Source organism: Alternaria ethzedia (assembly GCF_023757985.1).
Source record: "Alternaria ethzedia strain BMP 0044 chromosome Unknown scaffold_40, whole genome shotgun sequence".
Taxonomy (NCBI): Eukaryota; Fungi; Ascomycota; class Dothideomycetes; order Pleosporales; family Pleosporaceae; genus Alternaria; species Alternaria ethzedia.
In genome coordinates this window covers 1-270,780 of record NW_026056233.1, presented here as the reverse complement: position 1 = coordinate 270,780, position 270,780 = coordinate 1, and the positions used below count along the sequence as shown (strand labels likewise).

Sequence of the window (270,780 nt, the reverse complement as noted above, 5' to 3'; positions counted from 1 at the left end):
ACAACCTTGCCCTCCTCAGGCGAAGCAGAGAAAAGATACAAACTCCGATCCTTGAGTGCACTCTTCGGACCAGAGACGGTCTTGATAGCCTCGCTGATGGCCTTGTTAACCGTGCTCGACCACTCCAGCTTCTTCACCATGAACTTCTTGCTGTCGTCCTCGAAGAACTTGGTCACTTCGTCGAGCACACGCTTGTTATCAGCCTTCGCAGCAGTCTTCTGCTCATCCAAAATGCTCTTTTGGATCTTGGCGAACTCCTCGCGCAGCTTGGTCTTTGCGATGGCAGAGATGGTCAGATTGTTGAGGTCGACGCCGATTTTCTTCGCTTCGGCTTCTTTGGCGGGGCCAAAAGCCATCTTGCCCATGGCTTGGACGCGTTCTTGGAATTCGCGCGCGATGCGTTGGACGTTGTAGGCTTCTTGGCCGGTGACAGCGACGATGCGGCGGATGCCCTTGGCGATGCCGGATTCCTCGAGGATGACGAGTTCTTTGATTTCGCCTGTCTTGAGAACGTGGGTGCCGCCGCAGAATTCGATGGAGAGCTTTTCCCACTTCTCGTTCTTGACGTCGCTGAGGAGCTCTTCGACTGGGACGCCAACGGAGACGACGCGGACGGGGTCGGGGTAGGTCTCGCCGAAGACGGCTCGGACACCACGGATCTCTTTTGCAGATGCGAGTGGTACTTCTTTGGCGTAGACTTGTGAATCCTGCTTGATGTACTCGGAGGAGATTTTCTCGACCTTGTCTAGCTCCGCATCTGACAGACCAGCCTTGTGCGAGAAGTCGAAACGCAGCTTCTCTGGTGCGACTAGAGAGCCCTTCTGATCGACCTCGTTACCCAGGACTTCCCGAAGAGCGTAGTTGAGGACGTGGGTACCGGTGTGGTTGTTGCGGATGGGATGTCTCCGGAGCTCGTCGAACTCTGCAATGACCTCGCTGCCTACGCTCAACTCGCCGTACTTGATGTAGCCAGTGTGCAACACGTAGCCGGCATACACCTGCACGTTCTCGATACTGATCTCAGCCTCGCCATCTACAAGTAACCTTCCAGTATCGAATTCTTGACCACCCTGCTCGGCGTAGAAGTTTGTCTTGTCAAGCAAGACACCGAATTGCTCGTCTTCTGGTACTTCTTTCGTGCTCTTGAGGAACTTCTTGTTGTGATATATCGCCTTGATGGTAGCGGTGATGTTTTCGCGGCCAAACTTGGCGGAGTCGTCGGTCTTTGGGACTTCGGGCATGTTCTCCAGCGCACCAAGGTCGTGTACGTCGAACTTGACGACTACGGCACCAGCCTTCTTATCTCCCTTGCTAGCTTCGCGAGCCTTCTCTTGCGCTGCCTCAACCTCCTCGTCCTTGATTTTCAAGCCGCGCTCTTCAGCCATGAGCTTCGTCAGATCAACAGGGAAACCGTAGGTGTCGTATAACCGCCAAACATCGTTTCCTGGCAGCTCATCCGAGCCCTTGACCTTGGCCTTTTGCGCGTACTTTTCGAAGATGACCTCACCGCGATCCAACGACTTGGCGAATGCCTTTTCTTCCTCGTCCAGAATCTCCATGATGTCTTGTTGCTTCTTCTTGATCTCGGGGAACATGTCGCCCATCTGTTCAACCAGCGTAGGTACAATCTTAGAGAAGAAGTCGCCGATTTCCGTCTCGAAGTACTTGCGCGCGTATCGTGCACCTCTCCGAAGCACTCGGCGAACGACGTATCCCCGACCGACGTTGTTTGGTACACCACCGTCGGCAATGGCAAAGCTCATCATGCGAACGTGGTCCGCGACGACGCGGTATGCAGTGTCGATACCATCTGGATCCTGGTCTCCAAAGTTGCCCCTGTATTCCCGCGCTCCAGTAATCTCCTGTATCCTCTTGAACAGTGGTGTGAAGACGTCGGTGTCGTAGTTGGACTTCTTGTGCTGCAGCACTGAGACCAATCGCTCGTATCCCATGCCGGTATCGATGTGCTTGTTCGGTAACGGTCGTAGTGATCGGTCGGGCTCGCGGTTGTACTGCATGAAGACGTTGTTCCAGATCTCGATGACCTCGGGGTCGTCCATGTTGACGAGCGACGCAGCGTTCCTGTACTCCCCGTTGGCTGGCTCCCTCAAATCGTAGTGTACCTCGGAGCAAGGTCCACATGGGCCCTGGTCACCCATCTCCCAGAAGTTGTCCTTCATGTCACCAGGCAGGATGTGGTCTTCCGGTACGCCCACGCTCTTCCACAGCTCCTTGGCTTCCAGATCCGGCTCCAGCTCACCTGGCACGCCCTCAAAGTATGTGACGTATAATCTCTTGGGATCTATGCCGTACACCTTTGTGAGCAGCTCCCAGGTGAAGCCTACCGCCTCCGTCTTGAAGTAGTCGCCGAAACTCCAGTTGCCCAGCATCTCGAAGAAGGTGTGGTGGTAACTGTCCTTGCCCACATCGTCGAGGTCATTGTGCTTTCCACCGGCGCGGATGCACTTTTGCGAGTTGGCGGCGCGCTTGAGCTGTGCGAAGTCGGACGAGGGGTCGACGGTGCCTTGGAAGATGGCCTTGTACTGGTTCATGCCCGCATTGGTGAAGAGGAGGGTGGGGTCGGAGAGGGGCACGACGGATGAGGAAGGCACTGTTTGCTGTCAATTGACTCTCTTGAACATGTTGGACTCATAGCATCAAGAGATGTCGACTCTCGAACACTGAGACGGAAACGCACCAAACGTGTGTCCGCGCTCCTTGAAGTAATCCAGGAAAGTCTGGCGCACGCGGACGGCGCCCCATTCGTGCTTCTCTTCAACGAGCGACATGTTTGCGGCCGGCGCGGTGCCGTGGGGGAGGGGCAGCGAGAGAAGGCGAGTGCAGGTGAAGAGTCTCGTGCAGCGTCTAGACAGGACGAGCCGAGGCGAATGCGAACGAGGAAGGTGGGAGTGACGGGTCGCAAGCAAAGGCAGGCGTCTAACCGTATGGTGACTCAGAGGGGCAGCTCGCGTTGGTAGCAGCATTCACGAAAACATGTGGGCAGGGTGCGGGCGCCGAGAGCTGCAGCAAGCAAACTGCGGGGCTGTCCTGTCGAACGCGGGCCCAGGAGCTTCGGAGGACCGACATGGCGCGCCTCAGCCCTTCTGGAAGCTTCACGTAAGTGCGCCTAGACGACCACGCTCCCAGTATAACAACCGCCATGTCCCGATCCCAACACCAGCCCTATCGCTAATCCATCACACCACCCCTACCAATCGGCTGTCTGCGGGAGTACTTGTAGCACGATTTCCTGCCAAAGCTGCGATGCATGGCGCAAGTCGCTAGCTCCCCTCGTCCCTTCGCGCAACAACAGAATGCGCCCCATGGCACCAAGAGAGCCGCTGACAGCTCGCTCGAGAATGAACAGCGGCTGAGTAAGCGCTTTGACCTGCTGAATCTAGGTATGCTCACCCCATTACACTCTACGCATCGAACCCCCCTTCTGACAACAGCACAGTAGACAACAATGGCACCCGCCTCTACATCCCCGTCCCAGGCTCAACCGACGCCCCCCTCCCCCGGCATTCCCAAGGCGCAACCTCCTACGGCGACCCTCTAGCTTTCGTCTCACCACGTCGCCAACAACCCCGCAAGCCACGCCACGTCCGCGCCAGCCCCTCCCAAGAAGCATGCGGCATGGAAGTAGAAGACACGCCCCACCGCGTCTACATCTCGGACCTAAGCGCCGAACTCTCCGACCTAGAATCCGACGAGGAAACGCCCATCTTCCTCTCCGACATCGAGAAGCACCTCTCCAAAATCCCTCAGCACATCTTACAGGGCCCAGAGCCCAAGCCCACGGATAAGAACCAGTTGGTGCTGTATAATGTGCCGAGCAGTTTGACGGTGCCCGAGGCGCAGGATAATGTGCGCAAGGCGATTGTAGAGGCGCGGCAGAGGATTAGGGATAAGCAGGTTAATCCCGTGACGGAGCCTGTGGATGTGGATCTCGGGAGGGATAGTAGTGTGGTTGGAGGACCGAGGATTATGGATGCGATACCCCAAGCTATGGCGTCACCTGTAGAGGGAGACGGAGACGCCATGGACATTGACTGAGTGGATGATTCTTTGAGTGAATGGTATTATTTGTTGTTGGTCATGAAATTATTATGGATAGTTTGTAACGCTTGTTATACATCAAATGCAATCAACGTGATCCAGTCACGATCTTGTATATCCGCCTTTTGTAGCTGTTTTGTATGTGCATCCTATCTACCGTCTGAATCTATCCAAAACACCCATGATCTTGGCCTTTGCTGGCCGGGGTGGTAGTTCTTGTGATTGTCCTTGCTCGACATCGGAACCGACAACGCCGCTCTGTTGAGGTCCGGCTTGTTGAGGTACTCCTTGTGGTGGGGCACCGTATACTGGCATCTCCATACCCTGAGCTCCTTGGTTCGGGTTCATCTTGGTGGCGCCGGGAGGAGGGGGCGCAAAGTATTGGGGCGGTGCATCAGTGTTCTGGTATAGCGGCGGGGGTTCTGCCCATGTGCCGTCCTGTCTTTGTGTGTATTGCGGGTTGGGTGCGTTAGGTGCGTAGGGGTTTTGCGTTTGGTAGAAGGTAAAGTGGTTCTGGGGGACCTGACCATGACGGCGGCGTTCAGAGTAGGATATGAGGAACTGTTGTGACCGTTAGTATATGAAGGGTTGCGTGTGTTGGAGAAGAGGGGTAACGTACGCGATGGTATGAGAGCAACGGTAGGCCCTTCCTCAGACGTTGCTTTGCGTGGATGCGGCCTCCTACAAACCAACCGAAGAATATGAGAAAGAAAGCTGCGAGGATAATCCATTTGACGATTATGCCTTTCTGTTGTCTTGTTAGTTCGAAGTCCTGTGAAGACCACTAGGTGATGAGCCAAACATACGTCTGAGTACCAAAAGCCATTGTCGTCAAAGCCACACTCCCTCGATCCATCATCAAATTCGACGCAGTATCTCTTTGTTAATGAAATCATAACTGCAATGTGTGTGTATTCTCAGCAGAGATAGTGGTGCGAGTCGTGGATGTCTACGTTGGATCGCAGAGGGGAAGATCGACTGGTATAAGCCCAGTATGTGCCGCAATCCAGGGAGGATGATATGGCCGATATGAGCGGTTAATGGGACAGCTGCGCCACTGCTACGTCGTTCTGTCCTTCGGTCGGTTAGGCTCCCGAGAGGGAGGTGTGTCGCGTGTGGAGTGGGTTGGCAACGGGTATTGTTTCAGATGTGTGAGGCGTGGGTGTGTTGGGTTTCAAGATGGGATGGATGCGCGGGCGGCTGTTGAGTGGCTGACCTTCGATAGTAAATAACTAAGGAAGTGGCTTGAGGAGAAGGAAATGGAAACTTATGGAAACGACGATGAATTGAATGAGTGACAAAAAGAATAACCAAAAAAAGAAGTGACGAAGATTGTGGCTGGGGCAACTGAAGCCTCGAGGTTGGGGAGGTCGGGGGAGCTCTGGTCTGCAAGGGACGCGTGGAAAGGAGTGGAGCGCGTCCCGTGCCCTGCAGGGCTGAAAGCTTGTTCCTTGCCCGCCTGGCCGGATGTGGCGGACTTCACTCCGCATCTTCGTCTGTCGAAATGTGGCTGTGGCATTAATTGCGTTGGAAAATGCGCGTGAGCCATGATGCAACAGTCGGTGAGGTTCGATTCTTTATATTGAAACATACACTTCCTTGTGTTACGTGTCGAGTAGCGCGTGTTCCCGCTAGACAGCAATGATCCGCCGCTGTTGCCGCCGTAGCAAGATACTTTCTTTTTTCACACATCACATTGTAAAGTACTGTTGGGATACAGACTGAGTTACGCGGAGAACCTCGCAGCACTGACGCGCGCACAATGGACATGTCATAATGATAGGTTGGATCAAATTCAGTGCCGTTGGGATGCCGGCTTCCCTAACCTGAAGCAAAAAAGAAACAAAACACAGAGTAAACGTTGTGGTATAATGCCACCAAACGCCTGATTAACATGCCCAATGAAGACCTCACTATCGCACTCTATACTTCCGCCATTCCACTGTAGACTCCAGAGGTCCCCGCATGTTTCGCAATGCTACGTCACCGGGAGGGATATTCCTGTATCGGACGCTGAACATAGAAAACGCCCAAAGGCTTCAACTCCGGCCCCATGCTTGAAGATTGAATGAAACCGAGTATACAGATAGAAAGGATAACCAGCGAAAGGAAAGTCTAATGTAACAAGTTGCGAAGAGATGGACTGGCGCTAGCCCCCGTGTTGACGCGCTCAGTGGGCGCTGACGTGACTGTTGGTGCCTCCCGCATCACTGTATCCATGGGTGTTGCCGGTCTGCCAGGTGCAGGGCTTCCGTGGTGGAGCACAGGGTATTGTGCTACTGGAGGAGGAGCAGTGAATGGGCTTTCACGCGACGCAGGATGTGCGTGAGGATGGGTTGGAGAATAGGGCATTGTCCGTGGTGATTGCATAGCCCCGTTGACCATCATCGCGCCGTTGTTGTGGTGTAACTGGGGAGGTCCACTAATGGGAGGTCCAGAGTACGGTGGCCGAAGCCCTGCCGCTGCTATCGCCGAGTGCATCGGTGCACCTGAAAAGGCTGCATACCCATTCGGCTGAGGCGGGTATGGCGCGTGGAATGCAGGAATATGGCCAACAGGTGGAGCTTGTAGTGGTGGTGGCCCGTAACCGTTTCCGTTGGGCATGTGGTGTGGGGGATGCCCAGGCCCTGGAGGAACACCGCTATGCCATGAGGGCAACGGCGGAGGCTGACCTGGTATCGGTCCGCCTTGTAGCGCCCAACCTCCTGCCAAAGCTGGTGGTGGTGGTGGATATGGTGGAATTTGAGTCGCGGGCAGTGGATACGTTTGTGGTGGCTCTTTGAAGATCGAAACTGATCTCGCTCGCTCTTCCTCCTCATCATCTTTGCCATTTTGTTTCTTCCAATGACACTTCTGGCACATGTATGAAGCTGAAGGAGCCGCGTCCACATCAGTGTTGAGCCTCAAGGTTTTGTGCGCTGGTGAAGCAACAGCTGGCGCATCGGTCATTGGCTGATCGCCTTGGCCATTGCCGTTGACGATCTGGCCTTCCTCGACGACGGGCTTCTTCTCGATGTGGCCGTTCATATCTGCAGTACCGTCACGGTCGATTGGTCCGTCTACTATACGAGGCGCTTGCGTTGCTACCGTTTCCTCGTCAAGTTTCCACCATCGTGGGCTAGATTCGATCTTGCAGCGCACGCATTCACGCTCAGGCTTGGGCGCCGCTGGCTCGCTTGACTCTTCCTTGACTGATATACCAGCGTTGGACTGTCGACCTCGGGCTGACGTGGGTGTGGGCGCTGCGACTGCAGATGCTCGACGGTTGGCCGGCGCAGGCACGATTTGGGGTACGATGCGTGTCGATTGGTCCACCAAATTGGCTTTGCGCGCGGTACCGGTCAGGGTGAGGTCAGCCTGCTTGAACTCCCGCGCGAACAGCTGAAGCGCAATCAGGTCTGTTCCATCTACGGGTTCATTCATTGGGTGGACAACAGTCTTGGGAGCGTGGTCTTTACACCAGATCGCGGCGATCAGAGTACCCGTCTCTCCGTTCATAGTCACCGTAGGTACAGCATCTCTGCGAGAGACCTTGACTGGGGTCATGTCGAATCCGAATGTATATCCGTTGCTGTGCGCGCAGCCAACATGGAAAGTCGCGTGGCACTGCAGGCACGATGTGCATGCGCCGTCGGTTGTCTTGCAAAGCTTACAGACTGCGTCGTACCGAAGTGTTGGTGCTCCTATTCCCTCCACCATGTCGAGACGTGTCGCGCTGCTGAACTTGATTTCAGGATGCCATATTGCACAATACACATGCACCCAGTTGTTGTCAGCGGTGCGCTTGAGCGGTTCACGGGGTACAAGCGGTCGACCCTTCTCTTGTTGCCGAAGGCGATACTCGTCCTTGGCTTTGTCAATAAGCTCCTTCTCTAGGCGCTCCCTTTCGCGATCACGATCCGTCCTCTTCTTGTGCGTAATCTTCGGTTGTTCATAGAACTCTTGCTCGCTCTCCTGCTGTGGGCAGAGAACGCACTCGTACGTCTTTTAATGGTCAGCATGGTATCCGAAATGGCGAAACTGCAACTTACATATGACACGCTCTCTTTCTTGTCGTTCTTGCATGGATCGCAATACCACTTGTTTGCCTGTCGCGTATCTTCGACACCGTAACAAGGTTTGTGAACAGTCAACCGACAGGCTGCGCATTCTAGACGCGTACCTTCCGACGACCGACATACAGCGCAGGGCAAAGGCTTCAGTTTTGGAGGCGCAGGAACTGGTGGTGGAGTTGGGGCTTTGGGCGCCGGGGCAGCCTTCTCTTTTTCTTTCTTCTTCAAGACAGGCTCGTTGACAGGAGTTGTTGTTCCACTGTCTCCGTTGGTAATGGCGGCAGTTTTCTGCTTCTTCTTCGGTGGCTCTGCAATCGGTTGGGCGATAGCAGCCGGCATCTCGACGTACTCCGGAGTGGGGTTCTTGGAGCTGGGGTCCGACTGCGCGGCGTAGACCTCACGCAGGAGCTCCTCGTCAATGCGACGCTTCCACGCCTTACCTCCACCCTGCGCGACCTTCTTTGCGATCTCGTCTACATTTTCCCAAGTCACTGCATACTTGCGCCATAAATTCGCGCAGCGCAGGCAGAGGGCGATGAGGAATCCGGTTTTGTCCTTGGAACGACCATCGGGGGGTATCATCTGACCAGGTGTCACGCCAGGCGCGCGTCTCCATTGGCGAGAGTGGCGAACTGTGCAGAACTTGCACTGGAAAAGCCGCTTGCGCTGAATGGCCTTTGCGCTGTCGAAAGCCGAGTCGTCTGCGGCATCCGCTACGTCGTCAACAAGCCGGGATTGTGCGTCAGGCTCAACCTTCTTGCTGCGGCCCTTGCGGCTGCTGTAAGAGCCCCAGATCTCTCTTCCTTTGGGTGTCTTCTTCCACATGTAGTAATAGCGCACGGCATCCCCGTAGAACATGGTCTTGCTGGTGTGCTGGCGAACGAGCCTGATCTCAGAACCATATTTTGCCACACCTTCGTTCCACTTCTTCTCTTCTTCCTTGGTCAGCTCTGGTTCTTTCAACTCTTTCCGCTTGTCGATCTTCTTGACATGCTTCAAGGCTACATCCGCGTCGTACTGATATTTGGTGAAGAGCGTCAAGCACCGATCCAAGAAGTTCGTGTTGTACGGTTCCACTCCAACATGCGACTTGGCCAAGGCCCTTGCCCGATCCATGTAGGCTTTTACTTGATCTTCTGTGACGTTGGGAGCGTTGTCTTCTCCTCGAGTGGAGTGTACTCCTAGTGGAGGCATCTTGAACATCAATTCCGCGGTACACTTGGAGTCCTTGTTCGGCAGATCTTCACCACGACGAACATAACCAGGCGGCTCGTCCATTACCCACTTGGGGCGCTTAGCCTTCTCCGCCTTGTCTGCTTCAATCGCCGCTACCGTCTCTTTCGATAGCTTGCCCTCCTTCTTGTTACCCGCAGCCTTGACGTAGCGTTTCTTAATCTCCGCAGGTTTGACAAGTTCCACAGGGTGTCCATGCCAGACATTGACGTTTGCTTGGTGTCGAGGTCCCAGGCGAGAACTTGCGCGAGGGTAAATGGCCCGATCGTCGTACTGCAGTGCGTCCTCTACCCGGCAGTGTATTCCAAGATATCGCATAGGCCACATCTTAGCCAAAGCAATCTCGGCCTGTGTTGCAGGATGTGTGTCGACTTGGGAATCGGGGTCCGGTGTGTCTGCATTGGTATCGCCGCTTGCTTCCTCCTCTTCCTCATCTATAACTTCTTCCTCTTCGGCATCTTCGTGAGTGGTACCCAGGCGGGCCTCCAACTTCTTCTCTTGCGCTCTGCTACATGGGCCACAAGCCCAAGCAAATCCACGAGATGGTTTTTTGAGTAATGGTGGGCGCACGCAGTTCATGTGATAGGTGTTGTGACACACTGCGCACTCAACGGAGTCATTCCTAATCAGGTTAGCTCCGTCACGTTGATGGGTAAATGGAGACTTACGCTGCGCAATATCCAACACAACGCTTGCAGCTCTTGACAGCGCTTGTGAGTTCCTTTACTCGACTCGTCTCGAGACAGATGTACTTCCACCGCTCGTCCAGGGCTTTCTTGACCTTGTCGGGTACGTTGATAACCGATGAGACGGGAATGACATCGTACCAGCGATGAATGAAGCGGTCAAAAACTTGGTTGAACCAGAAGCTGTCTTTGGTTTTGCGATACTCGTCAAGATCGCCGATCTCGCTCCGATGCAAGATTTGGCATTTTCCCCGTAAAGACGCCAGAGGGCATAGATCAGAGTGCATGGTCGCGTAGACCAGACGAGTGTCATTGTTGTAGCGCTGGACATCTCGTGGGCGATAGAACCAATTGACTCGCATGGACTCTATCCGCTTCTTGGGGTCGTTGTCGACGTGGATAAATTCCATAACCCGGCAGAGGTAGTAAGGCTCGCCGGGCGGCTCGCACACGAGGTACACCTGATCTGCACATCCAATTAGAAAACGGAAATCAAGCCGCAAGACGTGGCTGGCGTAACGGAGCGACCGTCAGCTGCAGCCAAAGCAAATCAAAACTTACCGTTGACTGAAAGAATTTGGCCATCGTCGGCTTCCAAGTGACCGTCTTTGAGGAAAGCACCCGTGTTTTCGAACGTCATCATGTTGGTCTCTCGCGCGCTGTTGGCGGCTACCATGGCGCTGGCATGGCTTCCGCGCTTCGCCCCTGCTTGGCTTGGCGCAGCGGCACTCGCGTGACTACCATTTGCGCCGTTCGCAGCAGCATTTTTGCGTCGTTTGGTTGCGGGCTGCGGTTGTGGTGTGCTTGATTGAGTCGATGCAGCTGTTGCTGATGTGCCGGAAATATGAGGATTCGGCGCGGTCTCTTTAGTGTTGGTTCCGGAATTACCCCACGATGCATTGCCTTGTGCAGAGGCGGAACCTTTCTTCCCACCCACATTGGCAGAGTGGCCGTTCTCGGGAGCCACAGAATTACGCGACGGCGGATCAGATGCGTTGCCATTTGTGGCTGCAGCTCCCATTTCGAAGTCCATTTCGGTGTCCTCAGCATAATTAGGTCGCGACCTGCCAGGACGGCCGCGCGATCGCGTACCGTATGACGATAGCGCCTCACCGTTTTGATCTGGCTCCTTTGACGATGCTTTGGACTGATTTGAAGCGACGTTGGCCGCCTCGGGCGATGGTTGCACGTCGTCCATGGCAGAAGACGCGTCGTTGGGGTTTTGTGCAGGCTCCCGTACTTCCAAAGAAGCAGCAGGTGTCGAATTTCTGGTAGAAGCCTTGCTAGTTGATTTTGAAGGCGCTACTTCTAATGCAGCGCTGGGTTGATGCTGTTGATTGCTTTGCGCGTCATCTTCGTTGCGCGGTGATGGTGCATTGGACTGGTCCCCAGCCGTCGAAGACGGAGCCTCGCCTTCGCCGTTCTTCGTGTCCGCCATGCCGATTACTGCAGAAGAAGGCAGAATCAATGAAAAGGCCGAGGCAAAGGACGGCGAAGAACCCTTTCAAGGCAGGCGCGGGCTGTCGCCAGGGTTGTCGCTAGAAAGAAGCCCGTCAAGTGCGGATATCAACGCAGCATGAGAAGGCCCATCAGCGCATACACGCGAACTTGTGAAGTAGCAAGTCAAAGGTGAGTATTTTCGGGGTTCAAGACGGCTGGCTTGATGGGGCCGATGGCGAAACCGGGAGATGTTTCGTGGTTAGACGAAAGAAAGCGTGGTGTGGGGAAGAATTAGTGAAGAAGGGAGCAGTGGTTGAAGGAATTCGAAGATGGCGGACTCGCTGTAGTATGGGTCTAACGGTGCCAAGCTAGGCCCAAGGCTACGTCCGTGGGACCTAGGTTCTTTCTTACGCATATCTCATCTTTCTCATCGGTGCTGCTAACCACTGCACCCTGACAGCAGCGCCCGCGCCTGCCCACGCCGTACAGGTGCGTCGTTCGGCAAACGATGGGGGCGCTGATGGGTCCTTTGTCACGATATGTTCTTTTGATGGGTTTTGCACGTTCATGTTCACACGGCTTCATCCTTCAACGATCTCCACCACCCCTGTCTGACATACACCGGCAACGCACCCATCATGCGGCGACTATCTCTGTAATGTGCAGTTGCTCCGTCAGTCTCAGTCATGTCCACATGTATAGGCCAGCGGACAGGCTGCGTCGTTCGAGTCACTACTCGGTTTCATCATATTGAGGCATTATATCCATCACATCTCATCGATTGCGTGCGCCTCGACATTTCGCCAGGCCTACTGATCTGGTATCGGGTGCTGTGATGATGGCGTGGGCGCGGCGACGAAGGTTGGAAGGAGGCGATGTATGGTACAGTCCATCGTCTAACTCGATTTAGCGCCGACAAGGGTCGACTGGTCTTAACGAGACCTCGTCGTTTGGCAGAGATCCGTGGATGGAAAGGCTTGATGCCGAATCTTCCACAGCACACATTGCGTCACCCAAGCTGGCAGAGTCAGGACATGCGCCTCATTGCCCGCGCATGTGTCCGGAAACGCAGAGCGCCTGGATCGTTTATTGTTATTCCTTTCTGCGGCCCTGCCACACTAGGCCCAGTCGCGTCTGACTCTCTTACACATCCACCTGTTCCGGCCAAATCAGCCTGGTTCAGACGGCCCGATCGTCTCCATCGTCGACTTCCATCTGGTGGTGAAGCTCCAGCGCCGCCCATGGTCGTGTCGCACATGTGCCTGCAACCCGTGCGGTTCGCGGCATTGCTAGGTCCGCAGACAAGGGACGCTAGCAGACGCATTCAGTCATATCGTGTCGGCTGCCTTGTTGCCCCCCTTCGAAACACCCAGACACCCAGCCGCACCCTAGCAACCCTCGTCGGCCTCAGATTGCCCGCTTCTCATTCGCTGTTACCGGCATTCGCTAACGTGATCGTTGGCGCACATCAGCTCGCGCACTTGCAGCAACAATGTGGCCCACGCACCGTCTCATGGGCTTTGATGGGATTTTCGCAGAAGACGACACCGATGTCAAAACACGGCTTGTCAAAGCAGACGTCTCGTTGACAGTGACTTGCGTGTGCGACCCGGCGCACTCCCCAGGCTTGCAACCGACCCTAACCAAAGTGGCCTATCCGGTTCTGCGCGGAACGCGCCAGTCCCTCCTTCGCTGGGCCTCACTCGAACTTGGGAGCCGTTTCGAACGTGTTGGTGACTAAACTCCGCCAAGTGACCGAGGACTCAGCTTGCGATATCTCACAACACTCTTGCGCCAAGACAGACGTGGAGTGATTGTCGAAATGCGCCTTGCAGATCAACCTGTCTATGGGCAGCAGAGGCGGGGCCGGATTCGACACTGCTCTGGTCCTACAGGCAGGTCGCGGCTTAAAGACCTCATTGACTTGATCTCTGAAGTTGCGACAAAACTATCTTGTGCCCACGCCTTCCCGTGTTAACGAATAGGCGATAACAGCGGAGAGTCTTCTTCGTCATCGCTCGCGCTCGCATATCGATGCAGAGTCCTGTAGTCACAAGACCTTGAGTGATCTCAGAGCTCCACAGCGTTATCTTATAATTGCGTTATCGGGGCTTTTCACGATCGCCTTCACCACCAGCACTCAGTGGTGCACATCATTTTCCGTCAAGGACCTGCCCGCTCACAACATATCGCTTCCAACCCCTCCTCCACCGCGTCTGGTTTACAGAGACGTTTCATGCCTCAGCAAAGTACCTCGTGAGAGTTTTGAACCCAGCATGGTTCAGCATGGCGGTTGGGGATGTGTTAGCATTGTCTCATCTTGAAGGGGCGGTCTTTAAGTTCTTTTTGCTATCAACTGGATTCAAAGCCTCGCGATTCCGTCCCGCCATGAGAACTACGAGAACTACGTTGTCTGGTACACGGCGATAGACAGGCTCGGGCAAGTCGGTACACGCATTGCGAGTTGCGCGGTCATGTACACTGCAGAAGGGCACTGGCCGCAATCAACCGGTGGCTGAAAGATGTTCAAGGCACATTCAACACTCAAAACGCTATTCGTGAAATGCGCTGAATCACCAGGACGTCACTTTGCGACAGTAGAGCGCCGCAAGGTGGTTATCGGCGACGCCTACCTAGACTCGCCCTCTAGTTTGGTGCATGCGGGAACGACAGGCGCTTGCAGATCGGTCGAAGAGCCATAACCGTGCCGGAACCTATCTGTTTTCTGTCCATCAACGGCGCGCAAAGCCCCTTTTCATGCCCATTGATCGAGCAAGGTTTTCAGCGACAACAATCAAACTTTCGGTCCGAGGGCAGATATAACCACTTACACAGCCGTGTCCGCACCGTGATGCTTGCCAATACTGCCTCAACCATGGGGAGCTGGGAATGTGCTGGCACCGTTCGTGATCGCAACAAACAACGCTCGGCTCCAGTACCGATAAACTGCCTCTTTTTGCGAAAGGCGCAGAGATCGCCATTTCCTGTTCCGGCTGGATATGTTCACGATGGATTACCCTGATTTCTTCAAGGTGTGCGGGCACTTGTCATGGTCGGGGTGGGGCCTTGATGACATCTGCCTGCCGAGGTCAAGCCGCTGACCTGCATGGAAAACGCACGAGCCAGCGCCAACATTAGCTGCGCTAGCATCCCCAGTGCGGATCCCCCTCCTCAGCGACTGCAACTCGGAACGATAGCTCACGCATTTCAGAATACCCATGCGACAGTAGGTCATGTACATTCCTTAGAACGGCAGTATGATTGAATTGTTCTGCACGTTGTCTGCATCTTGCCGCCAAACAGATCGTATCACCATAGGCTGCTGTCTTTCGTGCACGAGAAGTTCAACATCCAACTATGATATAGCCATTTTCCGTTTGTCTTTTCCCTCACCAACTCCCACCTCATTTCCCACCAAACGATCAACTCCTAGCAAGTTCCAAATTGTAGATGAAGAAGTTTACAAGGCGAAGATGGCCAAAAGACCGGCGAGACCGGCACCAGCGATACGAGCTGAAGCCTTGTCGGCGGCACCAGTGGAGGCGGCACCAGCTCCGGAGCCAGATTCGGTTCCAGAGGCAGAGGCAGAGTCTCCTGGGTTATCGTTAGTACAAGAATGAGCAGAATCTACTGCCGATGACAATCATACCTGAGGTAGCCGTAGGGTTGGCAGAGCCGGTAGCAGAGGCAGAGGCACCTGCAGCAGCAGAACCAGAAGCAGAGCCGGAAGCAACAGCGCCACCAGCAGCGCCAGGGGCGAAAGCGGTTTGGCTGCTGGGGAAAAGGCTGTTGATGCAACTGTCGACGCACTTGGCGTAGGCAATGGAGTCGGAGGTAGAGCCATCGCCCTGGTCGCACTTGGCAGCACATTCGTTGGTTGCGATAGCCTGGGAGGCGTTGGGGCGAGCGTTGCCCAAGCACGCAGCCTGGCAGTTCACATCGCCGGCGTCGCAGTCCATGGCACAGCTGATAGCGGGAGAGAGACCGCTAGGAATGGCGGCAGCCGCTGGGGCGCTGGTAACAGACGCATCCTGGGGAAGGGCGAAGGCGCCAATGGCGAAGAGGAGAACAGCGGAGTACTTCATCTTGAATTTGGTTTGGGTTTGGGTATTACTCGAAGGTTGCAAATAGCGGTTCGATTGTGAGGATTAATACAAGTATGCTGAAGATGCGGTAAGCGAGCGTGGGAAGTACGAGTACTTGAAGGCTGAATCAGAATAAAGAACGAACGTTGGCGCACACACTGAGAATCCGGGGCAGGCCATCTCGCTTTTTATTGCACTGTTACACTACTAGTCAGTACATAGGGGTTTGGCGAGTAGTGGCTCCGTTGTGCTTATATTGGGTTTCGACTATGCCTCGTGTGGTAAGCCTTGTCGGGCCGGCGGCGTCATATCGAGGCACGTCGGCTGGAACCTTACCAGTGGTAGCCTGGACTCCAGGGCTGCAGGGGTCCACCACACCTGCCCCATCCATCTGCGCCAAAACGCGCTAGAAAACGACGCGTCGCGACATTTACCTCACCACGCCACTAATAAAGTGCCGCCGCCTCTCATACACCAGCGCAATGGACGACAGTGATGAGTATGGCGATGAATTTGACGACACAGAGTTTCTCGATGCCGCAACGCAGGCCGAGAAAGAGAACACGCCTGCCTTCCCGCCCTCACCAAGGCCAGCCAAGCGGCGAAAGATCAGCAACGTAAATGAGCAAGCGGAGTCTGTTCCGCGCAAGGCACAACGAGGACGTCGCCGAGGCCCATTCGTATTGTCTGATGAGGATGAAGACGCATTTGATGAATCCGATCAGACGTTGTCTGAGAAAGGCAGCAAGAGTGTCTCACCTGCAAAGAGCGTGCCTGCGAGTCGCAAGAAGAGAGCGCAGTCGAAGCAAAGCTATGATGAAGATGCATCGCCCGTCAAAGAGACTGCTGCGGATAAACGGAAAGAACGCATTCACGTATCCACCATCAACCTCGAGATGCCAGACACGTTCTATACACAGCCACCTCCAACAGACTCCCCACCATGGAAGCCGCGAGGAGCAATATGGACGAAGCCTGCTACCACGATTGGCGTTCATAAGCCATCAGCACCTGCGAAACAGAATGGGTTGGACGCTACGAGGAATGTGTCTTTGTCGGGTAGACAGTCAACATCATCTAGGCGCGCACCGCAAGCGCCACCTTCGCCAGTTCCTTCAGACTCATTCGGGGATGTCGACATCGACATTGACGAGTCACCAAGATTACCAGTTCGGGCTGCGACGGCAACGGCAACAGGTGCCTATGACTTCACCCAAGACCTAGCAGATCTCCCATCTGACGCCTTTGCCTCCTCATGTTCCTCGCCACAGAAGCAGGACGATGTACAAGTTACGTCAGCCAGAAAGCGTGTGGTCGCACCTCTCACTGGCCTACGGCAAACTACCTTGTTCGGTCGTGCGGGTGTTGATAGTACAATTGCCCCATCCCAAGTAAACAAGCGTTACAATTTTGTCGTCGACCAGAAGGCAGAGCCACCCACTCACCACAAGCTGGATCCAGAAGCAATCAAGACTTGGGTGTATCCAACAAACCTGGGCACTATCAGAGACTACCAATTCAACATCGTCCAGAGAGGTCTCTTTCACAACCTGCTCGTCGCTCTTCCGACTGGTCTTGGTAAAACATTCATTGCAGCTACGATCATACTGAACTGGTTTCGATGGACGACGGAAGCACAGATAGTTTTTGTCGCTCCAACCAAGCCGCTCGTGGCACAGCAGGTAGAAGCCTGCTTCCATATCGCAGGTATTCCGCGCTCGTACACCACAATGCTTACCGGAGGCGTGTCGACAGGCTTACGCGCAGAAGAGTGGAAAGAGAAAAGAGTCTTCTTCATGACGCCTCAGACACTCCTAAACGACTTGAAGTCTGGATACGCAGATCCCAAGAAGATTGTACTGTTGGTTGTTGATGAAGCTCATCGTGCGACCGGCGCTTATGCTTATGTCGAGGTCGTCAGCTTCCTCCGCCGATTTAATACGAGTTTCCGAGTACTGGCCTTAACGGCTACACCTGGTGCTGATGTTGAGTCGGTTCAGAAAGTCATCGACGGTCTGGATATTTCCAAAGTAGAGATTCGAACGGAGAACTCTATGGATATCTGCAGCTATGTTCATCAGCGCAAGATCGACAAGAAAGTCTTCCAAAATACAGACGAGATGGAGATGTGTATGGAGCTATACAGCCAAGCACTACAACCCTTGGTGAACACAATAGCCGGTCTCAACGCTTATTGGAGCAAGAACCCCCGCGACTTGACGCCTTTCGGGTGCCAACAAGCCAAGAAGAAGTGGTTCCAAGAGGTCGGTCGAAACGCCAACCGTGGCCTTCAAAGCACGGTTCACACCATCTTTGCTATCCTCGCATCTATCTCCCACGGAATGGACCTACTGAAGTACCATGGCATGGGACCCTTCTACATCAAAATGAAGGAGTTTCAGGATGAAGCTGCCAAAACAAAGTCCAAGTACAAGAAGCAGATCCTCGATAGTGACGCTTGGAAGAAACTGATGGTGCGTCTCCATGGGTGGATCAACGACGACAACTTTGTTGGGCATCCAAAGTTGGAGTATCTGCAGCAGGTTATTCTGGATCACTTTGTTAACGCAGGTGATGGCCGAAACGTCGATGGCGCGCCTCCTTCGCAGACGAGAATCATGGTATTCGCCCACTTTCGTGACAGCGCCGAAGAGATCGCGCGCATCCTGAAAAGACACCAGCCGATGATCCGCCCACGCATCTTCGTCGGACAAGCGCACGGCAAGAATTCGGAAGGCATGTCGCAGAAGGACCAGTTGGAGGCTATCGAGAAATTCAAGAATGGCGAATTCAACACGTTGATTGCCACCTCGATTGGTGAAGAAGGTCTCGACATTGGCGAGGTCGATCTCATCATCTGTTACGATTCGAAAGCATCGCCGATTCGCATGTTGCAGCGCATGGGCCGTACAGGTCGAAAACGCCAGGGACGAATTGTGATGCTTCAAATGGAAGGCAAGGAAGAAAATGACGCGAACAAGGCAAACGACAGCTACCTCAAGATGCAAGAGCTTATTGCAGATGGAGGGCACTTCAATTTCCACGACGACGTATCTCGCAGGATTCTACCACCAGATGTCAAGCCAGTCGTTGACCGACGCGCGGTAGAAATCCCCGCCGAAAACTCTCAGAAAGACTGGCTCCCAGAGCCGAAAAAGGGAAGGCGGACAAAGAAGCCTCCCAAGAAATTCCACATGCCAGACGATGTCATCACTGGCTTCGTCACTGCAGGCCGTATGGGCGAGGAGATTGTACCAAAGGGTCGAGGGAAGAAAGCCGCTATGCCAGTATATCCCAGCGAGACAGCCTTTGAGATGCCACCACTCGAGCCGGTCCTCTTGGACGACTCAGCGATGCAGGATCTCGAGAGGCGATACCAGACAGTCTTCGACGATGATGACGCTCCTATGGTTGGGGGATTGGACCTGAGCAAATTTCCCGAGCGACAGCGCACCCTGCCTTACCAAACCCGACGAGTCGGGCCAGGTCGTGTCACACGTGCTTTTGCCGGTACAATGCAGCGCATGCACGATATGGACACTGACCGCCTGGAGAAGTTCCAGCGCGATCTGCACTATTCTGATTGCGAATCAGATGCAGACGATGGTTTCGTTGTGTCACATACAGAGGTTGCGCCAGTCATCGCAGAAGACATGTGGGAAGACGATGAACCCGCTTCACCGGTCCTTCCGACGACCAAAGCAAAAGCAAAGCCTGGCCCGAAACCCAAAGCAAAGGCACCGGCGAAACCCAAGGAGAAGGCGCCACCAAAAGAGAAAGCGGCACCGAAACCAAAAGGAAAGCCAGTGCCGAAATCCAAAGAGATGGCGCCTCCGAAGACCCCTAAAACACCAGCACCTCGTGGTCGAGCGCGGAAAGACAAACTAGCTGTGGAAACGCCGACTTACGACACCGACGCATTGGATGAAACACCGATAACAAAAACACCTAACTGGCGCGTGTCCAACCTCGCTATGGAAGGCAATGAGTCGTCTCCACCACCGACAGATCCCCGTTTCCGCCTACCATCCCAAGCCGACACAATTGGCTCGGACGACACGTTGGGTGCGGATGAACCGGAGGACCCTCTTGCATGGCAGAATGACTCGGAGCTGGCTAGCTTCATCATTGAAGGGGAGGAGGAAGAGGTAGTGCCTACATCCAGCTTACCCAGTATTGATATCTTTGGTGTTGGGGCGGGGACGCAAGCAGTCGTCAAAGCTGCCACCAAACCAAAGCGGACACCCAGACGCGAGAAGCTCTTTACCAGCGACATCACGGACGACGATGCAGTTGTCAGCAGTGATAGTGACGATGATGCACCGCTCGTCAAGAAGGGTGCGAGCAGGAAGGACGCTGTCGTTCTTGATTCTGATTCAGAAGTGGAGGAAGACGCGCCTGTCGTTCAAAGGAAAAGAGGCAGACGGATTATAGACGACGACTCGGATGAGTAATAGATGAGGCATCGAATCGATCTTACGACCGTATATATTTAGATAATACAATGCATGTTCATTCAAACTGTTTCCAATACTCTGGCTCGAAGCCGTCCATTTGTTGAGTGTACGGTTCTCCAGCCTTCACCCAACCCTTGATGCCACCACCAAGTGTCAAAGATGTGATCTGATCATCGCCCTTGTCCGCAATATAGTCTGCAAACCAGCCAGAACACCTGGGGCCTCTTCCATTCGATGCGCCTACGATGTGTCAGCGTGCTAGTAGGATCTTCTTGTTCGTGTTCCCAAATGACGATACCATGTGGCACGCATCTCACGCCACCAACACACGATCATCTCCTTCATGTCGCATCAAGAACGTCATTTTCATGAGGTGAAGAACTAACCACAATAGAACGCAACGCGTTTGACTCCCGCCCTTTTGCATAAGTCGTACAATACCCCGCGGTTCATGTAGAAAGAGTGGGCGGGAAGGTTTAGGCTACCTCTAATAGTTCCGCCCTCATAATCGGTGCGTCGCACATCGACAATGAGCAAGCCTGGAGACGAGAGATGTGACAGGGCCTCTTCGCGTGAAAGCGTCGGTGCGGTGCAACGTGGGGCAGGAAAGGCATCTGTCCAACTCCCCGTCGCTTTGGTGGGTTCAGCCATGTCGAAGATTTAGCGGCCGTTATCAGGAAACTATTCTTAGGATATGCGCTCGCTGCAGTTGTTTTGGATATCTAACGCGCAAGTGGATTTGCAGAGCCGCACGAAAGAGTGGTCCGTTGAGCCTCCCGCTAGCGCGTCACGTCAGGGTCCAATTGGCATGTCACCGCCGCCACAGCCTTTGGTACTGGCCACATTGCTACAACCGTGGCCCGATGGACGACTGATTACAATTCCCTGGAATGCCGCGGGTCTAATCTAGTACAATCTACTTGCCCCTTCCACGGTTCACTCTTTTGGCCTCTTGTGAATTCGGCATAGGCTTTGTCTTTCATTTATCTTAGATTGCCTTGAGTCGGAACTTCCTACTACGTCCAGGGTCTGATTCCGACTTGCGCCAACGCGGTTTCAATAATCTACACGCTGGCCTCTTTGCCTACCCCACACGTACACTCGGCATTTAATTTACCGGAGAGACTCATATACCGAGGATACGAGTAGTTGTAAGTCTCCAACTCCTCCATCCGTGGGAGGCGCTGTCGCCGACGTTTACTGACTGGAGGACTCAAGTAGCCACACCATACCATCATCACGATGCGCTCCGCCGCGCAGGTGTTCTACCTAGCCGTCTTCTCGCTGCTGGGTAGCTCACACGCTGCGAGCCATGCTACCAAGTCGAGTAGTCCTCCGTCAGACGTCTGCGATGTAAGCAACAAGTCGAAAGCTCCACCAGCCCAACCTGGAGACTCAGATACTAAGACCGCTTTTCAGATATCGCCTGGTGCGATAGTTTCCGACGCTTGCGTAAGCTACAACACGCTCGAACAGCTCAACGAAGCCATACACCCATACCTCCAGTCCATCACGCAAAACACCGACTTCTTTTCGCATTACCGATTGAACCTGTACAGCAAGAAATGTCCGTTCTGGGACGACGAGAATGGCATGTGCGGGAACATCGCATGCGCGGTTAATACACTGGACAACGAGGAAGACATACCGCTCGTCTGGCGCGCAAAAGAACTCGGCAAGCTGGAGGGACCTACAGCACAACATCCGGGGAGGAAGCAACAACGGGAAGAGAGGAAACGGCCGCTACACGGCAGCCTAGGCGAAAACGTCGACGAGAGCTGTGTGGTCGAGTACGACGACGAATGCGACGAGCGCGACTACTGCGTACCGGACGACGAATCGGCGACTGCAAAGGGCGACTACGTGTCGCTTGTAGACAACCCAGAGCGCTTCACCGGATATTCGGGTGTCGGAGCTCAGCAGGTGTGGGAGGCTATATACCGGGAGAACTGCTTCAGTAAGCCTCCCAAGAATGCACCCTCCACTGGCAGTTCGTCACCACCTGGAGGATCGTCTTTTGGCGGGTTTGGAAACCAACAACAACTGCACGCCGCAAATCAGTTCCGCAACGTCATGCAGGAACAGGGCAAGAAGCAAAAGGTCCAGTCTGCGATTGCTCACGGTTCTCCTGTAGATAGCCTCGACCCTGTCGAATTCGACGATACCTGCCTGGAGAAGCGCGTCTTCCACCGCGTCATCTCTGGCATGCACGCGTCCATCTCCACGCACCTCTGCTACGACTATCTCAACCAGACAACAGGAGAGTGGGGACCCAACCTGGCCTGCTACGAGCAACGCCTACACAACTACCCCGAGCGCATCTCCAATGTCTACTTCAACTACGCCCTCGTCATGCGGGCTGTAGGCAAGATCAGGCAGCACATTTCCGACTACTCCTTCTGCTCCGAAGACCCCGAACAAGATCTCCGTACCAAGAACTCGGTCCTGCGCCTCGCATCCGCCCTCCCCTCAGGTCCTGAGATCTTCGACGAGACGGTCATGTTCCAAGACCCCGACACAATGGTATTGAAGGAGGATTTCCGCAACCGATTCAGGAATGTTAGTCGCATCATGGATTGCGTGGGATGCGATAAGTGTCGGCTCTGGGGTAAACTACAAACGAACGGCTACGGCACAGCTCTCAAGGTGCTCTTCGAATTCGACGAGAACGATTCCTCAAAGGACCCGCCGCTTCGCCGCACCGAACTTGTCGCTCTCATCAACACGATGAACCGTCTTTCGAATTCACTGTCCGCCATCAAGGACTTCCGTCGCATGATCGAAGAGCGCGATGGCTTGCCTAGCGATGTCGCACCTGCGCTACCGGCGACCGACAAAGGAGTGTTGAAGACAAGACTCGCGCTCGAAGACTCTGACGAAGACAAACCAATCGACATCTTGACTGGCGGAGAAAAGATCCCAAGTTTCAAGCGAGACTGGGACGCGAGGAAGATGACCATGTGGCAGGAGGTCAAGGCCGAATTCAACCTTGTCAAAAGAACATTCTACTACGTGTTATGGCAGTGGACGCAGCTTCCTGGGCGATTGTGAGTCATTAAAACTACTCACAACTACTGCAAAAACCAAACTAACATAATCGAACAGTACCAAAATTTTCATTCTCGAAATGAGGAGAGCCTACAATTGGTGGATGGGTTTCGTGCCCGGTCCAAGGAGTTGGGAGATTCGCATCCCGAGACGAGACGAGTTGTGAGCTTGTTCTCGAATCGAGACGCGTAGATGCATGCTGGTTTTAGATCGTACATGTATTTTGATGCATAGCTTAGGCGTACTTGGGGATGATTGATTTGGCATATATGGAAGGCATTAGATGGCGTTTTCTTCATTTCGAACACGCGCAATGCTATAAACCTGGAACGTTTGAATACATCTTATCGCAACACACCCACGGTTCTCCTCATGCATTATGCGCTGACGCGACGTTCCCCAACAGCTATCCTCCGCGGCATCCATCGCGTCGTTCCACGCGCAATGACATATTCCCAACGCCGCGGTCTCAGCACCCCCACTACGTCATCTCGGCCGACCTTCGCCCTCGCCTCGCCTCCTCATTTCCAATCCACCGTCTCCAAACCTTCCATCCGCGAACATCCGGTCGTATCGCGTGAATTAAGCTCTGCTAAGCATTGAGGAGAAGCTACACGCCTGTTTTCCACATATTACCCAGTTGGGAAAGCGGAGGAGTGCGGAAGATGAAGTAGAGAGGGGAACGATGATGAGTAAAGTATACCAAAGGTATGTGTCTGTTTTCAATGGTGACTTCTCTGGGCGCGTTGCGCAAGGAATCGCCGGTCAGTGTTTGCGTTACCGTTATCGCCCTCGTCATCGTGTCTACTAATCGTTATTTACGTGTCGTTTACTGCAGACCGTGCCGCGTCCAGACTACTAAGCTTTTAGTTAAGCTACACGCCTATCATCCACGATTACCCAGAGCGGTAATTGGTAATCTAACAGGAAGAGAGGGGGTGCGAGAGGGGGTTCGAGCTGTCCCACAGGCGGGGGTTCTGTGAGGGGTTTGCGTCGTCTTGACTCTTGGGTACTCTGTTTTTTCTGTGGTACTCTGAAATAATTTTGTGGTTTGGGGAAAGGTACCCGATGGATATTTGTGCCAAGGTGAGGAGAAGGCATACGCCTATTTTCTACAGTTGATGCTCGAGTTACTCAACGGGGTAAGGAAGGATGCGAAAGCGGTGTTTGCGTATGTCATGGGAGTGCGGCTCCCGGAGTTGTGCTGCTCGTCATACCTACGGGGTTTGGGTTTTGTTGCGTGTTGGTGATGATGGTTGAGGGGGGCTTTTCGCCTTCGGCTTACTACTTGCGGATGGGATGTTGAGGAACGCTTGGAAGTTTCGAGACGAGCGATAGCGCTGCTTTCGATGGTTACTGATTTGGGTATCTGATGGAGTGGAGATTAGGCGGATGGCGCGAGGGAAACATGTACTGCTGTTCATCACCGAGCTTTTACTGAGTAGCTTGGACCTGATCGCCTTCCTTTCAGTTTGGTACAACATCCATCAACTTGAAAATATGACGTGGTGGATGCTGTATCAAACTGAAAGACGAACCGATAAGTTCAAATTCAAATATCACGTTTTGATTTACTTCATGGGACACGCAGGTCGTGAGCCGAGAGACGCCTGACAAGGACTGCGACGAAATCTTGTAGGCGTTGGAATATGGTTAGAGAGAACACTGCCTCTGATTCCTAGCTCTACTTTCTCACAATAATTCGATTCGAAATCTGTTCATCAGATGACTGCAAGCTTACAATGGATGTGTTCGTTTCTGCGTTCACCCAAAACGTAACATGTACTACCCAAACCATCAACCCACCGCTCCTTCCAGAACTCGCCCTAACCTGACCCGACTGGCAGTTCTTTTCTAGAAATAGTAGTCTGCATTAGGTCTTCAGAAATCTGCAAGATAAAGCGAAGGAATGCGCCTGTTTTCGACAGTTACCTGACTGGGACAAAACACCAGATGTTTGGGTACGAAGGAACACGCTTGTCAAGTGCTGGTTGCTTTTCTGCACGCCTAGTAGATTTGTACCGAGATCTGAACACATGCAAGATGAAGCGAAGGAATACGCCTACTTTCCATGATTGCCTGTCTGGGTAGGCCAAGTGACACACCGATGTTTGGTGTTGCTTTTTAGTGTTTGAGACGTTGGTACGCTTGCGGAGGCGTGTTTAGTTTGGGGGAATTTGAAGCAGGGTGCCGATGGCGATACATTGGTAGTACAGAGACGCGATGCGAGGTTTGCGACGCTGAAGCTCGTTGCGAGAAGGAAGAGTCGCGGATGGATTGGTGTAGAAGTAGAAGTTATGTGTCCCTCAACGCTGCGTGTTTTACCATCGTGCCTGGATGCGACTACTCAGAGTGCAAACAATTTGACAAGTACATACGCACGAAAAGACACACGGCGATCAACAGAACATGAGCGATCACACGTGACTTCTCTTTTTACAGCCTCACCAACGGAAAAATATGAGGCTCTCATACGCCTGCTTTCAACACCTACCCAACACCGTAAACGCACCCACTTCCTAAGGAACGACCAAGCTACACCAAGTCTGACAAGCCAAACGCCTACTTTCCACGCCTACCTTTTCCAGTAATTTCTCTTCGTTGGCAAAAAAAGACGACATCGACGTGTCGTTGGCGCGTCATCGAGAGAGGAGAAAAGTTTGCTTATTCCCGCGTAACCTTCCCTTCCGCGGGTACGAGTCGGTGAGCCACGGGCAAGCAGAACAAGCAAACCAATTTTTCTCCATTGGCATTACCAAGCCTCCGCATCTACAATCTACGGTTTCCTTGAATGGGTAACTTTGAGGAGGCCAAGCTTTGAAGCCTGCAATCGATGGTTACTGTTTACAGGAATATCGGCGAGGATGAAGCTGTTTCACCGTTATTGCCGTATCGAGTGCTGCGATCAATGCGCGAGTTTAGTGGATGGTGATGGGAAAGTGTTATTTCCGACGTATTGCCGAAGATTGTGGGTGAGGCGTGAGAAGGTTTTAATATAACCGTTTGGCGCCTGCTTTCGATGCCTACTCTATGCGGTAGGTGAGGAAGGTTCGATGCAGGGACAAGAGGTAGTATACGAGAAAGGTTGCGTGGTTGCTTTTGAGGATTGGTGGGTATACCCGCCTAGTTTTGATCCACCGACCGGGTGGACGTTCGACGGGTATATACAGCCGAGCGCAAGTATTAACAACTACGAATGCCAGATAACCACCAGCCTAAGATTACAGCAGATCCTATTTACAAGTAGATATAGCACAGAGGGCTACCACCAAGGGTGTTGAGCACATCGCGAATCTTCACAGTCTTTCCGTTGACTCCCAAGACCAAGGGCTCGTCGATGGTGGCGTTGCGGGTTGGAGGCTTGTTCGACAAGGTCAAAGTACCGGTCACCTCGTTCGCCTCACGTGGGTGAAGCGTCTGCCAAATCCAGTAGATGCGGTCAAGCATAGCGTGGTGGAGCCAAAAGACGGGGTCGTTCACAGAGGAGTAGAGATCAGTTCCGTCGCCGCCCATGGTGTAGTGGCCTGATGTGTGCAGACCGAGGAAGCCGTCTGGGTAGCGACCTTGGATTTCGACCCAGAAGTCGCGATGCGTCTGAGAAGCTCTTCCAATGGTTACATTCAGTAAGTTCGCCGTAGTGAACCACTTCTTGGGAATGTAAGGACTGATGTCTCGGCGCAGGCAATGAGGATTGTAGTCGTTGGGGTCGATGCCCAGATCGGGGAAGCCTTGCATACCAGGAGAAATCGGACCAATGTTCGCCACCGTGCTGTGCTTTGTTAGCTTTCCGTAAGGATTGGGTTATGCGACGGTCTCACTTCTTGAAAGGGCCGCTCTTGACACATCCGCCTCCTTTTCCAGAGGGGATGGAGATTGTTCGGGCACCGGCAAGACTGCCGTTGTGCGCGAAGAACTCGCCATCGCCACCCAAACTGGTGTCACTTCCGTCGAAGACAGGGGACTTGTATATATTGTCGGTATGTGCGAACCAGTTCCAGTACTAGAGAAGTTAGACATGTAAGAGTCACTCGAAGTGTCTGGTACTGACCGGTTGATAGCCCTTGTAGCCACATTCGTTTCGGAGGGCTTGCTCGTAGGACCAGACAAAGTAGCGGTGCCAAGTGAGGAAGAGACCATTGCCATGAATACCAAGGGTCTGGTTCACGTGGATGGCGACATAGTCGTCAAAGCGCGTCTTCGCTGCTGAAGCCCACGATTTGTCGGACTTGGCTGGCAAAGTTCGCAGACATTGGACAGCTTTGATGTACGCTTTCCGATCTGATTTGCTCAGGTGATCCCTTGTCGAGGTTAGCCAGCACCAATTCATGCGCGTGGTAAGCTTACCAGTCCCTCCGGATGGTTGTCTTCGCCAAAGAACAACCTTTAGGGGCCCTTTTTGAAACACTCTCATTTTGTTCAAGCGTTTCGTATGCACTCTGCTGCAGTTGGGCGAGAGCCTCGAGAGGGTCTATTGCAGGGTCTATATCGATGACTGGAGTTGAGGGCGAGTCAAAGGGGACCGCAGCCACAAGGCTTACAGCCAACAGCTGCACGGCGGTTACAGCTTGTAACAGACGCATGGTGATGGTGATGGGATCGCTATGTGCAAGGTCTGGCGATTTAAGGAAGTAAGATCTGAATCCAAATCGACGGTTATATCCAATGCGAATGCAACCCTTGTTCATGCAAGGCCTTCGCCGCAAGCGTACTTCCGATTTCCAAGGACCTATATTAGAAGAAGCGGCTCTGCAGCGAGTCCAGATGAATAAATCGATCAACGCGGCTTAGAGTATAGGCGCGCCTAATGAAAGCCTGCATCCTCTCCGTACTTTAGCCCAAGAGTGTCCTGCTATGGGGCCATAGCTTGTACTGGAAACGCGGTGCAGACTAGCCTACGGCCTCCTTAGGTACGTCTTTGACCTCGGAGTAGCGACTGAACGGCCGGTAGCGCTCGTCGTGGGATATTACCATGCGGAATTTTATGCTGCCAAGATTATACCATGTCAGGGCGATGGTAGTGCATGCTTCCAGAGCACGGCACTGTGTGTGGTCGCCCATTGTTCGGTTGGGGTGGCGAGTAAACGGCTGTCACGACGGGGACCGTTTTGGGTAGTGATAACTTCGCGCGATGCGATGCGAAAGGATCATCTGTCGACCGTTTAGCTGAGTGATCTAAAGGCTCCTGAAGCAAACTTGGCACTGCTAAGATCTGGGATCTTTAGGATTGTGTTGGATCGAAATGACATACGCATACAAAGGCGAAAGGTTGGCTGTCGACCAATGGGACGCCGTCCCACACCATGCGACTATATCTGAGTGCGGCATGAGATCGTCAAAGGGTCGCGTAGGAGTGGCGCCTTCCTGCGGTGAATGCGAGACGGGACGGAGACGGGAAAGAGCCCTTGACAGTGGTAAACGATCCCTAGTACCTGCCGCCCCACGAACAACCGGCTCACTCCCATGACTGCGCCGCTTTATACCAGAAGCCTTTAGACCCAGAGACATTTTCATATCCCACGCAATGTCACCAAACAAGCCCATTGGCGATCAAGTAACGAATCGCAAAGGCTTCCAGCTCTGCCTTTGCCTATTCAGACTAAACTGATCCTTCTCGTATTGCCACCCCCAAGAACCAACATGTCGGCTTGTTTACCACTGAAGCGAGCTCGGGTTTCGTTGCAAGTTGGGACCATTCATGCGCGCAGCGGACCATTAGCCACCCGTCGACCCGTCGAACCGTTGCGCTGGGCTGGCTCGTCTGCGATGGAATCCTACCTTTCGGCCCGATTACTTAGTGCGCGAACGCATCTGGGACCGGTGCATGCTGAAAGTAGATGCAGGTGCGGGCTGCATGCAGGCGATGCCGTCTCTTTGCCATGCAATATGGGCAATATACACTCGTTTCAAGAAAAAGCAAAGCGCAGGAAGGATTCTCCAAGAAATTGACACACAAGGATGCCACATCTCACGGTAAGCAGGCTGACGAACCAACAAACGAGGCCATGTCACCTTCTAGAACACTGCTACCGTGCTTTCAAGTCGTTGCAGAGAGCTCCGTATCCTACTGGGCATGAAATGTAGGAAGGGGGCATGTAACACAACATATCCTTGGTTTCGACAGGATGCATGACACTTATGTCTCCTCCCTACGACTCCATTTTGCTAGACCCTCATCTTTGCCGTCACTATGGCACCAAAGAATACCGACCCGGTGCGTGCAGCAGAGAGTAATCTAGGATATCTCCTCGGCGTTACCGCGACTTTCCATGTCATCGCACTGACCTTTGTTGGGATGCGCATGTACGCCCGCTTCGTCGTCGTGAAGGCGTTTGGCAAAGATGATGCCCTCATACTAGCGGCAGCGGTGAGAAACTAACGTGAATCAAGTTTGAGTGCTTCTCTAACTGCGTGGATTAGACTTGTGTTTTTCTTGGTGGAATGGTGACCTACATACTAGCTGGCCAGCATGGCTTAGGTCGTCACACCGACACTCTCGAGAAGTCAGATCACCAAGAGTACCTGAAGTTGACCTTCATACAAGCTCTTGTCTCCAGCATTGGAGGTATGGCCTTCCTCAAGTTGTCCGTCGGGTTCTCACTCCTTCGCTTGGGCGTTCCCACGTTATACAACAGGATACTCTGGTCGCTTATCGGTAAGTCCATGGTGCTTTGAAAAGCGAATTCATTACGTCTACTAAGCATTCTCAGCATTCGTCTGTCTCTACACACTGGTATCTTGGAGTGAATGGGCTGCCGTGTGCAAACCCATCGCCGGTTTCTGGAATAAGGACCTCAAGCCAACCTGCGTGCCTGTGAAAATCCACAAGGGCTTTGCGCTGATGAATACAAGTATACATGTCCTCCGCCACTCTTACTGTACTTGGTGGCTGACTAGATCGTACGCAGGCTGCAACATGTTTACGGATATCTGCTTTGCAACCATCCCTATTCCCATCATTATGGGGTTGCAGATGAAGCAGAAGACTCGCATGTACCTCATCTTTGTTCTGAGCTTGGGATACACGTAAGTTTCCCGGCATCGGGAAGGGAGGCTTGAGTTGAGGCACAAAAGCTAACCCAAGTCAAGAGCGGTGGCCATGGGCATCGTCAAGGCCGTTGTCCAGAATACAAAGAGAGGTGACCCCGATCAGTCATTGTAGGTCTCTATGTCTATACTTGAACCAGTATGGACGTTTGCTAACAGTATGCCAGCACGAACGACATCCAATTCTGGGGCTTCCTCCAGGTGAACGTCGGTATCATAGCCGCATGTGCGCCATCGCTCAAGCCCCTCGTCGGTGGCATTCTTCGCCTCCCCTCGACACAGTATTCCAACAGCCGAAGTAACTTCGCCTCGGGATCGAACGGCCAGTCCAACAAAAGTAGATTGCAAAGCAGGATACGCGTTAGCACTCGGATTGAGAGCAAAGGGTGGATAAGGACAGATAGCGATATCGAGCTGGATGAACGAGAGTCCTTTGGCAGCCAGGCGCACATAACGAGCAACAAGGATGGAGTTCGTCAATGATAGACCCTTTTTATAGCCGATATTCATCTTTGCACCTTATATAAGGGAAAACCTGAACAGATCTGCAGCCTACATTAACATAGGAATCTGCAAAGTAGGCGTCCTAATGTCGACGTAGGCTCTAGACCTGTTTAATTCTTTCCTAGGTTGACGTGTTTGAATAATACGAATGCCTTGGGGCTACTTCTCCTCTACGCGACCTTGGGAAAAGACCAGTGTCTTCGTTCCTCACATTCATTTGCGGAATTGAAGGTTGTGAAGATGCCTGTGTCGAAGCAGACAGCAATCACACAGCACGATACGACTGTGCAAGTAAGCAGCTTTTCCAGTGGTCGCGCATTTAAGAAGGCAAGAAATCTGTCCCAAAGTATGCAATGCGCTGCCTGTGGACGTCAGATGTGTAATGAGTGTCGTGCGCGTGGTTCATGCCAGCAGCGGGCGACCTCGGGATGACGCGGGCACTAACGGGACCCCTCGGCCCCACCCCTCACTCCGCACTCATGTTACCTATGTATGTGTCTACACAACTGGACCCTACTAACTCACAGTATCCCGTACATTCAAGAAGGAGACTACCACATCGCCGTGTAAGTCAATGATCGATAGGGATGTCATTCGTAATGCGGGATGAGTCCTCACGGCAGTATTGGGCGAGAACGAAAACTGTTTACATATGAGAAGGCATCACCAGGGAAAGCATACGACGGGTAGTGCGAGGCAAACCTATTCGTTTCATCTCGTTTACGGTATAATGATACGCCAGTTATACTCCCTTCGCAACTTTCAGGGAACAGTGCGGACTCCTCACGATTTGACCTCTACCAAGTTTGGAGCGACAAGAGACAAGCTACACGCAATCTATTTGCCGGAGTTGTACCTCGCGCCGCCCTGGCCATCGTTGTAGTAGGTCGAGCCCTGGAAGTGAATCAGCAAGAGTCCATCCGTGTTGGACAAGTTTGAAGTACGTTGGGGTTGCTGTAGTAGTACGAGCCATCGGTGTTGGAGTAGTGGTAAGAGTTGGGGTTCGAGGCGCTGGAGCCATAGTCGCGGGAGCAATAGTGGTTTCCCTACGAAAGAGTCTCAGTCAGGCGTATGGAAAATGAAGAAGTAAGATCATACCTGGCTGTTGGTACCGGAACTGGTTGTGGTGTAGCCTCCGCTGCCAGTATTGCCAGAGGAAGCCGAGCCCGAGCCGGAGGAGTTGGATGTGTTCTGGGACGACATGGCAGTTAGCTGACTGACGTGGGTATTCGGATAATTGAGTGGAAGCTGAGTGATATCAAGTTGTAGAAGAAAAGAGGAGAAGAGGAAGGGGTGTTAAATGTACGAGGAAGGCAGTGCCGTGAGGAGAACCCCCGCACTGACTTCCCGCAACGGCTTACGCTTTCCTCATTCTGATCCCACGAGCTTCGCCACGCGGAACGCGCTACTGCTTGTAACAACGTTTGACCGCTATCGCGTTGTCACGAGCTTACCAGAAAGGACGGGCCGCTACTACAATCTTGGTATAGTGACACGGCTTTCAGACTACGCGACTCATGCGACGGGACGCGTCTGATTACCTTGGGCTCAAGATCTCACTGGCGTTAGAAGGGAAGTAGAGCGTTCAAGTTGCAGTATCATTTCTTAGGTTGCTACACTCGATCTTGGAAGATCAGCTCGCAAGGAAAGCAGATACAGCCCGACCACCCAGCTTCCTTCCCTTCCTTTTCGTCTATCACATCCTTTGTATCTTCACCAGCTCCAACCTTGAATCCGTGTCATCTGCATATGACAACGTGTCGCGGTGCGCCGCTCCAACCTCTTAATGTTGTCGCGCCGGAGATGCCTGTAGAACGGCTTCAATGACAGAAAGCTCCACCAGCTCGGCAGCCGCCTGGTTTTGTTCCCTTTTCTTCTTTACTCTGTACCATGCCACGAACAGGACGAACCCTACCACAGCCGATGAACCGATCGCGGAGATGACGATGAAGATGATGATGGTGGCGGAGGTGGTTGCCTGCTGTTTCGCGACTTCTGTGACAGGCGAAGACTTGGGTTCAAAGAGACTCATGGCTGTTTGCTGTCGGTTGCTCTGAATGCTGACTTGTGGTAGTTGTATGAGGATGGCGCCGCGCCGGTTCAGACGATGTCGTATCTGGACCTTGTCGTAGCAACAGTGCCCTACTAAGCCACTCGCTCGTCCGATGTCTGAAGCGTCTGCCGTAAGTTGAAGGTCGAGACTGTTGGCCCAGGTGGTATTGGGTTCGCCCAGATGAGCGCCGGTCCGTCGAGAATGACAACGCCGCGTTGTCGAAGGCGCCTCCACCGCGCTTTGCTGTGTACGTTGGACCAACGGAGAAAGGCGATGACGAGAATGATCTGGAAGAGCAGGATGATGAGGACGCCGATGACGATCAAGAAGAGAGGCCAGTCAGGAAGATTGAGAGAGGTCAGTGGTACGTGAGTGGATGCTGGAAGTGCCGGCATGGTTGAGAAGATGGCGTGATTGGGCTGCGTGAGAGTGAGGATACAAAAGAGGAGAGCTTATCGGTGAGTTGGGAAAACTCTGCGCGCGACAGTCGTGATGGAGTGAAGGTGAAAAGCTTGGACCGCGAGACCGCGGACTTGACGACGACAACACCATCGATTGCGCGTTGACGTCATGTCTACCATTCTCCCCAGATCCGTTTGCACGCTGCGCGATCGGCTCTCGACGCGTCCATCGCGCGAGACAGCCGCTTCTCGCCGCATCTCCTTCTTTCTTTCACTCTACGAGTCCTCGAGACGTATACATCCGGCAGAAGTCCCAAGGAAAATCGGGGGAGAAGAGGTTGTAGCCGGCAAACTGATTAGGAGGTTGGCCGGAAAACTCCTAGGGAGGTGAATGTGGGTGGTAAGCCACCATATGCAATGTCAATTGAGTGGGTGACATATCGCTGTAGTAGGCAAGTCGTTTGTTGGTCGGTTACTCTATATAGATGAGACATGTTGTAGTTCTCATAGTTTGAAGGTAAAGGTAGAGAAGAAGGTGGGATATTCGCTCTCGGACAGGCAGCATAGATATGTAGTGCTACCAGGATTGACGCTGCTGGTCGAACCATGGGTCAACCCTTAATGCTCAGATGCCACATCCAGGTACTAGCAAGGCGGCGACATGGGAAGCTATGATGGAATTCCCAATGCGATGTATCTGCCAGGTGAAGTTGCATCACTTTAGGGTTAGAAATATAGCACATATAACAAGACTCTTGCCGCAGACATTAATTGTGGGCCTGCGCTATACTCTGTAGAAAAGAATACGTATATCTTAAGACATGTTTTCTTGCTTAGCTGCAAATGTTAAGACTTTGTTGTAGTCTTTACAAGGTACTATGCCTAAATAAAATACCAGAAGGTAGATTGACGTATTCATCAGACCGCTTCTGCATGATTAACCCTTTGTCTTCTGCACACTTCCATCCCAGCGTACTGCACATGACCCATCCGGCAAATAAAGAGTACCTTCAACACCAGGACTTTGTCTCCTCGAATCCTGTGAGCGACCAACGCGAAGAACTCCACTAGCGAATCCGCTCACATGATGGTCATAGCCGTCGCGCGACTCCGATATGAAGACATGGCCATGTCTACGGCGGCTTTTGGCCCGCAATGCACTATAAGCCCGCTCAGCATTTGGCGAAAGTGGCGATAGTGGTACCAAATTCGCCTCTGATGTGCAGACATCCCGAATCCATCGCATCAAACTGATCGTATCAGGTGCTGAAGCATCGACATCAAGAAATCATTTCTTGGTTGCTTGTACCACATACGAGATCATTCCCGCTTTCGTACTCCCTCAGCATCACATCTTCTCCTTCTCCCTAACCGGACTCAACATCGGCTGAAAAGCTTTGATCTGCTACAAAAGCCATTAGTATACTCCCATCCAAGCATCATGACATCACCAAAACATACCTTGCCCATCCAGCCCCCCTCACCTCGTTCCGCTCGATCCATACCCCTTGCATCTCCGCCCATATCTTCTCCTCTCTTCCTATCTCTTCCTCCACACCTACAGCACACCACTTTTCTCAGCACAGCGACAATCATAAAGAAAGCCATCATAGCGAGGATGTAATTCACGCCCAGTACGATCAAATAGCTGACACCGAAAAGATTGTCGCGCGTACAGAACCCAGGTCCTAGATTCCAGGAACGGATCATGGGATCGATGAGCTGAGCAATGTACATTGGACATTTGTGCAGTGTGGGGTAGTCAGGGAAGGAGGGCGCGGGGCTCGAGTGTGGTAGGTGCAGGGCCGGGTAGGTGATGATGATTTGTGGCATTTTGAAGTACGTAGATATCTTGAAGACGGCAGTATGAGGCTGTCGGTTATGAAATGCGGAGTGTTGGTGGGTGTATATGCCGAGTTATGGTGAGGTCTTTGTGAGCTGAGGTGTATGAGTGGCCGCTGTTCAAGGACCGATGCGCCGCAATTTACATGACTGCCTTGGTGTTACACGGCAGCCACCGGGTTTCTTGGATGCGGCGTCGCCCTGTCTTAGTTAATGTGCGGATGCTGAGCGTCACTTTATCTGCCATGGCCTGAAACGCGCGTCATTGTTTCGTATACATGGGGATGGCCTTGCGCATCGGCCTTGGAAGGGTAATTGGAAGATTAAGGTTTTGAAATGCGATAGATTGTTTCAATGGGTACATATGCGCTAAATGCGATATTTGGGTTCGTTTTCGATGACCCGAAAGGTTGGTAAAATGCTCTTTACCTAGTCCTTCCATTTCCCGCTCCATCCCTGCCGTGCCGCCTGCGCCGTCTCTGCCTCATCCCCACCATCACCGTCTAAGTACCCAAAGTATTTTCTAGGCCAGATATTCAGCCCAATCTTCTCACCTTCGCCTACCGGCAACCCAGCATGCACCACTCTCCTATCGCCCTTGCCATGCTTGTCCAGATTAACCCAGAACACTGCATTCCCTTGGATTGGTTTGAATTTGATGCCTTTAGCTTCTCCATCCATCTCTCCGTGAGCTACTTTGCCGCTATAGAGACCTTCTAAATCGGTAGACGAAGAAGGCTCGACTAGAGGGAAAGACGTATACCCATCCGTGCAATTATCACGCAGAAAGACGAAGAAAGACGCGACACGGTTGTAGTAAACCCGCCTGCCATTTTCGAGAGTGGTGATCTGGTGTTCAGGCCAAAAGTCCGTATGCAGGTTGTACTTCTGGCCAGGGAAGTAGCGCACCAGTTGCGGAATGCTAAAGGGCTCGGAGGAGAGTAGCATGGAGCCCATGAACGTTCGTGCGCGATTGAGAAGGCATTCGACAAGTAGGTCTCCCATTGGGAGCGGCGCGGACTGAGAGGTTCGCCCTGTTACACGCTGCGTGTTGCCTCGCGAGCGGCTGATGAAAGATTCGGCGAACTCAGGAGAGCTGCGGGTATTAGTGACTATTTACATTCGCTATGTACCGTCTACAATAAACGGAGGCAAGTATGCGTACCCGAGCTTGATAAGTTCCTCCGCTTCTCGTGCTGACGTGAAATTGTTGATGTAGATCAAAAGAGGATCGAGAGATATGATCTCAGTCGTGTACTGGTGGCCTGCGCATGCTTTGGTTAGGTTCTCCGAACTCAGCGACTCTTGTGAGCTGGCTGATGCCGATGTAGGCAGGTACGATTGGAGCAGTTTGGGCAAGTACGCGTGAAGTACAGGCAGGAGCGCCTGCTGAGCGCCTGAATAAAAGATGCCGAAGGGAATCAGAGGAATCAGTAGCAGCAGTAGGACATTCGTGCTACGAGCGCCGACCTACAAGACGTTAGCCGTCTCTCCGCAGAGAGTCCGGGTATTCCTTACGAGCCCTGACTTGCCTTCCATCGACGATGGCGTCGCTGCGTTCACGCCTTTCTTGTTTTCGTGATTCTTGTGCGCCATAGGTAGATATCGCGTTTATGCCTCGAGGTGCCGATAACTAAGAATGCGATGGCTGTCGCGCACATGCGGGTAGTAGCGCTGATGAACGCATGGCGACAGTGCGATTATGTGCGGGGTGTGTTGCGTACGTGACGGCGGTACTGTTTGGCGGCATACGTATTGCGAAAGGCCTTGTAGAGTGATCTGTACGTGCTATATGCATATGAGCTGTGCATGAACAAGAGTCTGGGGTAATATCCGGCTACAGCACCCCGGTGCTGGGATATATGTGCGTCGTCACACCTACAAGGTCTTATGCGTACCAGAAACAGGCAAGTAGTAGTCATGTCACCCATTCATGTCGAAATGCAGGTGGTAGATATGATGAAAGATGTGCATTGGAGATGCACGATGTGCAGCTGTGATCGCTATCTTGGAAACAATCCAACTCCGCTGCTACCTTTTCGGGAAACCATTCTTGGTGTCGTGGTACTCCAAACGCCGTGCTGGACTTTTATGTACAAACCCTTGCAGGCCAACTTTTTCATCCATGTGCGCTCCGCCAGTAGAGAAAGATGGTGCGCATTGCCATTTGACAGCCAGAGTCAGAAAAGAGCAAACGAAAAGCCGACCAGTTCGTAGAGCGTTATTGATCTACGTCAGGGTCGCAGAAACGCTTTAGACTTCATCCTCCACGATCTCCTCCTTGGCGGGGTCGATCTTCATGGGAGAGCCTCCGGTGTCAGCGTCCTCGTCGGACTCCGCCTTGACAGCTGCGGTATGTCAGCGGTCTGGGGTTTACATCAAGATGAAAACACGCAAAGTAGGCGAACCAATGTCAACGTAGGCTTTAAGGTGTGCTTACTCTCGTTCTTCTTGCCACGGGGAGTAGCCTTCTTCTTAGGGGAGGACTCGCCGTCGACATCCTGCTTCTTGGCGACACGCTTGCGAGGAGTCTTCTTGGGGGTCGCGTCGGCACCCTCTTCGCCGTCCTCTTGCTTGGCGGCAGCAGCCTTCTTGCGAGGAGTCTTCTTGGGAGTAGCCGGAACGGCGCCGTCGGGAGAGGGTGTCATCAACTTGAGCTTGATCTTGGCCCAGGCGTTGCTAGCGGAGCGCGGGTTGCCCATACCGGCGTAGGCGGCGAGCTTCTCGTAATCGATCTATAGCGGGTGTGAGTAGGGTGATAGGAATAGAGAGGGAGTGGTGACCTACCTCTGGAGGACCGGACTTGAGGGACTGCATGGCCCATCCGAGGAGCTGGAGCTCGCGCTCGGTGAACTGAGGAGAAGAGCCATTGGCGACCGCGGTGTTATCGTTGTCGGACATGTTGGATCTTCGGGGTGTGCTTGAATTTGGTCGCAGTGTGTTGGTGGTCAAGTTGTAAAGAGGATGCAGGAGGGAGACGGACGCAGATTATGAATGCGGAGGATTAGCGCGATGGCAGGAAAGTGAAGGTGAGCACACAAGGATGGACGGCGCACACAGATAAGCCAAATACGGCCCTCACCTCGACTTCATGATGCGAGACCCTGGATTGAGCACGCGCTATTGGTCGCCTGCCATCGGACACGCACACGTGCGCTACGACGAAGTGAAGGTGAGCCGCACCTCGATATCGGACTGCCTTACGTGATATGGTATGAGAGCAGACATTTCGGAATCTAGAGGTCTTACCCCTCATGTCTTGCATAAATGATATGACGATAGCTCTTTCTTGCTTGCTATTCCATGAGCAAAAGTGGCAGTCAATGCAAACGACTGTCTGCATACTCGCAACGAGTTCTATTGTATTGCCACAACGAAAAGCGCTTATTCGACGAGATGAGACATGACACATGGCATGATAAGAAAAAGCCCTGAAGAGCGCTGAACCCACGTCCTGATGGAAGTGAAAGAGCTCGTCCTTGACGACGGAAGTCGCGATTGTTGAGTGAGACAGAAACAGGCCGCTGCTGCCATAAGCCTTGCGACAAGAGGGCAAACACCCTTCCTGGAATGGACAACAACCCAGACAACGCGATAATCGGCGACATCGAAGAAGAGAGTTGAGGTGTTGTTGCGTGAATTGACGCGTCGCGGGGATGGGGTACCAACGCCTGTACTCGCCTGACTCGTGTGGGCCGGCCAGCGAATCGCCGAGTGACGAGCCGCTGGAGATTGAGGGGACGGGGCTAGGACCCAAGCGATACTCAAGCAACCCGACCTTGATCACGCCCGAGCGATACACGCCCAAGACCCGCATCAGAATCATGGCGGACCCCATTGACAGCGCCCTGTGAGGCTTCCCCGACCCCGCCTTTCCCGCGGCGATAGCTAACAAGCCGTGTCAGCGACCTTCTGCGCCGACTGAACCCCAAGGACGTCAAGCGCAATGTCGACCACATTATCCAGCTCAACCCCTCGCTGGAAGAGGACCTGCTCGAGTCCGTCGACATACCGCTGACGGTCAAGAAATGTTCCAAGACGAAGCGCGACTTCCTGTGCTGCGACTACAACCGCGACGGCGACAGCTGGAGGAGTCCGTGGAGCAACGAGTTCGAGCCGCCCATTGAGGAAGGTGTCACGCCTAGCGATCGTGTCCGTAAGATGGAGGTCAAGGCGAACGAGGCTTTCGACGTGTACCGGGAGCTGTGAGTGCACACAAGGGAGGGGGCAGCTTGGAGAGCTTGGCTGATGCAGATAGGTACTTCGAGGGCGGCATATCGAGCGTGTACCTGTGGGACATGGACGATGGCTTTGCAGGCTGTGTCCTGCTGAAGAAGGGTACGTAGTCCTGGGTCTATACAGCCATCACATGCTAACGCACGCAGCCGTCAACCCCACGCCCAAGAGCTCCGGCAGCTGGGACAGCATCCACGTCTTCGACGCCCAAGACCGCGCCCGCACCTCGCACTACAAGCTCACCTCCACCGTCATCCTCTCCCTCGGCACCGACAGCGAAGCGCTCGGCGGTCTTGACCTCTCCGGTAATATGGTGCGCCAAGTGGAAGCCGACATGGCCGTCGAGGATGACACCTCGCACGTCGCCAACATTGGAAAGATGGTCGAGGACATGGAGCTCAAGATGCGCAATCTGCTGCAGGAGGTGTACTTTGGAAAGGCAAAGGACGTTGTGGGTGACCTGAGGAGCATCCCATCACTCAGCCAGACCAACCGGGACCGCGCGACACAGAGGGAGATGATCAACAGCATGGGTCGGTAGGAGTAATGGTGTGCGTATGAGGATGCATAGTGTGGCATAGATGATATCAATCGATTCTGGCTCCAGCGGTATACCCACGAGGACTGGACTATCTCAAACACCAAACGGGCTGTTGCATGTGATGAATTGCAGGCAGTGACGGGACCCCACAGAACTACGTGTGAGAGGGTAGGGAGTCGCAGTAAGTGACATGCTATCATGCCGGTCATAGACTGACTGCAAGCAAACTCCGTAGATCTTGTGCTTGAGATATGCACGGTAGTCCCTTCCTCGATCCCTACGGAGAGGCAATGCATAGTCTGACAAAGCGACAAACGCTCGAAGCGTCCGAGACAAAACATTCTACAAAAGGCTAGTTACTTCCTAACAAACACAGCAGCGACTATATGAACACGTACATCCCCAGACACATCAGCCACCAATCTCAAGACAAGACAAGACTCAATTAAAGCTCTTCACCCTAGCAAGTCCACTGCCCCAGATGACTAGCCCACCCGCAAACCGTAAGCGCTCACGGAATCTATCGACCAGTTCCGCATCATTACCGTCAGCAAAGCTAGCCGATCCGCCATCTGATCGTGATCGAACGTCTGCGATGGACCATGCAGCCGAATCTCCACGCGCAGTTCAAGAGGACACAGATGCAGACGACATGAGTGGAGAAAACAAAGTCTCGGCGGAAAGCACTCTGGAGCGTGAAGAGGCAGAGACACTTGAAGAGTACAAGGACACAATGCCGAACCTCCACGAGATCAAACAGGACCCCGAATCAGTCGTACCCGGTGCTACCACAGTTTCGCAGACAGCGCCTGTCACAACACCCGATCGTCGGGCGATAGCTCGGAAGGTGTTCAATCAAAAGGTGGACGAGCTTGCAGCTGACCTCATTACCTCTTCGAAACAAATCATTGAAAAGGCCATTGATAAGGTTGTTCAACTAGGGGAGGAATATCGCCAGCCTCTTATAACGATAGCGAGGATAGCTGCTAGAGATGAAGGCCGCAAGGAAGGCTATGAACGAGGTTATGCGGCAGGCTTAGAAGAAGGCAAGAAGTTGGGCTATGAGCAAGGCAAGAACGGTAGCGATGAGGAAGGCAAGAAGAATGGCGACAAGCTTGAGAAGGCCGACTCAGAACTTTCGTCCAAAGCCATGTAGAAGCGAAGCCATAGCTTGTGCCAGTCGAAAAAGGTCATGGGTGGTTAGACATGTAGTAGGTAAACCAATGGAATCAATGCGCTGCGCCAATTCAATAGAATCTGTAGTTGCCTGTCCTGCTGGGGCGGTGCGGTTCGGGCCTAGCGCGGCTTCCGTTTCGTGTCGCACCCGTGGACGCGACGCGACCTCTTTCCCTCTCCCTTCGTCCTTGCCTTATTCTCATGGCGTCCACCCACCAACAACTGCCTGACGTGACCTTCAAATCATTGCCATTCATCACCCTACACCAACAACGCAGTGAGATCCTATACTGCATATCAAGCGCCCCGAACCGTGCCGCCCGCCGCTTACGCGTTCGTCCCAACAGGACGCCCTTTATCGACAAGCTGGTTACTACCAGAATCTTTCATCATTGCGAAACCAAAATGTCTCATCGTCAAGTACACTTACCGGATATAAATCTCAGGGTCGACTGCTAAAAGCTTGCCGTAGCTCCGAGATTCGCCAATCTCCGGCTATGGACGTGACGCAGATCTTCCGCCCGCAGTGTCACCACCAACTCGTTCGGTATATTACAGCTATTATAGTTACAATATGCAGTTATCTCGAATACGGTTGACATGTTGTTCCACTTGCAACTGAGGTCCTACCAGCCTTGCATCAGGCATACCATCACACCTTCCGCACGGGTGCACCATTGGCAGCTGTGGCAATAGCTTCGCTGATCGTGCCAGAGCTCAGCAGTCCGCTCCATGATTCGATCGTTGACCATTTCCATCCGGCCCCCGGGTCAAGCCTTTTAGCTTCGGGGGGGCTGGAAGTGGACGGGGTTTCATCTAGATGCCCCCAATCTCACGTCTCGTGATCCCGTAAAGGAGCTCAATCTACATTCGAGTAGAACCGCGGCTGATCTTCGACCGTCGAAAGTTCTTGTACAGGACACACATAGAAGAGTCCGGTGGTGAGGCTCAACTAGATTGACTGCATGAAATGTCGACGTTCACTAATAATGAGGGCATTATTGAGCTCAGCTGACTTAGAGAAGTGTGAAGGTATGGTTCATGACCGGAGTCACCGAGGTGTACGCGTTACTTCAAAATCGGCTTGCAGTGTGGCACAGCATTCAAACTTTCAGGAAAGCAGACTGGACGGAAGATGCATGGGTGAGTATTCACATCTTACACAGAACCCGTACCAGGGCATCTGGATTGTCCTTCCCACGAGATCCCATGTCAGAGTACGGCACGGTACTGGAACGCTTGCGCCAATTCACTGTCATCCCCGTATATACAAGGCCTTTGTTAAGGGAATGTACCCGGTCAGCAGTAGAGTGGCGTTCACGTTCCCTTCGATTCGGCAACAATAGCTCTTCCAGTGCGCCAGATAATACATGAGTGGAAGTTATTCTGGGCACTGCATATCTGATGATGAAGACAGCCTCAAACTACGGTTTATGGCCCCCCACCAATGCGCCTGCACACCACCTGGCTACAATCGGGTTGGACTGATGTTGGAACGCTTTGGTTGGGTGACGTTGAAATACAAAAGAGATATCAATGAAGGTCGAGCTGGAAAACGCATTCTTACAGCTCAGTCTTCGTCTAGTGTATGGAGAACTGCAAGATGGCGAGATTCTCCATTGCTTTGCTCCTACTCGGAACCCTACGCTGCTGTTTGGCATCGCCTCACCAGCATTTCGCCCGAGGCACTACCGCTCTGATACCAAGCGCAACTTCAGCATCGCCGGATTCAACCCCACGTCCATCTCCGGCAATCGATCAAAAGCAGCACTCCAAGCATGTCAACGACTTCTATAGACTCTACGGCTGGCTTAAGCCTGGAGCGTCCGTATCAGACAGCGAGCTTCCGAGAGCCATACGAAAGATACAAAAGAAGCTCAAAGAGCCTGTCACTGGGACTTTCAGCGATAAGATGATGGAGATGATGAGCGGGCCGCGTTGTGGCACGGAACAACCGTACAATGCGACAGATGCAGAGGACGCCTCGGACGTTGAGCGACGATACGTACTCTGGGGCCCGAAGTGGGCGAAGACGACGTTGACATGGCGCTTCGACAGTTACACGAATGATCTGTCTACAGCGCGCCAGCAAAGCACGATCAGGTAAGTTAAGCTTTTACATCTCGGTTGTGTGGTATTTTTAGGCTATGGTGTGGACCTTCTTCAGGTCAATCTCTACTATTTCGTCTTCCAGTCCAATAATCCTGGTTGCTAATGCTGCACAGTACCGCTTTTGCCCAATGGATGAACTACATACCCCTCAATATCGTACAAGCAGCCTCGAACGCTAGAGCTGACATCAACATCCGCTTTTCTCCCCTTGGTCGAGACGATACGCGTTACGGTTTTACGTCCATGGTCTCTGATGGCACCTCCATGTCGTCTGGCAACATCAATGTAACCTTCAATGACGATTACCAGTGGACAGATGACCGCCTTTTCGGGTATACAGCTGTTCATGAGATCGGTCACGCTCTCGGGATGAGCCACAGTGGCGTCGAGGCGGCCATCATGTTCGCCTACTACGATGGTAGCATACGCCCTATGCATCCTGACGACAAGATGGGTATACACAGCATCTACGGCTGGAAGAGCCCGACTTGGAATCGTATCGATTCAGGCTCAGCAATCACAAACATGATACAAGTCACATCCAACACGGCTACCACTTCGGCCAATGACGGTCTCTACCAAATGCGTTCATCGGGGCAGATTCTTCGCTACTCAAATGGTGCATGGGTGGTTGTCGACAACAACAAGGACACTGCTCAGATCACCGGTGCAAATGGCAACCTCTACCAACGACACTACGATGGAGGTACCTTCCGCTGGACAGGCAGCGCATCGAACTGGCAAGCTCTGAGTAACACCGACTCAAACGTCATCGAGATCGTCGCAGCATCCGACCAACTGTACTCGCGGCGCAAAGATGGATGGGTAGCCCGGCTCTCTGGCAGTACATGGCTTAGTATCGAGCAACCTTCCGCCCCTGGCTCCAAACGGATAGCCGTCACCGACGACAAAACACTTTGGAACTTGCTCACGAACGGGTATCTTGTTCGCTCCCTATGGCCTCACAATTCAGGCCAATGGGCCATCGTTGACGACAACGCGAAGAACATCGCCATCGTTGTTGGCGGCAACGAATTCTACAAACTGCAAAGCGACGGTTTAGTAGTGTGGTTGAACACAGCAGGTCCCAGTTGGAAGACTATCGAAAAAGCTGGGAGTGTGGGTATATACGCTGTGGGGGGCTTGTTGTATAGTAGACACGGTGATGGAAGTTTATGGAGATATACTGGGACGCCGGAAGTGTGGGAGATGATAGACAATAGGAGTGGCATGGCTGTCAGTGTTGTGGGTGATCGGGCGGGAGGGGTTTGGGGGCTGTCGAGTGCTAGTGAGATTTGGACGTTGGTATCTTAGTCCGCAAATAATAGCACCATGTTACGAGGTTTAAGTGTAGGATACAATGTCTCTTCTTAACTGCGATAGAGGAGTAGATAACGGCGGCAGATGGTGCGATGTCAATGCAAAAGGACTATGGGCAAACGGTCATAATGAAATATTATAGCGCTTACTGACCAGATCATCTCTCGTATCCCATTGATTTGTTGTTGTCGTCCATGGGCTTCACCACGGCTAATGAACGATCAGACAAATAGACCAGCCTCTACAGGCGCAAACTTGACCTGATCGGCCTGTATCTCCTCCAACAACCCATTGCCTGGATACTCATCCAAATCCAAATCAACATACCCCCTCTCCGCCCATTTCCTCGCAGAAACAAAGAGCGATCGCCCGTTGACACTCGCATCACTCAGAATCCTCAACAAACACTGCCCCGCATCTTCCATCGTAGCGAACTGCACCCCCGCCTTCTCCACGGCATCAAAATCGTCGTGCGACAGGATGCCCGTGCGCACGTACCACGGCGAAATCATGTTGATGCGAGACCCGTAGTAGTACGCTGTCCTACGCAGCGAATGCATGATGCCGCGCATCGCATACTTTGACGCGCTATACTGGGGCCCTCGCGGACAGTCTAGGTAAGCAGCTCCAGAGCCGATGAGGACGAGACAGGTGTCTGTTTGGGAGGGGGATGGGGAAGTGCCGTTTTGGGTCATGAAGTAGTGGGATGCGAGTTTGGTGGTGTAGAGGGCGCCGTTGAGGTTTACGGAGATGATGTCGAGGTTGGGCTTTTGGGGGGCTTGGGAGGGACCGTCGAATGTGAACACGTCGTCTGCGTGTATAATGCCGGCGTTGGCGACTACGTAGTCGATTTTGCCGGTGGTAGATAGGGAGGTGGCCTCGCTGAAGAGGCGGACTTGGTCGTCCCAGTTTGTTACGTCGCAGTGTACGAAGCGACAGTCTTTCAGTTCAGAGGCAAGCTGTTGTCCGCGGTGGACATCGCGGTCACCGAAACACACCTTTAAGCCTGCGTTGACCAGTGCTCGGACGTATGCTTCCCCAAGACCACTGCCGCCTGCCAATGAGGTTAGCTGGCTTTTCAACGAACGTACCAGTTACTATTGCAGCGACTGTGGTATTTGGAATAAGGGATTAAAATACCTCCAGTGACTACAGCAGTCTTTCCTGATAAATGGCTGACGTCGAAGTCAATCGTGCAATCGACAGGTCTCGTAGGGGTGGAGCCAGGCATGGTGATCAGCAGTTCGACAGATGTTGATGAGAGTGACAGAGTGACTAGATGATAGATCGATGGCCGACTGACATCCTTTTATGGTCCTGATTCCATTCTTCGGCGCCAACCACTGTAAATATATCTCACCCAAATGGGGTCAAATGCCCACCTAGGTAGGCAAGAGCCATGGAATTAAGGATCGGTTATGTGCACGCAGCTGACAGACACCAGTGCAAGCAGGCTTTGACCGCTACTCGATCTCATAGTTCGGAGTTAGTTGACCATGCATTTGAGTTCGGATGTGAGGTGACCAAATGAATGAGGTAGAGATGGTACCTGGGTGGCGATGGGACAAGACGCTAATGCAGCCTGCTGACACGCTAGGTAAACACCGAATACATACAGCCCGATCGCTCTTGAAGCCTTGTCGTCATAGTATAGTGGTCTTGATATGCTTCTCCGTGCGATTAAAGCAAGAGAGATAATTCATTGTTGGCTGATAGCGCTGTGTGGCACACAAAAGCGCACCCTGGACAGGGCCGAAGATGCCCGATCCCCGCGTGGCTAGCGCCTCTGACTGTATGTAACCTGTGCATCAATGCGCGTAGTTCCTACCCTTCCTCAACTTCATATCTTCAGTAATTAACGCAGTTTCCAAGAACAGACGTTCTACTCAACATCTCCGAAATCGTGTGTGCAAGACGCTGCCGTTCCCATTGCCGAGGTCTAGCCCCACATCTCCCCACACTATGTCAGCGGTCTGGGGTGCTACGCGGGGAGGCTGGCGAGCGCGGGTGCATGATGATATGTAGTTCGGGTGCCATTTTGTATCCTCATCAAGAGTCTTGGAAGGTAACGCGTAGGTGAAACGAACAATGTCGATCGATGAGAATACCCTCCAGCACCCCACACTACAGCGGACCTTACGCGGTACATCAACAACATCAACAACTCAGTTTCGCAATCTCAAATACGCATCGATACCGGCACGATACAAGGATTCGGTTCCAGACGACAGGCTTGAAGTTGGCGAGGACGGAGTTTTTGACGCTACGCAATTCGGTCCTTCATGTCCACAGTTACGTGGAGCTCAGGCATGGGACCTGACTTTAGTCGGAGATGCCGTCTTGCCTTGCAGCCCTGGTCAGGGCGATACAGAGAGAATGGATGAGTTCGACTGCCTGAACGTAATCGTCACGGTGCCCAAGGATATCCCGAGCGATGCAAAGAGTGGAGGACGAGGTCTTCCAGTGTTCGTATGGGTACATGGTGGTGGTCTCAGCATCGGAGCAAACAGTTGGCCACAGTATGATCTACTTCGATTTGTCCAGCGAGGTGTAGAAACCGGTAAACCCTTCATTGGTGTTTCAATGGCATACCGAGTAAACGTATTTGGTTTCCTGGCCAGCGATGAGATTGGTGCGGCCGGTAACATGGGCTATAAAGATCAGGTGCTAGCTTTCCGATGGGTCAAGAAGCATATTGCGGGTTTTGGAGGCAATCCGAACAACATCACTACTGCAGGCGAGTCGGCAGGAGCGATTTCGCTATCAACGCTCCTCTGCGCGAACGTCGGGGACGAGGGACTCTTTGAGCGTGTTGTCATTATGAGTGGTGAGGCATCTTTACGCAAGTGGAGGAATAAATGGTGGCATCAGAAGATGTGCGAAGATCAGTCTACCTTTCTGAAGATCGACAGCAACGATGTCGAGAGCAGGAGAAGGATCTTATTGGACACCGATGCGGAAGAGTTAGCTCAGAGATTACCTTTAGCACAGCATTTCGCCGCAACAGTCGATGGCCAATTCTTCACACAAGAAGTCACGATCGAGTCGATAATGGATGGGTCAAGCGCCATACACAAGCCATCATGGTGCAGGGAGTTTGTGATAGGCGACACGGAGCACGATGCCCTCATTCTGAAAGGCCGACTCCTCGACCAGCCCAACAGTTTCGGGCGTCTTCTTAAAGCGTGCGAAACGCACCTTTCTCCACTCGAGACCCTCGGGCTCCTACAGGTCTATCGTCTCGATGGCAACGTATCAAAGGAAGTTCAGGGAGAGCGCTTGCTAGTACTCGCATCTGAACTCCGCTTCTATTTACCAGCGCTAGCAGCGTATCGGGGGTGGAAAGCTCTCTCACCATCAAGACCAGCCTCACGATACCACTTCCACGTCCCCAATCCAATAGATGGGCCTTTCAAGGGCCTCGCAGCCCACGAGCTCGATGTTGCGTATCTCTTGCAGAATTTCGACCCTTACTTCAGTGATGGCGACAGGAGGATAGCACGAGCTATACAAGATCAGTTCATCCGATATATCCACGGCGAAGGGTGGGTTGAGGATGGCAAGATGTTGGTGTTTCACAAAGACGGTACGACGGTGGTCGACGATGAGAGGTATGATGAAATGTATCGAAAGAGAAGAGGAAGTCTACTGGAGAAGATTGGAATGGAAAAGTTGTGGCGTGTTGCCGAGATGTGGCAGGGTGTGCGACAGGAAGAAGAAGAATACGCAACTTTCTCGGGCGACTCGAAGCTATGAGGGATATGTATATCATCACTTCTAGGTAATTTGTGGATCCAGCGGATCACCGTGATGTCTAATTATCCGAGAGACTTCCAAGTAACGGAGGAGATCACGGAGAGGGTGAAGAAGGTAGTGACCGAGATCTTTGGGCAAGGAATGGAAGTTGCGGTGGTGAACTCGACGACGATGTTCGAGAAAAAGGCGAAGGCGATGGATGCTTAGTAGAACCTAGGCGCAAATATTAAGGTCAATGATAACCCAATCGAGACTCAGCAATTTGACCTATTCACTCGGATGGTGCATGGCAACGTGACCTTGCCTGTTTGGGACTAGCCTTCCACTGTTTGTAAGTCACAACTCAACCCTCGAAATCTGCGTTGTTTCGCACAGAGGATCCCACATCCGAGTCAAATCATCCCATGACTGTATCGCTACTCCCTCCGTTGTCACCCACCACTAATCACCGCCCTTCATTCGCAATGTCAAGCCCAGAAGAAGTCCCCTTCTACTCAGCCGCGAGTTGGCGGAGACGAACAAACATATATAACGTAAACACTCAATTCACGATCCACAATCCACAACCCACAACCCACAACCATGACGTCCGTTCCAACTGATCTAACCCCCAACCCCCAGCAGCCCACCCTCTTCGGCGACGGCCTCCCAACCAAGCGACCCAAAGCCACCTCCCCACCCTGGGCACCATGGATCGATCCCGGCCGCGAAGTCCTCTCCGAGGCCGAATCCCGATGGTCGCTCTACCTGTACTACGAGTTCGACCGAAAGACACTGTTCTTCGAACAGGTGCCTGTTCCAGACAACAGCGCCGTCGCACTAGACGCGTCGCAATGGCCGTGGCCAGCCAAGTTCTTCGACGAAACGGCCAACCAGATCACTGAGCGGAACGCAAAGGAATCGGCGTTTCTTCGTCTGCCGAAAGAGCTGAGGTGGGTGATATATCAGTATGTCATCGCGGATAGTGATGGGACAGTTGGCAATATTACTAGTGCTGGAATCGTTTCACATGCGAGGGCAAGGTTTCCGTTGCTGCGAGTTTGTCGACAGGTGTATGCTGAGAGGGGGTTTATCCCCACGTCTTGAAGGCATGTCCAGTCTTATCAATGTGGAGTTGCCGCATACCGAGGTGGATTGGAGCTGGAAGTTTCGGTATACCTACGCGTGGCGGATACTGAGGTGGTCTCTAAGGCTACTAGCTGGCGCAGGATTGTAACGCGCTCCAAAGGTAGAGGTTGTCTGGCTCACTGCTCGTAAGACAAGGCAGTGAGAGCTCTTCTAAACCTCTCAAGGACGCAGAGCTGTTGTAATGTTTCGTTGTCATCAGGTAGACTTGTTGTGCATAGCCAGAGATGAATGAACGAAGCTCAAGGGAAGGTGAACATGTCTAGAGTATGAGTATATTATAGCATCGGGATGCGTACATCCCCAGAAGACTACAAGTTTTGTCCATGTACACCGGTTTCCCGTCCCCTTCCCCATCAACCCAGTTCTCCTGGTGCGTGAACTAGCACACACCCACCGTCTTTCCTTCTGCCACTACCGCCGCCCTGATTACGATTTCAATCCCATTGAAGAAGTACACATTACAGCTCCGCATCTCTCCAACGCCCCCTTCACGCTCGCTAAGACATAAAGAAAAGAAAAGCGTTCGTTCGTGAACTCTTCCATGGAAGTATTCAAAGGAAACACCAATGCAAGAGGAAGTGTAGAAGAAAGAAAAAGCAATGGAAATAATGGTGGGCTGCGCTAGCCGCGTGGTATCAAATCAATCCTGGTCCAACTTTAAATATATCAATCAGCCCACTAGGCTTTCGTCCTCGTCTTGATGAAATCGGAAATACGAAACATGGCCGGTAACAAGTCCGCCATGGAATAGTCCTGGCTGTCGCGTGTTTCATTCGATTGTACAGTTTCTCCAACTGGTGTCGAGGCGGCTACAGGGCCACTATCAGGGACTGGAGTCTCTCCATCATCAGTCGAGGGGGCTATGATGCGAATTTCAGGGACTTGTGTCACCCTATCATCAGTCGTGACAGCTACAGGGCCACTGGATGTGTCTTGTGGAGCAACGCTATCGCTATCGGCACTCAAAATCGCAGGGGTGGCAGAACCGCCTAGATTGCTGGGGCTCGAGGTCCCGAGAGGGTTCCGAACAGCTGCTCCGGCGGCAGACGTCCTACGTTGCCTAACCGATCAGGGTAAGACGTCGGGGCAGGGGAATAGCCCTGTTGCTTTTTGCGGAACCATTCGATAACGATACCGATAACGACGAGGAGGAAGGTGAGGACGAGAGCGATGGCGAGGCCGATGAGAACAATGGCCCATAGCGCGAGATGCTTGTCTGGGAGTCGTTAGCATACAGGCCGAGACTGGAAATGGTTTCTGCGACTTACTTGACTGTCTGAAGAATGAGTTGGGGTTCTCTACAAACACAGAGGACAGGCTTCCAGTTTGTGTTGAACCGTCTTGGCCCTTGGTAGCAAGGAGGAAAGGAGTGAGTGTAGTGCCGTTGAAGAGCGCGGCAGATGCTGTTTTACCCGCAAACGAAGTGATGTTGAGCTGGCCCATGAGAAGGAGATCTTGGTTGCGGTCGATGATATCGGATTCGCCATGATCTTCGGACAGAGAAAGGACCTGAATTCCACGAATTTCGGTCGAGCTACCGAACATGGCCCCATCAGCAGGCACCCACTTGGTACCGTCAAATCGCTGCAGGAACGCAGTGCCATCGCTTGCTGTACCAGCGGCCCAGAATTGGTCTCCGTTACGGTTAGCAATGGTCAGAGCAGTGACCGGACCAGGAAGGTCGTTGGCACCGGGAACGACTGCGAATTGTCTGCTTGATGAGTCGTAGGTCAGGATCTTGGTCTGGTTGGTGCCAGAGGTGAGGTTGCCGGCAATGAGTAGACTGTTGTCGCCAACCCATGTGAGCGACGAAACATCACCGGAAAGGCCAGTGCCTGGCGCAGTCCATTGACTACGCTCGGTATTCCAGATGCACACTGCAGCACAGCTCAAGGCGCCAGCGGACTGGAACTGACCTGCGACGAAGATGTCCTTGGACTTCGGTCGTGGAGCGATGGCGTTGACTGTAACGTTCACACCCTGAAGCGGTGGCGGCTGAGCCTTGGTGAACGCGTTGCTGGCAAGGTCGTAGGCGACAACACCAGCAACACGATTGTTGTCGAGCTGTCCGCTGATCATGCCACCGGCATACAAGATATTGTCCAAGACAGCGACGGCCGCAAAGGTGGAATTGGCGTCCAGCTCGTCGTCAAAGCCGGTTACTTTGTCAGAGTCGTTACCGTCAATGATGAGGAGGTTGGTGATGTTGCGGTCCTCTGCGCCCTTGGTTGCGAAATGTCCAGCGAGGATCGTCTTGTTCATGCCGTTTTCCTTGTAGAATGTACCAGTACGGACTCCAGTGGTGTTGAGGTTTTGTCCTTGAACGATGGCTCGCTTACGAGAAGGGGTCTGCTGCTGCTGTTGCGCTTGGATCTTGATGGGGAAAGCACTGAGTGACAATTCATCTCCACTTTCGAGCTCAGCAGTACCGCTCGCGAGAAGAGCACCAGATGATACAGATCCACCATACCAGCGTTCACCTCCGGGCACATCAGCGAAAGTCATCAGTCTGCCGGACATGGCTAGAGAGTAGAAGTCCAGATTGTGCAGCCAGTTGCCACGAGATGGCACCCAGACTGCGAAGTCATTAACGCTCGTGCTGGGGTTGTTACCAAAGGCGTTGACCCGGCTGAAGAATCCGCTGACAGCGAGCACGTCTTCGGGAGTATTGGCGGTGATGTTGAGCGAGAACGGTACCAAGTACAGGACGACACCATCTACACCGGCACCAAGGGGTTGCCACTGGTTGTTGTTCAAGGTAGCCACTCCGCCAAGGCCTGCTACGTTGTTCTCCGCCGTGTTGGTGAAGTTACCACCGACGTACAGCGTACTAGCGTTGTGGAACATAGTCATGACCTGGTTGTTGAGTCCTTTGCCGGGAAGTGCGCTGGGTTCTTCCGCTCCCTGTCGAACTTCGAAGATGTTGTTGCGGTCGTCGCTGCTGTTGAAGGATCCGCCGACATACAGTGTGTTGTCACCTGTTGTGACAGTGGTAACGAAAGCCTTCTCCCTAGGAATGAGGCTGGCTCCGGCGGCAGTGATGACCGACTTGGTAAAGTCGTCCGCGTCTACGGTCTGACCAGGCTTGTACTCGAAGAGACCGTTCAAGTTACCTGACGTAGCCTTCAGAAGCGTGAAGCGTACCCTCTGTGCAACGACAGTCAAGGGGCCAGGGCCTTGTCCGCTTGCAGGTCGAAGGACTACTTGTGGACGGGAGCCATCGGTGACATCGATGAAGCCGTTGTAAACCTCGTCGTACTTGTCAAAGTTGTTGGTCTGCCAAAGCTCAACGCTGTTGGGCTCACCGCCCAATTGTGCTGTGACGTTGACCCGACCGCGGGTGCCGCAAGTACCATCGCCCTGGCATCCAGGCGTGTAGATGGTGACAGAGTAGTTGCCAGACTGTTTGATGTCGGGCAGGAAGGTGACGCTGGTCGACTCGGTGTCGATGGGTGTACCCTGCAGAGATGTGGTGAGATACCTGGAGGAGCTGTCGTGCGACGGAGAGACCTGCCAAGAGCCGGTAGAGGTTGCTTCTGACCCTGACGTGGTTGAACCACAGTTCTTGGGCTCGTTGAAGTCGTTGACTGCATATGAGTACATGGCGTCCTGGAACAGCTGGATACCGTTAAGACCACCACCCTGACCGTACCATTCCGAGACGTCGATCCTGAAAGCGTTCATACCAACGACGTTGACGAAGGAGAAGTCCTGCGCAGTGGTATTGCCCTCGGGCAGGGGGCATGTAGCGTCGCAAAATTTCTGTTGTCCGCTCTGGGGATCGGTGAAGGTCAGGTTCAAGATACCGCCGTCTGGAAGTGCAGTGAAGCGGAAAGTCTTGCTACCACGGCCCTCGAAGTCCGTGTTGTAGAGCTTCATGCTTGTTGGCTCGAAACCGAAGCCAAAGTCGGCCTTCCAGAATCCGGGCGATCGATCGGCGAGCAGCCATGTCGAGCCGGCGCCTTGCGTGGAAAAGTCGGCTTTGCATGCGATGTTCTTGGGGTCTGAGAGGCCGTTCTGGCCGGAGCTTGTCTGGGCGGTTATGTCTGCGGTAGCGATGGGGATGACCTGCGTGTTGTTTTCGCTCGACACAATCGACGCATTGCCTCCTCCGAGACCGTTGAACTCTCCTCCAAAAATTATGTTGTCGTTGGACCGGATGATGGAGTGGATGGGGCCATTGAAGCCATTAAACGATAGGTCTTCCCAGCCGTTCTTCCATACTAGAGCGTTGGACGAGTTCGCACCTTCTAGACTTCCTCCCACGTAGACCTGACCGCCATCTCTATCACAGTAGAGCGCGTTGACCGATCCAGTAAGTCCTTCGAGTGGAGTGACGTTGCCGTTGTTGGGGTCGAGCAGCGCGATGCCTCCAGGTGTACGAAGATCGCCAACACTAGTAAAGTTGCCTGCGAACACGACTCGTTCCGCGCCATTGACCTGGAGCGCGCACATGGCCTTGATGTCGGCATCTGTGGTGTTGATCGTCGCAAAGACGCCATTGGGGTAGCGTGCGAGGAGGGCTCCTCCAGTAGCGGGAGTATTTTGATTTTGGCCTTCATACTGGTAAAGCGATATCGAATCGAAATCTCCAGCGAAGGCTATCCGGCCTAAATCGTCGAGGTTGAGGTTGGGATTTGGGACGGGTTTGAAATTATAGGCCGTGGCTTGCGAAGCCACGAGCAGCGAAAGGGTGAGCTTGCCGGCCGCCGTGCGCAGAAGGGCAGCGAATGACTCCTTCATGGCAGCGGTGGGTAGCGAGGTCGATGGGAAAAATAGTGTTGGGGGTGCGAGTGTCGGAGGCGACTGTTATGAAGAAGGGATGGCCACGTTAGGCATGGGAGCGGGTGTCGGTGGGCGGGGAGGCAGGTGCGGTTTGCTCAGGGTCGTCGCGATCGCTGGATCCGGTAGGCTGGTTCCAGTGAAGCTGTCAATTAGCCTCGCAAGGGCGCGCAATGGTCTCCGGAATCGATTATGGGCGGCAGGAACGAGGAGGGCGAGAGTCGGTCGCTCTTGCGATGCAGGCGTTCGCGGATGAGGAAGTGCCGGAGGAGCGTTGCTTGGCGCACGGTGAATGTGACGGTGATGGTACGGGGGGGTGTATTAGGTGCAGGTTGCTGCTGTGGTGCTGTCTTTGCTGGTTGGTTTCCTGAAACGAATGACTGAGGTGAGGGTTGCGCGTGCTTGAAGGTGTCTGGGAGCCGGCTTCCCGTGTGGCACTGCTTTTTGGGAGAGTTGTCAGAAGAGCCGTCAATCGCGTCGAAGGGAAGGGGCGCCCGGGGCTGGAGCTTGTGCGCTGATGAGAGGCCGCCAAGTGCTGGCGTGATTGGCAGCCCGTGTGCGCTAGTGGGTCCTAAGATTGAGCCTGCAGTAGCGTGCATGTGCGAACCGCGACGATTGAATATCGATTCGGTGCGACAAACACGTTCAAATTCAAGCTTGCAGGGTCTTCGCCGTCGCATTCACGAGAGTGTCCTGGACGACCGTGGTTGTTGTTGGGAGCCAAAGCAAAGAAACGCGTCACTCGCTGCGCCGTTGTCATCTGACCTGCCCCTTTATCCCAGCAGATGCACCGCACAACGCCCGCTATATAGCCGCTGCAGGGCGGTGCAACTAACAACTTGACGACGCACTCTCCCGTCATCGTGGCTGGGGTAGCACCATGTTCTTGCCCGCTACCCAAATCCTTAATCACCTTTGTGCGGCCATGGTCGCGCATGTCTTTCACTGTTCTCAACAACAGCTTTGTTCACTAATATTCCTCTTCGGCGCCGTTTCTTCTTACATCCGAGACTGCTAGGCGTTTGGCATTGATGCCTGAGGTGGCCAGACCTCGACCTCCAACAGCGTGAATGCAACGGCATTTGAAATTCCTGCTGCGTCACATCTTACTACCATCATGTTATATTCTGACACTTGACTCGCCACTTGCGTCAAACTCAGTTGATAAGATAGGTTGACGGCATGATCGCGATGAGTTGTTCTGGTGATGACGCACGTCTGCCATCCAGACCCTTGCCCGGATCGCTGCCCAGGTGTCAACGGTCACGACGCACGACGGCGTGTTTCACGACTCATCCCGGCCACTCCTGAGACCCAACCGTTGATGCTTGACCCGGTCGAGCGAAGTCTCACCCGCCTGTGCACCAAAAATACATTCGAGGCCTTCTTCAACTGCGATCGTGAGGCGAGTTCGCACATGAGGCGCGTCTGTATAATAGGCAACATCAATTTTGTTGCTAGGCACACTCAAGATTGTTGTATCAAGAGATTAATATTATGTATCTGGTCGACCAAATAAGCTCCAACGCCGCGCTGATGCTTCCAAAAAAACAAGAATCTTCATATCCGCACCTGGCCTCTTACATCACAGGCTGCTCTTTCTCAACGTCCCCAACCTTGTCCTTGTCCACGAAACCCCTCTCCGTGTCCATGGCACCATTCATGTCGTAAGCCTTGATGAACCAACTGCCGAGCAGGGCCACTGCACTAAATGCCAACATGACGATCCAGATGTACTTGAGTGCGTCCGTGTAACTTTCCCTGAGTTGCTCTCTCATCTCTCCCTCAGGCATCTCCTTGATGATCTCCACTAGCCCAGCCGCATCGCGAGAATATTCCGCCGCCAGATCAGCAAGTAGAGGGAACGTAAGCATTTTCTTCTTCATCTGGTTCTGGAAGATGACACCCCCAATGGCAACACCGAGCGTCTGCCCAAAGGCACGGAAGAAGGAGAACATGTTCGCGGCGTAGGCCTGGTCTTTGGCCGTCGCTGAAGCCTGTACGGCCAGAGCCATGGCAGGGAACAGAATGCCCGTTCCAACACCGCCAACCAGATTGAGAAAGATCCAAGACACTGTAGATGTGTTCGGCTTGAGGATGATGAGGAGGCCCATGCCGAGTGTGGCGAGGAACCATCCAGCGCGGTTTGCCCATCGATATTGTCCTGTGACTGCGATTGCAATGCCTGTTGCGACTGAAGCTGGCGCCACAGTGAATGTCCACGGAAACATGGCCACTCCGGCAAGGATCGGACCGAAGCCTTTGACAGCTTCGAAGTAGAGTGGCATGTAGTAAAGGAGGGCCCACAGTATGATGCCGTGAATGACCGTCGACACGTAAAGAATGGCAGCGGACATGTTCTTGAATACCGAGGTGCGGATGAGGGGGTTGGCGGCGAAGTACTCAATGTACACAACGAAGGCGATCATACCGATGGCACAGACAATCAGGGGCACGAGAGTACGCCACGAGTCCCAGGCATACTGCACTCCTCCCCAGGTGACTGGAATCAGGAAGCCAGTCGTTGAGGCAAGAAATAGCACCATACCAGCCCAGTCGACCTCTCGAAGCTTCGCCAGGAAGGAGCCATGCTTCTGGTTGAGCTTGAGGAAAACCGTAATCAAAGCCGCACCCAGCCCGAGGAATGGCAAGTTAATCCAGAATATCCATCGCCAGGACACGTTCTGGGCGAAGCCGCCACCTAGACGTTGTTAGTACAGGCTACTTAGATCTAGCGCCTAATATAAGGAGAAGAATGAACAGGTCTAGAGACTACATCGAGATAAGAATATGCAAAGTGGGTTATCTAACGTCGACGTAGGCTCTAGGGTGTTTTATGTTTTGCCCAGGTTGACGTCCTGGTATGTGCCACTTACCGAGAAGAGGCCCTGCCACCGTACCGACGGACCACATGGCTCCGAAGAAGCTGAACCACTTTCCCCGCTCACGGAGCGGTACAGTATCGACTACGACCATCTCTGTCAAGCAGATGATACCGCCACCACCGATTCCCTGAATTGATCGACCGACTAAGATGACGGTGAAGTTGTCGGCCACGGCGGGGATAATTGAGCCAGCTAGGAAGAAGCCCAGACTGACGTAGATCAGTGCCTTGCGCCCAAAGATGTGTGAGAATGATCCGAGAACGGGCTGGAAGACGGTTGACGTCAACAGGAAAGAAGTTCCGCTCCAAAAAGCTTCAATGGCAGATCCGTGTAGTGCTTTGGCCATGATCTGGGGAATATTAGCCTAGAAGTGTGCAGTTGATATCATGGTCATACTGGTAGCGCGACTGAGATTGAAGTGGCATCCAGTGCGGCCATGAGTGTGATGATACAGAGACTGCCAAAGGCGGCCAGAAAGCGCCATCCAGGCTTGAATTTCTCAGGTTCAGGAGCTTTGGGCCTATCAGATACTGAATCGCTCAAGGGCTCTGTGCGAAGTATATCGGGTTTTAGTTCGTCCTGGACGGACATTGATGAAGGTGTCGCCATGATATGCTAGTTGCTGCGCAGTACTGCGAAGGAAAGCGGCCAAATAATATGAGGTGGATGCGAGGCTGAGATAGCTGCGAGTTGAACGACTCGTGACGGTGATGCTAATTAGATTTTGTCTGGCTGATCGTCACTTTGGGCACAACTGTCAGTCTACATATACTCGCTGCATGCCGTGATTATGCGACATAACGGACGAAGATACCAATTGACCGGTGCAGAGTCAGAGCGCAGGAGTCTTCACACACACCCCTCGGGACAACATTGCAGTGTAAGATCTTTCGACCGGACATCTTACTTCAGCCTCAAGCCATCGCACTAACCACATTGCTCCATCACCTTACAATACCGCCACGCCAACCTAGGGAAAAGCTGAACAGCCTGGAGCCTACTTTGACTTTGGGTCGCCTCCTTTGCAAGGTTTTGGATCAATGTAGTCTGCAGACCTGTTCAGTTTTTCCCTGGTATGAGGTGCCGCGAAAACGTGGTCGGTGCAGAGCAAGACTTTGGCTTACGGTGGCACTCAAAGGCGCGGCCGAAATCAGGAAATCGCTGTTGGAACCAATCAGACTAGACAGCAAACCTTTCAGATCGGGCACAAGACGCGATATGGCGTTTTGGAGCAAGTATGTTTAGCGTGCATGCGATGCTGATGGGCTGCCACATCCAACGCTGCCCAGGTGTGCGGGGAGTTGTTCATCCGGCTCTAGGCCAATCTGAACTGGGGCGTTTTCGAGTCTCTCCGACGAGAGCAATGACGACGTGGTTGCCTGAAAAATAAGTCTCATATTATCAATCACGGCGATATGAGTGTGGAGATTGTACATGATGTAGAGTATGATTGTCGATTGAGATGTCGTGCAGCTTACAGTTGCTGCCGCGCCTCAGGGCCGGAGGTGGTTGAGCGCTAGTCACGAATCCGGCGAAGAGGCTTGGCGTTGCTGGAATACGCGAATTGACATGATGCATGCGTCCCACCCTCTTCAATCGACAGACTGCTTTCATGCAACATCACCCATCATGCCATTCATCGATTCGGACTGGTGCTTGCACAACACATTGTCCTCTTTGGGAGCTAGCGCTTAGCTGTGACTGCCTGTCCTCCAGGTGCCGACATGTGGAATCGCGAACTTGGGCAACCCGGCCTCCAGATGCCTAAGCACCTCACTGAGAAGAAACAAAGTGGATGTTCGCAATGAGCTGCTCTACTAGCAGCTGTGTACAGATCTTGCTTGGGCCAATGCGGGGCCGCATTCATTCCGTAGGCTCCAAAATAGAAAAGTTATTGACTTTTGTTTTGCGATAGGGCACCCCTAAGCGATCCGTTCCTGTTGATCGCCACGTGCAGCTCTTGATGGCGCTCTTCTTTGTTTGTAAACTTCTGGAAGCACTTCGGAGTGCGCAAGTAAGGAGTGTGTTCCAACAACTTGTACCTGCTCGCGACGGTCCAGGACGAAGGAGCGCATCTACCTAGGTATCCTTGAAGCATCATACCTTGAGGTCATCACCGCCCGAGAACATGGACCGAACCGTGGGGTCCTTCAAGTCCTTCATTCGAACCGTACCGCCAAATCCGAGCACCTTGAGCGACGTCTCGCCATTGACTCCAGGTAGTCAGACACTTTACCCTCTAATCATGCCATCACCGCCGAAGCAAATGGACACCGATGTTAACTTCACTCCATGGATAGCGCCCACCGAATGGGATTCCATCCCACCTGCTCAGCCGGTTCCGATCTCTGCGACCCGCGAATGCTCCCCACTAATACCAGAGCCGTCTCCCAGTGTTGGCAGCGTACGGACAGAGTCTTGGTCCTGGTCCGCTGAAACGAGCGACTTTAAGCCTGCACCATTGCGACCTGTACGTCAATATTCGGACCCTGCATCTAACCAACCAACACGCGAACTGTCGAGATCTTCGTCGCATGGAAAGGCCCTAGACACTCTTATCTCTCCCACCTTTTCAGAACCATCCGCAGATGTCATATACCAAACATCAAACGACTCACGTAGAGCGAAAGCATACGTATCGTTGGGCATAATGTGGCCGAGAGAGACAAAGACTGGATGCGAATACTGGTCTGCTACTCCGGATGAAGACAGCACTACGCGAATACCTCCAGCATTACGAGGGAAGAGATTACCACCATTGTACCGTGCGAGCCCGTTGTTGGATGACGAATGCGAAAATGAGGAGCTGAGCGATAAGTTGCTACTTCTAGGCTTCTCGCAGGACTATCATGGTGTACTGGCGGACCAATACTATGAATGCAGAGCTCTTCGACCTCGAAGCAGCGTTCGGAATGTCACCTCAACGGGGTTGTCTATGTGCGGCTGCATACCAATTCCAAAGTTCCGATCGAGAACCTACAAGTCGATGTCAGAGCAGCCGGCGGGAAGAAAGACTTCGAATATGCGCAGGAAAAGCAAAAAGAGGAGCTTTTGGACACCACTCCAGCACATGAATCGAGAAGACCAACAACCGTGCGTTGACGAAAAGACGCTCTCGCGCTTTACCAAAGGATCTACAGCTTCCCATCAGAAATCAGTTTCCAGCCTTCCGTCCCAAGCTAAAGGCCAGGGGACCAACAAGTCACGCGCTAGATCTATCGAACATACAGAGACCGAAAAGCCTTCTCATATCTCGCAAAGAACAGCCTCTGATTCTTCTTCACAAGGATACCGCAGCGTTCTGTTCCGGCTCCCCAGAGGTTTCGCGTTGGTCCGCCTGTCTTCAACTACAACATCACAATCCGAAGCGACAAATAGCTGCGACGCTCTTCCAAGCGAGCATGAACGACAAAAGTCGAGCGCAGTGTCCGACTACCCCTGGCGCAGGTCGTCCTGGTACAATTCATCTCCGCCGACTTCTCCAACCGCGCTCGAATTCCCACCTCCGCTTCCTGTCTACGCGTCGCAAATCCCGAGGTCTCAATCGGTGGGTTCCTCACCATATCTGGCTAGCAAAACGTGGGTGGAAGAGGCACATGAGGAAAGACTGCCTGATGAAGAGGATAATAGGAATAGTAATGGTCTGGTGAAAAGAGCACGGGATGTGCGCGATACATGGCGAAGGCATCAGAGAGATACTAGGCAAGATAAGCTTAAACGAAGTATTAGAGTTGTTGGGCTTGTAGATCCGACATTAGCGGCTGGCTATGAGAAGTCTTGGGGTAGACGAGAAGGAGACGATAGCAGTGATTAGAGTATAATGACAAAGCATACAATTCAGAATGTCCTGTGGAAAGCAATTCCATCATCTTATCATACTAAAATGATTACTTGTTTCCCTACTTTGATGTCCTACTAGCGACTCCTTCCTCAAGCCTCGCCGTCAAGGCTAAGACTCAATGAAAAAGTAGATCTCTGATCGGCTAAGGCAGAGTTCGCGAACGATCCAGCGCTCATACGAAGTACCTTACCAGGAAGACACTCGAAATGCGGTTCGAGCTCGGTTGATCCTGTATATCCAAGTGGGTAGAGACACTGCCTCGCATCCCATGACACGCCGTTGACGCGTCACTAAATCACCCGAGAGCGATCTAGCGAGGAGACCACCGAGAGAGTGGATATCCTGAACAGGGACTGTAGGTTGACTGCGCACCTGTACAGTGTTCAGATGGGGGCATAACTCCTTACTAATCCCGGAATACAAGACTAGCAAGCGGGACCCATCCTCCGGTGTGGCCCAGAGGTCACGCGCCCGGACGCGTGAGTCCTCCAATCCATGACATGTAATGATAGGCGTTACATATCACCAGATGGGGCGTCTGGCACGCGAAGTCGTCTATCCAGAATTGTCATACAGGTGCCCGCACGTGTATGATGATAGTTCGGAGAGCGCTATCTCCCCGATACTATCGAAAATGTGTTTCGTGCGTACAACGAAGCGGGAGGTGAGTGACCGCGAGTCGACCTGCGACAGTCGCAGTATAACCTCGACAGCTGTTCTGCCACGGCCAGCGTGCGAACACTGTCACTCTGAGTGCCGTAGAGAGGCCAAGTACAAGCCAGCTCGTACTTGCAGGGCGGACGCTCCTGACAAAGAGACCGCTCGTCGCGGATAATTAGTGTAGCGTGCAATTTGACGTTTCGGGGTGTCATAACTCGCCCAGAACTGGTGGCGATGTCAGTGAAGCTGGGGATTTTGCGAGTGAGAGCTGGGCTTACTATCTGTGTCGGTTCGTGATGGTCTGCTTGAGATGTCGCGCTCTCCAATAATTGGGCGCATTTGCGTGGCGAGGGACGCAGGTGGGACATTGAAGGAGGAGAGAAGGTGAGGGCAAGCGTTATCAAGTAGAAGCTCCGGCTTTGGCCAAGCCGCTAGCGTGGAGTCACGTTAGTAGTGAATGCCGTCGGAAACGTCACCACTCCACAACGACAAACAACTTGGTGAAGGTGAATTTTCTATCTCCCGATACAGCCGCTACAACCAGTACTACAAGCCAGATCGTAGGCCTTTGGACATTCAGGACGTCACATTTGGATTAGACACTCGCGATAGGTTGACAAAACGAGGGAGTGCACTTCGACCACATCGGCGTCTGGCGCCTACTATGATGTAATGATCCCAACACTATAGGCCAATGAAGCGCTCGTATTTCTACGTTGACTTACTCGGCCCAGAACTAGAGGTTAGTTAAGCGCTCATATATCTACAATGGTTTATTCAGCCCATACCTATATGTTAATAAAGCCCTTATATGTCTACAATAATCTACTTGGCCCAGAGTTATGAGTCGATCAAACGCCCAGGTGCATTCAATGCTTGCTTAGGCGTTCCTGAAGGTATATTCAATGACATGTACGCGAATACAGAGGTAACTGTACCTGGTTAGGTAGGGTAAATAAAGCAATGACGTACGCAAAATATAGGTATGTTCCGGCGCAAACGCGAACCGCAAGCGCGCCTCATAACGCTTTGACTCTCCTAGGTAGCCTCCAGGGTAGCTCATCCTGTGTACTTCTACATATAGGTAACACTTTGTCTTCGTCAACTCTGTATTTGCCTCGACATGCCTGAAGATCCAGCTGACACGTAAGCCTTAACCCGTTTACCAGACAAGTACAAAATAGACACTGACCTTGTATATCAGAACTGCTGCGAACGCCCGCGACTCACCACTACTGCGACTTCCTGCCGAACTTCGCAATCAAGTCTTCGAATACGTATTCGATAATGTGCGATTCCATGTCGACAAGACTACGACGCCAATCCCGTCTCCTCAGCACGACTCCCGCTGTATCACGAGCTCTGAAGTGCACGTTCGATTTCGCATACCGTCTACGTGTCGCCAGATCTACGCGGAGACAGCCGTCATGCCCTATCGTTCCGCAGTCCTCGAGTTTACCACTCCAGCCAGGCTCATGGCCTGGTTGAGAAACTTGCCGCCGGGAGCTAGAGGCTATGTGAGAGATGTTTCTTTCTACGCAAGCGGTGTTGCTTGTCTGCTATCGCGAGGTACATCTAATGACCATAGCATTGACCCCCCGCAACACAACTGGCTCATTAAGGCCTGTGGGTCGCTTCAAGGCATAGAACGCGTTCACTTCGGTACTTATGCGAGGGGCCTCGATACACAATTGGCTGCGGGTGTCGAATTCCTCCAAGAACAACTCGTCAAGTCGGACGGAAGGAAGGTGGAAGTAGTCCTGCGGTGAGCTGCTCCTTGAGCCGTATTTGGCTGTCTTTGCAGAATATCTAACATCCCCCAGAACCCGCGTACTATCCAGTATGTAGCCGCAGGTGGACTACATATAGTCCGATTCGGTAGCTTGCCTTCACAATGAGACCACGTTGAGGCATATGAAGTGACGTGGCTCTCTCGTCTTGTACATCGCCGCGATGATGTCTGCTGCTAAACGGGGTTTGCGATTTAGAAATACCACTAGAAATGTATTTGTATTCATTAGAAGCAGTAATAGCATCTCGAACTAATTACGAAAGCGTCTTGTCTCCTTCAAACCACCATCTCCCAAATCTGACCACCACCCATCAAGCGCCAAAGACCGCCCTTTCGATCGCCAGCCACCTCACCTCTGGAAGCCCTCTGGTCGATCGTCTCCCAAAGCATGGGTGTTCCTGAGTACCGCGAGTAACTTCCGTCCAGAAGCTCAACATATAGATAGTCTCCGACCGCATAAATGTTGTTGACTACTCTGCCGCTGTCGATCAGAGTCCACCCTCCTGTCGCATTCATCTTGAGAACTTGGTTCGCGCTGCTATCCCATCTGTAGACGTTGTTACCTCCCACGGCCAATTTGGCAGTGTAAGTGCTGTCGACAATCTTCCATTGACCGGCGTTGTAGGGCGCTGGCGTGCGTACGATGGTGCCATTGTAGAGACGATTCCACATTGTGAGTTCATCGTCGAACAGGATCTGGGTCGAGCTGGAACTATCCGTGATGGGAGGCTGGTCGATGGTAACCCAAGCGCCGTCAGATAAGCGTGCGACGGAGCCGTCTTTTCGTTGTGCAAAGAGCTGATCACCCGCGGCAACGATGTTGTAGACACTCGTGTCTGTACCACTCGTCGACTCCCACTCTCCAGGCTGACCCAGCCAGCGGAACGTACCACCATCGAGGTGCCTCTGCCAAAGGTTGCCGTTAGCGCCGGCGATCTGATAGGTCTGTTCGTAGTTGTCGACGGTTGTCCAAGCGCTGTTGATGTATCGCTGGATCTGACCGGTTGGGCGCACGATGTAAAGACCATCGTTGGCAGCTGAAACACCTGGAGATGATGTTACAGTGATGACGTTATTGATCCTCGCGGTATCGTCAATCTTGATCCATTTTGGCGCAGCCCTCGACGCTACGGCGCTTGAGGGCAGAGAATTGGTCTCGTCTCTGATCTTCGGATGGGGCGATGCAAGGCAAGTAGAGAAGGCTCCGAGAAGCAGTTGGATATAAGATGACTTCATGCTCGGACGATACGTGCGGTTGATGAGTTTTGGAGAAGGGTGCTGAAAGCTGCAGCGGGAAGACTGTCTGAGGCTTTATACGTATTCCAGCGGTGTAATCTAGAGCCTTCGTGATTAGCTTGTAAATCTCGGCTGGTTTGTCACATACATGGTATGCAGGTATCTGGCGAAGCATCGTGGACTGTTTCTTCGCTTCATCCCGCTGGCCTGTACTCGACCCTGGACTAGATCGGGGCGTATATCTTGGCATTATTGTGAAGCCTCATAGCGCTTTTTGTAATTGGCAGGATCGTAAGCGAAGTATACAACTTCTGGTAGGTGGGAGAAATTGGGATGTGGTTGGTGGATGTGGTGAATGCACGAATGGGTCGCGGACCGACCCGGCAATGTCAGCCTCGGTGTCGAACGTCAAGTAAAGGATCTACGGGTAGGTGGATTTGTTCTGCACACTTCCTGAGCACGCGTTCGTTCCTCCATCTCTTCGGCGCTTCGAGGAGCGTTCGATCTACTCGTTGACACCCTGGAACCCTAGCAAGATACGTCGTATCGCGTTGCGTAGTTATCCGGCGCTATTGAGAGTCCAACGCACCAAGCGAGCTTCCCTGGGTGATGAGGATGGGAGGCCTTTCAACAAATTTCTTCGCAGCGGATCCGAATGCTGGTTAAATCATGCATATTGCATGAAATGTTATAGTGTCGACGCGCTCTCGTGCTAACGCGAAGATTGGAAATAGATGCGGCTCTATAGTTCGTGGCGGTATCAGGGTCCAGTCAAAGCGCCCTGCTGGAGAGTCGAGACGTCTACGCAGGATTCCGGAAGCCACCTAGGCACCAAGTTTCGCCTAGCTCGGGGCGTATTGAAATGTAAGCTTCACGGAACAGGAAGGTACTAAACGCGTAGACGGATGCGCGGAGGGTCGTCCAAAGAATGTTGGTGAGAGACGAAAAGATGGACAAGTGGCACATCGCTTCGAGACACTAATCTTGGGTAAATGCGTGTCGGGAGCGGCAAAGTCACGTGACCTAATCATGAATTGAGCGACGACGTTTGGATGGAGATGGGCCGGAGTACTGATGGAATTGTGACTCCTGTAGGATTGCAGAAGGTGATAGTAGATGTGGCGAAGTCGTTCGTCGGGCGTAATGATGGAGGGCGGTGCGCAAATGGTTCAAAGACCCCGCCGCACCGCTCGTGCCTTAGCGTCACCGCCAGCCCGCCTTGTCACCAGTTCCGTTGTTGACTTCGAAGCCGCAATACTACGTCCGAGCCCGCCAGTCCCCGTCAGACGGCGATGAACTGCTGGAGCGGAGCGAAGTTAGACCCCCTCTCTTTGCCGCCGCCCGTGGGCTTGAGGCCGCTCAAGGACCATGGAGATGCGACATATAAAGACGACAATCATGTCAATGTCCGAAGTCCACCACAAGCTTCCACTCTTGTATTTGCTGCAAACTTAGTCAGACACGTATCAATATCTCTTCGAAAGCCTTTCATCTTCTCCAATGGCTCACCGAAATCGCCTCGCAGACGCCCACGTCCTTGTCTTCGGCGGCACTTCAGGGATCGGCTATGCCATCGCCAACATGGCCCTCGCATCCGGCGCACTCGTAACGATCTCTGGATCTGGCCAAACCAAAGTCGACAAAAAAGTCGAGATGCTGCGATCTCTATACCCAAGCATACCAGACTCCAATGTAGCAGGCATCGCCGTCGACCTTATGGACAAAGAGAACTTGGAGTTCAACTTGAAGGCTATGCTGGACAAAGTGACCGAGGACGGCGAGAAGAAGATCGATCATATCGCGTTCACAGCCGGCAATCCGCTCTCGCTGCCCAAAGTTGCGGAGATCGACGTGAATACCCTGATGGAAGGCTTCACAGTTCGCTTTCTCGCCCCGTGTGCCTTGGCCAAACTCATTACGACGGGCGATTACATGCCCAAAAGCTCCAACAGTTCTATCACACTCACAGGCGGCACAAACACGCATCGCCCAATGCCGAACTGGACCCTAGGCGCAGCGGTCGGCGCCTCAGTTGAGGGCTTGACGCGCGGTCTGGCGGTGGACATGGTTCCCATTCGCACGAATATCGTCCATCCCGGCGCGATCCAAACAGAGTTGTTCCATGATTTCTTCAAAAGCGCTCCCCCTGAGATGATGGAGAAGATGAAGAAGGGGAGCAGCCTGACGGGGGAGTTAGGGCGCCCGGAAGATATAGCGGAGGCATATGGCTGGGTCATGAAGGATCGGTTCGCGAACGGGACGCAGGTGAATAGCGACGGCGGGCGATTGTTGGTAGGTACCGAGTAGGTAGATAGATAGCCCAATGTGTCTGCGCAGTAGCGGTGAGTTGACGCTCACGTCTCACTTTCACCTTCACTTTGAAATCTCATCTCGCCCGTTTGCGGTGACATCATGTTATTTCCCCAGTCACCTAATATTTTGTCGCACCCAAGAAGATACTTTGTCTCGTCTGTCGCAGCTTCTTACTTTTCTGTCGCACCCAGATACCGACATCGTATCCTACACTCACTTCTCTCAACACCACACCACCACCTGCCACCTACGATGGCACCACCGACGCTACAAGGTAGCGAAATCGTGAGCGTGCCGACTACGAGGGCGCCACCAAAGCTGCAGGAGAACGGGGTCCTGAGCCTGGAGGATACGCCCGGCGAGATCAAGAAGATGTAAGTACATGACTACGATCAATTTAACTACAATACTAACATTGATATAGCATTGACCAGAATGACACGCAGTCCCCGCTGCTGAAGCTCCCAGCAGAGATCCGCAACCGCATCGCAAGACTCGCTTGCGAGACAGAAACTGGTTTGGTGTGGTTTCTCGATGACAATGGCCATATTGTCACCTCTTCAAAGTTCCGCGAAGCGGTTTCCGCAAACCCTTTGAATGCGGTTTGCAAGATGCTGCGCGCGGAGACAAAGTGGCTGGAGATCAAGATGCACAAGATCAAGGTAGAGAGCCAAGCTTTTGTGCGAATGCACACCGACAAAGACCTCCGATTGAGGCAAATCAAATGCGGCATCGAGATAGCGATCATTCACCAAGGTGAATTCATGATAGAGAATCGCCGGCGTCAAGCCATCTTCGAATATGCCAAAGCAAACCCCGACATCAAGATCGTGGTGCGCATCACCAATTGGAAAGTTGCTTCGGCAATGATACCACTCCAGTACTTTGTCTGCCTGGGATGGGTAATGGAAAAGACCCTACGGGGCAAAAAGAGGAGTTTTACCGGTTGCATGAAGGCCTTTGCAAGCTGGGAGAATGGAAAGGCAAAAGAAGACCTCGATCTGCCAAATCTGAGGTTCTTCCCCAGCATGGTGTTCTTTGGCGAAGACACGTTCCGCCGCAACATGAACAATGGCGAGGAGCGAACGTTTGTCAAGAAGCTTCTCAAGCAGTATGGGAGTGAAGATGCGGTGGTGGAGGCGATGAACGTCTGGTTTGAGGAGGGTATATAGATTTTTGGGGGCTCCCTGGAGCCTACATTCACGTCAAGTCACCTACTTTGTGTGCTTATGACAAATCGAGATTCATTCCCCTTCTCTCGACTTCTTCTTTGACGTGAGTCCACTTGGTGCAGTCAACCAACACACCCTCTAACCCCCGCTTCCGCAGACTCTGTAGCTCTTCTGGACTTTTCTGCACGTCATGCTCAAGCGCGATCTTGAACTTCAACCCCAGAAAGCTAAACACTTCATCCATGCGTCCGAATAGAAGGGCGATCAAGTCCACGTCCTCTTTGAAGCTACTGTCGCCGGTGACGCGCCACTGAATAACGAGCACGCATGCTGCAACATACAACGAAGACCCGATGTGTGCAGAGAGCAGAAGGTCGATGGATATACGCGACGCATCTTTGACAATCTGCGCGATATTCTGAGCCGCTATCACAGCAAGTGTGAACTGCGAAGCCGACTCCTCGATTGAAACATGCTTCTCACGTCGGTAATGTAGAAGGATTGTCATGGTGTTTAGGATGATGTGTAGCCATGCGACATGACCGCGATCAGCTGGTAACGCTTCCAGAATCGAACTCGCTGTGCGCGGGAGGCTGAGATTAAATTTGACAATCATGTCGTCTAATTCGGTGCAATCTTCAGCATATTCAGGGCTGTCTGGAGAGGTGTGGAGAGAACACAACAGTTCACCGACCCGGCCAAGCAGGACGTGTGCTATAATCACGTAGTGAAAGACGTTCGAGGAGTCCTTGAGAACCGATACGGCGTTTATGAGACGCGACAGGTTTCTCGTGAACGGTAAGTTAGTGATGTAGTTATCTCTCAGTTCAGGATTCATGCCCTGGAATATTGCTTCAGCAACCGGGATATCGACCTTGAATTGTATCTCGGGTATAGCATGGGCCCAGCCCGTCGGCCATGCATGCATTCGATCCATGATGAACAATAGCCAAAGTGCTCGTCGGGATTCTTCTCGCTCGAGTGCTGACTCGCGGTTGATATTATCAGAAGCACATGAGTATTCGTTAATGGGTATTGTATCAGAGAGGTGGTGGCTGGCATCCATACGGTTCAAGCCGAGCACAACAGCCTGCCTCCAGGCCTTCCCCAAGAAGAGCCAGCTAGCAGAGTAGTCGCCAATAGTCCAAGCGTGGAACACAAGGAGTAGTACGGCCTGTATTGTGCGGACAGCCGGGTCTGGTCTTCGCCGTGTCAGATCGTAGGAGAAACGTGCTTGTTCGTACCAGTCTTTCGAGCGCTTTCGGATTGAGGCGTCTGGATGATACCTAGCTGTTACGCAGCACATGGCATATAGGAGAAGCGGGGCATCTTTCTCCATATCACCACATTCAACCTTTGCCAGAAAGCTCTTCCTGTGGAAGCAAGGGAACATGTGGTAGAGATGTTCGAAGAAGAGTTCGCCGAGTTGGAGGATAACATGTCGTGGGGGCAACTGTAAACTCTCCAATATATCCAAGTCTAGCGTACTGGCGGAATGTTCTGCGGTAGATCCCGGGGTGGGGTAGTGTGAGCTAGGTGCTACGGGTTCTGAGATAGTGGATCTGGGAAGATCGAAGTTCATGCCCGAGAACTGCATGAAGTCTGGTGACTCAAAAGGCATCGTATCGAAGCCTTGCGTTCGCGCCGGTGATGCCGAAACATGATGCTCTGTTCGGCTCGTTGATGACGTACAATCATCTCGGGTTGAGGCCGTGACAGCGTAGTCGCATCTGAGATTCAACTTTCTGCACAATGAGCAGCTCGGGTGTTCTGCCTGTAGTAAGCAACCTATCATCAGCCCCTAGCCGGCATGCGTGGACGGTGGTGCACATACATCGCATCTCTTCTTGCGCTGCCGACAGCTCTTGCAGGCCTGCTTACGTTTACTAACAGAGGCAGGAATGGTTAGTGTCTGCATCGCGATACGATAGCGGGCGAGTAGTGCACCCCACGGAATGAGAGGAGCCCTGGAGTGAGGATGCACAGCTGGTGCTGTTGTCGCACTAGTCCACGGGTCGGTTACGAGCGGATGCCGACGGATATAGCTCGGACTTAAGCTCGTTCAAGCAAAAGAGTAAATAGGTCTGTGGTCTACATTAATATAAAAGTGAATAAATTGCGTAGTGTGAGATTAACGTAGACTCTAGGATATTTAGTTTTATTCTTTAATAAGGTGGTTTAACGCAGGACAGTACAACTAAAATACGTATTGCTGGTTCGATGTACAAGTGATGAACCAGGTGAGGGCAAAATAGAAGCCAGGAGCCTAGGTATATTGTCATTGGGACATTTGCTTTGCATGTTTTCAAGCTAATGTAAGGCCTATATTGTCGCAGAGTGATTTACTTTGCATGTTTTTATCTAGATGTCAGGCCTACATGATCGCTGGGTCATCTACTTCGCATATTCTCATCTTGATGTAAACTGCAAACCTACCTACTCAATCATCGTCCTCATCATCCTCGTCCTCCCCAAACTCAACACCATACTCAGCACAGACATCCCACCGATCCCCCTTCGCACTCTTACTAACATACTTGGTGAACCGCAACACACCCCGATCCCTCAGCACAATAGCGAGGTTATTCCAAGCCGCAGGCTGACTGAACAAGATACCATCGTCCTCGTCATCAGCCGCAGACCTGTAGATAGCAGGATCGGCCTTTGCTTTGCGGCGCTGACCTGCACCAGTAGACGTTGAAGCTTCACCGGTGGGAACGCTGGGGTGATCGGCATCGTCTTCGCCGGCCATGTACATCTCGTAGCCGCCGACCTCCTCTTCGGGCTTGGGTTCTGGTTCTTTGGCTTTGCCCTTCTTTTTGCTCTTTTTGCTGCTGCTGCCGTTTTGCTTGGGTTCTTCCTCGGCGCCTTCTTCAGGCTCCTCGTCTTCGTCGCCCCAGCCGCGGGAGGGCGTGATACCGAGGCAAACTTCTAGCTGGGGGTCTTCTTCCTCGTAGGCGGTCGCGAGTGTGTAGTCGAGACCTCGCCGGAAACGACGCGCGAAGATGTTGCTCTTGGTGAGTGTGATACCGGTTACAAGAGAGATCCACTTCATGAACGCTGGGTGCGGGAAGAGGATGTCGACGAGGTCGTCGTATGGTGTCATGCCGTCGTTCTCGGGGTACGGCGTGGTCGGTATTGGCTGGATAGCTTTTCGGTAGAGATAGCGCTGCTTGTGTGGCGGTCGTGCGACACCTACCATCGATTCCTTGGAGTGCGGGTTGTTGGGTAGGCTTGGGTTCGCCTCGTGGTCTTTCGACTCAAGGTACTCTCGTAACCGCGCGGAGAACTTGTTAGACAGGAACTGTGCAAGTCGCAACGACGACTCGTCGCCAAACATGTTTGACAGCTCCTCCACTGTGTCCGGAACGAGGTAGTTTGGGTTCATAAACTTGATCAGGAAATCAATGTCGTTTTCAGTCAGCTCGTCGTCCTCTTGTTTCGCCTGCTCTTCCCAGTCTGGGTTGTCGACCCAGTGTGATTGCGGCTCGTCGAAAACGTCCGCCTTGCCTCCCTGCAGTTGAGCAAGCGAGCTCTTCTCTGCCAGCTTCTCTTCGAGACCCTCTTCGTAGCCTTCCTCGCCCTCTTGCGGAATGTGGAACCACCCGCTGATGGCCATGCGAACGCGACCACCGTCTTCTTCTGCCTTCTCTTCCAACCCTCTCCTGTAGACCTCCTCGACGTCGTGGAAACTCTCTCCAGGCTGGACGGTGAAGAAAGAGAGCTGGTTCCATGCCGGCGGTATCGATAGCGAAAAGTCCGGCTGTGGCACCCTAACCTTGTCGCCGTCTGGTGTCTCGAGGTGTTCGGTTGGGTAGAGTCGTAATGCGCCTCCCCACTCTGGCTTCCAAGGAATGTCAGGGTCCAGCAGGTACAGAATCCAACTTACACGCCGGCTTCCGATGACGTCGTCGTGGCAAAGTAAGTGACATCCTGGTGTGTATACATTCTGCGCCGCAGTCAGTACAGTTCCTCAGACAATGCGTCGCGCAACCTACCACTGCCATGTCCGTCTTGACACCACTCAATGGCCCAGAACCTGTTATCGAAGATAGGTACTTGCGAAAGGCAGACGAGTACAGCGAGTCGCGCAGGGTAAGCAGGGAAGGCAGGCGCTTGAGCGCAGAGTCGTGGAGGCCATCGAGGTTTGCGAGATCGCCAGATTGGTGAATCTTGTAGATGTCTGTCTCTTTGGGCGTAAAGTGGATGTGCTCGCGGATTTCGTTGCGGACATTGCGTAGGAGAGTATCGTCGACGAGGTTATGGATTACGGCGTGCTTGTAGCTATGGTTCAATTAGAACGTCATGGGTCGAAAGCGCGGAGATTAATGCATACGGCTGCGAATCCGCGTATTCGCTCGTATATCCCTCGAGTACTTTGCTGTCGAAGAGACCGCTGCGGAAATTGTTATGCGCCTCGTCGTCAGAGATGGCTCTCTTCTTTTTCGCCTTGCCATGCGCAGGCGCCTCATTTTTGCGCTTAGCCATTGCGGAGGTTTAGCGATAATTCCGGTAGGTTGGGAGAAAGTTCAGCTGTTGCGGAAGAGCAATTGAGGGAAGCTCGAACATAAATTTGGTCGGCCTTGGACGTGGAAATCGCCGATGCTATCGCCTGCCTCACACCACAATAGCTCCACCTAGCCGTCTGCAGCATCATGACGAAGATTACTTCCCAGCGTGGCCATGTTCTCCTCATGTTGACCGATCATGCTTCGGCGCAATAGCAGCTAGTGCTTGCGAAACTATGCTCAGATGCGTCCACGACCTCGTACACAGCTTGCGGGATAGGCACTCGCTAACGCGCGGAGAGCCAACCACTCCGGTTGGCTGATCCCCCGGGGAACATGTGTCCGGTGGCGTCCGGCGTTTAAGTTTAGTATCACGATGATCCATTCCCAGCCTTCATGTGAAGGATGACGACAACTACAGATAAACACGGTGTTGGTTTGATTGATTATGAGTAGCAACTGTCTATTGGGTATCTCGAAAGTGATCGACATGCTATAACCGGGTACGCCTACCGAATGCGCTGGGCGTCTCGATACAGGATTGTTGCAAGCATCTCGGGGGTATTGATATCCGCGTGACTTCAGCACAGCTGAACTGGATCAAGGCAGTGGTGACCGCGAAGTCTTAGTCCGCACGGCACACCTACTCCTCCTGGCCTCCTGCAAGCAGCTTGGCCATCTTCTCCTCCAGCATCTTCACATCATTCCCAACGGTCTTGACATTGTTGACCGTGGTGGCCTCGGCCTTCTTGTAGTCCCTCTCCAGAACCTCAAGTTGGCGCTCCCACCGCTTGATCTCCTGCTCCTGCTTGGATTGTCGGCTTTCCAACTGAGTCAATACTTGATCGGCTTGCCAAGCACTTGTGTGCACGAGTCGCAGTGTGCGCAGACGCTCGAGGACCAGAGGGAGAACGGGCGACAGCTTATCGATGGAAGGCAATGTGCCATACAGCGCATTGATCTTAGCCTCTTGGTCTGGATAGGTCACCGCCTTGTTGTCGCCAGAATTTGAGCTAGCCTGTGCAGCTTCATGCCGAACTTCCTTCAGATGCTCCGCTTCTGCTGTGAGCTTCTTGACGTTCTGTGTGACGGCGTCCAAGTTGTTGCTCGAAGCATCCCCAATCAAGCTGAGCGTCTGCTCCAACCTCGTCAGAGTAGAAGCAACAGGAAAAGGCGTTTGGTCACTGAGCTCCGGCATTGTGTTCCCGTTGAGGCCCAGATTGTTCTCAATCTGCGTTATGCGCTTATCAAACTCTGCCGCGTGATTCAGCACTACTTCGAGCTGACCCCTTTGAATCTGGGTGCCTGGTAGTGGCGGCTTGTTTGCGATGGCTTCGCTGAGCGTCGTGCTAGGATCAAAGGGCTTGTAGCTCTCAAACTTTTGTACCGTCCGGTCGAGTATAGCTTGTGCGCCCCGCGCCCCGCCCTTGTGTGCTGTGTATATGGTGTCGACTTTGCTTGCTATGGTCTCCATCAAGTCTCTCGGGTCTTGCTCCTCAATCTTGGACTTGTCCCCGCTCTCCACTCTTCGTTCGTACTCCTCCTCCAACCCGGCTAGCTCTCGCTTGATCCGCAATAGCTTCTTCGCAAAGCCTTCCTCTTCTTCATCGCTGTCATCTCCTATTATCTCGCCTCGCCTTCGCTGGCGCCGTGTTGATGTGCGGTAGGACTGCCGTTGTGCGGTGATGTTGTCCGAGAAATCGACCCCGCGGGCGTCTATCCGTGAAGGCTGGAAGCGATTGCGGGCTTGGTCGGGTTGGAGTCGCTGGTGACGAACTGCAGAGTCTCTCGGGTCGTCATCGTCGCCTTCGCCGTCGGATTCGGAAACGGCGGTGGAGGCTTGGATTGTAGACACATCTTCGGCGAGCTCGGGGGTCTCATAGATGTCCGGGGCGGTGTCAATGCCCGGGAGGTTGTCGTATTTTGGCCTGGTTCCTTCGGACATGGCGGTTGGCTGCAGGGAGGGGTAACGCTGGTTCGGCACAAGGTGGGTGTGTGCCAGGGGACGCGTTCAGAGTGGCAGTCGCGACTTGCGCTAGTCCCCGCACGGCATAGTGACTTGGGTATGGACTCATGTTATACACCGAATGGCAGGCATGAATGTGATGGTAGGCTTGCTTTTGCCTGTTATCAGGCGGGTTCATTCATCGCTAACTACATGGTACGCTCTCTCTGATACTTCATCCTGCATTGGCCATCAATGACCCTCCTCAACTGACTAGACATGTGCAGCGCATGCCGCCTTGTAATCGAAACGATCTCTCATTTTCGTCTATGCCTGGACCTTGAAAGTACGGCCGCTGGCGGTCTTCTTCTCCTTCTCCTCCGTCTCGGGTCGGGCTCTGCGAAGGACTGTAGTTTGTCAGTATAAGCCTGGCGCAGGCAGGATAGCACAACATACCTTGGAGGAAGTCTGCGGTCCGCTTGCGCATTCTTGTGTGAATGAAAGCCTTGGAAGCCTTGATATGGTAGTGGAAGTAATCGCGGAAGGTTTGAATGTGTGAGATAACCTCATCGCGCCGTTGCTTGGCGAGATGGCGAGGGAAGAGTACTGCAGAGGTTAGCAGGACGTACAATCAATCGTGCTAGGCGACCCACCAAATGTGATGTAGCCAATCTCAGCTGAGCCAGAGTTGTCAACTCCGGGGATGCCTTGCAGCTCAAGCGGCGGGTCATTCCTGAACAGCACTTGTGGTGCGTTCTGAATAGCTCTCCGCCTGGCGTCAACGAACTCCTGAAGGAAGACCTTTCCGAATATCCTGTCTGTCTCTTCCCGGAAGACGGTGGAGAAGATGACGGTGACACGGTCGTGGCTGGCCTTGATGTAGATGGCTTCCTCCTCTCGGTAGTGGATCGCGCGCACGGCACCGCCCTCTGCTACACCCTGTGGCGCCGACTCGGATGTGTACTTGGAGGCTTCCTCCTGCAACTCATGGAACTCGTCGAAGGCTTGCTCGAAGGGTGCAGCCATGGCGTTCCGCTTGAGGAGGGAAACGCGCCTGACCAGGTCTTCTTTGGCATCTGCACACCGTCAGCACCTCGTTCCAGCAGTCCGACAACAGACCGTACCTTGCTCTTCTGGCAGGTTCTCCAAATCTACCAGCACGGAGAAGTCATAGCCAGACTCTGGCTCCACGATATAAGGCCCATACTCTCGCTCCAGCACTGCCTGCGCACCGTATTGGACCAGCTCCTTGAAGCACTTGATGTGCAATGACACTAGTATCTTGGTCTTGCTCTCGGGTGTTGAGATGTGGAAGGTGACGCCATCGAAGTCGGAGACGACCTGGTCAATGTTGGCGGTAGCTCCTCTATGTGCTGTTAGCTACCTGGCTGGTGCTGCGGAGCGGAAGGCAGCGGGGCATGGCGCACCCATTGATTCGTTCCCTTAGGAGGGATTCGATAAGGACATTCTGATAGTCGAGCAGAAGCATGTTGGCGGTTCAGCTCCTCGTAGGCTGGTGGGCGTCGTCGGGCGGGGAGCTCTTCGAGGGCGGTGATGCGGAGGACGGAGGTGTGCTGTGATGCTGGAAGGTGGGTCTAGCGCAATCCGTGGGGTTGGCCCTTGTCTAAAAAGTTTCGAGAAAGTAACCAACTCCCAACCCGACCGTTGCCAGTGGCGCATACCCGCGAACATTGTCTGAGGAGCGCAATGACCTGAAGAGACCGACTCTGAGATCCTTCGAACCCTATCCTCACGTAGTATCCGGAATTTTATAGAGGCGGCGCAAAATGGTCAAATCATACAGGTAATGCGCACTTGCAGCGCAACTCGAACAGAGCTCGTACTAACTGTTACATAGCAAGTATGAGCAGTCCGATGCTTTCGGCGTGGTCGCGACTGCCACTTCCAACATTGTATGGACCCCCGAAGGCCTCACGCAGCCCGGTTCGAGTCGAGTCGCAGGCGCCGGACGCGCATACGCCGCCGCCAACGAAGAAGTGCTGTGCTGGGATGTAAAGAAGGGCGAACTTATGAGCAGATGGCGCGACAACACCTGCACCGAAGAAGTCACCGTAATATGCCGGAGCGATATCGACCCGGACGTCTTCGCTGTGGGCTACGCCGACGGAAGCATACGCATATGGGATGCGCGAACGTCGACCGTCATCATCAGCTTCAATGGCCACAAATCCGCAGTCACAGTCTTGGCTTTTGACCAGAGTGGAGTACGGCTGGCGAGTGGTGCCAAAGATACGGACATTGTTGTGTGGGATCTGGTCTCAGAAACCGGCTTGTTCAAGCTGAGAGGGCACAAGGGCCAAATTACTGGCCTGCAGTTCCTCCATCCTGGTAGTGCTCCGCAAGAAGATCTCGTGGAGGACGAAGAGATGGACGTGGATGCAGATCAAGCTTTCCTACTATCGACTAGCAAAGACGCGTTGATCAAGATCTGGGATGTCACGACTCAGCACTGCATCGAGACGCACATTGCACAAACAAACGGAGAATGCTGGGCTCTTGGTGTTTCGCCGGATGGTAGCGGTTGCATAACTGCCGGCAATGACGGAGAACTCAAAGTCTGGGCTATCGACCAGGCAGGGCTTCGAAGAGCGGGCTCAGCAATCGGTGAAGGGTTCGAGCAGGAATACCTTACCTCCAGAGGCATACTTTACCGGACGGGCAAGGACAGGACACAAGGAATCTCCTTTTACGCCAAGGCAGATTACATTGCTGTACATGGCGCAGAGAAGGCCGTTGAGATATGGCGGATAAAAACGCCAGAAGAGGTCCGTAAAGCCTTGATCAGGAAGAGGAAGAGGAGGCGAGAAAAGGCCAAGACCGAAAAAAACGGAGACATGGAAGACGATGCTGATGCTGACGACAAAGTCGATGCTGCGGATGCCGAGATTGGCGAAGTCTTTGTACCCTATGTGACCGTACGAACAGCCGGGAAAGTGAGATCAGTCGCATGGATGCACATCAAAGGAACGAAGAAGCTACAACTACTGGTCGGCACGAACAACAATCTCATCGACGTTTACGAGATACCCCAAAGAAGCAAGACGAAGAGCGAGGAAGCACCCGACTACAGCCGCACACTATCTGTTGAACTCTCTGGCCATCGAAACGATGTACGAGCACTTGCTCTCAGCTCCGATGATCGCATGCTGGCATCCGCGTCAAGTGGAGGACTGAAGATCTGGAATGTCAAGACACAAAACTGCCTGCGCACTCTAGAATGCGGCTATGCACTTTGCTGTGCGTTCTTACCAGGAGACAAGATCGTCGTTGTAGGAACCAAGGATGGCGATATCGAACTGTACGACATAGCGGCATCCACATTGCTGGACAAGATCGACGCACACGAGGGGGCTGTTTGGACTATGCAAGTGCATCCCGACGGAAAGTCACTCGCCACTGGCAGCGCCGACAAGTCCATCAAGTTCTGGAATTTTGACATTGTCCAAGAAGAAATACCGGGAACAAAACGCACAACACCTCGTTTGAAGCTGACCCAGTCGCGCATACTCAAGGTCAACGACGACGTTCTAAGCGTGCAGTTTTCACCCGACTCAAAGTTACTCGCCGTAGCGACGCTCGACAACACCGTGAAAGTATTCTTCGTAGACTCATTGAAGCTCTTCCTCAACCTGTACGGCCACAAGCTGCCTGTACTCAACATGTCAATTTCCAGCGACAGCAAGCTCATCGCGACCTGTTCTGCCGACAAGAACGTCCGCATCTGGGGTCTCGACTTTGGAGATTGCCACAAGGCGCTTTTCGGCCACGAAGACAGCATCATGCAAATATCCTTCATCCCGCACCCCGTCGACAACGACGAACGCCACATCTTCTTCAGCGCCTCCAAAGACCGCACAATCAAGAGCTGGGACGGCGACAAGTTCCAACAAGTTCAAAAATTCAGAGGCCACCACGGCGAAATCTGGGCCATGACCGTCGCGCGCACAGGCGACTTCATCGTCACAGCCAGCCATGACAAGAGCATACGCATCTGGACGCGCTCCGACGAGCCCATCTTCCTCGAAGAAGAGCGCGAACGCGAGCTAGAAGAAATGTACGAAAAGACGCTCGCCACCAACCTCGAAGACGACGAAGACCCCACGGGAACCCGCGCCGAAGCCGTCGACGCCAGCAAACAAACCATCACAACCCTCACCGCCGGCGAACGCATACAAGAAGCACTCGACCTAGGCATCGCGGACCTAGAAGTCGTCCGAGACTGGGAAGCCCAACGCAGAACCAACCCTAAAATCGCGCCGCCACAGCGCAACCCCCTTTTCCTCGCTCTGGGCAACATCTCCGCCGAGCGCCACGTCCTCAACACGCTCTCCAAAATCCCCGCTGCACAACTGCACGACGCCTTACTCGTCCTGCCCTTCTCCTCTCTCCCCGCCCTCTTCACTTTCCTCGCTATCTGGGTGCGCAAACAGTGGAATGTAACACTGACCTGCCGCGTCCTCTTCTTCATGCTCAAAACGCACCAGAAGCAGATTGTGTCCAGTCGCGAACTCAAGACTGTGCTAGAGGGTATGCGCAATGATTTGCGGAGTACGCTCATGGGCAACAAGGATTTGATTGGGTTTAATGTTGCGGCGTTGAGGTTTGTGGGGGAGAGGGTGGATGAGGCCAAGTTGGTGAGGTGGGAGGATGTGGATAGGATGGATGGGGAGGAGAATAGGAAGAAGAGGGGGTTTGTGGATGTTGCTTAGGTTGTTCACCTTATACGAGAAAAGAAACTGGATAGGTTTGCAGACTACGTTGACACAAAACCTTGCAGAGTAGGTGATCTAACGTCAACGTAGGCTCCAGGCTGTTCGGTTTTTCCCTAAGTTGGCGTGGGTTGGTGGGATGGGAGATGGGGGTGCATTTGTGGCGTTTCTAGTTGGGGGTTTGGGCTGTGTTAAAAGTAGTTATACAGGTGTGTTGCGAGAATCCATGTTTTGAACACTTATGCTTGGTATCCTTGTCTGTTTTACAGTGTATGCTGAGAGTGATCAAGGCAAGCGTATGCTTCATCTCAGTCAACATGTCCACTCTCCAAGGTACATACATATCTCTGAACCCACAGATGTTTATACATATCATGATAGTCGTGCATCTCCCATAATTTACACCACCACCACCACCACAACAGCATCCTGCCCACCAGCAGAAAAAGCTCTCCCACAGTCTATCCCATAGCCTTCAAGAAATTAGCCTCCTTAATCCCCGCCCTCCGCTTATTCCTCATCGCCTTTGTCAACTCCTCTCTCGCATCCTGCGCCTTGACTGCGCCCTGCAAACTACCGTCTCCGGCCGGTAAATCAATCGTCTGTTCGTATAGCGGGACTTTGGGGACCAGCATCTCGGGGTTCATGGCTTGTTCCTTGCGGAGGCGTTTTGCGGCTAGACGGCGTTGTTTCTTTGATTTCGCTGGGGGGAGTAGTTAGTAAAACTGTTCTTCTGCTTCTCTATGCTATGATGGACTTTGTGGGGAAGTGTTTAATGGAAAGGAACGTACAGAACAAATCTCCCGCCCCAGCATCCGCCTTCTTCTCCTGCCGATCCAATATCGTCCACAGCCAACTCGGATACTCGTCGTCAGCCAACGCAACAGGATCCTGTCTGTCTTTCAAAAAGTTCAACCCTTTCAGCGGTTGCCCAGCTGGTATACTGCTTTTCACCAGCGGAGCAGCCTTCTTCTTCGCGGCTTCCGCAGCCGTGGCTTTCAAATCCGGACTCGCGGCTGGTGTTAACGGCTCGCTAAACGGCTGAGCCGCAGATGTGGAAGTCGCGGTGGGCGGGTTGTGTGAGGACGAAGAGTCGCCTTGACGGCCCGCGGATTGCGTTGCGGTGCTTGCGGAGATGGGTGTTGCGTTGCGGAGGGGGGATGTGGTGGTGAGGAAGCGCATGGGTTGCGGGCGTGTGGAAGAGGTTATTTGGGCGCGCGAGGCGCTGCGCAGACAGGTTCGACATATCATCTTGGGCGTGTGTGGGGGGCGCTTTCAATTCGGACTTTGGGGTTGTTGCTGGCCAAAAGTTTGAGATGGAATCGGAGGGCTGCCGAGGTGTTTCGCCGGTTCCGGGTCGCGCTAGAGGGCATCCTTGTCTGCCGCCGCCTGCTGTGTGCTTGAGCTCAGGAGGACCATGCTTGGTGCATGAACACCTTCGTGCTTCTTCCTGAACCTTGGAATGGCCTCACATGTGGTGGTTGTCATGGTTGTGGTTATGGTTTTGGCAGGTGCTACGCCCCAGATGGCACCTTCCAGTTTCGTCAGGTCCCATGGACACTGCTGGGCGACAGGGTAGGCGGAAGACATCACAATCAGGCAGGAAGATAGATAAGATGTATGTGTACATTTCAATTTCGAAGCACATTCATCTGAGTAAGACATGAGCACAGTGTGACCACTCCGCCCAGCCAACCCAAACCCATGCATCGTATTCCTCCAACAGCGCCTGCGGCTGACCGCTTCTTCAATAACATCGTACAAGACAAACATGAGAGATCGTTAGGGATAGTGTGGGATTAGTGCCCAAGCCTGACGCTGGCAGTCCGAAACGCCGTGTTGCGTTCCTTCCAAACCAGGCCAGCAAGTAGATAGTAAAACAATGGAAAAACTAGAATTAGACAAATGAGTGGTGGGGATCACAGTCCCTATAAGTATGTACACGGAAACGAGAGCGTAAGACATCGTCTAAGGTATAGGGCTGAGAGCAAAGGAGACCGTCCGGGGGAGCACAGTAAGGAGACTTGATCAAATCCAGGCCATGGGGGCGGGTTGGTGTTTGATGGCGAATCGATGGCTGAATAGTGGGCGGATCTCTGAGAGATAGTCGGCAGCGCAGAAAGCGGCGAGGTTTTTCGAGCGCATAATGGAAATGTCCGCTTCGGTCTCTGCGTCTCGTACTACGCCGCCAAACTCCTCGACTACTTCGTTCAGTTGCTCGAGTTCACGGCCAAAGGGGTGGTTCTCCTCTTCGATCGTGCCCTTGAACATGTCGAGCGACGAGCGCTGTTCGCGCGAGTGGCGTGCAGAACCGACGCTTCCACGGGAGTTCATGCTGCCACGAGTGCTGACGTTTTGAAGCGATCGCTTGTGCGCCAGTCGCTCATGTGCCTTTTTGCTGTGCGAGAGAGCCCTCTGGGGAATAGCAGGCACTGCCTCTACAGTCTCTTCCTTGACTTGCTTGAGACTGGTAGTTGAGGCGGACTTCTTCAGTTGCTTGCCAGAAGATGAAAAGTAGCCGGAAAGGTGGTTTGGCGCGGGCGAGATGGGTGAAGACGCCACAGAAGAGGCATCAGTGAGGGTGGTGTCTCTTGAACCATGCGAAGAAGCCCGGGAGCGTGTTGACACACTGTGGTCCGAGTCGTCCGCCGAAGAGTGGCTGAGGGAAGTTGAAGAGGAGACGTTCCTGAGGGTCGAGATGTCGGGCGCATTGTACGAAAGCATGTTGGTAGTCGACACCAGGGCGATAGGAAGAGAGATCTTGGAACGGTCAAAGTTGTTGTTGGCCATTTTGACACTCTGGCTGCGAGTCGGCGACACCGTGGAGTCTTTCGGCTCTTCTGTCCGCTTAATGCGCCTTGTCATGGCACGAGCGAGAGACATATTGATGGATTAATTCAAAGTAGATGTGCGATATTGCAGATAAGGGTCCAGCAGTCGGTTCTGGGGCCGGTAATTCTGGCGGTGACTGTAGTTGGTCGCTACTTTGGTGCGATGCAGATATGCGGGGTACTGCCTGGGATAGATTGCGCTTGAGGCTGGCACGAGATCCAAACAGTCGCGAGCTAGAGTTGCACTAATGCGTTTGTCGCCGTGTTCTAGAAAGGATCTGGAAAAGATCACGCTGTGCTATCGGTGGTGTATTTGGACGCGTGCCCTTTGCAGTGTAACAGTGCACTGGATGTCGGTGGATGTCGGAGTCGTAATTGTGGTACAAATGCGGCTAGAATGTTGGCTTGAGAGTCCGGCACGGTTGGTTCCAGTGATGCAGTCGAGTCCTTGGGTCCTGAGTTCTTTGTTTGATTTTCGGTTTTCTGATGCTGAGATCGCGGCGTTTAGCGATGGGGTGAAGAATGAATGGTGGATGTGAAGTAAGTTCGTCTGTCAAAGAGCGTAGAGACCAGCTGTGTCGTAAGGAGCGAACACCGGGCCGCGAAATGAGGGAATGATGGCTGCTGTGGAAGGCAACGAGAGCGCGTAAGGCAAAGGAAGGGAGGAAGCCTGAAGAAGAGGGCGGCGCGCGATAGAGCGACTGAATGGGTTGAAAAACCAGCATCCCCGGGGCGGCAGGCTAACCAAGCCGCGTCGACATGTCTCTCGAAGATTGGTAGGAATGACCGGGGGAACGCCAGAACCAAGCAAAAAGCAGCGAATCAGCATGTATTGGTTCCTGGGATACTGAGTTAGTGGCGTCGACACAGCCCGGCTAAGTTTAGTGAGTGATACGTTTTCCATAGCTGGCGAATGGGATCGCTTCGCACAGAGTGCATCTACCGCCCATTCGTCTCAGATTGAGCCGGGACTCGTTGGCCTGTTTCCCAGATCCGCACGCCTTTGGCTGGGGCTGCAAAGGCCCGCTGTTTCAACACTTCCCACAACAGAGGTCTGCTGCCGAGCTGAATTAAGGGCCTTCCCTTTCCTGTCGCGCGGCATTGACATGTGAGATGACGGAGAAATATGCGACGAGTAAGTGCAGTCGGTCGTCGGAGGCACAGCCGTCATTCAGCCCCGACAGCGCATGCGCTGCACGCATAGCATGGCATTATGGATAAGCACCGATGCCTGCGCAAACGGTACCGTGGTTGCGTTGGGGACGGCGTTTCTGTCAACCCCCTCCCAATCCGGTCACATGGCACTCTAGAACCTTATGCAGAAGCGCCCAAAGCAGGCCGCTCACTCGACGCCACGCGTGCCTTGCAGACGCACGAATAGACAGCTGTCTCGCATCCTCCGAGCATGTCAGTGTGCTGGCCATGGGCATCATCAAAGGGGAGATGGTTTTGGCGTTTCCGCCTTGCGCGTCCTTGGTGGTTTCGAAACTGTAAAGCGCCGAGACCGGGTAACCTTGAGGTGACGATCTGGCCGTCATCTCGCGAGATCGCAACCTGAGGCAGCGAGGTCCACTTGGTGTCGATGAGGGTGCCCAGACCCAGGGCTCCAAGTGCGAACGCAGATCAGCCGGCCGCTTGCTGACTGCCCAGTGCTGGGAGTTCGCCCGCTCGTTCCTACTTTGCTTTGTCACGCTCATGCGATGGCAGAGAAAACGAATCTGAGTTCATCGTTTATCGTTTATTGATTCTGGTTGCTCGTGGTGATGGTGATGTCATTACAATAGTCCACTATGAATCAGGCTGCGCCATGGTGAGGCTACTCGATTCAGATGAGATGAAAGGAGCTAAAAAGTAAGGGCGAGCTGGTTCGGACAATTTTCGAAACGTGTGCGGGACCTGACTCGCGATTGCGACCCGCGAAACATGGCCTCGAGTGTTGCGGGGACAAGCTTCACGGATGGCTTGATTGTGCAGGATATAGAACACCGCACACATAGCATATATCTTGGTACATTCGCGACGCTCTTTAGGTCCTATATGCCCAGGGTATCATCGTCTAGTCCTCCTCCATCGACTCCCAACCCTTCTCGTCACCGTTTTCGGCACCCTCCTCATCGCTCTCGCCCTCCTCGGTATCAGAGTCTGTGTCCTGTTCCTCCAGACCCACGAGCCTCTCCTTGCCATCTCCTCTGATAGCGGGCACCTTGGTTGCGAAAGCCGCGCGCACGGCCGCATTGGTGCTTGTGTCCCAGATCTGGACTGCACCTTTGCTACCTGCGACGGCAAGGCGGAAACCCACTTCTTTATCGGGTGCAAAAGATGTTGAGAATACTCGCCCAACACCGAGATCCCGCGATACAACCATGCTGGGACCGTTGTCTTGAATGTTCCACAGTTTTACTTGCTTGTCTGTGGAGCCTGTGACCAGGTAACCGGGTATCACTGGGTTAATATCAAATGAAGAGATGGATTCGTCATGAGCTTGTAGTACCCACACTGGCTTTGAGGCAGAGGGGTCTTTTGGCGCGTTGCGGACGTCGTGGTAGTGTATCATACCATTCTCAGTAGAGACCTGAGGTTGTTAGTACGACGTGATCAAGCTGGCGCTGCCACACTTACGTAGAAGTAGTTCGGGTCGTGAGGATTCCACCGCACAGTCTCGACATCACTCTCAACACCCCATCGTGGCGCCTTTGCATCGGGTGCGCGCACATCGGCTGCCACCACAGTCCTGTCGTAGCTACCACTGAGAAGAGCAGTGGCCTCGACGGGATGCCAGGCTACGGAGCAGACCTTGTCTGTGTGGTACGTGTATGACTTGGCACACTTTGTCGTGTTCAAGTCCCACAGCTTGATAGTCTTGTCTGCTGATGACGAAGCGAGGAAGTTTCGGTGTTGCCGGTTGGCTGCGAGTGAGAGGACTGAATCGACGTGGAACTCGTCGTTGGCCTTCTTCGACTTCTTCTTCTTCTTTTTGGGCTTGTCTGCCTTTGCGTCCTCGGCGCCTTGTCCAAGAACTGCATCTGGGTACATGCTGTCTACGACATCCAGGTTCCAGATTTCGATATCAGGATCCATGGTTCCAACCGCGACGTAGTTTCCCCTACCCTCACTTGTGCCTACCGACTTGCCTACGGGCAGATCCAACCATTCGACGGCAAGTGGGATTGCGGGCAGCATGATGTCGTGGTGCACGTAGAGATTGTCGTCCTCGTCTTCGTATACGTAGACTTCAAGATGCGCGACTTCGTCTTCTATGCGACCAGCCAGAACCAAGTTGTCTGTCGCCAGAATTTGAAGCTCCTCACGCTCTTCGTCATCTGATTCCTCTCCAGCCTTCATCGTGATGTATGGATCGTCCTCGTCGTTCTCGTGGAAAACCAGGTTCTTCGCGTTGCCGAACATGGCCATGGTATCGCTGCGGTCTTCAGCAACATCGTCGTCATAGTGCTCGAGGTCGTATTCCTTGAGGTCGTCATCGTCGTCCCTTTCCAGTCGTTAGTCTTTGAGGTAGTCTGTTTATTGATTCCACGCACTCATCGTCCTTCTTGGAAGCCTTGGTCGAAGTTCCGTTCTTGCTCCTTTCCTCGGCTTGCGCTTCCTCGAGATCTTCCTTGGCATCCTCGAGCTGGAGGTTTGCCAGCTTGGATATGCGCTCGTACTCGTCCTCGTCGAACTGGTACCGGGATGGAAAGGGCGCCGCATAGCCGCGCGGCACCCACGTCGTCGCTGTGATCATAGACATTGCGCTGGTAGTGTAAAGTAAAATGCGCAGTGAAGGCGCATGTCGCGTGGGGAACTTTTTCAAAAGGTTGGAAATAATTTTGGGCGCCCCGCAACGATTGGCTGAAGCTCGTCCTTATCGATAGCGACAATTGCGGACTCCCGAGAGAGAGCATCAACTTTCTCGGCATCTCAACCCTCAAGCTACGACACCCGCCATCGCCCTCCCGCCATACGTTGACTCACCCTGCCTCGTCTATAAACATCACCGGCACCCCGATCACCATGGAACGCGGTCACAGCCCAAAACGGCGCAAGCTCGACCCTGAGGAATACTCCATCGCGCCCCGTCCCAAGTTTCGCAAGCCCAACCAGCCTGCCTCTGCCCGGCATACAAACCCACACGATAATGGCGCAAACCCATTGCAGCGGCCTTTGGAAGGGTCAGAACCTCTGGTGGAGGATTTCGATTCCATGGCGCTGGATCGCGATTGGTACGGCGGTGAGGAGAACGGACACACCTTCGGAGACGACACCCATAACCCCTTTGGTGGTGCCGAGAGCACATGGCTGGATGCGCAACGGGAGGCTGCTATGACGGAGAAGAAACAGAACAACCGAGCAAGTATGCGCGCGCAGCAGAAGCAGAAGGATGTAGATGCTTGGGAAACCAACCGCATGTTGCAGTCTGGAGTGGCCCAGAGGAGACATCTTGATGACGACTTCGACGACGAGGAGGATGCGATGCGGGTGCATATTCTTGTGCACGATTTGAAGCCCCCGTTTCTGGACGGAAAGACTGTCTTCACCAAGCAAATCGACCCCGTTCCGGCCGTCCGCGATCCGCAGAGCGATATGGCCGTCTTCAGTCGGCGTGGTAGTCGCGTTGTCAAGGAGAAACGTCAACAGAAAGAGCGCGCGAAACAGACGCAGGAGGCTACAAGTGCGAAGGGAACAACGCTAGGGAACATTATGGGAGTCAAAGAAGAAGACACGGATAGCGCTGCCCCAGGCCCCGAAGACGAGGAAAAGCAGGGCGGCAGCAAGTTTGCTCAGCATCTCAGTAAACAAGAGGGTGCGAGTGCTTTCAGTAAAAGCAAGACTCTCAGAGAGCAGAGACAATATCTTCCCGCCTTTGCAGTCCGGGAAGACCTCCTACGCGTTATTCGGGACAACCAAGTCGTTATCGTGGTCGGTCAGACGGGTTCTGGAAAGACGACCCAACTGACCCAGTTCCTTTTTGAGGACGGGTACGCGAAGCAAGGGCTGATCGGATGTACGCAGCCTCGTCGTGTCGCAGCCATGAGTGTTGCGAAACGTGTGAGTGAAGAGATGGAGGTGAAACTTGGTGGGCAGGTCGGATATGCCATTCGTTTCGAAGACTGCACCAGCAAGGAGACCAAGATCAAGTACATGACGGATGGTGTGTTACTCCGAGAGTCATTGGTGGAACCGGACCTGGACAAATACTCCTGCATCATCATGGACGAGGCCCACGAGAGAGCTTTGAACACCGACGTACTGATGGGACTTCTCAAAAAAGTGCTGGCACGCAGAAGAGACCTCAAGTTAATCGTCACATCAGCTACCATGAACTCGGAACGATTCTCGCGCTTCTACGGAGGAGCTCCCGAGTTCATAATTCCAGGGCGAACATTTCCCGTTGACATCCAATACTCGCGGTCCCCATGCGAGGACTATGTCGACAGCGCAGTCAAGCAGGTGCTCGCCATACATGTCTCTCAGGGGCCTGGCGATATTCTGGTCTTCATGACGGGCCAGGAAGACATTGAAATCACATGCGAACTGGTCGCCGAAAGGCTGAAACTTCTGAACGACCCGCCAAAACTCAGCATTCTTCCAATCTACAGTCAGATGCCTGCCGATCTGCAAGCAAAGATCTTTGACAGAGCAGCCCCTGGCGTACGCAAGGTCATCGTGGCCACCAACATTGCAGAAACGAGTTTGACGGTGGACGGCATCATGTATGTGGTGGATGCTGGTTTTTCTAAGCTCAAGGTTTACAACCCGAAGATGGGCATGGACACGCTCCAGATTACACCCATCTCACAGGCCAATGCCTCTCAACGTGCTGGTCGCGCTGGACGTACTGGACCTGGAAAGTGTTTCCATTTGTACACCGAGAGAGCTTTCAGGGATGAATTCTACATTCAGACCATCCCAGAGATCCAACGGACAAACCTCGCCAATACAGTCCTTCTCCTCAAGTCTCTCGGCGTACGAGACTTGCTAGACTTCGACTTCATGGACCCGCCACCCCAAGACACAATAACAACTTCTCTCTTTGACCTCTGGGCCCTCGGCGCCCTCGACAATATTGGCAACCTCACAGAACTCGGACGCACCATGACCGCCTTCCCCATGGACCCCTCTCTCGCCAAACTCATCATCACAGCCACAGAAATGGAATGTAGCGAAGAAATGCTCACAATCGTCGCCATGCTCTCCGTGCCCTCCGTATTCTACCGCCCCAAAGAACGCCAAGAAGAATCCGACGCCGCACGCGAGAAGTTTTTCGTCCCGGAGTCTGACCACCTCACCCTCCTACACGTATACACGCAATGGAAAGTAAACGGCTACTCCGACGGCTGGTGCATCCGCCACTTCCTGCACCCCAAAGCGCTACGCCGCGCAAAGGAAATCCGCGACCAGATCTACGACATCATGTCCAAGCAGAAAATGAAGCTCGTCTCCTGCGGTACGGATTGGGATGTTATCCGTAAATGCATCTGCTCGGGCTACTACCACCAAGCCGCCAAAGTGAAAGGCATAGGCGAGTACATCAACCTGCGTACTAGCGTCACCATCCAACTCCACCCCACATCCGCTCTGTACGGCTTGGGTTACCTACCCGATTACGTCGTATACCACGAACTCATCCTCACGAGCAAGGAGTACATGTCGTGTGTCACATCCGTGGATCCACATTGGCTCGCAGACATGGGTGCGGTCTTCTACAGCATCAAAGAAAAAGGGTATTCGGCGAGGGATAAGCGTATCATGGAAACGGAGTTCAACAGGAAAGCTGAGCTGGAGGCGCAGATGGCGGTGGACAAGGCGAATGAGGATAGGAGGATTGCGGAGGAGGAGAACGGGCCTGTGGTTATGAAGAAGGGGGTGGTGAAGAAGAAGGAGAAGGATGGGGAGGGGGTGGTTAAGAGACCGGTTGTGGGGAAGAAGAAGTTTGGGAGGAGGTAGATGGGTGGGATGGCATGTGTGTAGGGTTTTAGACGGATGTATTGAGAAGAGAGGCTGAATATACAGGGTGGATCGATTGGTACACCTTGCAGGATACGTTTATGTAATTCTGTCTCATTGATCATACCTAAACCACACCAGGAGATCCTCAGCTACTTTCCGCAGATCAGTCGTCTAGCTCATGACCTATTGTGGCGACTACATCAATCGAAATGCGAGTACACAGATTCCATAAATTGGGTTACAGAAACGGCAAGCCTGGGAGGGCGGCATACATGTAGCCTGTTGGTTATGTCTAGCAACTAAAGTACGTCTGCAACGCCCGTAGCCGCTCGACGGGTAACAATCGTTGCAGAAGACCATATATGGCTTCCAACCCCGCTCTTCAGAGCCACTGATCTGTCTAGAGAGTGACATCCTGTGTTCCCACACCGTAAGATTTACGAAGTGAGATACCACCCTGAGAGTAACACACCGCTTGGCATCTTTCTCATGATCAGATGGACGCCTTGGTATAGTCGTCTGTTGCCGAGATGAGACGTCTATATAAATCCCTAATACAGCATCTGCATGCTTCAGATCGTTATTACTGTTCCTCCCAACATCAACTTGAACACTTCCTGAAGATGCATATCCTCCCTTTCCTCGCTACCTTTCTCACGGTCTCGGCCGCGACTATCGCAATCCCTGCCGAAACCCCCTCTGATGCTACCGCTGCTCAAGCTTGTCCTGGCCGACGCATCAGCTGGGAGGGCGGAGGCTGTGAGCGCAACTGGGGAAGGGACTGTCTGAATCGCTGCTTGAATGCTGCAGGGGGTAAGCGATGCTGCCCTCGTTCGGTCGGTTGGTATCAAGATCGCGGAGGGTGTTGGTTGGGCTGGGAGACTTGCCGGTGTACCTGTAATGCCTAGGCAGTGTAGTTACGCCACCGCAATGATGGTATGGAAACCTGGCGACTGTTGTTTGAGCGTGAAAGAGTTTTCTAACGCTTCCGTTATAGTTGAGCTTATCTTGGGGTTAGTGCGCTGTCCCGGGTTTTGGTACTTGGATAGCGGTTGCGTCGATTGGAGAGCGGTGTATTCGTGGCTTTCGTCGTCTACATTACGAGTGGTACAAGTCTGGCACGAAAGTCCAATCATTTGGAGGTATTTCCGGTACGACGACTGTCTCGATACGATCAATGCGAAAAGTCGGCTCTGTTCGTGTAGGCTTCTTGATACTGGACCCAATGCCCAGGTGTCTCTTCTCCTGAACGCATGTCGTGACGCTCGGATTCAGTCGTGACAAAGTCACACCTTGGCTGTCACACGATCAGAATCATGAGGTTAGGTGTCTACTGCCGTTGGAAACGAAAGGAAAGTGCACGAGATTGGTAATGTTGCGACGGCTTCCCATTCCGCAGCCGCAAGGGGTATGACGTCACCCAGACTTTGAAGATAGCCCGATCTAACCTTACCTAGGTAGGAAGTTTCAGCTGCTAAAAGGTAGAGTTATAAATACGCACCTATATATCTCTGTTCTCTGGTTAATAAGCATCGCGTGCATGCCACAGCATACTGCTGCAGCCTGTTGAGGGCGGCCATCGGGCATGCCATTCGATCCCATGTTCGGCCGCCAGCCCCCATGCTGACCGTTGCGATGTTGCTCTGGCACGTTTGGGAAGAAGCGGCCCCCAAAACCCCACTACGTGCGTTCTCACTTTTCGCTAGACATTTCAACCTACCATTTCCCAGGAGCGATACAATCACCGGCGTATCCTTGTAGGTATAGCCCAATCATCATCTACGTCTCGACAACTTCCAAGGCCACTACTGGCTACCGCCTTCATCTCCATCATTTTGTAGCCAACAGTGTATCGACGAATGTTCCAGGGAAAATGTCTCCTGGTCTGCCTTAATCTGGCCAAGATATACCGACATGGAGATGTGCTGCGCCACTTTGCACATCCCAGCTTGCTGCTCGATAACGAAGCGCGCAGCCCCCGCGTATCACCCTTTGCGCGACGTCGAATCTGAATACTTTAACGATCTCGCGCTCGATTGGCGAACAATGTTACATGTCTATACCGATCGCGCAGCTGTGCTATTCAGAGATGCGCGAATCACTCCTTTGGAGTGCGAGCAGTCGGCCCCCACACGAATTATATCAAACAAGGTCACGCTTGGCAACTCGAAAGCTGAAGCGTGTAGCATCGGGGCTTATTTTTGCCTTGGTACAGCAGTACTGACTTATTCTCTCGATATCTATCACTCTAGGTCTCCCGCCACACAAATTAGTTGATTCATCTTCTTGTCTCAAGACACCAAAACCGAATTATCTTGCATGAACAATAACCCCCATCAACATGCCTTTATTCACTTTACAACCCCATACGAAACACATCCTTTTCGCGTCTTCCATCGTGGTTGTTCCAATGCTCACATTCACCGCGGTAATCCTGGTGCTAGTCTTTGATAATCTTGCAGATTACTTGCACTGTCCGCACGAAGAAATCTGCCCCGAGTCTCCAGCAGTCAACGTCACCTCGTCTTCCCACTACTACGTCGATTTTTCGGCTACTAGACTGGTATTCGTGTCCTCCCTATCGTCCACTATCAGCTTCGCCCTCGTAGGTGCTCTTATGTCGATCTACGCTTATTGCGCCGCGGATAGACTCACACGGGCTTCTATATCACCCAACCAAAACAAATGCCTTCCGACCTCGTACCACACCAGTCTTCTAATCAGACTGCTCAATGCAGACTATTTGTCACTGTGGGAGCTGTCGCGACAATGGTGTGTCTGGCCTCTTCGACGCGGCACGAAAAGCAAGCACCATGTGCAAAGCCCGAAACCAACAATTCTGAGAGCATCAACTGCAGTCCTTTGTCTGGGCCTGATCGCTAGGTACAATCATGAACTCCGTGCACATTACTTTCGCGCTGACAAAGATAGTATATTCGTCCATGCCGCAGACAGCTATCTCCATATAGCCACTGAGACAGTGGAGATGGTCCAAGTGTTTACGCAAGATCCTGTACAGCATCGATACGGCAGGAACATTGATCCTTGGTGCTTTGATAATCGTGAAGCGATGGGTACCGAGCGGAACAAAAACTTTTGGGGTTGCACGATGAATCTAACAAGCGACTATCTATTGTCCAACAACCTGTCTAACGTTGATGCCGTACAACGTGCAGGCTACGGCAAGTTCATCATGAATTTCACCGAGGAGACCGGGACCAAGTATGCGGTTGTGGGCCCAACAACGTCGCCCTCAGCTGCGGATTGGAAGGCGACGTCATTCGCCCTGTCCTCGCGTTGTGTTCCAATACCTGCGACAGCTTGCAATATCGAAGTAAATCCGGAAGCAACCAATGACGATGGCAGCATTAGCATACCCTTCAATTGCTCCATCGCTCGTGGCTCTCCAATTGACTACTCTGGAGTAACGCGTGGCAACCTCATGGCATATACCTTCTTCAATTTTCACAAATACCTGTCAGAACAGGGAACATCTTTCGTTACCAACGCTTTTGATGTGCCTGGCCTAATGTCGTCGTATAGCAACACTACAGACCAAGAGGGGGCTGAAATGGTTCCAAGCACATGGAGGTGGACAGCAGGCGTTAGAGTCAGTGACCTATCGAGCCTACCGCAGGATATGATTGATGTAGCCTGGTTCCTGCCATCAGGTTACTACATGGTTCTTGCATGCAACAGTACAGGTGTGTGGCTGCTTCTTGAAAGCATCTCATGACCGTGGCAGACCTCAACTAATGCGATATTATAGTACATGACGTTACGTATAGCACTGCTGGCGGCGTGGTCAAGAGTCTGACTGCAAAGGAGAGCAATGCTACAGTGGCAAGCATTTCTATACTTCCTTCAGTTAGTTTCTTTGGTTTCACAGAAAAGTTCAAGTATGAGCTACTGCGGGTGGTGAACCCACCTGTGTCATTGGACTCCTGGATATCGACTTATGAAATCGCAATGAGTGTGCTCTTTGCTACGCCTCTAGCAGTATACACAGTACCTGCGGATAGTATCGTGGTGCAGACTCGAGCCCGGAAGATCATGACTAGCGTACCTGTCGCTGCTGTCTGGCTACTAGTTCTCGCAAACCTGTTCTTTGCAGCTCTCGGAACTGGAATCGCCATCATGGCTTGGATGGTAGCGGATCAGGACGTTCATCAAGTAAGGACGCGGCTTGGTGTTCCCGGATTAGCGGCTGCTCTCTTCGAGAGGAACTCCGAGAACCGCATCGTCAAGTCTGACAAGGAGTTGTACCAGGAGAACGACAAGGACGGGCTGTCGCTGGTTCTTGTTGGAGTTCAGCATACCGTAACTGGAGGCATGGCGTGGTCACTTCGCGACAACCAAACTGGCCGGCTGTGTTTAGCGGACGGAGCGAAGATGTCGACTGCTCACATCAGTGACACCACGCACTCGATTTCAGAAGAGACGACCGGCACTGAGAATTTCGACCGCATGTCCAAAAGCTCTGGTAATGAGGCTGTGGAACATCAGCCAATCTCCGTCGTACCTTCAGAACTTGTCACCCAATCTGACGCTGTCAGCCCGATGCAACAATCTAATCACTGGGTGTAAAGAGAGACACCTACAGCCGTGGTCTCCCCGACCTATGCGACACCATGAGTGTATATGGCAGAGAGGGAAGGCGAGCCTTTGGCTGCAGTTTGACATGGAGGCTGCCCAGGTGTGCGAATGTCTGACTATCTCGACGCGAAAATCAAGGCGACTGGAACCTTGATATCATTACGAATAGATTCATACAAATGTGTATCATTGTTGAGATTGAAAGAAGAGTGCACTGAATCGATAGTGTTGCGTCGGCTTCCCCATTCCGCGACTGGCGTGACGTCACCGAACCCTGCAATATAGCCCGAACCGACCCCGGGGCCATACCTAGGTACCACCCATCAACATTATTACATCAACATCAACCTCCAAAGAGACGAAGGGATCTTTCAGCTACTTTTGATCATGTACAGGCCTCATATACAGAGATACACTACAAGTCCGCGTCCGCTGTCGATCGACAGTCTGGCGACCTGGCAAATGCAACACCGGACTTTGGGGTAACGTCCATAACAACAGACTAATCTCTTTCATTAAATGCACTGCGTTTCTGGTTCCATATTTGCCCTGCGTCGGGACATGCTCATCGATGAGGCTTGCCGTGATACCGTAACCGCCATGGTTTGCTTTCATCACGCACCAGCTTTCTTTCCGCTTCTCTCATTACATCTATCTATCCGTTCTCCGAAAATCGAGGCAACATTTCAGTATTAGGGTCAAATATGCGAGACCAGTGCGAGACGATCGAAAACGGACACCGCGATCAGAATTACAGTTGTGACATGACACATGCTGGAGTACCCGAGGCCGCCACTTTACCATCGCATGATAGCGAGAAGGCCGACAAGAGCAGCAACAAGAATGAACGAAGTGACATCCTCGATGTTGCAGGACAGGCTAGTTCAGGCAACAAGCTGAACAAATCGCAGGCGTCGCTGATCTACATCACGAATCAGGTAGGCATAGGTATCTTGGGTCTGCCTGCGGCGTTGCAAACTCTCGGATTAATCCCAGGAATTATCTGCATTATCGGGCTAGGTAAATTAGAGACCAGAAGAATGGATACTAGAAGCTATTTGCTAACACGAGTTCTGGTAGGCATCACGGTCATGTATACAGCATACGTCCTACTCCAGTTCTTCAGGAGATACCCTTCGGTCTTGAGTTGCGTCGACTGTTTCAGGATTATCGGCGGTACCTCTCTGTCCACGATCGTCGGCATTGGCTTCGTGCTCAACCAGCTCTTTGCTTGCTCATCTGCCGTCATCACAATGAGCATCGCGCTTAACAGCATCTCGGAGCATGCCATGTGCACCATCTTGTTCATTCTGGTTCCTACTATCTTTTCTTACGTTCTGTGTATGCCCAGACGCATGCAGTTCCTGGCGGATTTTGGCAGTGAGTCTAGCTTTTGTGTCGTCAGATGAAATGCTAAAAAGTGGCAGTTCCCTGCACCATCTCAATCCTTGCTGCGACTATCATCGTTATGGTTGCACTTGGTATCGCTGGACCTAACGGTGCGCCACCAGGATGGGAGAAAGAGATTGTGCTAGTTGGTCATCCTTCCTTCGCACAAGGTTTTACCTCCGTTCTTAATATCGCTTTCGCATATGCCGGCAATCAGGCGTTCGTTACCGTGATGGCAGAGATGCAAGACCCGTCAAAAGACTTTATGCCTTCCGTGTTCATTCTACAGGGCTTCGCAATTCCCATGTACACGATCGTTGGAACGGTCGTCTATGTATTGGCTGGAGAATACACAACCAGTCCGGCGCTCGGCGCAGCACCTATGATGATAGCTAAGATCGCGTATGGTCTTCTCCTACCTACGCTACTTGGAACATCGCTGGTGTTTGGCCATACATCGATCAAATACATGTTCATCGAGGGGCTACGCTTCATGGGCAGAGAGCGCGAGTACAGCCAAAACACCAGGCAGACCTGGGTAATGTGGCTCGGTATCGGCGCCGCCTTCTGGACTCTTGTATTCTTTCTCGCAAATGCGATACCACTTTTCCATTCCATCCTGTCGGTATCGGCCGCACTCTTCGTCTCTTGGTTTACCTTTGGGATATCGGGAGTCATGTGGCTCTACCTCAACTGGGACGTTCAGTTCCGCGATTGGAAGAAGACGTGTCTGGCTGTTCTAAACTGGACGATAATCGCATTGACTTTGTTTGCGAACGGTGTCGGTCTGTGGGCTTCAATTGAGCAGCTCGTAGCTGCGTACCATAATCCTCTCGTTCCTGTCGAAGGCTCGTTCACATGTGCTGATAATAGCGTTTGGGGGTAGCTAGGTATCCAGTCTCAATTCTTGAGCTTTCGTATATAATTAAGTCCCCATGCGAGTAATACCAGAAGTAGAATAAACGGCCCCTGGTATTCAACACTGCGGCTCTGTCTTATATTCAATCTCAGTGTATAAATTACAAGGACCAAACAGTAATCTAGATTTCCAGAGCGTCCTCGTTCTTTACATGACACCTTTACATACAACTTGAACAGGCGCAATATCTTCTCGTATTCGATGCAGAAAGTCTTCCTGGTCTTGCCGAATTTCCTGATGGATTCTTAGTTCATTTGTGATAAGACATGTCGTCCACCAGATACCGATAGTCACCGTTGCCGGCAAAAACCTCGCTTCTTGCATAGCTTCCCTGATATCAGTCGCGTACATCATCCCACGCTCTCTTCTCAGATACACTCTCGTCGTAGAGGGCGCTTGTACACTACAGTGCATCTTGCGATCAGTCGGACGCACTGCCTCCAGACTGTCAATTCCAAAATCGAGTTCTTCCAGCGCTGGGAAGCGTTCTAGAAGAGCGAAAACGCCTTGCATCTCATCGAGCAGCTGTAGGCACATGGCTTGATGGCTAGCGAAGAGCGCAACCATATTGCTCGGATCCATCATTACGCGATCGATACTGAAGCTGGGAATAGTGATGTATTTAACAAGCTTCCTGTTTTCCACTCCGATTTGGCGATAAAATTCTCGTGCCACCCAGCGTATGGACTCTGAGCCGTTGTGAAGAAAGAAGTTGAAACGGCTGAAGCAGTAGTTGAGAAGCTCGTCATGGAAGATGCGGCTGACGAACACAAGGCCTTGAATGCTTTCGAGACCCTGCAATTTGTAGCCACCGTGTCGCTGTCGGACGCTCATATTGATCGTTCGACTCTGGAAACTCTGCGCGAGAAGATAGTGGTATATCTGCTGGCGGATTTCGAGTGGTAGCCTGAGGAAGCCCGGGATGGTGGTTGCCATTGTTGATGACGTTGAGGAAGTTCTCGATGCTCGGGCATTCGAATGCAGTGTCGATAGCGGTGACTGCGCAATTAACTGTCTGTGGAATATCTACGGAGTGTACATGCGAAAGAGATGTTTGATAAGACAGATGCTTATTCGCGGCTGGTTCAGATGCAGAGATCTCAACGCATGCGCATCTGAAGGCGCCTAGGTCTGTGCTCATGCGGCACAGCAACCCCGCAAACGGCCTACCAACTTCTGTAGACAAAGCTGTTGGTAACACCTCTCGCCAGGCTTGCTTCTCCGTGTTCAACCACGGAAGTCGGATTCCCACCGCCTGATCTCCGGCATTGTCGCAGGATCCATACCTGGCATGTGACGTCTAAATTGCGTCCCACCGAGAAGATTATCAACCTCCACCGACCCAAAACATGAGCGATTTCACGACCGGGAACATTGTGCACATACCAAAGCTTGTTTGAACAGGATATTGCTATTTGTTTGCAAATAGATTAAACACTAAAAACTACCTCCAAGCCACCTTCGCTATCGACTTGCAGTAAACATAGTATGGTCAGAATGAAGACAGATGCAAGACGTGAACGCATAACGTAGCTAAACGTGATTGACAAAAGAGCTACGGGCTACATCATAGGGACTCTACAAGGAGACATCGATGGAGATGTTAAGACCGTCGAGAAGAGCGTCGACGCAGCCAAAGTTCTGCTCAACGTTGAGGTCACCGGGCGCCTTCCAGCCGTCGTTGGCGAAGGAGAAAACGCAGGACTCGGGACCGACGCTCTCGAGAATCTTCTTCATGGCAGTCTTCTGCTCCTGGACACCGGCAACAGCCTTGCCGTTGGAGGTACCAGCGCTGGGCCAGCCGATCTCAGTGATGAACTTGCCCTTGGCAGCAGCCTCGGGGCAGACCTTGGCGGCTTGCTCGAGTTGCTGAGCAGCGAAGTCACCAGCCATGTCAGCGGTGACGGACTGGGTGAAGTAGGGGTGGATCTGGACGGTGAAGATGTCGATGTGGTCGCAGAGAGCATCGCCAATCGTCTCCCACGAGCCAACAGTCTCGGTGGTGGTGATGGCAATGTCAGAGGGGAAGCCGGCGCCACGGAGCTCATCACGGACGTAGTCGAGGTAGGAACCAAGCTCGCTGACCTCGCAGTTACCGTTGAAGACACACTCGTTTCCAACAATAACCATGGCGACAGAGTCCTTGGGGGCGTTCTCCTTGATGTCGTTCAACTGGTCGTTGGCGTAGCTGGAGAAGGGACCCTTTCCGGCCTTGCCACCGGCCTCGAGGAAGATGCCGTAGATGACCTTGAGTCCGTACTTGGTGCACTCAGGGACAACGTGCTCGAAGACACCGCAGTCAGTGCTGTATGAGCGGATGGTGGTGAAACCGAGCTCAGAGATCTTCTTGATGTCGGCAGCAATCTCGTCGGCGGTCCTGCAGTTACCGTCGTTGGCGTAGGGAGTGTAGGTAATGGCCCACTTGTCGCCGTTGGTCTTGATGTGCTCACCGTTGTTGTAGCTACCGGTGGGCTTGGGCTTGTCAGAGCCGTGGGTGGCGCTGGGAGTGGGCTTGGGCTTCTCAGCCTCCTTGGAGGAAGCAGGGACCTCAGGGGTGTAGGCAGGCTTGGACGCCTCGGGAACCTCAGGAACAGCAGGCTTGGAGACCTCAGGAACGGTGGGGTAAGCCGGCTTGGAGGGAGCAGGTACCTCAGGGACAGCGGGCTTGGTGGTCTCAGGGACCTCAGGGACAGCGGGCTTAGTAACCTCAGGGACAGAGGGGTAAGCGGGCTTGGAGTTCTCTGGGACCGGGGCAGGGCCAGTGGGCTTTCCCTCCTCCTCAGTGCAGGTGGTGGAGGTCTCCGGGACAGCGGGAACAGCTGGGGTGGAGTGCTCTGGGACAGGAGCCGGGCTAGTGGGCTTGGGGGCCTCCATGGAGGAGGTCATGCCCTCCTCCTCAGTGCAGGTGGTGGAAGACTCCGGGACAGCGGGAACAGCTGGCTTGGAGGACTCGGGAACTGCGGGGTACGCAGGTGTGGAGGACATGGGCACCTCAGGGTAGGCCGGCTTGGAAGACTCGGGCATCGCAGGCATGCTGGACTCAGGGACCGCAGGCATGCTGGACTCGGGAACCGCAGGGTAGCCGGGCATGGAAGATCCGGGTACTACGGGAGCCGGGCTGGAGGGGGCCGGAACGACGGGAGTGTACATGGAAGTCTTTCCCTCCTCAGTGCAGGAGGTGGAGGCGGTCTCCGCATGGACGGAAGTTGGGACGGCGGGCATGGTGGAGTTGGGAGCCATGGATGGCACTGAATCATGTTAGTAGCTGTAAGACAATGGCCATGACTGTTCTTCTTCTTTCACGGCTCCTTCTAACATCGGTTTCACATACTTGCGGTTTCGTAGACGGTGGTGTAGACCGTGCAAACCTCCTCGGGAGCGTAAGCTCCACGGCGCATGTGGAATCCAGCATGAGCCTTGTGCTGCGCGGCAACAGCAGACCCAACGAGGGCAGCTGCAACGTAAGAGTAACGCATCTTGAACTTGTTTACGTGGTTTGGAGTGGCTAGGGGTAGTGGTGATCGTCCGCTGAGCGAGTGAAGCGGGTAATATTAAGTAAAGTGTGTAATGAGTGACGGGGCACAAAGGCCAAGGGTGCTTGTCAACGAGGCTGGTGATGCGTAACTTGAAAGCCTTGCGTAGTGAGAAAAAGAAGGAAACCTTGGGGAACACGGCGGTTTTGACCTATGTGCCATGGCCTGTGAGTACCAGTTGGTGGAGAACTGCCTCTAAGGCGTTAGGTTAGGGGTCCTGGAAATTGGCGTGATCATTGTTGTACAAGAACGGCATGGGCGGCATCCTACGGCTCTATTGAGATCGTGATGTGCTCCGAGCGGAAATGAGTCTGGGGTATAATTGTCGTGTTAGGTCGAGGGCGGGTCCAGTCTAGGTCGGGATGGGGCTAGCCTACTTTCACCCTGAGCAACCCTCCCGCGCAGGAGAGAGCGTCACGGCAACAAACACCACACCAAGTCTTTGCGCCAACTCCGCCGGGGAACGAGTGAACTCTATCGCAGCATAGCCACTTGTTGCATTTTCCCTAGCTGCCATGTGCCCGATAACCGTTTTGGTAAGACCCTCCTCGTGTCGCTAATTAGGACCCATCGGATGGTTCCATCCTCATCAAATCCACGGCAACGCGCATATCAGCAATCACAAGTAGCAATCGCGAACGGCTAATCTTTGTGCAGCTCGTAGTAGAGCAAGGGCACAGCTTGCGCCACCATGCAGGTACAGAACGACTTGTGCAGGGTTCTACCTACCGGGCGTTCTTTAATTGGCCGAAAGCCCATTGAAGGGTTGGGGTGGAAGTTCAGGCGGTGCTGGATGTTGGTGCGTGCCCCTTTCTTCTCACGACTCAAGACCGGCCGGCGCGTTATTACCGCACCCACCGCTATTGATGGACATCACTAAACTCTCCGCTTGACGATGCCGCGTTCGTCGGCAGACAGACACCCGCGAGCTACTAAACATAGATGTGGACAAGTGGGTTTTTTTTTCGTGCGCATGAATACGGTGTGTATGTCAACTTTACGAGCGGCGATCCATCGCAATTACAATGGCGCGTAGTCAGTTGTACCAAGCGCTGAGAGCCTTGGGTGCCTGGTCGGCATTGGCTACATAACTCGGTGCCGAGCGATTGAACAAGAAGTCAGGCGACCACTCTGTACCCGCGCTGACAGCCCTTCTAACCTATAGCTATAGGTACTCATTCGCCAACCAGCGACCATTCAAGCTACAATATGTAGCGTGCAAGTTCCAGCATTTGTCGCATCGTTGGTATTCCTACGGCTTCCACCGGTCCTCAACTTACAACCCAAGGATGGTCACATTATACACTTAACGATTTGCATACAACTTAAACAATGTAGTGAGTCGAGTATGTATTGTTATGCCATGAAATACCGCAATGTAGATCCAATTCCTCCAGGGCTACTTCGAGAACATCACTACGACCCAGTCTTCTGATCCACCCCCAGAGTCTGGACTCCCACCTCCCTACTGAGCAACGACCTCATCCTGTCTGTAGTACTTTGATCTGATCATATCGGCAAAATGCTTAGCTCCATCTCGACTGAAATGCCCCTCTTTCCCCTTTACCGTTTTGATTGCCGCCTTTGTGGACCGTGGAAACATTTCCTCCTCGTAGTCCTTCACAGCAGCATCCAGAGATTTCTCTCCACGGCACACTTTGACAATCTCCTTCGCCAATACCAACGCGTCTTTCATGCCCGTGTTAACTCCTAGTCCAGCAAATGGAGTGAAGACATGCGCAGCGTCGCCGATAAGGGTAACGCCTGAGCGAGAGGGCCAGCGAAATCCAACCGGCAGCTCGTACAGATTGCGAGGAATGAGACTGTCTTCATCAGAGGACATGATAACACGCTTGAGGTCATCGTGGATATGAGAGAGGTAGCGGTCGACAAAAGTGTTGCGCGCCGTCGCTTTGTTGTCCCAATCGATGCCACAGGTCTGCAGGAAATCCTCTGGTGCATGCACGCTGGCGTATGTCCCTAGGCTACCGTCGCCTTGCCGTTGGGACTGCACCGCGCAACCCTCTCCAAACGCGAACATCGAGCCCGAGCCGACGTAGTCAAGCAGCCAGGGATCAGCCTTGATGTCTTTGCAGCTCACTGCGATAGAAGCTATACCTGAGTACTGTGGCATTTGGTCGGTGAGAAGTTTGCGAACCTTGGACCACGCGCCATCTCCCCCGACCACGAGATCGAATCCGGACTCTTTCGTATCGTCTGAGAAGTGCAGATCGTATTTCCCCTCTCCTTCATCAGAGGACACGACTTCTTTCAACTTCTTCTCGAATTGTACGGACCCCTCCTTCAGGTTCTCGAACATCAGTGTCGCCAATGCCATTCGATCGATCTCAGGTCTTCCCTCAAACTTCTCATCCTCTTTGATGTCTTGCTTGTCAGCGCCATTCTCATCCCAGAGTACCTCTCCGTCCAAAGTCACAACCTTCATGCAGTCGCTCTCTGGACGTGCATGTTTGGCGAACGGTTCCCATAGCCCTGCTTCTTTGATGGCGAGCTGACCGGATTCTGGGTGGAGGTCCAGGGAGCCGCCTTGCGTGCGGAGTTCTGACGCGGACTCGAAGATGATGAAGGGGATAGAGTGCTTCTGAAGGATGTTGGCGAGGGTTAGAGAGGCAGGGCCAGCGCCAACTAGGCCAATCTTGGGTTGAAAAGGTTTCATGACTGATCCCATGGCTATTCAAGGGGGTTGCAAGTCGCTGACTGGTGTCTTGATGGACTTGGATTGCTGTTCGCGGTTCTCTAGCGACGACAAGTTCTTCAAGTTGGAAATGCAGGGCGTAAGCAAAGCGAAAAGTAGTGCAACTGGAGCTTCGTGATTCAAGATCCAATATAACTGATATCACACCTCCAAACCTCGCGATATATACATCTACACCTGTTCTGTTGCCTAGTTCAAGTGTCACGTGTCTCGTCCTCGCGCGGACCTTCGGGTCGCGAATGCGTGCACAGCGCGAGTTTGACGCGTCGGGCCCGAAACTGGACGAAGTGCCGAAAGTTTGCGCCTCGAAAGCCAGCCGCCACAGACATGAACTCAGAGACTGGGAATGACCTTCGAGATGTCATTCCCTTCGCCATCACTTGATGGGCTGTTCCAGAGGGCCTGGAAATGCATAACTCACATGTGCATGAGGGTCGTTCGAGATCAACGTGGCTCGACAGTCGCGTGAGTCCAGCCAATCTAGTGCTTACTGAGAGCAAATAAGGTTACATGTCGCAACGCGCCTTATCTGCATCAAGCTTTGAACCAAGCGATGTTCGGTGAATGCTGTGCCTGGGGCCGCAAGCCGTTGGAACGAGATGCGGAAGGAGCAATCACATCATGCCATTGTTCTTCTTCATTGAAAAGAACCGGTACGAGTTCCATGTGTTGGGATCTGATCGAGTTGCTTTTTCTTGTACTGCGCGATCGCCGTCCGCAATTACCTACGTCAGTCTAAAAGTATTCTACGATCCGAAGTGATTTCCTACATCGCATCCGAGATCCAGTCGCCAAATGAGGCGTTTCCTGATTAAAGACCTCCATGCTCAGAGTTGTGCGCACGTGAGAAATCTGTTCGTGTGTGCCGTGTTGTTGTTGGAACGTGCTGCCGGGTCCATAATTCCTGATACCCAACAGGAGATAAGACCCTGGCCAGCTTGCGAATCCAGAACCCGGCACGTCATCGCAATGCGATGATCATGCCAAACCCAGCCCTCCTCCGACCCTCCCCAGACCGGCTCTCTTGCTAGCCAGGGCAATATTATGGACTGTGTTTCCAATCCTTACTTTGACGGCATCAAAAGCAGCCTCAGGTGCCTGAACGAACTTACTGGTGTCGATATCTTGAACCAGAGCCACCCACTCAGGGTCAGGCTCAGCCAGGTTCCAAGCGATGCTGACGTGGAAATATTGCGAATAATCATGGCTTTGAGGCTCATTCTTGTCGACCTTCCTCCGCTTCGGACCGTCGTTGGAGTCATGGCTCTCCTTCGGACCGTCTCCCACTCCACCTGTATACAGACCTGGATGACCGCTGTATTGGGTCGCGTCGTTGCATGCTTGTAGCAGGCGGTTAAGTTCGTTGAGCGCGGACTTCTTAATGCCAAGGACCAAAAACCATCGATTGCGATCGAAGTTGGACACCCATTTCAAGTTCTGAAACCCAAAATTGAAAGCGCGCACTGCGGACCGCCGCACAGCAACACTTAATGATTCCAGAAAAGGCTCTCTGCTGTCGGTGTTGATTTGCAAGGTGCGCGACAAGGAGACATGAAGAGGTAGCGACGCACCCAGTTCTGATTGAAGAGATGGCATGATCTCTGGTACGGGCAGTTTCTTCGTTCGCTTGGCATTTTCAAGATCAATAGTATCTCTCACATGCTGTAGTAGGCTGTGTAGAGCATCAGACTCAGGCTGTGTAGGTATCCCTCGAACGCGTTAGTCTGTCGTCCATATTGGTGGTGAATATTTCTGGGTATCCTTACACTCTAAGTAAACATGACTAGGCCACTTGCCCTCGACGTGAGGTACAGCCCGTTTTCGCCCACCGTGTAGGCTTGGGTTGTCGCTAGTGCTGACGCGCGCATTCGTCGCGTAGAGGTCGTGAAAGGCTGGCGGAAGCGGTGGCAGGGCATCCCCAGAGGCGCTGTGCTTGCGCTTCGATGTAGGTTTGGCGGCAGATTGTGCCGTCTGGGCAGAGGCATCGAGGCTCTTATCATCATCATCCGAGGCGGAATCTGGATAATCGACCAGCGACATGGCGGGCTGGATCGTGATGGTGAGGGATCATCGTAGCTGTCGTCACTCGTGGAGAGGACCAAGCGGCGGACCCACTTGCAGCCTAGCGCATCCGCATGACGTATGGCAGCGATTGGGCCGCTCTTTTCTCCAAGAGCGGACAAGAAGAAATCTGACGCAGGGCCGCGACTGCGAACCGATGATGTACGCGTCTACGGTACCTGCCAAGTCAGGCCTTTATGTAGTTCGCTCTCCCTCCCGTCACCTGTTCTTTCCTCTCGTATCCATCTAGCACCTGACACTCGTCTGACCACTAATCTCCAATACTACAACCACTCCAACCTCCCCAAGTTCGTGAACTATCAAACACTAGCACACAAACCAACCATCATGGCAATGGACGCAGTAAGTGTTCATCTTTCGTTTGTTCCGGGCGCCTGGTTGGACTGTACTGTGCCTCCCATGTGCGCCGGCACGCCTCATTCAGGCCGTCTTAAAGCAGTTCAGCGCAATATATCATCTTTAGACATTGAAGCTGACTTAGCAGGCCCATCATGCGTTGATCGATCCTCTGATCGAACCAGACCCAAGCGACGAGACTGGCCTCAACAGCCACTTCCGCTCCACATATGCTCCCGCAGCACCCATCACACCACCCGGATCCGCTGGAGACGCCAAAGGCCACCCAACCGTCAGTGTCCACAACACCGGCAGTTCCGTCGAGACCAACCCATTCCGCCGCTCCCGGGCTTCATCCGAGGCAAAGGGCGCCTCGGCATCAGTATCGCAGGTTGGGCAAACTACACCGCAGAGTAGGAGGTATGATTACCCATCCCCTCCTGCCTCTGCAAGCCCCAGACGTGCCCATTTCTCCGACAACCACCGCGCGGAAATCTTCGGACCCATGAACGGAAGCCGGCCACGACGATCCAGCGAAAATGCCCCTGCATCCATGAAGAAGAGCGGAGTTACGCGCGACCGCTCAGGCTCATTGAGAGAGCGCTATCCTGGTGACAAGTCACACAGGCCTCTTGACCAATTGCGTCATGATGAGAAAGTTGCTCACCGTGCTCCCCATCTTAGGAAAAAGAACTTCCAAGGCGCCGACGTCATCGATCGTCTCGACAAGGCACCTTTCGGTCGGTACCACCACGAGGGCCCGTACGACGCTGCTAGTCTCGCTCGCAACCGCGTCGAGAAATACAGTCCCCTCGCGGCGGTCAAGGACTCGAACGAGGAGGCTTTGAGGGCTACTCCACGGGAGAACATTGTCGACTCTGTACAGAGGCATCGTCCCTTGGAGGGAGTCGCCATCGTACCACCTGGCATGGCTGATCGTTTCGGAAGAGTACTCAATTATGAAGAGGGTGCTGACCTGATGCGAGAGCCTGGAGCTGACTACCGTCGCTGGCCTGGTGTTGTATGTTCTCCAACCATTCTCAGGCTGAACTTCGCTAACACATCGCAGGAATACCACCCAGACGATCTCAAGGGCAAGGGCGAACCTTCCTACTCCATCGAGAAGGCCCTGAAGGACCACAAGCGCTTCGGCGACAGCGGCACAGAGATGACCACCCGCAGCTCTCGCACTCGCAGCGTTGGCCATGCCGAAGCACCCGGCATCGTCCCTTCCGTCGCTACCGACGCTGAAGCCTCTGGCATCGGCCGCAGCAACACCACTGGCAGGAGCGTCGGCGGCGCAATCAAGAGGCGTCTCGGTAGCATCCGTCGCCGCAAGCAGGAAGCTGAGATCTAGGGGATCCCGCTCTTCCCACGCTCCAAGCGTTTCTCCCAGGTTCCACACGCACACGCAACGGCTTGATGCCCATTCCGTTTTGAGCGACTTTTCGAAATTGTATACATACGCATGGCATACTGACGCATATTGAGCGTCATTGTTTTCCTTTCTGTTTTGGGTTCGACGGTATTAGCGCATAGATGACGTACATTCATGGTATATCATAGTTTGCGCCGCATATGGGGCTCGATAGGAGCTGTGTACGATATACGAGTAGTTTTTAGTAGGTTACGATTAATGACACACAACTAAACCAAACTTTTGCCAAATGCTCAAAATGCATGACATATGCTATTGTTGATATTATTTACTATCTATGACACCTACGCAAGCAATGAGCAAGAACGACTATCCAATCGCATACCCACCCAATGCCTACGCCAAACACATCTCCCAACCCTACAGAACCTAATACAAACGCCTACTGACTACATGACGACATTCAAACTCCATAATGCGCGCTGAAATATGCAACAAGGCGCCCAAAAAAACAGCAAGCGGGTAACAACATTAACCAGCCCAATACGCCACATTAACGAGAAAAGGGATACCCCTTCCTCTCCCATCACATAAAACTCATCTTAACCTCCTTCTCCTGCCCAAAATCATCCTCAAACTCATCAGCCCAAGCATTATGTCCCAGATCACCAGTAGACTGCGCAGGACCCAAACTACTCGCATGCGATTCCGTCTTCGCTGAGCGTAGAGGCGGGCGTTCAGCGGGACCCGAAGTATCCTCCCATGACGGCTGACCAGCACCTGAACTCCAAGGCTGAGCAGTACCAGAGTTGTTGTTACTACTGGGTGTGCCCGAGTCCCAGGGCGAGGATGTGCCAGAGCGACTTGGTTGTAAGGGTAAGGGTGATGCGGGGAGGGGGTATTTGTTGGGTGTTGTAGCGGAGGAAGGGGGGTCGCGGAACGAGGTGTCGAAGGTCATTTCCATTTGACCCGCGCCGGGGTCATCGAATTCGTCGTATTCGTCGTAGTGGCCGTTGGATGGAGAAGAAGATTTCTTGGGGTCTGTGCTCGGTATGCCTAGACTGTCGTTGTAGCTCTTCGTTTCCCTAAGCGTAGAGTACGGACTTGTTGTCTGGGATGGGGATACGGTTGCGATGTCGATCTTCATGGGCGGGAGCGTGCTTTTGATTTCTTTGATCTCGAACTCGGCTTCGGCGTTGTATTCTTTGCTTTCGGCGGCTAGGGTTGCTACTTCCTTTCTGATTGCGTCGATGTCGAACATGACCTGGTTCTCTGCGAGTTTCGCTGGGTCTTGGTCTACGTCTAGCTTCCGGTGGCCGGGCGGAGCGGCAGTGGAGTGTTCGTCGTAGACTTCCCAGTCTTTCTTGTCGGCCTTCTTCTTCTTCCACCAGCTTAGTTTTCCACCTTTCTTCTCCTTCTCTTGTGCCTTCTTCTCCAGGTCTTTTCGCGCTTCTTCAATCTCGTTGATGAGCTCGCGCTGGCGGATTTCGTGGTTCTCCGGGTCTGGGTCTTCGATCTCGGCGAATTCGTCGGATTCAACTAGCCAGCCAACCTCGCGGAGTAGCTTGGGCATGGCGGCACGGTAGGCCATGTGGCCGGGGACCAACTCGGTCACGTTTACGTTCTCGATGGTCGGGATCTGGACAGGCGCGAGACCAGCTACGCGCATTACACCACCACTGGTAGCACGGAAAAGGTAGCCTGGACAAACTGTTAACAGCCGACAACAAGTAGAAGAAAGATGTGCGACATACCCAAGATCCAGTCATTGGTAGCATACCCATTGACAAACCTTCCCGGTACGACAGATCTTGCCCTGATGTACTCATCATGTTTGGCTACTGCCGGTGTACCAAACATATAGACGTTCTGCACAATACCAAACGCCCCTCGATTCGCAAGTTCTTTCAGACATGAGAAAATGACTCTTGAGCCTAACGAGAAACCGACAAGGGTGACAGGTCGTGTACCTAGGTTACGATCAATGAGTGAGTCTGCAAGAATCAGACCAGCCATGTCTGCTCGTGCTTGCGAAACGATCCACGGATTATCGATAAGGTAAGAAAGCTTGGTCAAGGCCAGAGGAAGTGTCATGGCGGCCATGAGAGCTGTAAGGACGGTACTTCCCAAGACTTGTTGGAGACCTTGTGTGAGAGCCTGTTGTGGTCAGTAAGCACCTTTGCAGCTTGCATATATAAACTCACTTCAGTGGCAAGGATGTTGATTGTGTCACCCATACTCCTCAGCATCTCAGGTTCCCATAGCACGGAATATATATCGCCCATGATGGGATCGACCGTACTGTACGGAAGACGGACATCGTCAACCTTTCCGTTCATCCAGCCTGCCAACGTAATGATGAGATGCGTTCTCTTGTTGTTGTGAAGCGGACGGTACTCGAAAGTCTTGACAGCACCTGTTCGCCTGTTCATGGCTCGTACGCCAACAGTACTACCCGTGACTACGCCAGTCGATGTAATGATAGCGGCACCGCCAGCACCAGCTAGGAAACTACTCGTACCTGCCACACCAATCGTCGTAAAGCCCGCAGCGAGACCAGCACCAATGACTGGAGCAAGAAGTCCAGCAGACAATCCAATGACAAGACCACCGCCAACAGTTGCAAGACCCATGAATGCCAATCGCTTGTTGCGTGCCCGCTTAGCTCGGCTGACCATGTGTTCATCCTCGTTCCAGTTCTCTTTGTCTGCTTGTTCCTGCATCTCCAAAGCATCGGTGACACGCTTTTCGAAGCGACAAGCTTCCAGCCAGTCTACGCTGAGATATTGCCCAACTTGCTGGAACAGCTCTCGTGAACGTGAATCATAGACAGAGTCGGCGATGAGTACCAAGAACAGATCGCACAAGACGGTCCACCGCAAATCGATATCCAGGTTCTTACTAGTGGGAAGTTGTGATGGCGACCTAACTTCTGGATAATCAAAATCGTCATCCTGATGTTCCTGGTACGGCGGGGGAGGCGGTGTTCGCAGATCGTCTTGCGACTCCATCGTCGAAGCCCTCTTCAGTTTTGACTTCTCTGCGGGTGATTCGGGGCGCGGTGACGATATAGACGGTCTGGCAGAGTCCGATTCATTTACCGTCTCGGCATCTTCGGCTGCGGGATTCTTTACTCGAGCATTCTGCATCAGTGCTGGTGTGAGGTCTCCAGGAACGACGCCGTGTTCAGACAATTGCTCGATCATGATCTGCTCAGAGGCGTTGATGTCCATGTGCCCGTAAATCTTGACCATGATCTTCTGTGCCCACATTTTTGTGGTTCCTGACTGTAGCTCGAGCAGCTTCTTCATCTTCTTGTTGGTCGTTTCGAAGTTGGAGAACTTGCGTTCCATCTCCACCATGGCCAATCGTACCAGACCGACGTATGCGACACGCTGTCCTTCGGTAAGGAGGTTCTTCGTCGCCTGCATTTGCGAGAGCGGATCCCGACCCTCTTCGTCTTCGTCGGCCAGTGCAGTACTCCTCTCCTTGAACAGATAGGCGGTGTTGTCGTCCATGCTCGTTTGCGAGTCAGCATCATCGTCCATGATGACTCTGGTATATCCTTTGGCGGCGCCTCCGACGTTGGCATAGCCGTGCATGTCTTCCAGCTCTTCCGTGTTTTCCTTCGCAATGAGCCTGTTGTCGTCGTCGTACATGTCGTATCGAGCGTATGCGGGCATAGTCTGCCATTCGCCATCGTCCTCTTCCTTCTTCTCCTCCTTGACTTCTCTTTGTGACTGTATGACTGCATGCTGGTGTGAATACTCGGATACGGTCGGAACGCTCGTTTGTTGGGGAAGTGAAGGCGCGGCACTCGTGCTTGTGCGTGTTTCTGTGGTCTCGGGAGGCTTTGTGGGTTCGGGTGTGTCTTGCTTCGTTTCTACAGGCTTGTCTTCGGGTGCCTTGGGGTCGGTGTCCTCCACGGGCTCCTTCGCCTGCCCATTGACTTGCGGTGTCGCATCGCTTTCCTTCACAGTAACCTCAGGTGCGATCTCGGGAAGCTTCTCCACAGTACTGTCTGCCTTGGCTTCTTCCTTTTCTTGTGCTGACACCGCGAGTTCCTTCGGACTCGCTGCTGTAGCGGCTACGGCATCCTCAAACTTCTCCCCTTCCGAGTCGGAACTGTCCTCCACGGGCGTCCGCGGCCGCCTCTTCCGTATAGGCAGACCAAAATCATCGTATTCAACGGCTTCATTGGGTTCCTTCTTCACCTCCGCGGTCTCGGCATTATTTCCCTCATTCTTGGGGGCCGCGGCGGGGTTCTCGCTCATACTGGTGGGGACTACCGTGAGAAACGCATGGAGAGGCAGGGTCGCAGTCGTATCAACAGGGAAAAGCGCAGGGGCCGCCGTGGGGAGCAATTCAAATGTATGTGCGGGTACGTACAATATGTACAATTAGGCGTGGGATGCCCTGAGGCGGATTTACTAAAGCGGAGAGCAACGGGGGTGTCTCCAAGCCGCAGACGTCGCATACGGGGCTAGCGTCGCACGCGTGTGGCTGGTGCATGCGTTAGATTCCGCCCTCTGGGTCCAAACTTTGGCCGCATCCAACTTTTTTTCCCCGCGAGTAATCAACCACCCCCAAACACACAGTCACAATGAAGTTGAAGCGCGCAAAGGTAAGAGAGGGAATCCTATTGCATTTCCTTGAGTAGTCTGCTAATCGCACCACAGGCGTACAAAAAGCAGCTCCACCAATACGAACTCAACTTCGGCTTCCGCGAACCCTACCAAGTCCTGCTCGATTCACAAATCCTCGAAGATGCCTACTCCTGCAAAATCGACCTCCTCGCGCGACTCCAGAAGATGCTCGGCGGGCAGGTAAAGCCCATGATCACGACGTGCGACATGCGACACCTCTACCTCGCAGAACCGAAGAACGAGACCCTCATATTACAAGCCAAAGAATACGAACGTCGGCGGTGCAACCATCAAGATTTGGAGAAGCCGCTGAGTACGCTGGAGTGTCTGAGCTCCGTGGTGGATCCCAAGGACAATGCGACAAACAAGCATCGATATGTCGTCGCCGCCAACGACCCGAGCACGCGCGCAAAGATGCGACAGATCGCAGGCGTACCCATTATATACCTATCCAAGTCTATAGTGCTCATGGAGTCTATGGCTGATGTCACGGAGCAACACCGCGAGCGAGAAGAAAAATCAAAGTTCAAGTTGGGACTCAAAGGACAGCGGAAGCCAGATGCGGCCTCGGCCCCGAAGAGGAAACGAGAAGATGAGGGACAAGGTGATCAATCTATTGGAGATCAGGCTACGGGAGACGCAAAGCCCAAGGCGAAGAAGCGCAAGGGCCCCAAGGGACCCAACCCGCTGAGCGTCAAGAAGCCGAAGAACGACAAGACGACCAAGCCCAGTGCTACCAAGAAGTCGCGGCCGTCTACATCTGAGACCAACGGTGGAGACAGTCAGAGGGGCGACCGGGAAGAATCAGCACCTCGTAAGAGGAGGAGGAAGCACAAGTCCAAGGCTGATGATGGCGGCGATGCGCCGGATGGAGGTGAGCCTGCCTCGCCATGATAGCCGGAGCAGGAGAACTTGGTCCAAGTGTGGGCCAACATGCGATACCTGACATACTGGAGGCTGTCAGGACTGGGAGCCGAATCGGCGGGACAACCTACCCTGATCGTATGTCATGCATAATATAGGTCAATTGGGGCGAGCGCGTTGGAGGTAAAGACTCGCGATGATAGTCCTATACTCTCTTGCCTTGCGCAAGGAGATCGGAGACCTTAGGCGGAAGAACAAGCGCACTCCGGTCGTTGCGCTTCACAAACTCGACCACGACTTCAGCAGTCTTTTCCGGGAGGTCTTCGTGGAGGAAATGCCCAGCGGCAGGGAAGACCTGGAGTTGAAATTTACCTGTAGTACATTAGATACCTCATACAAAAGCGACAAGGCGATAGACATACCTTGCATCTGCCCAATCATCAGTTCCTTATCCAGCCTGTCGGTTCCAGCGAGCAGCAGCAACTTAGCACCCTTTCCGCTGAGGAACTTGCCGCTCATGCCCGTGAACCAGTTTTCCCAGTATGGCTCCGTGCTCGCGAGCTCTGTCCGCCATGCCCATCGCCCATCCGAGTTCTGTAGTAGCAGGCTTGGTACGCTTGCTCGCGCCGACTGGGGGTTGCGTATCGTTCGTGATCGGATGTGCCACTCGATAGCAGCAGGAAGCGAAGGGAACGACTTGGGCCTACTCGCAAGGTAAGTGTGCATATGTGCCAGTGTTTCCATGGCCGAGCCCTCGACAACATCAAGCACTCCAAAGCCTAGCAGCTTGTTTCCTAGTAAGCCCTTGTTCGCAGCGTCGGTGACGACTGCACCACCCAGACTGTGTCCTATCAACACAATCTGTGGGAGCTCTTTCCAATTCATCTTGCTCTTGGTCAGCGACAGCATGTCGACCAAATCTTGACTGAGCTGCCCAATGCTCAGGTCGTTGTCCACTTCTCCACTAGCGTTCCATACTACACTTCCGTGGTCGCGTGCTTCGACAGCTAGGATCCCAATTTCTGGCATGGCCCTGCGAATCTCCTTGGCTGCCAGCGCAAAGGACATTGCTGAGCTTCCGGCACCGTGGTGGAGCACGACCAAGGGTGCTTTCGCTGTCGCCGGCGGTGTGAGGTATACATGAAACTTGGCATGCCCTGACCCATCCCTGCGCTGTTCAAGATAGAACTCCTGGGCGTAGTAGTCGGACCAATGTATTGCGGGGGCGGGTCTTAGTGTATTTGACGGTCTGACAGTACCGGTGCTAGACATTGACGATGCCGAAGACGAGTCATCTTCGTACTCGGGAGGCTCCTCCTGCAAGGGCTCCGGCGGTGGCAGGGAAGAAAGTTTAGTCTTTGCGAACTCTCTAGCCAAGCTGGACATGGTGGCTTGGGCGAGGCTGTATTTGTGTCGAAAAATCAGGGTTTCGTGAGCGTGGAGATCCGCCCGTCAGTGATTGGCCGCCAGCTTCTCTTGAGCGTTCCAATATGTCGTGGCCTAGAGGCGTGAGGGGAATCGACGCAGGCGGGGTGCTATCAGATAGACGGCAGGGATAAAGGCCAATGTCTTAGCGAGAGGCCGTTCGAGGCAAAAAGAGATGCATCGCGAAGCCCGTTTCGCAATCCAATGACGCAGCGGCGTTAGACAGATGTGAGATACGGCACGAGGCTGGGCGGTACCGTGGAGATGGTTGGTACGTGGTAGGGATCGCTTGGGGGTTTCCGCGGGACGATCTAGCCTTCTGATGTGCGCTAGTCGCGAACTTGGATGAACTGTGATGATGACGTCGGTCGATCTTTGGCTTAGCGCGTCAAGCATAAGTAAAACCTCCACGCCCCCGGTCGCCTTCCTGGAAGCTTCACGAGCTTCGAAGAGCTCCAAATCTTTTCCAATCTTTCCTGGGACCTCTGCGAACCCTTACAAAACACTGACAAGTGTTATCGTCCGCTCAGACTACCATATCGCAGGTGTTTGTAGCTCCAAGAGCTCCCAATGCCCAGCATGTGGAAGGGAAATGACAACGACAATGGCGGCCAGGGTCTTCTGTCAGCTCAGGAACCCACACCAATCTCCAACGACGATGGAGCGTCGAGGTCGTCGCGCAGAAGTAATGGAGCGTCGAGGAGAAGCGAAGAGCCCACCGAGAGGACCCGTCTTCTCGACCGTCCCAGGCCACCACCCAACTCAGATGGATACCTCGATCCAGATGACCCAGCTGCAAGTTGTTTGAGCTTCTTGTTAAGATTTATCTAACGATGGCAGGTGTCACCATACAACCTATGGACTGTTCGCGCCATGCGATACTTGACCATCCTCTTCCTCGTAGTCACCTTCCTGTGGTGGGTGCTTTTGCTGGTCTCCATCTTCGTCTCCCCTCCTGGCCTACACACTCGTGGATCTGGCTTCTTCGACTTTGCCTACACATGTCTCACTCTTGGCAACCTTCTCGTCGCAACCATCTTCTTCGTTACTCCTGCCAGAGGTCTGCGCATCACCACGGCCATCATCGCTGGACTTCTAGCTGTCGACATGATCCTGATCTTGGCAATTCCTCGCATCAGGCTCGAGGAAGGCTGGGTCGGTATCGCGAGTGTTGTCTGGGCTTTCGTCATGGCTGTGTGGTGCATCTTGACTGATCGTGTCGTCGCATACGGCAAGCACGAAGAGGAGGAACGTCTTACTGGCCGAGCCGAGACGCGCCGCACTCTGAAGGAATGGCTCGCTGTCACCGTCGCTACGATTCTCACTGTCATTTTCATCGTTATCGTCATCTTGATGACTGGAACTCTTGGTATGCGTGGCCGCGACGCGACACTCAAGATGTACGGTGAACGCATCCTTGTAGACGGCGACAAGTACGCCGTTCATCTCGCCTGCGTCGGAAACGTCACCCAGACCCACGGCGTCAACGACCCTACCATCCTACTCGAGGCGGGCGAATCGCCATTGGAGTACGACTTCGAGCACTGGGCCTACGCAGCTTACAAGAACGGCACCATCTCCCGCTACTGCTACTGGGACCGCCCCGGCTATGCGTTCTCTGACAACGCACCCTCCCCACACTCGGCCGGCATGTCCGCGGACGCATTCTCTGAAGCTCTTGCTAAAGCTGGAGAAGAGGGTCCTTACATTCTGGTGTCTGCGGGTACTGGCAGCATCGTCTCTCGTATCTTCAGCTCGCGTCACCTGAAGCAGGTCGTTGGCATCATGATGATCGACCCTCTCCACGAGGATCTTCTGCACCGCATTGGTGGTCCCGGCCGTGGTTTCATTCTCTGGGCTTGGGGTATCATCTCCCCAATCGGCACCGTCCGTCTCGCAGGCGCGCTCTTCAAGGGTCGTACCCGTGAAGACCGTGTCTACGGCCGCAATGCGTACCAATCGGGCAAATACATCAAGGCGCAGCTCCAGGAGAACCTTGTCGCTGACAGCCTGACCAAGAACGAGGTCTCGTCTGCTAGGAACATTCAGAGCGCCAACACTCCCCTCGTCGTCGTCTCCAGTGGTATTAAGGTCAAGACGGACTCTGAGTGGGAACGAAAGCAAAAGGACCTGACTACCCTGACTGACAACCTCGTCAGCTGGGACATTGTCAACAAGGCACCTCATCAGGTCTGGGACACGCTCGACGGACGCACTGTCATGGAGAAGCGCCTCAAGCAGCTCGTCAAGGCTGCGGCCAAGGTCAAGAGCGAGGTTGAGGAGTAGAAGCATCTATTTGTTTCACTGAGAAGCTCTGTGATGTTTTGGACGGGTTACTATGTGTTAGCGATATAGTTTCGGAAACTCTTTTCCTTTCAAAGTTGATGCTTCATCTCTATTATGTTCTGGGCTTTCCTTGGCATACCCTACGGCGTTGCATGGTTAGGTTTCTTGTCTTCTTCACATGTAGTACGAGCACATATCAGATACTAGTCTAATGTCTAAGACCATGTTCAATGACCTCGTCGTGTCGTGCGCAAAAGTGATTTGTTTTCGTCCGTGTTGTAGGATATATTCAAGGAATACGTTACAACCTAACGTGATTGCGTTTGTACAAAGCACTGTAAGGGCTATATAGACGCCTCAGGTCACAATTAGCCTCCCTCTGTTATTACATCTACTAACAGAGTTTATGTGCATGGTAAGTGCGTTTGCATAAAGCGCACCGCGAGGACGATATAGGCATCTTATAACACGATCAGCCGATGGCTGTGTGCGCTACTCCACTTGTATTCCTAGGCAATTACATTCACTGCGATCAAGTGACGAACTTGGCAACCGCTAGCGCTAGAGCGCTGCCTTGAGATATGAACCGGGCCCCTCCCACTCTTCTCTGACCTCGTGTAGTGTTCCCTTGGAAATTCTGGCTCTACACCAGGATGTACTCAGACACCGTCCACATCGGGAAATACCGCGGCAGTCGCTTTGCTACATGCCTACGTTCCTTCCCAGTGGCATTGCTTGGACCAGCACAACAATGCAGTACCCGAAGGGCCTCGACGCCCCGTCGCCGCGTCCAGCCCTTCAATACTTGGATGAGTACGCCCCTTGAACGCAAGAAACCGGCTCTCGCGTGTTCAAGCGGCTACTATACGACACCACTTCGACAACAAGTATGTCGGTGGTCACTCGTATCTGTCAACAGCAAGTTCCCGCTCGTCGGAGGCCTAAAACCTTCGTTGGCACAGGCGGGCTGGTCTGCCTGTGCTATGAATGCGACGTTGCGCCCCGGAGCGCTGCTGTCGTTGTCAGTCTTGGGGAAAGCGGAGCTCGCGGAGGTCTCCCCGGTGCCGCTGGCGGAAAACATCGTGCGGATGGCTTATGGCTGTCTACGATGCAAGCCCCATATCTGCTGTTGAACAGTGTGTCTGTACCACTTTTATATCGTATCTTTTTCATTGGGCTGATGTCTTCATGGCGACACTTGAGGAAGAAGCGCGGATGAATTTGAAGTGAGGGAACGTACCTCGGCAAAGGTAGAGGTTCCGGGGTTCACATGCATCTCTATTAGTAGACATGGTGACAGACTGAGTCTGTCCAACACCACTTGGAAGCCAGAGATAGAGAGAAAGTCTTCTAGAAGTGACCAGTAACAAAAAGTCGCGCCATGAATATAGAAATGATACCTACTTAACAATGCTCTACAAATCGACCGGGTAGCGTTCCCGAAGTCTCTCACCGAAGATATAGAACAAAATCGGAGCAGGCGCAAGCAGCAAGCTCACAAACGCAAACGTACTGATGCCCCAACCATACCCCAGCTTCTCGAACAGCATGGGCGCAAAGATCGGGATGACACCCCCAACGACACTACGGAAGACGGTGCCAGCAGCGATCGCACTGGCCGCGTACTTCTCGAAGCTGTCGATGAAATAGTTCTGCGTGCTGTTCAGGATCATGACCTGTCCGATACCGTAGAAGAAGGTCGCGGAGATGGATGCAAACCAGTGCGTGTGCTTCTGTACTGCCCAAGCGAACCAAAAGAGCGACATGGGGATGAAAACGGAGCCGATGTTCGCCAGTGGGAGGCGGAATTCAGGCCGCGCCTTCTCGTGGTTCTTCGCTGTGAGCGTCTTGTACACGGTGTCGATTCGTGGGACGAGGAACCAGACTGCGAAGAGGAATCCAGATCCAGGGCCTAGATACAATAGTCCGACCTGCTCAGTGGAAAAACCGTAATCGTCCTGGTAGATGGGCTGCATGTTTGTGTAGATGCTGTATGTTGTGCCGAAGATGAGCGCTTGGTATACAGCCATGACTGCGACGATAGGTTGCGTAAAGATCTTCGGAGGGCGCTTGAGAGCCTGCGTAAGCTTCTCGTTCAACGGCCGTGTGTCTTCGCCCTCGTACGAGTACTTTGTGCCATCCCACTCGTTGCTCTGAGACTCGAATTCCGCCTTCTTCGCATTCAGGATGACAGGCGCATACGTTTCCCGGAGGAAGAAGTATCCTGCCAAGGTGTTGACGAAGCATACGATGGTCATGATCCAGAAGACCCAGCGCCAGTTCAATCGCTGTACGATGATGCCGCCAAACAACGGTCCCAGGGTAGGTCCAAGCAGCGGGCCCAACAGGTACCAGCCAAAAACTCCAGCTCTTTCGCTTGGTAAGAACATGTCGCTGATCGTGCCGCCACCATTCGCTATGCCAACGCTGCCAAAGAAGCCAGCAATGCTCCGTACCGTTATGAGGAACGCGATGTTCGGCGCGAGCGCGGCGGGTATCTGTAGCAGGGTGAAGATGGAGAAGCACACGAGGTATATCTTTCTGCGTCCGAACGTCTCGGACAGCGGCGCGAGGATCAAGGGACCGATTCCGAGCATGACTACGAAGCCGGTGGTTGTTCCAATAACGGCCGTCGTGCTGCATTTAAGGTCTTCGGCGATCTGCGCGATGCCGGGCGTGAACATGGAGGATACGAGGGGGCTGAGGACTGCCACGAGTGTTAGTAAAAATATGTATAGGCGGTGGGAGTGTATGTACTGGACATGAGGGCTATGACAGCAACGTTGGCCATCTTGCGCCATCGCGCCCATTCTCGCGGGTTTTCGTCATTCGAAAGGTCTCCAATGCGAAGATGCTGTCACAAGTTAGCAAATGCAGAGAGAACGCGTGCGCAAGAAAACTTACAGTCCGCGCCTCGCCTTCCTCACTCCATCTTTGTTGCAGCAACGGTGCGCGCTCGCCCTGTGAAGACATGATCACCGTGGTGCGAGGAATGGGTTTTGGTCGTGTATCAAAGAGGAAGCGCACCCAAAGAATTTTGAGGGTCGCGTCCCAGCCTTCAGCATGACAGTGGGCGTCATCGTAAATAAGCAGCCGTTACCTTTAACCGTGTTTGGGCGCGTTGTGGACATCTGAGCTTTGGAGCGTCATCGATCGCCGCCGCGGAGGGCTCGATCGATTAAACCCATGTTTCGGCTACCTGCAGCCATGACCAATGAGGTCAATTCACTACAACGACATCTTAAGAAGCTGGACTTTAGAGCTAGGGATAGATTGTGGTTTGCTTTGGTATTTCTATTACGAATGAAAACGTTGGAAGGATTTATTGTATTGTATTGATTATATTTGCACGCATATTACATGTTTCCGTCCACCATCCTCCAACTTTGCAATAAAGCTCGCTCAAGCCACTTCAAAAGCATCCATATCCCCTGTCGGCAGGTCAGGTACACCCACTGCGCATCTTGCTGCATCAATCATCACCTCCACAACCTCAGGTGGATAGCTCCTCTTGAGCACGACTCTGACAAACTCACTCAAGAGGTTCAGTCCCATATCACCAATCTGCTCATCCGTCAACATCTCGTACTCGCTTTCCTTCAGATCCATTCTCGCCAACCGTCGTTGGAGTAAGATGTTGTACACCATGGTTATTCGATCCGTATTCTTCTTGTTGGAACGACTGTGAAAGTGTGAACTGCGCACAGCTTCGGTCTCGCGTGTCATGTCTACCCAGGCTATCTGTCCTTGCAGTATTCGCGCTGCTTCGTTGGTGGGAAAGATGTCGAAGTAGTGGCGAAGGACGTGCAAAGCAATCAGGGAGCCAGCTAGATCTTGAGTGTAGCTGAAGCAATGCATGATGAGTGATGTGATTGCTCCACTGTCTGCGCCTGCCAGACCCATGCGAAAGCGGTCGGCGTCGTAGCGGCTGCGACTGAGCGTCCACCAGCTGATCATCTCTGCTAGTAGCTCGCGAGGGGTGGGTAGCCCTGGCTTGTCGCGATTTGTAGGGTCGCCAAGCGCGAGACGGAGCGTTTTCCAGAGACAACGTATGCTTGCACCATTGGGGAAAACACCTGCGTCGCCTTCTTGCGGTTCAGTCAGAGTCTTGTAGATCGTCCATGCTTCGCTATAGGCGCCTTGGCGGCATTTGTTGTCCATGAGAACGTTCATGATGGTCGCATTGGGCTCAAGTGCCGTTTCTTTGAGCTGACGGGACAGATAATCGACGTGTTCCCATTGCAGACTCTTAGCGTGGTGCTGCATGATGAGCGCGAATGTTGTAACGTTTGCAGGAGGAGCACGTTGGACGATATCGGTACTTTTGTTATGAGTATCCGCGGTTCTCTTGTCAATGATGCGCGCCGCTGTGTCTCGAGGAAGATCACGTTGTTGCGGTAGTGTACGAGCTGCTTCGATCATGCGCCAACCAATGTCTTCGGCTTTCAGGACATTCGGACTCTCTTTGGTCCGTATCAACGCTTTGAGGAGCATGTTGAAGTGGAACGTTTGCGGTTTGTAGCCTCGCTTGAGCATCATCTCCATGACCTGAGCGGCTACCAACGGCGCCTGCCTAACAACGGCCGCCTTCATCCAGTCACCGAACAAATGGCCGTGATAAGCAGGCGGTAGCACGGATATAGCATCGAAAGCGATACTAGTCATTGCCGCTATATCAGTTCCGAGTCGATACAGCATGTGCAGTCTCTTCAGAACTTGTTCAACTCGTTCTCCGGTGCCGCTAGTTGCCAGATAGCCCTCCCTGACCATATCCCGGAACACCTGTTTGGCGTAGCCTAGGTTTCGGGATTCCAAGAAGCCCACAAGCCAAGCGTCGTAGTCCTTGATCGAGCGCGCATCGCCCTTCTTCTCCTTCATTGAGACATAGATCTGTTTTGCCAGATCGTGATGCTCTTGAAGTTCGGAACTCGTGTGAGCACGGAAGACGGTCATCATGACGGAAGCGTCCCAACTCGGGTATAACCTCAATAGCTCTTCCATGATGCTTCGGCTGCGGTCTAGATTCCCCGCAAGCGCATGGAGCTTAGCCCCGACCTCGAGATGCTCTGGCTTGTAATCCTGTCGTATGCCGTCGAATCCCAAAGTGTGATCCTCTTCCCATTCTTTGAGAGCTTGGTCTTCTCTACCAGAGAGAAAGGTGCTCTCTAGATCTCTGGCCCGCTGTCCGGCCGTTGTAGTCCTTCCAGCCTTGTCCATGTCACGGTATAGTTGTGCCATGTGTGCCGTGCGATTCGCATTGTTGGATGAGTCGATGGATTGCGTAATCCAGAGCAGGTCCCAGGCTCTTTCTGGAAGACGTGCTAAGAGTGTCGTGTCAGAGGCCTTGGCCAAAGAGTACGCCCGCCAGAGGGGCGCGCGTAGACTGGCGTCGCGACCATTGGTGCTGTTGACCAACTCCAACACTCGGTCCAGTCTCTTGACAGCTAGACGCTTTCCAGGAGCACTGAGCCCAGGCGTGACAATGGATATGTGTGCATCTCTGAGCTGCTCGCGCTCCAAACTTCGGTCGGGGTCATAGACAGGGTTTTCGGCAGTCTTCGTTGACTCAATCACCGCCGTAGCGGGTCGCGTAGATTTGTGTAGAGTGGGATCCCATCGCGGGACATATGTTGGTATTACTCGAGGGAGCGTTCGTAGAGCGCGCGATTGAAACGGAGTGGAGTGTGGAAGGCATCGCAGTCGATGAAGCGCAAGCATGAGCGAGCGCTTTCTGCAGGTAGCAAGAGCACGAGGCGGTAACAGTTTTACCGCATCTAATGGGTATGTTTGCAGGATCTCAAAGGTCGAACAATTACGAAATAGCAGCCAGCCATGACTTGTTATGTTACGTGCATGTCTCGCCCGCCGCAAGGCTCAGATGGCGCTAGCGTTATCGATAACTGTGACGGCCTGTGGTAACTTTGCAGACACCCGTGGGCGGTAATCGACGGGCTTACAGAAGTTACCTGATTGGGAAAACGCCAAGCAGCGCACCACACCAACGTCAAGTCTATGTGGGCATTGCATTCTCCGTCTGCCAAATTGCTCGAGATTGTTGTCACACTATTGTGTAGACGATTCCAGTTCTTCCTCGAGTAACCCCATGAAGGTGAAAGCTCAATGAAAAAAATGTAGACCCTGTATACCTAGGTACAACACAAGTCGAGTAACGGACAAGGGCATTGCGCTGGCAGACTACGCACCATCACGACAAAAGTTCCCAGCGAAGCACGTTCCGGCACTGAGGCCTGTGAATTGCTCTCCATACGTGGCAGGGAGACGTCTATGCATACGGATATGCTCGTTTCTCCAAGAGACCATGATTCAAACGAGCCAGCTTGTAAGAATCCCCCGTCCAAACCAGGACCGGCGCCAAAGTTGCCAGGGCCACATAACTAGCGCCCAAAGGCATTCGTATGATCGGAAGCCCACGACAGAACTCGACGGTGAAGCACTTGGTGAAGTGCCCACCAGCGGCGTCACGGCGCGCTCGATATACGCGCCATCTTCCGCTCGCCCAAATGCATAGTCGAGACATCTTGATGTACGGCTGTTTTTGTTGCATGCATCGCTCGCGCTGGTGCAAGCATATGCCACCAAAGGCGAGCCCGAAGGTAGCAAAGCTAGCCCCCTACTCATTCCAAAGGTGCAGGCGGTGTCTGAAGGTGTGATGCGATAAGGCCATCCGGATGACCCTATCTCTTGAGTGTAGTTCTGGAATTTTAGCGGAAGGGAGGGAGGGTATTGCTCACCATGATCCACCAAGTCAGTCTGAAGAGTCGGTTGTTCCATTGCGATAGTTCTGCAGTGTACCGAAGTGTTGTTAGAGAAGCGGGCCAGTTGGTCAAGAAGAAGGAAGAGTCAGAAGAGAGGACAGCGGGGACCTTATGGGCAGCGGTGGCCTGCGCCAGGGTCATTACACTAGTCTCGCACGATTTCCAGTCAAAGTGTGTGTGACGCAGGAACAGTGAAGGGGCGGGATCTAGTCCCGAAGGCTGCTACGGGCAGTGATCTGACAAATGAGTCCGTGTATTGAAGGCACACACCATACAGGATTCTAGATTCTGCGATGTCGGTGAGCTGCCGCTGATAGTGACATCGGTAGATCTGATTGGCTGTCGAAGATGGGATGGTGAAGGGGAGTTCAGAACGAGCTGTGCAAACGCCAAGGAAACAAGAAGAGGTTAAGTCTTGGAGCCTGTTACGAATGTAATTTAGAATTCATTTCTGCTTGGTTCGCCTAGGATGGAGTATATATGCGCGAGCTGACCACATAGATGGCATCCTCAGCAATGGTTTGGTTGAAACATGTGTTTGCAGAATACGATGCTAACCACCGGTTGTCCTCGAAGTGCTATTGGTGAGGTTTAGAGCTTCAACCACACTCTGGGCCACCTGTTCAACAACCAAGAATTGCATGTCGTCCTCATAATACACTGTGAGCCACCTGTTCGGTCACTGAAAGTTGTATGTAGTATTCTGGCCGTTCATAAAATCGGCCTATTTTGTCAAGCTCGACATGTCCATTTATAGGCCTAGAGGATTGCTGGCCGAACCACCTCCCTTACCGGACCCTCCTGAGAGGCCAGGCACACCTGGCCTGCTAGCCATGGATGCCATACCTCCTACGCCACTTGTGCTCAGGCCGAGAGGATTCTTGTTCGTGGTCGACCGACTGCCGGGAGCGCCAGTGATGTCTTTGAGGGAGTTGCCATACTCGCGGACCATGTCACCCCAAGTGCGGGATGAGTTCGCAATACTATGGCATGTCAGTCAGGGAAACTATTGCAGGATGTGGTGTATTACCTCGCGCCAGCGCCTCTCCCTGCTCCAGCAACACCACTGCCTGCCGCTGTCACGACCGCACCAGCAGCATTGCCGATACCAGTCGTTGCGGCGCCGACAGCACTTCCAATGCCTGATGATGCGGCACTGAGACCTTTGTTGATCCAACCTTGTTGCTGTGGCTGTTGAACAGGCTTCTTTGCTGGTGCTGGTACAGCTTTCTTTTGACCGACAGCTGTGACGGGCTTCTTCGCTGCGACATTTGTGACAGGCTTCTTAGGGGCCGTGGTCACAGGCTTCTTCTGCATGGCGGTGTTGACAGGCTTCTTGGGAGGCTGAACGGCTGGCGCCTTGACAGGTGCTTTCTTGACTGGGGCTGTTACTGGTGTCTTCTTCGCCGTCGACGTGACGGGCGTCTTCTTGGTGCCAATGGGTTGCGCGACCATGGTGAGACGTTGATTCAGTGCTTTTCCTAAGGTTGCTCGGGTTGTATCAAGTGTATTGAGTCTAATCAGGTCTTAGATCGGATATTGAGTATGTATGGAGATATCTAGGGAGCATCTCGACCCAATCTCTTTTGATGCACAGAAAGTTGGCAAGCTGCTATGCCTGCCGCACATGTGGCGCAGATGATGTCAGGCACGGGAACGTGGGGCGCGCTTGTCCCAGATGGAATTAAGGTTGCCTTAGCGTGACCCGCGCGCGAAACGTCGAGACCCTGGATCCATGTTTCGCATCGTCAACACTTCGATGTCTGCCAGATGGCACCGCCGTCCCATCTCTCTATACAGCCCAATTCTACGTCTCGCTTTGTTTAATCATTTTCATCTTCTCCGCTACTTAATTGTGATCGTATCTGGCTGATAGGCCTTCCAAACCTCCGGAGTGTGGAGCTGTGAATGTGAACGAACACCCACGCTCACCGCACGCGACCCTGCCCGCCATGAGCCGCATTCACCTGTGGTAAACAACGTGGAACGTCATAACAAGACTGTGAGTGCGATTTGTCTCCCAAACACCAACATGCCGCAATAACACCACAACGCCATGCTCGGCGACGAAGCGGTGTTTAAACTGAAGCGGTCGGTGAGCGACGGCGACCATCTCATCCCTATGGGAGAGGTGACCCCGCCTCGCTCACTCGACAGCACACCGGCGACGCGATCCAGTCGCTCCTTCTCGATTTCCAAGCTGACAGACTCAATCAAAGGGAAGATAGCCAACTCATCCCGCTCCTCCCGCTCCTCTCGCACCCCTTCCATCGACAAGCGCGATATCTCGAGTCCGATATTAGACCACAGAAGCCCGCTGTGCCCGCCTACGCCGAAGCCAAGGCTTGCCATTGCCCTCCCGGAAACGCCTGTCCCGCGACGACCTCTATCACGATCCAGTCCCGGCACCGTCAAGCCTGGCCGTCCGAATTCTACCGCACGACACTCATACTCTGCTTCCGACCCCACCAATTACATATCGCCCGGTCGGCGTCCACGCCAACCTGATCGCCCGCCCCCGCCTCTACCAATCGCAACCAGCTTCGAGAGCACAGCCGGCACCCTAGTGGACAGTCCGTTGGAGCGCATAGCCGAGTCGCCCTTCGAGCCGCAAGAAGACGCCCCAACTGAACGGCTTCACCTCGACAAAGTATACAGATACCTCAGAGACATGGAACCCGCACGACTGCAGCCGCCCATGATGGGTGGCACCAAAGGGCGTGCGATGCAACAAGCAAAGGATATGGAGCTCCTGGTTGCAGAGAGAGCCAAGCGAGGTGGTGAGGAACCACCGCCATACGACTTCTATGAGCTTATTGGCAAGGGTGCATATGGCCGCGTCTACAAAGGGTGGGTGTCATAAAACGAACCCCAGAACACTCGCTGACACTACAAAGAAAGAGTCGAAATACCGGCGCGCTCGTTGCCATCAAGATCATCGAGATCGATAAGGTTGACTACGAGGAGATGACACACAAGAACCTTCAGGACACACTTAAGGAGATTGATATCCTGCAGCAACTCAGAGATAGCAAGGCAAGACCCTACGTCAACATTATCGAGGAGGCCAGGCCTGTCCATAACGAACTCTGGATTGTCAGCGAGTATGCCAGTGGTGGTAGTGTCAACACGTTGATGAAGCCTACGGCTATGACCAAGGACCCTGGACCTGGACTGGCGGAGAAGTTCATCATACCCATTGCACGTGAATTGGCGCAAGGTCTCAAGTACATCCATGAAGCTGGTGTGTTACATCGAGATCTGAAATGTGAGTAGTGCTGGTTCTACTGTTCTCAATTCCTGCTAACCAAATCAAGCCAACAACGTTCTTATCCTCGAAGACGGCCGGGTACAGCTTTGCGACTTTGGTGTCTCCAACACCCTGGAACCAGAAAGATCGAAGCGCTCGACTATCGTCGGTACACCTTTTTGGATGGCGCCTGAACTGCAAAAGGAATGGGTCAAGGATGCGGACCCGCACAGCTTAATGCAGCCCAAGGAGATATCCTACGGAAACGAGGTTGATATCTGGGCCTACGCTTGCACTGTCTATGAGATGGCTTGTGGTTATCCACCTCATCACAAGATTGGGCAGTTCGACTTGCCAACGGCTGGTGTTCCTGTGCTTGAAGGTGATCGCTTTTCCCAAGAACTAAAGGATTTCCTAGCTTTCGTGTTCCAGCCAGAGCCGCAAGATCGACCAACACCCGACCAGATCCTGGAGCACCCATATCTTGCGGACACTACTAAGATGTATCCAACTGTGTCGCTCGTGAAGTTAGTCGAGGATTACTATGTATGGGAGCAACAGGGTGGTGCGCGCCAGTCGCTCTTCAATCCATACGGTGCTCAAGCACCAGACCCGCTTGCCCCAGAAGTGGAAGACGACGACGACGATGACTGGTCTTTCAATGTATCAGAAGAATTCGAGCAGGAACATGCACCACAATTTGGCGATCCTTTTGCGGGTGGGGCCGGACAAGGCTTCAACGGAATGGGTCTACCACCGATAGCAGATATGGGACGATTCGAACAGCTCCAGGCTAGGTTCAAGGAGGAATCTATCGTCCGAGGACAGAAACGTCTGAACAAGCTATTCGATACGAACACGACACCATACCGGTACAGCGCAGTCGATATGCCAGATCCTCCGAATGGTCGCCCTCCCTCCGATCTAGTCCTACGCGACTTCAATCCTGGCGCGCCCAACCGCGAGACCGTCATTGACCTGGACTTTTCGATGCCATCAGCAGATGAGATACCCAGTATCGATCTGGGTGAGGTGCCGACCATCCGCGCGAACCGCATGAAGAGCATCATACGTGAGATGGAGGAAGAAGAGGAGCGCCGGGATGCTTTCAATGAAGAAGACGAGATGACTAAACGAGCCACGAAAGACTGGACATTCCCCAGCATGAATGACGAGAATCGCAAAACCATGGAATGGTCCTTCCCCTCGGAACAACCAAACAGAAAGACGATGGAGTGGTCGTTTCCTGCTGAACAGCAGCCTAATCGCAAGACCATGGAATGGTCTTTTCCGGCGCAACCTCAGAAGCCAAATCGACGCACAGTAGAATGGACATTTGACGCAGCGATGGCGGAGGCCAATAATGAGCCCAGGAATCGCGCATCAAATCGGATCTCTCGACGACGCGAGACGAAAGAGTGGACGTTCCCCAAGCAGGACGATAATCGCAAGACTCAAGACTTTGCCTTCCCCATGGGTAGCCCGAAGGAGCCACGGCGAGGTCAGCACACGAAGACGGACTCATCTTCACCAATTCTTGCGTCTGGTTTCCGGCCAACCCTCCGACACGCCCAAACAGCGCCTGTTGACCCTATTGATGACTATCCCGAGATGATCAGCTCTGCCCCTGGATCCCCTCTTCGTTCGTCCATGATCGACCTCGATATGGCCATGGTGCAGGACTACCGTCCATCTACGTCTGGCTCTGATATCGTCACAGCGGGAATCGACCGCATGAATGACAACCCATTCAACCTTGAGGACCAGGTACAGCTATCACAAAACAACCACCGCGCTTCCTTCCACATGAAGTCGCAATCAGAACCGAACCAGGCCGTCCCGGGCTTATTAACACCTCAGCAATACGATGAGCAAGGCCATCCTACAAATCAAGACCCACACCACCCCAGCATGCACGCTCGAGGCGTCAGCTCAGCGAGCCAGGTACAGTCACAGGCGAAACCAGCACCCAGCTCCGGCCAATACCACCGCGGAAACCAGCGCTCTCAGCAGATCATCTGGGACGGCTGGTCACATAACATGGCCTACGGACTAAGCAGCGACGACCAATCACCTCCCATGAGCGTGACAACCGACACCTCGCTCGAAGAAGAAGACGTAGACGACCTCTGGGACACATTCGAGCGCCTCAACCTCGCCGCACAACGTCGTCCGCTGGGCCAAGCTTCCGCCCCCCTCCGTTCCTCGCGCAGAACCGACTCTACATCCACAACCCTCACTTCCACCACCTACACCCTCGACTCCGACACCGACGACTCGTACCACCACGGCAACACCTACTCTTCCTCCTCAGACTTTGACCAACAAGACGCCCCGCGCTACAGCCGCAAGTCCACCACCGTCAGCGTCGGTCCGAATGGGAAGCCGCTCGTCGATTTCCCCGTTCCGACTGGGCCTGAGGTGGAGGCGCTGTTGGGCGTGGACATGGATGCAAGGGTCATGGCTGATATGCTGCTGAAGAGTGCGGTGGAGTTGAGGGACGGCACGAGGGCTAGTAGGGACCTGCTGAGGGCGATGCGGTTACAGGATGTGGAAGGCGAAGGCGAGGATGATGATGAGGGTGCGGATGAGGAGATGAGAGGGGGGACTGTTAGGCTGAGGGGGCCTGCATGAATTTACGATGAAATGATGCTGGTTGTGGGAATGAGGCGTTGGGCGATACTAAGCAGTCTTTGCTGGATGGAGGTGGGCTGGGTCTTTGATGAAGTTCATCCGGATTGTCCTTTTCCGTTAAGGATATACAAGGACGGGATACATTCCAATTGGAACATGAAGAGATTTTTAGCCTGCCCCTCCATCGTGACCACAACATGAGCATTGATGGGTGATAACGCCAGTCTCACCGTCACCAACAAGCAAAGCTTCAAACCGAGTAGTTCTAATTATCAAATTTTTCATTCCATTCTCTCTCGAGTATGTATAAAGGTAAATGTGCCTCTACCAGGCAAATCAACCAGCTGACCCAAATATCAAACGCTCAATCATACATGTAAAAAAAAAGCTCAACCAACAAAGATACCCAAGCCATATGTGAAGCAGGCCGTCAATCATAAAAGAGACGCTCCCAAGCTATGCCCCTTTTTGTTCCCTGACCGGCGCCGAGCAGGAAATCGCTGCTCTTGATACTTTCCCGCTCCCAATATACGCCGTAAATGCAATGCACAAGAGATTTCATCATAGACTGGCTTCCGTACTACCGTCGTCAAGGTCGTCGGGGTTTGCGACGCCATCTTCGTCCTCGGATTCCGCCTCTGATGTGCTGTCGCTGTCGTCATCAGCCTCATCTTCGTCATCGTCTTCATCCTCGTCGTCCTCCTCTTCATCCTCGTCGTCGTCATCGTCTTTCTCGACGGGCATACCGGGTACCGGCCGCCATGCTACGTAGTCGTGCTCGACCCAGCGCTTGCTCCGTGGGAGCACGTATGGATCGAAAGGAAAGTATGCGTCCAGAAGGAAGGCCTCCTCGCCCTTCTTGCTTGTGAGAGCAGTTTCTCGGCCGCCGATACCGTTGAGGTACCCACTGGCCAGACTGCGGGACAGTCGTACACGCTTGTTCGTCTCTACCAGCGTATCGATGTATGTGAAGCGGAGGTGCTTGGCGATGCGGCCGAACTGCTTGACGATTTCCGGTGCGCAGATTCTGAGTGGGTTCAGCTTGCAGAAGATGTTGCGGCGTATGGTTTCGAGGGTCGACCGGTGCCACTGGAAGTCGCCTTCGTGGTACATGATGTCTGCGTCGGTGGGCAACGTGCCGTCGGGTGTGACGATGAGATCGCGCCATCGGAAGCAGAAGGCGTATAGCAGTGCCTGCACGATGGCGTAGTATGTGCCGTAGCGGCGTAGGTCGGGGCCGATGCACTTGGGCTCGTGTGCTTTCCGCTGGTCCTCAAGCTGGGAGCATAGTGTGTCGAAGACGTCGCGAACAATGGAGCCAGGAACGTGAGCGCCGCGCGCGATGTAGGAGGCGAGGTAGGCACATGCGGCTGAGCGTAGTAGCGGGGGTCGGTTCCGATCTATAGCCAGGTGCGAGCAGGTGTCTATGAACCGCCCCATGAATTCTGTCGAGATCTGGCTGAAGTGGAAGAGCACGAATTGAGTATGCCGTGAGCGGTAGGTCGGGATGATGATGGACTGGAACTGCGCGATGAGGGTTTGGTAGGTGCGATCCATCTCTTGATAGTCGTTCCGTTCGAATACAGAGTCGTAATAGGAAAATTGCACGTCCATGACGGTGTCGAGCTTGAGCATCATGTCTTTAATGTCTTTGAGTCGCTGCTCTTCCGGGTCGAGGCTCTCCTCACTGGATTCGGAGCCGTCATGGCTCACGTCGTCGTCGTCATCTTCCTCATCGTTGATGGCCCCGTCCATAAGTCGCTCCTCCAAGTCGTCGTCAATCTCTTCCATGTCTACCTGCATCTGCGCGTCGATCTTGCATAGCTTGTCCGTCACGAGTGCCAAGATTTCGCCTCTGATTTCCGGCGCGTACTCTGTGACCTTGAAGATGTTCCGGATGTACTCGACGTGGACCTTTGCGGTGTCGTTGGAGAAGGGGAAGGTGCTAGAGATGACGGGCGCGAGGAAGGAGCTCGCCATCGGACTGTATTGTAATATGCCCACGAGGGTCTCGTGTACGCGTGCTTGTAGGCGGACTCTTTGGATCGGTGGGTCGTCCTGCTGCCTGGCGTTGACGGAAGGTGCACTCAGGAACATGTCGACCAGCATCTGCAGCACGGTCGACATGTAGCTCGACTGCACTGAAAGCAGCCTGCGCAGGAACATTCGGTAGGAGCGCAGGAAGTCTTCGTTACGCGCTATCCAACTGCAATCGATGACGGCATGCACCAGGCCCTTGCAGTTGCCGTCGAGTTTTGGCGTGTGTTCGGTGAGTGCGATGAGGTACTTTTGCAAAAGTCGCGATAGCGGTGCACCTGTGGACGTTGGTGCTTCCTTGAAGAGGGCTTTGAGCCCATCGTAGGCCGCCTTGTCGCCTGTCGCATGCCTTTCGATGGCGCGCCGCACCTCCTCCCCCACCAGCTCCAGACTCTTCTCGTGGTGCTCGCTCAGTATCCGCACGTTGACTTCGGGGTGGAAAGTGACTCGGCGGCGTTTGAGCGTGTCTGAGGTCGCGTTCTCGGCGTCGGACGAGTTGTCGATTTGCTTGCGTTTGAGGCTGCCGCCCGCGCTCGGGGCGGCGGTGCCGAGAGTCCTGTTCATTGTGGCAAGAGCGACCATGTTGTGGGCAATGTGGTTGGTGAAGAGTTTACATCTGAGCAGGAGCGCGAGGTGTGGGAGATTGTCGTCCGTCGGTGGGCTGGTGAAATTGGCAGCGAGGACAGCGGGGGTGAACGCACGCGACTGTGCTGCGAAGTATTGAGCCCGAGAGAATTTCAGCGGGTCACTTAGGTAAGCCAGTAGTTCACCATGGTTCGCCGATCCAACACCCAATCACTGCAACAACGCATGATGCGATTCATTTGAAATCGTAGAAATGTATTCACTTTCCTCTCCATCGCTTGCCTGTATCAGGATTGGATAACCACAGCTTCGCGAAGTCGATACAGACTGGTTGCTCGCGCTGGCCCCACCACGCACTGTTCTTCTTCGCGCTTCGTTCGATCAAACAATGCGTTTCAGGCTTATAATAGATTCTCTGGATCCTACCTGACATCTTACCTCGAGGATTGGCGTCTTTTTGTTGTATGATCTACGAGCTCACATCTCACCGCATTGTGAAATGGCAATGTCTTGCACTGGCTTCCCTTCCGGGTTGGCTACTGTTCGCGTATTCTCGATCTTGGTGACAACGTCCATGCCTTCGATGACATTGCCAAAGACAACGTGCTTGCCGTTCAGATGAGGGGTGCCATTCTTCGCAGTGATGATGAAGAACTGGGAACCATTGGTGTTGGGACCTGAGTTCTGCAATAGTTAGTATGAGGATTTCATATAAGCTGTGAAAACCTACAGCCATGGATAGAAGACCGGGCTTGTCGTGTTTCAGGGTGAAGTTTTCATCGGCGAACTTCTCAGTCCCCCAGATAGTTCTTGAGCCAGTTCCGTTGCCATTTACAAAATCGCCGCCTTGGATCATGAACCCTTTGATCTATGTTTACTTAGCACGTGAAAGACAGTGCACTGTGATGCTACTTACGACGCGATGGAACTTGCAGCCTTTGTAGCCCTGCGGCTGTCCCCGGCTGTTCTTGGTCTCGCCCGTGCAGAACTGGCGGAAGTTTTCAGCAGTCTTTGGGACTACATCTCTGAACAGTTCCATCTTGATCCTCCCCAGCTTCTCCCCTGTTCGCTTATGTCAGTCACCATGGTCGGGTCGCGGGCGTTTGCCCAACTGTGGGCTAGGCCAAGAAAGACGCGTAGCAGATGGCGCGGGGTGAGGGGTAGCCACTACTGGGTCACATGGGTGGATGCATACCTCCTAGGGTGATGTCGAAGAAGACGATTGGGTTGGGCTCGGCAGTCTCCGCCATGGTTGCGGCAGTGCAGTGCTTGAAGAGCGGACTAGTGACGTTGGACGGGCTTTGGCAGTGATGATCGAGGGAGTCGCACGGTAAGTGAAAAAGGCGTTCCGTCCAGATGGTTCCAAGATATGCCGAGCAGAGACAATGGTGCAGAAGCAGGGGAGTCGGGCTGCTGCCAGTGGTGGACAATGTTCATGTGGATACGCGCAGTTTGTTAGCGGGGAAGACTCCACCGGAAGGGCAGGGATCCGACATGTCTACGCAATCGTGAGCAGACGGCCTGTCTTGCGACATTGAACTCTGGTCCTGCGATGTGAGACTGAGACTGTGTTGCAATTGTAGTAGTGAGTGAATGCAGTCGTGTTGATTATGCATCACCGCATCAGGCTGTCAGCAATTTACAGTGTGAAAGCACCTGCATGCGACGGCATCCATGCGGCCCAAAGCAGAAACCCTGCTTCGGGGTGCATTGCGCGGACAGCGCCTGTGACATGTGCATGGTGGAATCGCAAGCAAGACCCAGCGCATTCACGACGCTCCCCCTCATTATACAAACAACCTCATACCTACCACTCGCCACTGCCCCAAACGCCACACTGGCGTACCATTAACCTCCTACTGTCATCATTGATGGGCCTGGTTGCCGGTCATCCTTGGCACCTGCCGGCGACGTTAGCGACGCCTCTGCGGCCTTTATCCGCCTGAAGACCGGCACCTCCCCCGTTCAGCCCTCGGCCACGCACTCGCATTCACTGCCCTTCCCTGACCATCCCGCCGAGTCTGTTGCTTGACCTCCAGCGCTCTTCGCATCGCATGGCCGATAACGATCCGTTCCCAATTCACCGCTAGCGATTGTGGCACGGGCAGTCACTGCGAACGACTACAGCCTCTAGGGAGCCGACTCTCCATCGCCACGCCCGCAGTCGTTGCCGTCACCATCACCGATTCATCACCTACTCCGGCCCTTGCCTTAGCCCTCCCGCCGCCACCTCCAACTTATCGCAACCACTCCACGCGCGATAGATACTCTGTCGCCGTCGTGTCCAGTCGCCTCCTGATCCGTTTCACCTCCAGCAAGGCTCTCCGCATCCGGCCTCACTCGCGCATCGCTGACTCGGTGTCCTCCACGACAGCGCGATAGTATACCGACGTATGGAATAGCAGCCTCGTCGCAGCCCACCATGTCCAACGTTGTGCTCTTTCCGCGGCAGCAGGCCACCCCAACAGACGGCGCCAACAACAGCGGCAGCAACAACAACAGCAACGGGCCCACCAGTTCGCCGCTGCTTTTTTTCGTTGCCCTGGGTTTCGGTGTCGTCTTCACAAACTTATGGTAGGCAATGGCAGTTGGTTCGGCTGCTGCTCCTCGTACTGACTGCGCTCAGGATTATCGTTGGTGTTAAGTACTGCTTCCGATACAATCGCCGTCGCGCGGCCCAGGCTGCTGCAGATGGCGAGCCAATCGACATGACCAACATGCCTCGCCCGCACCGGAGGAGAAGGGAGAAGAAGCTTATGACCATGGACGAGGTCAACGAGCGGTTCCCACTGACCAAGTATAAGCAATGGAAGTCAAGTCGCGAGACCGAGGGCTTGCCAGCTAACGGCGGCATTGCGACGGCACCCCAGAGCAGAGCAGCCAGCTTGAAGGATGTCGAAGGTGTCATTAGTGCCCAGGACGAAGGTCCAGGACCACGAACCGACACTGCCCTCTCCATGGCCCGCAACGACCTCAACGCCCCAGCCTCATCCACCGACCCGGTCGCTCCCCCGAGAACAAGTGTCGAAAGCAGGAAGAGTCAGCACGTGCAAGACCTTGAGAAGCAGGTTGACGACAAGTTGAACTCGGAGAAGACAGACAACGTTCAAGGGCAAAGTGGTACACCCCAGGCCAACGTGCGCGAGCGCGAGGACGACTCAGACGACGAAGAGGATCCTATCAGCACTGCCGCTGCACCCGAGATGTTGGCCGAACCGGGAGACACGTGCGCCATCTGTCTGGATACCCTGGAAGACGACGACGATGTGCGTGGACTGTCTTGTGGCCACGCCTTCCACGCCAGCTGTGTCGACCCATGGCTTACGAGTCGCCGCGCCTGCTGCCCTCTCTGCAAAGCCGACTACTACGTCCCGAAGCCCCGTCCTGAAGGAGAAGTTGACCCTCTTACTGGTCGCCGTTCAGTTGCTGGTCTTAGATCACCACCGCAGGCGGTCTGGACTTCCACCAACCCATTCTCTCGGTCTCGCGTCATGGTCATCAACTCAGACTTCCAGCAGCGACAAGGTGGTGATCGGTTCGGGCGACTGAATCGGCCTACTCGCCGCGAGCGCGTGGCTGGGAACGCGTCCCAAGCGACAGGGCAGACTGGCGAGAACCAAGGATGGCGATCGAGGCTGGCGCTCAACCGAACTCAAGGCCCTGGCTTCTCAAGCTGGTTCGGCCGCAACCGTGGCGCCGGTGCCACTGGAGAAACCCCTGTCTCGCAGCAGCCAACTCCAGGACAGCTCGAAGCAGGTGGCCGATAGACGCGGTCCTGTTGTCACCCAGATTTCTCGATCCTTCTCACGCCCAATTACGACTACCGTACCCTCAGTTTTGTACCCGATCCTCACGGCACTTTTCTGTTTTTCTACATTCCGGCGTTTCCTCATCCATATCCTGAGCAACTTTTCGTCTTGGTGTAATCTCGCTCACAGTACCTATCAGAGCATAGCGGGGTCTCTCAACACAGCATTTGGCAGGCGGGGAGAATGGGCTATACATGGATAGTTGCTAGTTGCGACAAGGCTATAGTTCTGGACTGAACTGCTAACATTGTAGATATTATAATCTACAGCTTTGCAGGCGACATAGTCACAAGCAGGGAGGCTTTTTTGGCACATTATGTAGCATATACTAGGCGATTTCGATAGCGAGCGAATAGATACATGGAACACAAGATGCTTGAAGCGAGTGAGACCTCGCTTTTCGAACCAGAACAGTGATGCTAATTACACTACGTGCCCACAAGCCAGCGCTAGGATCAGCGCGGTGAACAAAAGAGGTAACCCCGGCCCATGACGCTAGTCAGCAGCGCATCCCGCCTCACGTCAACCTCCATGTGCATGAAGTACTTAGGCACCTACATTGACGGATTCTCTTGGAAACATCTGATAGTCACGGCATAATATGCTGCAGGACACCCTCAGGTTTCTTTCGCGCAACTTGTTGAAATCCGACGTCTTCTCTAGGCAGCCACCCTCACAGACGAACAACATGGCGACCCCCAAAATCACCACAATACCCACCGAAATCCTCACATCCATATTCGAGTACTTTGTAGACGAACACAAAACGCTCGAAAATGTCAGCAAGGCCTATCCAGAGCTCGCTCCAGCGGCAAATGCAGTACGCAACTGCGTTCGAAGAGTCCTTGTCCGCGGAAATGGTGCACACGAAGCGTGCACAGAGTTTCTCCAAGAGCTTTGTCTGGCCCATACACCGTCTGGTAAAGCCATTGGACCCATACGCTATCTTGAGCTCGTATTCGACAGCCGGGCACAATTCCGACTAGAAAACACATTGCAGGACATCCTGGATTTCCTTCCAGCGGTCCAACATGTCACGCTCAAAATCAACGCCCGCCCCTTCCCCGACAGTCCCAAGCAGGAGCATATCGAAAATTTCGTAGAGAAAACGTGCGGAGCCGTGGTAGACTATGCGAAACTCATGAATATGCTCAACTCACTTCGGCCGGCAAGAAAAATCGGTCTTAGCCTCATCATCAACGACTGCATACTTCGCGCTTCTCCCATCATCGCACAACAATACCCAAACATCACACTCCGAGAATTCGACGTCAAGATATACTTGTGTCAACGCAATACCCTCGCCGCCTTGGCCGAGCGCTTGCTCTATGCAACAGAAACTCTTACCGACTTCACGATACTGGAGGACCAAAAGAGTCCATGGGGATGCGACTGGATCCCTCTTCCCATGCCTTTTTCCGGTCTCACTGCCCTCAAAAGACTACACATATCGTCTGGCTGTTGGTTCTCAGACTCGGCCATGCAAGGTCGCCAGGGCTTTCTATGGAAAGGCGAAAACGTACGCCCCTCCATCGTCCACTTACTGCCCCCATCGCTTTCCTCGCTCCGAGTAGACTTTAGTGGTAGCGCGGCCATTTTCGCTGTGGGTGATGGATACCGTGCCGCCTTCTTGAGCTCCCGCATGACGTCCGACGAAATCAAAATGAAAATGAGACCGTGTTGGAACTGGATATACGAGATTGCCGCTGCTGATCCTTCGCAATTTCCTTGCTTGAAGAAGGTGGAGGTGCTGGAGCTGAAATATGTGGTCAGGGAGGGGGGTAAGGTCATCAGGTGTGCGGAGCCGATGGATTGGGACCCGCCTGATGAGTTGAAGAAGGCGTTTGCGGAAAGAGGGATTGAATTGACGATTCAGATCAGGGGCAAGCCGGATTTTAAGAATGCATCGCCGGGGCCTCGCGTGCAGGCAACGTGATAGTCAACGAATGCAACTTTTGGCATCTCTCAACGCATCAGCTTCATACATTACACAATGAGCATTCACCTTGCGGACCTGCAGATACCGGAGTCACAATCACAACAAAAGGGGCGACTACAACGACGAACCTTTACATCGGTTCACACGAAATGTACAACTTTTACATTCACCACTTTTACAGTGAGGGCGTCCAGCTAGTAACTACTAAGGGTCGTGTGAATGAAGGGCAAGCCCTCGCTCGAGTAGCTACATAAGTCCCCTTTCCCCTCCATGGGAGAATCAACATCAGCGCAACCGCAATCCCTCCACCCCACCCAATACCCAATCTTACCCTCCAGAAACCGCCGTTTCAGTCTCCAGAAACATGTCCAAACCCATAATCACCACGCTTTCAAACGACGTCTTGGACCAAATCTTCGAGGATGTGGATCGAAAGGATCTGCTGAGTCTAATCAAGACGCACCGAGTCTTCCACAAATCCGCCCAACGCCTCTTATTCCAGTCGATTGACCTCCCTGTACAATCGACCCTGGCCCCTCCATTCGTTCAAGGCGGGCATGCTGCGGAAGTCAGCCACCTACCGACACCCCAGGATCGTACAGATCCGGATGAAGAGCCGCTGCGGTATCGACGGGAACCCCTTCCATTGCTACCTCCAGTCTTCCTGCCACTAGAAGACTATCAGATCCCAAAAGAATACAGGGAGCACGAGGCCTATGGCCATGTTGCGGCTCGGCAGCAGTCGATTGCCTTGTTTCTCCAGGCTATCGAGAAGGCGCCAGAACTGGCAGAACATGTACGCCACGTTCGGATAGACGCTGAGTGGGGCCTACCGCTTTTCGTCCACGAGCAAGCCATCACCATCTTCGATAAACTGCCGAACGTGCGAAGCATCGAGGTGACGGTCAAAGACCGGTTGAAGGGTTCGAGATGGCATGCTTACCAGGACATCTGCATGAAGCAACTCTGGGCGGTACTCGAAGATGAACCCATCGAGACCGTCACTTTGAAGACACCGACGTTGAGGATCCTCCGTGAACTCATCCAGATCCCTACTTTGAAGACATTTTCGATTGAGACCGCGGCGCCCTGGCATGAAAGCCCCGAGTCCGATATCAAACATTTTCGTATCATTCACAATTGGTTCGAGACCGAACCCGACTCCCTCCCCAACCTCACACACTTCAACTCGGGAACTTTCCAAATCAGCCCTCTCGCTCTGGGAAAACTGCTACGCCTATCTGAAAAGACCGAGTCACTGCACCTAACCCTCAACTGCCTGTACGCCTGGCAAAGGGACATCATACCCCCATGGTTCCGCCCCACACCCCCTACTCCTCAAACCGTCATCGACGTCCTGCAAGCTTACCCAGACCTCCCCTCAACCCTAAAAGAACTCTCCCTCCTCGAACCCCCATCCGCAAACTTCAGAGAACACCCCTACCCCGCCTTCTCGCCCTCTTTCACCTTCCTCAAAAACCTGCGCGTCCTCCGCGTAACCTCATCCCTCTTCTACACCTCCCTCATCGACCTCCCCAACTCCGCCAAGAAAACATGGATCTGGCAGAAACAGGACCGTTGCGCCGCAGCCGCGTACACCCACGTTCCCCCCTCGGTGCGCGAACTAGAAATCCAATTTCCGATGCCCGCTGAGGCTATTTTCGCTACGGGCGAGGCGCGGGCGCAGTTTAGGCGTTTGCCCCAGGCGCTGCCACCGAAGGGGTTGAATTGGATAACGCAGTTTGCGGAGATGAAACTAGCGGGTAGAGGGTTTCTGACGGAGCTTACGTGTTTGAGGTTGACGGAAGTGGCGGGTGTTGGAAGCAAAGGGCAGGCTTCTGCGGCGTTTGAGGCGTATAAGCCACCGAGGGTTGTTAGTGAGACTTTTGCTGAGGCGGGGATTGAGCTTGTTATTAAGCTGGCGAAAGCATAGGCGTTGGTATCTACATTAGACCGATTGGCTGTACATAGTTGTATGTGCTCCTCAGCTACATGTTAGCCCTCAAAGGGCTGAAGGGGATGAGACTGGATTCGTCCAACCCATTCACGACCAACAATGAATACCCATACAAAGCTGTTAATTTGGAAGTGCACATTGCCTTGTGATTCTGTCAACATCTGTTCCATCTGTTCCTGTATGACGTCTCCCTTAACCAGAGTTCTAGTGTATTGAGATACTCAGCACCATGCCAGAATTCTGCTGTTCCCCAGCAACCTCAGTCACTCAATGCTCTTTCATGTAGGCCAAGCTTTCCGCATCTTTGCGCTTCCGCATCATTTCTTTGGCGAGCCGTACGATCCACATCAAAACGACTACAGTTGGACATAGTCTAGGCTATATGGCACACCGACCAAGGCTGCTGCGACAGGCTTGGTAGCCGTGCCGGCGTCGAGGTAGTTGTGGATCATAGTACTGGAGATCGAGTAATCAAGTGAAGAGGTATGCATCCACAGTCGAGCATGCAAAGCATTTGAAAGTCTTCCTCATTGTTCGTGATGGTTTTGCGATCCGTTCATCCAGTGTGCATAAGGATGTTGTGTCGTAGGCCCTGTGTATTCGCCAAGAAGGTTAGCACCCAGCAACGCGGGTATTAGTAAAAGTTTAGAGCGCTCGAAGTTGTACATACATGTAAATCCGTAGCCACTCCCGAAAGCATAAGATGATTCGTCGGGTCCCCCGGAGCCTTGCGGATCCGCCGATGCGCCTCCATTGTCAGAGTTGTTTGCGTGTCCTTGGTTCGGGTCGTCGAGGCCCAAATTGAGAGCAGCCCAGTCGATACTTTCCCAAGCGTTGAGATCGGGCTCGGCAACGTGATGCTGCAGCGGCCCAACAGGGCTATTGGCGTCTTCAGCTTTCAAGGGCGCTTCGAAAAACGGCGCAAGCCTACGTACAAGAAAAACTCAAGTATAAGCAGGCGAATGCATAGGCAAGAATGTACGGTCATCTAACCTGAGATTCACAACCCTGGCCCATAACTGACACACAGCGTCGTTGAGCTTGTAGCTAACCCAGCCGCAGAGATGGAGTCGTTCGAGAAGCGCTTCCGCCGATGGGATGTCAAATTCCGCACAGGCAAGCGAGGTCTGATACACAAACCATGTGCTGTCTGGCGAGGGTTCCGCTGATATCGCACCGATAGAAAGTATCCAGAGTAGAAGGTCGGGACAATGCTGCCACTCGGTACGAATAGTGCAGTTCAGCGCTTTCTCCAGTCGCTTGCTCGCTGCAGAGTGGAGCAGATGGACGTGAGACTGTAGCTTAAACGCTTCGGTCGTCCGCACCGTAAAGATGAGTAGCGCAACGCATAGCGCGTCTTCGAGAGGGGTGACAAGATGTTCGTTCTTGCGCAGCCATGTTAGCAGAGAGCATTCCAAAACGCATGCAAAGTTCTGAATATCGAGAGGATCCAGAGGGCTCTCAGGGTCACCGAACCAGACGTTCAGGTCAGCGATCAGGGAAAGTACCAATTCCACCAAGGCATTAAGTGGCTCTTTGATACCCGCATTCCGACAATAATCAGTCAGATGTTGAGAAATGTTCGACTCGTAGCCTGGTGGATGACGTGGGAAGCCTGCTGTGCTGATGAAATCCAATGTAGAGGGGCTTGGCGCTTGGAAATCGTTAATAGCGTGAGCGGTCGAATGCCTGATGCTCAGTAAGCACATGCCAAACCGGTTCTGGACAGAACGCGGAAGTAGAGGCTACGCACCAAAGCATAAAGGCTTGAAGAATGCGATTCGTTTTGATTGCTCCTAGTCCTCCACGCAGCTGAACCATTCTTTGCAGCCCGGTTCGATGGATCTCGAGTTGGACTGTGTGGTCTTCGTGTAGATCGAAAAATGGCATACGGAGACTCTCCTCTATGGTGAGTAAGTTGAACACTGCACCGATGTTTGCGTCAGATATCCCATCCGGTGTCAGTATCGCTGCATTGACAGCAGCAATAGCCTGTGCTCGATGGTGCAAGATTGCATCGATGGTGTCTTTTCCAAACACCCAAGCGTGCAGCGCGACCGTAGCAAGCAGACTGTGCATGAAGCCTGGATTACTTATCGCCGTGCCGAACCAGTCCGACTTCATCAGAGTAGAACGATGCCGGACGTCGACGGCGATGATACCAGGCGCCATCTCCGTGGAAACTACACGGTTCAAGTCAGCGTTTGAGTACCAACAATGCCGGGCATTGAGATGTTTGGCGCCATGCAATCGGATGCAATCTAGATTTCGCACTCTCGAAGCCGTTGTACAGGGTTGTCGTGCCACGAACCCAGCGAACTGGAATGTCTCGATAGAAGGATAGATGCAGGGACAGCCACTTACAATGCTTCAACAGTTCCGATACGCTGCGGGTTACTTCGACGGATGAAGTCCGAAAAGGATCGAAAAGCTGATTATTTGGGTCTTCTGCAGGCGCCGCAGGCTTGACCAGCAAACATCTTTGGCAGAGTCCCTCACCCGGGCGGCACAGAAAAATCTGACACTCTGGACAAATGTCCCTCTTGGCTATCGCACAATCTTCAGACTCTGGGGAAGAAAAGTAATCAGACCTGTTCGCAACAATTGGAGGGCTTGGCGTCGCCTTGTTTGACGTAGACGCACATGTACTGTTAGGACTTGCGCTTTCTGAGCTTCCCGTTTTCCTTTGCTTCGCAGCATGTTTGCTTGTCGACCATGGATTTTTCCTGCGGGCGTTCTGCATGACAAAAGAACGAGCATTGCGACGACCTTGGCGAGACGTCTTCGCTTGAGCTGCGTCGACGAACAAAAAGTCTCGCTGATCAGACATTGTCGGTCAGAGCCACCCGGTCTCCCTTTGGTGGCTCCTTCAGGCCCTCCAGCGGTTCTTCCCGTTACAGAACTAGCAATATGCCGTATTGTCCTGTTCAGAGAGGATGTAGATGGTGGGGCTTAGCAGGGTGTAGCCGGGACGACGTTGCGCGTGGTGACTAGTCCAGACTTTCCCAGTCCATGCTTGCGGGTCAACATTTTGGTACCGACATGTGCCGTGACGACGTTGGGCTGCGGCGGTATCGTCCTTGGTGTTACTGGAGGCGATGGAGGGGCGCGAGACGTGAAACTATCAAGGACCCGATTCGTGTTAGGCTGCAGAAGCGAAGTCGGGTGTGACGGGGTGCCTGCGCCGATGCCAATCTCTCGAATGATGATGCAGCTGCGCCGTCCCAAACCCGTACGCCAGATAGTTCCACGACACGGTGAACAACGCAGGGTCTCTGTCTATATATGTAGACGATGGAGCTCGCGGGTCGCTGTTACCGAAGGATCAAAAATAGCACCGGCCACGGCCGGTGGCTAACGTTGCGTGATGTTTACAGGACCTGCTGTCCAGAAAACTGGAGATGGACATGAAAGACGCCACAACCGATGCTAACAGGAGCCGGGGCACGGTAGTCTCCTATGATACAAGGCAGACTCTCAAGCGTGGGCTCAGACCTTGTATGGATACTAGATCTTCGATTGTCGGTAGCATGACATCTGAGGTTCGCGATATACCAGGTATGACGCACCCCTGGCTTTCGGCGCGTTCGGAAATACTTTTTTGTCCAGAGTGCATGTTGGACCCCCGAACACACGCACAAATAGGTTTGCAGTCCGAAAGGAAATGAATATGCCGGAATGCGGACCCGACGAGGACGTGAATAGGTGCAGGGCCGAGGAACAATAGAGGCTCCGGACCCCGGCACCCACTGGGCAAGCGCGACGGAACCGCGCGTACCTTGATGCTCGGAAGCTCTGTCAACCACCGCCATGCAGGCAGACGGCATTCTAGCAGGTAGGACATGGCTGCTTATTCTGCTGACTGTGGCGCTCGCATACTGACCACGTCATTGTAACATAGGCCTTTCGGAAATACCTGCGCATGTCCTCCACGCGGAATTGCTCCGAAGACAGCAGGACAACGATGAGCGACCAGAATGCGGAAGCAAAGGGGCAAAGGGCTACTACAACACACCCATACATGTCTTCGCCTTGTTCTTAATACTCACACTTAGCACTGCGGGTTCGTACGTTTCTTCGCATACCTTCCAATGCACTGCTGACCGTCTCACAGCTTGCTCCTTCCCCGTGGTCGTCAAGCGCTTTCCTTCGATACCCGTTCCTCACCAGTTCCTCTTCATATCTAGACACTTCGGCACCGGTGTCCTGATCGCGACTGCCTTCGTCCATCTCCTGCCTACCGCCTTCGAATCCCTCACCGACCCATGTCTACCCCCGTTCTGGAACAAGGGCTACTCGGCCATGCCGGGCTTAATAGCCATGACATCAGTCTTTGTCGTGGTAGGCGTTGAGATGTTCTTCGCATCGAGGGGAGCAGGTCATTCGCATTCGACTGGCTACGAAAACCTAGGCCTTGACGATCACGCTGCGGCGCCGCGCCCGGGCCACAAGAGAAGCCATAGCTATGGGAGGTTCAGCAACGGCACACCAGGAGCGAATGGCCACATACCGGGCATCATGCTGCACGATGTGGAATCTTCGGCCAATCTCATGGCAGGCCGATCACCGTCCTTCTCTCTGGCATCGCCGATGACGCCTAATGATTCGATAAGCCGGAAGTCCATTGACGACGACAATGACTCAGATCTTGAGATAAGCAGGGAAGAGCTCGCCCGTCAAGATGAGGAGAACTCAGAAGACGAGTCTCGCCTGCTGCCCGGCCCTCATGCCCACAATCATGTCCACCAACCTGGCGGTGAATCCTCTGAAGATGTGGAGAAAACGGAAGCCCAGAACAAGAAACTGCTCTTGCAATGTCTACTGCTCGAAGCTGGAATCCTCTTCCACTCCATCTTCATAGGTATGGCGCTCTCGGTCGCCACTGGCACCGCCTTCATCGTCTTTCTCATAGCCATCTCCTTCCACCAAACCTTCGAAGGCTTCGCACTCGGCTCCAGAATCAGCGCCATTCGCTTTCCAGCTGGATCGCCGAAACCGTGGCTAATGGCTCTAGCTTACGGGACTACGACACCCATTGGCCAGGCAATAGGTTTGGCTATACACACCCTGTACGATCCAGCAAGTGAAGCTGGCTTACTAACCGTGGGATTCATGAACGCCATATCCAGTGGCTTGTTGCTATTCGCTGGCTTGGTGGAGCTCCTTGCTGAAGATTTCTTGAGCGACGAAAGCTACGTGACGTTACAGGGGAAGCGGCGACTGCAGGCCTGTGCCAGTGTCGTAGCAGGGGCGTTGCTAATGGCACTAGTCGGCGCATGGGCATAGTCCCCAACGTTCTCTTCTTGTATATTCTAAGCGCATCATGCATATATACGGCGTTATGGCTGGTCACATGCAGGCTAGCCTGCTTCGTAATCATAATCACCAGCGACTTTCGCAGAAGCCTCGGTTGGCTTGACGTCGTTGTATAAGTGCGTATCGCCACATCCACGGATGCAATGTTGCATTACGGACTTGTCCGTTGCCTTCTGAGTTTACTTTTCGACCTCCTCTTGTTCCTCGGTGCTTCCTACTCTGTACAACCCTTCGGCACCGCCGTCTCCGTGATCATTCCCGATTCCAGCTTCTCTCTCCAGCGCTTTGCATCGCCTTACTAAGTCGCTCACATGAGCATCTCCGCTATTGTAGCTCAAACCAAGCAGTGCAGTCTCCAGGTTGTAGAGGTACTCTTTGTTCTCGCCACTCGGACCTTTGCCTGTGATAGAGTCAGTATAACAAACCATGGCAGACGAGATACCTCAAGAAGACAAAGCAATGAGATAAAACATACTCTCCAAAATCTTCCTCGCCAACGCATCTGGATCCTGCGCACCCAAAAACTGCGGATTCTCCGGTAACCCAATATACACCAAACATCTAACACTTCCCGCCTCCTCTCTCACTGCGATGGTATTAGTGGCCTTGATGCCAGCCCGCATGCCAGCTTCGGCTTCAGTTGGTTCGGAATCGTGCGGCGGAGACGTGACCTCTGAGGTACTAATCGCAGGATGAAACGGCGTGAATTGGATCGAATACCCGTTTATCTCGCGAATATCAAGGTACTGGCGTACTTCTTGCACCTTGGAGGCTGGGATGTGGTATGCGGCGCCCCAAACGCGTTCGGTGGACTCATGCTGTTCCTCTTAGTACCAGGCCCTCTTGCAGAGGCGGATCCGGGCATATAGCTGCAAGTCTCGCAGATCGAATAAATAACGAAACGAGAACTTACAGTATCCGTCAAAGTCTCCCAATGCGCCTTATCAATCAACGTGACAACGCGTCCCGGAGCTTCGGGCGTACCGCGGTGATCTTCACTGTAGCACCTCCGTATTAGCCATGACTCCAACCCCGCTTCTCCACGATTCAGTTGGAGAGTCTCCATCCATACCTCGCCTACATACGATCGTCAGTCAAGAACCGTTTTTAATCGTACCATATCGTGCCATATCTGGCACCAGCCAAGGAAAAAACACACATACCTGCCAAAATCTCCTCACGTATCCTTCAATGTAGCCGGGAATACGCTGGTCTGGATTTCCACTGTCAGATCAAGGAATGGCTCTCTCTTTGAGACGGAAAGTCAAGATGGCATGTTTGCTTTTCGTTCGACATGCCATGTTCGGGCCGTACCGTAGTGTGGCGGTGGTTTCCATATCAAGCTCCTACGACCGAGGCGTTAGCTTTTCGGCTAAACGTGTTCGAAACGCATAGGCAGGTATACCCGTATCCAAAGATCCAGAAGTCGTCGTTGCTGCCGAACTTCTCAATTTCGTTTTGATGGTCCGCCATTGTTCGATGATGGAAAGCTTCGCTGCGAATCCAATGTGTCCCGCTTGAAGGTAGGACATAAGTCTGTTCTTAACGTTTCCTCAAGGTGCCGTAGTGCTAGATTATTTGTGGGGCTGTTTGCAAGGAACTTCGGGACGATAGGTAAGCAGTAGAGAGGCGCGGAACAGCATTTCGGGAATGATTGTCGTGTTGAAAATGTTGGGTTGGTTGCTGCGTTGGCAGCCTATATACAGACACTTATACAGATACAGGTACAGGTACAGAATCCTACGATCCGCCGGCAGCCCGGCTCATGAAGAAACCCTTCAACGGGCCCATTGCGTCGACTGCTCTCAATCCGAGACTTCGTAGCCCTACGAGTGGACCCGATTCGACGCTATACAGACGATGCAATTTATCGCACACGCCCAGCATTGCATTATTCTCCGCATACCGTTCACTGGTATAGCTCTCCAACGCCAATGTCGATCCGATGTCTTGTCCGGTCTGCACTGCATGTGATATCGTCCGTACAAGCGCTGCAGCATCACCTTGGCCTTGGTTGAGACCTTGACCTGCCAGTGGATGTATGGTGTGCGCGGCATCGCCAACCAGTGCAACTCGTTCACCAGTGTAGGTATCGGCGTGCCGCATTCGAAGTGGGAAGGATGCGACTGTGCCGTCTTGCACGTGTGCTACGCGCATCGGTATCGCGTGTTCGTCGACGGGCGTATGCTTCTCTCGCCATGCTACCTCCTCTGCCTGTCCGGATGAGAGGGTGTGTAGGTACTCCAGGTCTGTTGGCGACAGTCGGAAACCCGCGTTGACCATTGCGACGAAATCGGCCTGTGACAGTGCCTTGAGCTTCGCAGCACGTTCCGGCGTGGTACTCCATACGAGTGTCGACATGTTGCCTGGAAGTGGCAGCATAGCGATTGGGCCGGTTGGCAAGAACCGCTGATATGCAATCTTGTGATCTGGACCGCCCCAGCCTTGCCCCTCGAGCTTCAGACTAGCAACCACGCCATGTCTGCTATAGTCAAAGCCTCGTGACTCGATGTCCGCAAATGTCCGCACGGGGCTGTTCGCACCGTCGGCTCCAACCAACAGCCTAGCAGCCAGTGTCTTCCCATTGGACAGCGTGAGGATTGGCCACGACGAGAAGTCCATCTTCTCTGTATCCGTACCCAGATCTATTGAGTTGACCTTTGTAGATGTGTAGAAATCGACACCACCCAGTTGTTCGAGCCGGCTTAGTAGAGCGGTGACCGTGTTGACGTTTTCGATCATGTAGGCGATTGTTGTAGGCTGAGACGGGTTGCGAGGCGTGAGGAGAGGTTTCGCTGTATGCCAATCGAAGGATATCCGTGCATCGGTGACGCCGTCCCAGACTTGCATTTCTTGGTACGGTTGTACTCGGGGTGTGTTGACATGCGCCCATGCTCCAATTTCTACACCGCGCATGTCAGAGTAGAACTGTTGAACATCTAACACGTTTATTCGTACCCTGCAAGTTCTTCACAGAAGCTGGAGTGAGGGAGCTGCATCTATTCGAAAAGCTCTCCAAAGTCGCATCTTGTGGCAGTCGACTTTTGTGTAGATCTTGGCCCTCGATGAGCGCAACCTTGAGCCCACTTGTGATTGGCGATGCTTTCAGTCCTGTCAGGAGACTCAATCCTGCGGGACCACCGCCTACGCAGACGACATCGTAGACCTCTGGCGCATTTGCGGAGCTCGAAGCAAACCTCCGCTGAGGCCGCACATGGATCCAGACCGCCGATCGTGACGGAAGAGCCCTGGGCCCTCTTGGTAATATTCGAGGCGGCATCACGAGCCTTTGAAGACTATCGTGACATGGAGGGACGTATTCGATTCGCGGACCGCGAAAGTCGGAATGGTGGTGTCATCATACTGTGTTTGACATGTTTGCAGCCAGACACGCTAGGATTATGTCATCAAGGCAAGTCGCGTCGACCTGCCGCGATGTTAGCGCCGGCTTCTTCCACCTTCTAAGGTTCTCCACAGCCAAACCACAACCACATCTTTGCTTCCAATTGGAATCCTCGGACCTCTTCCAAGGACACTTCTGACGACGATGACGACTGGAAGCTTACGAGTTCCATCGATGCTAACGGCTATCCAAGGCGTGACGTCCCTGCAGCTGACGTTCACGCCCCTCAATTGATCATATGGCCGTTGCCCAGTGCCAGGCAGTGGTTACTGTCAGCGAGCTACTCAAAATATCTCACCATTCTCTGCTGCTTCTCAATTTCTCCGCACTCGAATTCTTCGCAACCCGCCTGATTCATGCTGTTTGGTCATGCAGTATAACTTCCGTTGTGGTAATCATGATGAGTATGCCTGTATCCTGCAGAGTGTCGCCCGTTGAAGATGATAGGCACGGTACTTTTCCGCCTAAGTCACCACGGCAGCGGTCTCTACCATGGCACTGATGTATGACGGGTGACTCTCATAGGCCAGTCTTCCCAGGAACGCTCGAGATGCACGCTGCTCTCGCGTGCGTGTGCAGCGTGCAGGACCTTCTTATCTGCTCCAGATTGCTTCGCTGGACTTCCAAACCGCCACTAACCACACAAATTGGTGTTTAGTTAGGCCCGTACGATTGCATCAACAATCTGGTATCTTTCAATCGAAATTCATTGGTGGAGTTCATTGGTACAAGTGAAGGACTTTGGTCATTGGCGGCACCAGCATGTTCTTGCTGATCGTACCGTACTTCTCACTAGGCTATTAAAGTAACAAGAGTCATCCGACTATCGAGCACTGGTATCGATCAACAAAATTCTCGTCTGCTTCGCTCTCATCGTCATCTCTGCCATCAGTCTCTAGCTTTCCAATGCTATGACATCTCAAGCACCTGTAAACACACTTCCCGACGAGCCTTGCGTAATTTTCAATATCAGCGAAGCAGAAGTGGACCCAGAATTCTTCCAATTACCATACCCCCCAAAGCTTTCATTGAAGCGACAAGTATCGGAATCATTCCTCCAAACGCGTGGCTACATCAAGAAACAAAGAGGACATTTGAGCGGTCGTGAGACAGCGATCGACTGTCCTTGCTTGCCACCACCAGCGTACAACATAGCCATGACTGGGCCCAGTTCAAACTTCCACAGTGCTTACTCTACCCTGCCTACCACACCCCCTACACCCGAAAACGAAACTCATCCACGAAGACCATCACAAGTCACCGAGATCATAGAGAAGGTCAACGCAAAGCTTAGGCGCCTCTTTGGTAGTCGAAGGGGATCCGTCGAGGATGTACACACATCATTCAACGCTACTGTCAGCGAACGCCCAAGTGTATTTCATACCCTGAGTGGACCGTCAGAGAACTCGCATATCCAGCATTATCCCGGGGATCACGTCGGGATGAGTGTGGCTTCCCTACCAAATGTAAGCGAACACTCTCATGTCAATGGCGAAGTAGGCTTGGCTGCTTCCACATCACTGCTAACTGATACACCCTTTAGACAACGTTCCAGGCGAGACGAAGAAACACCATGCAAACACAGTCGAACTGCGACTTACACTACGATGGAGATGGCGAACTGGAGCAGCTTCATAGCCTCCAGTCTTATAGTACGCAAAGTACGAGATATGGAGGACGAAAGCGAAAAGACTCCCAATTCAGCTTTAGCGATTTGTTGCGACCTCGACGATTCAGCAAAGCAGAGAAAGGCAAGGGACGGATGGAATACGATGAAGAAGCTGGATCAACCTCTCAAGATCAACTCCTCCATACCGATCGAGAGACCTCATCAGATCCAGTGAAACTCCCTCTGACGGAATATGGGACTTTGCCTCTTGGACCATCTGACCAGCATGCTGGCCCTTCAACACCGTCGTCAGCTGCAGTATCACCGATGGAACAAACCATACCCATAAGGCCCAAGCCTGTCATACCTTCAAGGCAAACGCCCACAGCAAGAAAAGTGAGCGTGCGTCTTGTACCACCTACACCTGCACCTCCACACGTTCAGCGGCAGTCATCGACCAGCTCCACAGCCTCCTCCTCGTCGGTTTCTAGTTTCGACTCTACCAACCCAATGCCGATAGCAACCAGCATTTTCCTCCAACGCGCCCGCGACATCGTGAACAAACCCGGCACGGCCACGATCGAAGTAGGTGCAAACGGGCACTCTCAACCCATCTCCATCCCATCTTCACACCACAACAGCCGCCGCTCATCCATACTCCCAGAAGATTCAGTACGACCTCTAGACGACTCCCCAACTCTGCCTCCATCCCTCACCGCATCTACAGCCGAGCTCCTCCGTCATGGCGACCGTCCAGATACAGCACCTTCTTCACCCTCTCTCGATCCTACTCTTGTTCCTTCTCTGGACACCATGCAAACCCTGCATCTAGGCCCGCCTCAACGAGCTCTGCTCCAGCGATCGGTATCGAGTAGTTCATCACGCATGTTTCACGTCTCCGTTGAGCATCTGTCTACGCCTACGCCCGCACAGCCCGTCTCGCGATTCAGTGCATGTTCGTCTCTGGCCAGCAAGCCTGCAGAACCCATTTCGCGGTTCAGTGCGTGTTCTTCTCTGGCTAGCAAGTATAGTTCAGCCGTGGAGCATGTAGATGATACGCCTGATTTCAGTATTACGCATCCTGCGCCTCCGAGCCCTGTTCCCTCTTCCTCGCCGGCACTCGAAGCGGTACCATCGCCTGTTAAGCGACGGACTGGGAGTTTGGAAGGGAGTCAGGATCTACGCGCTGTATATATTGAGCAGGGAAGAGCGAGCGTCATAACTTGTCCTCCGCGACAGCGTAGTCCGAGAAAGAGTCTACAGGGGAGGTGTTGGTGGGACGAATCGCCTCCAAAAGTGTATCTCTAGGTTTGTGTGGTGTTATTCGGGCTGTGCCTTTGATTCATATGTAAATTGAACCCATCACAGTGCATAGTCATATAGCACATAGGAAGACAGGATAGTTCCTCATCCACGACGCATCGGCGTTCAATGTATTACAACAGCATACTAGATAATGCTACCTCTGCCCCTAGGGCCAGTGAACCAACATCCCATCACCATCATCCATTACAAATATACGCCATGAACCCCATGCAGTACAACCAAAGACAAAGCCTTGCCAGGCTGTCATGTAAAATGAGCGAAAAGGCCCAAGCTGGGTATCGAGCTAACCGAAAAGACTGGTGATGCTTTTGATGCAGAAAGACGCTATGCATGAAGAAAGGACAGAAGATGGACGAAGCTTAGATTGCGCGGCGAGATTGTGTGGTCCTAGATTTTACAAGAGGACGGCGAAGCCGAGGAAGACGCTGCCGAAGACGGCGGCGAGGCCGAGGCCAGCGTTGGGCATGAAGATGGAGCCAGCGCCGCCTTGGTCGTTGGAGCCTCCGTTGTTGTTGCTGTCGCTGGAGCCGGTCTCAGAGGCACCACCGAAGCCGGTCACGGGGATGGTGTTTGAGGCGGAACCGTCGGTGCCGGTGGCGGCGGCGGTGGAGGCCATGGTGGTGGGAAGGGAGGTGTTGCCGCGGTACGGGTCTTGAGCTCCGCAAGGGTGGTCCTCACTGTTGACATGTTAGTTGTGTTTGTGATGGGTGACTTGATATAACGTACCGGCAAGCGCTCTGGCAGCTGTTGTCGCCGTTGCAGTTCTCGACGCAAGTGTTTCCCCATTGTTGGCAGATGAAGTATGGCAGTGTCTGGGAGTACTCTGTGATGTTGGGCGCGACACCGTTCTCGCAGACGCAAGTGTAGGTAAGAGCGTCGGAGTCGCAGTCGTTCTGCTCGGTGGTCATGGAGTTGATGCCGGGCTGCTGGAGGCAGATGAGCGGACATTGGGCCCTGTTCTGGTCACACCAGTAATCTGGAGAATGTTAGACGACGCGTCGTAGGTCGAATGATAACTTCTACATACCCCTAGTAGACTGCTCAACCGTGTCGGGGTCGATGGTGTACGGGTAGTTCAGCTGGGGGGTGTCTTGAGCAGCGACCAGACCAGTGAAGGCGGCGATGCTGAGGGCGAAGACGGAACGCATGTTGATGTTTGGGGAGGTGATTGTTGACGGAGGGTGAAGCGAGAGTATTAGATGATATACGGTCAGCGACAGACGGTGGACGGTCAAATACAAAAGTAAACCTCAACAGCGAAAGTGATGAAGAGGCTGGAGGGAAAGGCGGCGTCCGATATATAAAGGGAGGGATGTGTCGACGGGAAGTAATGAGCTAGCGGTCGTTCGAGATAGGAAAGTTCACGGTCCGGTACGTGCACCCCCGCCTACCTTCAGCCTACCTTCTCGCCCGGGACGATGCCTGTCGGGGACGGGCTGCCGTGACTCAAGCCATAGTACGCGGTGGAGTCGGCGTGGAAAGGGCGGCATTCCGTGGAAGATGGCAGACTGCGTGATGGAAGTTTGCCATTAATCCCTCGGCCGGACAGGGATGGGATGGGCGTTTGGTCGTATTGGCCACTGGCTGCAGCGACTAGTCGCTTCTCAGGGTCCTGCATCCTAGTCGGCTCTGCGCATCATTCGGTTGAGACGAGCGAGGCCAGCGCCGCCAATTCTCCAGACATCGTCAACAAGACACTAGACGCGACTGCATCTGGCTGCATGCACCGGCGAGCATATCTACCCCTCACACACCCACGCGGCATTCTAGATACCAACCGCCCTCCCGTTTGACGCGCCACCTGCCCAGCCATCTCCTGTAAATGGATGGAGCCGGCGAGCTTTGAAACTGGAGACCCGTCTTCGTCGCCAGCCCGAGATGGGCCAACCCCCGCCACCGTCACTGTGGTCCCACCCTACTGGCAATCCCACCAGCGCAATGCCTCGTATCTGAGCAACTACTCTGCTGACAACGGCCGCCCCACCCCCATCGGCCTCGAGGACCATACGGATGAGGACTCGGACCACTGCAAAGTCCTCTGGGCCAAGGGTGTCACGATAGATGATTACGTTGTCATCAGCGGGCCGTCACCGGGCTTTGGGGCTTACGTCGTCTTTAATTGTACGGTCGAGACACTGGATGTAAGTTCCCAGCCGCATGAAGATGCGCTAGTCTGCCCGGCGATGTCCTCGCAGCCAATCATCCGCGCGAGATTGTTTTTCAAAAAAATGGTTTCATGCAGAGGGCCCGTGGTGGACTGCCATCTCCAAGTGATGAACCATCATGCATATGCTAACTGTGACAGGGTGGTCCCATGAAGATACGCAAGAGGTTGGCCAACTTCCGTCCCTTTCGATTCCATCTGCTGATCGTACCAGATACTCCGAGTTTGAAGATCTGCACACCAAGCTGCTCCAGACGTTTCCTCATGCCGCGGGTTCCATGCCGCACTTCCCACCCAAATCCGTAATATGTAAGTCACATGGCCGCCTGCAGCATCAGTCCACCAAACAATATAGTGCTAACGCGTCGGGCATAGCTCGCTTTAGGCCCCGTTTTCTGGAAAAGCGGAAACAAGGACTCTCGTACTTTCTCAAGTGTGTTTATCGATAACAAAGCTAGCGCATATCGGCTGACTATTAATAGTTGCGTTTTGCTGAACCCGGAGTTTGCTGGGTCGCCCGTCTTGAAGGACTTTCTCTTCTCGTGATTGTGTGGCTTTGAGGTTGTATTGACACTGACGTTGATGTGTGAGTGGCATAAGAGTTGGATACGTTGTTGATGTGGTGCTAGGGTGTGCCCAGTTGCGACGAGCAAGTCCTCGAGTGAACCATCATTGACATCTCAATTGCTCGATCTCTCAATCTCTCAATTGCAGATGCAAGGGAAGGACCTCCTATAGTCAGTTCTAGCCAAAGCGTTGTAATGTTCAAGTGGATGTGATGTCGTCCACTCGTACTGATTGGCTACCAACGTCAGTGGCGCTACGCTTCCAAGTATCTCACATGCGCTGTACTGCAATTCGTTGAATAATCTTCTGGTGTACATGGCGATATCGAGATGGGAAGGTCTGCTATAGGGCTTAATCCAACCTCATCCGTATTTGCAGTGTCTGGGTGAGGCGTACGGGAGCGCCGTGGGTGCAGCAGCTCGTTTGGCAAACTGCGCGGGCTCTGCCACTCGACGACCCCCTAACGGCTCGCGTTTTGGCACATCTCAGCGCGACATCAATGGCAGCTCCACAATGAATAGCTGAAAGATGACCCAGCGAATCGCGAATGATCTCAAGTCTGATCACTACCATGGCCAACGCCGTTCGGCCTTCGCTGCTGCGGAGCTCGAATGAACGGCAGACCAGGCTCAACTTCCTGCCCGTGTCGCGCGATGACGCCCACCAACAAGCCCAGCGCAACCACAACCACGCGCCCGTCGCGACCAGACGGGCCTCGAAAAGCGGCCCTCTGCTTGCGCGCGCCGACGACGACGGCGCCGTCAAGCCCGTCGCCCACACGCCTGCGAAACCTCCGCCGCCTGCGCGCACCAGCAGCAGGAAGCGGCCAGCCACTGCCCTCGAGCCCGACGCGACCGACACGAGACCGCCGACCAAGATTACCGTTACACAACCACATGGCGAGCTGCTGCGCATCACCAATGGCGTCGCCGCGCCCCTGGGCATCGACGCCGACGACGTGCCCTCCGCGAGGTCCACGCCCCGGCCTGGCAGCTCCGGCAAGCTTGCTGCGCCCCCAGCTGTCCCCGCCCCGGCGTCCACCGCTTCCTCCACAACCACAGACAAGAGGAGCCTGCGGAGCCACGATGGAGGCTCGCGGCTGAAGAGCGACCTCGCCGTCTACTTTGCCAACTACGACGACATCATTGCCGGCGTGCCCAAAGAGGATGGTAGGTCACTGTCCCTGTCACATGTCACGATATAGCTCTGATCGCGTGCAGAATTTCTCGATGTCGACACGCCCATATACATCGTCGACGAGCCCATCAAGGCCAAGACTCCAGAGCCCCCGCGAAGCTCAGTAAGCCCGACGCGGTCACGGAAAGCACGACACTCGTCCCCTCCGCGCCATGCTTCGGATCCGTCAATATTGCCGGCCCAGTCGTCGACTACATTCACAGTCCTCAACTACGCCTCCATAGCCAATGCCATCTCCCACAATGACGGCGAAGACCCGCTCGCCGACTCCGTCTTCTTCACACAGCACCGACGTGCCGAGCGCAAGGAGAAGCAGCTGCGGAATATCGAAAAGGAGCGCGCCATGCACGAAAAGGTGCAGTTGGAGAGACTCCTCGACGGACTGCAGGGTCCAGACTGGCTCAAGGTCATGGGCATAACGGGCGTGACAGACGGCGAACGAAAGGACTGGGAGGCGAAGCGCGACTACTTTGTCCGAGAGGTAGAAGCCCTCGTCGACAAGTTCCGCGTCTGGAAAGAAGAGGAGAAGCGCCTGCGTGCTGAGAAGGAAGCAGCGCTCGCCGCGAGAGAAGAAGACGAAGAAGAGGATGGCGAGGAAACAGAAGACTCAGATAACATTGTAGTCCGCAGCCGCGATCCTCCACCACCACGACAGCAGCCCAAAGAGCCCGAGCCACCGAAGCCACGGCGGCCCCCGCGTCCCCATGGCTTCCTCCTCCCTTTCGTACCACCCGAACCCGCAGCGCCATTCAGTTCTTTCTACGCAAAACCACACCTCCGCGCCGCAGCCCTCGGCAAACATAGACACGGTCGCAACGCATCTGCATTCGGCCAACCCATACCCGAGTTCGCAGAAAAGGAGTTTGAACTCCCAGAAGGTTTCATAGACCCGCAGTTTCTCAAAGACAACGCAAGGCAGCGGCGGAGACGGAAGAGGGAGATTGGTGTGAATACAGGGGCGGGAGCGAGTGGAAATTAGTAGTCTTTTCTTTCTTACATTACAAACATGGGCCGGGGTTTCCAAGATTCTATACCCCTTATAAACACTGTCGAGCAAGTCGAAAGCTAGGGTTTCTGTGGCGTTTTTTTTTGTTTGATAAGGCATGGGGTTTGGAGGTGTGGGACTAAGTGAGGAGTCTCGCGCCGAGTGTATATTATCTGTGGAAATGGAATGTGAAATCGTTCCGTTCTGAGATTGGGTGTTCTGTGTGGAATGTGGAGCTGGCAGTGAAGAGTAGTGGTTTCGATTGGTACGTACTGCTGTCGTTTGGTGTGGTACTGGTGCTGATCATTCTCCTCTAGGTTTGCATGTTCCAGCCGTGGGTCTCACGTGCTCGGGTTCCATTCTTCGCGTACATGAACCCTTCCTTACTACTTTGTCCCCTTTTCTTCTTCTCTTCACCACTCAATCTGCTAGCTGCTCCAGCATTTCAATGCGACGACTCGATGGCTTGCCGCTCGGTCCGCCTTCAAAAGGGTTTGATATGAAAGGCCATGACTTGCCGCTTGGTTCTTCTTCCTTCACACCAATCCCCTTACAACCCCACGTTCTGTATCACCAACGCGAACCTGTGGAACCCCCTTCTCTAGTATCTGCGCATCACCAAGAATACCTCATCTGACACACAGGGTGCCTTTCGGATCCGCTTCCTTTGGATGGTATGCTTAGAAGGCGCTACGAAAGGCCAAAGAAGGCAATGTATGTCTCGTTTACGGCCCGGAGACACAAAACGTTCGGCAGATTCCTCCATGCTGCACCTTCACGCTACCACTGTTGCCGAATACATATGGGGTATGAATTCGCATCGTGAGGAGCAAACCATGGTTTGCCGCCTACCGAGACAATACGAAGACAGGGTTATGTCTTCTCGTCAGGCCTGTAGTCTTCAACCTCCATGGTGCGGCTACGGAATGAATCACATGGAACTCATGTCGCCGCCAGCTAGCTGTTAGGAAGAACGTGGTTGGGATAATTAGGCACCCGCTGAGCAAGTAATCCTGTCCTTTCATATAGTGCTAATTTGTTAGTTATGCACAAATCTAGGATCACTAGGCTGAAACATGCATAGGCGACTCTCTCCGCCGCCTCTATTGCATTCCTTTGACTACACCCCACAGCTCATACATTCCTCTATCGCGGATTATTGGGGATTAGAGAATGGGCTCCCTCTTAGCGGCCTTTTTAGCTATCTAGCGACGAAAGGCAAACCAGTAGGGTAGATAGGCAGCCTTGGGTTTATATGGGATTCAGCCAATAGCGAAAGTGTGTCCAAGCCAGGCAGGGCCACGATTATCACCGACGAACATGATCAGAAATGACTCACGAAGCACAACTCACGGTAAGAATGGACATGATATTACTACATAACCTCTGGACTATCTCGCTCACCGCCGCCTGGTGGGAGTCTCTGGTATTACTTCTGGGAAGAGATAGTCATCCATAATGGGTGATGTGGGTGGAAAGACCTCCGATTCTGGTGTCCTAAGGACCTGGACACCTCGTGGTAAACCATTAAGCATACGGAATACTCCATCCTGTGCTGGGTCTTGGATCTGGCCGAGCGCTCGATCTAGCGCGGCTCTAGGGATGTTGTGCTGGCTCTCATCGTAAAAGTCCATTACGAAGTGCATGCCCAACTCGAATGCTCGCCGCATTGGCGCCTCAGCCACAGCTCTGGCATCGCGTCGTCTCGCCTCAGCCGCAGCTCTGGCATCACGTCGTCTCTGCGAGTGGTCTGCTTGCATACGTGCTACCAGAGCTGGAACTCCTGGCTCCTTGAACTCCCACATCAGTTGAGTATCCAGCTCCTGGCTGAGGAATGCCTGTCGCTCTTGCTGTACTGTGCGGACATCTGGTACGAGCGCGGACCCATCTGGTGCGGGCGCAGACCTGCCTGGTCTGCCATGTACGAAAACCTGGCTCGAGGGATCTGTGTCTGACGCCTCTTCGGTTCTCTCGATTGAATCAACAGGCTCATCTCTAGCCTGGAGCCATTCATCACTCTCGAAGTATGCCGTCACTACTTCTGAATCACGGTCGAGGGGTGGATCTGATGCCCACTGCTGTGGTTCATCGGCGTGACTTGCAGGCCTATTCTGCTGCAAGGTAGTAACTGGGATGGGCAGATCGCTGCTGCTGCTGCGACGATCTGGGGAGGGAGTGCGAATCACTGGCGTTAACGCGTGAGACACTGTCGCACCGCGATTAGCGCTCGCATGGCCTTCGCCGTCGCATGTACATTCGGGCTGATCTGCCGAATTGGATACGGAAGGGGAAGCGGCGGGTCTCATTCTTCTGCCACAGTCTGGGCAGATGGACCGAGAGCGCGTGCCGTCAGTGGGTTGGGGAAGCTGGTGTTGGGCTCCTCCGGGGTCGCGATTGGAGGTCTCCATTTTCGCGGTTGTGGGGGAAAATGGTGGATGGAGAAGGAAGCAGCTCCGTTCGAGTGAGGAAGTGGCATGGGCTTCGCGAGAGTGAGAGTTTGGTGGTCAGGGTGCCTTCCTCTTTCCTGGACTCACTTCACGATGCCACAGCAAGATTGCGACACCGCAACATCACAACACCACGACACCTAACGATGTCGGCGTCTGGGCCACCCAAGAGGAAGCGACGTAAGATTGAGAGCAGTGTTAATCCTGAAAAATCCTCGCGACCAGAAAAGGTACTGGAGGCATCAAGACTCTGGCCAGATTCCGGCCCCGATCAAGATGCACCCATTCCAGAATGGAAGAGGTCCTTCACAGTCCCAGGTATCTTCGAAGATGCCGATTACTCCGGTGCAGGAGAGCAGCTGCCTTTCGTTTTCGAGCAAATGAAAACAGCGCAATACGGCATCGAGCCGGAGGCTCACGCTCCAGACGAAAAGGATACCCTTCGAGTAGACCCCTGGATAAAGAGGGCCGAGAAATACTCTGTATCGAGCAAACCAGACGACATCGTAGCTGAAGTTTCAGCTACCGGTTCTAAAGTGAGTCCCGGGTTCAAAGAGGATCTGCTGGCAGAATTAGCACCAGACGAACAGTATGCTTCGACGTTCCTCGCCAAATTCGCAGCGCTGAGCACAGAGCCTTCAGGAAATGAAGCGGTGACTCCACGTGCGACTGAGACAGCCCAGTCCCACTCGCAACCCGAAACGGGGTCACCAGTACCGAACAGCCCTCCGACGAACCCCGTTCATGGTGATGACGACGATTACATGCCCATGTTGGGTGACGAGCCGACGTCTCCAGGTGATGGACAGAAGTCTCGGGATGACTTTCAGATCTTAGCGCAAGAGACAACGTCGCTCAAAGATCACCAACGTATCGTTGATACACCTGAACCAAAAAGCCCGCAGAAAAGGCGGGCCGGCCGCAGCGATAAGGTTACCTTCGCTCCCGCCAAAGTTCAGTCCCAACAAAACTCTGATCAAGATTCTGATCAGGTCTTCCTCAATTCATTCGTGGAGCCGTCACCCAAGAAGAAGCGTGTCCAGGGCGCGGAACGCAACAAGAAGGGGCCGCGTATCTCCTCGTTCGACGACTCGCATGCATCTGGAAGGACGACGCGGAAGCGGAAACTTACGTCAACCACACTTGACAGTGATCAAGAAGACCAGACGGAGGCGGGTCAGACAAGATCCAGTCGCCGTCGCCGTCGCACCATGCCGGAGCAGAGTAGCTCTCGTCCCGAAGCGTCACGGAAGCAGAAACATGCGTCAACCACGCTTGACAGTGATCAAGAAGACCAGACGGATGCGGATCAGACGAGATCCAGTCGCCGTCGCCGTCGCACCACGCCGGAGCAGAGTGGCTCAAGTCCCGAAGCATCGCCGAAGCCTCAAGCTCGCCCAACGATGCGAAAGACTCTGGTGCCAGTTGCGGCATCAACCAAACTTGCCAAGCAGCCTGTTTTGCCTTCGCTATTCCGGGACCGAAAGAACAAGACGTGGGTATCTCCAAAGGAAGTTGGAGTGCTCGTGGCAAGGCATCTTGAGGAAGAAAGCAGAAAGCTGGCTAAATCTAATAACAACTGGAGAGAGTTTGCCAGATTGGTCAAACGAGACGACAGACTACAAGGACAGTATTGCGTCCAATGTAACGTCATCAGTCACGCCAAGGACAAGTGTACCCTAAAGGATCACGACGAGGCGTGCGCAAAATGCATAAAGTCCGGTCGTGCATGCTCGAAGCTGATCGAGCTGGATGGCGTTATGCACATAGGGTGGCTTCCCTTGCCAGCAGAGGCAAGGCCCGGTGCGCGTCTGGAAGAATTGCCATATTGGGTCCCACATCAGGAACTTTAGTATGGGCGATGCATAAGCGGGACGCATCAATCTTTTCCTTGTTGACATCCCCCCTTGACGTGGTGCTTGATGATAACCATATGTGTAGTTCCCTTTAGTGGCTGTCCCCGCCATGTGCTACGCATGCTCGTAGTCAGCCTCACTCCCCCACTTCTGACATCGTATACGTTTCCGCTCTTTGCTGATTTCGAAGCGAGAGCTTTCCAGCCCAGAGCCTTCCATCTACTATGCAGTTAATGCCTCCGCTATAGTCGCACGCTACACCGTGTGTTATCTTACGTCCGCGATAGGTCTCTTGCCAGTAGCACCCGACGCTGACAAAATGTTTTGAAGAGGAATCATAGCTACAGGTCTACGGCATTTTGCAAGATGTCTATTGCTAGAAGCGATACCAGGTCTTGGGTTGGAAAAGCCTTAGGCATACATGCATTGCTATCTAAGACTCTTGTGAAGCTAGTACTAGAGATCTGAGGAGCAACGTAGACGGTACGTTTGCTAGACTGATGAAGATGGACCGAGCCGCAAGGTCGGCCGTGGATCTGCGCAGTAGCACTGGGGCCGCAACGAATGAAACGAAATAGGTTGAAGAAAAGGCTTCGAAGCTTGAGAAACAGTGGCAAGACCTGACAGCAAGGGACGTGTGAAGGAAGCATACGACAATACTGCTTGATGACTAACGCAAAAGCTTGAAGATGATACTACGCTCTAGTCCCAAATGGGTCCGTTTCACTTCACCGTGACTTTTTTGCGTAGCGGTACCGGAAAAACTCGGTGCCGAGCACAAACAATATACGCAGCAACAGAGCTACGCTGTTCTTCACAAACCACCCCCATCACCATCGCCACCCCCCATAGTGTGGAGATGGCTTCTAATACTCCAGGCACAACCTCCAAAGGGAGGTTTGCGTCCATGCCCCCAGACACTCCGTTGGACGGCCCCGCCGATTCCACACCCTCCGGTGAATCGAACACCGACCCCGCGCCGCCCGCGACATCCAGCGATGGACCAGAGAAGGTCCATCAGAAGGCTGAAGCGACCGCGAGCGCCAACCCCGAAAAGCCCTCTCCGACAGAACCAGTCCTGAGAGGCACGAACCAGGAACTTCGCGAGAAGCTCGAAGATGCCCAATCGACCATCGCTGATCTCAGAGCAGAGATCAGGAAGCTGGAAAAAGCGGCCGCATCTCGCAAGATCGAGGAAGATCAGATGCGCGAAAAGGTTCGGCAAGAAATGGTCGAACAGTTCGCCATGCTCGAAGCGAGAGGCGACTACGTATTCGCTCAAGCAGAGGCCAACCTGCAGAGCAAGATCGACTACGAGACAAAGGCGGCCAATCTCGATTCAGAACGAAAAGAGTGGCAAGACCAACTCATCATCGCGGAAGAGCAGCTGGTCCCCGAGGAGATTCGCGTGGACATGTTAGCTACCTCGGCCAGGATAGCAGCGGCGTCGGAACCTGAGACTGATCCAGACCTCACCTATGCCAAAGTGGTCTGCGAATTGCTCGCCAAGCAGGTTACGCTCCATTTGCGAAACCAGGAGGACTACAAGAAGCTTGTCGACATCGGGGTCGCGAAAGTGTCAGCACAGAAGAAAGTGCAGGCACAGACCAAAGCCGAAAAGACAACGGCCCCTCTCCAGCTTCGAAACGAGTATCTCGACGACAAGCAGAGTAGAATCATGAATGTTTTCAAGATAGTCACCGAATGGCACCTCGACGATCTCGACGCCCGCAGTAAGCACATCAAGGATGCGCGGGCCACTAGTCTGCTGCCTGCAGAGGGCCGAAAATATAGTCTCCTAGACTTGCAGATGGTCAAGTTGTTGGAGCATAAATATCTTGCAGGGTACATCGATTGCACCATGACCTATGAATATAGGAAAGCCGCTTCCCTCGACTACGAAGTAGATGCAAAGACGTATGCTTACCTGCACGATACGGCCAACCCGAAGAACCCTTACCAGATTGGTAAGAAGATTGGGTACGAGTTCGTGTGGCGGGCGCTTTGCCGCGATAAGGGAAGGCCAAACTGGGACGACAGTCTCGACACGCGCATATGGTCTCCCGAAAACATCTGGCCCATGACGCCCGAATACCTACCGAAAGGTACTTTCGACGGTGTTGTACTCGGTTTAGAACAGGCCGAGCAGGAGTTCAAGGACAGAATGGCGACGGAGTCAGGAAAGACCCCTACAGCGCCTTTCACGAAGCCTGGCCAGAAGGCCGCCGGTCCTAAAATGCCGCAACCCGAAACCTCTCAGAAGAGTGGTCAGAGCCAGCAGCGCAGCCAGAACGGGCAGCGCAGTCAGAACGGGCAGCGCGGCCGAGGCCAGCAACGCGACCAAGGCCAGCAACGCGACCAAGGTCCACAGCGCGGTCAGGGTCCACAGCGCGGTCAGGGTCCACAGCGCGGTCAAGGTCAGCAACGCGGTCGCGGCCAGCAGCACGGCAACCCGCAAGACCAACACCGCGACGAAGCCCAAGAGGATGGGCAGACTCGTCCACCTCCCCCACCGACGGCAGCACAGCCGCCCGATCGTTACTTTGACGAAGACCTGGGCAGATGGATGGTACGGTCGGATATCTCTTCCAGATAGGAAGTATGTTTGGTGACCTCTGCAGGTGAGGCATGAGCCTCACGGTATATAGGTCCTGTTGTGTCGCGTCTGCGCGTATTTGTTAATATATCAACATGCGCATTGTCCACTGGTTCGCTAGTCTAATTCTCTCGAGTGACGATCTTGCCTTGAATATTGGAACGAAGTAGAATGCATGCTGTGACGCGAACCGTCATTGCGAGGAGTGTCAGGTTGCGTTGTCTCGTACTCAAGCCAGGCGGATACCCACCAAGAGACATATGTATATCAAGTGTATTGAGATTAGAGTCTTCCCAATGCGCATTGGCTGTATAGGGTATAGTCTCCAGATGCGGCGGAGATGCCAGGTTTTCACATCTGAAGTTGGCGGCGGATCTGGCCGTAGTTCGTCGCCTGGGCATTGCAATGGCATCACACCGAATGAGTGTAGTGACTCTGAGTCAGAATATGGGCGGATCTTGGTTCGGGGTGGCCATTGATATGCTGCTTTGTCATACCAGGGAATGCCGCAACTGGGACATCGACGGCCTAACACCGCTGTTGTCCATGATCAAAAAGTCTGCATATGCACGACATTTGGGCTACGAGAGGCAGTATCACCGGGATGGACTCGGAATTTACTCAATGCATGCTTTTTCAGAACACGGTTGTCATAGTATTGATGGTACACTTATCCCTATAAGGGCCGCCTCCGCGTACAAGTACATTACGAAGATGTCCTGAGTCTGGCATCTAGTACTTCAGCTGCAGCCGTCACCTGCCTGAGTAGGTCGCTTTTCCTTATTAGCGCCGTCTCTAGCGTCTCGATATGGACTTCTAGGGCACCAATCTGGCGGTCTCTCTCGACCACCATCGCCTTTGTATGCCGAGCCGCTGCGACCAACCTGTCCCAGTGACCCCCGGGATCTAGATAAGAGCTTAGCAGCTCCATCATCTCATCCAGGAACTCGCCTCTCGCGTCCAACTGCGCTTTGAGGCCCGAGATGGTGTTTGTGGCGGATTGTATGGCTTCCATCTTCGAGTTGAGCCACGCGCATCGGACATTGAAAGTGCGAAGCTGCTCTGCGTCGACTTTGGCGTTGCAGGTTTTGACAATGCTGTCTACCTGATTCGTAAGGAAGGATGCAACTGCATCGTTGTGTTCCTGAGGAAGAAGATCATCAAACGAAGGCCACTGTCCGATTGGAATGTTGAGACGACGCGAAAGCTGCTCGAACGGCACGCGATACATCCTGGAGATGAACGGCTTCCCGTAAACCACAAGATATTCAATCATCTCGTTAGGTTCCGTATCTGCGGGCAGCTTGAAACCGATGTGCTCAGCAGCCGTCGTGATGTTCTTGCGCAGGGTCTGCAAGAGGACATCCTTACGATCGACCTCAGACTCGGCGGACTTTTTGTCCTTTGTCAGCTCGATCACATCCTGATCGAGCTTGTTGTTCGCGTCTCTCGACTCATCGAGCTGATTACTGAACTCGTAGTTACTGCGAAGAAGAACCATCGCAAGCATCCGGAACTCTTGGCCACGGCGCTTCGCGGCATCAATCTGAGACCCTAGATCTTGTCTCAGCCGGCGGAGTTCTCGTACGCGTTGGCGGTCTTTCGCATGCTGCTCCCCGTTGTACTGTTCCTGTACATTGCGGTTGAAGTGGACTTGCATGGCGAGTTGCCGATCGGACGCGTCCAGTTCTATCCGCAGCGCATGCCGCGATCTAAAGGCGTCGCGATACTGGGTGACTAGTTCTGTCCCCGAATCGGCTTGGATAGACCGGCCGAACAACCTGAGTCCCTCAAGCTGATACTGCAAGAGGTCGACTTCGCCGGTGTGTTGCCTTTGGAGCTCCGTCTGCTGCCTCCCGCCGACGGTCAGAAGTAGGGTCTTCTGTTTCCGCAGTGCTTGTAGCTGTTTAGCCTCACACATGGACTTGAGCGTACCAAGGTATTCTGCTTCCTCAGCTCGCACTAGCTGCAGACGCTCCATGGACTTATGCTCGAAGTCCGTCTCCTGGTTCTGGAGGGCGACTTCATGGTCTCCGACGAGCGTTTCACGGAGTTGATCGAGTGCCTTCTGCTTCTCGGTCTCGAGTTCTGACTTTCTCTGCTGGAAGCCTTCCTCGTCTTTCTTTCTCAAAGACTCGGTTTCGAGTTTCGCATCAGTCTCGAGCTGCGTCTTCTGTTTCTGAAGATCACGGTCGCGCTCCTGCTGAAGCGTTTCACGGAGTGCATCGAGTGCCTCCTGCTTCTCGGTCTCGAGTTGTGTCTTCTGGTGCTGAAGATCACGGTCGCGCTCATCACGGAGAGAATTAAGCGCCGCCTGCTTGCCGCTCTCGAGTTGTGTCTTCTGTTTCTGAAGATCACGGTCGCGCTCCTGCTGAAGCTCATCACGGAGAGCATCAAGCGCCGCCTGCTTGCCGCTCTCGAGTTGTGTCTTCTGGTGCTGAAGATTACGGTCGCGCTCATCGCGGAGGGCATCAAGCGCCGCCTGCTTGTCGTCTCCGTATCGTGTGGCCTCCTTTTGGGCCTCTTCATCACGCTCGCGTCGCAGTGCATCTAATGCCTGCTCTTTCTGGCCATCAAGTATGCTCTCCTGATCTTGAAGAGCCTGAGAACCTTCATCCTTGAGTTTCTCCTCTTGATCTTGAAGTTCTTGCCGTTTCTCACCATCAAGTTCATTCTTCTGAGTCTCAAGAGCCAAAGAATGTTGCTCTTGGAGCCTCGTCTGCTGCTCCTCGAGTTCTCGATGTTTCTCGTTGGTGAGTTCGCTCTTCTGATCCTGAAGAGCCAAAGAGTGTTCCTCATGGAGCCTCTTCTGCTGCTCCTCGAGTGATCGCTGCTCCTGACTATCCGACTGGGTCTTCTGGTTCTGAAGATCCGTCGCATGTGTTTCGTTGAGCTGCTTCTCTTGACCTTGAAGCTCGTTCCGCTTCTCATCATCAAGCTGCTTCTTCTGCTGCTCAAGAGCGACCCTGTGCGACCGATGTTCCTGAAGCGCTGTCTGCTTCTCGGTTTCGAGCTGCTTGCGCAGCGTGCTGTCAGCGGTGGAATGCGCATCGTTGAGCTCGGACCGAAGTTCTTGAAGCGCTGTCTGCTTCTCGGTCTCAAGCTGCTCGCGCAGCGTGCCGCTAGTGGTGGAATTCGCCTTTTCAAGATCTTCTCGTAGCTTGCGATTCGCGGCCGAGTGTTTCTCATCGAGTTTTTCACGAAGGTCTCCAAGAGCGGTCTGCTTTTCGGATTCTAGATCTTCTTTCTGATCCCCGAGAGCTTCGGTTTGCCTCTTTTCAAGCTCCTCTGTAAGATCACCAAGACACGTTTCTTTGTCCTGGGCGAGTTCTTCCCGCAGAGCTTGCAGAACCGACGCATTCTCGTCTTTGAGAGTGTTGAGCTGCGCTCGAAGTTCATCTTCGAGTTGCTTCTTCTGCTTCTGAAGTGCATCGTCGCGGTCGCGTGTAAGCTGCTCCTTCTGCTTCTGAAGTGCATTATCGCGGTCGCGTTCAAGCTGCTCCTTCTGCTTCTGAAGTGCATCGTCGCGGTCGCGTGTAAGCTGCTCCTTCTGCTTCTGAAGTGCATCGTCGCGGTCGCGTGTAAGCTGCTTCCTCTCAGTATGAAGTGCATCGTCGCGGTCGCGTGTAAGTTGCTCCTTCTGCTCCTGAAGTGCTGCGTCATGGTCGCCTCCGAGCAACTCTTTCTGTTGCTCAAGCGCCGTCTTCTTGTCCGCGTCGAACTGATCTGTTCGTTCCTGAAGAGCGGATTTCTGCGCGCGGTCGAAGGATCGTTTCTGTTCCTTGAGAGCTGCTTCTTTCTCATCTTCGTACTCAGTATCGAGTCTATCCTGCGCCTCCTTGTGTTCGGCGAACAAGACTTTCTTCTGTTTCCGAAGAGCGGCATCGTGCACGTCCTGCTGTTTCTGAAGAAGAGCATTGCACCTACTGATATACTTTGCTCGTCTAGCATCGGTATCTTTCTTGTGCGCCTCTATCAGATCAGATGTTTCCATGGCTCTTGCCCTGGTCTTCATGTCGTCTTCTATGGGTCTGAGAATACCCATCAGGCGTGAGCCTCTTGTGACGTCGTCATGGGACGGATACCCTGGACCGGGCTCCGGAGCGTCCAGTATTGCGTTTCTTAGTTGTCGTCGCGCCGGCTCATTTTCGAGCCGGTAATCCTCGACATCTGCGAGGAAACCCTCCATCGACGTGTCAATGTGGGGGTGGGGGTGGGTGTGGTGGTGGAAGAGAGTGAGTGTTCCGAGGTCTGAGATCTCTTTGTTATCGTCCCTTCCACATTCGGTAGGCGCGCCCCTCCTTGCGACCACCACCAGGCTACATGTTGAAGACTACCTAGGTATGCGGATGCAAATGAAGTCATTCTAAATGAATGTGTCTCTCGCCGATGCAGCGAGGTCGGCCTGAGGGGCTCACCCACAATCTTGGAGAATCCCAACTGTACGCACAGTGCGCGCATCAAGCTGCGCATCACCTAGGCATAGTTTCTTAGGAACTGTTTTAGATCATATCAACAGCGTATGAACAGCAAATGGGGTGGAAGCAGATTGTATTTAGTGTAGTCATCGCGTTGACGAAGTGCATACCTCAGTGTAGAGGTTCCTCGATGCAAATGCCCAGTTCGGTGACCGGAGAAGCGCTTGGAACTTGAGTCTTCCCGCTCTTCAAAGGATTCGCCGCTTGTAACACTGCCTACAATGTTACGGAATGTAGTGTAGCTTTGAAATAGCATGCGGTACTCTCGATTGGAGTAGCAGTCATCTCATGGGTCTACCTGGGTGGCGTGCTACATCGCGCGATACTCCATAACTATTGCCTGCAGACGTTTGCGCAAGTACTGCAAGGTTGCGCAAGGTATCTAACAGCTGTCCCAATCGTCTCAGACATTACGCAGTGACTTTGTCGCCTTACGTACATGTCCAAGTTGATGAATGGGTCTGGAGTCTGGTATAATGAGAGGGTAAGTTGGTAGATCCATGACCTGAATGTTGCGTAAGGTTCAGAAAGGAAGATCAAGTGGTAGTGGACCTTACGCATCGGTTCACAGGCATGCGTAGCGCTCCGCATCCTTGTAGTCTATGTAACAGGCCAGGACAGCTAGACAGATTGCACAGCGTACGACAACGAACGCGAGTTAGACCAGCGCAAGTCAGCGCAGAGTACAATGAGTGATTGTCAAGCCTACGCGAGTTTCGTTTCCATGTAATCGCGGAGAAATTTGACCGAAGTATCCAAGAGAGCGCATGCATCAGTCCCCTACAGTACTTATCTGCGTAAGCGGCACGTAAAGCCCAATTGCTGTTCGTAAGATCGAGTACAATAAGAAGTACCGAATGGCACATCCGCGTAGCTAACAGACGCTTGTGAGCTGCTACGCGGGTCATGTGTAGTAGTTCACTAGGGCTACGGAAAGCGGCGTACGATGGTTCCGGTGACATTAGATACCAGAATGCTACCAGTAGCTACGTAACACCTAAGAACTTTGTATCTAACGTTGGAAATGTGCTGTTGTAACCAACGAGGTTGTTAGGTCGACTTGTGTATAGTGTTTACCATGAACAAGTCAACGTAAGCCTCGATCGGGCTATATGAGTCTACGTAAGGCATGTGCATGACGGAAAGGATACGAGATACAAGAGGCAGTAAACACCCCATCTCAAACTGTAAGCGTGGCGCTTTTCACCGTCACGATCATGGCGGTACCCAATTGCGCCTAGCGCGGAATCTCACTTTGATATTCGTCGCGCGCGCACTAACCTTTCAACACAACAACACCAACATCAACGCTACAATCATGAGTGACAGTAGCGGAGGCTTTCCGCCTCCACCCGGGTCCCAAGATCCGATAAGTAACTAAATCCGCTGTTGTAGCCCACCGGTAACCAACTAACAATGTGCAGAAACCCTGCTCCACCAAGAGCTCGATAAACTGGCCGCAGACCTAGAAGCAGTGGAGCTCAAGGTGCGCGCAGGGGATCAAGATTACAAGATGCCCCGTTGGAACACCGACCTGCTAGTTTCAGCAGCGGGATATCCAGAGGAGCGCGCTCGCTATCGCGAACTGATCCAACAAGGCCGCGAGCGCAGCGATGCCGCCCTGCTTGAGTACAGCCGCAGCCTCACCGCGCCTTCAGAAGAGAAGGCGCAGGCTCCGCAAGCATCTTCAGGAAAGAAGACGCTACTCAAACCGCCTTCATTCAGATCGCCTGCACCTTCTGCTCCCAAGCTTGCACCCAAGAACGAGAGCGCGCCTACAGAACAAGTAGGCCGGAAAGCACTCCCAGCCTTTGGATCGCTTCTGAAGCGGAACTCCGGGGTGACGCCCGAAACGCGCGCGTCACAGAACCCACCTCCGCCCGCCCAGAAACCGGCGACACCCAGTCGTACGCTAGGTCCAACGTCGCAGGCACGACCACCACCCGCCGGAAGAGGCGCTGGAGCTCCATCAGCATATGGCGCACCAGCTGTTGCAAGGTCAGTATCGGCTCAGACCAGTGCCGGAAGAGGCACTGCGCCGCCAACGCAAACCCGGCTAGTGTATTATACTTGCGATTTCTCTTATTTGTAAGAGTATCTTTTTATTAAAGTTATTAATATTATAGAAGTTATAAGTAGCTTATTTTACTCTACGTTATTATAGTACTATAAAGTAAAGTAGATAGTAACTATAAAATAAAATTACTATATATAGATATAAGTTAAAAAGAAAAAAATATAAAAAGTAACTATAGTAGGTATTACTTCTTAAAAATATAATATATATATAACTATAGCTACTAATATAATTACTATCTTTTACGTAAATACTTAGCTTATTTTTAATAGTAAATTACTACTACTTAGTATCTCTTTATAACTTTTAGCTTTTTTAAAGTTTACTATTATAATAAAGAAAGTAGTAAAATTATAAGCTACTTATTACTAACTTATTATTATTTTTAGAAGTAGTACTTCTTTTAAAGCTTAGCTATACGCTAAATAGTTATATAATACTTAAAAGTATAGTTTTATTCTTAATAAGTATTAAAGTATATAAATATATACGCTAAAAATACTAATATAAATATAAATATAGCTAATATTTATAAGTATAAACTAAGTAGCTAAAAACTTCTTAATTACTAAGAGAGTAGTAGTATTAAATCTTATTTAGTAACTTTAACTACTTAGTATTTAGCTTACTTAAGTAAAGTAAAATATTTTAAATAGTTAGTTTATAAATATAGACTAAAAGACGTAGATATTAGCTATTTTAGTAAGTTATAAAATTATTATAAAAGATAAAAATAAAAATACGTAAGAAAAGTATTATAGTAATAGCTAAGTAGCTATTATAAGTAATAGGTTATTTAGTTAATTATTTAGATTGTCTAGGTTATCTAGTGCTAGTACATTGAATGTAAAGTCGCAAACCTGGCTAGTCTAGACGCCCGGCACATACAGCAGAGTCGCGCCACCTATCAAGGGCCCCCTAGACGACGCGCTTGTCAGAGACGGTTGGACTCGCTGGCAGAACTGCGCCGGCATGCCGAGGACGCAGACAGCCAAGCACGAGGGTGGTCCACTCGATGGACAGACTATCAAGAACGCCAAGGGTCAAGACGCGGTCGCCATCAAATTGAATCCATCGGAATACGGTGCCCCGCCAGGTATGGATCTGGGATACTGCGAGGGATGGATCAAGAACAACCATTGCGACTTCGAGAGCTGGGAAGTGTGTCCACTCCGCCATTGGAACGCAGAGCCCATCGAGCTGCGATGGCATTCGGACAACTTTGCGAAGCGGATGTTGCGTAACAGAGGCCCCTTCTTGCCGCCTGATGATCCGAAGTCCCGATACAATGGCCGCTCGCGTATCTACTTCAACGGGACTGTGTTTAAACCAGAGAGATTTAGAGAATCACTACCGGGAATGAATCCATGGTTCGATCCAGCTGTGATCAATCAGAAGGCCATTCCCACTCCTGAGCAACAGGCTGCACAGAATGTCCAGCCTCAGAGCAAAGAGATCTTCATACAAACCGGTCCCAAGAAGAGGGACCAAGAAGCTCGCCCTTCCGTACTGTCCAAGGTCGCGATGCCACCCAAGACTTTCGTGCCATCCAAGAAATCCAAATCCCCAGCTGTTCCTGCCGGCTCGAGCAAGATCAAGCATGGGGGTGAATTGGAGTCGGTTGAAGAGGGCCAGGGCCGTCGCGCCAAGTCTGAGGCGCTTGACGCAAAGTGCAACGCTGATATAGAGGCATGGCGTCTAGAGTTGGAGAAGGCAGAGTGCGCCTTGCGCGCCCAGAACAAGGGTGCCAAGCTGGATAACGGGAGCAAGGAGGAGAAGGACTGAGTAGTTTCTTCGGGTGAGAGCCCTGACCGTATCCATCGTCGTTTCTCTTGACCTTGACTTGTTATGAATGTGAGATCATGCCGTTACACCCACAAACTCAGGGTGTTGCTATTCTCCGTCTGTTTATAGTCGCTCTCGAACTTTGATCAAACTACGTGATCTTGTATGAACAACAGGAATGAGATCCTGTGCTGATTTACCAAATTATGACAGCGACTGTCTTTCTAGATGGACTCACGTATAGTACGGCGGCAAGAATGCTCCTCGAGGTAGTTTAACAGGCATCAAACCTATCGATCGTCACAGACTACACTTTCCTCGGTCACGATCAACAGACGTATACGAAGAGTGCGAGTTCTTGTATTAAAGACGGTAGTCTCATTAAGGAATGCCAGGCAGTATGGGTGTCTCTCGGGTTTTGAAAGTTGGCAGTACCACTACTGCGTCTATTTCAGCCCGTTCTGATCTCAATGTTTGAGTATGCAGGCTACTCTTTGGCACGAAGTGGAACCATGGAAGTTGACAGTGGCTAGTTTCGCTCTATGCATCTGTGGTAGCGTCAAATTAAGTGGGCCTCTGTATCATAGCCTACCAGCAAGCTCCCGTAGAATGTACTATCGCTACTCTACACTCTCCTACCTCATCTTTCACCTCAACCCCACTCTGCTTCTCAGACCTTCCAACACCTTAAGCGCTCACCGTTATGACATCTCGAGAGCGCGGAAAAAAGCCTCAACTCGGCGCATCACCTACTAAGAACAATACACAACGCGATCGTCGAGCTCAGCGCGGGACAGAGATGCCTGAGCAAGATCTACGCGATCAACCTCTCAAAGATCGAGCTCTCCAAAGTGAAGCTCGCCGTGCTAAGATGCAAGTTCCCTACCTCTCCAGACATATTTAGACAAAGATTGCTAACAAGATGCCCCAGCACTGAGATGAACGCACTCAACTCGCCCCTCCTTCGTCTTCCGGCTGAACTCAAAAACGCCATCTTCGCCTACGTCTTCAGCGACAACGTGTACCTATTCAACGGCACCACCGCGTATCTCGACAAGACCACTTCCATAACTTCATTCGACGAGAACGACCTGGGCGTGCTCGTTGCGTCGAGCCAGCTGCATGCCGAGACATCCCTACTTCCATACCACCTCGCTTTGTTCCAGTTCAAGTTCAGAGTTTCCAAGGTCGAGTGGTCATACTGTGTGGAGAGGTTCGTGAAGAACAGAACTAAAGAACAAGAGCTAGCCATGGACAAGAACATGATGGTCAGCCACTTCGGGAAGTACGCAGGAAGTCATCGTTACTACCATGGCACATCAGCTTGGCATACCCCATATCATGTGAGAAGGGAAAGCATGGAATATCCAAGTGAACGCCGAAATGGGCAGATTCTCGCGGTCAGCGATGCGGGTATGGGATAACCCAGTATTGGTATAATCCATATCTTATTAGAGGAGGATGAACAGGGTGTCTATGGGAAGGCGTTGCTTAGCAAATAGGTAGAAGAGTGAATTGGATGAAGCTGAAGGTAGCATTGCGATACCTGTCAGACGCGATCTCGAAGGGAATAGCGAAGTCTGGAGAAGAAATGAATAAAGACGCGGTTTCTACTCAACCCCCCAGGTTGATTCATCCCGGGGTGAAAATACGCAAAGCTACAGTACAATGCAAACCTTCCGTACTTCATCTAGGCGCCGACGCTCTCCGTCTTTCATTCTCTCTAAGATGTGGAGGCCGTATAGAATCTGAGCTTGCATGCTCCACTGGATGAATGGTGATACTCGGTATCCTACTAAGTAAGTCATCTCTTTCATGATCGTGGTCGGGATCGTGATACTCAGTCGGACTTTGAGACACCGCACTTGTTGGAGCAGAAGACGCGCTGTCCGCAGTGGCAGCACCTATGTTCACATTTAGTGGCGCAGGTAAGCTATGATAGCCATTCTTCTCTCCCGGAGTGCATAGAATGCGCGATCTGGCTAAGCCCTAGTCGGATGTCGCTTGGGTCGAGCCGATTGCCGGGCCCCTTGACTACGATTCTTTTGATCAGATCGACGCACTGTGTCGTCCATATAACGTTTGCCGGGATGCGCGTGTCTTTCTGAGAAGTGTCCGGTAGGCTGGAAAGATGCTTGATGAACTCAGGCTTGACATCCTTGGAAGTTTGATTACAAAACTTGGGGTCCCCGGGATGCTCTTTTCGAGTGACTTGCGGAAGGATTTGGCGTGATGATGGTCCAGACTGACAGCGTAGGTGACGATCTCGGAAAGAACGCATCCAAAAGACCATACATCTGCACTCCTACAATTCGCTTTTTGGGGAGTCTCCTGATCCAATTCCGGATCTCTCTCGGGTATAGCGTTGGACACAGATTTCTGTCTCTCGGTTCTGTGCGTCTTCTGTTAGTGTGAAGGAACCAACAGATTGTTGTTTGCACTCAGGTATTTGCTGGGGCCTTCAGGTGATCTCCTAATCTTGATCACCGCGAGCCCAAAGTCGGCGAGTTTTCACTGTCCCACAGGGTATAGTTCATTCTTAGTCGTTGTTTCAGGATAGACCACTAGGATGTTCTCTGGTTTGATGTCGTTATGGGAGAGCGACGAATGTAGCTTGGTGGAGTAAAGCCGGTTATGCAGGTAGTCCAATGCGTCGGCAAGATTGACGCTTTCTGAAATCAGATCGCCAGGCCACATGTTGGCGGAACCTGTTCTTTCTGGTGTGGCTGTCGCGTGACGTCTCTTTCTCAGTTTATGGCGCATCTTGGTCAGAAATACATTGAGGTCGTACGCGGCCAGTTCGTAAACAATGTGATAGATGTCATTCGGGCTTGACTTTTCGACCATCGTGACGAGATTGACCATGATCCGTATGTGATCACTAAGGCATTGACGTAGCTCCTTCAAGTTGTTGAACTCTCCTTTCCGTGCATCTTTTCCGGATATTGTCTCGACAGCAACAGCTCTGGGCTAATGCAGAGGTTAACGACGCGTGAGACGCTTCATTTATGCGGTAGCAACTTACTTCCACATTGGTAGTGCAATCTTGAAAGCGCAAAAATCCCTTCGCGACTGTTCGCTTGTTGACTTGTCCGAAGCCGCCTTCCCCTACGAATTTTGGTTCGTCGATCCAGGGAAGCCGCTCTTCGCTGTTCAGTACAAACTCATCTTCTTGTTCTGGGATCGGAATAGGACAGAACGCGAACTGATTTTCGTAGAACAGCGCTCCCTCAGATCTTCCCAAGAAGCCGTCTTGCTGCAGTTTTTTCAACTCAAAAGGAATGTTCTGATCTCGCCGATCCCCATGCCCGACGAAAACTGCGCCAAACCGCTTCCAATGGCGGAAATTGATGCGGATCAAAATTGACATTATCTGAATCATCTCTTCCATGAAGTTGGTCCTGTCCCACTCCGGGTCATACCACGCTTGATTGACGTAGAACTTGCGGTGACGGTTTTGTGCCCATATCTTGCTGACAACTTCAAGAAGTATGATTTCCTCGCTTTTCTTACCAACCATTCCATCTTTTAATGCTTCGAAGATGTCGTCTCTAATCGTATCGATATCGACAGGTTGCAGATTCGCGTACAAATTTCGATTCGTTGTGGCATCGGGATTGAACTGCTCTTGCGATCGAGCGCGGGTGAAATCTGATTCGGTCTGTGGAGGATTGCGCTGATCTTCCAGTGTTGTTGGGCTGATACCAGGCGCAAGCGCTGTAGATATGTTATGATTGCCGTACAAGCGTGAGAGGCATTGACCCATGATGGAAGCTGACGACGTAGTACAGGCCACAGTCCAGTAATGTCTGCCGAACCTAATTCATAGACCTGGTATATTCAGGGGATGTGCGCTCTTTCCAAGTTATTGTTTTCGCGCTTTCAGCCTCAACGAACGCTCTGCTGCCATTTCGTCGTTTGCTTCGCAGTGCCGCGATGCGAAAGCCGTCGGACCCAATCGAAGGTGACTGCACAGACATCAGATGGCTCAGCTATCACTGGGCACCCTCTATTGTAAGCTCCGCCTCCACTACAAATGATGCGTTGAGTGTGGTGTGGGGCCGCTACATATGATTGGCTGCGATATGGTCTACGAGGCTCCAAACGATGTTCTGGGTACGTCGTAAGAACAGCAGCCGCCGGATATGGAAGGCGGTTTGCAGGCCGATTGAACTGAAAACGGCAGAAAAAAGCAGCTATGCAGCCCGATGCGGGTCAGCCAATCGCGACCGAGAGTCCTAGTGTTGCTTTCTGCAGCGACGTGCTCCATGCCACACACACAATCGAAGCACAATTGACAGTACAATCCGCCGATTGAGGCTCTGTTCGTCATATCTTGATATACATGCGCGGAGTTGAGATGAGATCCTTCAATCTTGCTGGGATCGTCACGGGTTACGGAGTCGATAAAGAGCATGCGAAGCCTAAATTTCAAGGGCTTATAGAAAGCGCGACAACTCTCACTAAGTATCAACGTGATCAAGTAAGCTATCGAGACTCGAGCAAGTCAGGTTGGCGCGGCATCGTCCACGGGTGCGGCTGAGGAGAGTGCACAGGAGCTAGGACGCACCTGGAAAAGACCCACATCTGCACTAATGAGGTTTGGCTCGCCATTCGCGTCATGACCTGTATCCTCCACGCGTGGACGCGTCAAGCTCTCGTAGACATTCAGCCATCACTATACATTACCTGTACCTTCCCAAGTTATGTCCCATTCTGCTAATTACCAGAGTGCCTCTGCACGCTCCCAGGAGCTGTACATGCCCGATGTTGTCGACATTCCCTCGAACGCGACCAGCATTGTCGCATACGCCTCGCTCGACGCGAAGATCTCCTACCGGTTCGCAATCGCACGAACGGCGATTTCGATACTATAAAGATTGCGGAAGACAGGGTCGCAGTATCGCTACGACCATGGTGATGTGCTTAGGTGGGGGAAACAACTCGCGATACATTCGAGCCTTGGAAATACTACTCTTCAGTATTGAAGCTGCATGTCACCACTTGTGTGCTTAGAGTCACGGGCGACGCATGACGGCGCTTCTGTCATAAGAGGTCAGCGCAGTATTTCGAGATCCGAAGCAGCAAGAACCTATGGCGCTCTATCTTGCAGCATCAGGCCTTCGCGGGTTAGCTCATGCGAGGCTCCACCGAAGTCTGGAGCGCGCCTGTGATTTTGGTGATCGCAATCAGTAGTGTGAGTATGGGGAAGATCTTGGGAAACAATCTATCATCATGCACTCAACAGCCTGCGGCAACGTGCCCTCCGCGAAGACGCAACCAGAAGTAAGTGTTCGATGGTCATTTACTGAATACTTGTGTCAGCTTTTTGAGTTGGCGTACCAAGACTGCGGCAGTCTTGAGATCAAACCCGAGCAGCAACGTTGCCACTAGTCCATTCGATCATTTCACGTTACATGCCCTTCGTCGGCCAATCGACGTCCCTTCCAAACAGTGTTAACTTCACTCAACGTGCCTTCGCGTTGATACAACGCAGCCGAAGAACAACGGAATTGTAAGAGTGAACGACAAAGAACTCTCTCTGATCGATTGCTCTACTCCTAAATTCACTCAACCTTTCGGCTAGCCATCGGTTGAAGTGAGCCTTTGTATGCCACATTGACAATATTACTTACACTACTTGTATTCTACCCCCTTTCCTCTCCTTCCACCAGTACTCTTCCCACTGACACATAATCCCTCAACGCAGCACAACATGTCGTCTTGGAGATTCCGCACCCCCCAGGATTCGTTCTTTAACCGAGTCTACGCTAGACCCGCGACGTACGCGTCATCCCGCCCTCTTGAAGACACCCACACTCCTCAATGTCGAGCTCGTCGCAACCAGTTGTAAGAGCCTCAATCCCTAATCTCACGAATGCAAAACTGATAAACTACGTAGAAGTGAGCTTAACGCAGCCAACTCACCCCTCCTCCGCCTACCCGCCGAGCTACGCAACACAATCTATACCTACGTCTTTAGCAGCACAGCCTGCGGCTTTGTGGATCATAACAACGACAGGGACTTCGATCCCGGTCAGATATTCTCGTTTCAAAGAGCCAATCTAGGCTTAGTAGCCACATCTCGTCAGCTCTACGCTGAAACCGCGTTGCTTCCATATAAACTTGGGTTATTTCAATTTTTTCTCCACAGCCCGAGAGCCCCGTGGGAAGTTTATGTAAGGGCTTTCATCGGCGGGAGATCGGAGGAACAGCTTAGAGCTATGGACGAGGAATTTGAAGTCGTTGGATATGATCCTGAGACCAGACACGATAGGCCATATTGGGGTACTGGGGTGCAATGGGCTGATGCATTCGCTAAGAATGATGTGAAGGCATTGTGTCCGGAATGGTATAGACGAAGGATTGGGGAAATCTGAGACCGTCGGGGGAGCGTCCATGTATACATGCGGTGGTATTCATCGAGTTACAAATCTATGGGTATTCTGACCATTGCAGTTAGTCACTACGTTAGCATCTTTCCTTTCGATCAAAGGCATGTGAGTAAACAATGATGAGAATGCCCATAGTAGTCAATTCTTCGGCGGACGCAGTTGATCTCTTCCAAGTCTTGCTGTGTGAAACATTACATTACCACCGGAGAACTGTAATGAAGGGTCAAATCCGATATGAATCTCCGGATGAGCGACTCAAGGCGGTGGTGCACCCTGCCCTCCGCCGGCAGCTAGTCAAACAACGCTAGCCGCATTCAACAAATGGACCGCCCAGTTGCTCTCACCTTCTACGACGCAGCCTTGTCGCAAGATCACCTCGCTTTCTGCAGCCCAACTCCAATTCATCATGGCACCACGAAAGCGCAAAGCGCCATCCCCAGCTACTGCACAATCCGCAAAAAAGAGTCGAGACGAGAGAGTTCGTCGAAGGGGCGTGATACGGGATCTAGGTTCACTCGATCGGCTGTAAGTACCATAACAAGCTCTACTACTGGTTTGTCTGACAATTGGTATAGCACTGAGCTCAACTCCATTAACTCACCTCTTCTTCGCCTTCCGGCCGAGCTTAGAAGCATAATCTTCACCTACGTCTTCAGCGGCGAAGAGTACCTTTTCAGTGGACGCCGAGGCTACCTTGTCCCTGATGCAGGATCGTTTACGCTATTGGACATGAGTCTCCTCCTGGTCTCACGTCAAGCCTACGCTGAAACAGCCTTGCTCCCATATAAGCTCGGCACGATCCGTTTCCTCTTCGATCAATACTACCAAATGGACCAGCGGAAGCAGAGCGTCGAGTTCTTCCTGAGCAAGAGATCGGTCGAACAGATCAAAGCGATCGTCAGTCTAGAGGCTTGCGAGGAGGAGGAAGTGGGAGAACCTTTTTCGGTGACTGACACTGGAATATGGTGGGCCGAGAAACTAGGTGTTAGGCAGCTTCGCCAGAAGGTTCCCGGAAAGACATGATGGGTCAGTACAGGCAACATGAATCGGATCTCTTCTGGACTGCCTAGGTCAGAACGAAAGAGCGATCGTATTTCTGCATTGGGGAAGCTTCGAAGTGAAGGAATGGGGTAGCGAAGAACGGTGAAACCTGGTAATTGCAGACAACACGCATGGCCCTCCATTGTCGCCTCCAGCAGCCACTAGCTCAGTAGAGAATGCCGCACGTATACAAGTCTGGCAGTCTGCTCCCAACCTACTTCTACTCCCCTCCACATTCAACCGACCACCTCGCTCGATTACACCACCCGCAGCACAACGCACCAAGACGTCACGAAAGTACCCCGCAATGTCTTCTCCTCTCAACGTCCAGCCCGCAGCAAAGAAGCGGCGCTTTGAGGGTGCTGAAGAGAGGGCAGCGATTCGACGTCTCCGCGAAAAAGCTCCTCGCGACAAGATGTAAGGTATCCAGCTTTTGCCATTTCGAAGGCTAATGTATCGTTTGTAGCACCGAAGCCAACGCGACCAATTCGCCTCTTCTCCGCTTGCCGGGCGAAATACGCAACATGATATACACCTACGTATTCGGCGACAACAATTGGAACTTCGTCGGCTGGACGACACGGAGGAACTCAGCCAAAGAGTACGACCTAGCGTTACTGCTCACCTCTCGTCAGCTTCATAAAGAAACTGCATTGCTTCCATATATGCTTGGAAGGTTTCATTTCAGAATGATGTACATGGGAGTAGAGGCGGGAGAAGTTCGAGTGGGTGATTTTCTCGAAGAAAGATCCGAAGAGCAGCTTGCAGCCATTGGTAGTTTGGCGCTCCAGAGTTATGATAATGACCGCGATCAACCTGTATATGTTCGTGGAACCGGAGAGTACTGGGCAGAAAAGCTAGCATGGGTCCAAGATATTTGGCTATCCGCCTTGCCTTTTGCTAAATGTCCTCTTTTTCTTTTCTGAACATATGGCGGAGGGATACTCATCGAGGTATCCTCTGAGCAGCGACATCGGCATGCCTGATGCATTAGCGGTCAATACCACACCCACCACGTACCTGTTCTCCCAATGACTTGGCCATGCGTGCGCACATTATGCACTCTTCAAACGCCAGATGGGCGGCGGTGAGGTGAATATTCCGCTTCACACCTCCGCGGTGACGCTCCCGATTGGCCAGAGCGGCGCATTCCTCTCGCACCTGCGCGCGCACTCAGGGCCCTCACCGTGAGTGGCCATGCATCGGGTGACGCGTGTGAAGGGCGCGCATCGACGCGTTTTGTTGTTGTTTTCTTCTCGTTCGCGTTCCGAGTTCTTGACTTCCTCTCACCACCACGACCACTCACTTTCGTGTCGGCGGCCAACTCTTTCCACGCGGGTGTTCTTCGACTGTACAGCTTTGCCAGATTAATTGTACCCCTTACGACAATTGTACACCTCACCCTGGAGCCTACATCGACGTTGTACGAGGTGCACATCCGCTCGAACCCACCACCGCCATGGCGCCAGCTACCGTCTCGACGCCACAGAAGCGCAAAGCTTCACTCTCGCACGCCTCGGCCTCGGCTAAGCGTACCCGATCCGTCTCGATATCCATCAAGGTCACCCACGCAGCCACCGATGATGGCCCCGGCAGCCCAGATCTCCCTGTCGTACTCAAAAACCCACAAGCGTGTCTTGGTGGTATACCGGAAGAGCTTCTACTGAAGATCATGGAGCATGTGAAGGAAGTCGGCCGTGACGACGCACTCTCGAAGCTGTGTCGTACAGATAAGCTCTGCAAGCGAATCGCGGAGGTGGTGATGTACAAGACCTTACGCGCCGTGAGCTCTACCAGGCACTACAAAAAGGCGGCGGCGATTGCCAGCAACCATCTCCTCTCCAGGCACATCCGCGAAATCAGTATCTTCTTCGGCGGGAAGCCCGTCAACAAGGATGCATGCAACAAGATCTTGGCCAACGCTCACGACATCCAAGCGTTCAACGTGACGGAGACATATGACCGGCCCGAGGATACACCGAAATGGTTGCAGATGTTGAACAGCGCTGTTGCGCGACCCGTCGGTGGTCATGTCAATCGATTTGCTAAGCTCAAGGAGCTCAATATTGCTTCCCGCCACCTCTCAGTGGAGGAGCTTTCCTGTGTGTTCCGTCTTCCCTCCCTCGAAACGCTTATCCTCTGGGAGATATGTCAAACAACACCTGTTGAGAACTGGTCGGTCCCCGAGTCGAGTAGCTCAATCCGGAAACTTCACCTGGTTCATGCAATGATGGACATTTCTGTTGTCGCACAAATGCTCCTCACGCTCAAGGCCCTCCACAGCTTTCGATACCACCGCAGTACCGGGAGGTGGGAGCCGTTCGCCGCAGAAGGCAATCCTTTGTCAATCTGGCCTGAGCACTCCTGGAAACTCCTGGGTGATGCGCTGAGGGGACATCGACACTCGTTAGAAGCGGTCTATGCGACGGACGATAGTGACAAAGACATCCTAGACCTGGTGTATCCTGACAGTCGGGACGTTGATACCCTGGGATCTCTCCGAGACTTTCCGAGGCTGAAGTGTTGCCATGTGCCGGTAGAGGCATTCCTCGATCCTAGGATCGGTGGAAATGATCGCTCATTGTATCTACCACCGCAAGTGGGAGAGGGTGGTACCGAGGCCAAGCCCGGTCGTCGAGGCTGTAGATGCGATTTTCGAGGGTCGGTCTGGTGTGCATAGTCGTTACGTATCTGTCGCGTCGAGTACTATGACGGGGAGGTCATCAAGTTGTTTGTAACTGTCGGTGTGTACCATAGTCTCCTTATCGACTTGGCTGCGTTTTGGGTCTGGTGTGATGAAGGTGCGTCTTCTACAAGTAATTAGTTCAGTAATAATGTATAATGGTTGCAAATCACCGCGTTACCAGTGTCGTTGTCGGGTTTGCCCACACATATTTTAGGCGTGTCTTTGTCTGATTGCGACAGCAGCAAGGTAACCAGTCGCCGACGCGTCGCTGTACGTGATTGCAACTCTGATCGATATCTTTGTGATAATGAGCTTCACCGCATGTGCACGGTGGCAAACATCAGCTAGAGATGCCTCGATCGTGAAGGTTGAGGCAAGCGCGCTCGCGTCGCGTCGCAACATGATGACGTAATATTGATTTCGATCTTAGCGTGGCGCGTTCCCCTCACACATCAGATCCACGACCTCAGACCTCGACATCTCAACCTCCGTGCATCATTGGCTGACACTGGTACTCAAACTCTACGCATTTCTGAGTAGACTATACTTTTTAATGACAGATATCGTGGCCTCTGTACGGCGCGCATCCCGAAGCCCAGCGTCTGCTTGTCCCTGCCTACCACAACGTTCGTGCGCTTGTTGGCTATCGCCCCTGTCGGAGTTGCGCGAATAATTGTTTCTTTCTTCCGCGCGTTTGCAGCGATTACGAAGGCCTTCGCTGGCCTTGGTCGCGCTCTACCGTATATCGTTGAAACATTCCTTAGGCGCGGAGGCCTTCCGCTCCTGGTAGGTACAATTCAAGATTCGACGCCGCCGAGCACCACTACGCGCAGACTAAGTTCGCACATTCCCTTTTCTATGATCCCCTTCCTCTTATCTCCTCTAGAGTCTGGCTGCGAACGCCTCTCGTCCAGGTGTTGTATATTGGTCCGCATGCCCAGACGCCTTGGAAGTCTTGGGCTCCGCTAGCGGGCCGTGGCAATGATGTTCGCTCCTTTCCCGAGGCCCTCCCGAGAGTACCAAGCCGGATATCTGTGGCGCACCATCTGTATACGAATTTCGCTGCTTGGCAACAGTACTCCACTCAAGAAGTGTATGGACACCTTCCCTATCAAGTTAGCGGAATTGTAGTCATGACCTTCCGCATAGAGTATGGATGCCAACGGATGCCCAGAGTATATTGCTGTACCAAGACGGTAACATGGTACTGAATGGTCGTGTGGCAAGGCAACGGTCGAGGGCGAGATCTTGCACCATGAGGGTACCACACTCATATATATACCTGTTGAAGTGCATAGGAAATGTGCTCATTCCAGCTCAATCCTTCTCTTAGCTCCTCAAGATGAAGTTCTCACTCGCTGTGTTGGCACTCCCGGTTGCAGTCCAGGCTGCGCACTACTCCAAGTCGGAGTATGCCTCTGGCGCAATTCATCAGAAGTTGATGAAGTTGAAGAGTGTACGTTCATACTTTGCTTCTTTCGCCTGACGATCAAGTACTAACAACGTCTAGGATCAATGGGAAGTTGACGCAGCCCAAGGCAAGCAAGACTCTCAGCAGTGGAAGTCTTTCAAGAGCTTGAAGAAGGGGCCTCATGGACCTGACAAGGCCAAGCGTGTCCAATGCAAGGATGGTCTCGCTATCGTCGAGCAGGGCAATGCGAACCAGACGTTCAGGTGTAACAACATGGACCTCTACGACTTTGTTAACCACGCCGACATGGGAGGCCCTGAAGGCCAGGGTAGCTCTTCATGGGGCTGGACCGCTCGCAACGGCCGTGAGTTCGGTATTGTAGGCCAGTTCTCCGGCGCTGCGTTCGTCGAGATTCTCAAGGACGGTCAAATCCAGTACATGGGCCGCCTTCCCGCACAAAGTGTGGGTTCGCGATGGCGCGAGATTCGCGTACTGAACGACTATGTCATCATCGGCTCTGAGGCCGTTGGTCACAACGTTCAGATCTTCGACATGAAGAAGCTTCTGACTGTCGACCCAAAGACCCCGAAGACATTCGACCCCAAGGCCGACCTCGTTGGTCTGTTCGACGAACTGCCCATCGGCCGCACACACAACGTTGTTGTCGACTGGGACAACGAGTACATCCTCGCTGTCGGTGCCCAGCCCCGAAACCAGACATGCAAGGCTGGTCTCCAGTACATCGACCTCAAGAACCCTAGCAAGCCAACCTCTCCCGGTTGTGCTAGCCAGGACGGATACGTCCACGATGCCCAGTGTGTCACCTACAACGGTCCCGACCGCAAGTTCCGCGGCCGCAACATCTGCATCGGCTACAACGAAGACACCATGACCGTCTACGACTCCACCATGAAGAACGGCAACCCCGCCTCTGAGGTCATCTCCACCCTCTCTTACCCTGGTGCTACCTACTGCCATCAAGGATGGTGGACCGAGCGCAACTGGCACCAGTACGTCCTCCTGAACGACGAGCTCGATGAGCAGGAAGCCGTCGGTCCCGCTGCGTCCGGCCGCCCCGTCACCCACATCATCGACCTTACCGACCTCCGCAACCCCAAGGCCACTGGTACTTTCTACGCCACCGACAGCAAGGGTATCGACCACAACCTCTACATCGTCGACGGCCTCGCCTACCAGAGCAACTACGGCGCTGGTATCTGGGTACACGATGTCCGCAGCATCAGCAAGGACCCCACCGGAAAGGGCGTCAAGACCGAGGGCTTCTTCGACATCTACCCCGAGGATGACTCTGTTGGCGGTATCGTTCAGTTCGTTGGTACTTGGTCTCACTTCTTGTTCCCCTCTGGATACATCTTGGTCAACACCATCGAGCGTGGTGCATTCACCGTCAAGCTCGCCAAGGGTCGCGGAGCTAAGCGCGGTCCGGGCTTCGGTGGAAAGTCCAAGGGCCAGGGCAGGTAATCGCCTTGTAAATAGTGTAACATACAAAATTACATCTTTATTACTTCAAGTTTAGTCATCGCTGATGTCCACACTTTGCATGCAAGGTTGTTGGGTAGCTGGTCGTCGCAGGTATGCTTGTCGAGCGGACGAGAGCGAGCTGTTGCACCCTATTCAAAGGAAAAACCGAACGCCCTAGAGCCTACATTAAGATAAGAGCTTTCGAAGTTAGCAGCCTAACGGCGACGTAGGCTCCTAGGTATTTAGTCTTTCCCTTGTATAGGGTGGTTGCAAGCGCATGCTAAGCAAGCAGAGCGCGGTTCACTTCTGTCTAAACCGACGTGCTGGAGGAAACAAGGTGAAAGATTCACGTGCTCTTGCCTTTGTCTTACCCAGGCGGAATGTTGTCGAACATGTCACTGCGTACCTGCGTCATTCCACTAGCGGCTCTTGGCGGGTGCTCTTGCCTTCTCTACTTGTTTACTCCCACCTTCTACCGCTCAGCTCACTCTAAATTCAACTCCACCGCTTCGTAAGCATCGCCACTGGTTGCAAGACGACTAATGGCGCCTACCACGTAAGTCACCTTCTACTCATCGCGCACTCCCGTCATCGTCAACTAACTTCACTTAGACGATCCGGCAGCAAGCGCGCAAGCGGCGAAGCTGTAGACACCAAAGTCACCAAGAAAGCGAAGCAATTCGTCAAGAAGGCTGCAAAGCCTGCGAAGAGTGCGGCGCCTGCGAGCGAAGCTCCGCAGTACTTCCGCTTCCTTGATCTCTCTCCAGGTATGCCTTTTCTGCTGAGTTCAGCGCAACTTGAATGCTAACGTCGCTTAGAACTGCGAAACAAAGTATACGGATACGCTACAGAAGATGACTCCAGCCGCTTTGCTCCACGACCCTGTCAGCTCCCCCATCATTCTGCTCGCGCCTCGCCTACAGAGCGTCCCTGGAAGTTCTTCGCTCTAACTCACGTCTGTACACAAGTCCGCGCAGAGTATCGTCCTCTTTGGGTTCGAGATCTCCGGGTTGCATTCTCGTCGACTTTCCAACTGACGGCCTTCCGCGACACCTTTCTACAATTCGAGAACGAACCCAAGCACATGCCGAAGCTCATACAGTACCTATGGGACCATGGTCAGGATGACGAGATGAGATTCCATCTGACGCCCATTCTTCGTCTGCATGCACACTCTCCGTCATCCCGATTGGCGATCGTTCCTGAGAAGGTTGCACTCGGAGTGGACGTGGAGAACGACATCTGTCACAAATGTCTGATGCGACATCGTCACAGCAGAGAATTCAGCATATATTCAGATAGCGAGGACGAGGACGACTGCAGCTGTCCAGACTTTGATATGAGCCAGAGCGAGTGGGAAGAGTTCAAGCACGACCAGATGGAGTATACTTCCGACATACCCGTGTTCGTCCACAACACGAACGAGGCTTGGATCAAAGCTGTACAAGAGCAAAAGGTGACCGCCAGTAGCACGTTCTGCCGATGGAGCCACCATGCCGTCTTCAAAATTCTCTACAAAGATCCAGTCTGCGAGACGACGGCTGATTCCCAACCTGCATGGGACTTGATGAAGCAATGGGGCATCCTCGACCTTCAAACCAAACGAGGAACAGACTTCATATTCGCGTACGAGGATAGGAAGACCGCAGAAAAGGATGGTTACAGCATGGCACACTCCGTTACACGCCAAATCGTATTTCGCAAAACCCCTCCGAAGATCTAAGGAATTAGGGATGTATGGGTGGAGATACAGTCGACTATACACAGCTTTGAGTCTACGTTGACGTTAGGTCACCTGCTTTGCAAGATTTTAGCTTAATGTAGCCTGCAGACCTGTTCAGCTTTCTTCTTGTATGAGGTGATGCGAAAGACATGGGTGGCTGCATCAGTATGGAATCCTCCTTCGTCTTGGCACGTTACTAGCTAATTGTTGCGCCTTCTTTCTTGACAACAATATTGACCAAATGACACACTCAATTTGACGCATCAGGCTGATCAACCGTTGCTTGCGAGAGGATAGACATATCATTTGCATGTTGTCGTCACGACATAAATCTGCGAGAAGTACATGTTACCAACCGAAGTAAAGTCATCACATCAGCAGAAGCATTTTTGATGCTGCATAGTTCAAGAAGGAGACAGATCGTTCACTATCGGACGACTAACAAAGGAAAAGGAGGGCGATTAACTGTCAAGCGGACCTCCACTCAGAAAACCTCCCTCGGTTTTCTTCCCCTCCTTCTCCTTCTTCTCCTTCTTCTCCTTCTTCTCCTTCTCCTTCTCATTATCTGACCCCACAAGGTCCTCATCGCTGTATTCAAGGAGGTCTTCCTCATCCTCAGCGACAGGTGTAGTGGCGCCTGGGAGTTCATCAGACTGTGAACTCGACTCTCCGTTCTCTGCCGGCTTGAAGCCACCGGTCTGTGGCATCTTTGGGGATGAAGAGAATGGGTTCTTACTAAATCCACTATTCTGTGGAGCTGGACGGAATGCCGTATTACTAAAGGCACTCTTCTGTGACTCATTTGAGGCTGGAGGGGGTGGCGTTCCACCAAAGCCAGGAAACAGTGGCCGTGGTTCTGGCGCTCCCATGGGGTTACCAAAGCCACTGTACTGTGGCTGTTGGTTTTGTGCTCCCATGGGGTTACCAAAGCCACTGTACTGTGGCTGTTGGTTTTGTGTTGATGTACCAGAAGTAAAGCCACCAGTCTGTGACGCCGGAGTCGCCATCACGTTCTGCATGTTTTCCACTTGCGTCTCGAGGTCTTGGATCTGGCGGTTCTTCGCACCGAGTGCTTCAGAAAGCAACTTTTCTTGGTCTGCTTGCACCTTCTGTAGAACCGACTGTTCAATCTTTTGTGCCAGCGTCTGATACTCCTCGTCGGTCAAGCCATTGACCCCTGGAGCCACATCATCCATGGGGACGTCCTCTTGGACGTTAGAATCTGCTTCAGCCTCTGCTGCGGCAGCATCTTTGCGCTCGCGCTTCAGGGCCATCTTGGCCTGGAACATGGCATACTGAGGATTAGCCGGGCCCCATTGTCGCTGGGACTCTCGAGCCTTTTCCGGTGAACGCGATCGGCCACGGCTACCTTGTCTGTGCTGTCGTCCGCGGGCGGGAGCGGGGGAGTGATACCGAGGTGGAGTGGGACTACGGTTTCGGTACCGAGGTGGAGTGGGACTTCGGTTTCGGTAATAACCACGTCGGTCGTCCCTGGTATCATAGGTTTGACGTCTGTCATACCCATAGGAACCGTGGTGACCTCTGTCGTCCGAGGGCCGATCGTAGTAACGATCATCGCGATACTCATTGCGCCTACCATCTGGGCGCGAGTCACGTCGGTCATCGTAGTAGCCATTGTCTCGGCGACTGTTATCCGGGCGCGAGTCACGTCGGTCGTCGTAGTAGCCATTGTCTCGGCGACTGTTATCTGGGCGTCTGCTATCTGAGCGCCTGCTGTCCGAGCGTCTGCTTTCTGAGCGCTGGCCACGTTGGTCATCGCGGCGGCTCTGGTCGCGGGTGTCGTTGCGGCGCGGATCAGAAGGCGCCTGGGACGGCCGTGGAGGAGGAGGCATCGGAGCAGCTGCATCTGGATCAGCAAGGCCTGCTGCCCTGGAAGCTTCGATCTGCTCTTGTTCTTGTGCCCAAAACTGGGGCATGTGTGCTTTGAACCAAGCAGCAGTGAAGACGTCCGGGTACATCGCGGTCGCAAAGGGACATATCCGTCCGTAGTGGTTTGCCTTGTCGCATATAGGACATTTTACGCCGCGATCACACTGCATTTTCTTGCGGTGATCGAGTGGTGCGTCCGTCAAGCAACGAGGGCAATCGCTCCACTTTCCTGTGGTGCCGGCCTGTTTGAATGACTTGGCAATTGTTTTGGTTGGTAATCTATCGGGTCGCCGTAGAGGCGGCCGGGGCGGCGGTTCCTGCATCTTTGTGATGGCAGGGGCGGGGGGTGTGGGTGTGGGTGTGGGTGGGGTGGGGTGTGGTGTCGATGGGAGCGCAAAGTCTGCGTGCCTGCCTACAATAACAAACAACTCTACTACGGCACATAGTTTCGCCGAAATCACCAGCAGCGCTTTTCACCTTTCACCGCATCGGAAACGGAGTAAGCGGCGCTTCTACTGCTCTGCTCCCCCGCTGCCTTGACTAAACGCGTCTGCTTTCTCCGTCTGAAATGATGCACCCCCGAGCTCTTCAAAGCGATGAGATGGTCACATTACCACGGTGACCAACTTACCTAGATAGTAACTTTTAGTCACTATTTTCATACTTTTGGGTTCAAGAAGGAGACGCACTTAATGTGATCGCGGCGCATATAGGGAGCTCGATGTTCAGTGAAGAAAAGAAAGAAACATCTTTTCTCTTATGAGTTTAAATCTTCTTCTAGCTGTTGAAAACGTATACGTCACCATATGAGTCCGTAAGAAATAGGGATCGCAGCGAGGATATAGTTCTAAGGTGTTGCGTAAGGGAAATAGAAGAGGCGCAGCCGCGTCGCTGGAAAGTGTGTAGTTAGCTAGAATATCAGGGATGAATACTTGAGTAGCATGCTACAAGATTAGTATGATGTCTAACCTGAAAGAAATATGATGTTGTTCCCTGAGACTAAAGAAGCTATCCATAGTGCGACTGACGTCTTCACACCACAGCAAGCAGTACTCGCACCAAAACAAAGGACATGCATGTGGTCCCGGTGGCTAAACCCAGAAAGCAGGCGATTGAAGAACTTACGTCTCTCAGCAGCGGTGCTGTCCGGTTCACAGTCATGTCGCATGTTTCTTTTCGTGGAATGAGGTTCACTTTCGCGGCACGTGCCAGTGCCAAGTTCTTCCGGGTGGTCGCTTCCATTCCATCAACCCTCACCCGAGACTCCTACATCACCATACAGAGTGCAGGCTTTTCCTGCATTATGGTACCGCCTACTACTGCGAAACGTCGCAGGACGCAGGAGTTGATTGACGATGATGCCACGCAGGATTTCATCGACAATGATGCTGATAGCGTAAGATCAACTGGCACCTGGGCGCCAGGCCCGAGCAGCCCAGCGACACTTTCTATGTACGGAAGTGTACCACGCTCACAACCTAGCCAAATCCCAGTGAACTCGGAAGAGAGTTCGCTGAACCCTCCCCACCGACCTCTTCGACGATCTGCAGTCAACGCAGCTTCGCCAATGCGCAAGCATGCGCGCATTGATCTCGGTTATGTCTCGGATATCGCGGAAGCGTACGATTCCGAAGACGAAGATGAGCTCGATGGCGAGGGTATCGAGGACGATCCACTAGACACGCAGATGGATGATGCTCCATTTGATATCCCCGAATGCCAGGATGTCGGCGATCTGGACGAACCCGAGCCAGAATATAATGGCCGCTTTGCGCAATTTGCTAGCCACATCGAGACACTCGGCTTTCTCCCTTTGATCGATGCAGCACGCATGGACGAGTATAAAAGCGGATCGATGTACGGCAGCGTTCTGACCAAAAAGGACGTCCAAATCTTTTGGACAGACATGTCCTTCCAGACCCTCTGCAGCATGCCAGAGAGAGTCGTCATCGAGCTCATCAGCGGCAACTTGAAACAGGCGTATGATTCAGATGTTGACCTTCGACAGACATTGGATGGCTTTGAAGAACTTGCAAAGTCACATCCGTGCATCTACGCCCGCTCCTTGACCACAGCCGACGGACAGCCGATGACAATCGTCCAGGCCAGAAGGCTCGTGAAGTGGCTGCAGAGATACGTTTCCGATGATCCAGAAATCGAAGAGCACTCGACATGCAGAGAAGCATTCCGAAGAATTGACGCCGAGTTCGGTAGCAAGTGGGCGCGAGCAAACCCTTCCGCTACACGTGCGTACCTCAGTTCCAAAGCAAGCCCCCGCTTGGAATGTCGTGTCGATAACGTACTGCTCTTTTGCCAGCAACTCCTCGCAGAATGCGCGAGGTGTGAGGCCGAGAAGATACTCTTGAAGCCTCTAACGTATATCGGCTACGCTGCGAAAGCTGATCGTCGCAAGCGACAACACGAAGCCTGCGGAAAGTCTTCCAACTGGCTGGCAACGCTAGTTCAAGCCACTTGCAACGTGTTATGGGGACGCGGAGTATTCAAGATGCACTTCATGGTCATCTGTCTTCTTGCCCATTCGCGGCAAGGTATGATAGCGGAGATGCTACTTACCAGGATCTCGAGGGCTTACTACAATATGGGCGGTGGCTTCTGTATTGACGTTGCAGGCAAGAGCATGGAGAGTCTTCGCTTCCAAGACAAGAATCACCTTCGGTGGCACGCCTACAGGAATTCAGTGGACAATAACACGCCTCTCGTCGCGAACCTGCAGCTGCAGCAGACGCGACTAACCCATTTCCTTGCAGAACAGAGCACAGGAGATAACCTTGTGCTAGAAGATGTTCTCTCGCGTATCCGCATGGCACAGACTATTTGCCGGTGTCTTCGAGATCACCCAAAATTCCAGGACGAGGAATGGCTATCGATGGTCAAGAGAGTGGACGATCTTTGGGAACTGGTGAGGGTAGAGTTCCCTCAGTATAAGTAGCACTAGTAGCGCAAGGCCAAGTTCTTGCTAGTCCAATGTGATACTCATTTGGTAGGTTGTACTTGCCGTTTTAAGAACACATCATTGCAAACGACTGTTTGATGCCCGAGCAAGCTCTCGCCACATGCATCGCGTCCACCATGAGAAGCCAATGCTACAGAATATGATACCGTGACGTGCCGAAAGAAGAGGTAGAGAGGGAAGCATGTATTGCTGAGGTCTTTCTCACTACATGATTGCTTGCAGTGAGACCGCACAACTACTTGTAAGCGCATGATCATTGCCACGATCGTGATCTACGACCCCCAAAACTTGACCAGCTCGTCCTCCGACAGATAACTGAAGAACTTTCGGCGACCCAGCTCTGCAGCCCAGTAGGCGCCGTTCCCGGTCCTGATCCGCGGAGAAAGTCTCCGCCATTCTACATCTATTTGGATCTTGCCGAGATTCTCGACCTGTGCCTTCGTCCTTGCCTTGATAAAAGCCGTCATAGCCGCATGTTCAGGAAAGATATCGTTATGGATGACGTGCGCTTTGCCGAAGTCGAATGTCGCGAGCTGGTAGGGCAGCAAGGAAGTTTCGTGGTGTAGCTGGCGACAGGCGAAAGGTAGTACCACGCTACCCACATAATCAGAGAACGGAGGGGCACGATAGATCGAGAACGTGACGGTTTCGTCGTCTAGCCACTTCATCCTATCCAGGTTGTAGATAGTATCGCTGAAGATATAGGTGTAGATCTGATTGCGAATCTCGGTGGGTAGACGGAGAAGTGGAGACTGGGTAGCATTGAGCTCGGTGCTACAAAGCTGTTAGTCATGGCACTGGCACCGAACATTGGAGAGACTCACATCTTGTCGAGCCGGTCGCTCTCGCACTCAGCTTGCTCTTGAGCGGTCGCCATTCCCTTCCCCATAGATGCTGACGACATTGGAGGTGACCTTGGGCGGTAGCGTTGAAATAGTGTATTCGAAGGAGACGAGAAGTGTGGTGGTAGAACGAGAGTGCGGGAGCAGTGCGGGAGTGAGATGGTAAGAGCCTTTGCCAAGGCTTGAAAAAGGCAGGCGCGCTTTTGTCGTTGCTGGGTGACCATGCGAGGTGAGTGCGAACTTCAAATTAAGTCATGCACAAGCTCCTGGTTTGCAGTCCATGATTTTGAGTATGTAGGATCTGGAGAATGGAAGTAGAGAAGTGATGGTTAGAGGTAAGGAGAGAAGGAACGAGGGAGAGCTGACGCTATTTATATATCGGTGAGGGGACGCTGCATGCTGATTACACGAGGTAAAGGCAGATGTTGATGTATGTCGGCCGTTACACAGACGCAGTCACCTCACCTTCCAGTTTCGACAGCCGGCTGTAGATAGGCGATTTGCACTGATGACCTGGCCAAGGCGATGGAATTTGAGTTACTGTAGTAACCAGAGAGTGTACAGCCGTCTCCAAGGATAGATACAGGAACACCATTATTATGAAAGGGAATATCCTGTCTACGAAAGCGTCGCCTGATCATCAGATGGCCCGAAAGAAGAAATATCGAACAGGTAACGTTCCATTGAGGTCATCTTGGCGTAGGAGGCTGAAAAGAATTCCAACTTGGCGACCCAGTATGCAGCAGTGTTTTGCTGGTACCAATAGCTAATCAACGTGTCCGACCATTGACAAAGCTCCACGTTAGCCATCGCATTGATCTGCTCACTCGTTCGCCTCCCCAAAAACCTTTTCAGGTTCTTAAGCCCTCGGAATACCAACAGTTCGGCCTCGAATAGGAAGGTACTGAGCGAGTAGGGTAGTAGAGCCGTTTCAGCATGCATCTGGCGACATGTGAGAGGTAATTTATCTGATGTCTGCTGCTCAAGCCATCGACCGCTGGCCATACGGCGATATTGATCGGAGGGCTTCGTCTCAAAACTTTCAAAATCGTCAAATTTGTAGATCATGCCGGTGTAGACGTAGGCGAAAATCATGTTCCTCAACTCAGCCGGGAGGCGTAAGAGAGGTGAACTGACAGCATTGAGCGTGGTGCTAGATTCTGTTAGTTATGTTGCACAAATAAGTGCTGCATCTTACATCTGATCTAGCCGAGCTTGGTCGCGAGTATCGTGAGCAGCTGCGCGACGTGATGCCCTGTCGTCTCGTGCTTTTTTCGCAGAATGCGTGGTAACGGGAGGGGTCGATGGGCGCTTGCGCTTGGCCATGTTGACTCCAGCTTGGAAATCTGAGGAGGATGGGGTAAGAGTGAGGAGTACAACAGAAGCAAGGGTCGAGAAGATTACCCAAGCTGAGCTGACCAATCAAAGTGAGGGTGACTTCTAATCTGAGCCGGCCGTCATAAGAGCCGCAGCTTCCACATCAGACAGCGGCATGTAAATAGGTGACGTCACTAACAACAAACACATCACTGCTACAACGGCTGACCTGCGCAATACTTTAGGAATCGTACCGAATTACCTGGAACACGAAGGCCGTACCGAGCTGGCAATTGCAAAGAATGCGCAACCAAAAGAAATCGCAAGTATAATATACTGTTGCTTATGCTAAGTAGGAACATGGAGAAGTCGTACTCTTGTGGCGTCACCTCAGCTTCCGATGTTCATGCAGATGTTATGGAAAGCAAGGGGATGATCAGGATTGATAGCATCCGAATCATAGCGGTGACCCGAGAGTTACAGCTAGCTAGATGAACAGGTAAAAGAGTAACACCGTGGAAAGAACTAGTCATGAGACTGCCAAACGTTATCCCAGGACGGCCAAACCCGCCCGTTGATACCAGATGGACCAATATAATAGACGTCAAACTACTCGCGATCCCGGACTCCTCAGGAATTCATCTGATCAGCACAGTCCGCAATTTCCTTCATCGTGGCGAGCCAGTTTGCAGCAGACATAGTTCGCTCCCAGTCTTTACGGCCCTCGTCAGACCATTGCTCGATTTTTAGCTGAGCAATGGCATCAAATTGCTGGTCTGTCCTTTCTCCTACGAAATCTTCCAACATCCATAGCCCAACATACCCTCCATTCTTTGCAACGACGTTGAACGAAAACACCCCAAGTTTGTACGGAAGTAGAGACGTTTCGGCATTGAGTTGACGACAGACGAAGGATAGGCAGGCTTCTCTCTTCAATTCAGATGGCGATTCATCATCCTCACGACGACAAGAACCGACTGCCTTTGCCTCAACATCTTCTCGAAACACATATGTCTTGTCGGCATAGACGTAGTGAAAGATTATGTTCCTCAATTCTGCAGGCAGTCGAAGCAATGGCGAGTTGACGGCATTGGAGATGCTGCTATAACACATTGTTAGTCAGATGTGCCTTAACAGGCTGAACAACTTACATCAAGTCGCGAGGATCATCTTGAGGAACTTCCTGGGCTGAATGACCTTGATCGAGCAGAGCTTTCTCTGGAGCGGCAGCCGGATCCTGCAGTTCCTTGAGGCGTTCCTTCTTGGTCGGCGGAGAGGTGGACGGAGACTTCAACGCGCGCTTGCCTTTCGCCATGGTGACCTGGGCTTGCTGTTTTGACGGGGAGATGGAGTGTGTGAAGAAGAGGTAGAGGAGTGGCAGGAGAGAAGAAGAAAGATGGAGGAGACCGTCGGGCTGGTTGTATGGAGAGGCGTCTTGAGCGCCAAGCGATGAAAATGAACGGTGAACGGTGAGTTCTAGTTTGGGCTGAAGATTCATCGTGTATTTGCAAACTTGCTAAACGCCAAAATGAGGTATCGTACGAAATAGAGAAACAAGACGTCTGGAGAAATGCAAAATACTTGAACCGGAACATGAAAGACCTAAAGACATATATACCATCCCACGCATATCCATAACAAATTATCCCCCATCCTGAACACAACAATTTACACCCACTTTTGAGACACCACAGCACTCTTCACCTACTGAAACCTCTCATCCCTATCAGTAGCACCATAGCCCGCAGGCTTCCTAGCCCTTCCAGTAACATCACTCCACGCAGCGCCGAACCTACGTCCAGTGCTAGCCAGCAGACCCTCCTCCTCTTCCTCCTCGAGATCACGATCAATCTGTTCCTGGTCGAGACTAGGCGCCTTGAACAGCGTAGTCAAGAACACGATGAGATAGACACCCAAAAAGGCGAACTGAGCCCAGAAGAGGACGACGCCGAAGAAGGGGAAGTTGATGGTGACACGGTTGATGAAGGTGCTGAGAACGGAGGGCGTGCAGACTTGCTGGGCAGCGGGGTTGGTGGCGAGTTCGCTGCAAGCCTTGATGAGGTCCTTGTGCTCGGTGCAATCGGGTTGTTCGTCCAGGCTGTTGGTCTTCATGTCGCAGTAGGTTTGCGGGCCCCAGGTCGCGTATTGGGGTGCGACGACCATGGCGACGGAATAGTTGATCGCGAGGGTAATTAGCGTGAGGAGGACGGTCGCCATGAGAAGAGCCTGGGGCGAAGTATGTCCCTTGCGGATCTTGAAGATGGTGATCCACAGGAAGCGAATACCAGCGGTCGCAATGCCGACGACAGAGGCGGAGAAGAAGAAAAGGACGAGGAGGAGGAACATAACATAGTCGATGGGGAAGACCTTGGCGGACTTGACGAGGATGTAGTTGAGTGGCTGGAAGATGTTGATGTGGCCGAGGATGTAGCCGCAGTGGGCGCCGCAGATGGAGTTCTTGGCCTTGTCGATGCCGGTGATGAGCATGCTGGCGAAGATGACGAGGGCGAAGACCATGAGGATGAGGCCGCCAATGAGCTTCAGCGGGCGGAAGAAGGCTTCGGTCTTGATCCAGGCCTTGACGATCCAATGACGGTCCTCGCCGCTGGACTCGGCAGCGAGGCGCTCGCGACGGATGAGGGTGCGCTCTTCGCGGACGAGAGCTTCTAGTTCGCGCCTGTCCCTGCTGTCCAGTCCGCCCTCGCTGCCTTCGTTGCGGCCTTCAAGCTGTCGCTGGCGCTCGCGGTTGTTCTCCAGCTGGGATGCGGTGTTTGCGGCGAGGGTAGGAGCTGAGACGGATGGGGCGGACTTGATCATGGCAACGGGGAGGAGGGCCATACCAGCACCGGTGTAGAGCACGAAGAGGACCGTTCCGACAGTGATGAGGAAGCCGAGGCCGAAGGACAGAGCGCGTTCGCCATCTGCTGGAATTAGCCAATGTCATCAAACAATGGAAGTTGCTGCTTACGGTTCTCCGAGAGAAGATGCTTGAAGTAGTCGAGGTCCAGACGCTTGTCATCCTTGGCCTGCTTCGCAAAGGGCACGAAGAAGCCGACAAGGAAGATTGCGACTACAAAGATGAGGAAGCCGAGAGTCCACTTGAGAGCACCAGCAATGCGCTGGCCAGCGGTCTGCTCGCCGTGCTCAGCCGCATCCTCATCGTATTCCTCGTACCAGAAGTAGGTAAAGGGAATGACGAGCAGACAGAGAAGCGCATCGAGCGAGTAGAGCGTGTAGTAGACGATGCGCAGAGTGTAGACAATGCTATCGACCTTCTCCGGTGTCGCCCAATCCTTCTTGCGGCCTAGACTAGATCTCGAGGTAGACGAGACGAGAGCGACGTCGACGGGAATGAGGAGGACGGTTGCGAGCAGGGCGAGAGTGGTGAAGATGCAGACAATGGTAACGGCCGCGGCGCGATCGCGCGGCTTCTGGTAGACATAGACGAATGTGGACGCGATGAGAAAGAGAATTCCCACGGCGACGGCGTAGGCGACCCAGATGAGAGAGGTCTGTATCAGCGCCATGTTGATACCAGTTGACAGCAGATGCTATCGCTGGAGGAGAGAAGAGGGGATTCCAGGTAGAAGCCGCCGATGTTTGGAATGACGTCTAGCGGCCAGAACCCTGCTTCGATCCTGCCCAGAACAGCTAGCATGGGTCGCACCTTCCCGGGCTGGAGCTCCAACACAACACGCTAGACAGAATCGCGCATGAGCTCTTTTGACGCGACCTCGGTCAACACCACGAATTCGCGCTGAGCTATCCCGCCCCACCCAGCACGACTACCACGACTGCCATGAGAAGTGCGGCAGCGACCTTCGACCACCACCATGCAGTGCTACACTGAGATAGCCCCGCCCACCGCCGTCAGCCATGCCATCAGCCTGCCCTTCGTGCACTCTAGGTCAAACAACCTAGTCGTCGCAAAGAACTCGCTGCTCCAGATCTTCGAGCTCAAGGCGACCACGACCGAAGTCACCCCGGGCGGAGGAAACGAGTCGGAGAATGCCGCGGCCAACCTCGACACAGAGGCGGCCGACGTGCCGTTGCAGCGCACCGAGAGCACGGCCAAGCTGGTGCTGGTGGGCGAGTTCCCCCTCGCCGGCACCGTCATATCGCTGGCGCGCGTGAAAGCGCTCAACACAAAGTCAAAGGGCGAGGCGCTGCTGGTGGCGTTTCGGGATGCGAAGCTCAGTTTGGTGGAGTGGGACCCGGAGACGTACAACCTCCATACAATATCAATACACTACTATGAGAACCCAGACTTGCCCGGCATTGCCCCTTGGTCCGCTGATCTCAAAGACACGTACAACTTCTTGACGGCAGACCCCAGCAGCAGATGCGCCGCCCTCAAGTTCGGCACCCACAACCTCGCCATTCTGCCCTTTCGCCAGCGTGATCTCGTCGAAGATGACTATGATTCCGATGCTGAGGCTCCCAAGGAGACCAAGGCCGAGCAGGCGAATGGCGAGCACAAGACGCCGTATTCCTCCTCCTTCGTCCTCCCACTCACCAACCTCGACCCTACCCTTACCCACCCCGTCCACCTCGCCTTTCTGCACGAGTACCGCGAACCCACCTTTGGCATAGTCGCTGCCTCGCGAACCACCGCCCCGTCATTACTCGCCCACCGCAAAGACACCCTCACCTACTCCGTCTTCACCCTCGATCTCGAACAAAAGGCCTCCACTACGCTCCTCTCAGTCACCGGACTGCCCTACGACATCACGAGAGTGGTACCGCTACCATCCCCAATTGGTGGTGCTCTGTTGGTAGGAGGAAACGAGATCATACACGTCGACCAGGGAGGAAAGACGAATGGCGTGGCTGTCAACGAGTTCGCCAAGGCTTGCACGTCGTTTCCACTCAGCGACCAGTCAGACCTGGCCCTGCAATTGGAAGGATGCCAAGTCGAGCTGTTGTCGCAGGACACGGGCGATGTGATGATTGTGCTCAACACCGGGCGCATCCTCATCCTTACCTTCACTCTCGATGGTCGGACTGTATCTGGAATGACTATCCAGACTGTCTCGGAAGACCATGGCGGTCAAATCCTCAAAGCTGCCGCTTCATGTACGAGCAATCTCGGCAGAGGGCGACTGTTCGTTGGAAGCGAGGACGGCGAGTCAGCAATGCTAGGCTGGACAGGCTCATCCACTCAACTGCGACGCAAGCAAACGAATGCTGATTCCGACGGCGACGAGGACATGTCTGACGAGGAGGATATGGATGATATGGAGGACGATCTCTACAACGATACAGCTCCAGCTGTTCAGAAGATTACCGCAGCTGTGTCCGAGCCCACGGCCCCAGGAACGTACACATTCAGGATACACGACATCTTGCCAAGTATAGCACCGATCAAGACTGCCGTCCTCCATCCTGGCAAGGTTACCGATTCGTTGAACAAGGGCGAGATCATGCTGTCTACGGGTAGAGGATCGGCTGGAGCCATCACCGCTCTTGACCGCGAGCTCCACCCCGTCAGTATCGCGACCAAAGAGCTACCTTCAGCGCATGGCGTCTGGGCTGTGCATGCTCGGAAGCAAGCCCCGGGAGATGTGACTGCTGCGTTTGGCGAAGACACTGAAGCCAACATGGCTACTGATGTGGATTATGACCAGTACCTGGTTGTCTCCAAGACCATCGACGACGGCACTGAAACTACTGTGGTCTACGAAGTCAACGGCAACGAGCTGACTGAAACCGACAAGGGCGATTTTGAGCGTGAAGAAGGCTCGACTCTCTTTGTGGGTGTGCTGGCCGCTGGCACAAAGGTTGTCCAGGTCATGCGGACAGAGGTCAGGACGTACGATTCGGGTAAGCCATGTCGTCCACATTATCAGCCTTCTCAGACTAACATGATTGACTAGAATTTAATATGGACCAAATCCTACCCATGGAAGACGAAGAGAGCGGAAACGAGATCAACGTCATCAACGCTAGTTTCGCAGACCCCTACCTACTCATCCTGCGCGAGGACTCTAGTGTCAAGATCTTCAAGGCTACCGGTGATGGAGAGCTTGAAGATGTTGAAGCGACTGGGCTGACGGGAACAACATGGCTTTCGGCCAGTCTGTTCAAGTCATCCAGTTTCACGGAAGTCTTTGCCTTTCTCCTGACACCAGAAGGTGGTCTTCGCGTGTTTGCCATGTCTGACATGGAGAAGCCGTGTTACGTTGCTGAGGCGTTGAGCTTCTTACCGCCGGTACTAGCGATGGATTATGTTCCTAAGCGGAGCGCTATCAAAGCTACCATCACCGAGATTCTAGCCGCGGACTTGGGGGATGCGACTACAAAGTCTCCTCATTTGATCGTAAGATACTATATCAGACTCACGTTCCTCTAGCAACTAACGATATCCAGATCCGCACTTCAAGCGACAACCTCGTCATCTACAAAGCTTTCCATTCTCCATCGCGATCTGCTTCTGAACTCTGGACTCAAAACCTGCGATGGGTCAAGCTGTCGCAACAACACATACCACGATACATCGAAGACGCAGGTTCGGAAGACCAAGGGTTCGAAAGTACACTCTTAGCGGTCAGTGATATCTGCGGCTACAGCACCGTCTTTCAACGAGGAACCACTCCGGCGTTCATCTTCAAGGAATCATCAAGCGCACCACGCGTCATTGGTCTTAGCGGAAAGCCTGTCAAGGGTCTTACATCGTTCCACACATCGAACTGCCAGCGCGGATTTGCCTACCTTGACTCTACAGACACACTGCGCATCTCCCAACTTCCGCCTCAAACACACTACGGTCACCTCGGATGGGCAACACGACGCATGCCAATGGATGCGGAGGTGCACGCCCTTGCCTACCACCCGGCAGGGCTATACGTTGTTGGAACGGGCCAATTCGAAGAGTACCAACTGGATCCCAGTGAGACGTACCACTATGAGCTACCCAAGGAGGACATGAGCTTCAAGCCCAAGATTGAACGTGGCGTTCTAAAACTACTAGACGAGAAGTCATGGACCATCATCGACACACATGTTCTCGATCCCCAGGAAGTCATCCTATGCATCGAAACGCTCAACCTCGAAGTCAGCGAAGTAACACACCAACGCAAAGATCTCATCGCGGTCGGCACTTCGATCGTCCACGGCGAAGACCTCGCAACTAAGGGTTGCATCCGTATCTTCGAAGTCATCACCGTAGTACCGGAGCCAGATCGACCGGAGACCAACAAGCGCCTCAAGCTCATCGTCAAGGATGAAGTCAAAGGCGCGGTGTCTGCTATCTCTGGACTGGGCACCCAAGGCTTTATGATCATGGCCCAGGGACAGAAGTGCATGGTTCGAGGTCTCAAGGAAGACGGCACCTTGCTTCCAGTCGCGTTCATGGACATGCAATGCTATGTTAGCGACTTGAAGAATCTGCCTGGAACGGGTATGCTGGCTATGGCAGATGCATACCGGGGTGTTTGGTTCACGGGGTACACAGTAAGTCATGCTATTACAGTAACTCGGCCATATGAGACATGATGCTAATAGCGAGAACAGGAAGAGCCTTACAAGATGTCTCTTTTCTCCCGCTCAAAGCATAATCTAGAAACCATCGCAGTGGATTTCCTTCCCTTTGACCAACAACTCCACCTCATCGTCGCAGACGCAGATATGAACTTACAAGTCCTACAGTTCGATCCAGACAGTACGTCCCCCATCCTCACTTCTAAACTTATGTATCCAAACACCCCCTAACACATCCATCTCACAGACCCCAAATCCGAAGCCGGCTCCCGCCTCCTCCACAAATCCACCTTCCACACCGGCCACTTCCCCACCTCCCTCCACCTCGTTCAATCCTACCTATCCCTCCCTTCCACAACCGACGCCTTCACATCCAACGCCAATCCTGCCGCCACCGACGAAGACGACATGGACACCACAACCCCCTCCCCACCATCCACCCAACCTCCCCTCCACCAAATCCTGCACACAACACAATCCGGCACCCTCGCCCTGCTCACCCCCCTAACAGAAGACTCCTACCGCCGTTTATCTAATTTGACGGCTTACCTCGCTAATACGCTCGACTCGCCTTGCTCGCTCAATCCGCGCGCGTTTCGAATGGGCAGCGAGGCGACGGGTGATGGCGGGTGGGATGCGGGGACTGGGGCGAGGGGTGTGCTTGATGGCAATCTTTTGATGAGGTGGGGTGAACTTGGGGAGAGGGGGAGGAGAGAAGGGCTGGGTAAGTATGGCGAGGGTGAGGAGGGGAGTTGGTTGTTTTGGGGGGAGAGAGAGGTACTTGGGGGATGGGGGGTTTTTGGGGGACGGGGACGATGAATCTGTTAGGAACAGTGTCAATGGACGTTAGACGTAGAAAAGAGATCAGTTGAGGATATTGATATGGTCTACTTTGTGCATGAGGATCTGGACTGCTGGACTGATGATGGTTGATTAGACTGGTGTCATTCTGGACTGCTGAAAGTCGATTACTGCTAGAATCCGCCTTTTCGCATGCTGGCCAAAATGTATATGTTGCTGCTGCCTTGACGTTGCGCCTGAGGCGTCTTCTCGGCCTTACTCGCGATCAAATTCTCCATGTGGCTGAGGCGAAGCTGCGCGATGGCGCAAGGCAAAAGAAGGGTCCCCTTCCGGCACCCGGAACTTCGCCAATCTTCGGCGATAAGAGCCCTGCCTGATCGCCCCCGCGCTGATTGGCTCGGCCAAAAGCGGTCATAGCGTACCTTCATCGAAGCTTCCCAAGCAATGCGCAATGCCAAACGCATGTTCTCACGCCATATGCAGACATTGGGACAGTGAATATCGGATTTTGCAGTGACATTCGATAGAGTGGAGCCTGCTGCGTAGTTTGGGCAGGCAGACGAGCGGATTCAGGCAATCTTGGGCTGGCGAGGCAGCGTGGAAGGGCATGGAATTGTTTGGAATCTTCTCTCGCTCGGCGCAGCCGGTGCATTTGCTACATCCCGGTTACTACTTTTAAGTCGACAAGCGTTCGCCCTCCCACGCACCCCAATATATACTGTGAACACGCACCTTGCCTCCGAGTCAGATACCCGTTCTCTTCACTTCTCCACCGCGAAGATTCTCCCGCGGCGACTTTAGGTAAGCGCCTTTTTGCTCATGGTGTCAGCACTTCGACGAGTTACCCGCGCCTTCTTTCACCTGCAAGGCTGAGCTGCAACCGGGCGACTACTGCGACTTTTGGCCCCCCGAGACTCGACGCTGACTTGATTTAAGATCTTCCCGACACCGCGACTCGGGCTTTCCACAGATCACCCAGAGACCCTTCTCTATTGCCCCTCAACCCGACTTTTACGACCCCGCTAGCCCCTCGTCTACGTTTCCACCAAACAACCACGAACCGCGACCATGGTCAAAGACACAAAGTTCTACGATATCCTGGGGGTAAGCACAATCAACTCCACGAACAAATAAAGGCGAGAAGACTAACAACCCACAGGTAGCGCCAGACTGCGCCGAGTCACAACTAAAGACGGCGTACAAGAAGGGAGCGCTCAAGTGGCATCCCGATAAGAACGCCCACAACCCCGAGGCCGCCGACAAGTTCAAGGACCTCTCCCACGCATACGAAGTTCTCTCAGACCCCCAGAAGCGCCAAATATACGACCAATATGGCGAGGAAGGACTCGAGCAGGGCGGTATGGGCGGCGGTGGCGGCATGGCAGCCGAGGATCTATTCGCACAGTTCTTCGGCGGCGGCGGCGGTCCCTTTGGTGGCATGTTTGGCGGCGGTATGGGCGGCGGACGCGAACAAGGACCCAAGAAGGCGCGCACAATCTCGCACGTCCACAAGGTCTCGCTCGAGGACGTCTACCGCGGCAAGGTCTCCAAGCTCGCCCTACAGAAATCCGTCATCTGCCCCAAGTGCCACGGCGCGGGCGGCAAGGACGGCGCCGTCAAGAAGTGCGCCGGCTGCGACGGCCGCGGTATGAAGCACATGATGCGCCAAATGGGACCCATGATCCAGCGCTTCCAAACCGTCTGCCCCGACTGCCAGGGCGAAGGAGAAATCATCCGCGACAAGGACCGCTGCAAGCAGTGCAACGGCAAGAAGACGATAATCGAGCGCAAGGTGCTGCACGTCCACGTCGACCGCGGCGTCAAGTCCGGCCACAAGATCGAATTCCGCGGCGAGGGCGACCAGCTCCCCGGCGTAGAACCCGGCGACGTAGTCTTCGAAATCGAGCAGAAACCACACGCGCGCTTCCAACGCAAAGACGACGACCTCTTCTACCACGCCGAAATCGACCTCCTGACCGCGCTGGCCGGCGGCCAGATCCACATCGAGCACCTCGACGAGCGCTGGTTAACCGTCGACATCATCCCCGGCGAATGCATCTCCCCCGGCGAAGTCAAGGTCATCCGCGGCCAGGGCATGCCGTCGTACCGCCACCACGACTTCGGCAACTTGTACATCCAGTTCGACGTCAAGTTCCCGGAGCGCCTCGGTAACAACGAGGACGGCGGGCCCATGTCCCCCGAACAGATTCGCGCCCTGGAGTCTGTGCTGCCGCCTCGTAAAGTACCGGAGTCTATGCCGCCGGCTGATGCTATGACCGAGGACTTTACGCTCGAGGATGTTGATGCTGGGGGTGAGGGCCAGCGCGCGAGGGGTATGGGCGGTATGGAGGATGAGGATGATGATATGCATCCGGGGGCTGAGCGCGTGCAGTGTGCGTCTCAGTAAGAGGTGTGTAGCGTCTGTGCTGGGGTAGAGATGGATTAGCATGATTTTATGATGCATGAATGGCAAGGAACGAAGTACGAGGTATGAGGTTGTAGAAGGAAGGAGATGTGGGCGTGAGAGGAGTTTTCTTTCTTGCATTCCATGGAGGTTTTCGACCTTGTTAGCTTTGCTGCCACGGCAAATGCTTCTGCGATACCAAAGAGAGTTTGTGTTTTTTACTTCTTTTACTTTACTTTCTGTAAACTGCAAAGAGGCATTGTTATAGCTTTTTTGGCTGCTTGCTAGTCAGATGGCGTTGCTTTAGACAGGTCAGTCAGCCTGGACAATGGCATGGTTTTGGTAAAGTCAGAATGTGGGGTTGGTGGTGAGTGAATTGAGATGTAATGCAAATGCGATTGTTCTGTGATACTTCTTTATGATGAATGCAAGTAGGTGATAGATGTGGTGGTTCGACGTGTGATGATTGAGGTGATGGTTTGACGTGTGAAGTCGCTCATTATGACATGTGATGAAGAGGGGGTAGTTCATGGATGATATGATTACTAGTATGGCCGAGGATACGCCTTGGGGTCAACATCATGGCAACGGGCGGATGGTGCATTCTCATGTACAACGCCATCTGCTCAGGGATAATGTAATGACTTGTTGAGTCGGGTGAGTAGTTGCGTGACATTATCGAGAGTTATTCGTGTAATTCTTCAACCACTCCAGCCAACACTTCGCACAATACGAAGATTCCGTAGCAGCCGTGTTGCTATTTGGAAGATTAAATTCCCAACTCACGTCCCGCATACGCTCAACTTGCTCCTGTGTCCGCCGATTCAGAAAGACTTGAAGGTCTTTCAAACGCGTCGTGAAAACTACAAACTTGTTGAGTGCGTATGGAAGTATGGCGACCTCGGAGTAGATTTGCCGGCAGACGAAGAGCAGAGAGGCGGATGGGTAGGGTCCTTTGCTGGGGGTACTCTGGTTGTGGGTGTCGACGGGGTAGGCTATGGTTATGGTGGAGTTGGACATGGTGTAGGAGAAGATTTCGTTTCGTATCTCGGCGGGGAGGCGGAGGAGGGGGGAGGTTGTTGCGTTGCGCTCGAAGCTATGACAGTCAGTCGTGGTGGCTTCATCTCAGGTAGACACTGACTTACATCGCATCCGAGAGATGGCTTTGGTGCGCGATCTTGGTTTCGGCTTCTGGCTGTATTGTGGAGACAGACATGCTGGAGCTGTCGCTTATGTGCGGGTAGCTGGTGGGGTGGTGTGTAGGAGTCTGGCGTAGATTCTAGAAATCGGCTACTGAACCGCGAGTGTGATGTATGAGCCTGGGTGTAGTGTGCAGGGGCGTTTGTATAGTGATGGCTGTATGTAGTAGCCAACTAACTGTATGTACCTAGGTATTACCTGGTGGTGGTCACGAGGTGAGTGTAGAAGGGAAGGAGCGCTGGAACAAGCAGCTGAGATGTATTGACTAGTCTGCGCGCTGGTCGCAAACGGTAGGTGAAGGTGGCAGTAGTCTTTTGAGATACTGCTGCGCTACTTTGCTGTTAAAAAGAACTTAGGTAACGTCGTTGCAGAGAGAAGCACACTGTGTACGAATACTCCGGGTGAAGAGACTATCGTGTCCGCCTCCTTCAGTGACGATGTCAAACTGACCACACACCTCGCCTCTATCGTCACTACAACTACTCCCGCCCTTCAAGCCTCCTTCCTCAGCATTTCCTTGAGAAACGCCATCCATTTGGCAGCAGACGCTACGTGCACTTGACGGCCCCAGTGGCTAAGCTTGCACATCACTTTGACCATGAGATCAAGTTGATCTGGCGTTCGCTGTTTCAGAAAGTCGCCGAGATCGGCATAGCGATGGAAGTTGATGAAGAAAACGTTGAGTTTGTATGGTAGTAAGGCGACCTCCGAGTTGATCTAGCGACTGACGAAGAGCAGAGGTTCACTATGGCGTGGCTCAGATCCGGCGATGTCTGTCTGCGTATTGTATTTCAGGTGTAGATTGATGGTTCCATGATACATGGCGTACTCAAAGATCATGTTGCGGATTTCTGCCGGGAGCAGGAGGAGAGGTGAAGTTGTCGCGTTGAGGTAAGTACTAGATGCGGGTGTAAGTGGTACTCGAGTGGATCATGTTGACAGCTAGCTCACAGCTCATCCAAGTGTTGCTCCATGACCTCTTGTTGCTTCATGTCTGGTTGCGCCCCGGTTAGAGACATGTTGGAGTTGTAGGCGTAATCGATGTTGATGAATATCTTCGATGGAGGGTGAGTGTGGAAGGAAAGAAGGATTTAAGCAAACGAGAAAGAGAGATGGATCATTCTTGGTAAGCGCGCTAGTCGCGAACGCCATGTGAAGGCGACTGAGACGTCTTTTGCGCCTACGCTACACCGCTCCGCCACTATAGAGCAAATGGAATGAGACCCGCTAGGAAGAGATGGAGATCCAAAGAAGACCAAGTCTTCTTGTCGAAGACATTGCCAAAGTGGGAGATGCATTACTCTCGCCTTCACAGTCGCCGTTTCGCCTGAAGCTCTTGGTTCGCAACCTCATATCCACGCTCTCATGAACTCGTTCAACTCCCTACGACGCTTTAGGTGCCGTCTTCATCCATTCAGTTGCAGACTGCGCGAACCTTTCAAGTTCACCAAGTCTCCTCACCTTCATCATTACACCAATCTGAGCTTGTGTTCGATCCTTGAGCAACCTGTGTAGAGTGGCAGTGGACCGCGCGATGAATCTGAGCTGAGCATCGATAGGTTCATGGACTATGGCGAAACAGTTTATTGCGTATGGGAGAAGTGCTGTCTCAGCGTGGGCTTGGCGACAGACGTAGAGGAGGTTGATCGGATGTTTAACATCGATCGCGCGTCCTTTGAAGATCCTGATGTCCTTGTGATCAAGAGCAAGCGCATAGATCATGTTCCTGATCTCGCCTGGGAGAAGGAGGAGAGGCGAGGTTGTTGCGTTGAGATGTGTGCTATTTGGAGAAATGGGTCAGCGTCGGTCTATAGATGTGCATCAGAGGCTAACTCACATGTTGTTCAATCGTTGTTCTTGTTCCGCGACCTCATCTTTGGGGTCCTCTTCGATCTTGATCTCTTCTGTCTGCGTTTCCGAGGAGGTCATGGTGGAGCTGGAGTCTTTGTGCTGTTCCTCGGGGAGCGACATGCTGAGATTGGGGTTGGTGCTTGGTAGCTGACGGAGTCGGATGGTGAGTGTAGAAGAGAATGAAGGATCAGGAAGACAGACATTTGTAATTGCTCGTCAGCGCGTTAGTCGACGATCAAAAAAGACAGGTAAAAGTAAAGCTGAGAGTTGAGAGCTGGTTCTCTTGCTTACTACACTACTTCGCTGCAAGTAAGAGAGACGTTGGGAAAAAGTAGTTCTGAACGACTGACTTCACCACCAAGAAGATGTGTATGATGAGATGCAATCTGGACGTAGAGACGGTGCTCGACTGCACATAGCATTCCATCTGCCATATGAAACCCTAGTCTCGACTCCTCCATGTCCTCGCGCTGCAAACCTTCAGTCGCTCCAACCATTCAGTCGCGGGTCGCGCTCCCAGACGCGTGTCCGGCTGCCTTCGCACCCTCGCCAGAGCGCCAACCTGTTCCAATGTCCGGTGGCCAAAGAAGTCCTGGAACGCGCTGTCGTTTCCGGAGACCACAAAGATATTGAGCTCGTAGGGAAGTAGCGCGGTCTCGAAGTAAATTTGACGACAGGCGTAGAGGAGACTAATGTTGAAAGGACCTGCCCAGTTGCGATGCTTCCAGCAGCCCTTACGACTGGGTTCGTTTATTATCCTGGGAATGACCTTCAGCTCGATGTCGCCGTGATTGAGGGCGTAGGCAAAAATCATGTTGCGGATCTCTGCGGGGAGACGAAGAAGTGGGGAGGCGGTAGCATTGTGTTGAGTACTGCGGTTATGTGTTAGTACCTACTCTCAAGAGCTTCGCATCCTTTTGAGACTTACATGTGAGCGCGCGCTTCTTCCGACTGCGGTTTGAGATCCATGTTGGCGTCGGCGTTGGTGTTGGGCGTTGCGGAAATAGTCCACCAAAGTTGATGTAGGAACGTGGAGGGATTGGAGTGGCCGAGATGTACTGTTGCGGTCAGTGCGTAGGTCGTACAAGGCAAGTGTAATTGGCTAAATACTCTGGATCATGATATTGGTGTCAACCATTCGGGCTTGAAGCGACTCGATGGGTATTCATTAGGGCATTACTAGAATAACAGAGGAAGCATCGATCGCTTTCGTAAGCGCGACCAATTCGGAGTCAGCCATCCATTTCATCCCTCCCTCAACCCTCTTTACCACTAATAATCCCTCCATTCCTCCGCCGACGTGTAGTGCTCCCGGCCCATGTAATTATTCCGCACGTTCTTCATCACCGCCCTCTGTGCCGCTGTCCTCTTCTCAATAAATCTCCTCGCATTCTGTGGTCGTACAGTCAAACAATAGATGCAGAATCCATTTAGTGCGTATGGAAGAAGCGCGGTCTCTGCATGAATCTGCCGACACACGTAGATAAGACCAAGCGGACTCCATGGTCTCATCGGACAACCAGTGTAACTAGTGAGTTCTCCGCGCTCAGGGCTGTAGTAGATAGTGATCTCGGAAAAAGTGAGGGCAAGCGCAAAGATCTGGTTGCGAAGCTCGGCAGGAAGACGCAGAAGCGGTGATTTGGCGTTTCGCTGGGTGCTGAAGTAACGTGTCAGTGTAAGTCATCCTCTTCCGTGATCGCAGGTAGCTCACATCCGATCGCAATTTCTCTCATATCGCTCATTTGACGCCAACATATTGATTAGAACGTTCCAGTCCATTGCCGTGAGGTTGGCCAACGGATGCTTGAAGTTCAGGGTTGTGGAAAAGTAGAGGAATGGGCCAAGTGAAGTATCCATAAGCGTCTACCGAGTCATTGCGCTACTGGAGGTGATTACGAAGCTAGTCCCATTTCGGTTGTACCCGCGAGGAGGCGCGACCACTGCACCTTGCCAAACCACCACCTCAAGGTAACAGAAATATACTCGTGTCCTCACATTCCATACTCTCAAGGACGCAAGGTCTCGGCCGTGGCAACCAGCGCTCCATCCAAACTTTCGCAGACCCCATGTATACCGTATGTTTGCCTCCAAACTCGTCAACAGACCATACTTTCTCCATGACCTCCCTCTGGATTGCGGTCAATCTCTCGACGAAGTGCATTGGATCATGCCAATAGTACCGCTCATACCCTTCTCTTATCCTCTCCCAGGGCCTGTTCAATTCGATCACCCATGTATTGACTTTGTACGGAAGCAGTGCGGTCTCGGCGTGGATTTGGCGACACACGAACAGGAGGTTGACGGGCCGCTTAAGGTGGTTGAGACGCTTGAGATTGCGGACTGGGCGCTTTTTCAGCTTGAAGGAACAAGACCTCCCCGAGAAGCTGATGGGGTTGTAGAAGAAGTTGCAGAATTGCTTGTAGTGGTAGCGATATTCGAAGCCTCGGCGTTCAGCTCGTTTAATCTTCCAACGATGAGAGCGCTCTGGAAAGATTATCGGGATGTAGCCGTGATTGAGGGCGAGAGAGAAGATGTGGTTGCGGATTTCGGGGGGAAGACGGAGGAGTGGGGATAAGGTGGCGTTGCGCTCGGTGCTAGCGAGACCTGTTAGCTGACAGTGTTGGATTATAGAAGGCTTTGACGAACATGTCGTCTCGACGTTCATTCAAGCGGTTCGTCGTCCCATACTTGGTGCGCTGCGTTTTCGAGGTCGACATACTGAAGTCGGACTCTGATTTGGCGAGCTGGAGGGCGAATATTTGAGATCAGGGGAGGAGCATGAGGCAATGGAAGTAAACCAGAATAGAGTATATACTGTTTGGGTCAGTGCGCTAGGTACGAAGTGACAAGAAGTGAAGGAACCTGAGTAGTATTATTCGACACGAATAAAAGGACCGCTCATTGACATGCAATCTTGCCATTGTTTGGAAATACCCAGAGCCTCCGCTGTGCCCCAGATGGCTCTTAGTACTTGGGAGCCCTCGTAGCTGGGAGGACAGAATTAAAAATCTCCAATTCAGCCATCACGTCACTCCAACCCAGCCTGACACATGGCCATCCATTCAGCCGCCGAGAACACCAGCTTCCTACCGCTATTATACGGGTATTCGCGTGGTACTGCTAGCATAGCTGCCCTTTGCGCAGGCGTTCGGCACTTCAGAAACTTGTGCAAGGAGATTGTGTGGATTTTTATACACGAAAATGTGTTCAGTGAGTAGGGAAGAAGGGCAGTCTCCACATAAGTCTGCCGACAAACGTAGAGAAGGTTGACCGAGTTCTTGTTCTTGAGCCAGGTGCCGTAGTTCCACTTGATATCTCCCTGAGTGAGGGCAAAGGCGAAGATGTGGTTGCGGAGTTCGGCGGGGAGGCGAAGGAGAGGAGAGTCTGCGTTGCGCTGGGAACTGTCGTCTTCTGTCAGTCACCGTTACTTGATCTTATTCGCGACGAACTCACATTTCGTCCCGGGCGGCGGCTGGATGAGACGCGATCGCAAGCTCGGTACTGCGGTCGGGAGTGGAATCGACGCTGTCGTTATGTGTCAGTGCTCATTCCCTCTTGACGGCGGCAATTGACGTACATCTCGTTGGGCATCGGGTGGGCGAGAGGCGCGAGATCAGGTTTGGCGCCTTCGGAACGCTTCTTCGGACTCGACATGCCGTAATCGTGGCTGGGATCCTGGTCACTGAAGCGGGCGTGTACGTTGGAGACAAAACGAGAGAGTGATGGAGGGGGGTTGAAGTTGTAGGTATTTACAATACGTCAGTGCGCCAAGCATAACGTGCGCGAGAGAAAGGCAACTATGACTCCTTCACTTCCACAAGAGACTTCCAACCGTCGCAGACCCTAAGTCAAGGTAGCTGGATACTCAGATTTCGGTCAGACCAATAGATGGCGGCCTCGTCCCCTATTGTGCATATACGCACTATCCATTCAGTGGCAGACATGAACGTCCAGTGGCGCCATCCGAGCATGTGAAAATACTTTGTATATCTCCTTGCCACATATGACATGACCTCGATCTGAGCTGACGTCCGGCCCTTGAGAAATGTGACTAGATTGCGGGAATCTTCAGTCCAGATTACGAATCTGTTGAGCTTGTATGGAAGAAGTGCGGTTTCGATATAGATCTGACGACAGACGTAGAGAAGGTTGATTGGATCCTTGTGGCGAGAGCCGGTTGTGCGGATACGTGGGACTAGATGTTCGAGAATGAAGGTTTCGTAGTCGAGCGCGTAGGCGAAGATAGTGTTTCGTAGCTCGGGGGGCAGGCGGAGGAGGGGCGAGACGGTTGCATTGCGCTCAGAGCTTTTGGCTGGTGATCAGGCTGACGCATTGTATTCTGTATAGTGACTTACATGTGGGTTCGCGCCAGCCGCCTTCGATACATAGTCTTCTTGCTTCTCTTCGATCGCTTCTTCGGTTGTGAATGACTCGACATATTGGTGGTAGTCGGTGGACTCTAGAGTCGGTTGACACAGACTCAATGTTCAACTGGGGGAAGAAGGAGGAGAGGGTGGTATAAATATAGCGGGTTATTTGATCAGACTAGGCAGCCACGGAAGGACCCCCGGAAAGGTTCCTTAAAGCCTATCATAAAATCACGCTCGAGAAACAGGTCGGTAGTAATGAGCAGGAATATTCTGATCAAGTAGTGTGGAGGATCTCGATGTCCAATTCGTGAGCGATTGCGGATCTGAAAGTAAGGCGTGAAGGTATACGGTAACCCCTGACATTCCCTACATCCATCAAGAACACACCAAAGTTATTCAAGCCAACTTATTGTAGCTTCATCGAGACAATGTCCAATCCTTCAAGTAGCGCAATCTCAGGTTGCCTACCAAGCCGGCTCAAGCTCACTGGCAATCTTCTCCATCCACACCGTCGCCGCCCGCACTTCTTCATAATCCATCTGCACCTTGTCCATCACCTGCATCTGAGCCTGAGTTCGCCTACCCAAGAAATTCTCAAGAGCCACTAAGGGTATCAAGCCCCGAACACTGAACGTGTTGAGCTTGTATGGGAGGAGAGCAGTTTCCGCGTAGATCTGTCGGCAAGTGAACAGCAGACCGAAGCGCTTCCGGATCGGGTCTTTCCTCAACCTGCGCTCTAGACAAGTCGTTCCGAGATGGGGAGAGACTGTCCCGTGATCGAGTGCGTAGGCGAAGATAATGTTCCTAAGCTCGGGTGGGAGGCGGAGAAGCGGTGACTCGATGATGGCTTGCGGAGCGCCGTTGACATCGGACTGTTTACTAATTCTCCGTGTCAGTAGGAGAGGCCCAAATGCGATGTACGGCTCTACTGACGTCTTGGGGCTGGATATCGGCCACATCTCTGGATTGGTCATGTTGTACGGATGGGTGATTTTGGAGAAGATGTGCAATGATTCGCTGATAGTCGTGGGTAGGACTCGGCGGGGGGAGGGTAAGGCAAGCGACCTACCTAGGTAGGTCAGTGCGCAACACGTGACGGCCAAGTAAGGCCGCATTTGGAGCATCGCATCCAGGAACAACTAACACTGTGACGCCTACGTTGACGTTGGGTTACCTAATTCGCACGTTCAACTCTTGAGGCATGCTCCAGACATGTTAAGGCTTTTCCTTATATTTAGCAGGGTTATATAGCTATGTCAAACCCTCAATATGACCTTAGGCTTTCGTTAATCTGTGGATCTCTTCAAAGTAAAACTTGAGGTCGTCTGGCTTGACGAACGGTGTGATACCTGCGAGCTGTTAGCACGATGCGGCACGTCATGTGACCCATGGCTTGACTTACCGTGTCCAAGGTTGGCGATCCACCCCTGCTTGCCGCCACCAAACCCAGCGACCATCTCCTCTACCACCTTTGTAATAGAGTCCTTGGTACCGTACAAGACACCCGGGTCCGCATTACCTTGAAGCACCTTACCCTTTGCCTGCGCAATCTTGTATGCTTCCGCCGGCGCATGTAGCCAATCGAGACCGATTGTGTTGTACTTGGTGTCGCAAAGATCCGACAAGGCGTACCATGCGCCTTTCGCGAAGACGGTCATAGGAACTGGCTCGAGGCCCTTGGATTGGAGACGCGCGGGCAGGTTGTCGGCGATGTAGTTGAGATATGGCAGAGCGAAGGTTTTGAAGGAGGTTGGCGATAGCTCTCCTGCCCAGGAATCGAAGACTTGGATCATCTGCGACAGTCAGCATCGGACCGATGTGTTTTGGCAATGCCACGTACCTGTGCACCAGCCTGAACTTGAAGAGCCAGGTACTCCACGCAAAGCTCGGCAATCTTCTGCAGCAGCGCTTTGCTCTCCTCGGGGTACTTGTAGATCCATGTCTTGGTCTGGATGAACATCTTGCTGCCACCGCCTTCGACCATGTAGCACAGCAATGTCCAGGGTGCGCCACAGAAGCCAATCAGCGGCACTCTTCCTGCCAGCTTTTGCCTAGTCATGGTGATGGCCTTGTAGACATAGTCCAACGACTCGGCAACATCCACCTTCCTCTCAAGAACCTCCTTGTACTGCTTGTCCTCTGGCGTTTGCAGCGGCTCGGGGAAGTGCGGGCCCTTCTTATCCACCATTATGACCTCCATTCCCATCGCTTGCGGAATGACGAGGATATCGGAGAAGATGATGGCGGCATCGATGAGGCCTTCGTAGCGCTCAATGGGCTGGAGGGTGAGGGTGGATGCGATTTCGGGGCTGCGGCAGCATTCGAAGAAGTCGTTCTTGCCTTTCGCCTCGTGGTATTCCGGCAAGTAACGTCCGGCTATGTGCTGTCAGCATTGGTGAGGTTTCTTGACGATGTATGCTTACCTTGGCGCATCACCCATATCGGTGGGCGCTCGACCTTTTCGCCTGTTGAGTGTCAATACGCTGTACGTTGCTGACCGATTGAGGCTATTGACCTCGTGCTGTGCGCAGAATGAGGTCATTCTTCATGGGCTCGAATTGGGGTGCCATTGTTGCTGTGGATGGTGTAAACGTCGGACGTCAATGACATCGGCGTCGTAACTTTGTGCAAGCTCCGGATACCCCGCGCGTGCAGATTGGGCGCTAACCGCATCGAGACGCGTTCCTGCATCTCTACCACCACGCTATCCCCACATCTCCCTGACGCCAAATTCATCCGAGGATGCTCTCCAGACATGTCCGATGTTTGACGCGTCATGACCTGGCGTGCCGAAGAGCTTCACATCAGCTCAGCCGGAGGGTTTGCAATGCCGCTTCTGTCCGCCCACTCTCAAGCTTGACGCGTCCGATCGCGAAACCACGTGCAACACCATTCGTCGGTCAAGCATGCTTCCCGGTGTCGCAATGTCGTGGCGCAAAAAGGAAGTCTGCCGTGACACTTGACGACCTCCAACAAGGACCTCTGGAGGCCGAGGCACTACCACCCCAAGATGATGCCGAACCGGAATACCCTCCGCTGTTACAGCAAGTGCGCAACAACATGCTCAAGTTCAGTCACTGCGTCTTAGTCACACGCGTCGGCGGCTTCTATGAGGCAAGCATGCAGGTTGTGCGACATGTCCCGAGCTAATGCAGGCTGCAGCTGTACTTCGAGCATGCGGACGAATTTGCGCCCTTGCTGAACATCAAAAAGTCCAAGAGGAAGGTTTCAAGAGGTAGCAAGAAGCCCGCCGTCTCTATGGTCAGTAGTTCAATTTGGCGACCTATCATGAAACTGACACCGTCAGGCAGGCTTCCCTGCATACCAACTGGACCGGTACCTAAAGATTCTCGTCCAAGACCTCAATAAACATGTCGCTGTTAGCGATGAGTATCTCAACGATGCCCCGACAAGGGCAAAGGGAGAGCCACAGTACACAAGGAGAGTGTCACGCATCGTGACACCAGGTACACTGATCGATGAGCATTTCATGGACCCATGGGAGAACAACTATCTCCTCAGCATCTATGTCAATCCCGAAGTGCTCACGCAGGAAAAGGCTGTGAAGGAGAGTCCTGGCAGTTCCAGTGTCTCCTCTGTTCTCAACTTACCCCGTACGGAGGTCGGCCTGGCCTGGATTGATCTGTCAAGTGGCGACTTTCTTACTCAGAGCACAGATATCGCATCCTTGCCGTCCGCGGTAGCCCGTATCAAACCCCGAGAAATTGTACTAGACAGCATCTTTCAAGAGCAGGATCACTCACGTATCGCTTCGATCATGCAAGAAGACGGACATGTCATCACATTCCAGGAACCCTCAGAAAAGCCGCCCACCATCGACGATTGGATACCGATGTTGGAAGACGTCGTGGAAGACTTCAACACAGCCAACTTCACGCCCGGTGAGGTAGCAGCGGGAGGCTCGTTGTTACATTACGTCAAGCATCAACTCCTTGGTTCACGGACACGACTGCGCGCGCCAGTACGACATCAAGCCGAGGAGTACATGAGTATCGACAAGAACAGCTTGAGAGCGCTAGAGATCCGAACCACAATTCGCGAGGGTACTTACGAAGGAAGCTTGCTACATGCACTCAAGAAGACGGTCACCAAAAGCGGTACTAGACTCCTTACTGAGCGGTTATGTAAGTAGAAGCACGCCAATAACACCGATCCATCGCTAACATATCCAAGCGGCGCCGTCGATGTCGTTATCAACGGTCAATGATCGACTTGACCTCGTAGAGGAGACCATGCAGTACCCGCAACTCCGTCAGGACATCATCTTACTCTTGGAGCAAACTTTCGACTCTTTACGATTGGTCACCAAGTTCACATATGGCCGCGGCGACGCGGATGACCTTATGGAGCTGTCGAAGACCATCCTTGTCACCTCCAGCATAGTGGACGTCCTTCACGAGCACGCAACTTCGAGGAACTCTGTTCCAGTCGACACAGCTCCAGCCACATCGGATACCCGAAAACGACAGTGCATTTCGATGTTAGAGCGTCGATTTGATCTAGCGCAACCGCTTAAACTCGCAAACCGCATACAGCATGCGATCGACGAAGACGGTCTCTCCGAGTACCACCGCATGGAGAACGAAGATGCGGAGGAAATGTCCGATTTGGCCCAGGATGTGATCGGTCGCGAGGCTGGAGAAGAAGATCTGAAGAGCTTACCGAAGCGCGTTCAGACGAAACTTACCATGATCACTGGGAGCTTCAAGAGTGCGACCGATGGACGGGAAGATGTTCATATCATGAAGCGCAATGCTAGCGCGACACTTGAACGCCTTCACAAGAGCTTGGACAAGATGACAGAAGCAAAGGCCACTTTGGAACAAGAGATGCGTCAAAAGATGGGTACAGAAAGCTTGGTGTTGAAGTGGACTCCGAACCTCGCGCACATTGCTCACGTTAAGGGCAAGGACGCAGCTCGCGCTACTACCTTTTATCCAAGAAGCTTGAGTAGCAGCAAGTCTACCCGCTCGTTTCAGATCCCGGAGTGGACTTCACTGGGCGCGCAAATGGACGAGACACGATTCCGGATCCGATCAGAAGAGCAACGTGTTCTCGGTGAGCTGCGCGAAGGTGTCGTCCACAACCTTGTGAAACTTAGACGTAACGCCGCTGTGCTCGATGAGCTTGATGTCGCATGCGCCTTTGCTACACTCGCGATGGAGAAAGATCTCATCAGACCCATACTGAGTGCAGAGCCATCGCATAACATCGTCGGTGGTCGACATCCTGTCGTCGAAGCCGGCCTCAGCGAACAAGGCCGCAGGTTCGCCCCCAACGACTGCCAACTCGGCGACCATGAGCGCATCTGGCTCATCACTGGCCCAAACATGGCTGGAAAAAGTACATACCTCCGCCAGAATGCGCTCATTTCCATCTTAGCGCAGACCGGATCTTTCGTCCCGGCAGAGTACGCAGAGATCGGCCTAGTCGACAAGATCTTCAGTCGCGTCGGCTCAGCAGACAACTTGTACCAAGATCAATCCACATTCATGGTCGAGATGCTGGAAACAGCGCAGATTCTCAAAGAGGCCACGCCTCGCTCGTTCGTCATCATGGATGAGGTTGGGCGGGGTACCACACCCGAGGATGGTATTGCGGTAGGGTACGCCTGCCTCCACCACCTCTACCACGTCAACCAATGCCGAACACTTTTCGCAACGCACTTCCACGCGCTCACGGATATGACAAAGGACTTTGCGAAGTTGGGCTGCTACTGCAACGATGTCCTTGAAGAGCCAGACGGCAAGTTCTCATACGTGCATCGGCTGAGGAAGGGTGTCAATCGCGAGAGCCATGCGTTGAAGGTCGCGAGAGTTGCTGGCAAGTCGTGCGCTTCAGAGTTACAGTTTTGGAGATGGTAGCTAACGAATACAGGTCTTCCTGAAGATGCCGTCGCGATCGCAGCGAAGGTACTAAAAGAACTCAAAGGACGGACGAGCGATGTTGAGGTAGCTTCCACAGCAGCCTAGCGACGACATTGGCTCAAGATGTAGATAGATGCAACACGGATGCCCACCCGGGAGCTCTCATTGCACGACGTCTTGTCATAACCGTTGCCACTTCTTACATTGTAGTCAGCAAATGGTCAAAACATTCGGCGTCCTATTCTAATGTCGCAAGCGTATGCTTCTGACAGACGTACCTATCTTGTATCGCAACGTCATCGACAGGAATAGCAATAACCGGCAAGACAACTATCGATTTGGTGTTACTATGCGCATGCAGACCTGGATGGGGTCTAAACCGTCTTGTCTGTCACGGATTTGTGACACCTCGCTTGTATTGATGACGCAAGGCTTGGAGGCCTGGAATTCAGCGTTGAGGGCCCGTTCCTCTGCAGAATCACCACCAATTCTGAACCATAGGTATGTTGGTCCATCTTAGGTCCCAGGTTTCGAGGATGTTGTCGCAGACATGGCTGATGCTGCCTAGATGTAGAGAAACGCCGTAAGATGTAACGACAGCGCGGTAGCCGTTCTTGGTGCGGTACCAGCCAGTGTACTTCTTTGGAGTCGTGCGTGAAAGGCTGGGGGCAGGTTAGATGTGCATCGTGATGTTGGGTATGCTCGTCGTTGGAAGGAGATGGCGACGTCGAGGAAGAGGACTAACAGACGCGTTGGATATGAACGCTCCAATTTCATGTGGACGAATAGAATTCCGCGCTCATAACCTTGCACACCGGCTTCTCCGTTTGCACCTGACTATGCACGGAGAGTCCACGTGACATCAACGTATCCCGCTTGGCGCTGTCTCCGCGTGGGTTTGGCGACACACATACTGTCGAGGAGGTTGATTGGATGCGATGCATACCTCGGTAGCCTGGCCAATGCGTGCCTGGTCCTGCGCAGACATGTATGCCCTGCCTGCGTCTCTCTGGAGATAGATGTAACAGCTTTTAATGCGATTCTGGCAAACCCCAAATCTAACGCTCTTTCGCATTCAAATCCCCTTGATACCTACTAACATGCCACGGACCACACTACTCCAGCTGCAATCAACCCAATCGCGTCACTTCATCTATGAAGCATCTCGCACATGACCCAGAAAAGTCCCACCTGCACGCGTCAACAACGCTATCGAGTGTAACAGCACCATCTCGTGATGCCGTGCGATGAGCGCGGAATCGCCCAATTTGGTTCTTACAGAGGGGTTTGCGCGACACGAGCAATCTACATGCGGGAGCGATCGACTTCATATCGAGTCGGTGTTACATGAGAAGATGTGGGAGGACGTGGTTGTGCAGGATCAAGACACGCGCAGATGCAAGCTAGCATGCGAGGGGCTCACATAGCTGATGAGCGCAGGATTGTCTGGTGGTTGATGGGATGTAGTGACTGCGGGAGCAGCGGTTCGTCGTTTTTACCCCACACTTACCCGTCTGCACTCGTTGAGGAAGGTGTCAGGAACGTTATTTCCTTTGTTCGACACAATCCCATTGTATCCGCCATTATCCATCTAATTCTACCTCCACCAATCCACCCTTTTCCCTTTTAACAGAAAAAGTAAACATCGCAGTCCCGACAATCATGGGTGGCGCGCCCGTTACCCCACCATCGTCATCGCTGGCGCAGGCCCCACCACCGCAGCCTCAAATCATAACATCGGATATCACACTCCAGGCGCCGCTTTCGAGGCGAGGGAAAGGGCCGGGTTTGGTTCTGGTGTTGAATCATTATGCGGCGAGGGAAGCGAAAGAGGGGTGTTTGGATCCGCCGCCGCTGAAGAAGTGGGCGGAGGAGGGGTTCGCGGTTGTGCAGGTATGTTGCTATGTCTTGGTGAAGTGGGCATGAGGATGGACGTATGGAACATGTCGCGTGATGAATGACAGGAAATGTGATGGCTTGGTCGAAATACTGACTGTCTCGCAGCTGCTGGTACCGGGCAAAGTCGATGGCGAGTTTCCTCTCCAGAAGGCCTTGGACGTATTGAGGGATTGTGAGCAATGCGAGTTCGGCAACGGTGTTGGACTGATATGTGCGTCGACTCTCACTCGCATCGTGTACAGCCACCCTGGCCGCATACTGACAATCGTTACCAGCATATCTATCAAGGATTCCCTACTATCTCGAAGAAGCTGCCTGTCAAAACCCCGCGATCAAGGCCCTCATCTCTTATGGCGGCAAAAGTCTTTCCACACTAAGCTCGACAGCACTGCCACCTCAACTAATACACGTCGCGGGGCTACCAGACCCTCATCGCCGCGAGTCATGTTCATTAGTTCCAGAATCATCCTCGGAGAACGCAGTGCCACTTCTGGAGAACATCATCAAAACTTACCGGTACGAAGACGCGACAAAAGATTCTGAATGGGTACTTCCAAGCGACGAGTACTACAACAAGCGAGGCGCGGGCATTGCGCACACGAGAAGTCTGACTTTCTTGAAGCCGCTGCTTGGTGGCCCTTTCTTCGATCTGGAGGCTGTCTGGGAAGAGCACACCAAGTTCGAGTTCGGCGAGAGGGATGTGGAGAAGACGATGGCTACGATGGTGGATCAGCCATATGTCAACCACATCCCGACTATGACGTACGTATCTCTTAACCACCATCCTCCAATATCCGCATTGCAGGTGGATACTGACCACCCACCAGCGGAGGCGTAGGCCAAGAGCGACTGACGGCGTTCTACACGCACCACTTCGTCTTCAGCAACCCACCCGACACCGCCCTTGCCCTCGTTTCCCGAACCGTAGGCATCGACCGTGTGATCGATGAGTTCATCTTCACGCTTACCCACACCAAAGAAGTTCCCTGGCTGCTTCCCGGTATCCCTCCCACCGGAAAATCCTTAGCCATTCCGTTCACCAGCGTCGTTGCTATGCGCGGTGATCGACTGTGTCATGAACACATCAGCTGGGACCATGCGACGGCGCTGAAACAATTGGGTCTGCTTCCAGAGTACGTGCCTTTTCCGTACAAGATCGAGGGCGCAGCGCCGCCGGAAGGGAAGAGATTCGAAGTCAGACTGCCAGTCGTGGATATAGAGGGGAGTAGGAAGTTGGCGGATGAGAGCTGTGAGGAGAGCAATGCGTTGATGAGTGGACGGTGGCGGATGGTCGACGATGTATGATGGCAGCGAGGTTGTACGGACGCCGCCTAATCTCTAAGGGACATATCGGAGGTACGCAAATATGATAACATAAAGGCCTACGGTCTTGCGAATACAGTACCTTGAACTGTGAACTGGTGAGATTAGATGCCCACGCACGCGGCGGCAAGTAAGTGCCCAACAACTATATATACATGCTGTTGCTCGATCTTGCCAAGGGGAGACATCAGCTTGAGGACTACGAGGTGGTGTTCTGACCCTGCGCGAGGCCGACAAGGACTTATATGCCTCAGTCCTTAACATCTGCCTTGGGTGTCCGCCGTGACAGGTCGCTTTCTTCCTCAAGCAACGCCAGTATATGGTGAAGACTCAATGAAAAAAAGTAGTTTCGCACGGCGATGCATCGTGAGCGGACTTGCCATTCGATAATGACATCAACACCGTAACGAAACGCATCCCAAAGGACACAATCATGAGGATCATGGCTGGGGATTGACCGCGAAGAGGAACCAGCCTCATTCGCGGTATGACACCCAGTGGACAGAGAGACCCCCCCTGTGATTCCACCTTCTCTAAGTGCTAATCAGGGTCCACGCTCCGGGGCGCTTCACCATCTTGCAGACCGCAAACGAGATCCAGCTCATCTGCTTTACCGGGATTTCTGCCCCGCGAAGAGTTGCCGTAGTCTCACCGACGGTGCATCGAAGACGGGGTCAGCCGTACCGACAATGTCGTCGCCAGTAAACGTACACTCAATATGCGTACATTTCCTAGTCGTCCAAGTGTGAGCAAAGCGGACCAGCTACTCGCCTTTCCCGCACACTGCATCGCTCGCACGCTGGACGTAACTGGATACCACTTCGGCGAGCCGGAGGCTGGGGCTCAGGCAACCGGACTCATTCCTAATGTGGACGTTGTTTGGGATGACGAAAGTGGCGATGGGAAGGTCGCAGCCTCGGTGCTTGATGTGTTAACATTACGGGAGGGAGTTGGAGGGACTCACAGTGAGGACGCGCCATCGCACCTGAAGAAGATAGGAAGCTCAATGTGCAGGCGCGCGCGCTCTAAAGTTGAGCCGGCGGCGAGTGCCGCCGTTGGGTGTCGGAGGAGGAAAGAGAGAGAATGGCGGCCAAGTAGATAAGCTGGGAAGCTTGGGCCATGTGCTAGAGTCCCCCAGCCTCTGGCTGGTATAATGTCGCTGACGGCAGAGGTGAAGGTGAAGAGGTGATGAGCGCGGACATTGCGGAAGCCGCCCTCTCATTGGTCGCGCCCAGAGAACATTCGTAGGACCAATACAAGCGCCGTGCAAGATCACACGATAGAAAAGATCATGGAAGGTCGGGCTGCACTGAGACATGCCTCAAGGCAACCTGTGGTAGACATGTGGGCTGGCAGCGGCTGCTTCACCGCGGCGTCTAGATCTGCCCAGATTATTGACCACCTCCCGGATATCTCATAGATTTTCCAGTATACTTCGATATCACGTTGAGTTGATCCTGGGCTCGTTCACACGTGCAGTGTGCTCAACACATATTGTATACCGAACTGTGTATGTTGAACGCCTGCCAAGTCTGTTCTTGCTACCGCCCCGTCTCTTCTAACAGGCCAGCTTATTAAGGTCGCAAAACTTTGCTTTCGTCCTCAAGCCACACCAGAAGCTGGTGAAGACTCAATGAAAAAAGGTATCTTCTCATATGACACAATAATGAGGATCTGGACGGGGAATGACCTTGGGCGAACACGTACCCGCGAGGTCGCAACACCCAGCAGGACAGAGCAAAGAGAGACACTGTGTGATCCTGCTTACCTGACTGACCCAGAAGACGTGATGCGCCGGGGCATATTGTCTTGTTGCCATCCACGCGACGAGTCCAGCTCGTCGAGTTTACAGTAAACTGCAATTAGTTACTGAACAGGGTGCCAGTCTCATCGACGGTGCATTATCGTCGGACCAGCCGCTCTCATAATGTCGTCGGCTAGGGTCCTGCACGCTCGATACACGTGCATTCTCCTGCTCATGCGAAGTGTAAGTCAAGGGGAGCCGGCCACTTGACTTTCCCGCACACTGCACCACCGCACGCTGGACGCGGTCGGATGCCACCAGGGCGAGCCACGATGCTGGGGTTCAGCCGACCTGACTCACTCCCTGGTGTCGATGATGTCTGAAAAGATGGAGAGGCGATTGGGGAAGTCGCAAGCGAAGTGCCTGATGTGTTAATACTAACTGTGGGAGGGAGAGGGACTTACCCCGATCTCGGTTCCGATGGAGGACAAAAGAAGATTGATAGCGAAGACGCGCGTGTTGAGCGGGGGGCGTCGTCGAGTGTTACCCTGGCGCGGTCTGGTGTTGGAGGAAGATAAAGAGAGGAAGGCGAGGCAGTAGATAGACGCATGGAGCTTTGACCATACGCCAAGGCGATCCAGGCAGCAGCCAGATATACCAGCAGTGATGGTGAAGGTGAAGGTGATTGAGTAAGCGCGGCAGCTGCGTAAATCACGTGGAGGTGGTGTTACGTAAGTACAATCATTTGCGTGCGGAAGCAAAGCCGGAACGCGACTTCCAGATTCAGTCGATTTGAATGCTGATCGCGAGCGCAAAACGCTGATGGCAGCTTACAGTGCTGGTGGTGTACCGTGTGACGTTGTTGAAGTCGCGGAGAAGTGCAGCACTCGGCCGGGTGTCGGCCCGAGCAGGGAGCGCCGATGCCGCGCGCCAGCCCTCGCTACACGCGCATCACGACTGTCCACTCCTCAACACGACGATTTCCCGTCGCGACACGTCATGTGCACTCGCAAGCTGGCAGTAGATGACTTACATGCTTTCACTGCTGCATAGACACGAATGAATGCGATTGCCTCGTGGAGCTCGCGAGCGCCAAAGCCTAAGCTCGAGCTAACAGTCGAGATCGCAGGCCACGGTCATCGCACTCTTATGTCTGATGGCATGCGAAGGTGATAAGGTAAAGGCCTGCGGTATTTGGACAGGATCATAGCATTGAGCCTTAGGCGGACACATCCGCCTCTACAGCGCCGGAATGTCAAGTCTTGAGTCACCTTACTTCACACCCACAAGCACATCCAAGTAACATGTGGAACAGGTAATGTATACTGCTACCCACATTGCGCAGCATTGCCTCTACGATGTAGCTTCGTTGTAAGCGTCTTACGACCCGGTATCTCAATCTCTGGTCGCAGCGCATAGCGTCATGACGACATCATGGATCTCCAAACTTCCCTCACGCGCGTCGCTTCTAGACGCTACCTAGGTATCTTCGCATACCTAATTCACAATCATCGATACCGCCGAGATTTTCTCGATACAAGGCTCAGACAGCTTCAAACCGAACACACCTCGACGCGAGCATGCCTTCCGCTGGGCTCACCATTCGCGACGTCACGCCCGCCATCACGACCTTCTCCGCGCCGTTCAACCGCTTCGCGCCATTCGGCTACCGCAAGTTCGTCGCTGTAGGCAATCGGGCAACAGCCATCCGATTGCACGACAACCGCATCCTTCTCCTCAACCCTATCCTGCTCGAACAAGCGGTGCGCGACAAGCTGAATGAGCTTGGAGGCGTTGATCTCGTTGCGTGTGATCTTGGGCATCACATGTATGTGAAGGACTATATCAATGCATGGCCAGAAGCAAAGACAATCGGCGTTCCGGGTCTGGACAGCAAGAGGAAAGACGTGGAGTGGGACTACATCTACGAGGACTGGCGGACAAGTCCGGAAGACCAGTTTGACTTTGCGCAGGACATCGAGACCGTACTGTTTGAGGGGTTCATCACATACTGTGTCGCTTGGTATCACAAGCCGACGATGACACTGATACAGTCTGATCTGATGATGAATCTACCATGCACCGAGGTATGTCGCGCAATCACCGGACGCGTACGCGACATCGGAAGCTGACCTTCTGTCAGCAATATGATCCTAGCTCGTCGCACCAAGGTCCTTTCTCGCGCGAATTCGCGAAGCGTGCACACCCTCGATCGATATGGGCGAAACGCCTCGTTTACCATATTGCGACCGTTGACTATATTTTGATGCGACGCGATGCGAAGAAAGTGGCGGAATGGCAGATCGAGCGAATTATACCTTGTCATGGAGATGTCCTCGATACTGGCGGGAATGAAGCCTGGGCAATGGTGTACGATTGGTTCTTGACCGGCGAACCCACGCCAAGCCTGATGAAGAGACTTATGAGCCCCGTTATGAGGGTCGCCAGAAGGGTGTTCTTGATCTAAAGCCCAGACATGTGCGCTTAGTTTCTTGGTATGTGGTCTGTTTGACTCAAACACCAACGCCGCGGCAATGAAGTGTCCATTATCTGCTGCCTGCGTTTTTGTCGCCCCAACATCACCCTCCACCGAACATATGTAGCTGGTCGCGACGTTCTCATATCGTTGTGACGCCTTTGGATACGGCAAACGCATGCATTGGAAAGCCACTGAAATGACAGCTGACCAGATATAGCAACCTGGAGCCGTCGAGCCAGCTTCGTTCGTCGAGTCACGTTGACATGTCCGATTGGGACCGATGAGTAAGGAACCGGATGGTGAAAGCTCATGTCTGTTGCACAAAGTGAAGAAAGGAGCAGTGCTTCAATGCTGGCTCTGTGAGGCTTTTCACCAGTGGCCAACGGAGGTCAGCCCTGGCACTGCTGTCGTATATCAATCTTCCGACTTGGGCCTCGAGAGAACGCGACCGCCTTTCTACACACCACCGACAAGAACCTCAACTAGGATCCTATCACTGCGGCATGGCACAATTACAAGCAATGTCCGTTTCTCATACCCACAGACGATCCTGATTAGCTAACGAGTATGCAGTACCGAAAGCAACCGCACTTTGTCACCCTTGCTTAGTCTCCCGGGAGAGATTCGTAACAGGATCTACGACTTTACCCTGGGTGGCAATACATGGCATGTCGATACGCGTCGTAAATTGACCTGCAAAACTCCGAAAGCTGAGCGCAACGATCACCGAGCTATGCTTCGTGTCTGTCGACAAATATATAACGAAGCCCGTCTCTTACCATGGTCACTCAGTGACTTTCGATGTGAGACAAAAGATGATCTTCGCAATTGGCTCACCAACTTTCCGAGGGAATGTCGCTGGGCCATCACGACTATCACCCTGTTTGCCTCTTCTGCCGATCGTCCAAATCCTTCGCACCCACGCCCAACGATGTCACTGCTTTTACCAAGAGGGATAATCGGCTTCCAAGACTTTCCTGGTCTTAAGAAACTTGATAGACATTTCGGAGTCTGTCCAGAAAGAGACTACCGTTTTTATACGCAGCTAGGCGATGGGACCAAAAGCCAATCTACCGAGCAGAAGGTACGAGTGGTAATCGCTCAGCCGTATATACCAGAAGAAGAACGTCAGCGACAAGGTTTTTCGTTCGTGGCCTCTACATAGCTGTAGAATAGCGTGCGGTATCCAGGGTATTGTATCATATCCTTTTCCCCAGACCCACAAGTTCATGTACACTGCGGGCACACCTGGATATCACAGTCAAATTGGGACGAGCATAGGCTTTGTGATGTATTTTGATTACTTTTTCAACATTCAGATCATGAACACCTACGCAATAGGCGCGTAGAAGCTGAACTTCCCCTTGGGGTCATACTTCTTCTTGAGCGATTTCAGCTTCTTCTGCCTCCAGCTCTCATGACCATACCAAGCCTCTGGCCCCTCATCACCATACGCATAGTTTACATAGGTGTGTAGTTCGCTAGACCCGGTACCCTCACGAATGATCTCGCGAAGCTGCGTGCCGAGTTCTTTGACGGCTTCGTCTTGCGCCTGTCCAGTCGAATTGTATATGATAAGAGGCGCAGCGAGGGTGTGCGCGTCGCGGAAGCCAAACGCACTAGCATCGTTGCTACGGTCGCGAACAGCACCACTGGCGTAATCCTCGAACATGAATATGGAGTTGTAGTACGGGTTGTCGGCTCCGGCGACGGCGGAGGAGTAGAGATCCCAGGCCTTGCGCTGCGCGGTGACATTGTAGGAGTTGATGTAGATTGGGAACCGGGGGTTGTTGAAGCCGAAGTCCTGGCATGGAGGCGATTCGAGCGCGATGCCTGTCCACTTTGCGAGATCCTTGTACGTGCCGGACTGGGGTGTGGCGGCGAGAGGGCCGATGTCGTGGAAGGGCGCGGTATACTTGGAATCAACTTTAGTAACACCCTCTTGGACGATGTAGATGATGATGACGGGCTGCTTCCAGGTTAGCGAAAATAGTTCATTTCAGGATCGATATATGTCTTACTCCCTCGGTATCGTATCTTGCATCATTCTGCCAGTACGTCCAGTCATGGATATCCGCGGACTGCTTCCCACCCTGAAGAATGTACTTGTTGGCGGCCTCGTAGACTTGCTCGACTTTGTCACCGCTAAAGACAATCGTCTCGATCGCCCAGTCGTAGTGCTCAATGTCGTAGACCTTTGTGGTAACGGATGTAACAACGCCGAAGTTGTGGCCAGCCCCTTGCATACCCCACCACAGGTCTGATTTACTGTCGATCGTCTTCAATTCTCCGTTTGCGAGCACGATATTCATGAAAAGGAACTGGTCGGTGATAAGACCATAGTGGCCTTGGAACCATCCGTGACCGCCACCGAGGGCTGGTCCCAAGTAGCTGACGCATTCGCAGCAGCCAGTGACTGAGTGGTGTTAAAGCAGGCCGAGTCTATTGTGAAATTGGAAAGCTTACCAGTCTGCTTTCCAGCGTCCCACAGAGTGTCTGTCAGGTTCTTCACGTTGGCTCCACCACCGATCGTCGCTGACTTTCCATCCTTGGCAATGGAAACTGAGTTCAACTGCGGCAGATAGATCTCGATACCATAGTCCATCTTGCCCAAGGTCGTAAGCGTCCCATGATGGCCATTGTAGGTGAGGAATGGGATGTTGTGATCATTCGCAAACTTGACCTGCCGTGGACGTATCAGCTGTTGTTTTTTGTCTCCCACGCATTATCGCCTACGGACAAACTCACAATCTTCTGAACGTCTTTCTCCGTACCCGGGGCGATTACAATGCTCGGCGTAGGAGCCTGTAGATTAGACCATCGGGTGGTGTAAGTAGCAAACTCCTTCGTATCGGGGAGGTAAATCTTCGCGGTGGCAGAAAGATACGGTGCTAATGACTTCACGTCGATACCTGCTGCGGGGGTCCTAGAGAAGAGGTCGAATGGCGAGGTAGGGGTTCCCGAGACATTGGCAAGAAACAAGCTTGCGACAGCCAACGGTGCCAAAACTTTTGCAAACATGATGCCGGTGGGGAGATGTCAAGCAGAATGCAAAACACGGCCGTGAGTTACCACCATCCTGGAATGTGGCTTCGAGGCATCTCAAATACGAGAAGACATCTGCGCTGTCGGCTAAAAGCATCACGCTCTATGAGGAAGACCTCCGGGCCGCCATGCAGCACGCATATCGTCAGGGTCCAGAAGGCGTGAAGGCGGGATGAGTTGCATCGAAGGATTCAGCTCGGTCACACAATCGGCGCGAATCTGATCCTACGATGATCTTGTCTTCGCCGCGACTTGCGCGCTTGCACGTAATCGAGGTTTGTGGGTCTCAGGCATCACCGCGATTGGCTCGGGGCTCGGACAAGATGCCGCGAGCCGCACCGTTGCCCTGGCCCGCCCAGACGCCAACAGCCGCTTCCTATGCGCTAATGGAGATGCGTTTTCACCCACATTCTTCTTTGCTGAAAAGCTTGCACCCTCGTACTTTACAGACTTATCGAAGGCATAGATGCCAACTTCTGTCTTACCAACGACACCGCCGAATACCTAATGCGCAATGCTGCCATCGTTGCGCGCATTATGGCTGCGGCTGGACCACGGACGTGACCATTGAAGACACTGGTCTCTTCAGCCATGCGAACATCCAAGTGTTGTATAACGAGCCAAACAAGACGGCGACGAAAGGCTTGCTCGTATTCGGCGTGATCCTGAGCTATAGCCGGGCAAGCCAAGAACTGCGCCGCTTTGTGCCTTCCTCTCTCTGCAAAGTATCGGATGGCGCACTCAGATTGGGTGCCAATGTGACTTCGGGCCGATGTGATGTGATTACACGGGGTATCTGTTAGCTGACATTTTATCGAGTTAGACTACGCCATGAACGTCTCGGATACAGATCCAGTTCCATCCGTTTTGTTCTGGAGGTTCTGGATTTGCGACTATACCGACCGACCCAGAGTTCAAGAGTGATGGATCAGATTTGAATCGATCATTCAACACCGTCGTTGCAGAATACGCCATGGGCATCGTGGAGCTGTGGACCCTCTATGCACTCGCTGTCTCCTTCACATGTCTGCGAACATACGCTAGGATCACCGCTGTGGGCGTCCGCGAGCTACAGGTAGATGACTACCTAGTTTGGATTGCTATCGTGAGTAGCAACGAATGCTTTGCTTCATACGTTTTCTTTTGCTAATGAACCATTTACCAGCTGATTTACACCGCCCAATGCAGCCTCGGGTACAGCCTGGGAGTGCACGTACATGGTCTCGCAAATGATGGCATGACGCCGAAAGAGCGTGCTGCGCTGACGCAAGACGACCCCGAGTATAGATTGAGGTACACACGAAGGAATCCTGGCGCGCAAGGAACAAAAGAGTGGTCCGCGGCGCACACGTAGCTAACCGAGCTTCAGAGTCATCGGATCTAAGATCCAGGTAGCTGGCTGGACCACCTCTGCCTGCCTACTCTGGTCTCTCAAGCTATGTGTAGCAGCCTTCTACCTTCGTCTCACGGTGTGCATATCCATCGCAGTAGCTCTGGGAGTTTTGACTGACATGAATCACAGGCTGGCCTCGGGATGTACACCCACCGGATTTACATCGCTTTCGCGTCCATCATCATCAGTTTCGTGATCATCATATTCACCATATACCTCTCCTGTCGACCATTCTGGCACTACTGGCAGATCAGTCCCGACCCCGGAAACTCGTGTCAAGCAGCGATATCGAAGCGCCTAATCTGGGTTACATTCGTCTTCAACGTGTCCACCGACGTGTATCTGCTACTCATACCGATTCCCATGTTATGGAAGTCGAGATTAAGGACGTACAAGAAAATTGCCGCTATGCTCGTGCTTGGCGCTGGCATGCTCGTTATTGTGTGTGCGATACTAAAGAGCATCTATCTTATCACGGTAAGACGCAGTAGCACGATCGCCAGGATGTGGGCTTCAACACTAACCGATCTCCAGGACCCTTTGAACAGTGCTGAGCTCACCGCCTCTTGGGGCACTCGCGAGACCTTCATCGCGATATTTACCACCAATCTGCCAATGATCTTCCCACTGCTGAAGAACTGGCTCGCGCCCTTCCTACCCAGTACAATCGGCTCCAGCAACGCAAAAGGACAAGAGCCTCCAGGCAGTGACTTCGAAACGATTGGGGGCGGATCCGGGCCCGGTGGAAAACGGGCTAGCCGAAGGGCGCCGCACCGGGCGCCGCACACTTTCGGGGGCCTGACGCTTGACAATGAGAGTGAGGAAGACATGATCAAAGGGGATGCTGTGGCCATGCATCCTATGCAGGCTGACTCCGCCAAATCAGATGGAAAGCATGTTATTGTCGTGTCGAGCGAGGTCAGCGTCACCTCCGAAGATCATAGCGGTGTCCAGCGAAAGGCGTCTTTCCAGATCATGTAGTGAGTTATCTTCACGCTCTAGTGCCGACGCAACTATACGCTTCTACAACCTCATCTGACCCAGTCTTTCTATCTATGGCGTTCGTGATGTAACTTGAGTCAGATCTCACCGCACTGACACTACGCGACTGCTCCTGAGGCTCACACAAGGACTACGCGTAAGGGTCTGCAAGTGCGCGGTCTGCGGCTGAGGGTGATATTGCGACAGGATGCAGGACACGAGAGCACCATGTTGACTGTAAGTCCAGGCCAACTCCTGAGCTTGAGTCCCAGAGTGTCTGTTGTCGGAGTCTGTCATCTAATGGATACGAGGCACCCTCCCCCTTGGCCCACAATCATACAGGAACAGAGTCCATGCTGGGCTCTATGATACCAAAGAACCCGTCAAAGAAAACTCTCGTGCCGGGAGACGCACCCTGATCTTTGGCCAGGGTATTAGTGGCGGCTTGATCGTCGTCCGCTCCATGGTCGCTCATATCCCCATTCGTATAGGCTTTTGCCATGAGTATGTCTTCTTTGTGAGTGAGGAAGTAGACTGATAGTTGCTGGACGACGTCTGCGACTGTGACAGTACCGCCATCTGCTCTGGTAACAAGTAAGGGCTCTGGTCGCTGATAGCGACGATTTTCCTCAAAACCAGGCTCGTCGAACTCGTCATCGCTGAAACCTGTTTCAAGAGCTGCGAACTGATTGAGCTCGTCGATGCTGAAGGCTATCTTGGTGAGAGGGATCCCGGAAGCTGATTTTGATGCGATAGCGTGACCGTCGAAGGGCGATAGGGCAGTCTTTGGATCATCGAGAACGAGGATGTTGGTGATGTCCTTGAAGACCGACCAGCGCAGACGCTCGAATGCTTCATTAAGACGGATGGCTCCACGGGTCTTGGTCGGGCTTCCATTGAGGTTCTCGGGCAGAGAATCGGCAGCCATGTTGAGGCCAAACGCTGTTGTATACAATCCGAAGTAGATTTTGCCAGCATACGTCGGTGGTACGGGTGCGCGACGATGACCCACTCTGCTGCAAAGCGCTATGTCCCAAATAGGCTGCTAATCGGAGACGCCAAGCATCTACTACCCCACCCTAATTTTGACCGCGTTCGTCCACGATGCGCCAAAGTGACACGATAACAGTCAGAAGCGCCGCTTCGTTTACGCCAGAAGCCAAAACGCCTCGTCATCAAGGAAGTATGATGGAGCCTAGGTAGCATGCATACACCTTTTCTTTGCCAAGGTTCCGAGGTCGGACCTGTTTTCTTCGTCGGAGTACCTGGTAGCGCCGTGGCCACCGCTTTCTCACATTAATGCCCCGAAATGGAAAGAAACAGCCCTTGATAGTGGACTTGGTTTGGGAACATGGCCAAGCCGATGCGGACTTGTAACACTACAAGCGGTCGCTTTCTTAAAGTGACAATCCCCGCTCAATTTTCCAAGGCTTGCATCCAGCGTCTCTCTTATCGATTCCAAGGTTTGATCCGTATTGTATCATGTATTCCCGCGATGGTTACACTTGGACGCCTACGTCTGGCCTGACAGCTGGCGTTCCCTCCATTGGCGTTACAACACCCTCCACGAACAATTCCAACACTGACGAACTTTACGATGTCATTGTCGTCGGTGCTGGCTACTGCGGCCTCACAGCCGCGCGCAACGCTGCAGTCGAAGGATTGAATGTGCTGCTACTCGAAGGTCGGGATCGCATTGGCGGCCGATCATGGTCATCGAACATCGAAGGTTATTCATTCGAAATGGGAGGCACATGGGTGCATTGGGGCCAGTCGAACACTTGGAGGGAGATCGTAAGGTATCGGATGATGAATGACGTGGAGAAGTCGTTCGACTTCTCACATAGTGTTGATCACTACGAATTGAACGTTGGTCTCAAGGCTCTACTATGAGCCATGATAAGGAGGTCCGTTCCCATTTGCCGATCTACAAAGCTGTTCACCTACTGACACAGCCAAGGATGAGCTTCTTACCTCGGCGCTAAACAAGTTCACCAACATCGATGGCGCTCATGGAAAAAATGTAATGCCTCTACCATACGATACGTTTCATGTCCCCACTGCAATCCAACTCGACGATCTCTCCGCTCAAGACCGCATCGATGAGATCGCGCCATCACTATCCCCACAGGAGCGCGCAGCCATCGAATCTTTTATCTTATTATGTAGTGGAGCCACTCTTGCGACTACGAGTCTTCTGGAATTCATGCATTGGTGGGCTATATGCGGCTAATCCTACGCAGGCTGCATGGACATGCTGATCACCTGGAAGTTCAAAGGCGGACAATCAAGCTTCGCAATCGAATTCTTCGAGGAAGCGCTCCTGACCAAGCGTCTCGCGTACGCTTTCAGAAGCCCAGTCGAGCACATCAAGGACACAGGCCTCAAAGTCGAAGTCACTACACGCGATGGACGCCAGTACCACGCAGCGCGGTTAATCTCAGCTTTGCCTTTGAACGTCTTAGGCGACGTGACTTTCGATCCCACCCTTAGTACTGGAAAAAGAAAGGCTACTGCGATAGGTCATGTCAATCAGACCGTCAAGGTCCATGCAGAGGTTGCGAACAAAGATCTCCGCTCCTGGGCAGGCGTTACATATCCGCACAACCAGCTCATGTATGCCATTGGGGATGGCACAACACCCGCAGGCAACACACATATCGTCTGCTTTGGCGGCAGCAACAAACACATCAACCCTGAGGGCGACATCGACGCAACTAAGCGTGCAGTCACAAACATGTTTGTGCAACAAAAAGACGAGCCTAAGATTGAGAGACTAGTATTCCAGAACTGGTCGAAAGATGAGTTCGCGAAGGGCGCGTGGTTCTTTTCATCACCTGGGTTCCTTGCAAAACACCTGGATCATATGCGTCAGAGGCATGGGAATGTGCTGTTTGCTAACTCGGATTGGGCACTTGGCTGGAGGAGCTTTATCGACGGTGCGATTGAGGAAGGCACAAGGGTTGCTTTCGAAGTGCGGAGAGAGTTGACAGAGCTCCGCGAGGCGAAGACTACCTAGGTAGACTATAATACAGCGACGCCACTATCGTGATCTGCACAAAATATGGATAAACCCACAAATGTTATTCCACAGAGTATAACCTTTGTGATTGCTTATCTCAGAAGGTACATCGTTGCGTCATCGGTGTTCGGGCTGTGTCTTGATAGGCAGCAGGCGCAAGGGTAAGCTCAACCGCTGAGGACGGTCAAGGAGCGCAGTTTCAGTCGTTGCGCGCCCATAGCGTCGACAGTCACCCATTGTGCGAAGAGACCGACTCGAAGAGTCTGTAAAGCCTTTGAAACCTGTGCTTCGGACGCTTTACACCATATCGTTCAACCGGAAAAGCGCGCGCGGGCATTAAAGACCGAGACCGCAGGTCGCAGGGCGCCAGTCACGCCCTCTCGACACTGTGTATGTCTTCTCTCGAATTGGAAAGATCAATTCTGAATACCTGCACCTCCTCTTTGCGATACTTTTGTACCGAAGGTCTTGTGCTCTAGCTGTAGCGATGTGGCACCTCAAACTTCGACGATGGGCTATGATATCCTGAAATTTTGCAATCGTTTGCGTGATCAGACACATTACCTTCGCAGATTGGCCTAGCCCTCCGCGACGTCATATGGTGAAAAGTGAAAGTGAAGCAGCATGCGAGCGTTTGTATCAATAGGCACCCGCGCTTTGTCCGCTTTTTCGACTTCGGCTTGCACGACACCTTCTCCTACTACCTACTCTACGATATCTATCTCTCGTTCATATAACTTCTCTACTCATCCTACCATCGTCGCAATGGCAATCGATCCCGCCACGCTTAGGCGTTATACCGGATGGTATAAAAACAACAAGACATCGGCCGAGCGCGTCGCGATTGCACTGGACGGCGCCACCATGAAGCTCCTTCGGTTCGATACCACTACTGGCGCGATTAAGACCAGTTCCAGTCTGTCCTTGGACGCATCGACGATGCGCATAGGCGGCGACGCGGATATCCGAGCGCTTTGGCGTGTAGATCGCGAGTGCGTCTCGATCAGTTTCGCGATGCGCGGTGAAGACGTTGGGAGCTTCTCTATCAAGGGGACTTCCTACTCCCGCCATGAGCCTGATAGGAAGAGTGCGCTCCTGGATCTGCCTGCTGAGCTTCGACAAGAAGTGTGGAGGTATGTTCTCGACGGGCCCGGTAGCTTGGTCATTTCGTCGCCAAAAGACGGAAAGGTCGTCATCCAAGACGTTGCTGGCGAGCGCACGCCGTACAACCGCATAGCCGAGATCCACAAGGCCTTTGGCAACGAAGCCAAATTTCTCGAGCTCTCCCTAAAACATCTTGTCGCTAAACCTAGAGAGGGTCTATATCTCGTCAACGTTCTCGAGCTTAGCGACTCGTGTCTCGACCGCAAGCTCCGCAAGGTCACATACGAGACCAATTGGGGTCCTGAGCTCCTACCTCGTCGAGAAATCCTCCATGGCCTACTCATGTACGGCAAGAAGAACGAGCACGTAAAAATCAACATCGAGCTCAACAATTGGTACCTCAAGGATGCGAAACCATACATCATCCGGGAGAAGTTTGTTAGATTCGGTATCGGTCTGCGAAGAGCAATCCGAGGTATCAATGTAGGTACTTTTGAGGAGTCTGCCTGGATTGTACACAAGTGGAGAGGAGAGAAGAAGGTAGAGGAGTTGAATGCCTCTAATGTATCGTTCTGGCCAGCGCAAGAGGAGTTGACGGACATGGAGTGGAACAAGGTGAAGAGGGCAATCGGTGTCAAGAGCTTCAAGGGTATCATGTTAGGGTGCGGTGTAAGAGGGCCGCAGGACTTGGATGTCGTCGTTGAGCTGCTCAAGAGCTATTACCTTAAAGGTACATAGCGACCAAGAACGACTTCGACTTGTAGCGGCCTGGCTTGGTTTCCTCGTATAGTTGGAATATATCGTATGGCGTACCGTTGCTCGGCGAGGAGGCGGGTTTGCTGACGACAATGAGAGCTTCTGAATCTTTGATGGAGTGGCTATCATATACGCATCTCCAAGAGAATAGCGAAGATCGACGCCTTGCGGATCTGATACGGCGATGTTTCGTTTCCGCATGTGACATTTACATGCGATGCGCAGCCAACGTCGATACAATCCCAAGCTTCCATGACACGATACAAGCACACATGGTCCAGCAGCTCATCGGTATGATGTCGAAAATTCTTCCTGACGCGCGTGGCTCTCACGCGCTCGTCTGGGTGTGCTTTGTTGCTGGAGCAGCTTCGACTGATCGGAGTCAAAGGGACTTTTTCGTGCACCGCATGGAATCAATCTACGCACGTACGCAGTTTCGAAACATTCCTACTGCGATACAGGGCCTGAAAAATGTATGGGCGCGCGGGTACGGAAAGCGCTGGACCGTCTGTGTTCCTCATTTGTCAAACGTGCTAGTCATGTAAGGCATATGCATAAGCATCTATGATCTTACATGCTACAAGTTCTTACTACGACGACGAACACACTACTGTATCTGCTGTAGGCTATCATGACTACCGGATAGCTCCAGAGCGTAGCGACTTGTACAGTATCTATGGTCAAAAGAGAACTCTCGACGACAGCTACGCGCGTGGAGAGCCGACATGAGAACAAGTGTGCGCTACGATCCGACAATTAGGCTGCCAGCTCACAACGCTCGCGCTACAAAGCAATGTCACATCCGCGCAACCATGTTCACATGACAGAACAAGGCACCGTGGACTGTGAAGGCCTGAACCACTTGCAGCTCGCGTCGTGCGCTCTCCAAAACGACATTGTGGGTCCACAGTCCGACACATCAACTCGGCGAATTGCCTGTGGTTTGTGATCTCATTTCTGTGCGTCGATTCCCACCAAGACTCCTTCCCTCCTAGATCCATCGCATATATCATCATCGGAAACATGGTGGTACTAAGTCAGGCTGGACCGGAGCAAATAGCAATGTAAGTTCCGCACTCTACATCTGACGCCCCGAGGTTCTTGGCGACTAACAACTGCCAGCGGTGCGATGAACCAATCCAACTCTCCCCTCCTCAACCTCCCCGGAGAGCTCAGGAATCGAATCTACACATACGTCATCGATAGCGGTGTCACTTGGCACATCACCTGCCACAGAGACTATGCGTGGCGGAAAGTCTCACGTTATCACGACGATTGCGAATGTGTCCTGTGTGGTCAACCGACGATTCGGGCTTTCGGATCTACCCTTCACCGGGTCTGTCGTCAGATACACCAAGAGACATGGCTACTCCCCTACGCGCTGAACACATTTCAGGCGGACTACTATGGAGGCACTTCGATCGACGCTTTAGTGTGGTGGTTGCACAAGCTGCCGGAACCCGCAAGATCTGCGATCCGCTCTCTCCGATTGAATGAAGGTCATTGCGGCGAGATCACGAACGATGTCCTTGAGACGAGGTTTCCTGTATGGTGGACTGCGGGACACCCGCATAGAGAACCTCGCGTTATGCGGATGCGCGGGCCTGTAGACAACATGCGCATGGTAGATGGAGTGGATGGGTTGTATGCTCTCCTACCGGGCCTTGAACACATTCATCTCGTCCTTAATGTAAGCAAATTCGCGGCCAGTTGGGATAAGCCGAATAACGCGGCCATTCAGCGCGCGAAAACCATGGCCATCGCGCAGCTACGTCCCGAAGTCGAGGGGATCTTTGGGCGGCCGAAGATTTGCGTGAGTATGGACGTGCATGTACTTGTCGGACACGGTTTTAGTTGATAGTATATAGCGCTTGTTAGACATCGCGCGAAGCGATAGCGACCCTTGAGCTTTGATTGAATACGTATTGATGGAAATGTTACCGGTCTCCAGGTATGCTTGTGAGCTACCTTGCGAGGATGAGTCATTGGATGTATCGAGCAGAGGCATCATACGCGACCACATACCGCTGCGAGGACTGCGACTGAACGATTAGCCCGAGGTGAAGGCGGTCGGAGCAAACCGCCCTACGTCATCTCGTTGCCTAATCGCTCTCATGTCAGTCTCGCCTAGCTTTACGCTATCAATATCTTGTTGTGGTCGTCTTTCAGCAACTCCTCCCACCCTCAACCCCCGGACAACCAACGACACTGCAAGATGGTCGTGCTTACCGACAGCTCACCCTGGAAGGAGGCAATGTAAGTATCAAAGCCCACTACCATGCGTCATGGTGATGGTACTAATAATGTACAGCGCCGCACGCAATCAACGCACCTCCCCGCTGCTCAAGCTACCCGGTGAATTACGGAATCGGATCTACGGTTACGTACTCGGCACGCCAACCTGGTATGTCGGTAACTCTCACCAGAAGCGAGATGCCAACGACAACGTGTACGAGGTCTTCCAACTCTACGAGGAGACTCAGCGAGGGCACTATAGGACTAAGCCGTCCTTTGGCCCGCCGTTGCTGGGAGTGTCGCGCCAAATACATCTTGAGGCATGGCCACTCTTGTACGCATTGAGCACCTTCCAGGTCGGACACTCTAGACCTTTCTTCATCTGGATTGAATCACTGCCCGACGTTGCGCGGTTGGCTGTGTCCTCAGTCAGCTTGGGTGAGATGACCCTTAAGGACCACGTTGACGACCCAAGCGTGGATTTCGACTTGGACGACAACGATTACCCCCGCACGTCATTCCCTCCTCTCGACATCCATCAAGTCCCTGCGATCCAATCTCACTGGGACTATAACATCTTTGCATCCCTGGGTGACCTGTACTGGAAACTACCCGGCCTGAAGCATCTTCGCATGACTGTCCGTGTGTATTACGGCAGATATCGGCAGGGCTTCCAATACAGACGAGTCGAAGACGAAGAGATGGAGGCTAAGCTGCGCCCAGAGCTAGCCCAAGTCTTCGCACTCCCCGATGTACACGTTGACGTGGAGTTCGTCCTTTACAAAAGCTAAGGTGACAAGAAAGGCTAGGCCGATCTACTCCGAAGGCATCGTGTGTGGCTATGCAAACATTGGCAAGTCGCACGGTCGCATGGTCTGTCGTCGGGCTTTGAGGTGCCGCAGCACCTGCAAGATTTCGGATAGGTAGCAACAGCGTCAAGGCTACATTGTACATTAGTCGAGTCAAACACAGAATGCAAGACGCATGTCGCATGCTAACGTACTCTTGCCTTGCCTCTCTCGGGCCACAACGTGCTTTGTAGGCGTCATACCACATCGAATCGGTTTAGATCCGGGACTCGTGTCGTAGTGAAGACATGATCGCGCGACCTGAGTGCGAGATGTATGTAAGAATCGCAATGAAACGAACCATAAATTACTACTATACATACACTTCTACCTCATCATTCACTCAACAAAGCGGACACTTCAACCCCATCCTCCCCATCATCTTCCCCACCTCCGCACCACCTTCCACCTCCGCACCACCTTCCACCTCCGCACTCTCCTTCTCCAAACACCCCCGATGCCACAAATGCCTACAAGCAAACAGCACAAGCCCCTCCCCCCTCTCCCCCTCCTCCTCCCCATCATCCAACACATCCGCCTGACTCGGTCTCTTCCCCTTCGCCTTCTTACTCCCCTCCCCCTCCCCACTCACCACCTCATCCCTCACCTTCCTCCTCCCCTCCTCCCTCTTCTCCCAAGCCTCCCACACACCAGGCCCCGCACCAGGCCCCCAAGCCCTCTTCTTACACCCCTCACATACCTGGCCGCGGGGTCTCCACCCGCGCTTCCGCAGCTCGGTGATCTCGTGGACGTGCTCGAAGGACTCTTTGTCGAGGAAGCGGTTTGCGAGGCTGAGGATGGTTTCTTCGAAGGTGTAGGCTGCGAAGATCTCTGAGAGGACGGAGCGCAGGTCTGAGAGCGAGGGCGAGTAGGTGTGTGTTGCGCGGGTGAGGAAGCAGCGGAGGATGCGGAGGAAGGAGGGGTTGGATTGGGCGCGGGATGTGGTGGGGCGAATGGGTGGGCGGGTTGTGGCGTCTGGAGTGGAGTGGGATTGGGTGGTCTTTCGTGTGGGTGGGATGGTGGTGGATGTGAGGAGGGCGGAAAAGGTGAGTTGGATTGAGGAGCGGAGAGTGGATACGATGCGTGCGGTGTCGACGGTATCGGCTGGGTCAACGCCCGTTGATGTGATGGAAGCATCATGGTCAGCAACGGCGCTGGATGTATCTCTGATGAGCCGTACGGACGTGTCGACAAGCTCAAGCCATAACAGTTCGTCCGGCGCGAGATCTCCTTCACGAACCTCTCCGTATGCGGACTTCCGTCTGTCGATTGTCGACTCTGGTCTCGGCTCTTTCGATTGTGTCTGTCCTTGACATAGCCATATGCCAACCTTGATGTACTTCTGAATGTCTTCAAGAAGATCGTGGACTGCTTCCTCGGTGTTGGCCACATCCGGCGTTTCTGATGCGGCTCCGATGAGGCCGATCAAGGCAGTCTGAAGCGTACCAAGATGCGTCACTAGTCGGTCCATGGCTCCCTGGACTAGGCCATCTCGAGCCATTAAAATGACCGCACCGTCAATGACACCGCTCTTCTCCAGCGCGGGCAGAACAGGATCCAATCGGAGGTCGCTGGACTTCAACGAGCTGACGAAGTCTGCCACATGCGCGCTGTTGTAAGTACACATGAGCTGCACATAGTTCTCGATGAATCCAGAAGGCAGGTTCTCATCGATGGGCGCAACACTGCCTGTCGCAGCTTGCTCTGGTTCGATTAAAGCTTGTAGATAGCGGTATTGGGAATCGCTTCCGGCTTCGATAGTGCCGAGAACTGGCTCCAGCAGGTCGGGCGCATATTGCTTCAGTGTCACTGCAGTTTGCGAGGCGTCGATCGCAGCCAAGTCTGCAGCGCGACTGACGATGACCGTCTTGACCTCGTTCAGCTGCTTCTTATTAACACCTTTGCTTGGCCGAAAGATGTCAGCAATACATCCAAACACTGCCTCTTCGTCTTCTTCGTCGTCAAGGTATGTTTCGAGCAGCTTGGCGTATTGGTGTGCGCCCCGATACACAGACTTGAGCACGCGGTGAAAGCCAGCCTTCTCGAACAGCGGCACGAGACTCTGTGGACTGGGTGGGTGGTAAATGGAAAGCAAATACTCGACTGAGAGCTGGCAGTCTTCTTTGATCGTATCCGTGGGGTAGTTGCAGAGACCAATGAGAACCTGATGCAGCGACGTCCCCGGAAGCATGATGTGTTGCGGATATTTCGGCAGATTGCGCGCGACGAACATGTAGAAGTAGATGATATCCTCCGGGTCGAAGTTGTCCGTGTTCATTATCCCAAAAAGGTAGTTTATGATGGACTGGCGAGTGGGAGTGAGAGCAGACCCTTTGTGCGTGCCGTTGAGCTGGGCTCCGTTTGGTGCATCTTGCTCGCCATTCAAGAAGCTATCCTCAAAGGCCTCGTTCAGCATGCTCATGAAGCTCGAAGCGTCAAAGTCCAAGACGAGCTGCAGATACGGAAATGGAGGCTCTGGGCTGCCGTCAGATTGTGTCAGGATGACTTCGCCTGAGCCTGGTGGCCATTCCAGGTTCTTCCCTGAGAACAGGAATCGATACATGTCCTTCTTGGCACTATACGCTTTGTCATCCTCCATGAAAGCGCCGCCAGGGTACACTCGCCCGGTGAAGGTGTACGCTAGGTAGGGAAAGATCTTCTTCGCGGCAGTGAGATAGATGTTCCCCGTCTCATCTACATCGAAATCTACGAGCTTGATAAGTTCAAGGATGTTGGTGAGTGGCGTGATGTAGTCGCCGATAGCCCTTGTCCACACGTAGATCAGCGCGTCGTACAGTACGTATTGTTGACAGAGCATGGTGACTTGGTTCAAATCCATCGTATCAGTGCTGAGCCGGCAGATCATCTCTTCGAGCTGGGCGGAGCGATTGGCCGAGGCATAGAACGTGATGAGGTCCTTCAAGACGTTCGGCGGTACTGCGGTGATCTCGTCATCTTGTATGTATGGCTCGAGGGTCTCAAAGAAGGCCTTCTCTGCTGACGCCTCTTCGTAGGTATCGTAAACGTCTTCGAACAAGAAGTCATATTCCTCCATGCATAGCAAGCCTGTGAAGACCACCTCAGCAAGCTCTTTCGCTCGACGCTCCTGCGCATCGCGATCGAGGTCGTCCTGTCTTGAGAAGGAATACTTCAATGAGGCCGTAATCATCTCGAGCAGCTTTGGCTGTACAAGCGCATGGCGTGCTTTGTCATCGTCGGGCAGTCCGACGGTGAGCTTGTCCGCATCCCCGAGGTAGTACGAAGTCGCGAGACCGATAGCGGCAATGTAGTCGCCATCCTCCATCAAGGCCAGCAGGCGGTCAGCCCAGTTTGAGAGAGTGCCGATGGAGCAGTCGTTGAAACCCAGGAGGAACAGCCGACCCTTGTACGCCCGAAAACTCATGTAGAATGCATCTGCCACGACACCATGTAGCGACGCGTCTTCTTCATTAAGCTGCTCAACGACCGGCTTGAGCTGGCGTGAGAAAAGGTCCGAGTGGTAGATGTGCTTTTGCAGCAAATCGAATGAGTCTGTCACGCGAAGGGTGTTGTCTTCCAAGATCATGAGGCGCTGACTGATGGTAAGCACGCTGAGAACCGATCGACTCAGCCACTGAACAGCAACAATAGCTTCTTCCGCCTTCCAGCGACTCCGAGGTCTGAAGCGAAGCTCAACAGGCTTTTCTCTTTCCGACGGGGGCGGCAGGATGGAGTCGACTTCGAGTATGGTCAGGACGTTAGACCAACAGTACACGAGCTTTGTTTTGGATATCGCGTTCTCGGAACCGTCGGAGGAACTCTTCAGCTTGACAGCCGGAAACCAAGCCAAACACCCGCTTAACGCGCTGTGCGCTTCCACATCCTTGGGTCGGGGCGCTTTGTGCTGGGTCTGTGCAACCGGAGTAGTCGAGACAATGACTAACAGATAGGGTGTTAGCAGTGCGGTCAGACCCATATTGTCGGTTGGCTGCTCAACGTTGCCTAATGGCAGGGGTGCGAAGGCCAGCACAGAACTTGGTTTCCGAGGTTTCTCCAGTGACTTTGCCGACAATGGATATCGCCCCAAGATCCGCGTTGTCTTGACCGTCCGCGCGATTGCCCCTAGCCCACGTGTCGCCAGATGGGAGAAGGCCATGCCTGCGTCATCTGCGGAGACGAGCGCTGTGCGCCGGGTGCCGAGGAATCCCAGATGCAGAATGGCTACGCCCGAGACATGGCCATCTGACTTGTTGTCCTCCAGAGACGCCCTTTCCAGAGGCGGGACGTGCAAGAACGGCTTAGCCGGCTTCGCCAACTCCCAGGTGAAGATGTGACCTGTCGCATGCCCCCCTGCAATGGCCGAGTGATCAGCAGCGATGGCTAGCGAAGTGATGGCACCGCATTCGACAGCCTTGGTACCCGGTCCAATAATGGATTTGAGGACCTGCTGGTAGTCGAAGATGAGGATGAAGCCCTTGGAAGTTCCTATCGCTAACGAGACGGTCACATGTAAGCATGTGGGCCTGCCGAAGTTGCGCTTGCCAATCTCAGAGAATACTTGTCCAGTAATCTTCTTCAACCTAGTCCATCGCACAACTTCCCACGGCGCCTGAGGTGTCTCGGATCCGTCATCAGAGAGTTGTTGGAAGACGAGATTGCTCGATACGGAGGATTGTCGCGAGTGCGGCGATAGGAAGGCAGGTGACTGGCCGCGCGGTGTTGGTCCAGGCGATGGAGATAGGCGGGACGAGAAGCGGCGTTCGAATGGCTGCAGCGATGTCGGTCTATGAGGGCGCAGCGAGTTGTGCGACACGGGCACGCTGCTCGTGGGTGAGGAAATACCGGAACCCTATCTTGGTCAGAGGATTCCCATGTGGATCTGCCATACTGCATACCTGAACCGAAGGGGTGTCGTCGGGTATGTCCGTCGAGGCAGGGCTGCCTGCCACCTCTATAGTCGGTCGTATGGACAGCACCGATGCTGAATCATGCGTCTCTTCCTGGGGGCTTCTCCGCCGTGTCCTGGCAAACGTCAAGCCCTCGATGCCGTTGTCTACCGACTGAACATCTTCGCTCTCGTCTTCGTCCAAGCTTCGTCGCTCGGTCGCGCTTCCCTCAGATTCATCTTCTTGTGCATCAAAAGCGCCCACCGCGCCTTCCCTGGCGTCTATCTCGTCTCCATGGTCGTTGTGAGCGCTGGAGTGGCTCTCTTCCGAATCTGAGCTCATCAGGCTCGTTCTGCGCAGGGCATTGCTTCAGGCGCACATCTGGTAGCTGTGGGTAATTGCGCGATGTCTAATATCTGGTCTTTGGGATGTTGTGGATCGTGGGTGTGTTCGACTCGGCGCGGGGGTTTCGGTGATGGTATGCGGTACGGGTTGGTGCTGCCTACGCGAAGGCGAGTTAGGCGTGCGTCCGGGCGGATAGCGCGGCAACCGAGGGTGTATGCGACGGGCGTGTAGTTAGTCGAGAGGGTGAAAGGCGCCCACGAGGGTTGGCACAGGCTGGCAAGGATGGCGCGTCTCCGGAGCTCATGGCGCAGTTCGCAGATCGCCGCATGTGCCGCGCCGTTGGTGAAGGTCCAAGCTCCAAAGAACGTCACTCGGCGCGCAGCCAGAAACATCTTTCCATTCACACCTCACACAACCCACGATGCCTTCAATAGGACCCACGATGCCGCCGCACCTCTCCAAGCGCAGTCGCGACGACGACGATGATCGCGCATCGAGTCCAGACTCCGGCGACAAGCGCAGACGAGTCATCGGCCCAGCACCTCCACCTTCCGCATCCTCACCTGCGCGCACAGCGGGGCCTTCACCACCACCAGACGCGACATCACGATCCAGTAGCGTGGACAGCGACGTCGGTCCTGCGCCTCCCCCATCCTCGAAGCCTGCGCGCATAGTCGGGCCTGCTCCACCGCCAGCGCCTCTCAATGAGCGGCCGCCCAACCCCCCAGACAGCGACTCCGACAGCAGCGACGATGACTTTGGGCCCGCGCCGCCACCAGCTGGCGGAGCGTCTTCAGGCTTCGATAACGCCATGGGGAAATCGGCATTCGACACGGAACCGCAATTCACCGATGCGCCGAAGAAGGCACAGCGCGACGAATGGATGACACTGCCCCCGACGCAGGACGACCTCGCCGCTAGAATGGACCCCACAAAGATGCGCGCACGCAAGTTCAATACAGGCAAGGGCGCTGGAGGCACAGGAGGCATGAGCAGCGCATGGACCGAGACACCAGAGCAAAAGCTCAAGCGGTTGCAAGACGAGGCCTTGGGCATAACCGCGCCCACCAATTCCGCGCCTGCCACTTCGGAGTCAAAGCGGAACAAGGAGGAGGAGAGGAGGGCACGCAAGATGCGCGAGAAGATCGATGCTACACGCGGCAAGAGTCTGGTCGAGCAACATCAAGACAAGGGCACCGGCAAGGAGAAGGAGGACGATCCTAGCAAGCGCGCCTTCGACTATGAGAAAGACATGGCTGTGAGCGGCTCGCTCAACCACAAGCAGAAGCGCGAGATGCTCAGCAAGTCAAAGGGTATTGGCGATCGCTTCTCGAGCGGCAACTTCTTGTAGCCGCGAGATGTAGACGCATGCATGATACAATTGGATCAAGTGTGGCTTCCGTTCCTGTCAAAAGGAGTAGTGTAACGGGCGCTCTTTCCATACCCAGAATGCACCACCACATACCGATTGAGCGAGGATCTCCAGGCGCTACCAGCTGATTGGCTCGATATACGCGGATGACGGAACTGTCGCCGGCCTGATTCGACCGCGCCTTGACTCACATCACGCCTTCCGCTTCTAACGGCACGCTATGGATTATCAAATCGTGCCATATTCGGAATAGATTCGAGATAGTGCAGATGAATCATTCTGACCCAGAGTACGCGTGGCTCAGCGTGTCAACAGCCTCCACGCTAACTATGAACCGGTGTATCGTAGTAACATATATACTGAGCGGCCTTCGAATGCACAAAGTATAGAATTTGATCCACACCATGGCTTACAAGACTCCCACATTCGAGAAGCTCGTACTAGAGACGATAAATGAATTTCACGTCCCCGGTCTTTCGCTCGCAGTTGTACAAGGCGATGACATCCACTCCAGGGTATCTAGGCCTCTTGACAAGAACTATTGCGCATCACTCACACCACTCAGGCGTATGGCTATTCGGAACTGCCCGACACCGAAGCGACTACAGACACCCTGTTCGACATCGCAAGCACTTCCAAGTGTACCACTGCGGCGGCCGTGGCTGTTCTCGTAGATGATGAGAAGTACCCAGACGTACGATGGACAACACCCGTGTCAAAGATTCTTCCCGACGACTTCGTTCTTCCCGACCCTTATCTCACGGAGCAAGTCACCATTGAAGATATTCTGAGTCACCGGAGTGGCATCGCAACTCACGATGAGTCCTACCTCAGCGCGCGCGCCAAACATCCCGACAATGCGAAGTCCTTGACCCGCAATCTGCGCAATCTCGAATTCGTCAAACTACTTCGTACCGAGCACATCTACTGCAACATCATGTTCAGTGTTGCTGTGCACCTCATCGAAACTGTGACTGGCATGTCCTACACCGACTTTATCCGGACCAAGCTCTGGAAGCCACTCGGCATGACCAATACATTCCACGACGTACCCGATATCCACGCCAACAGCGACACCGATCGACGCGCAAGGCCATACTACTGGAACAGCGAATCCGAGTCTTACGTCGCACTCCCTCACTATCCGCCAGCACCAGAAGGCCACGGCGCAGGGTGCATCTTCAGCAGCGCAGGCGACTACGCGAAATACATCCGCGCGCTCATCAAAAGTGACCCAATCCTGTCCGAAGACAGCCACAAAGCGCTCGCCACGCCCCGCAGCTTCGATCTCCTCGGCGACGACAAATGGGCCATACCCTACAAGAGCGACGAGCTCTACACCCTCGGCCTATCCCGCACGAGCTATCGCGGACACACGGTCATCGGCCACTACGGTTCGGTGCCAGGTTTCAAAGCGATGGTCTGCTTCCTCCCCAAGTCTGATTGGGGCCTCGTCATCTTCGGGAACTCTGATACCGCTATGTACGTCAACGACATTTTGAAGTTCACTTTACTGGATGATGTTCTCGGCGTACGCGACGAGGACCGCGTCGATTGGAGCGCGTTCTTCAAGAACCTCCAGGCCATGGACGATGCGGAGGAGGCGGAGAAGCCGGATTGGACGAAGGTGGAAGATGCGCAACCGCTTGACGTACCTCTTGACATGATAGTCGGTACTTACCATAACGTTGGATACAAGAGCCTCGCAGTCGAGATGAAGGACGGCATGCTTGCTGCGGATTGCACAGATCGATGCTTTCCGTACATGCTTACGTTCGTACACCTCAGCGGAAACACGTTCGCGGTAGAGATGCACGGCGTGTGGGAGGGGAAGCTGTATAGTACCATTCGAGGCGAGATTCGAATAGATGTCGGGAAGGTTGTCGCGGTCGGTATAGGCCTCGAAGGCGACGTGAAAGGCGGTCTTATCTGGTTCGATCGTGTGATGTAGCCTACGGGCGACATGGTCACACGGGCGTAACTACCCCTCGTCAGGCGAACCGCGTCTCGCGGTCTATTGGATAGCATTCGTACAAGGCTAAATCGCACTTTAGTGACCTTGAATCTCACGTCAGACATGACGTATGTGCTTAATCCACTCCCTCTACTCTCGTACTTCACTGCGGCTTTGGAATAACTCACGACTGCTATGGCGAACGACCGTGCTATCGCACTTAAGACGCAGATTTGCAACGCAGCAGTCGGCCAGCAGCAGTTGCGACCGATATTCACATCCTTGAACGGAGACAATTCATGGCTTCTTTCCCTCCCACGACCCGCAGAAGAGCGGATTACCAGCGGAAAAGCATACTACCACATCGTACATGACCCATGGTTCAACGGTCCTGTCAACCTATTGGGGATATGGCTAGCAAGCTTCAGCCTGTCGCCTCCACCTGCTGTCAATAACGGCAGCGATGTAGAAGGCATCGCGCGCGACGTCGAAGCTGCAGCCGCAGACGCCGGGATCCTTCCTACCGCAGCACCCATCACTCAAGATGCTTCACCGATCGATGCGATCTTCGTCCGCTTCCACTACGACGACCACCTGCACAAGCCGACACTGCTAACCTTCGCGTCAAGCATACCCGTGTTTGCGACAACGGAAGCAGGCGCCATCATACGCGGATGGAACCACTTCGACAACATCATCACTACTAGCGACCTCGAGCCGGGTATCTTCGACGGCGACTGGACATCGCTGCATCCAGGTAGCCCGTTACCAACCTGGCTAACCGTGTTCCGCGCCCGCGGCCACCACGAGCTCAACTTCGCCAGCGCAATCATTTACACGCCTTCACCGGATGTACACGAAGCGATATTGTACTCCCCGCACGGCATGCGCACCTCCCAGGAGTCTCTGCAGACTCTTTTGCGTCGGTCCACGCCGGAGTTTAAGGTGCTTGCCCTCCTCCACGGGCTCAAAGAGAGCTGGACATTCAACTGGCAGACCACGTTCGGCGTTGCGACGGGGTTGGAATTGCAAAGGCAGACGGATGCTAAGTACTGGATTGCGACACACAACTCGCCGCTGAGGTATCGAGGGCTGTTGTGGGCTATCGTTACGGATGTTTCGCGAACGTTGGAGTGGGCGCTCGGCAAAGAGAAGGCACCGGATTCAGAAGGGCTTAAGGAAGTCAATGTCGTCGACGTGGAAAACGGCGGATTCTTCGTGCTAAAGTAGCTCCCCGGACGCACTATCCAGATCTTGCGCATTTCCTCTGCCTCTTTCAAATCCAACGCGGCGGTACGTGAACTGATCGCTATATCTCATCCAGCGCGTCGTCGTCGTCAGGGCCCGGCTCCTCGGCCTGTCTACTACCAGCATCAGCCACGTCTCCTCCCGCCCTTGCCTTCCTTCTTCTGTCGTCGCGATATGCTCCTCAGTCACCGTCGCGCCCCAAACGAACCTCGTTATCTAGCCCAGCGACGTTACCTGCTCCGCGACAACCCACCACAGCTCGTCTACTAGCACCTCGACGACCGCTTCGAAAACAGGCGTAAACTAGCTTCTTTCACCACCGCCGAGCTTGCGTCCCCTCTCTTCTGCGTCGCTCTCTTCGACAATTCTCTGCCCCGATCCCGCGGCTGCGAGTAGAAGAACCCGACGTCGCCGCATCGCCGACGCGGCTTTCCCTCGTGCGCCTTCTTCGCTTCCGTCGGCGATGTTCGCAGCGCTAAGGCAACGGCGGCGGATAATGCGCAAAGAGATATAAGTAGATTAAGACGCAAGAGAAGAGTGCTAGGCTAGCGGGAAGACGAAGTCTCTTGCTCTCGCACTTATAGTTACTATATACGCGTTAACATAGCCTTTATAGCTACTTCTAGTTTAATATTCTAGCTCTAAATATATTAGTATAGTCTTATAGTAATATATAACTTAATATTCTAGCTCTAGATATATAAGAGTTTTATAAAAATTAGATAATTAAAGTATATAAAGATAGTTAGTACCTTATACTTAATTTTATAGACTCTATTTAGTAAAAAGATATTAAAAAATACCTAGCTATTATCTTAGAATAGCTAGAAGATTTTAAGATTTTAAGATATTTAGTATATATTACTATTAGTACTAATACTTAACTATAACTATATATATTTATATACTTCTAAGAAGTTTATATAGTAGTTAAGAACTATATAATATAGTAGTAATAGAAATACTATACTAGGCCTTATAGTATCTATTCTTTAATAACTATAATATACTAACTATTCTATAAGTTTATAGATTATTACTTCTTTATATAGATATTAATAGTATAACTAATAAGCTTATAATCTAGCTCTAAATATAAGTTATAGTAGTTTATTAGAGCTACTATCTAATAAAGAGTTTCTTACTATATAAGATAATTTATAAATACTATATTCTTACTATTTTAGCTTTTATTACTTTTATAAAGTATTCTAGCTAGAATATATTTTTACTAGAGTATAGCTTTCTATAAAGCTAGAAAGAGAAATAGATTTATTATTTCTTTTACTTTATATACCTAGTTATAGAAAATAATATAGTAGATAATTAGTAGTATCTTATTAGTAAGATTATTAATAGAATAGTTTTTAATAGAATACTTTTTTTAGTTTTTTTTTCTTATAGATAAGAAACTATAACTACTAAAAAGCTTATATATCTTACTAATAAGCTTTTTAAAAGTAAAACTAAAATAGAAAATAATAAAAGATTTTATACTAGCTATATATATAATAGAGATAATAGAGATAATAGTAATAGAAATATTAGAAATAGAAATAATAGAAATAGAAGTAATAGAAATACTAATAGACTTAGTGTATAGCTCTAAAGTACTTATACTAGCTATTTAGCCTATCTAAGAGAATATTTTAAAGCTACTAGACTTAAGTAATTTTTAGTAAAGGTAATAAGTACTAATAAGAAATAGAAAGTAGCTCTAAAGTAGTAGCTCTAAAACTTTTAAACTCTACTACTTAAGAGCCTAGATAAAATCTAAGTAGACTATTTTATATAGAATAACTATATAAATTTAATACTTTACTTAGCTTATTAATAGCTACTTACGTTATAAAGTTATAGAGTAAAGAAGTTTAGAGCTAAATTTTAAAGTTCTTTACGTAATTACTACGCTTACTACTAGTATAGACTATATATAGCTAGAATTTAGCACTTATAGCTAGATTTTAATATTTATAGCTAAATTTTAGACTTAAAGTAAAGCTAAAATTAGATACTTATAGTTAGAATTAGTTACTTAATTAAGTACTTAAAATAGGCGCTTCTATAGCTAGAATTTAGTACCTCTATAGCTAAAAAAAAAAGCGCTTTTATAGCTAATTTTAATATCTATAGCTAATATTTTAAACTTAAAGTAAAACTAAAATTAGATATCTATAGTAAGAATTAGTTACTAAATTAAGTACTTAAAATAAGCGCTTCTATAGCTAGAATTTAGCGCTTCTATAGCTAAAAAAAAGTACTTTTATAGCTAATTTTATTATCTATAACTAAATTTTAATATCTATAGCTAATATTTTAGACTTAAAGTAAAGCTAAAATTAAATATCTATAGTTAGAATTAGTTACTAAATTAAGCACTTAAAATAGGCACTTCTATAGCTAGAATTTAGCGCCTCTATAGCTAAAAAGAAGTACTTTTATAGCTAATTTTATTATCTATAGCTAAATTTTAGACTTAAAGTAAAGCTAAAATAAAATATCTATAGTTAGAATTAGTTACTAAATTAAGTACTTAAAATAAGTGTCTCTATAGCTTATTCTTATATCTAAATTTAGTGCCTATAGCTAAATTTTAATATCTATAGCTAAATTTTAGTACTTATAGCTAGATTTTAGACTTAAAGTAAAGCTAAAATTAGATATCTATAGTTAGAATTAGTTACTAAATTAAGTACTTAAAATAGGCACTTCTAGAGTTAAATTTAGTACCTCTATAGCTATATATACTTTATTATACTTAGTATTAGTAGCTAGCTAGTCTAGAATATTATTTTCTTAGCTCTAGAGCGCGCTAGCTCTACTTTCTCTTATTATATCTTACTACTTATTATCTTTATCTTTCTATCTATCTTCTTACTAAATTACGCCTTAGATACTTTATTTTATCTTACTATAGTATACTACTTTTATATCTACTTACTTATACTTTTTTTTCTACTAGAATTATATTAACTAAATATACTTACTTTAAAATTAATATATCTTTACTATAGATATAAGCTCTACTACTACTCTAATTAATTTTTTTACTACTTCTATAACTTTATAAAAAGCTTAAACTAGATAATTTCTTTAAGTCTAGTAGTAGTAAAATAACTACTAGCTCTTCTAAAGACTAGAGTACTACTAGCTTTTCTAAATACTAAAGTACTACTAGCTTTTCTAAATACTAGAGTACTACTAGCTTTTCTAAATAATAGAGTACTACTAGCTTTTATAAATACTAAAGTACTTTACTTTCTACTATATTCTTTTATACTAGCACTATTACTATATACTATAGTAATTTTATATAAATAGCTAAGTAGCTATTCTATAAATTTAAAAAAAGTACTATTTATATTAAATCTCTTATATAGCTTATTTACTACTATACTAAAAAGATTATAGCTATCTATAAAGAGAAGAAATATCTTAAAAGATTAGCTATATACTATAAGTAAGAGATAACTAAAGCTATATATATTTAGAAACCTTATTCTATAGTAGAACCTTATATAATCTATAAATATAACTATTTTATATACTATCTTATACACTATTTTATATATTATCTTATATACTATCTTATATACTATCTTATATATTATCTTATATACTATCTTATACACTATCTTATATATTATCTTATATAGTATCTTATATACTATTTTATATTCTACTAATAAAAAGATATTTAGTAATAAAGCTATCTTATATACTAGTTTATTTACTTTCTTTAATAATTATGTTATAAAATAGAATATATAGATAATACTTTCTTATTTACTATCTTATATTTTACTAATAAGTAGATATTTACTAATTAGGTTTTTTTATATTATATCTTTTATTTTACTACTAAAAGTCTATCTAATAGTAAAGCTATCTTAAAAAGTATTTTACTTAGTATTTTAAATTATTTATAAATAATACTATCTAATATAATATTTTATTTACTAATTTATATAAATTATTAATATAAAAGAGTATATAAATAATAGTATCTTATATATTATCTTATATATTATTTTATATATAATCTTATACTTTAGTAGTAAAAGAATATTTACTAATAACGCTATCTTATATAATAGCTTCTTTACTATCTTAAATAATTTACTAATAGAAAATAATTTATAAATAATACTATTTTATATAGTATCTTCTTTATAATCTTAAATAATCTACTAATATAAAGTAACTTATAAATAATACTATCTTATAAAGTATATTATATTTTAGTAATAATTTATTTTTTACTTATAACGCTATCTTATATATTAGCTTCTTTATTATCTTAAATAATCTCTTTATATAAAATAATTTATAAATATTACTATCTTATATAGTATTTTATATTTTACTAATAAAGCTTATTTTACTAATAACGCTATCTTATATAGTATCTTCTTTACTATCTTAAATAATCTCTTTATATAGTAAAGAATAAAACTTACTAGATTTAGATTAAGTTTACTACGTAATATAGAGAAAATTAAAGTAAAGTTTTATTTATCTATAATCTTCTTTCTCTATAAACCTCTAGATATTTCTTATAAAACTACTATTAATTAAAGTAGAAAAGAATATAGAATTAAAATATTACTATACGTAGTCTCTATCTTTAATTCTTTATTATATATTATAACTATAAGCTTTTATATATATATTTCTTACTAAAGTTTCTATCTATAGCTCTCTAACTAACTATAATTATTATCTATAGCACTAAAACTAACTATTATTTCTATCTATAGCGTAAAAGAAGCTTAGCGTAAATAAATTATCTTAAAGAATTTAGGCTAGCCTATAATTCTCTACTATTTACTTTTTTTCTATACTTTTCTTCTTTATCTATCTATTACGTATAATAGTCTTAACGTATTTACTATATTACTATATTTCTACTTATTATATACTATACCTACTATAAACTCTATATAGACTATCTCTTATAACTATAATATACTATCTATTATAGTCTACTTATATAACTTATTATATATAACTTATTACGCGTAATAGTCTATTACTACTATTTTATAGCTATATTATACTTTATAATATAATATACTTTAAAGCGTAAGTATTATATAAATATTATTAAGTATATATATAATCTACTAATAGAGTATACTACTCTTAATACTTTATATTATTTATATACGCTTTACTACCTATATATAATAGAAAAGTAATATTATAAAAGTAATATAATTAGAATCTAGCTATAAATCTCTTTATATAGCTACCTAAACTATAGATATAATAGTATTATAAACTAATATATTTATACATTACTATTATAACTATAGCTATAACTATAGTAACTAATCTATAATAGTAACTTAATCTTCTAAGTATAAGTTACTAGTAATTTTCTATAGTAACTAACTAGATACTCTACTATTATAATCTTACTATATACCTAATAAATCTACCTTTATATATACTTAACTTAATTTTAACTATACTTAGCTATATACTATTATAATTATACTTATTAATACTATTACTAGATTAAGATTTAGAAGTACGCTATACTAGTAATACTATTTTTACTTTTATATTAGATATAATATTATTACTTTCTAATATTAATACTATTACTATAATAACTAGAAATTTACGCTAAGACTTATAATAGTACTATTATTTATATTTACCTTTATAATAAATACTAGACCTAGTTAAACTATAAATTATACGCCTAAACTATCTTTTATTAATAAGTACTATTCTTATAACTATAATATACTATAAACTTTATAAAAGTTACTACTAATCTTATAGTTATTTATATATCTATTAAGATATAAGCTAAATATATACTTATTACTTCTAGTATATAAGAGTTATAATAACAGCTCTAATAAAGAATTTTACTACTTTATTAATATTCTTTTTATATAATAAATAGTATCTATACTTAATAAAATTATAGTAATAGTATCTTAGCGCGCTCTTAAAGATAAGTAAACTAATATTATTACTAGTTCTTATTAATTTTATAAGCTAAACTATAGTATAGACTTTAGAGTTAGGTTTTAGAAAAAACTTTAACTTTTTTAAGTTTTTTTTTTAGAAATATTATAGTATAATAGTATATAATATAGTATTTAAATTATTAACTTAAAAAGTTAAGTAGTTACTAAGATAAGTTAAGAAGAAAAATGTCTATGCTTTTTACTAAGACATCTTGTTAACCTAGGTTAATAAAAAGTCTTAGTATTTGTTTTTAAATTTACTATCTTTTACTTATAAAAAAAATTATTATATATAGAATATAGAATATAGATATAGAGTATAGATATAGAGTATAGATATTAAGTATAGTTATAGAGTATAGATATAGAATAAATATATAGAGTATGTATATAGAATTTATATATAGAATAGATATATAGAGTATAGATATAGAATATGTATATAGAATAGATATAAAGAGTATATATATAGAATACGTATATAGAATAGTTATATAGAGTATATATATAGAATATGTATATAGAATAGTTATATAGAGTATAGATATATAATACGTATATAGAATAGATATAAAGAGTATATATATAGAATATATATATAGAATAGTTATATAGAGTATATATATAGAATACGTATATAGAATAGTTATATAGAGTATAGATATAGAATACGTATATAGAATAGATATAAAGAGTATATATATAGAATACGTATATAGAATAGGTATATAGAGTATAGATATAGAATACGTATATAGAATAGATATATAGTCTATATATAGAGAATATATATATTAAATATATATAAAGAATCTATATATAGAGTGTATATATAGAATCTATATATATATTCTACTAATACTATCTATATATAAAGATTATATAGAAACTAATTATAAGACTTTATATTATATATAGTTTACTTCTATTAAGTATATACTATTATACTAAATATAATATATTTATACTAGTTATAGCTCTATAGCTTTATAGCTTACTTAATAATATCTTTTACTCTTTCTTCTAAGTTTACTAAAAAGGCCTTTATTACTATTATATAAGTACTATATCTATAAATAATATTATAAAAAGAGGTATAGTAATTACTCTTAGTATATATAATATATATAAGTCTACTTCTTTATTATAGTAACTATAAGGTATTTAGAAAATAACTCTATATTAAGATTACTTTATAGAGTTAATTAACTGCGTTTTGTTACTTTACTCTATATTAATATTCTACTATAATATAGTATATCTAAAATATTAAAAATATATACTTATAATAAGATTACTATATAAAGTTACTAACTATATACTAGATCTCTACTTTATATATATATTTTAATATATATACTAGTAATACTATAGAATACTTTTATAAGTTATAACTATACTTTAATATATTAAGTATAGTTTTCTAAACTATAATAACTTATATAAATATTAGCTTAAATAATTTATATAGATTTTTTATAAATATTTCTAGAATCTATTTAAGAGAAACTAGATAGAATAGATAAATAGAGTATATATAATAAGTATATACGTAGAAATTCTATATTAAATATATAAATAGAGAATATATATATAAGATTTATATAGAGTATATATAGTAGACTTTATATATAGAATACTCTTATAGAATAGATAAATAGAGAATATGTTTATAGAATCTACATATCTAATACATATATAGAATATCTAAATTAAAGATATATATATAGAATATATAAATAGAATATATACCTAGAATATATATATAGAATACGTATATAGAATACGTAGATAGAGTATAGTTATAAGCTTTAAAAGTTACTAATCTTAGGTAAACGTGTATATACGTTTATATTAAAGTTTTAATATCTATAGCTAGAGGTAGAGAGTAATAATAAAGCTATTAAACTAAAGATAGTTATTATTAATTACTATTATACTAGAAAGAAATCTCTTCTTTTTTCTATATTTTATTATCTTTTATCTATAGGTTTATAAGCCTATCTTTTAACTCTTAATTCTGTATATTATAAATGTTTAGAAAGAGAGAAATAGATCTACTTCTAGAGTTCTTCTCTCTAAAGATAAACTCTTCTATACTAGAACGTATACTAATATTCTAGACCTAGCGTATACTATTCTTAGTTATTACTAGAAACGCACTATTTAGATTAGAATATAGAACTATCTAATAGTACGTAAAAAACTTAGTATATAGAGTTTTAGTAAACTGCTTAGTAAGTTTCTCTAACTAATCTATCTTTCTAACCTTAGTATACAGCGTTCTTAGTTAGTTATAATATATTAAAGTCTTCTAGTAATTTCTTTAGTAGAACATCTTTTTTCTAGTCTTTATATACTTTAATTTCTCTTCTATCTATAGCTACGTAAATAACTATTAAGATTTCTTAGTAAGTTCTTAAGATCTAAAAACTATATTTATTATATCTAATAAAGCTAAACTTAGCCTCTTCTATATAAAGAGAATATTATTCTCTATAGTATACTTAAGAGCCTTCTCTTATATTAAACGTATCTATTAGAAATATATCTAGACGTTAACTTAATATACTCTTAATAGCTTATGCACTAAGAACTTTAGTATTTTCTTTTTAAGATACCTGTCTTTAATAGTAATATATAGAAAACTTATATATCTTTCTTTCTCTTTAGCTTAGTCTATTATAAGAATATGCGTATTAGAATACTATAATAATAAACGCTTATTAATGTAGTCTATAAGATAAGAACCTACTTTACTATAAAACTTAAGCGTATTCTAGTCTACTATATTCTTCTAAATCTAGGTATAACTATACGTTAGTAGTGTATATTTAAAGCTCTAGCTATATAGAGAGTAATCTCTATCTAAACTTTTCTTCTTTGCAATCTAAAGTACTAGATATTAAGAGTAGTAGCTATTAAAGAGCTACTTAAGACACTAGATAATAACGCGTATTAGTTAGGTACGCTTAATAGAATAGCCTATAGTAGGTGTAGTAACTACGTAGATCTCTAAAAGAAAAATATACTTATTATAGTTTCTATATAGATAGCTTATAAACACTAGAGTAGAAATTACCTATACTACCTTAGGTCTATTAGTATAGTATAGTAAGTTGTAATTTAGATTTACTCTATAATATTTCTGCGCTTAGCGTTTAATACTACGCTATAGTTATTATATTACTCTAAACTCTAGCTAAATGCTATAGAAAACATTAACCTTATAGATTAGAACTTTACTAACTTTCTCTTTAGACGCGTCTATAGCGTTAAATACGTATTTATACTTTTAAAACTCTATTAACCTAGAGCTTAAAGTAGCGCTCTAGTACGTATTCTAATCTATATAGATATTAGCTAATATATCTTCTCTAAAAGAGTAGTAGCCTATAGCGTCTAAGAGTATTTTATTATACCTATAGAACTACCTAAATAAGAGGCTACCTTTACGTAGATAGTAGTTCTTTAGAGGTTTCTAATTAGTACTTATAGCGTTCTATAATATAGCTACTATAAATATCTATATTAATTCTACTTTTCTATTAAATCTATCTTCTTAAAATCTATTTATAATTTAGTTTATATAATAGCGTCTCTAGTTATTAGTAATTATATTATTTATATACTCTCTAATTCTTATTAGTAGGTCTAGAGACGCAGCTACTATAATTACTTCTATATCTAAAGTAAATACTTTATTAGAAATATATTTCTTATTAAATAGATCTTCTAATATATTATTAGTATAATCTATACTCTCTAGAAGATTTATCTTAGATGTCTAAGCTTTAATACTCTTAATATCTACTAGAATAACTAGGTCTCTAAAATAGGCTAAGAACTACGTACTATTAAGAATTTTAATTATTATATTCTAAACTTTGCTATTACATTTATTAGCTAGATTAAAATAATATATTTACTTCTTATTATTATCTTAAGTATATTACTCTTTAGATCTTACTCTTATATTAATATCTATAAGATTCTATATATATAGAATATATCTAATATTACTAAAGAGTATATACTTAAGAAGAGTAGGCTAAAGAACTTTATTATAAAACTACTTCTCTTAAGACTTACTTAAGAATATTATTAGGTTTATATTATTATATAGCTATAGAAAGCCTAATATAATAAGGTTTTACAGAGTACTCTATATATAGCTAAGGTATATCTAGAGAAGATCTCTAAACTTAAGATTACTAGAGATACTCTCTCTCTTTACGTTATTAATCTTTATATATATTAGTATATATAAGGCTATTTTTATATAACGTAAGATATTATAGGTAGCGTAGACTATAAGAGTTAATTAAATTACTTTAAGACTAGTTAGAAAGAGTATTAAACTATTAGTGTTAGTTATGCTATATAATTAATAGGTACTAATATTATTATATTCTAGATAGAGGTATATATACTTTAGATTTAAATATAACTTATTTATACTCTAGAACTAAGTTATAAGAATATAAGCTTCTAAGTATACGCTACGTAACACTCTAATATACTAAAGAAATTACTTATTAGCAAGGCTAATAGTAGCTATAAAACCTTTATTCTAGTCTTTAGAATTATAGATTTTCTATAGGTTATAATATTCTCTACTCTAAAGATTATAATTATAGAGCGTAGTAGCGTGTACCTTATATCTATACCTATTCTACACTTCTATAAAGAATAGTAGTAAGTAGACTACTACTTTTCTAATAATATTAAGCTCTTCTTCTCTATTCTTTTCTTAATACTACTTCTTTTATCTTAGTAGCTTTGCTACTAACTAAGACTCTTTAAGCTTCTTAAAGCGCCTTCTCTTATAATAATAATTATTACTATCTTCTATATTATTATCTACCTTCTAGTTAATAGTAGTAATATTATTAATACTACTATAGACTAAGAGTAATACTATATCTAATAGTAGAATTATATCTACCTAAGTAGATATAAGAGGTAGATCTTGTAGTTATAATGCTTCTCTACTATAATTAGATAGATTATTATTACCTAAGTTCTATCTATTAACTTTCTTAACTATAGTTTTCTAACTAGCTATAATATCTATCTTAGTATTATTACCTCTATCTACAAGACTATATTTCTCTCTATATTTAAGTACTATAATTTAGAATAGTGTATATAAGATAGGTAGCGCTTTTACACGCGTTAGAGTAATAAAGGCTTAAAGTACTAGTTTCTAGAACTAGTAAGTAAGAGATTAATTATACAAAGTAAGAAAATTATAGAAAGATAAATCTTTTACTAAATAGTAGTAAACTTAAGTTATAATTAGCTAAATAAAAGTATTTAGGTTCTAGGTAGAGTTATAAGTATAACTCTACGTGCTTATAGCTTTTAGAAACTTATATCTAAGTCTAGAGTGCGCGTCTAAGATATAGGTAATAAGTTTTTTAGCTATATATTAAGAACGCTTATACTACTACTAGAGCTATAGAATACGTAGTTCTTCTTAGTAGGTTTTTGCGTCTACTTCTTAGATAGAACTATAGTAAAGATTCTATCTGCGTAAGATTATAAGGTATAGAAGTAGATATAGATATACTAGAGTATAGTAGTTAACACGTAACTATAATATACTACTAAACCTTACTAAACTTCTTATTAAGGCTACTCTAGCTATATTACATAAGATAAAATCTTAATAAAATTATTAAAAGTATAATCTTTTACATTTAGTTATAATCTTAATATACTAATAGAGAATAAAAACCTATATAAATATATCTTACTATAACTATAGCTTATACTTTCTACTAAACTTAAAATTATAACTTTTATTCTACTTCTTAGATACTTAACCTCTATCTTCTTCTATAAATATAACTATTACTATTAATATATTCTTATTAGAATATATTTTATAAACTATAATTTTTGCCTATACGCTCTAAAAGTATACTATAGCTAAAATATATTTATTATTAAACCTTACTTAGTTCTCTATTAGATTAGACCTAGTATAACACGTCTTTGCTTTTCTAGCGCAATAGTTAGAGGCCTTATCTAATATCTCTAATATAAATTTACTTTTAATCTCTACTATAAAGATTTTTATAAGTTTCTAAGTAATAAGAATAGTAAATAGTGCTATCTCTTTAGACTTAACTCTATAAAAGTAGAGTATAAGTAAGCGTAGGTTAACTATAAAGACTATATATAGTGTAAGAGATAGGTAACTACCTATATAAAATAGTAACTCTACTTTTCTAATCTTAATTATCTATAGATTTCTCTTATTAGAGGTTAGAGTGCTTATATATCTTATCTACTAATTTATATAAGCCTCTATAGTACTAGAGTTATATATAGCTCTACTCTTTATATTATAAGACTTAAGTTAGTTATTATATTTCTCTAGTCTACCTAATCTACTATATATATTATAGACGTTTAATATAGTAAATATATAAAGACTAAGTATTAGTATAAGACTACTATAAGAAACTATATAAAAGAACTTCTTATAGCTCTCTTAATTACCTAATTCTTATATATATTAATAACTACGTATTCTATAAGAATAAAAGTCTTAATTATACTAATATTTATAGTGTCTAAGATAGTGCGCGTTATTAGTACCTAGTAGATTAGATCTCTAAGAATACTATACTTTTATTATATAATAGATTTGTATATATATAAGCTAGAGTAATAAAAGCTAGGTACTACGTAATATCTATTCTTTATTATAGTTCTAATAGATAGAGAAAGTAATAGTTTAATTTAATATAGCAGACAGCAAAGTTATAGATTTCTACTAGTTAACTTAGAATTAGATATATATTAAAATCTATATTATCTATAAAATAGAACTCTTATATAGTCTATAGCTATTATCTCTAAATAGAAGTTTAGTATAATCTTTACCTCTACGCCTATAATACTATTATACTTAATAATCTTTCTATAATATTTTCTATAACCTCTATAATAAATAATAAAATAGTTATAATATATTCTAGTGTAAAATATTATACCTATAATAATATATCTCTTTTAGTGTTAACCTCTATAGACGTAAAAATGTACCTAGATAGCTTTAAATATATCTATCTTTATTCTATATCTAAAAGTTATTATAGTTACTACGCATACTACTAATATAGATAGAAGGTAATCTAACACTAGAGTAACGCGCTGCAAAGATTAACTATAATCTAAAGAATAGCTTAAACTAGCGTATACTTTAAATAGCTATACCTAATAGTAGTTACTAAGAATTTAACTAATAGTTAATATATCTATAAGTAGAATCTAATAAACGCTGCGTTGCGTTAGACGCGCTTTACGTCTAACTTTAAAGCTATCTAGATAATAAAATATTACTAGATAGATAGTGTATAAAAAAGATAGTAAATTATAGAAATACTACTTAACTATATCTTATACGTTCTATTATCTATCTATATAAGACTTACTAGGTAATATAGCGCTAACTAGTTAAAGCAGCCTATTATAAGTAAGTAATAGTTTTCTCTACCTATTTCTTACTATATCTCTCTTATTCTATAATAGTTTTCTCTATAGTAGGTACATTAACTTACAAAAAGTAATCTATACTAGTAATAGTGCTTATAGATCTACCTAGAATATAATATCTACCTATTATATAGTAATCTTTATATATATACCTATATAAAGCACTACGTCTAGAGCGCAAGAGTTTTAATTCTATTTTACTAGTACGTAGTATTAGTTCTATAGAATAGCTAGATCTATTATACTTTTATAATATAACTAGGTCTAGCGCATATATAGTAGTAATAATTTAATATAGCTAATAGTATTATACTTATATTCTAATAGTAATACGTTAAGTGTAACACTACGTGCAATTACTATATCTCTAAGTTTAATATAACTATTTACTCTAGCTAGAGAGCGTTTAGAAAAGCTATTAGAGTAATCTTAATAAAGCTTTTAAATCTTGTTATAGAAGCATAAAAACTTATAGTTAGACTTAGTTTTAATCTATTCTATCTCTAGATACGTAGTAGTAAAGACTTAGAATCTAGAATATAATAGATTAGTTACGCGTTTTTACACTCTTTATTAAAGACTTATAAGCGTAGGTTCTTATAGAGAAAAGCTATAATACCTAAAAGTAAGACTAACTAATCTATAAGAGCTATATTAGTTATTAGAGAGCTTAAGCTTATAATAGTAAGCTCTAGAATAATATAGACGCAGCGCGTCTATTATATAAAGTAGAGAAACTTATAAACTAGTGCGAAAATTAAAATAACGTATATATAGAAGACTATAATTAAAGAATAATAGATTCTAAAAGTAATATAAAATATTAGCTTTAATATATTTATAATACTATATTACGTATTAGATAACTTATATATATAGGCTGTAATCTTTATAAATAGTAGAGATAAACGTATATATACGTTTACCTACCTAGAGATAGCTTAACGCGTAGAATTAGTAGAAAGGTTACGTATATAGATTCTATATATAGATACTTTAAATAGAATACTTATAAAGAATCTATATATATAATATATATACTAAATCTATAGATTAGATCTACGCGTAGAATCTATACTAAGAATCTATATATAGAATACGTATATTATTAACTCTAGAATATAATTTTTCTTATAAGTAGTCTATGTGTGTCTATATAATATTAGAAAATCTATTATACCTACCTAAGTTGTATATAGAGTTATAGTATTGTTTATTAAGTATATATAAAGGCAAAGATAGAAACTTTATTATCTAATTATATAGCTAAACTTTATTAGCTATTTTAAGCTTTTAACTAGGTAAGAATAGCTATATACCTAGTATTATTTCTACTATCTCTAAGTATACTAAACTATATTTATAGCTTTAAGTAGCATTTCTTTATATTTAGCTTTAATATACTTATTTTAACTCTAACTAGATTATATTAGTATTATTACAAGAGTGTTAGATCTACTTCTAACCTTATTAACTCTATTCTCTATTTACTAATACTTATATAACCTCTCTTTATAGTACACTAGTAGAATTAGACTATATCTATATATTATTAAATAAAGAGTACACTAGTAATAGTTAATAGTTATATTTATATCTAATTATTATATATTTTATAATATAAAGACTAAACTAAACATAGATTAAAGAGGCTATTAATAATATCTAAAAACTAATATATAATCTTACTCTAGTCTATAAATATATACGTGCTGCGTACCTTATATATAAGTTATCTTTATACCTATCTAATCTAGTTTTGTATACTAACTAAACATAGTTAATATAGGTAAGATTTAAGTATAGAATATATATAGGCTATAAGGCAAAGTATATAGACTATAGGTAGAGTACCTTAGTAACTAATAGAATTTGTTATACGCTAGGTAGAAAATAACTAGGCAGCTTATATAAGAAGTTAGAACTATCTCTCTCTAATTCTATTTATACTCTATTACTTTATATATAATCTATAACTATATAGTTAAGAATAATATATAGAATCTAGATATTATAGGTTAATTAAGCGTAGTTACTATAATATATAAGATAGATCTTTAATAAGAGCTACTCTTTATATACGTATCTAAATTTACGTATAATAGAAACTTATATTATCTATCTAGACTCTAGTTAAGTTTAACCTCTCTAGTTATCTTACTATAAAAATAGTCTATTATAGTAAGTAGTGTATAGTACTATTTAGCTCTTTTACTAAGTTATAGATATAGAACTTTTTTTACCTAACTATATTATATAATTATAATAAAGCTTTACAACGTTACCTACGCTATAACTAATATCTAAAGAGAATATACGTCTATAGTATTATATAAGATATTATCTATCTATATACTATAAGTAATATACCTATTACTAGTGTATATTCTTTTAGAGACTCTTACTATATACCTAGTTACCTACCTTAGTAATCTAAAATAATTATATAAACGCATTTTTTATAGTATAGGTAGCGCTACCTAGATACTATAACTAAAGTAAACTATATAATAGAGTTACTTTAAGTTTTATCTAAGGTATAGTAAGACTATTCTATTATAGACACTAAAGTAATAAGCCTACTATCTAAGCTAAGAAAGTATTATATAACTATTCTATTACGCTACTCTACTTATAAAAGTATTATTAGTAATTCTGCGTCTACGTAATACTTATAAACTTTACTATAGAGTACCTTATTATCTAGAGCTACTACTTCTAGTATAATAACTTATACTATTATTAGTATATTAGAACTCTAGAATTTTATAATAGTAGATTTTATACTATTATAAAATTAACTTTATTCTAATACCTATTTTCTAGCTTTAGGCTTAAACTACTATCTACTATTTTCTACTAGAAGATAATCTAATAGAAAAGAAGATATTTAAAGTACTATTTTAGAGTATATTTTACTACTACTATAATTATTAGGTATCTCTAACTAGTTAGCTCTTTACCTACTTAGCTATAATATTAAAGTAGATATAGTACCTATAGACTATAGTATATAGATAAACATAATTATAATATAAGCCTTCTAATAACAAGGCCTTCTTATATATAAACTATCTACCTTAGCAGAGTATATAGAACTAGATCTATTACCTATTCTTCTACCTAGCCTATAGTATACTATACTAAGCTATAAGTCTATAGACTTTATATATCTAGAATATGCTAGCAGCTCTACAAGACGTTCTACTTCTACTCTATCTATTATCTCTAGAAAAGAGAGAAATATAGCGTAATATAATATAGATATAGACGTAAGTTTAAGAAAGATAGAGGCTAATATTATATCTATATCTAAGCGTAATATAGACTCTATAGAAAGCAGCTAAGTTATCTATAAGTAAACGTTATAGCTATCTATTCTCTAACTACCTTAGTTATTATAGCTATTAATAGTACTATACTCTAGTATATAGTAATCTCTATAGCGTTTGCGTAAAAAAAGATAAGTTATTAGTAGTAAGTAAGAAAAAGCTAATATAGAGAGAGTATTCTATAAAAATACCTAGATCTATAAACTTTAGTTTCTTAGTAAATAATTTACGCAAAGTTAGACTAGAGGCACTTTTCTTATTTTATTTTATATACGCCTCTGTCTTTATAGTCTATATAACTACTAGAAGTTTAGCGTTACGTAGTAGTCTATATATAACTACTTAGTAAACCTTATATTCTTACTAAGTAGTAAATATTTATAGATAGTATCTATAGGTATAATATAACGCTTTATCTTCTACGTCTTTCTATACCTCTTAGTATATTAGCGTAATAGTAGCTTTAGGTAACTATATCTATTTAGTATCTACTATAATAACTAACTAATATATACTTTATTATATACGTAAGTAAGCTTTACACCTCTTATATAGCTAGATACACTATAGCTAACTCTATTATAGTATTATTAAAAGATAAGCTATTAGTTCTATAGTATAAAGGTAATACTAGAAAAATACACTATAGCTACTATTCTACGTAGAATTACTAACGTTTTTAATAAGATCTATTCTATCTCTACTCTATAATCTATTCTACCTTATAAAAAGATCTTATAACTATCTATACTACTATTATATACTAAAACAAATACTAACTATACCTACGCTAATTTAGAACTTATATATAATAGCTCTTATATAAGTAGAGACTATCTAGACTATAGAAGTAGTATAGCGCTGTTACTATCTAGAAAATAGAGATTTCTATCTATAATATCTAATATGCAACTCTTACCTAAGAGAGTAAAGTATAATAGAGTAAGTAGTACTAATAAGTTTATCTCTTTACCTATAGCTATAGGTAAAAGCTTACTAAGAGTTAATATAATAAATAATTAGTTAGATAGCCTATAAGAGCTATCTAATAGTATAGATAAATAGAAGGCGCCTAAGCTAAAGTATAATACTAATTATAGCTACCTACTTTCTAAGTCTATAAAAGAGGAGAACAACACACTCTTTATACTAGAATAACTAGCGCTAGACCTTAATTATAAGGCTTAAAATATAAAGCTTTAAGTATAAACGCTATAGTTCTAGCTATAGAACTCTTACTCTAGTATACCTGTAGCTAGAGATTAAAACTATAATACACTATTAGATAAGGTTGTAGCTAAAATAGCTAAACTATTCTCTACCTCTATAGTAGTAAAACTAGTAAACTCTACTATAAACGCTTCTAAGAATTCTATTCTTATAATAAAGCTCTAACGCTATATTACTTAATCTACTAGCCTAAAAGATATTATATATTTAATTAATAAAGAGACGCAATATAATAAAATTATTACCTATTATAATTAATTCTTTTAGTGTCTATATAGTCTTAAAGTAGACGTTTTTATAAGTAGTATAAAGTAGACCTATTTATTTAGTAAGATAGAGGCTACTAATATTATAAACCTACTATTTACTAATTTAATTAGGTAGTCTACTATAAAGTAGGTCTAAGATCTTCTTATAGAATACTACAAGCGCCTAGAGTATTATACTAGACTAGAAGAGATTGTATAAGCTAATTAAATTACTTATACTAAGTCTACTCTATAGCTATTTAGAGATCTATTTAGCTCTTTATTATATAGTAACTAATATACGCTCTATAGAATAGGTTCTAAATAAGGCTCTATCTATTATAATATAATTAAGAGTCTTATTAAAAGTATTAAAATTTATTAGATATATACATCTATTATAACTTAGGCTAAAGAGAATAATCTAGATATTACCTAGTTTCTTCTATTATATAGCTATTAAAACAAGAAACTAAAAGTAGTAGTGTAACTTTTTATTTATAATATAATAGAATATAGCTAAGCTATACTTAAACTATAGATCTAGTAGTATAAGATTATTACCTTTATAGTATAGCTATTTAGAAATAGTATTATACCTATATTCTTTATATACGCTATTTAGACGTAAGTAGAGTCTACTATTATTTAATTTAGTAAAGGTACTAATTACTTTATTATAAATTACGTAAATAGAAACTATAGCGTATAAAAGTAGTACTCTAACTCTACTATAAGATATTCTCTAAGCTTACGTTAGTTTATAGAGTACTAGAGACTTATATATACTAGCCTATTACTAATAGTTTCTCTATACCTATAGTTTCTAGTAGCCTCTTAGCGAATATTCTCTTAGTTAAGCTTATTAATAGCGTAGTAGTCTATACGTGTTACCTAACTCTATCTACGCTAGTAAATAGTTACTCTACTTATAATATTATAGATAATTACACTATATATACTAGCTAAGTATTAATAACTATCTCTAGTATATAAGTACTATAGTCTATTATTATTTAGAGATACTCTCTTTATTTTAAAAACTATATAAGAAGTAACCTACGCGCACTTATTTATATATATATATACCTAATAGAATTACTACTTTTCTATTCTTCTACTTTTCTAACCTTAGTAATTAGAAGTAAATTTAGTTTTACTATACTAATGTTTAATTACTTCTTTGCTTTATAGAGACACTACCTATCTATTAAGCTTTTTTAAATACTACTTATATTAGATTAGTTATTATATTTAGCTATAAAGTAGTTAGAGTATTATATCTTTATATTCTAACTATATTATATTAGTTAGTTACTTAGCGTTTAGAGATAAGATAATTACGTACCTTAAAAGTTGCTTTAATATATAACTATTACTTTAGTAGTAGCTATAGCTAACTCTTATTCTTCTTTTATATTAGTAAAATAGCTCTACTAATCTTTCTCTTAATTTTATAGTTCTAATCTAGTCTAATATATACTAACTTAAAGTTATACTCTACGTATAGATATTCTAATTACTATTCTAGATTCTACGTAGATATATACGCTGTAATAGTAGTTATAGTACCTTCTTTACCTAAAGTAATAGAGGTATAAAGTATACCTATAAAATATACTAAATAGTTACTAGGCTCTAAGAGAACGTACTGCGCTATTCTATTTAGCTAATTAGACTTATTAAAGTGTTAGCTTACATTATACTCTAGCTAGTAGACCTAGAGTTTCTACCTAACTTAGATATAGACTATAATTATAAAACTACTCTACTTAATATAAGCTAGAATCTACACACTAAAAGAAGAATAGTAATTATTAATTCTACTTAGAGATGCGTCTTACTTATTATAAGTATTTTATTTCTTAAGCGCTAGGTCTTCTATTATAATAGTAAAGTAGTTCTATTTAGATAGGTTTATAATCTAAGAAGGTATTTTATTAGATATTTCTACCTTTTATAAGAGTATATTTAAGCCTTAATAGCTTTTCTCTAACCTTTCTATAAGTATATTAATATTAATAGCTTTACTATTTATTAGATATAAAAAGTTACTATTCTTAATATTTATTAGTTCTTATAATAAGTAAAGCTTATTAAGAGCTTTTTTAAAAGAAACTTATAGTAGTAAGTATTAATCTAGGCTAGTAGAGATTATTATTACTTAGTGTAGTTTACTACACATAAGTAGGCTCTTAGCCTTAGCTAATATAATAATCTATACACTCTTAGAAGTAGATACACTAACTCTATTAGTAGAGTAGCTTTCTAGAAGAAAATAGTAGCTAATAGTGTTTATAATCTCTACTAATACTCTAAAGTGTAAAAGAGCGCTATTGTAATCTATGTATAGTGTTCTATTTTTAACTATAGCGCTAGACACTTAGTAGACTTTCTAATAAGTATAGAAGTAATTAGCTATTATATCTTAGAAGTTCTTTTTATCTCTAGCTATAAAGATCTCTAATAGATCTAGATTTAAATTCTAATTAAGATTAGAGAATATAAAGAAGTTAACTAGAGAGGTAGTAGTTATTAGATAGGTAGAGTTATTATTACAACTATATCTAAAGTCTATATCTATATACCTATTAAAAGGTATTAATATTAGTTCTTTATCTAATATTAGCAAGAATTCTAAAGCGTTATAGTTATAATATAGTCTACTAGATTCTACTATTAGTATTAGTTCTAGTGCACTAGTTATCTGCGCTTATAGTAATTACAATTAATTCTAAGATAGAGTAGTTTATTTACTAGAGTAAAGTTATATCTTAGTTATTATAAGTCTTATTATTATTATATAAAAAGTAAATATATATATAAGCTTATCTATATATATAGGCTATAGGTATACAAATAAACGCGCCTTAGTTACGTAGCTACGTTACTAGAGTGTAAAGTATCTATCTATCTATTAATACAATTCTAACTAGAAGAATTAGTAGTATAGTCTTACTAAATTACTTAAAAATATTATAAATTAAGTATATACAACTAGAGATACTCTTATAATCTAGCTTACCTATAGATATTCTCTAACTACGCTAATAAAACTAGTAATTACTATCTCTCTTATTATTATAATACCTAATAACCTAGACACTATTCTTAAACTTAAGAATTCTCTTACTTTTCTTTCTTTATTAATAGTTAGTTTCTAGTCTATTACTATAGAAGTTACTAGTAGAGTTATAGTCTTATTCTACTCTCTAAACTCTATTATGTTCTGCGCTACTATCTACTATTAGATTATAGTAGCAATATTACTTATAAGATTCTATTAGAATAAGCTACTAAGTAGAATTATGCTACTTCTACTAGAGATTTAAGAGTAGATTATAGAGTAGATAATACTACAAAATAGTAGTGTTAACCTCTTTCTATAATAGAAACTTTGCAGTCTTATTATAGAAAACTCTCTAGATAGTCTACTAGTTACCTATCTAGTAATAGTCTCTAGTTTTGCGTAGCTAGCATATAAGGCGTTCTTTAATATTAATCTCTTTGTTTTCTATCTATAGCTTAAGATAGATCTCTATAGAATAATCTAATCTTAGATATATACTTCTAATATTAGAATAGTTCTAAAAGTTTAATACTATAGTATAAATATAACTATTAATAGAACTATCTAGAGTGCCTTACGCTACTTTATAGCTACTAGTTAGTTATAGAATATTAAGTTTTGTAAATTATATGTTAACTAAAGTTGCTATAGAGATATTAATAGAGTTATAGTTAGTAATATACCTATATCTACAGAGCTTTAACTATAAGCTACAGAAACTACCTTCTAGAAGTTTTGTAGTAGAGTTATTAGTATAGGTCTATTACTATATAAATACTATATAGTTTAATTTTCTAGCGCTAGATACTTATTATTTACTAGTAGAATTTTCTTTACTAAGAAAGGCCTAGATACTAAATTATCTATAGTTCTAAGCAACACGTTTTAGTAGTAATATAAATAAAAGCTATATAGTTATATTATATTTAATTATAAGAAGATAGAAAGAGAAATAACTTAGAGAAATAAAGAGACCTAAGAAGTAAGGTTTATAACTATATCTCTAAGAACTTCTTAGTAAAAGAACTAGTACTAATTACGTACTCTTAGTCTACATTCTTTAATTAATATTCTACGTATATAAGCTTTAAATATAACTAACTACTTAGAGTCTATTTATAGATAGAAAGTGCTAGTATATAGTAAGTAATTAGAAATCTTAGTAATTATAATAGTTACATAAAAGGTCTTATAAAGTTAACACTATTAGATTAGATTAAGCTCTAGTTAGTAGCGTATATACTAGTAAATAGCTATTATAATTTAACTTATATATAGTTTATATTAGCGCTTAAAGATTTACACTAAGAAGCTAATATACAAAAGTAGTAATATAAGTCTACTAGGTAGGTACTTATTTACGTTTTATATTTTATTATATACTTTTATTAGTATATAAGTATATAGCTTAATTTAATATTAGATATTATTAATATACTTTATTAACCTAGGTTAATAAAGATATCTTAGTAGAGTTACTCTATCTTCTATATTTTCTAACTCTCTTATCTTCTCTATACCTTCTCTACCTCTTCTTAAATTGCTTTTTATATATAGAAATAACCTACTAGTATAAATATAGTAGATTAGTGCGCATATAGTTTAAAGTTAAGAAGTCTACTAGTAATTATATAGTTATTATAATTATTAGCCTATAAATCTATAATATTTTAGTAAAGTAACTATATTACGTTAGTTTATAGAGAAATATCTATTAGTTTACTTTATAGAATTAAGATAGTCTTACATAAAGGCTCTTTCTAAGAATAGTTATAGTATCTATTACTATAGCTATACTTCTATTTATAGAAATATAAATAAGATTTACGCATTTTATAATTAGCTTTACACTTATAGCTCTTACGCATATTATTCTACTTCTAGAATATTATATTAGTTTTAAATAATAAAGCTAGAGAAAGATACTTACCTTATAGATACGTTAGAATTTATCTTCTAAGCTACTCTAGAGAAACGTATCTAGAGCTTTCTTAATAAGTCTTTTAACCTTATTAAACTACGTAATAACTTCTTAGGCTTATTTCTTATTAGTTAGAGTAGAATTACTCTATAATTCTACTAAAACTACTTTTATCTACTAGATAATGTTCTAAGATAGTGTAAGCATCTATCTAGTTATATAATAAATAGAGAAAAATAGTCTAGTTATAACTATATATAGTATTTCTATAGACTATATAAATTAGTTCTCTACTTAAAGGTATATTAAGCTAGGTTTACCTAAAGGTATATTTAATAAACTCTAATTAATTAGGTCTTTAATATTAGGTAATATAGTTAGCTAATATATTTATAATTTATCTCTAGTTTCTATATAGCTAGTTATAATATAGCTATATCTATCTATATATATAGGTAAGACAGCGTCTCTAGTTATAAGAAGCTAGAAGAAGCTATATAATATATCTACTTTAGACTTCTTCTTATACTTTATAATATTATTAGAGGTTAGTTTATACTAAGTAAAGTTCTATCTAGAAAGCCTATCTAGAAATATTAGTAGTAGGTTAAGATTAGTTAACCTAAGGTCTAATAAGTTTATTATATTATAAGACTTCTTATCTTATACCTTAGTTAGTTATTAAACTACCTTCTTAGTATTCTCTATATACGCGTTCTTATCTTCTTTATTCTAGAACTTATAATTATAGTAGTTAACTTTAGAGAAGCTTCTAATTCTAGCTAGTATTATATTAAAGCTAATATAAATATAGAGATTAGAGTTAAAGTTACTAGGCACTAGTACTATTTGCGTTAGCTTACTATCTACTAAGAATACCTACGCTTCTTTAGTAGATAGAAATAAAATATATCTTAATAGATTCTTATTCTCTTTAGCCTTTATCTTATAATACTTCTATAATAAGAGTAGCTTTAGTAGAGTACACTAATCTAGCTATTCTATAAAAGTGTAGATCTCTAATAGCTATTACTTTTACACTTCTAATAAGCTTTTATTAGAAATCTTATTAGTAAGTATTTTCTTATATTACGCTACGCTATAGTTATATATAAGTATTAAAGCTAAGTAATATTTATTATACTTTAATATAATATAAGTCTTATCTATTAGTAAAGAGACTATAATATATTAGAAAGAGAAAGAGAGCTGTATAGATAGAAAAGGTAGTGTCTAGCTCTTCTCTAATAGCGTAGTAATAGTGTTATATTAACTAGCTAGTAGAGAAGCGCTACGCCTCTAGGTTAATAGTAGTAATATACTATAGAGCTAAC

At 50.5% G+C, this 270,780-nt stretch overlaps 88 protein-coding genes across 88 annotated transcripts in view; 46 read left to right on the top strand and 42 right to left on the bottom strand.

Moving 5' to 3' along the window:
- ALA1 (Alanine--tRNA ligase) overlaps nt 1-2,789 on the bottom strand; it is a gene marked incomplete at both ends in the record, with an annotated part of 3,064 nt that extends 275 nt beyond the window's left edge. The window contains 2 exons of the mRNA XM_049381510.1: nt 1-2,611; nt 2,699-2,789. The exon at nt 1-2,611 is cut by the window's left edge and continues 22 nt beyond it. Coding sequence (XP_049228838.1) covers nt 1-2,611; nt 2,699-2,789 — 2,702 coding nt within the window. The remainder of the gene's footprint in view (nt 2,612-2,698) is intronic.
- A 479-nt stretch (nt 2,790-3,268) lies between these two features.
- J4E87_009935 (uncharacterized protein) lies at nt 3,269-4,056 on the top strand (the record flags this gene model as incomplete). Its single annotated transcript, XM_049381509.1, has 3 exons — nt 3,269-3,277; nt 3,314-3,401; nt 3,458-4,056. The coding sequence occupies 3 exons, from the start codon at nt 3,269-3,271 to the stop codon at nt 4,054-4,056; spliced, it is 696 nt and encodes a 231-aa protein (XP_049228837.1).
- A 156-nt stretch (nt 4,057-4,212) lies between these two features.
- Nucleotides 4,213-4,955, bottom strand: J4E87_009934 (uncharacterized protein; the record flags this gene model as incomplete). The annotated part of the gene is made up of 3 exons (XM_049381508.1): nt 4,213-4,620; nt 4,679-4,807; nt 4,866-4,955. The coding sequence occupies 3 exons, from the start codon at nt 4,953-4,955 to the stop codon at nt 4,213-4,215; spliced, it is 627 nt and encodes a 208-aa protein (XP_049228836.1).
- A 1,526-nt stretch (nt 4,956-6,481) lies between these two features.
- Nucleotides 6,482-11,468, bottom strand: J4E87_009933 (uncharacterized protein; the record flags this gene model as incomplete). Its single annotated transcript, XM_049381507.1, is given in 6 exon segments — nt 6,482-6,548; nt 6,566-7,579; nt 7,727-8,043; nt 8,091-9,966; nt 10,013-10,496; nt 10,592-11,468. 6 exon segments carry the CDS (start codon nt 11,466-11,468, stop codon nt 6,482-6,484), a joined length of 4,635 nt encoding a protein of 1,544 aa, XP_049228835.1.
- Nucleotides 11,469-14,930: 3,462 nt separating this feature from the next.
- On the bottom strand, nt 14,931-15,555 carry J4E87_009932 (uncharacterized protein; the record flags this gene model as incomplete). The annotated part of the gene is made up of 2 exons (XM_049381506.1): nt 14,931-15,064; nt 15,120-15,555. The coding sequence occupies 2 exons, from the start codon at nt 15,553-15,555 to the stop codon at nt 14,931-14,933; spliced, it is 570 nt and encodes a 189-aa protein (XP_049228834.1).
- Nucleotides 15,556-16,037: 482 nt separating this feature from the next.
- Nucleotides 16,038-20,009, top strand: J4E87_009931 (uncharacterized protein; the record flags this gene model as incomplete). Its single annotated transcript, XM_049381505.1, has 1 exon — nt 16,038-20,009. The coding sequence occupies one exon, from the start codon at nt 16,038-16,040 to the stop codon at nt 20,007-20,009; it is 3,972 nt and encodes a 1,323-aa protein (XP_049228833.1).
- Nucleotides 20,010-21,254: 1,245 nt separating this feature from the next.
- J4E87_009930 (uncharacterized protein) lies at nt 21,255-23,226 on the top strand (the record flags this gene model as incomplete). The annotated part of the gene is made up of 3 exons (XM_049381504.1): nt 21,255-21,365; nt 21,432-23,059; nt 23,118-23,226. The coding sequence occupies 3 exons, from the start codon at nt 21,255-21,257 to the stop codon at nt 23,224-23,226; spliced, it is 1,848 nt and encodes a 615-aa protein (XP_049228832.1).
- Nucleotides 23,227-26,297: 3,071 nt separating this feature from the next.
- On the bottom strand, nt 26,298-27,640 carry J4E87_009929 (uncharacterized protein; the record flags this gene model as incomplete). The annotated part of the gene is made up of 5 exons (XM_049381503.1): nt 26,298-26,829; nt 26,879-27,060; nt 27,109-27,358; nt 27,405-27,528; nt 27,637-27,640. 5 exons carry the CDS (start codon nt 27,638-27,640, stop codon nt 26,298-26,300), a joined length of 1,092 nt encoding a protein of 363 aa, XP_049228831.1.
- A 1,607-nt stretch (nt 27,641-29,247) lies between these two features.
- Nucleotides 29,248-30,587, top strand: J4E87_009928 (uncharacterized protein; the record flags this gene model as incomplete). The annotated part of the gene is made up of 6 exons (XM_049381502.1): nt 29,248-29,271; nt 29,526-29,712; nt 29,768-29,908; nt 29,966-30,083; nt 30,147-30,215; nt 30,272-30,587. The coding sequence occupies 6 exons, from the start codon at nt 29,248-29,250 to the stop codon at nt 30,585-30,587; spliced, it is 855 nt and encodes a 284-aa protein (XP_049228830.1).
- A 6,570-nt stretch (nt 30,588-37,157) lies between these two features.
- J4E87_009927 (uncharacterized protein) lies at nt 37,158-37,805 on the bottom strand (the record flags this gene model as incomplete). Its single annotated transcript, XM_049381501.1, has 3 exons — nt 37,158-37,252; nt 37,345-37,639; nt 37,692-37,805. 3 exons carry the CDS (start codon nt 37,803-37,805, stop codon nt 37,158-37,160), a joined length of 504 nt encoding a protein of 167 aa, XP_049228829.1.
- A 755-nt stretch (nt 37,806-38,560) lies between these two features.
- Nucleotides 38,561-39,681, top strand: CAP2 (F-actin-capping protein subunit beta; the record flags this gene model as incomplete). Its single annotated transcript, XM_049381500.1, has 4 exons — nt 38,561-38,754; nt 38,810-39,109; nt 39,163-39,242; nt 39,290-39,681. 4 exons carry the CDS (start codon nt 38,561-38,563, stop codon nt 39,679-39,681), a joined length of 966 nt encoding a protein of 321 aa, XP_049228828.1.
- Nucleotides 39,682-40,162: 481 nt separating this feature from the next.
- Nucleotides 40,163-40,837, top strand: J4E87_009925 (uncharacterized protein; the record flags this gene model as incomplete). Its single annotated transcript, XM_049381499.1, has 1 exon — nt 40,163-40,837. The coding sequence occupies one exon, from the start codon at nt 40,163-40,165 to the stop codon at nt 40,835-40,837; it is 675 nt and encodes a 224-aa protein (XP_049228827.1).
- A 1,608-nt stretch (nt 40,838-42,445) lies between these two features.
- Nucleotides 42,446-44,317, top strand: J4E87_009924 (uncharacterized protein; the record flags this gene model as incomplete). Its single annotated transcript, XM_049381498.1, has 3 exons — nt 42,446-42,960; nt 43,083-44,092; nt 44,298-44,317. 3 exons carry the CDS (start codon nt 42,446-42,448, stop codon nt 44,315-44,317), a joined length of 1,545 nt encoding a protein of 514 aa, XP_049228826.1.
- Nucleotides 44,318-44,510: 193 nt separating this feature from the next.
- Nucleotides 44,511-45,520, bottom strand: J4E87_009923 (uncharacterized protein; the record flags this gene model as incomplete). The annotated part of the gene is made up of 2 exons (XM_049381497.1): nt 44,511-45,343; nt 45,430-45,520. The coding sequence occupies 2 exons, from the start codon at nt 45,518-45,520 to the stop codon at nt 44,511-44,513; spliced, it is 924 nt and encodes a 307-aa protein (XP_049228825.1).
- Nucleotides 45,521-46,377: 857 nt separating this feature from the next.
- Nucleotides 46,378-48,045, top strand: J4E87_009922 (uncharacterized protein; the record flags this gene model as incomplete). The annotated part of the gene is made up of 1 exon (XM_049381496.1): nt 46,378-48,045. One exon carries the CDS (start codon nt 46,378-46,380, stop codon nt 48,043-48,045), a length of 1,668 nt encoding a protein of 555 aa, XP_049228824.1.
- Nucleotides 48,046-48,627: 582 nt separating this feature from the next.
- J4E87_009921 (uncharacterized protein) lies at nt 48,628-49,261 on the top strand (the record flags this gene model as incomplete). The annotated part of the gene is made up of 2 exons (XM_049381495.1): nt 48,628-48,992; nt 49,237-49,261. The coding sequence occupies 2 exons, from the start codon at nt 48,628-48,630 to the stop codon at nt 49,259-49,261; spliced, it is 390 nt and encodes a 129-aa protein (XP_049228823.1).
- A 901-nt stretch (nt 49,262-50,162) lies between these two features.
- J4E87_009920 (uncharacterized protein) lies at nt 50,163-53,916 on the bottom strand (the record flags this gene model as incomplete). The annotated part of the gene is made up of 2 exons (XM_049381494.1): nt 50,163-50,389; nt 50,442-53,916. The coding sequence occupies 2 exons, from the start codon at nt 53,914-53,916 to the stop codon at nt 50,163-50,165; spliced, it is 3,702 nt and encodes a 1,233-aa protein (XP_049228822.1).
- Nucleotides 53,917-55,535: 1,619 nt separating this feature from the next.
- Nucleotides 55,536-57,449, bottom strand: J4E87_009919 (uncharacterized protein; the record flags this gene model as incomplete). Its single annotated transcript, XM_049381493.1, has 3 exons — nt 55,536-56,656; nt 56,832-57,189; nt 57,237-57,449. 3 exons carry the CDS (start codon nt 57,447-57,449, stop codon nt 55,536-55,538), a joined length of 1,692 nt encoding a protein of 563 aa, XP_049228821.1.
- A 5,960-nt stretch (nt 57,450-63,409) lies between these two features.
- Nucleotides 63,410-64,369, bottom strand: J4E87_009918 (uncharacterized protein; the record flags this gene model as incomplete). The annotated part of the gene is made up of 1 exon (XM_049381492.1): nt 63,410-64,369. The coding sequence occupies one exon, from the start codon at nt 64,367-64,369 to the stop codon at nt 63,410-63,412; it is 960 nt and encodes a 319-aa protein (XP_049228820.1).
- Nucleotides 64,370-65,869: 1,500 nt separating this feature from the next.
- J4E87_009917 (uncharacterized protein) lies at nt 65,870-67,854 on the top strand (the record flags this gene model as incomplete). Its single annotated transcript, XM_049381491.1, has 3 exons — nt 65,870-66,661; nt 67,007-67,056; nt 67,107-67,854. The coding sequence occupies 3 exons, from the start codon at nt 65,870-65,872 to the stop codon at nt 67,852-67,854; spliced, it is 1,590 nt and encodes a 529-aa protein (XP_049228819.1).
- A 55-nt stretch (nt 67,855-67,909) lies between these two features.
- Nucleotides 67,910-69,475, bottom strand: J4E87_009916 (uncharacterized protein; the record flags this gene model as incomplete). The annotated part of the gene is made up of 1 exon (XM_049381490.1): nt 67,910-69,475. The coding sequence occupies one exon, from the start codon at nt 69,473-69,475 to the stop codon at nt 67,910-67,912; it is 1,566 nt and encodes a 521-aa protein (XP_049228818.1).
- An 819-nt stretch (nt 69,476-70,294) lies between these two features.
- J4E87_009915 (uncharacterized protein) lies at nt 70,295-72,342 on the bottom strand (the record flags this gene model as incomplete). The annotated part of the gene is made up of 3 exons (XM_049381489.1): nt 70,295-71,803; nt 71,853-72,138; nt 72,191-72,342. The coding sequence occupies 3 exons, from the start codon at nt 72,340-72,342 to the stop codon at nt 70,295-70,297; spliced, it is 1,947 nt and encodes a 648-aa protein (XP_049228817.1).
- Nucleotides 72,343-73,005: 663 nt separating this feature from the next.
- Nucleotides 73,006-74,307, bottom strand: J4E87_009914 (uncharacterized protein; the record flags this gene model as incomplete). Its single annotated transcript, XM_049381488.1, has 1 exon — nt 73,006-74,307. The coding sequence occupies one exon, from the start codon at nt 74,305-74,307 to the stop codon at nt 73,006-73,008; it is 1,302 nt and encodes a 433-aa protein (XP_049228816.1).
- Nucleotides 74,308-74,634: 327 nt separating this feature from the next.
- J4E87_009913 (uncharacterized protein) lies at nt 74,635-75,796 on the bottom strand (the record flags this gene model as incomplete). Its single annotated transcript, XM_049381487.1, has 5 exons — nt 74,635-74,714; nt 74,764-74,913; nt 74,961-75,383; nt 75,432-75,673; nt 75,735-75,796. 5 exons carry the CDS (start codon nt 75,794-75,796, stop codon nt 74,635-74,637), a joined length of 957 nt encoding a protein of 318 aa, XP_049228815.1.
- A 298-nt stretch (nt 75,797-76,094) lies between these two features.
- J4E87_009912 (uncharacterized protein) lies at nt 76,095-79,037 on the top strand (the record flags this gene model as incomplete). The annotated part of the gene is made up of 2 exons (XM_049381486.1): nt 76,095-76,111; nt 76,166-79,037. 2 exons carry the CDS (start codon nt 76,095-76,097, stop codon nt 79,035-79,037), a joined length of 2,889 nt encoding a protein of 962 aa, XP_049228814.1.
- Nucleotides 79,038-79,498: 461 nt separating this feature from the next.
- J4E87_009911 (uncharacterized protein) lies at nt 79,499-80,288 on the bottom strand (the record flags this gene model as incomplete). Its single annotated transcript, XM_049381485.1, has 2 exons — nt 79,499-79,740; nt 79,829-80,288. The coding sequence occupies 2 exons, from the start codon at nt 80,286-80,288 to the stop codon at nt 79,499-79,501; spliced, it is 702 nt and encodes a 233-aa protein (XP_049228813.1).
- A 777-nt stretch (nt 80,289-81,065) lies between these two features.
- J4E87_009910 (uncharacterized protein) lies at nt 81,066-81,920 on the bottom strand (the record flags this gene model as incomplete). Its single annotated transcript, XM_049381484.1, has 1 exon — nt 81,066-81,920. The coding sequence occupies one exon, from the start codon at nt 81,918-81,920 to the stop codon at nt 81,066-81,068; it is 855 nt and encodes a 284-aa protein (XP_049228812.1).
- A 2,004-nt stretch (nt 81,921-83,924) lies between these two features.
- On the bottom strand, nt 83,925-85,613 carry J4E87_009909 (uncharacterized protein; the record flags this gene model as incomplete). Its single annotated transcript, XM_049381483.1, has 3 exons — nt 83,925-84,440; nt 84,488-85,355; nt 85,405-85,613. 3 exons carry the CDS (start codon nt 85,611-85,613, stop codon nt 83,925-83,927), a joined length of 1,593 nt encoding a protein of 530 aa, XP_049228811.1.
- A 263-nt stretch (nt 85,614-85,876) lies between these two features.
- PRP16 (DEAH-box RNA helicase prp16) lies at nt 85,877-88,810 on the top strand (the record flags this gene model as incomplete). Its single annotated transcript, XM_049381482.1, has 1 exon — nt 85,877-88,810. One exon carries the CDS (start codon nt 85,877-85,879, stop codon nt 88,808-88,810), a length of 2,934 nt encoding a protein of 977 aa, XP_049228810.1.
- A 3,972-nt stretch (nt 88,811-92,782) lies between these two features.
- On the top strand, nt 92,783-93,400 carry J4E87_009907 (uncharacterized protein; the record flags this gene model as incomplete). The annotated part of the gene is made up of 2 exons (XM_049381481.1): nt 92,783-92,786; nt 92,814-93,400. 2 exons carry the CDS (start codon nt 92,783-92,785, stop codon nt 93,398-93,400), a joined length of 591 nt encoding a protein of 196 aa, XP_049228809.1.
- A 780-nt stretch (nt 93,401-94,180) lies between these two features.
- On the top strand, nt 94,181-95,684 carry J4E87_009906 (uncharacterized protein; the record flags this gene model as incomplete). Its single annotated transcript, XM_049381480.1, has 4 exons — nt 94,181-94,188; nt 94,224-94,347; nt 94,528-94,789; nt 94,837-95,684. 4 exons carry the CDS (start codon nt 94,181-94,183, stop codon nt 95,682-95,684), a joined length of 1,242 nt encoding a protein of 413 aa, XP_049228808.1.
- A 1,611-nt stretch (nt 95,685-97,295) lies between these two features.
- On the bottom strand, nt 97,296-99,193 carry J4E87_009905 (uncharacterized protein; the record flags this gene model as incomplete). Its single annotated transcript, XM_049381479.1, is given in 3 exon segments — nt 97,296-98,965; nt 99,049-99,171; nt 99,190-99,193. 3 exon segments carry the CDS (start codon nt 99,191-99,193, stop codon nt 97,296-97,298), a joined length of 1,797 nt encoding a protein of 598 aa, XP_049228807.1.
- Nucleotides 99,194-100,715: 1,522 nt separating this feature from the next.
- Nucleotides 100,716-101,939, bottom strand: J4E87_009904 (uncharacterized protein; the record flags this gene model as incomplete). The annotated part of the gene is made up of 1 exon (XM_049381478.1): nt 100,716-101,939. One exon carries the CDS (start codon nt 101,937-101,939, stop codon nt 100,716-100,718), a length of 1,224 nt encoding a protein of 407 aa, XP_049228806.1.
- A 1,005-nt stretch (nt 101,940-102,944) lies between these two features.
- On the bottom strand, nt 102,945-104,006 carry J4E87_009903 (uncharacterized protein; the record flags this gene model as incomplete). Its single annotated transcript, XM_049381477.1, has 2 exons — nt 102,945-103,675; nt 103,733-104,006. 2 exons carry the CDS (start codon nt 104,004-104,006, stop codon nt 102,945-102,947), a joined length of 1,005 nt encoding a protein of 334 aa, XP_049228805.1.
- Nucleotides 104,007-104,375: 369 nt separating this feature from the next.
- Nucleotides 104,376-105,741, top strand: J4E87_009902 (uncharacterized protein; the record flags this gene model as incomplete). The annotated part of the gene is made up of 3 exons (XM_049381476.1): nt 104,376-104,390; nt 104,533-105,405; nt 105,454-105,741. The coding sequence occupies 3 exons, from the start codon at nt 104,376-104,378 to the stop codon at nt 105,739-105,741; spliced, it is 1,176 nt and encodes a 391-aa protein (XP_049228804.1).
- A 607-nt stretch (nt 105,742-106,348) lies between these two features.
- On the bottom strand, nt 106,349-110,036 carry J4E87_009901 (uncharacterized protein; the record flags this gene model as incomplete). Its single annotated transcript, XM_049381475.1, has 3 exons — nt 106,349-107,463; nt 107,517-107,919; nt 107,967-110,036. The coding sequence occupies 3 exons, from the start codon at nt 110,034-110,036 to the stop codon at nt 106,349-106,351; spliced, it is 3,588 nt and encodes a 1,195-aa protein (XP_049228803.1).
- Nucleotides 110,037-110,365: 329 nt separating this feature from the next.
- J4E87_009900 (uncharacterized protein) lies at nt 110,366-111,302 on the top strand (the record flags this gene model as incomplete). Its single annotated transcript, XM_049381474.1, has 2 exons — nt 110,366-110,386; nt 110,442-111,302. 2 exons carry the CDS (start codon nt 110,366-110,368, stop codon nt 111,300-111,302), a joined length of 882 nt encoding a protein of 293 aa, XP_049228802.1.
- A 175-nt stretch (nt 111,303-111,477) lies between these two features.
- Nucleotides 111,478-112,658, bottom strand: J4E87_009899 (uncharacterized protein; the record flags this gene model as incomplete). The annotated part of the gene is made up of 2 exons (XM_049381473.1): nt 111,478-111,644; nt 111,695-112,658. 2 exons carry the CDS (start codon nt 112,656-112,658, stop codon nt 111,478-111,480), a joined length of 1,131 nt encoding a protein of 376 aa, XP_049228801.1.
- Nucleotides 112,659-113,267: 609 nt separating this feature from the next.
- J4E87_009898 (uncharacterized protein) lies at nt 113,268-114,983 on the top strand (the record flags this gene model as incomplete). Its single annotated transcript, XM_049381472.1, has 2 exons — nt 113,268-113,492; nt 113,538-114,983. 2 exons carry the CDS (start codon nt 113,268-113,270, stop codon nt 114,981-114,983), a joined length of 1,671 nt encoding a protein of 556 aa, XP_049228800.1.
- Nucleotides 114,984-116,398: 1,415 nt separating this feature from the next.
- On the bottom strand, nt 116,399-117,956 carry J4E87_009897 (uncharacterized protein; the record flags this gene model as incomplete). Its single annotated transcript, XM_049381471.1, has 3 exons — nt 116,399-117,690; nt 117,741-117,837; nt 117,888-117,956. The coding sequence occupies 3 exons, from the start codon at nt 117,954-117,956 to the stop codon at nt 116,399-116,401; spliced, it is 1,458 nt and encodes a 485-aa protein (XP_049228799.1).
- A 429-nt stretch (nt 117,957-118,385) lies between these two features.
- On the bottom strand, nt 118,386-120,701 carry J4E87_009896 (uncharacterized protein; the record flags this gene model as incomplete). Its single annotated transcript, XM_049381470.1, has 1 exon — nt 118,386-120,701. One exon carries the CDS (start codon nt 120,699-120,701, stop codon nt 118,386-118,388), a length of 2,316 nt encoding a protein of 771 aa, XP_049228798.1.
- Nucleotides 120,702-122,510: 1,809 nt separating this feature from the next.
- J4E87_009895 (uncharacterized protein) lies at nt 122,511-123,214 on the bottom strand (the record flags this gene model as incomplete). The annotated part of the gene is made up of 2 exons (XM_049381469.1): nt 122,511-122,742; nt 122,790-123,214. 2 exons carry the CDS (start codon nt 123,212-123,214, stop codon nt 122,511-122,513), a joined length of 657 nt encoding a protein of 218 aa, XP_049228797.1.
- Nucleotides 123,215-123,815: 601 nt separating this feature from the next.
- J4E87_009894 (uncharacterized protein) lies at nt 123,816-127,643 on the top strand (the record flags this gene model as incomplete). The annotated part of the gene is made up of 3 exons (XM_049381468.1): nt 123,816-124,609; nt 124,657-125,027; nt 125,077-127,643. 3 exons carry the CDS (start codon nt 123,816-123,818, stop codon nt 127,641-127,643), a joined length of 3,732 nt encoding a protein of 1,243 aa, XP_049228796.1.
- Nucleotides 127,644-128,204: 561 nt separating this feature from the next.
- J4E87_009893 (uncharacterized protein) lies at nt 128,205-130,262 on the bottom strand (the record flags this gene model as incomplete). Its single annotated transcript, XM_049381467.1, has 1 exon — nt 128,205-130,262. The coding sequence occupies one exon, from the start codon at nt 130,260-130,262 to the stop codon at nt 128,205-128,207; it is 2,058 nt and encodes a 685-aa protein (XP_049228795.1).
- Nucleotides 130,263-130,742: 480 nt separating this feature from the next.
- On the bottom strand, nt 130,743-131,515 carry CYP3_2 (Peptidyl-prolyl cis-trans isomerase H; the record flags this gene model as incomplete). The annotated part of the gene is made up of 4 exons (XM_049381466.1): nt 130,743-130,949; nt 130,996-131,133; nt 131,182-131,327; nt 131,461-131,515. 4 exons carry the CDS (start codon nt 131,513-131,515, stop codon nt 130,743-130,745), a joined length of 546 nt encoding a protein of 181 aa, XP_049228794.1.
- Nucleotides 131,516-132,687: 1,172 nt separating this feature from the next.
- On the top strand, nt 132,688-134,032 carry J4E87_009891 (uncharacterized protein; the record flags this gene model as incomplete). The annotated part of the gene is made up of 2 exons (XM_049381465.1): nt 132,688-132,839; nt 132,892-134,032. The coding sequence occupies 2 exons, from the start codon at nt 132,688-132,690 to the stop codon at nt 134,030-134,032; spliced, it is 1,293 nt and encodes a 430-aa protein (XP_049228793.1).
- Nucleotides 134,033-134,762: 730 nt separating this feature from the next.
- Nucleotides 134,763-136,010, top strand: J4E87_009890 (uncharacterized protein; the record flags this gene model as incomplete). The annotated part of the gene is made up of 1 exon (XM_049381464.1): nt 134,763-136,010. The coding sequence occupies one exon, from the start codon at nt 134,763-134,765 to the stop codon at nt 136,008-136,010; it is 1,248 nt and encodes a 415-aa protein (XP_049228792.1).
- A 367-nt stretch (nt 136,011-136,377) lies between these two features.
- J4E87_009889 (uncharacterized protein) lies at nt 136,378-137,946 on the top strand (the record flags this gene model as incomplete). Its single annotated transcript, XM_049381463.1, has 1 exon — nt 136,378-137,946. One exon carries the CDS (start codon nt 136,378-136,380, stop codon nt 137,944-137,946), a length of 1,569 nt encoding a protein of 522 aa, XP_049228791.1.
- Nucleotides 137,947-141,780: 3,834 nt separating this feature from the next.
- J4E87_009888 (uncharacterized protein) lies at nt 141,781-143,256 on the top strand (the record flags this gene model as incomplete). Its single annotated transcript, XM_049381462.1, has 3 exons — nt 141,781-141,805; nt 141,872-142,033; nt 142,085-143,256. 3 exons carry the CDS (start codon nt 141,781-141,783, stop codon nt 143,254-143,256), a joined length of 1,359 nt encoding a protein of 452 aa, XP_049228790.1.
- Nucleotides 143,257-145,026: 1,770 nt separating this feature from the next.
- J4E87_009887 (uncharacterized protein) lies at nt 145,027-146,566 on the bottom strand (the record flags this gene model as incomplete). Its single annotated transcript, XM_049381461.1, has 2 exons — nt 145,027-146,153; nt 146,245-146,566. The coding sequence occupies 2 exons, from the start codon at nt 146,564-146,566 to the stop codon at nt 145,027-145,029; spliced, it is 1,449 nt and encodes a 482-aa protein (XP_049228789.1).
- Nucleotides 146,567-150,018: 3,452 nt separating this feature from the next.
- Nucleotides 150,019-150,772, bottom strand: J4E87_009886 (uncharacterized protein; the record flags this gene model as incomplete). The annotated part of the gene is made up of 3 exons (XM_049381460.1): nt 150,019-150,301; nt 150,351-150,600; nt 150,652-150,772. The coding sequence occupies 3 exons, from the start codon at nt 150,770-150,772 to the stop codon at nt 150,019-150,021; spliced, it is 654 nt and encodes a 217-aa protein (XP_049228788.1).
- Nucleotides 150,773-151,450: 678 nt separating this feature from the next.
- J4E87_009885 (uncharacterized protein) lies at nt 151,451-152,334 on the top strand (the record flags this gene model as incomplete). Its single annotated transcript, XM_049381459.1, has 5 exons — nt 151,451-151,765; nt 151,930-151,955; nt 152,003-152,097; nt 152,164-152,221; nt 152,271-152,334. 5 exons carry the CDS (start codon nt 151,451-151,453, stop codon nt 152,332-152,334), a joined length of 558 nt encoding a protein of 185 aa, XP_049228787.1.
- Nucleotides 152,335-152,902: 568 nt separating this feature from the next.
- Nucleotides 152,903-154,531, top strand: J4E87_009884 (uncharacterized protein; the record flags this gene model as incomplete). The annotated part of the gene is made up of 2 exons (XM_049381458.1): nt 152,903-153,524; nt 153,576-154,531. The coding sequence occupies 2 exons, from the start codon at nt 152,903-152,905 to the stop codon at nt 154,529-154,531; spliced, it is 1,578 nt and encodes a 525-aa protein (XP_049228786.1).
- Nucleotides 154,532-155,937: 1,406 nt separating this feature from the next.
- Nucleotides 155,938-156,425, bottom strand: J4E87_009883 (uncharacterized protein; the record flags this gene model as incomplete). Its single annotated transcript, XM_049381457.1, is given in 2 exon segments — nt 155,938-156,404; nt 156,422-156,425. 2 exon segments carry the CDS (start codon nt 156,423-156,425, stop codon nt 155,938-155,940), a joined length of 471 nt encoding a protein of 156 aa, XP_049228785.1.
- A 705-nt stretch (nt 156,426-157,130) lies between these two features.
- Nucleotides 157,131-158,837, top strand: J4E87_009882 (uncharacterized protein; the record flags this gene model as incomplete). Its single annotated transcript, XM_049381456.1, has 1 exon — nt 157,131-158,837. The coding sequence occupies one exon, from the start codon at nt 157,131-157,133 to the stop codon at nt 158,835-158,837; it is 1,707 nt and encodes a 568-aa protein (XP_049228784.1).
- A 715-nt stretch (nt 158,838-159,552) lies between these two features.
- On the top strand, nt 159,553-161,436 carry J4E87_009881 (uncharacterized protein; the record flags this gene model as incomplete). The annotated part of the gene is made up of 2 exons (XM_049381455.1): nt 159,553-159,556; nt 159,719-161,436. 2 exons carry the CDS (start codon nt 159,553-159,555, stop codon nt 161,434-161,436), a joined length of 1,722 nt encoding a protein of 573 aa, XP_049228783.1.
- Nucleotides 161,437-162,142: 706 nt separating this feature from the next.
- Nucleotides 162,143-165,625, bottom strand: J4E87_009880 (uncharacterized protein; the record flags this gene model as incomplete). Its single annotated transcript, XM_049381454.1, has 1 exon — nt 162,143-165,625. One exon carries the CDS (start codon nt 165,623-165,625, stop codon nt 162,143-162,145), a length of 3,483 nt encoding a protein of 1,160 aa, XP_049228782.1.
- Nucleotides 165,626-167,232: 1,607 nt separating this feature from the next.
- Nucleotides 167,233-169,776, top strand: J4E87_009879 (uncharacterized protein; the record flags this gene model as incomplete). Its single annotated transcript, XM_049381453.1, has 3 exons — nt 167,233-167,287; nt 167,339-167,973; nt 168,865-169,776. The coding sequence occupies 3 exons, from the start codon at nt 167,233-167,235 to the stop codon at nt 169,774-169,776; spliced, it is 1,602 nt and encodes a 533-aa protein (XP_049228781.1).
- An 871-nt stretch (nt 169,777-170,647) lies between these two features.
- On the top strand, nt 170,648-171,200 carry J4E87_009878 (uncharacterized protein; the record flags this gene model as incomplete). Its single annotated transcript, XM_049381452.1, has 3 exons — nt 170,648-170,653; nt 170,715-171,061; nt 171,149-171,200. The coding sequence occupies 3 exons, from the start codon at nt 170,648-170,650 to the stop codon at nt 171,198-171,200; spliced, it is 405 nt and encodes a 134-aa protein (XP_049228780.1).
- Nucleotides 171,201-172,287: 1,087 nt separating this feature from the next.
- J4E87_009877 (uncharacterized protein) lies at nt 172,288-173,542 on the bottom strand (the record flags this gene model as incomplete). Its single annotated transcript, XM_049381451.1, has 3 exons — nt 172,288-172,746; nt 172,802-173,493; nt 173,539-173,542. 3 exons carry the CDS (start codon nt 173,540-173,542, stop codon nt 172,288-172,290), a joined length of 1,155 nt encoding a protein of 384 aa, XP_049228779.1.
- Nucleotides 173,543-176,577: 3,035 nt separating this feature from the next.
- Nucleotides 176,578-177,194, top strand: J4E87_009876 (uncharacterized protein; the record flags this gene model as incomplete). The annotated part of the gene is made up of 2 exons (XM_049381450.1): nt 176,578-176,696; nt 176,747-177,194. The coding sequence occupies 2 exons, from the start codon at nt 176,578-176,580 to the stop codon at nt 177,192-177,194; spliced, it is 567 nt and encodes a 188-aa protein (XP_049228778.1).
- Nucleotides 177,195-177,388: 194 nt separating this feature from the next.
- Nucleotides 177,389-177,633, top strand: J4E87_009875 (uncharacterized protein; the record flags this gene model as incomplete). The annotated part of the gene is made up of 2 exons (XM_049381449.1): nt 177,389-177,413; nt 177,485-177,633. The coding sequence occupies 2 exons, from the start codon at nt 177,389-177,391 to the stop codon at nt 177,631-177,633; spliced, it is 174 nt and encodes a 57-aa protein (XP_049228777.1).
- Nucleotides 177,634-178,671: 1,038 nt separating this feature from the next.
- On the top strand, nt 178,672-179,892 carry J4E87_009874 (uncharacterized protein; the record flags this gene model as incomplete). Its single annotated transcript, XM_049381448.1, has 1 exon — nt 178,672-179,892. One exon carries the CDS (start codon nt 178,672-178,674, stop codon nt 179,890-179,892), a length of 1,221 nt encoding a protein of 406 aa, XP_049228776.1.
- Nucleotides 179,893-181,153: 1,261 nt separating this feature from the next.
- On the top strand, nt 181,154-182,791 carry J4E87_009873 (uncharacterized protein; the record flags this gene model as incomplete). Its single annotated transcript, XM_049381447.1, has 3 exons — nt 181,154-181,159; nt 181,232-181,354; nt 181,409-182,791. The coding sequence occupies 3 exons, from the start codon at nt 181,154-181,156 to the stop codon at nt 182,789-182,791; spliced, it is 1,512 nt and encodes a 503-aa protein (XP_049228775.1).
- A 542-nt stretch (nt 182,792-183,333) lies between these two features.
- J4E87_009872 (uncharacterized protein) lies at nt 183,334-184,514 on the top strand (the record flags this gene model as incomplete). Its single annotated transcript, XM_049381446.1, has 3 exons — nt 183,334-183,347; nt 183,404-183,558; nt 183,610-184,514. The coding sequence occupies 3 exons, from the start codon at nt 183,334-183,336 to the stop codon at nt 184,512-184,514; spliced, it is 1,074 nt and encodes a 357-aa protein (XP_049228774.1).
- Nucleotides 184,515-184,975: 461 nt separating this feature from the next.
- Nucleotides 184,976-186,574, bottom strand: J4E87_009871 (uncharacterized protein; the record flags this gene model as incomplete). Its single annotated transcript, XM_049381445.1, has 3 exons — nt 184,976-185,794; nt 185,884-186,442; nt 186,570-186,574. The coding sequence occupies 3 exons, from the start codon at nt 186,572-186,574 to the stop codon at nt 184,976-184,978; spliced, it is 1,383 nt and encodes a 460-aa protein (XP_049228773.1).
- A 1,133-nt stretch (nt 186,575-187,707) lies between these two features.
- Nucleotides 187,708-189,354, top strand: J4E87_009870 (uncharacterized protein; the record flags this gene model as incomplete). Its single annotated transcript, XM_049381444.1, has 1 exon — nt 187,708-189,354. The coding sequence occupies one exon, from the start codon at nt 187,708-187,710 to the stop codon at nt 189,352-189,354; it is 1,647 nt and encodes a 548-aa protein (XP_049228772.1).
- A 296-nt stretch (nt 189,355-189,650) lies between these two features.
- J4E87_009869 (uncharacterized protein) lies at nt 189,651-190,282 on the bottom strand (the record flags this gene model as incomplete). The annotated part of the gene is made up of 2 exons (XM_049381443.1): nt 189,651-190,152; nt 190,203-190,282. 2 exons carry the CDS (start codon nt 190,280-190,282, stop codon nt 189,651-189,653), a joined length of 582 nt encoding a protein of 193 aa, XP_049228771.1.
- A 556-nt stretch (nt 190,283-190,838) lies between these two features.
- J4E87_009868 (uncharacterized protein) lies at nt 190,839-191,546 on the bottom strand (the record flags this gene model as incomplete). Its single annotated transcript, XM_049381442.1, has 2 exons — nt 190,839-191,373; nt 191,419-191,546. The coding sequence occupies 2 exons, from the start codon at nt 191,544-191,546 to the stop codon at nt 190,839-190,841; spliced, it is 663 nt and encodes a 220-aa protein (XP_049228770.1).
- A 621-nt stretch (nt 191,547-192,167) lies between these two features.
- On the bottom strand, nt 192,168-192,852 carry J4E87_009867 (uncharacterized protein; the record flags this gene model as incomplete). Its single annotated transcript, XM_049381441.1, has 2 exons — nt 192,168-192,639; nt 192,689-192,852. 2 exons carry the CDS (start codon nt 192,850-192,852, stop codon nt 192,168-192,170), a joined length of 636 nt encoding a protein of 211 aa, XP_049228769.1.
- Nucleotides 192,853-193,241: 389 nt separating this feature from the next.
- Nucleotides 193,242-195,064, bottom strand: J4E87_009866 (uncharacterized protein; the record flags this gene model as incomplete). The annotated part of the gene is made up of 2 exons (XM_049381440.1): nt 193,242-194,458; nt 194,506-195,064. The coding sequence occupies 2 exons, from the start codon at nt 195,062-195,064 to the stop codon at nt 193,242-193,244; spliced, it is 1,776 nt and encodes a 591-aa protein (XP_049228768.1).
- Nucleotides 195,065-195,370: 306 nt separating this feature from the next.
- Nucleotides 195,371-199,949, top strand: CFT1 (mRNA cleavage and polyadenylation factor subunit; the record flags this gene model as incomplete). Its single annotated transcript, XM_049381439.1, has 6 exons — nt 195,371-197,360; nt 197,414-197,856; nt 197,907-198,989; nt 199,050-199,197; nt 199,264-199,740; nt 199,885-199,949. 6 exons carry the CDS (start codon nt 195,371-195,373, stop codon nt 199,947-199,949), a joined length of 4,206 nt encoding a protein of 1,401 aa, XP_049228767.1.
- A 936-nt stretch (nt 199,950-200,885) lies between these two features.
- Nucleotides 200,886-202,224, top strand: J4E87_009864 (uncharacterized protein; the record flags this gene model as incomplete). Its single annotated transcript, XM_049381438.1, has 2 exons — nt 200,886-200,921; nt 200,977-202,224. 2 exons carry the CDS (start codon nt 200,886-200,888, stop codon nt 202,222-202,224), a joined length of 1,284 nt encoding a protein of 427 aa, XP_049228766.1.
- A 2,580-nt stretch (nt 202,225-204,804) lies between these two features.
- Nucleotides 204,805-210,616, bottom strand: J4E87_009863 (uncharacterized protein; the record flags this gene model as incomplete). Its single annotated transcript, XM_049381437.1, has 14 exons — nt 204,805-205,201; nt 205,259-205,419; nt 205,751-206,144; nt 206,201-206,330; nt 206,802-206,929; nt 207,462-207,866; nt 207,889-208,016; nt 208,529-208,673; nt 208,726-208,797; nt 208,850-208,947; nt 209,196-209,570; nt 209,628-209,731; nt 210,130-210,521; nt 210,600-210,616. 14 exons carry the CDS (start codon nt 210,614-210,616, stop codon nt 204,805-204,807), a joined length of 2,946 nt encoding a protein of 981 aa, XP_049228765.1.
- A 301-nt stretch (nt 210,617-210,917) lies between these two features.
- On the bottom strand, nt 210,918-212,212 carry HEM12 (Uroporphyrinogen decarboxylase in heme biosynthesis; the record flags this gene model as incomplete). The annotated part of the gene is made up of 5 exons (XM_049381436.1): nt 210,918-210,991; nt 211,045-211,435; nt 211,483-212,018; nt 212,066-212,107; nt 212,158-212,212. The coding sequence occupies 5 exons, from the start codon at nt 212,210-212,212 to the stop codon at nt 210,918-210,920; spliced, it is 1,098 nt and encodes a 365-aa protein (XP_049228764.1).
- Nucleotides 212,213-212,762: 550 nt separating this feature from the next.
- On the top strand, nt 212,763-215,527 carry J4E87_009861 (uncharacterized protein; the record flags this gene model as incomplete). The annotated part of the gene is made up of 4 exons (XM_049381435.1): nt 212,763-212,771; nt 212,805-212,903; nt 212,950-213,787; nt 213,837-215,527. 4 exons carry the CDS (start codon nt 212,763-212,765, stop codon nt 215,525-215,527), a joined length of 2,637 nt encoding a protein of 878 aa, XP_049228763.1.
- A 1,665-nt stretch (nt 215,528-217,192) lies between these two features.
- Nucleotides 217,193-218,734, top strand: J4E87_009860 (uncharacterized protein; the record flags this gene model as incomplete). The annotated part of the gene is made up of 4 exons (XM_049381434.1): nt 217,193-217,423; nt 217,535-217,640; nt 217,705-218,191; nt 218,257-218,734. The coding sequence occupies 4 exons, from the start codon at nt 217,193-217,195 to the stop codon at nt 218,732-218,734; spliced, it is 1,302 nt and encodes a 433-aa protein (XP_049228762.1).
- Nucleotides 218,735-222,076: 3,342 nt separating this feature from the next.
- Nucleotides 222,077-222,963, top strand: J4E87_009859 (uncharacterized protein; the record flags this gene model as incomplete). Its single annotated transcript, XM_049381433.1, has 2 exons — nt 222,077-222,583; nt 222,640-222,963. The coding sequence occupies 2 exons, from the start codon at nt 222,077-222,079 to the stop codon at nt 222,961-222,963; spliced, it is 831 nt and encodes a 276-aa protein (XP_049228761.1).
- Nucleotides 222,964-224,305: 1,342 nt separating this feature from the next.
- On the bottom strand, nt 224,306-225,996 carry J4E87_009858 (uncharacterized protein; the record flags this gene model as incomplete). The annotated part of the gene is made up of 4 exons (XM_049381432.1): nt 224,306-224,944; nt 224,997-225,391; nt 225,442-225,658; nt 225,724-225,996. 4 exons carry the CDS (start codon nt 225,994-225,996, stop codon nt 224,306-224,308), a joined length of 1,524 nt encoding a protein of 507 aa, XP_049228760.1.
- Nucleotides 225,997-226,993: 997 nt separating this feature from the next.
- On the top strand, nt 226,994-228,394 carry J4E87_009857 (uncharacterized protein; the record flags this gene model as incomplete). Its single annotated transcript, XM_049381431.1, has 5 exons — nt 226,994-227,125; nt 227,186-227,313; nt 227,390-227,489; nt 227,543-227,890; nt 227,948-228,394. 5 exons carry the CDS (start codon nt 226,994-226,996, stop codon nt 228,392-228,394), a joined length of 1,155 nt encoding a protein of 384 aa, XP_049228759.1.
- Nucleotides 228,395-228,728: 334 nt separating this feature from the next.
- On the bottom strand, nt 228,729-229,322 carry J4E87_009856 (uncharacterized protein; the record flags this gene model as incomplete). The annotated part of the gene is made up of 1 exon (XM_049381430.1): nt 228,729-229,322. One exon carries the CDS (start codon nt 229,320-229,322, stop codon nt 228,729-228,731), a length of 594 nt encoding a protein of 197 aa, XP_049228758.1.
- Nucleotides 229,323-230,642: 1,320 nt separating this feature from the next.
- J4E87_009855 (uncharacterized protein) lies at nt 230,643-231,413 on the top strand (the record flags this gene model as incomplete). Its single annotated transcript, XM_049381429.1, has 1 exon — nt 230,643-231,413. The coding sequence occupies one exon, from the start codon at nt 230,643-230,645 to the stop codon at nt 231,411-231,413; it is 771 nt and encodes a 256-aa protein (XP_049228757.1).
- A 768-nt stretch (nt 231,414-232,181) lies between these two features.
- Nucleotides 232,182-233,258, top strand: J4E87_009854 (uncharacterized protein; the record flags this gene model as incomplete). Its single annotated transcript, XM_049381428.1, has 1 exon — nt 232,182-233,258. One exon carries the CDS (start codon nt 232,182-232,184, stop codon nt 233,256-233,258), a length of 1,077 nt encoding a protein of 358 aa, XP_049228756.1.
- A 2,233-nt stretch (nt 233,259-235,491) lies between these two features.
- J4E87_009853 (uncharacterized protein) lies at nt 235,492-236,302 on the top strand (the record flags this gene model as incomplete). Its single annotated transcript, XM_049381427.1, has 2 exons — nt 235,492-235,532; nt 235,588-236,302. 2 exons carry the CDS (start codon nt 235,492-235,494, stop codon nt 236,300-236,302), a joined length of 756 nt encoding a protein of 251 aa, XP_049228755.1.
- Nucleotides 236,303-236,702: 400 nt separating this feature from the next.
- Nucleotides 236,703-241,566, bottom strand: J4E87_009852 (uncharacterized protein; the record flags this gene model as incomplete). Its single annotated transcript, XM_049381426.1, has 2 exons — nt 236,703-241,187; nt 241,234-241,566. 2 exons carry the CDS (start codon nt 241,564-241,566, stop codon nt 236,703-236,705), a joined length of 4,818 nt encoding a protein of 1,605 aa, XP_049228754.1.
- A 424-nt stretch (nt 241,567-241,990) lies between these two features.
- On the top strand, nt 241,991-242,920 carry J4E87_009851 (uncharacterized protein; the record flags this gene model as incomplete). Its single annotated transcript, XM_049381425.1, has 1 exon — nt 241,991-242,920. The coding sequence occupies one exon, from the start codon at nt 241,991-241,993 to the stop codon at nt 242,918-242,920; it is 930 nt and encodes a 309-aa protein (XP_049228753.1).
- A 425-nt stretch (nt 242,921-243,345) lies between these two features.
- On the top strand, nt 243,346-244,892 carry J4E87_009850 (uncharacterized protein; the record flags this gene model as incomplete). Its single annotated transcript, XM_049381424.1, has 2 exons — nt 243,346-243,456; nt 243,507-244,892. 2 exons carry the CDS (start codon nt 243,346-243,348, stop codon nt 244,890-244,892), a joined length of 1,497 nt encoding a protein of 498 aa, XP_049228752.1.
- A 126-nt stretch (nt 244,893-245,018) lies between these two features.
- J4E87_009849 (uncharacterized protein) lies at nt 245,019-246,125 on the top strand (the record flags this gene model as incomplete). The annotated part of the gene is made up of 2 exons (XM_049381423.1): nt 245,019-245,023; nt 245,240-246,125. 2 exons carry the CDS (start codon nt 245,019-245,021, stop codon nt 246,123-246,125), a joined length of 891 nt encoding a protein of 296 aa, XP_049228751.1.
- Nucleotides 246,126-270,780: the final 24,655 nt, after the last annotated feature.